Here is a 288,358-nt window from a genome sequence, read left to right on the forward strand (position 1 = left end):
ATAATGCAGCAGATTCCATTACAGTGTCTTATATAGGGCAGCAGATTACGTTACAGCGTCTTATATAGCGCAGCAGATTCTGTTACAGTGTCTTATATAGCGCAGCAGATTCCGTTACAGCGTCTTATATAGTGCAGTAGATTCCGTTACAGTGTCTTATATAGCGCAGCAGATTCCGTTACAGTGTCTTATATAGCGCAGCAGATTCCGTTACAGTGTCTTATATAGCGCAGCAGATTCCGTTACAGTGTCTTATATAGCGCAGCAGATTCCGTTACAGTGTCTTATATAGTGCAGTAGATTCCGTTACAGCGTCTTATATAGTGCAGTAGATTCCGTTACAGCGTCTTATATAGTGCAGTAGATTCCGTTACAGTGTCTTATATAGCGCAGCAGATTCCGTTACAGTGTCTTATATAGTGCAGTAGATTCTGTTACAGTGTCTTATATAGTGCAGCAGATTCCGTTACAGTGTCTTATATATTTCAAATGTAACATGCCAACTCATGTTAGCCACGCCCCCAATGCATTACCGGGAGAGGGGGGGGGGGGCGAAATATGCCCTTGCTCCGGGCACCATGGCACCTAGCTACACCGCTGACTACAACAGGGGCATGACCTCCCTAGGAAAGCGTACTTTAATTACCTTCAGGTCAGGAGTGCGTTAGCCTGTATGATGAGGAGAGGATCCCTGAATATTAGGGAAGCTCCATGTAAGGAATTTATGAAAAAACTGGGAAAAAAAAAAAGAAAAAAAAAAAAATAATATGATAGTGGCGTGGAGTTTATTTTATATAGTGTGGCGAGCGCACACGTAATACATGTGAAGTTATCCGCGTCCCCTCGGGGGGCTCGCTGTGCTCGCCACGCTTCGGGCTCGGTGGCTCGCTGCGCTCGCCACACTAATGTAAACTGTGGACTAAAATTCTTTACATTTTTAAAACAATTAGGTAGGCACATAGAATGAACCTATTACCAGCAGCACCAGTGCAAAGCTCCCTGGCATACTGTGCCTGCCCCACCCCCAAACACATGATGTCATGTGAGGGATCAGTGCCACTTGCAAAAGGAAGCGTAGAGCTGTCTGGAAGCTCTGGAGTGCTCTGCACTGCAGGGTTCCTGCGTGGAGAATACTTTCAGACCTGCTTGCATACTCGTTTTCTATGCAGCTCATAGTTGCCTAGACTCAGGAATCCCCGCTGATGACTCTCATTATCCCAATTTGTGGGAAACCCTGACAGCAGCACATGAACATACACAGGGTCTTTTCTATTCTATACTCGTGTGCACTGACCCATAGGATGCTGCTGCTGTTGGTTGTAATTTTTGTTAATCATTCTTTAGTTGAACACATTTGTTTAATTAGAGTATCTGGTGTCCATACTAATTTGGCTCAGGCTATAATGGTACAGAAATCAGCACATCTAATAAATATAGGAAGTGCCTGCAAGTTGCATTGTTGACAATAAAATACTGTTACAATTAATTCACCTAAAACATATGTATATGCTTAGGGATGAATTCACACAAGGTCATATTGCATTTAGAATTTATTGTATAGACATCACATTAATCATGTATATTGTGCTGTGAGAAGAAAAGCCATATAACAGCAAATACATACTTGCAAACAATGAACCCCATGTTGCAGGTAATAATGTTAGCCTCAATACTTGCAAAACTTACCAATATACTGTATATTATTACTAATGTTATAGGGAAATGTCTTGTCTCCACAAGCATAGACACACCTAAATGGGGAGCTAGACTCACCCTTTAACCAGAATGAGACAGGCCACCTTGGCGGCGTGAAATGCTTTGCGCAGCGCATCCTGCTATAATCTCCCTGATTATAGGCAAGTAAGATGTAGCCCCAAACTGCATGCTCATTATGGTATAGTGATAACAGCAGTGTTCTCATAATACACTATTTGTTCTACAGGAGGACGACCCAATAGGAAAGAAAATTCTGCAGCCGGCACTAAAGGGAAGAATCTTGAAGTTCCTCCTCGTATTGCTGTAACTAAACCACCAGCATCTAAAGGACCACCTATTCCTTCTTAAAGACCACAACTTGAACAAAGAAGGCTGGCAATGTGAAAAACTGTGCAAAAATAATCACCAACCCCCCCCCCCCCCCCCCCCCCCCCGAAAAACAGCTTCAATATGGTCAAACATGCTCTATTTATCACGCAATTTATCATGCAATATCATGCAATATTTAGAATTTTGGTTGTATTAATAATTGTAAAAATATGTAATATTTCTTCTGCTGTTTATGGTATTCATATCATAATTAATCAACTTTTTACTTTCTTTTGGTTATTTTTATGTGACCAAAAATGGTCAGGATCAACAAATATTTTTAACATGTTTCATTTTCCGATGGATCAATGATCATCACCGGTCAGCAGATCGGCATTGCCACCGGGTCAGGGATTCAAGGTCATATCTTAAAATAAATAGATAAATACTTTTCTATATTTATAATATATTTATTACCAGTTATTTATATAGCGCACACATATTCCACAGCACTGATACAGAGAATATTTAGCCATTCACATTCCCTGGCCCAGTGGAGCTTACAATCTATATTCTCTACCACATGCACACACTCATACCAGGGTTAATTATGTTTGGAGCCATTTAACCTACCAATATCTTTTGGATTGTGGCAGGAAACCTAGAAACCCACACAAGCATGGGAGAATATACAAACTCCACACAGTTAGGGCCCAGATGGTAACTGAACACATGACCTAAGTGCTGTGAGGCAGTGATGCGAACCATTACACCAGTGATTTTCAACCTTTTTACCTTGCGGCACACTAAATAAGATTTTAAAATTGCCAAGGCGCACCATGAGATCCACACAGGGCAAAATACATTGGCCCCCACAAGAAAAAAACAAACCTATTGGCCCCCATATAAAAAACAATCACACTGGTCCCCACAGGTAACAAAAATAAAATACATTGGCCCTTTACATGAAAAGAAGAGACCAGTAAATAACACTTGAACTAGTGGTGGCTGTAAACTGGTTTGGGCATCTCTAGATCTGGGGGCACACCTGAGAACAGCTCAAGGCACACTAGTGTGCCACGGCACAGTGGTTGAAAAACACTGCATTACACCATTGTGCTGCCTGTCTTTTAACAAACAAAAGCCAAAGTATCCCGACAACAAAAGTCAGGCAAGTAGAGTATATACTGTAAATTAAACCATCTGTCATTACCTTCTGTACTCACATGAGTTCACAATCTCTCCATAACTGAAAAACTGGCTTTAAAAATCCAATGTGCTGGGTTGTACTTCAATAAACCATTCAGCAAACAATGTGTCACTAAGTATCTGTAAATCTCACTCTTAAGACTGACTGCTTCTACATTTCTGATATATTTGCTTTACTTCTCATGCTTGGCCACTTGGAACTAAAAGGGCTTCACAGGTTGTGTAAACATGCATCATAAAACAGTACAGTAGTGGAACTGAAATAATGCAACAGAAAAAGCGATGGTAGTTAAAGCTTCGGTACTATAATTGTTAAAGTCCCTGATTTTTGTAATGCATCACAGTGTGCCATCGAGCTGGACAATGAAATACATAAAACAAGCACAAACAAGGAATATGATGTAAATGCAGACATGGAATCAAATGGTGGAGGGAGAAATTCATAAGATAAATTACAATATAATTCAGGAAAGGATACAGCTGATATACTGTATGAGTTGTGGATCACAGTCAAAGTCTGGAAGAGTTGTGAGCATGTACAGTACTGACAGTGTATAGGCAGGAAAGTAGGTAAACTGTAATGAAACGTACAGTATGTGAAGTAGGTTGCAGCACAGTAGTCTTGTAAATGGGAGTGATACGTGTTTGCCAGAGATAAGGTGAAATACAGGTTAGAGTCAGGGAGACTATTTTGAACAGCTATTTGTAGCTGTATGAATATATGGTGTTGTTGGTTGCTTTGAAGGTGAGACTGGGTTATTTGAATTGGATCTGGAGGCCATATGGAGGCAGTGTAAATGTTAACAGAGTGGTCTAGTAGTTGTGGCAGGAGATGACTAGAGAAAGCATAAGGTTTTCGTTGCTTCTTCTTCGGTACCATTCCAAGGTGGAGGTGACAGTTCTGGGATATAGACTAGGAGTCGAGTGGAGTGGAAGGTGATACCAAGCCAGTGGTCCTGTAAGAATGCTGAAAATGTGGTTTTATTAACAGTGAATATTTAAGGGGAGGCTGTGACTTTGGGTGATTCTGGGAAGAGAAAGGATGGATAAGGTCTGTTTATTAAATGTTTAACTATTGGTGATGTTGGTCTAGCCATGGGCAGATTGTTCTGAATGGAGGAGTTCAAAGCAGAAGACTGGCATGTCACTACTAGCACAGCGGTGATACAGCAGGCTAGGAATAGTACAGGGAGAAAAGTAGAAGGCCTAGAGCTGAACCTTGTGGGTCACCAACAGAAGATTCGGAACATGTCATAAGTTGTTGCTTGAGATGTGCAGTTCGGGTCTCCAGAAATCTGAATCTACTTGAATTTTGTGGATCCAAATCGAACCAATGGAGGTGGCATTTTTTATTTTGTATTTTAATTGTTGATTTTACCTAGTGCTTAACTGCTAGTAACAAATGCTTCAAACAGTGTATGTTACATGCAAGCTGTGTCATTTTAAACAAAGGACAATGAAATGCAATATCCCATTCCCACATTAACATTTGAACACATTTCATTGTTTATAAAGCGGGTCAGCAGGTGAGCTTGAGGTAATCATGTTATGGTCAAGAAGGAGGAACTGAGCCTCGATGGTAGTATGGGCAGATCTTTGTCAAAGTGCAGCATCAGGGGTGGAAGGTGAACATGCTTTGTGTCAAATAAACCCTTTGCAATCACACAAGCTGTTATGCTAAAAATACAGTTGGAGACACAGAATATGTTCAAAGAATGAAATATTTGCGCATGTCCACTGACCTATATTCATACTTTTAGCATTTAAATATGACACACTAGATTCTCCTTAAAAGGCGATATACTGTATATCAAAGCTGAGAGAGAGAGAGAGAGAGAGAGAGAGAGAGAAAGAGAAATAACATTGTGAAAGTACCAACCAATCAGCTTATGTCTTACATTTTACAGGCTATTGGGCAGATGTATCAAGCCTGGTGAAGTGATAAAGTGGAAGATGATAACGCACTTTCCATTCAGTTCCTAACTGTCATTTTTCACACCCAGCCTGTAACATGTCAGGTTTGAGCTGACTGGCTGGTGCAATTTCACCTTCCACTTTATCACTTCAGCAGGCTTAATACATCTGCCTCTATGTTTAAATGACAGGTGCTGATTGGTTACTATTACATTGCTTACAATTTTCTCTCTCTTCAAGCTTTTGAGAAAGTGTATGTTGACAGCAATTACAGTTTCCCATTTCTGCCATCAGTAAGGGCCCGATTCAGACCTACTTGTTAGGCTGTGTATATTCACTACATAGCGAGCAGTTAAACACACACATCCGCTCGCATACGGCCGCACGGAGGAAAAATCATTCGATGGTTGCGAATGATTTTTACACCTTTTGTTACGAAAAGTAAGTCTTTACTTGTCATATGGCTGCTTTCTGCCGAATTTGGGACATCAACTGTGTTCACAGGGGTACGCCCAGAGTTTCTATGGACCAGCCATAAAACACTGGGCGGTCCCCTGCGACCACCCACTCGTCCATACCTATAGCGAATGCCCCGGTGAATATATAACTTGCCCAAGGTGTTTACTTAGCGGGTGTGCACAATCACATGAACGACTATACTCATGACCTGCAGACCCTCACCATTGCGAACGGGGCCAAATTCGTGTGCAGGTCTAAATCGGGCTCCTATGTGGGAATAAATATTTTCAGGTACCCAATATTACAATGTGCTTATCACAGTTCCTGTATCATAGATCAGTTCAATGCTGAACAACATGAGATGCAGTTCTGTGCATTTTACAACATATTACAATATTTCATTAAAATATATTCCCATTTACTAAAAAACAACAACTGACTGGTTGCCGGGGGTGGGGGGGGGGGGAGTGCTAACGGGTTGCGAGGGGGGGGGGGGAGGAGTGCTAACAGGTTGCCTGATGGGGGGGGAAGGGGTGGCTGACGTGTTGGGGAGTGTTGCCTGGGGACACACACGATGGTGCGGGTTGCCGGGGTAGACCTTACTTTGTTCAGGAGTGAAGACTGGCTGCCGGCTGACTTCAGTGTCAAGGTCCGCTCAGCATCACTGGCAGCCATCCCAGTCACCCTCTCTCCGCGGTGCCTAAGTATCAACTAACATACTAGGTATGTCACTCTGCCCCCAGGAGTTGGTGGCTGCAGTTAGCGTCCGCGGCCCAGCCAGGGGACACAGCAGCGGCCCAGTAAGGGGGGAAAGCAGCCAAAATCCGGTACGGCCCACCGGGAAATGGCCTGGTTTTCCGATGGGCCAATCAGCCCCTGACTTCACTGGAGAACACGGTAATCAATGGGAACAATAGGTAAAAAAGAAATAGAAAAGAACTAATAATAGATAAAGAGACATAAAAACATAAAATTAGTTCTGTGTCATCCACTTAAACAAGATGGTAGCTGTCAATCCAGTATGGATATGGATACAGAGCAAAAATAAAGACGAGAACAGGATTTGAAATGTGGATTTCAGAGAAAATAAATTAAAATAGCGAATAAATGGGGGTATTACATTACATTAGAGTTTGGGAAATCAGGAGTAATAAGTTGTAAATTAGGGTTCCCATAGAAATAATTAATAATTAATAATTTTAAGCCTAATAGGAACCAGGAAGTGGCTGTTTTATTTTATACACTAGTTGCACTATTGCATCCTATTATTCACCAAATATTGCTCTGTGAATGAGGAGGCGGAGCAAGCTGAGAGCTAGCAAGGTCTCCCCCACACCCAGAGTGTCTAATGTAGATTACGTATTTATTAGATCTCCAAAGATCACAAGTAAGTAACTCCTAATTGTGTTAATAAAACTGAACTAAAGGTGCCCATACACTACATTGATTCCACTGCCATTTGGTCACTTACCACCCAATTCCGGCGATGAATCAGGTAAAAAATGTCCAAATCACATGTGTTTGACATCAGGAACGTTGTAATGCATGGTCACGTGAGCATCGAATTGGAGCCTAAAAATCCCACGGAATGCACAATCGATATCTATCGCATCGCCAAGCCTTTTGGTAGGCTTGGCTGGTATTACATATGAAACATTATATATGGAAAATCCGATGCGTGTTCCCGTGCCAAAGCCTACAGATAATATATTTTTCCTCCCCTTGAGGCTGTGGTAGTACGTAGTAGTATTCGAGTCTCCTCCCTGGCAGCTCCACAGGAGTTCTTTACATGCGGCAAATCAATGCAACCAGAATCCAAGGTGAATTTTATGTGAATGAAAAATCCTTCAAAACTGATTTTTATAAAAAATTTGAGGTCAATATATGTGGAGACGACGTTGACCTCATTCTGGATCTAAATCCTCAAGTTGCTGACATTTAAAGGGATAATACGTCATATGGTGACATTTTTTATTTCATCCACATTGGGTGTAAAAAGTTGTCGGAACACCAGGAGCGCTCAAACATCTATATTTCTTTGTCTTTAGTTATTAATGTAAGAGTGGATGTGGGAGATCAGTCAATATATGGATGGTAAAGCTGCATCTGGTTTTATTAAGCGCACCGATACTGAAACTTTGTTCTTCATTATATGGAAAAGGACTACATAGAAAGTATCATATGTATACTGCAATCCCAAGCGGTTCAAGGGGATCGCCCTAGTGTATGGGCACATTAATGTATTAAAAGTATGATTATTTCAGGAGTTACTTTTTCTCTGTTAGAACTGAGTACAGAAATGAATCTACATATAGTAGTTTTAGGAGTCTGAGAATATTTTAACTACAGATTGACACGACACATTGCTTTTTTTTTACAAGTTAATATAATCATTGCACTGTGTCATGGACAAGACCTGGGTGTGACTCTTCATTTATTATTTAACATTAGGTCAGATTATATGACACCAACACTATGCATTATGCTTTCAGTGGAGCTGCCAACTAAAAACAATAGCGACAAGTCTAGCAGACACCAAGGATTCCGATATAACCATCATATTTATTTTTCCTTTAATAATGGTGAAGAAATGTAAAAAGCGCATGGAAATCCTGATGGATGAAGGTATGTGGCAATCACAAATTATTTCTGTTATAGGTGCAGTATAAGCTCATAACTGTATTTATTAGTAACAGTTGATGGTTTTGTTCTACTTTTTACTCAACTATTCATTTGCTTTGACATGGTTCATAAAAAGTCAGATTTGGTTTTGATATAAGAGGATACAAAGCTCTTTTTTTTTTAGTTGTAAAATGTTACAGGCTAATTTGGTATATTTAACCATTTGTTTGTGATGGAGATGATATAGTATGGAATAAAATCCTGCTGAAATTACGAAATGATTGAAGCCCTGGTGAGTGACATTTCACTTTGGATTGGACTGTATTTGTGGCCTTTTTGCAAGGACCCACTGATGTGCGACCCCAGGCGGATGCTGGATATAAAACGAGTGCCAACCCTATCCACAATATATATATATATATATATATATATATATATATATATATATATTTATATATATATATATATATATATATAGATGGAGGTGGTGCGGCACTCACGGCGAAATAACGTCACTCTTACAAGAGATTAGATCAACGTTTCAATTTTTATGGAAAAATTGTCATCAGGATAATACAAACAATCAAACAGTGGTCTTATATAGGTGCACATCAAGGTGAGGTCTGGAGGAAGGGGTGGGGAAACCACACCCTCCCACTGGTTAGGTCTGACGTCATTAGCAAAGGCGTCGACTGAAAGTGACATAGGCATTACCATGGTAATGGGTGAATACAAAAATCAATGAAAATAAAAGAAATGTTAAAAATAGCATATACAAAATGGCATATACAGAATTTTTTAAAAAAAATACACATTACAATGTAGCACGAATAATAGACAATAGACAATAGAATGGCATCAGGGTAATGAATGCAGTTTTTTAAAGAAAGTTTTTTAAGGAAAGTTTTTTGCAAAAGAGTACAATGTGTTCTTTAAGGTTATTAACGAAAGATTGAGTATGTAATCTGTTCATTAAGCCCTTTGGGGGCGATGACACCAAGGCGGTGTATCCATCGCGCCTCACATTGGAGCAACTTCAATGCCCTGTCGCCGCCTCTGATGGATGTCGGCACACAGTCAATCATGCGGTAGCGTAGACTGGACACAGGATGTTTCAATTCGGCAAAGTGCCGTGCCACCGCTTGCTCACTTTTGCCCGTTGTTAGGGCCTGTCTGATAGAGCACCTGTGCATCGCCATACGCTCTTTGAACATACGTGTGGTTTTGCCAATATATTGCAAGCTGCAAGGGCAAATAATTTGATAAACCACGTATGTAGATGCACAGGTGAAGTGATGCCGGATTTTAATTTTTTGGCCAGTATGGGGATGGGCAAATGTATCACCTGTGAGTAAAAATTGGCAAGTAACACACATGCATCTGAAACATCCCTTTTTCACTGGTGCCAACCAGTTACGATCCGGGGTTTCAGGGTGGTATATCACATTGGTTTTAACAAGTTTATCTCTGAGGTTACTGCCTCTAGAAAAACAGGGCATTATACGTTTGTTAATAAATGGTAAGGTTTTATCTTTTTGCACTATTGGCCATTGAGATTTGACAATTTTAGTGATCACACCAGAATTTTCATTATACTTATTCACCCAGGGGATGACTTCATTGGCAGTGTCAGTTTTAATTTTAGGGGTGAGTAGTGTACAACGGTCAATCTGCATAATCCTATTTTTACACTCTAAAAGATGTTTGAGTGCATAGCCTCGTTGTGTCAGTCTCTGGATTAGATCATCGATCTGTTCAGAGCATTTTATTGGGTCACTGTTGATTCTTCTGAACCGGATCATCTGGGAGTACGGGAGCCCGCGTACCAGAGATCTAGGGTGGCAACTTTGTGGCTGGAGGAACATGTTCCTATCTGTGTCCTTAATGTAGACACTAGTAGTAAGTTTATCACCTTTTTTGATCAAGTTAACATCAAGGAAGTGTACTTTAGAGAAATTGATATCATAAGTAAATTTAATGGTACTGTCAGATAGATTATGATTCTCTATGAGTGCAATTAAGGACTCTTTGTCACCAACCCATATAACCAGGAGGTCGTCAATGAAACGTTTAAACAACAAAATATCATTTGAAATAGATACATCAGAAAAAAATAAATCAGTTTCCACCATAAACATAAATATGTTGGCATACACTGGTGCCACCGATGATCCCATTGAGCAGCCCTGTATTTGTAAATAATACTCGTTGTTGTAAATAAAGAAATTGCTGTTCAAGGTTAATTCCAATAAAGAAATAATAAAGTCAATTTTGTCAGCTGAAAAGTCACTGTTTTGGGACAAAAAACGTTTAGTGGCATTTAAACCCTGTGCATGCGGAATCATAGTATATAAATTTACTACATCAATCGTCGCAAGCCAGCTTTGTGCAATATATATATATATATATATATGGATTATAGCCTGCCACTCTCCTTGTTAAAGGTCTCTGTGGTCCGGTGCTCTCTGTCCCTTTGGGGGGTAGGTATATGCTGCAACGAATAGTCACTCTGGACACTTTCAACATTCAGTCAAATAGAAAATAAGACACAGCTCACACTAGCTGCAGTTGTCAATGTTTCGGGTTACTTGATAAAGGGTAGTAACCCGAAACGTTGACAACTGCAGCTAGTGTGAGCTGTGTCTTATTTTCTATTTGACTGAATGTTGAAAGTGTCCAGAGTGCCTATTCGTTGCAGCATATATATATATATATATATATATATATATATATATATGCAATCTTTGTAGTCCGGCAACTCCTGTGCTGACAGGTTCAGCTTTTTAATACTTGCCCGGGTGCGCGCTTAGAGGGTTGGAATCCCCCCACATGCAGAACATAACAAAATAAGAGTCACTCCGGGTCTGGTTTCACGCAACAAACTTTACTGCGTAATGTGTACGCCGTTTCGGGCCAAGCCAACAATGTCTTTAAGACGGGCTTGGCCCGAAACGGCGTAGACATTACGCAGTAAAGTTTGTTGTGTGACCCCAGACCCGGAGTGACGCTTATTTTGTTATGTTCTCTCTCTCTCTCTCTCTCTCTCTCTCTCTCTCTCTCTCTCTCTCTCTATATATATATATATATATATATTTCGCTATATAACTGATGATGTACAGCAAGGGTGGGGAACCTTTTTTGTGCCAAGGGCCATTTGTATGGGGAAAAAAATCCTTTGGGGGCCATATGTAAAAATTTCTCTTACAAATTGTCCTGCTGCAGCCGTTCCACGCTCCGGCAGCTACCACTGAATAGGACTGACAGTCTCCGGCTGCTGTTGATTAAGAGGAATCTCGTGAGAACTACCGACCTCTCGCGAGAATTCCCTTGTACTTTACTCCCGGCAAAGCCTCCAGGTGGGTGGAAGGGCCACTGAGACCGGCTACAGGGGCCGCATATGGCCCCCGGGCATGAGGTTCCCCACCTCTGATGTATAGTAACAGTTTGTAACACAAATGTGCTTAACCTATTCTTGGTGATACTTCATGAAAACAAATGTATACTTTTTTGTGAATCAAGTAGAATGTAGATAACAATTCTTCCAAAATCAACAGTTAATGGATGAATATACAAAAATAGAGAAATTAACCCAAAACAAAAGTTTATCTTTTAGAATGGCTCAACGAAAAATGAATTACTGTACCATTACACTAATTGTGCTTCATACCGTGGGGCCACTTTTCAGCAGAATGGTGTGAAGTTATATTTATGTGTATAATTAATCATTAGTTAGGGTGCTTATATTCAGAAGTCAGCTTTACTGGTCCTGGTTTCTGAAATATGGTGGAAATGTTGGGGTCCCCCCTATTTCAAAAACCAGCATCAGACTCTGGTTCCTAAAATACAGAGGCCAAAAAAAGTAGGGGTCACCTGTATTTTGTAGAACCACAAGTCTGATACTGTGTACCCACGGTACAATCCAGCATGAAATGTTGACTAGATAGTCAAAATCGCAAAATCGGAGTGTGCCTGGAGGAGGCAGAAAGGGGATCTTGATAAAGTTCCAGTGTAGGACCGAAACGTCGACCTGTACCCAATGTTATGCACTGGATGATTTACATGGTATTTACCTTTAAAAAGATTGCTTCAGCAAGTCCGGTGAGTGTCTCCATTTTTCTAACCACACACACACACACACACATATATATATATATATATATATATATATATATATATATATATATATATATATATATATATATATATATACACTTGATCCTTGAAGAAGCCGCCGTGCTCATAAGAACCAGCCGGCCGGCCTCCTTCTCCAATCAAACTGTATCTGCACCCCAAAAAGTAGAGCTTGACTTATTTCCCAACAATCGGGACACAGGTTTGAGGAAACTAACTGTGGGAGTACTTGCTCCTCATATACCTGCATGCCATTGAAATCAGTCATTAGAGAACCTGTAAATGTGATCTTGATTGCTGGAATACATGCCCAATAATCCATTACTAACAGACCGGCTGCATGCATATTATTATTTTTAGATTTTGCATAATTTAGAGAATTAATTAAATCAAGTTGGAACTAACCCACAGCAGGATGAATCCTAACCCACTAACACCCAGTGTGATGTTCATGTTTTGATTTTACTTTCTGAGCTTATCCCCAGTACCTCAGTAGAATTTATTTTTACATTATTAATGTTTGGTATCGGCCGGTACCATATGAGATCCATTTCTGATATTTTATTGTATATTAATATTCTTTGTGTGTTTATTTTTGAGTGTTTATAACTAATATGTGTTTAAAAAAAATTGAACTGGCTGTTTTTCTGCCTAAAAACCCGAGCGCTTTCTATCTTTGTTTGTGTTATTGTCTCTACAGGGATTGGTAGTCCCTAATGGTTAGCAGCTGGGTTTATCAGGCTAATTGACTGATTGATTGATTGGTTGTCATATGCGCTACTTTACACCTCTTGCTTTATATATATATATATATATATATATATGTATATATATATATATATATATATATATATATATATATATATATATCAGAGGTTGGGGTCCGGCACTCCTCCTCAAATGCAGCGAGCCCCACGAGGGGACCCGTTACACATCCTCCCGACCTTTTCATACCCCTACTATCCACGTCGGGTGGAGTTGATTCTATAAAGTGTGGCGAGTGCAGTGTGGCCACCAAGCCTGAAGCAGGGCGAGAGCAGCAAGCCCCGCAAGGGGACAGGGAATACATGTAAAGTAATCTGCATCCGCTCGCCACGCTTCGGGCTCGGTGGCTCACTGCATTCACCACACTTTATAAAATCAACTCATCAATTAATCAAGAACAAAGAAAATAATAAAAGAGTCATTCTTCTGATTCAGCATCAGCGTTTGGAAGAAGAGAAAGTTCATAAATAATACGCTCAAAAGCATTTTCTGCACCCACAGTCTTTCGCCAGATAAATTTCTGTAAGTACAGTAGGAGTCTCTTTGACGCTTGTTGCGCCATTTACAGAATCCCCAAAGGCGCTCAATGTTTTGTGTGTGGACACCAGTCTCTGGATTGACGAAATTAAACCTGTGGTTCACACGAGCATGATGGTACCCTGCCTGCTCCAGCTGCTTGGTGTTATAGGTACACCAACAATCGGAGTAGATAGTCCTCCCCGGTTCAATTAATTTATTGATGGCTGCCATCAGGGTACTGGCATCACATCTTTGTACAGGTGTAACAAAGCACTCACCGGTGTCTCTTGAAATGCCTCCGAATAGCCACTGTTGAGGCAGCATCCGTCCCACATGACTTTTCCTCTGTACAAAGAGGCTCTTGTCGACTTCCATGATTTTCCCAGGACCACCAATACGGCGTTGGGGCTGTGACATTAGGCCCACGGTGCAGGCCTCCCGCATCAGGTTATTGTATAGCACCGTTGTTTTATTTGACCACTTAAGTTGTCGCTCACAGAAACTGATACTTGTGAGCTCCTCCGCCCATGAATAAATGAACTGTATCAGCTTAAGGAAAGGTAAATGGCAACCCGGGAACCAATGTGCCGCACGGAGGCTCACCTTCTTCCAACACATTTTAGTATGGCAGTGCCACTTGCACTCCTTCATATTTAAGTACATTGGGTGTCCATTAACACAAGTTTGTGTCACTGGCAGCAAATGGTGCTGCTGGAAGAAAACCAATGCCTCCTCCTCTGTCTGCGGCAAGGTGAACATTGTGACAGGTTCTGCAGCCATTACGCAGTCACTTCTCCTTCACCTCTGACTGAATCTTACAGGGAGCGGGAACACTACGCTACTTCTGACCGACTACGCTATTTTACTCAGCCCGCGGGAACACTACTCTGATTCTGACAGTGCCGCTACGCTAACTGCGTAACAGGCGCCTTGCTAATATACAAGTACCATATTAACTTGTGAGATCGCATTGCACGGCACAAAACCGTGCCATGCGATGCGATTTCACTACGTCTGTGTACGTATGCAAATTGGGCGCCTTGTAAATAAACAAGTAACTAAGTTTGTAGTCAAAGTTTCGGGTTGTTATGCACTTTGTCTTGATAAAGGGCATAACAGCCCGAAACATTGACTATTCACTGCAAACTTACACTTGTATAGTGTCTTATTGGATGAAAGTCTCTTTGAGTGCCAGCCAGCAATAATATATATATATATATATATATATATATATATATATATATTATATATATATATATATATATATATATATATATATATATATATATGAAAAAAGAATTCAAGAACCCGGCGACTGAGTGGACAAGGATATGCAAGATGGTACGGGTATGAAAAATTTATTTTCACAAACATAAAACATAAAACATTTATAAGAAATATATCTATTAAAAAAGGGGGGGATGTACCACTATAAAATGGAGGGGAACAACACGTTTGGTAGAAAAATTGAATAAGATGACACAATAAAAAACTTTTTTGATTATGTGGGTAAAAAACAGTAATATGTTAAAAACCACATAAAAAGTCATAAAAAAATGTATGAAACGAGGAACCATAAAACAAGTATCATGAGAAATGTGATATAAAGGAGGCTTAACTTAGTGTGATGAGGTAGGATTTCAGAAGCTGCCCGAAGTGGGGCGGAAGGGACGTCGCGCCCCACACCTCCGCAATACTGAGGATAATTAGCCCTAAACTCAGCGTTTTTTGAGTATAATGTGCAAACCTACACACTGACTTAAGACACTATCGATCACCAACTACCCTCTGTGTACTTGTAATAGGTGATTATCACATACACTGTGATTAGAGGCATACCTGTATTATTGGGAAACAGGAAGTGATGGCAGTCTGCTCTAGCATAAATATCAGCTCCATACCAGTTTGTTTCCACCCCCTGAGGAAGTCCTTTTGTGACGAAACATGTTGGGCAGCTTCTGAAATCCTACCTCATCACACTAAGTTAAGCCTCCTTTTATATCACATTTCTCATGATACTTGTTTTATGGTTCCTCGTTTCATACATTTTTTTACGACTTTTTATGTGGTTTTTAACATATTACTGTTTTTTACCCACATAGTCAAAAAAGTTTTTTATTGTGTCATCTTATTAAATTTTTCTACCAAACGTGTTGTTCCCCTCCATTTTATAGTGGTACATCCCCCCCTTTTTTAATAGATATATTTCTTATATATGTTTTACATGTCCTGTTTGTGAAAATAAATTTTTCATACCCGTACCATCTTGCATATCCTTGTCCACTCAGTCGCCGGGTTCTTGAATTCTTTTTTCCCATACCTATACTCTAAAAGGCGGGACACCACCGCTTCCTACCAAGACCTGTGCTGACACCCCATATACCTAAGGGGAGTTAGTGTGTCAATTACCCATTTTTATTATCCGTCTCCCCTGTTCACTAGGACTTGGCGCTGACTACCCTTATCTTTTTTGTATATATATATATATATATATATATATATATATATATATATATATATATATATATATATATATATATATATATATATATATATATATATATGTGTTAAATACATAAGTACATCATACTGGAAACGCTGGGGGGGGGGGGGGGGTAGATCTGTATCACATTCTACCAGATCATCAGTATAGGTGGAAGAATGTGGTTCTAGTCGGCAATTGGGTGTAACAGTGTTATCTACATAACAAAGCAAAACCTTTGTGACCCACACCCTGTATCTTCTCCTTTGAGCTAATTTCTCTCCATCTTATGATATTTTGCATCTTATCTATTTTGAGCTTTGTAAAGAGGCACTTCATGTTAATTTGAGAATATACTGTTTCTTTTAAAATCAAGACTTTATTATACAAAAATTAATATTTTTACTTTCAATGAAAAGACAGTAATCTCACTTTGTTTCTTTACAGTTGGCATTGATGTCGATGGAAAAGCAGACAGCACAGAAATAGATAGTGATAATGGTAAGCAAGATAATTGTGAGGATGATGGTAATCTATGAACTATTTTGACTTTTTTGAGAGTATAAATGACTCAAACTGTAATCTCTTTTAATTGGCTACAAAATACCTTGTAAAAATAATTTAAAGTAGGTAAAGCCATGTTCCTGAAACAAATGTAATATTTAGGGCATACTTGTCAAAAAGGAACTTCAGTTTATTATTAATAGCAACCCAATCATACATATTTTGTACGTCCAAATTCACAAATGATTACTTGAATAGATCAATTGTGGCGGGCATAGTTTCACGCATATGTATATCTATCTATCTATATATATATATATATATATATATATATATATATATATATATATATATATATACATATACACACAACCCAATAATGGTAAGGCGCCTAATTTGTATACATATAATCCAAGTCTTGGTACATGTAACCAGTAGTTTTTTATATATGATATATAAAAGTCCAACCAAATAAAAGTTTTCAACCAATGGATACAGGCAACCATCCTGATATCTACATAACTGTTGACAATGTGACAATCTACCCTACACCGCAAGCTAAGGGTCACCCTTGACTCTGAATTGTCCTTCATTCCCCACACTCAGTCTGTCTCAAAATCATGTTACATGCATCTAAAAAACATATCCAAGACACGACCATATCTTACACACAACACTGCTAAAATGCTAATCAATGCACTCATTATCTCTTGCATTGATTATTGCAATAGTCTCCTCATTGGTCTTACCAAGAACAGACTCTCACCACTGCAATCTATTTTGAACGCTGCAGCGAGGCTAATCTTCCTAGCCAGACGTTCATTGCTCTGTCAGTCCCTCCATTGGTTATCCATATTCTACCGTACTCAATACACAATACTTCTACTCACATATAAAGCTATTAACCAAACCACACCAACACATATCTTCTCACTTATCTCAAAATATCTCCCAACTCACTCTTTCCGCTCTGCACAAGATCTGCGTCTCTCTTCTGTATGGATTACTAGCTCCCATTCACTGTTACGGGACTTTCAAAGGGCTGCACCCATCCTATGGAATGCCCTCCCTGCACAGATAGACTCTCATCAAGCCTCCAAACTTTTAAGCGTTCCCTGAAAACTCACCTCTTCAGGCAAGCCTATCAAATTTAGGTACCACCCACATAACCCTCAGAGGCACTCATGTATTATATAGCTACTACAGCATCTGCATCACTAAACACTTTAACCATTGCGGTCCACTACCCGGTACTTATAACATCTACTGTACAGTGACGCTAGTGTGCACCATCCGCCTAATGGGCGTCCCCATGAAAATGTTGGGCGTTCCATTGGTAATGCGGGTGGGACGAAGTGTTCCAGGGGCGGGCAGCTGAAGTCATAGGACGTCAGCCTCCCGCTCTGTCTTCGTCCCGGCTGCCACAAATAAAAGTAAGTCTCAACTGACTATTATTTGCAGTGGCAGGTGAAATTATTTGCTGGTCAGCAGGGGGCTCTCTTGCACTCAATAACCAGTGATCCCCAGTACAGCTCCATTTACTTACATAAGTATTGATCATTTGGTATTCTAACAGTTTTACACCATTTTAGCCTTTTTTCTGTTTCTGATACAACACAATACAAGTGTATCATCATCGAATACCTGTCACAGAAACTCCCAAGAGGCAGTGCTCCTCCTCCCATTAGCTCATATTGTCTACAAATACCAGCAGACACAGGTTCTAATTTTTACCTTGTCTTAGAACACTTTGGATAGCCTAATACACTATTGGTCTTCTTGTGTTTATTTCTTTTTTGGGTATCACAAAATAAAAATCATTCATTGGTGATAAGATAACATTGTTTGGCAGTGCTTGGTGACCCCTTAAAACTTCTTTGTATATACAGGTCTCTTTTTATATGTAAGATGACATATATTTTTGGTGGTCTAGTGACAGCTTCAAGCGCATTGTGACTTATTCCGGGACCCTTACTGTGTATGCAGTAGACTTCTGTCCTTGTTCTCTAGTTCTTACATGGAGAACAGAGTTAAACAGGCCAATTTCTCTTTGACATCAGAAAGTTCTTATTCACTCAGATTTTACGGATGGACAATTATTATTTTTTAGTTAAGTGTTGTCCTCTAATTTTTTCCTTAAAAACTATAGTGATATACCTTCCACTTAAATTACAAAACCTTGATCTCTTTAAAAACTCACAATGTGCAACCCCTTGAACAAATTAGCAAGTATAAATGCCCTCATGCATGATTTCCCTGGCAGCTCCCCTGGAGGGGTCACACATGATTAGGCACTTCATGTGCTTAGCTTTGCATATGATAAATCGCATGCGATTTGTCATATGCAACTCCTGGGGTGAAGGTGGAGAGAGCAGGGGGCAGTGAACATAGAGGTGGCGGGAGTGAGACGCTGGTGAGGGAGAACGGGGACCAGGGAGTTGCAAGGTGGTCAGAGCATTGGAGCAGTGGGCAGGAGAAGCCAGTGAGCTGGGCAGGGGGAGCAGGGCTCCGCAAGGTGGAGGGAGCAGGGGGGTGGTGGACATAGAGGTGGCGGGCGGGGGATGCTGGTGATAGAATGGAGAGCCAGGCAGGAGGAGCAGGGAGCTGCAAGAATCAGCAATTGGCTGAGAGAGCTCTCAGCCAACCACTAGCTGCCCATTCATTTGTATTGTTTTTTTTTTCTTTCATGCAGCTCTTTGTTCCAACTGCCCAGTTTTCCATTCCCCTTGCCGGCTCACGGGCATCCCCCGCCCGGCGCCTCTGTGTCCACTGACCCTGCCCGCCTCTGGTCTGTCTCACTGTGTCGCCCACCTGGAGGCTGCATATAAGATGTAGCAAATGTTATGTGCAGCCGGTCAGAACTCCCAACTCTGATGCAATGTGCATGGGACCGCGCATTGGGTCGTACGGGATGTCAAAACAATAGATTTGATCCGATTTATCGGCCCGGTTCATTGGAATTGGGTCAAATCGGACCAAATCTCACTAGTGTATGCGGGCCTTTAAACTGCTTTTGCATACAACAAACGTGCCTACAAATCCCAGAGAGAATATGCTGCTTAGCAATGCTGGGGACAGAGACAGGCTGTACATCACTTGGCCCCTTCACAAATATTTCAAGATTTGTGGGTTCATGTGATGGAGGTAGGGCTGAATTATGCAAATTTGACAAGCTGTGTTTGAAAAATGACAGAATCTGACTGGTTTGTACTTTGGGGGTGATTCAGAGTTGATGGAACGGGGCCAAATAGGTTCTGATGGTGGGGGTTTGCACATGTGCATATTTGCACATGTTTGGGGGAGGCAGAAGACTGAAGCAGCGGAATGAACGTTGCTTAGTGACCAGGTCTGAATCAGGATCATTATCTCTAAAATTTTAAACTTCTCAACCTACAAAGGCAGAGCTGCCACTTTCAATGGGAAAATACCCATCATTCCTTTAACTGTTGTGTTCATTCCCAATCACAGTCATTACGATAGTTAACCTGTAAACTGCAGACAGGTGGCAGTCCCAAGATTATGAGATTTACTTTTTTTTCTATACAGAATCTATAACAGAGAATTTGTCAAACAAACAGCAATTGCGATATTTGAAAAACAACTCCCAACATCAAGATGATTCCGAAAGTGAAGAAGATGATGATGATGATGATGATGATGATGATGTTTATGTGCCAAAAAGAAAGCAAACTGTAAAAAAGTCCACAAGAAGAAAAGTGGTAAAAAACCATGACACCGAAACAGAGTCAGAATCTGAGACTGAGCAAACAAACAAGATTAAAAGGAAGGTACAAAAGAGCGTTATCAAAAACAATACAAAAACAACAAAAACAACAAAAACAACAAAAAAAGAGGATACAAGTAATGAAAAAAATGCAATTAATAGTAAAGGGAATAATAAAAAGAAGGACCAGAAGCAAAAAAGAAAAGGCAGTAGGTATGAAATTCATTCTCACTGAATATTTTTATGTGATGATTACACTATATGTTTGGTAAGTTTATTTGTTTGTTATTTAATCATAGTATATTTATGACACGCAAATATCCTTGAAGGCTCTCAAGACATCAGATTAGAAAGAGTCATGTATTTGTGTGTCATTTATTGAATGGAATTCTATTTGAAAAGTTATGTGATCATTTATTCAAATATATGGATTGACGTGCTAGTCTAATAATACATTATTTACTATGAATCGAGCAGACATCGGATAAGAGTGGGTAAATACTGAGATTTTGTTTGTATTGCAGACTAAAGGTGGCCATACATCAGAAAGATCTCAATCAATTGTATGATGGATTGTGAGTAGATTGTGTGTCCAAAAACCACCAAGGACTGCCGGGGATTTCAAGGGAAATTGTACACAATCGTGAGCGCAATCGATCTTAAGATCGATCTTTCTGATGTATGGCCAGCTTTAGGCACTCATTCTGAATCACACGCAGTGTGTCAGACTAATGAAACAATTGTAACAATATACTTAGAACACTGATATAGAAACAGTGTCCTTAACCACAAGTGTTTGATGATAGAGAAACTAATATATACTGCATGTGGAATTAAACACACAGCCTGAGATAAGAATTTAATACTTATTTTGAATAACAGAAAAAGTTTTTTTTAAAATATTTCACATGGCAAAAATGTCTGCCTGCCCCCCGGCACCGCGTCATCAATGATTTATGAAATGCTGGGCGTTCCCATATGCACAGCCCCTTGCCACCCACCTGTGCCCCCCGCCGGCATTCCTAGGTGCGAACGGGAGGGCAAATAACCAATTCACCATGTTATTTGCACCAAGCCTCTGCACATGCGAACACGTGGGGAGCAATCAAATTAGAATGACCATTTAATAATTATACTCATCCTCAAATACACATATAAATTTGGTGGCCTTCAATGTAAACCACAAAAAAAAATTGGCCAAAATCATCCGACACTTCCTTAAACTTTTCTATTGATTTAAAAATAAAACATCCTTTGTGACATCACAAACCTACTATAAACTGCCAAATAAAGCAGATAATGCTGGCAGGGTGCTCTCAGGTGAATGGTAGGAGGTTACTGTTTGTAGGAGACTGAACATGTATTGAGTTGTTATTACAATTGCTGGAAAGTGTTCAGGCCCATTTTTTATTTTGTTCCAGTCATTAGCCAAAGGTGGCTAGCGGACCACTGCACAATCAAGGTTGGCCAGAGTGTGCCAATTGTGGTTTGCAGCATCATAGCTCCACCCACCCAAACCAGTTTAAATCAGAATGATGGCCTGTTTGGCAGCAGAGAATGAAGAGAAAATGCCTGCTGATCAAATCTCCGGTGTCACGGAAGAGAAAAAAAGATGGTGCTTAAGAAAGAAGTGTATACCTCTATACTGTCTAAGTATCACAGCATGACATGTGAAAGGAGGATATAATTGGTTATGCATGCTGGAAAGAGAGCCCGTGCTGAAGGGAGATTGAAGAAGCAGGTGCCATTTAAAGACAGATAGAAGCGAAAGGAGAGATATACCAGGGCAGCACAGCAGCAGCAGAGAATGAAGATTCATGCAGCCAACTGACTTGAATAACCAACTGCAAATACTGTTAAAACCTGCAGAAGTGATCAAGTAAATCAGAGATATTAAAACCCTGGTGCCATCAAAGTCATCATTTGGGACAGTTAAACTAGAGACTTAAAATAAAACAAAGGACAAGTAGATGCTCACATTCCGTTCCTTAATTTAGTCTTGTTCACCAACGTCAGAATTGGCCACTTTATTACATGCATGAAGGATGAGACCGAACTATTCTATTTACTAAAGTAATTGGACATATTGGGTTGAAAAAAAATAATATTTAAACTGAAAAGTTATATTAAAAGCCATGTTTTCAAATCTGTGTACTTGTTACATGTTATTTCTGAGCATTAACCAATCATTTAGAAGCTCCTAAGAGAATATTGAAGTAGACACCATATTTCTGTATTATAGCATTTACTATATTATTTTCAATTGAAGGATAGCTTACACAAATATATTTATGTAAAATTCTGCCAGGCTAAAGCTATATTCTTGCTGAAGTGAACTGGATTCCCAGTTACTGTGTCTATTACTGATTCAGATGGTTAAATTGTTTTGTCTCTCTGAGCTTATATCACATATAATTCAGAAGATTACAGGTGCAACCATTGAAGACCCATTAGCCATGTCAGAGCCTTGTAGATGGCGGACATCAGTGGGAATCAAGACTGAAGCTGAGGACCAGATAGTCTTTCAGTGGTGGAATATAAATGAGCTATAAAAGCTCACAGTGCACCCTATCCATGCAATACAAGTAGATGGCTTTGTGCCACCACTGAGAAGCTATCCCCCTACCCTAGACCAACAGCACTTGGGCTCCAGGCCTGGGGCATTGAATGTGGAATTAATTTTGGGAGATGTAAGTAGGGATTAGCTCTATTATGTCTATATGTCTATATGCTTGACCGGAGGGAACTATGACTAAGGTCACAGAAGGACCCTAGGGCCTGCATGTATTAGAGGAGTTGATTGGATAGGTCCTAAAGTATTTTGTTCGCCTAATTGTTAGATGAGCAATACTCTTGAGCTGTGGAGGGTGATAGGGCCCTATATAGACTATTTACCCCCTCCCCCCCCCCATTGTGGGGGCATTAGGCTGTGGCACTGTGGCCATTAGGTCCTATAGGATATTGCTATTGGCTTAGGGTTAACTGGGTATTGAGCCTTATGGTGATGAGAGAGCCCATCAATCATAGATGGAGTAGCGCTATAGAACTGCATACATAAAAGTTAAATAATAATTTAGCACTTATGCATATGGATGGAATAAAAAATAATACATTTTAATATACAATATCATAAAAACACATAAAAGTGAGCATAATAATACATGTATCCAAAATTAACATATCATACCCTACATGTTCTTAAGTAAACCACCAAGATTATGATAGCACGGACCTTCCATTTAAATGTGATGACCAGAGGGTAATAGGTGAACATCTCCTTTTCACAGAGGGGTAATCTGTTGCCCACAAGTCAGTACCGTGTCTGTAATAGGCACAGTCCATATAGGCAAAAGAAGCAGCAAGTTTTGGTCCAATGAAAGCTGGAAAGTTGTTAAGAATTTAGAGGCTGAATTATTATTACATTCGTCAGATCCCCCTACTCCCAAATTGGAGCGACAATGGGAGATATATTTGGGAGATCCCCGGAGGAAAATTCATTGTCCCTTATTCGTGAGAGATTATCTAAAAATTGGTTAAAGAGAACGCCTATAAATTGTATTATCGCTGGTACTTGGTACCTGTTAGACTAAATAGAATATATAGCTCTGCTTCCCCCCTATGCTGGAGAGGCTGTGGAGAGTCCGGCACTTTTTTACACATATGGTGGACATGCCCTAAAATTGTAGTTTATTGGGAAGTGGCAACTTTATTGGGTAAAGTGTTACTTACTAACGTTATTAGGGATCCATGGTCCTTTCTTTTAGTACATCCCATAGCTTCCCTAGACCCACTTTTGGAAAAATTAGCAGCCCAAGCACCTTAGCGCTGCAAGGTGCCTAGTTGCCTCACACTGGAAAAACCTGGACCTCCCTCCCTCATAAGCAGTTATAAATAAGATATGGTTTGCAGCTTCCATGGAGAAGATAACAGCATTTCTACAGAACAAATCCTTAAAATTTATTCAAATATGGAATCCTTGGTTTGTGTTTAGCCAATCACTTTGTGGCAGAAATACCTCTGACCATCTTGAGAGTTATGTAATCTAAATCTTAATTGAGACCTCTTCCATGGTAATTCCGTAAAATTCCACTCTAAATTTTTTTTCCTCTTTAAATACCCCTGGGCAAACCCTTTCTATTTCTTTTAACCATATATTTTTTTTTTCCTCCCAATATCATTCACCCTTATAACTTAAACTATTAATTAGGAATTAAGGAATTAATATGTTTGTTATGCATTTGACAATTTAAAGAACATGTCTTAAAATACATAGTTTAGTGCAATACTTGTGTCATTTCATTATTTTTTGTTAAAAAAAAAAGATTTTCAGTCGCCATGTACTTTGCTATATTTTGAACAGTCACAGTGTACTTTGCAATATTTTGAAGGACATTGGGGCAGATGTATTAAGCCTTAACAAGAGATAAATGCAAGGGTGATAAGGAGAGATAAACGTGCAGATAAACGTCCAGCCAATCAGCTCCGTACTGACTTTTTTCAAACACAGCCTGTAACATGGCAGTTAGCAGGTGATTGGCTGGATTTTTATCGCTCCTTATCATCTTTGCATTTATCTCTTGTTAACCCCTTCCTGACAGAGCCAGTTTTTGCGTTCCTGACAGAGCCATTTTTTTCAAATCTGACATGTTTCACTTAAGTGGGGATAACTTTTTTTTGCTTTTACTTATCCCAGTGATTTTGAGATTGTTTTCTCGTGACACATTGTACTTCAAGTTAGTGGTAAATTTGGGTCGATACAGTCTGTGTTTTTTTGTGAAAAATACCAAAATGTCGTGAAAAAATGGAAAATTTTGCAATTTGCAAAATGTCACATTTTCTGCTTGTGAGACAAATAAACATACCACTCAAAATAGTTAATAACTAACAAAGACCATATGTCTACTTTATGTTGCAATCATTATTTCAACCTCCTTTTCATTTTTTTGGACACTAGGAGGCTTCAAATATGAATAGCAAATTCTCAAATTTTCAAGAAAATTTCAAACACTGATTTTTTTAGGGACCAGTTCAGTTCTGATGTGACTTTGAGGGACTTGTATGTGAGACACCCCCATAAATGATGCCATTTCAAAAACTGCACCCCTCACAGTATTCAAAACAGCATTTTGGAAGTTTGTTAACCCTTTATGTGTTTCACAGGAATTAAAACAAAGTGTAGGTGAAATTTCAAAATTTCTTTTTTTTTGCAGAGTTTCAATTTTAATACATTTTTCTAACGAACACAGTAGATTTTACTAGAGAAATGTGACTAAAAATTGATTCCCCCAATTCTTTTGTTTTCATAAATATCCTATATGTGGCCCTAGTGTGCACGTTGACCAAACCACAGGCTTCATAATAGAAGGAGCACCTACTTGATTTTGGAGCCTCCTTTTTATGAGATTATTTTGTAGGCACCATGTAGGTTTCTAGGCACCATAAGATGCTAAAAGTTAGGACCCTCCCCCACAAGTCACCCCATTTTGCAAACTACACCCTTCAGAGAATTCATTTAGGGGTATAGTGTACATTTCAAACCCCCAGGGGTTTCACCAATTTTGATACAACTGGGCTGTGAAAATGAAAAAATTTAATTTTTCATTTTCACAGCTCAGTTGTATCAAAATTGGTGAAGCCCCTGGGGGTTTGAAATGTACACTATACCCCCTGATGAATTCCCTGAAGGGTGTAGTTTGCAAAATGGGGTCACTTGTGGGGGGGTTCCACTGTATGGGTGCTTCAGGGGTCATTCAACCAGAATCTGTGCTGCAAAATCCAAAAATCACTCCTTCCCTTCTGAGTCCTGCCATGCACCCAACTGGTATTTTTTGGTCACATGTGAGGCATTGCCATACTCGGGAGAAATTGGGGCACAGATTTTGGGGTGCTTTGTCTCCTTCATTCCTTGTGAAAATGAAAAATTTTGAGCCAGATCTGCATTTTTGTGTAAAAAAATGTAATTTTTTACACAAAAATGCAGTTCTGGCTCAAAATTTTTCATTTTCGCAAGGAATGAAGGAGACAAAGCACCCCAAAATCTGTGCCCCAATTTCTCCCCAGTACGGCAATGCCTCATATGTTACCCAAAAATACCATTTGGGTGCATGGCAGGACTCAGAAGGGAAGGAGTGATTTTTGGTGGTGGAATGAATGGTGGGTGCTATGTCGCATTAGCAAGACCCCCGAAGCACCAATACAGTGGAACCCCCCCACATGTGACCCCATTTTGGTCACCAGCTTTGGGAGGGGGGCTGGCGCTGCGGCTGGTGGGGGGTTGGGAGGGGTGCTGGCGCTGCGGCAGCCGGGTGGGTGGGAGGGAGGGGGGCTGCCGGGTGGGAGGGGGGGGGCTGGCGATCGGTGGTGATCGGTGCTGTACTTAACAGCACCGGTCACCACCGATCACTGTGTTACCGAGCGGCTTAGCCGCCGGTAACACAGAAAACGCTGCAATTGGCTGTTCACATTTGAACAGCCAATCGCAGCGATCGCCGCGAGGGGGGATGTCTGCCGTCTATAGACGCGGTGACAGTTTATAAAACCATGACGTATATATACGTCTTCGGTCGGGAAGTACCTCCCGACCATGACGTATATATACGTCATATGTCGGGAATATCTGTCTGGAAGCATATATATATATATATATATATATATATATATATATACATATACATATATATATATATATATATATACATATATATATATACATATATATACACATATATATACACATATATATATGTGTATATATATATATATATACATATATATGTGTGTATATATATATACATATATACACATACATATATGTGTATATATATATATACACATACACACACATATATATATATATATTTATATATATATATTTCATTCCATTCAATTTTATTCTTTACTGCTGCTGCTGCGGCTTGCGGGGGGGGGTGGGAGGGGGGAAGCGCTGCGTGCGCTGAGGCTGTTGCTGCTGCTGGGGGAGCCGGGTGAGCCTGCTGCCCCGGAGCTGCCGGGTGAGTGCCGGGTGGGTGGGAGGGGGGTGCTGCTCATCGGTGGTGATCGGTGCTGCACCGATCACCACCGTTTTCTGTGTTACCGAGCGGCTTAGCCGCCGGTAACACAGGAAACGCTGTGATTGGCTGTTCAAATCTGAACAGCCAATCACAGCGATCGCCGACCGGGGGGGGCACCCCTGCCCCCCCTGGGCGGCGAGGGGGGATGTCTGCTGTCAGGGACAGCAGACATCTCCTAACTGTCACCGCGTCTATAGACGCAGTGACAGTTAGAAGCCATGACGTACATGTACGTCAAATGTCGGGAAGTACTTCCCGACCATGACGTACATGTACGTCAAATGTCGGGAAGGGGTTAAAGCTTAATACATCTGCCCCAATGTCCCTTTTTATTGTATGTATTTCTTGTATTTCTTGTATATTGTAAAATGTAAATCAAAAGATTGTCTCAATAAAACATATTGATTAAAAAAATAAAGGATTCAGAGGCTGGTGAAGGTCACTGATTTATAGTTGCACAGTCCAAATGGATTGGTAGGGTAGGTTCATCTTTTTTAAAGGTAGCAACTAGAGAATCCATCATCAAACATTCTATTACTAGAAAGGAACTCTTACAACAATAACAAAGGGGATTCAAATCAGAGAACAGTAAAAGTGAATAAGGTCTTAATCAGCATGAATTGCAGATGTTATTAAATGCTCTTTAATTGTAAATGCAACTATAATCTGCAAACACTTCAAGTCAACCATATTATTTAATGAATGCAACAGCATCGCAAACAAAGCCAACACTGACACTATTGCACATAATCCTATAAAATTTACATTACGATTATTTTATCTAAATTACTGTTGTAAAAAGACAACATAAATAAAAGTGTCATTCTGGGACCGATTCAGACCGGTTAGTTCGGGTCTGAATTCAACCCTGTGTTTGATGGTGGGGGGTTTGCGCATGAGTGTGTGTGAATATGAGCATGGAGAAACCCCGGGAGCGAATGGCATCAGCCGAGCCGTTCATTCCAGGAGGGGTGGAATGGGGGTCGAGCATGGGGCGGTTGCAGGGGAACGCCCAGCATTTTATTGACATCTCAATAAAAACGCTGGGCCTGCTTGGGGCAGGTGGCTGACATCACATGACATCACATCAGTGTCCGCCCCCTTTTTGGGGATCCATGGCGGGAATAAAAGTAAGTTTAGACTGACTGGTATTATGGAAGGGGAGAAAAATCAATCAATGGCGTATGACCATGAAATGTTTTCTCTCCCATTCGGCTGTATGCGGGGGATGTGTTAGGGAACATACACAGCCTAGTGCACAGGTCTGAATCAGGCCCTTTGTTCAATGCAAAGAGTTCATGTGAGAGATTTTGGGAAAGTTTTCCTGTTTTTTTTTTAAAGCGGCAATTATTTGCACTGCAAAACGAGGAAGATTTTGCCATGTAAATAATTGCTGCTTTAAAAAAGGGAGATCTCTCCCAAAATCTCTCACTTTTTGATTCTCACACCCTATAACATTTGGCCTGCATTAGACTAAACAGCATTCCCTACATCAGTTTAGAGAGCATCAGCTGGCCATATTTATGCAATTATTACCCTAAGCATTGAACGGTTTTAGAAGCCATCAGTACATAATTAATAATTAACGTTTTAAAATTACAGCATATTAGCGCTACTTCTTTTATGATTGTTGTACTCCATTGTGTAAAGGACTGACTATCCCATTTTGAGTATGTAGACCATTTTAGCACCTGTTTGGAATGTTTGGATTATAGAAACAATCATCAACAGAAATGTATTGTGGTATGTGACCTCATCATTGTATGTCCTCCAGTCAGGTCCCCAATAAAAGTAGTATGCTGATAAAGTACATGTTAGTGTTAGTGTCTGTTAGTGTAATGTTCTGTAACTGTACATGTGGCCATTGTTGCATGGTTTGGGAGAATACATTGTTTTTGAGAAGTGTGGAGACAGGAAGTACCTTATACCCAGTGCATGATTATTGTTGTTGTCTGTCAGGTTAACTAGAAATAGGGCTCTGATGTATATAGGACTAGCAAGGTGTTTGGAGGTTGTACATCCAATTGAAAAGAGGTCGTGTAGTCCAGCTGGGCAAGTGGGCTGTTTTGCTGTCAAAATGATGACCCATCATTCAAGGACCACATACCGAAGCTTCTTTGGTGGCCTTAAAGGAAGAGGAAATAGTGTGAGCCAACTGCACCTGGACCACAGCAGACATGCACGCCATAGCCACCATCACATTTTTACAAAATAAGGTAAAGCCTCCTCCTTATGTTGTCAAAAGTTCAACTTAACCTCTCTCAAAGGCAGCTAAGAAATCAATGAAGCCCAATTCAGGATCTCCGTGAAACCTTGTTTGTATGGCAGGGTTGGATAAAGCAGTTGGTTCTTCAACTTGATGAGAATGGCAATAGGTGCATGCTTATCATCCATTCTTCCTCTCTCTCTCTCCCTAGGCCTTGTCTCATTTGTTGAACGTTCTGCATATGGATTCTGTGAATGGAATAACCAGGTATACAGTAGATATATTTTGCAAAACAAGTTGTATTGATGTTTTTTTTTTAAACAAGTTGGGATTATTTTCCAAATATGTTGGTGCCAAGTCCTCAGAGCTGACAATTAATTACATTGCCCGTTATTTGGTCTTTGTTTTGGCTCCAATCCCTTTCAATATTATTTTGTAGACAAGTTTTCACTAACCAAATGTTTCAATAGGAACAGCATGTATTTCTTCCGGCAAGTGTCTGTCCAAAAGAGCTGAACACTGCCTTGGTGGGAGTGGATGAAACCTACAAGACCGCACAGCAACAGCCCTTGAAGGACATTAATTCAAAGAGACACTGTGTGCTTGGATTGTCCTCCTGACTACAATTATGTGTACCCCAAAAGAAAAAAAGAGAAAAATTTAAACTTGAATTCTCATCATCAGCTCTTAGTGAGACCCTAGCTGTCAGTGTATCTTTTATTGTGGTACTGTAAATAATAATTTAACAAAAAAATCAATAAAAACCAAATTGTACAAGCTGTTTATACCTAATTGTGTCACCACTGCAAGCTAAATGCTGTAAGTATGCACAGAAGTGTGTTATGACTGGTAAAGCAAGGATTTTACTATAACTAATATATATAGTGGGTTATATATATATTGGGTTCCAACAAGGGTTCCGCTGCATCTTGCAGAGTACATGAAGAAATGAGGGAAGCAAACAAATTGCGGCTTACAGTGCAGGGCAAGTACATTATATTGCAGAAAACAGGTTGTTAATGCTTTGAGCACTGGCAGATAGTTTGATTTCTATCTATGTCCAACCTTGTTAAATATTACTGTATGGCGAGTATGGTAAAAGAGAAAATCTGATTATTAACTCATTATTATTTGGTGAAGATGCACCCGAAAGAAGAAGATAATAGTCTATACCCCCTAGGTATAGTATGTTCAATAATGGCACAAACTACAAAATCACAATTTTAATAGATGTTTCTGTGTGCCGCCGTGATCTTCCTTACCAGCTGTCTCCTGTTACCACCTGTCTACATTGAAGCCTGGAGCCAGCCTGCTAAACTGCTCTCTGGGTTCTGTGCAGCGCTGGCATCTGATGCCGGTGCCGCACAGCATGAATATTGCGCACTGAGTAATTCAGCTTTAGGTTTGGCCCACCGCACTCCCTTGTCGCCAGCACAGGTACTGTGGGGGCATATCTGCCACTCTGGAGACATGTGTATCTGGCACTGTGGGGGCATTTATGTATCTGGCACTGTGGGGGTATTTATGTATCTGGCACTGTGGGGGCATTTATGTACATGGCACTGTGGGGCATTTATGCATCTGGCACTGTGGGGGCATTTATGTACCTGGCACTGTGGGGGCATTTATGTATCTGGCTCTGTGGGGTATTTATGTATCTGGCACTGTGGGGGTATTTATGTATCTGGCACTGTGGGGGCATTTATGTACATGGCACTGAGGGGGATTTATGCATCTGGCACTGTTGGGGCATTTATGTACCTGGCACTGTGGGGGCAATGTATCTGGAACTGTGGGGGTATTTATGTATCTGGCACTGTGTGGGTATTTATGTATCTGGCACTGTGGGGGCATTTATGTACCTGGCACTGTGGGGGCATTTATGTATCCGGCACTGTGGGGGTATTTATGTATCTGGCACTGTGGGTGTATTTATGTATCTGGCACTGTGGGGGCATTTATGTACATAGCACTGTGGGGCATTTATGCATCTGGCACTGTTGGGGCATTTATGTACCTGGCACTGTGGGGGCAATGTATCTGGCACTGTGGGGGTATTTATGTATCTGGCACTGTGGGGGCATTTATGTACATGGCACTGTGGGGCATTTATGCATCTGGCACTGTGGGTGCATTTATGTACCTGGCACTGTGGGGGCATATATGTATCGGGCACTGCTAGGGTGCATATCATGTTTATTTGGCACTGTGGGGGGCACATCATGTTTATCTGGCACTGCTGGGGGACACATCATGTCTGCCTGGCATTGCTGGGGGGGGGGGGGGGGATTTCATGTCTAGCTGGCACTGCTGGGGGGGCATATCATGTCCAACTGGCACTGCTGAAGGTCATATGATGTTTAGCTGGCACTGCTGGGGGGCATATCATGTAACTGGCACTGCCAGGAGCATACCATGTGCAGCTGGCACTGCTGGGGCATATCATCTGTAGCTGACACTGCTGGAAGGTATATCATGTGTAGCTGGCACTGCTGGGGGTATATTATGTGTAGCCGGCAATGCTATTTCTTCTAATTTTAAGAGAAAAAAATATATTAAATATGTCGATATTTGTTATATGTATTATATTTGATTAAAAAAGCTGATGGTGTGCCTTGGCAATTTTAAAATCTTGTTTAGTATGCCACGAGTTTAAAAAGAGAATAAATTCCAGGGGTAATGACAGAAAATTCAGCAGGGTGAAGAGAGCACATTGAGCAGGATAGGAGTAATGGGAATACACATGGGGTGACAATGGTAAGTGATCTGAGCAATGTCGATCGATAAGATCGCTCAGCAAGATCGCTCAGCACACATCGATGTGTCAGTGCTGTGTGCTGAGCTATCTGATGTGTCAGTGCTGTGTACTGAGCTATCTGTCAGGGTCGGTGCTCACCCCGCCACTTAGCTCCGCGGGGGGGGGGGGGGGGGAGATGCCACAGCACATCACATCACTTCCCGGGGGGAGAGAGAGTGATGGAGCAGCATATCACTCCATGGGGGGGGGGGGGGATTAGAGATGTGGCAATAGCAGCAGCTTCGGGTGGGCAGTGGGGTTCAGTGGTGTGTGGGCTGCTGCTGCTCACTCCCGCCCTCCAGTGGCCGGCGCCCTAGGCAAATGCCTAAAGCTGCCTAGTGGTGGCACCGGCCCTGGTGATGGCGGAGCCAGGGCAGCCGAGAGGAATGCCGGGCCCCGGTAAAATTTTGAGGGCGTGGCCTAAGTGTGTGTGTGGCGTGGGCACCTCCCACACTTAGGCCACGCCCCCACAATGTTTAGAGGAGGGTGAAAGAAAACTCTAAAAACTGTGAACTCAGCAGCAGCACACACCTACAGCATGTGCGGTGCTGACAGCAGGCTCAGCATGACCTCTCACGCTGTCATTGAGACACTCATGCTGAGCCTGCTGTCAGCACAGCACATGCTGTAGAAGTGTGTGCTACTGTTGCTACCTGGGAGGGACGGAGGGGGAAAGGAGGGGTCGACCAGGGCCCCTGCGGGGCCCCTTCAGCAAGCCTGGGCCCGGGTAATTAGTACCCTCTCCCCCCCTCTCTCGGCTCCCCTGGGCGGAGCCTGGGGTCGTGCATCGCTATGGCCCCTACAACCAGTGATGTTGGGGCATTTCCTAAGTGATCTAGTGAGATTGCTTAAAAAATGCCCTGAAATTGCCCCGTGTGTAGGCCCCTTAAAAGAAAATACAGCAGGGAAAGAGATGGAAGTATCGCCTAAAAAGTGGCTAGACACATAAATACAACTACACGTAGACCAGACTTGTCCAACCTTCGGCCCTCCAGCTGTTGTGAAACTATACATACCAGCATGCCTTGCTATAGTTTTAGCATTACCTAATAGCAAAACTGTGGCAACGCATGATGGGACTTATAGCTGCACATCAGCTGGAGGGCCGAAGGTTGGACAAGCCGGACTTAGACAATACTCAGGCTTAATAGTATATTATTACATATTATTCCATTACACTGATGGAAACAGTATTGGATTGGATTACCTACTATAAGTTAAAGAAAATGGAAAACCACATTAATGTAATGGTGATTTATAAGCATTGCCAGCGTGGTATTATTCGTAACCCTGACTGGGCTGAAGAAAAGGAAGAATGATTGTGTTGTGAGAAAATAGGTCAGCAGACTTTAGGATCTATGTTCTTGGCCTTTGAAAGAGATCAAGTGGATTCAGAAAAGTTACCAATCAACCTGCTCCAGTTTACAAACATGGGCTGTAACATGGCAGTTAGGAGCTGGTTGGCTGGTAGTTTATCACTCTCCAAGGCTTAGTACATAGACCCCATAATTGAAACTGGTATAGTGTATTGTTGTCCATGTGAATACTGAAAGTCTGAATGATAGCATAAGCTCTGCTCCCAAAATTTTAGTTTTGGAGGGGGATCGAAGTACCTGAAATTAAAGGGATCTGCCCATGGGTCAATATTCTGTCTCCCCGTGGTGCAAGCTGTTGGGCTGATGGCTGGATCAACAGTGTCTGCTACCTTTCGATTGCCTCTGTGTTTGTGCATGTGTGAGAGAGAAAGATATGTAGTTTCACTAGCTGCCAACAGATGGCAGTGTTTCGGAGACAAACAGACACTAGACACACACACACACACACACAAATATATATATATATATATATATATATAGATAGATAGATAGATAGATAGATGAGGAAATATGGCATCACTCCAGGAATTTAAATAGTGCAAAAATGTATTGGGGTCAACAGCGTTTCAGGCCAGGGCCCGTCATCAGGACGAAACACCGTTGACCCCAATACATTTTTTAACTATTTGAATTCCTGGAGTGACGCCCTATTTCCTCATCTGTACATTGGTGTACCTGGATGGTACACTTGGGAAGGCACCCAGGCCAGTTATTTAGATTTATCCCTATCGCTTCTAAGAGTGCCGGTCATTGGAAGGTATATTTATATATATATATATATGGATAGCAGTTGTGAGTTGGCGCCCTTTTTTATGCCTTTAAGTACTGGGTCTCTATTAGCCTTTGATGAATAATAACGTGGATAAGAGTAAAGTCCAAAACTTTGAAAATATTTATTAAAAGGTCTTTAAAACCACTTAGTAGTGGTGAATATTCCAGATCATAAAAAGTTTTTCACATTAGCAAACAGATGTTCCCAACGCGTTTCGTCCCTGCAAGGGACTTCATCAGGGGTTTGCTATAAACATAGAAATAAACACTTTGAATAGATGACTGTGCATACATTTTTACAATAATATAACATCAATGGACTCCACTTTTAAACAATCATGATTAAAAATAGACTGGCAAGGTCAACTAAGTAAAACGATTAGTATTTAAAAAGTTTACACGAATAGGGAGGAACAGGTGAAGAACAAATAGGTGAAAGGAAAAAATATATAAATATTGCGATGTTCATCGTGTGTTATAAGTAACACAAAGGTGACGTACCGAACTTATTAGAAACAATTTCCCCGAATCTCGTATGTGGGATAAAACACCAACCAGGAATGGATAGATACCTGATGGAGATAATACACTATTATTAGAATATTATTACACTGTGCATTTGTTTAGTTAGTCCAGATTGTTTAAGGGGACAGTTCTTTTCATTATGGTGATTTTCAATGGGGCCCCTCTACCACTGAACTTACACTCTTATTGGAAAGCTCTCATCCAGTGGTCAATATTGGATCAAGAACTCGTAGTTTCTTGTAAAGGTTATATCGGTGAATTTGCAGCCTGGTAGCTGTGGACATATAAAGATTCAATGACTGTAGATAATTTTAGTGTAATCGCCTTTATAAAGGCCTAGCTACAAACTTATCAAATTTAATTAGAAATATACCTTTAAGGGTTTGGGTGGTTGGAGAGTTCCTCCTATATGATTATCTCCAGTATGGAATTGGTTGAACTAGTAAGACATATTTTCAGTGGAAATTAACTGTCTGTATAAGTAAACAGTCGATTAGAACATAAAAAATGTATGGATGACCCCTATTAACCTATAATCTCTGATATAGATTTTTATTTAGCGGTCCGCCTAAGCGTTTAAAATAAATAGGTTAATTTTTTCAACTACTATCGGTATCATACTATGTGCCAGATGAATACAATTTTTACCAAGATTCAGGGATTTGATATTTGTGTTTAGAATTTAATGGTCCCCTTATCGAGGGATAGCCCCTATTCTCCAGAATACCGGGTAATCGACTCACGAGGTGTCTCCCTTAATTAGACCTGTCAGGTCCCAACAGAGAAAAGTTCCAAGATGACATACATACCAATAAAATCAATTATAACCCGCATACAAATTGCAGTTTTTTGTTCCGCAAATGGTTCTCACTGTCTGGTAGAGAAATAAATCATCTTAGATCATTTTATAATTTAAATACATTGAACATGACTTGTCAACAATTACAGTCTTAAATCTCCAAAAATAGCGAGAGAAAAAAAAAAAAAAAAAAAGTTCTTTTTTTTTTTTAATAATACATATACATCAAGTCTAAGTGTTTACCCCTTAGAAGCATTTTGATAGCTATAGCAAAGTTCAGCCCATTAAATACAAATTTCATCAAATAGCAGTTTAACTTACCCTTTTGGAGGTGTGTACCGGTGAAAGGCTCAGTGGGAATGGTGCTGCCATATCATCCAGCTTAGGTATATATAGGGCAACACCATGACATCACTTCCTGTGATATTCACTAATTATTTAATTAATTGGTGTAAGGGTTATCTGGTTCATGGAGTTAATTTTCACATCTAGGTAACCTCTAATAATCCCTGTCATTATATGGTCCCAATGTTTGATGAATACTAGTAATGTTTGCTGTGTTTGAATGTTTTTTTTTTTTTTTTTTTTTTGTGGTCATTATCAGTGTTACTTATAACATCTATGTTTTAGTGCTTCAAATTGATTGATAGGTCCTTATTATAGACGTGAGGCTATTACGATGTATATAGTCATACTTAATTTTATAATGGACTTGTGATAAATATCTAATACATAGTGTTATTCTTAATTGATGGACTATATTCCCTCCTACTTAAAAGTGCTTAATATGTGTACCATTATATCTTTAATTGATATTGAAACTTAGTGTTAAGATCCATGATTATAATTAGTGCATTTTTTTTTTTTTTTTTTTTTTTTTAGTGCATTATAATTATAATAATTAGTGCATTTTTTTTTTTTAATATATACTAAGTGCTATTCTGTGACTGTATTATAGTAGCTATTTCACTCATCAATTTATTGATTGAGATAAGGACTCTTGTTCTGTGTCTAAATTTATAGTTAATTAAAGTGGAAATTTAAGTATTGGAGTTTACAGAACTAGACTCAATTGGGGAAAGGTTAATGTGTCGAACTTTGCGTTTGCATTAACAAATTATGCTCCTGTACAATCTAAATCATCATATTTGTCAGGCTACCTATACTCTGTTAATAAATTCCAATTCACAATTTTATAATTCATAACAAGAAACCCCCTATGACATCAATCACCTCTCCAGGTAGAGGCCTAAAGAAACGAAACTATGTCAATATTTTCATTCAAGCCTTTAGGGCTTAAGGTATCCAATTGGAATATCCAAAAGGACTCCCTTCTTGATAGGAAGAGATCTCTATCACCTCCCCTGTCGTCTGGTTTAATATGTTCCAAGACCATGAATCTCAAACTTTCGACTCTAGAGTTGTGTTTCAATTGGAAATGTCGGGGGAGGCTGTGATTCTGTAGTTTGTTCTTTATGTTTCTTAGGTGCTCTTGAACTCGGATCTTCACACTTCGTTTGGTTTTACCAACATAGAGCATGTTGCACCCACATCTGATCAAATAGATGACATAGTTAGATTCACAGGTAATCGCATCTTTAACTTTAGCTATGGAGGTGTAATTTTTTTCCTTTTCGATATGCTTACAACAAATGCATCGGTTGCAGGGAGTGATCCCACTCCTTTTTTTAAGGAAACCACTTTCTCTTTGGATTTTCTCCACTGGTTTCAATCTGCTGGGGGCCAGAATGTTCTTAAGGTTTGAGGCTTTCCTGTATGTAACTGTTGGTTTTGGAGGGAGATGGGGGCCCAGTACTGGATCTTTAAGCAAGAGATGCCAGTGCTTTTGGAGGCATTTCTTTATTTTCATATTCTCCTGATTGAAATTGGTAATGAAAGGTCTTCGCTGGTTGATACTACAAGATGTAGGTGTTTTTTCTTCCAATAGGGGTTCTCTTGGTAGTGCAAATACCTTCTTTTGATCTTGTGTAATCTTGTGCTCGTTGTAACCTTTTTCCTTGAATTGCGTCTTGAGGATGTTGGATTGGGTCCAATAGGTGTCATCTGTGCTGCAATTCTTCCTAATTCTAAGGAATTGGGAGTAGGGAACATTCTCCTTCCAAAGAGGTAAATGACAACTCTCTGAAGGTATGTAACTATTGACGTCAGTGTCTTTGAAATAGGTTTTCGTGATGATCACATTTTCATTGCTAATTTCAAAAACTATGTCTAGATAATCAATCTTGTTGGGATCACATTTGAAAGTGAATCTCAAATTGTAGGGATTTGACTGAATCTCCATCATAAACTTTTCTATGCTCAATAAATCACCCTTCCAGATCACAATGAGGTCATCAATATATCTCTTGTAGAAACATATGTTAGGATGTTTGAAATGGTCTCCTTCATACATATGGTTCTCTTCCCAGTCATTCATGAATATATTAGCATACGATGGGGCAAATTTAGTCCCCATCGCTGTACCTCGGTTTTGTATATAAAAGACACCTTCGAACTCAAAATAATTGTGGTGTAGAATAAATTCTATCCCCGATGTTAGAAATTGGCACTCATTTGGTTTGACTGTGTAGTCGTTGGACAGGATTTTGGTAACAGCTTCGAGGCCCTTGTTATGGGGGATAGATGTATATAAGGCCTGTACGTCTATGGTCAACCAGTAGTACTCTGGTGACCATTTAAACGTCTTCAAATCCCTCAAGAGGCTTGTTGAATCTTTAAGGTAGGACCTCTGGATTTTTACATACTTTTGTAATCTCAAATCAAGATAGTGGGATAGGTTCGCCGTCAGGGAGTTGATTCCAGCCACTATGGGTCTCCCTGGTGGATGCTGGTTGTCTTTATGCACCTTTGGGAGGTGATAAAAGATGGGAATCTTGGGTTTTTCGACTGCCATATATTCAAATTCTTTCTCGCAAATTATATTATCCTGTCGTGCTTTTCTCAGCATCTTGCAGAGATCCTCCTTGTATAGTGCTGTGGGATCATTTGGGATGACTGAATACGTGGAGGGATCCTCAAGTTGTTTTATTGCTTCGTTGACATAACTGGTTCTATCTTGTATAACAACCGTTCCACCCTTGTCGGCTGTTTTGATGACAATTTCCTTGTTCTTTTTCAGGTTTTTCAAAGCTTGTTGTTCAGAGGGTTGGAGATTTCTGTTGTATCTGTCATTGATGTTTTTCATGCATCTAAAGTCTTCTTTCACTGTTTCGTAGAAGATATCTATGTGGCTACCTCTGGACTCCACTGGGTAATATTTTGAAGGTAGTGCCACAATAGGTTTGGGATCCTGAGAGGAGGGGCCTTCTTTAGTGGGATTTTTGATGAAATGACGTTGTAGAGTTAAGTTGCGAATAAATTTATTAAGATCTATGAAGAGTTGGAACTGGTCGACGTGCTGGTTGGGGGCAAACTTCATCCCCTTCTCTAAAACTGAGATCTCTGGTTGTGAAAGGGTCTTCTCGGATAAATTGAAGATATTGGTTCCTTTTCCAGAAATGTTGGTCGTTTTTTTCTTTTGGGAGAATCGTCGACCTCCTCTACATCCTCTCCTTTTAATGAGCGTTTCCTCCCTTGTGGGGAATCTATTCTGGTGTATAGTTTCTCCTCTCCTTGAAGTCTGGGGAAACCTACTCTCCTCCTTTCTCCTAAAAAAGGTCGTTCTCTGGGGGAACTAGGAGATCTTGGTGCGTATCTTCTAGCTTGTTGGGGGTAGATTTCCCTTCTCGGGGGTGTTCTGGGTCTATATAAGTTGGTATTTCTCCTATCACCATATGATGGAGTTCTGTTGGATCTCCTTCTTCCGTAGTTGGGGACATAATTGGGTTTTCTATGGTAGGGTTGATATCTTTCCCTGTTCTCCATGAATACTTCATTCTGTTCTTCCTGTGGTCTCCGCCCCCTACGGGTAGTGAAGTAGGATCTCTGGTCAGATCTACGGAAATCATTATTAGGTTTTTCATGGACTTTACCGTTCTCATAGTCCCATTTGTCCCTAGCGAACTTCTTTTGTTTGCGAGTGATGATATCACTTTCAAGGGAGTCTAGTTTATGTTGCAAATCGCCAACATCTCTCTGGAAGTCCTCGTCCTTTTCAAACTTCATTAGGGAAGATTCTAATTTGGTTATTTCTTCATCTAATTTTACAAGTTCCTTCTTTCTTTCACTGATAATCAGACCTATTAATTTGGCAGCACCTTCGTCCAATATGTTATTCCAGTTCGCCATGAATTCTTCAGTGACTGTTCCCATAGTGGGGGTTTTGTTTAGTCTTAGACCTCTTGGTATTCTTCCGACTTCAAGGTATTTTTCCAACGTGATAAGGTCATACCAATTTTTCAATTCTTTCGTGGAGATTTTCTCCATATAATTCAGGAGACTGTAATAGTCATCTTCATTTTCAATTAGTTGTTCCATCACCTGTTCATCTTCCGTAAAGATTGATTTGCATTTCTGCGATCTCGTTTTTCTATCCTTAAATAAGGGCATTTCTCTATTATTCTATAAAGGCTGCGTACAAGAGTTACCAACAGTCAAGAAGTATAGAGAACAGACTCTTGTTTCGCGCCACTTATTTGTTTGATATTATACTCTGGCTGCCGTACTCACAAGAACCCCTGTTGGATGGGGGAAAGAAGAATATGGATAGCAGTTGTGAGTTGGCGCCCTTTTTTATGCCTTTAAGTACTGGGTCTCTACTACCCTCTGAACAACAAGCTTTGAAAAACCTGAAAAAGAACAAGGAAATTGTCATCAAAACAGCCGACAAGGGTGGAGCGGTTGTTATACAAGATAGAACCAGTTATGTCAATGAAGCAATAAAACAACTTGAGGATCCCTCCACGTATTCAGTCATCCCAAATGATCCCACAGCACTATACAAGGAGGATCTCTGCAAGATGCTGAGAAAAGCACGACAGGATAATATAATTTGCGAGAAAGAATTTGAATATATGGCAGTCGAAAAACCCAAGATTCCCATCTTTTATCACCTCCCAAAGGTGCATAAAGACAACCAGCATCCACCAGGGAGACCCATAGTGGCTGGAATCAACTCCCTGACGGCGAACCTATCCCACTATCTTGATTTGAGATTACAAAAGTATGTAAAAATCCAGAGGTCCTACCTTAAAGATTCAACAAGCCTCTTGAGGGATTTGAAGACGTTTAAATGGTCACCAGAGTACTACTGGTTGACCATAGACGTACAGGCCTTATATACATCTATCCCCCATAACAAGGGCCTCGAAGCTGTTACCAAAATCCTGTCCAACGACTACACAGTCAAACCAAATGAGTGCCAATTTCTAACATCGGGGATAGAATTTATTCTACACCACAATTATTTTGAGTTCGAAGGTGTCTTTTATATACAAAACCGAGGTACAGCGATGGGGACTAAATTTGCCCCATCGTATGCTAATATATTCATGAATGACTGGGAAGAGAACCATATGTATGAAGGAGACCATTTCAAACATCCTAACATATGTTTCTACAAGAGATATATTGATGACCTCATTGTGATCTGGAAGGGTGATTTATTGAGCATAGAAAAGTTTATGATGGAGATTCAGTCAAATCCCTACAATTTGAGATTCACTTTCAAATGTGATCCCAACAAGATTGATTATCTAGACATAGTTTTTGAAATTAGCAATGAAAATGTGATCATCACGAAAACCTATTTCAAAGACACTGACGTCAATAGTTACATACCTTCAGAGAGTTGTCATTTACCTCTTTGGAAGGAGAATGTTCCCTACTCCCAATTCCTTAGAATTAGGAAGAATTGCAGCACAGATGACACCTATTGGACCCAATCCAACATCCTCAAGACGCAATTCAAGGAAAAAGGTTACAACGAGCACAAGATTACACAAGATCAAAAGAAGGTATTTGCACTACCAAGAGAACCCCTATTGGAAGAAAAAACACCTACATCTTGTAGTATCAACCAGCGAAGACCTTTCATTACCAATTTCAATCAGGAGAATATGAAAATAAAGAAATGCCTCCAAAAGCACTGGCATCTCTTGCTTAAAGATCCAGTACTGGGCCTTCATCTCCCTCCAAAACCAACAGTTACATACAGGAAAGCCTCAAACCTTAAGAACATTCTGGCCCCCAGCAGATTGAAACCAGTGGAGAAAATCCAAAGAGAAAGTGGTTTCCTTAAAAAAAGGAGTGGGATCACTCCCCGCAACCGATGCATTTGTTGTAAGCATATCGAAAAGGAAAAAAATTACACCTCCATAGCTAAAGTTAAAGATGCGATTACCTGTGAATCTAACTATGTCATCTATTTGATCAGATGTGGGTGCAACATGCTCTATGTTGGTAAAACCAAACGAAGTGTGAAGATCCGAGTTCAAGAGCACCTAAGAAACATAAAGAACAAACTACAGAATCACAGCCTCCCCCGAAATTTCCAATTGAAACACAACTCTAGAGTCGAAAGTTTGAGATTCATGGTCTTGGAACATATTAAACCAGACGACAGGGGAGGTGATAGAGATCTCTTCCTATCAAGAAGGGAGTCCTTTTGGATATTCCAATTGGATACCTTAAGCCCTAAAGGCTTGAATGAAAATATTGACATAGTTTCGTTTCTTTAGGCCTCTACCTGGAGAGGTGATTGATGTCATAGTGGGTTTCTTGTTATGAATTATAAAATTGTGAATTGGAATTTATTAACAGAGTATAGGTAGCCTGACAAATATGATGATTTAGATTGTACAGGAGCATAATTTGTTAATGCAAACGCAAAGTTCGACACATTAACCTTTCCCCAATTGAGTCTAGTTCTGTAAACTCCAATACTTAAATTTCCACTTTAATTAACTATAAATTTAGACACAGGACAAGAGTCCTTATCTCAATCAATAAATTGATGAGTGAAATAGCTACTATAATACAGTCACAGAATAGCACTTAGTATATATAAAAAAAAAAAAAATGCACTAATTATTATAATTATAATGCACTAAAAAAAAAAAAAAAAAAAATGCACTAATTATAATCATGGATCTTAACACTAAGTTTCAATATCAATTAAAGATATAATGGTACACATATTAAGCACTTTTAAGTAGGAGGGAATATAGTCCATCAATAAAGAATAACACTATGTATTAGATATTTATCACAAGTCCATTATAAAATTAAGTATGACTATATACATCATAATAGCCTCACGTCTATAATAAGGACCTATCAATCAATTTGAAGCACTAAAACATAGATGTTATAAGTAACACTGATAATGACCACAAAAAAAAAAAAAAAAAAAAAACATTCAAACACAGCAAACATTACTAGTATTCATCAAACATTGGGACCATATAATGACAGGGATTATTAGAGGTTACCTAGATGTGAAAATTAACTCCATGAACCAGATAACCCTTACACCAATTAATTAAATAATTAGTGAATATCACAGGAAGTGATGTCATGGTGTTGCCCTATATATACCTAAGCTGGATGATATGGCAGCACCATTCCCACTGAGCCTTTCACCGGTACACACCTCCAAAAGGGTAAGTTAAACTGCTATTTGATGAAATTTGTATTTAATGGGCTGAACTTTGCTATAGCTATCAAAATGCTTCTAAGGGGTAAACACTTAGACTTGATGTATATGTATTATTAAAAAAAAAAAAAGAACTTTTTTTTTTTTTTTTTTTCTCTCGCTATTTTTGGAGATTTAAGACTGTAATTGTTGACAAGTCATGTTCAATGTATTTAAATTATAAAATGATCTAAGATGATTTATTTCTCTACCAGACAGTGAGAACCATTTGCGGAACAAAAAACTGCAATTTGTATGCGGGTTATAATTGATTTTATTGGTATGTATGTCATCTTGGAACTTTTCTCTGTTGGGACCTGACAGGTCTAATTAAGGGAGACACCTCGTGAGTCGATTACCCGGTATTCTGGAGAATAGGGGCTATCCCTCGATAAGGGGACCATTAAATTCTAAACACAAATATCAAATCCCTGAATCTTGGTAAAAATTGTATTCATCTGGCACATAGTATGATACCGATAGTAGTTGAAAAAATTAACCTATTTATTTTAAACGCTTAGGCGGACCGCTAAATAAAAATCTATATCAGAGATTATAGGTTAATAGGGGTCATCCATACATTTTTTATGTTCTAATCGACTGTTTACTTATACAGACAGTTAATTTCCACTGAAAATATGTCTTACTAGTTCAACCAATTCCATACTGGAGATAATCATATAGGAGGAACTCTCCAACCACCCAAACCCTTAAAGGTATATTTCTAATTAAATTTGATAAGTTTGTAGCTAGGCCTTTATAAAGGCGATTACACTAAAATTATCTACAGTCATTGAATCTTTATATGTCCACAGCTACCAGGCTGCAAATTCACCGATATAACCTTTACAAGAAACTACGAGTTCTTGATCCAATATTGACCACTGGATGAGAGCTTTCCAATAAGAGTGTAAGTTCAGTGGTAGAGGGGCCCCATTGAAATTCACCATAATGAAAAGAACTGTCCCCTTAAACAATCTGGACTAACTAAACAAATGCACAGTGTAATAATATTCTAATAATAGTGTATTATCTCCATCAGGTATCTATCCATTCCTGGTTGGTGTTTTATCCCACATACGAGATTCGGGGAAATTGTTTCTAATAAGTTCGGTACGTCACCTTTGTGTTACTTATAACACACGATGAACATCGCAATATTTATATATTTTTTCCTTTCACCTATTTGTTCTTCACCTGTTCCTCCCTATTCGTGTAAACTTTTTAAATACTAATCGTTTTACTTAGTTGACCTTGCCAGTCTATTTTTAATCATGATTGTTTAAAAGTGGAGTCCATTGATGTTATATTATTGTAAAAATGTATGCACAGTCATCTATTCAAAGTGTTTATTTCTATGTTTATAGCAAACCCCTGATGAAGTCCCTTGCAGGGACGAAACGCGTTGGGAACATCTGTTTGCTAATGTGAAAAACTTTTTATGATCTGGAATATTCACCACTACTAAGTGGTTTTAAAGACCTTTTAATAAATATTTTCAAAGTTTTGGACTTTACTCTTATCCACGTTATTATTCATCAAAGGCTAATAGAGACCCAGTACTTAAAGGAATAAAAAAGGGCGCCAACTCACAACTGCTATCCATATTCTTCTTTCCCCCATCCAACAGGGGTTCTTGTGAGTACGGCAGCCAGAGTATAATATCAAACAAATAAGTGGCGCGAAACAAGAGTCTGTTCTCTCTATATATATATATATATATATTTTTTTTTTTCTCTTCAGTTCATCATCTTCATCTTCAGATGACAGTCTGTCAGAAGGGGAAAGAGAGAGGCTAATGAAGCAAGTTGAAGAAAAGAAAAAAATAATTTCCATTATCAGAAGTAAACCTTGGCGCATATCGAAGAAGCTTGCATTGCTCAAGTATGTTTCTGATCACAGTGATTTCTTTAATTTATCCACCAGTTATTCTAATTGGGGATTGGGTGGTGGCTGGGGAGGGGGTGGTGGCTGGGGATTGGGTGGTGACTGGGGGATGCAGTCACAATCCCGGTGATCGGAATCCCGGTCGTCAAAATCCTGACGCCGGAATCCCGACCGACGAAATCCCGGCACTTTGTCCCTCTGTGGGTGTCTACAACAACCATAGAGGGAGAATAAATTAATGTGCCAAGTGTAGCGAGGCACCGGGCCCACTTTGTGGCGAGCAGGGGAGGGTGTGGGGGTAGGGGAGGGGGAGATGGGGTGGGCACCAGCAGGTGCTGTTGCAGCATTCTCCTCCCGCTGTTGTGCTCGGCATGCCCGGATGCTAAATGTGACCGGCCACATCCTTGAAAACCCGTCAACACCTGTGAGGGAAGTTCAGATGACTCCCTCTGTTGATTACTGCCATTTACTGCAGTGAGTGATATACTGCAGTGGGGACGCGGATTACATGTAAAGTAATTTGCGTTCCCTCGCGGGGCACGCTGCGCGTGCCACGATGCGCATGCCACGCTGCGCGTGCCACGATGCGCATGCCACGCTTTGGGCTCGGCATGCGCACACTTTATAAAATCAACTCCACGCCGATGTGGATAGTGGGCGTATGAAAAGGTCGGGAGGACAAGTAACGCGTCCCCTTGCGGGGGTTTGAAATGGAGGCCAGGGCCGGCGCTACCCACTCAGCAGCTCCTGCAAAGCAGGGAGGCGCCATGCTGAAAAGGCGCTGTCTCCCTCCCTGCTCTGCTAAAGCTGCCTCAGCCCTCACTGTTACTGCCTCCTGCACGCCGGCGGGCGGCAGTATAAAGATTTGCTCCATGCACCGCGAGTGCACTCAGCCTGCATGCCGCCCACAGCGCCTGTCTGACAGCGGGCGGCAGTATGGAGAAGCTAAGCAGCTTCCTGCACCGCGCACACACTGTCCTCCTCCTGCTACCTGCCCCCTCTTCCTCACAGACACTTGCGCTGAGGCATGTAGCGCGGTCTGTGAATGCCTGGATGACATGTCATGTCCGGATCCACCCCCTACCCATGGCTCCCTGCATCTGTCAGCTGTCAATCAAATGACGAACAGGCAGCAGCGCCGCCTCCCCTTCCTTCCCTCTTCTCAGTGTGCTGTGCCAGTGCCACTGCCAATCCTCAACACTCCGGCCCCTCTATCTCCTCCCCTCTTCTTCCATCTCCTCCTTCTCTCCCCTCCTTTCCCCCTCAGTCACGAGAGGGGTGTAATGGCGTCCTCAGCATCCTGCCTACGCAGATAGAAGAGGAGATGTTGCACAAGAGTTAAACAGCAAAATAACCGTGAGTCTTATATTATACATGTTTATGACAATTTTTTTTAATAATTGTAGTTTTTTTCATATTAATTTAGACACTTTTTAAATAATGGGCTGGGTTATGTGGCTAAAGGTGGCCATACATGCTGCAATAGCAGCGTGCGATGCGATGTGCGCTCCCGCGGGCATCGCATCGCACAGTACAAAAAGTATGTGCTGCACATCCTTTTTGTACTGCTTTTGGATCCCATCGCACACACATTGCATGCATGCCGTGCGATGCGATCTAGCCCATAACGTATGCGATTCTCGCAGCGTGTATGGGCACCTTTAGTGCCTGCAATATTTTGCGGACACAGCACTGAGATGGTGTATGCATACATGTACATGCACCAGAGATCCTCCATAGGATCGCATGTTGCATACGCTCCAACAATCGGGCTGCAGTTTGTTGCAATGGCAATGTGAAAAGGCGCAAAATTTATGGTTTGCAGGAGGGCGCCGGACACCCTAGCACCGGCCCTGATGGAGGCATTTGCCAGTTTGTAACATAGAGTACTGGCAAATGTGTCCTTTATTGTGCATGAGACGCATTTGCACACCGCACCCCCCCCCTTTGTGCAGGAGACGCATGCGCTACCGAACCCTATCGGCAGGTTTGCTGTACCCTGCCGCAATACTAACAGAGACGCATAAGCATCTGAGACGCTCAAGCGTCTCATGTAGGTGGAGGCTGCTGCCGTGAAACTACACAAGTACCCATATCTCACTGGTGGGGCGAGATTTTTGTCACCTGAGTTCAGCGGCAGTGCGAGATGTCCACCGAACGCGTAAGTTAGTTCCCGTTTAAAAAAGCATCCAAGTCCAGCGGACATCTCACACTGCCGCTGAACTCGGGGGACATTAAATCTCGCCCGTGGTGTGAGAAGATGGTGCCGTTTTCTTATGGAAAAGCTCCTTGTATTCTAGTTGAGTTCTGACTTTGTTCAAGATTCAGCTATGTTGGGAAAGCAAAAAGCACATAAATGGGCAAAACCATGTTGCAGGTGGATCAAATGCAACATGTACAGAGAGATTTAGGTGGTGTGGGTTAAAACTGAAATCTAATTGCAGTGGAAAAATAAAGCTGTCTAACATGCAGAAGCAGCCAGTATTTACCCTGAAGAGAAACAGTAACAGATGATTGGAACTGGATTAGTTTCCAAGGTCCAGATCACAGGGTAAGTATAAGGGGGAGTGGTGTACCAGGCATGCAAAATACCCCAAGAAGTATATGCTGTGGATTCACAGACACAAATAGTCATTGCATCCCTAGGATGTATAAAATGATTGCATTGTGGACTGGGGCGAGTATCACATCCCATTTGTAATGCAGAGTGTGATATATCTAAATCTATATCTATATCTATCTATCTATCTATCTATCTATCTATCTATTTATATATATATATATATGTGTGTGTGTGTGTGTGTGTGTGTGTGTGTATAAAAGCCCCGTAGTCTTCCCAGAATCAGTGTTTTACATTGCACATTATTGGGAATTTAGGTACAGAACAAGAACACACTTACTTTCAGGTGTCAGAATATAAAGAATGTTTTTATGAAGATATATAAATCATTTTCCTATGAAAAGTACTGACTTGTACAGAGAATTCCTTTTGATTGTATTCAGAGGCGGATTGGCCCACTGGGAAACCGGGCTGTTTCCCGGTGGGCCGGACCAGATTTCACTCTGGCTGGGCCGCTTACCTTGATTAAAGCGGCCGCAGCCCAGCCTGGTCATAAACGGCAGCATTGCCCAAAACAAATATGGCTGCCGCATATATGCATATATTAAATGCATATATGCGGCGGCCATATTTGTTTTGGGCTATGCTGAGCAGCTGCGGCCGCTGGATGTCGACAGAAGCGCGGTGAGTAGCTTCTGTCGCTGTCGCTGCCGCCCCTCCCCCCCTCCAGCCACCACAGATGGGATCTGCATTGGCCATCCCTACCCGCGGCGCTGACGCCGACGGCTGTGACGGCTTTGATTGTGAAGCTCCACTGAAGGAGGCGGAGACACGGCTGCAGCACCTACGCGGGAGAGTGGACACTGGGCAAGAAGTGTATTTCTTTTCCGCGCCTGCCCGTCACAATGCCTGCAAGGCTGCCACCAGCCGCACCACCAAGCCTGCTGCCCACCCGGCCGCCTGATTAATGTCTGGTGCCCACATGGCCGCCCAGCTGCCAGATGCCTGCTGCCCAGTTAGGAAAGTTGAGTAAGTTTTGTGGAGCCTTTTTTTTATATTTTGAGCTAGTGAAAGGTTGGTGAAGGGGATGGAGAGGTACAGGGGCGAAGGGGGAAGTAGAGATGGGGGGTTGCAGGGAGGTCCAGGGGGGGCAAAGTGGTGCAGGTGTGACAGAGAGGTACAGGAACAACAGAGAGATGCAGGGCCGATTTGGGGACAGAGATGTGCAAGGGTGACTATGGGTGCAGTGGTGCCAGGGGGACATGAGGTGATGGATGTACAAATACAGTACAAATACAGTATATTTGTACTGTATTCTTGTTATTTATTCATTGTTATGCCAAGCTTTGTCTCCCCGTATTGTTCCTTTGTGCGGCGCTGCGAAACACTTGTGGCGCCTTATAAATAAAATTATAATAATAATAATAATGGATGGGTGCAGGGGGGACAGAGGGGTGCAAGGTGGGACAGAGGGGTGCAAGGTGGGACAGAGGGGTGCAAGGAGGACAGAGGGGTGCAAGAGATCAGAGAGGTGCAAGAGTGATGGGGGACAGAGAGGTGGAGAGGTGCAAGAGGGACGGAGAGGTGCAGGACAGCAGGGAGTGAGAAGTGCAGGGTTGACATAAAAGAAATAAAAGATTTCATTGATTTATCATGACTTTAGTTTATTTTTGTTTTTTTAATCTGTAACATGTAGTAGCCGCGATGCCTCCTTGGGCGAAGTTCCTGCGAGTTAGCCTGTATTTTAAAGCAACCTTAATTTAATTTAAACAGCAAATTGACTTGGTTTTACCATTTAAATTGTAGCTGTAGTAAAAATATCACCAGAATGGCACCTCTGTCTGAACCTTGCCGGGATACAGTCGGCATCCCGGCAATCAGGATGCTGGCCTTCAGTTTACCAAAGTCAGTATCCCAACTGCTGTCAGAACACTGGTGCCAGAACTTCGAAACGCATTAGGATGCTAACGATGCATTACAGACATCCGACATCCCGAATGTAAGAGGCGGGTTAGGGTCAATCCGTGGAAGTGGGGGTTAGGTTTAGGCACTAGGGTATTCAGGTTTAGGCTGGGAGGGAGTGGAAAGTTAGAGTTCGGCAGAGAGTTCAGCAGGGGGAGAGGGGGTTAGGGCCTTACAATGGAGGTTGACGATGTGAGGGTTAGATTTGAGTGGCGGGGTATGGGGATAGGTTTAGGCAGTAGCTGGGAGGGTTAGGCAGCTGCAAAGGAGGGGTAGGTGGAGAGGGTCAGGCTGCGTATGGAACTAATGTCTGGAGTTTCCGTATCGGCCTTTTAACCAGTGGCATCCTGTCCGCCGGAATGTGGTATGGATCTCCCTTGCAGGACAGTACTTAATGCTCATAAAAGATGATATTTTGACTCTTTTGGTGGAAAAGTAAAGCATCACAGAGGTTTGGTGGCAAATAATGCGTTTATACCTACGAGTACTTTCCTGAGTTCTGGGAGAATCATTCTGGAGAGAACAGGCACAACACATATAAAAAACAGATGCCTCTTATAATGTTACAAATCAGCCGAGAAGGTGGACGGGGATTTGCTGCAGGATCAGAGCATGGTACTAACCTCATCTAATAGGAGCTACTGTTGGGAATCCCCATGGCTAGCACATATACTTTTACACTGAATCCACATATGAAGTAAGGTATTTCTGATATCAGGCCCAAAGCTGATCAGATTGTACTTCCCCCCCCTCACATGCACTCAGGAAGATTAGGAACTCTGGGGTAGATTTATTAAGCTCAGGGAAGTGATAAAGTGTCTGGTTTTTATCACTGGCCAATCAGCTCCTACCTGTCATTTTTCTAACCAAGCCTGTAACTTAACAGTCAGGAGCTGATTGGCCGGTGATAAAGTACCAGCCACATTATCACTTCACCGAGCTTAATAAATCTGCCCCCCAGTACAGGCCTGACTCTACTGAAAAACCAAGACACGGGTACAGACTCAATGGACAGCTTCTTTCTTCCCTTAGTGATTTATTAAAAATGTTATGCTGCTGCTCATTAAGTGGAATCTTATACGGCATATCTGCAAGTCACGTTGGTAGGTTCTTTCTAGGAGATCATATAACTGTTAGATTACATGGAAAATAAAAATTTGTAAATAGTGATGATAATGTGAGACGCATGGTTAGCAAAGCCATCAGCATTACAGACTGAGGTCTTAGGTTTCACTCCCAAGGCTATATCTGTTTGGAGTTTGTATGTCCTTTCTGTATTTACTTGGGGTTCCTCAATGTACTGCTCATTCCAGTTAACCATAGCCGGCTCTAACCAATTTGATGCCCTATGCTAGATTTTGGCTGCTACCATGTAGCGCTAGCACTAGTTCCATCTCTCCGTCTCCATAAGGGCCGTATACACATAAGGCCACACAGTAATGACCCTCACACATTAAGCCTCACACCTCAATACATTAGTAATGTCCTTATACACAAAGCACAGTAATGCCCATTAGACATTATTCCAAAACATATTTCTATTTAACTGGATTAGTCCTGACTATTGTCTTGTGGTAGTGTCGAGCAGGCAGCAATGTGCAGGGGCAGTCTCCTGGACTCCAAAAACACACATGGGAAGAGAAGCTGCTGCAAATGGGCATGCACAAAAGCCCCCCCCCCTTCCCCCGGCTGTGTGGCACTTTGTGAATTTTGGATCATTCCATGTGTCATAATGTGAATATTGGCTCATACTGTGTGGCATAAGGTGTACAGGTTTTTCGATAGAAAAAAAGGGCCCTCTTGTTATGGTGCATAATGTGTTCAAGGGAGGTGGCCCATACTCAGTGTCCCTCGGCGCAGGGGGGGGGACAGTTGGGAGACCCGCTGTCACCCTCCCCATGTCTCTATCTCCCCAGCCCCACAGGCTGCAGAATAGACCCTGTACGCATGCGCCTATTCTGCAGCCTGAGGGGCTGGGGACAAAGCCAGCAGCTCAGAGAGACACTAGCCATGCCCCCACAGAGGCAAAAATTGGGCGTAGCCTCGTTGAAATAGGCCACACCCCCATATTGATAGGCCACGCCCCCAAAAAAAATCGGAGCGCGCAGTTACATCCCCCCCCTTTTAGGGCTGCTTCAAGACATTTCCCGGGCTGGTTTTAATTCCCAATCCGCCCCTGATTGTATTTATATGTTGTTATGTCTTTTTTATGTCAACATACTGTAAGTTAAAAAACTAAATATGCAAATAAAATGCTGAGTCTAATGGGATCATACACGTTGCGACTTTGTGTCATTTTCTAAGCGATCTGATTTAATTTGATCGCTTAGAAAATGACCCTACATGTGTAGGGACCATAGCGATAGCAACGTGTGGCCTCATGCTGAGGCCCTTATTCTGATCGGTGCGGCCGGATCCGAATATGCGGACAGGACCGTGCGTGCGAAACTCCGCCTTCCATAGGGATCGCCAACTCTGTCCGTACACGGTAAGAAGCTGTCCGAACGGACCGCACGTGTATTTTTCATGGAATACGCCTCCTCCATCTTAGGGAACCTCCCCCATCATTCGATGGTCGCAGACCATCGACTGCAGGACCGAATGGTCCACCAGCTCCCGCAACCTCAGACCACACGGACATTTTTCCGTGCAAAAGCAGGGATCTGGGCGGGCAGCTGACATCCGGCGATGTCATATGTCCGCCCCCTACACGTGCGTCACGGCCGCATTACCATACGTACGCCCAGCGTTTGCATGGGAACGCCCATGAAACGCGGGGCGTACGCATATGGTAATGAGCCCAAATAGCCCTTCACGCCCCTCTCCACCCCCTGTTCGGAGTGTTCACATTTCATGCGGGATTTGGCCGTACGCCCCGCTCGCACATGCGCAGAGACGCCTCTGCACATGCGCAGACACAAAACATCGGCGGTACGAACGCACGCGGATATTACCGCACAAACCAGAATAAGGGCCTATATCTGGGCAATGCATGCATGATAAATCTAGTCAAATCGCCAGTGTTCTCACCAGAGAACCCTGGTCTTCACAGATCACTCAGCTCACATCACTGACATGTAACTGTGCAGTGCTGTGTGCTGAGCGATCTTGCTAAACGATCTCAGCGATCTGCTGTAGCATTGCTCAGATCGCTCTGCAACATCGCCACCTGTGTGGTCCCTTTAACTCATTTTATTTACTCTTTTTTATCAGGGAAGCCCAAGATTTTGTTGAAGAATTTGAAGGTGCACTGGGACGTGGAAAAGGGAGAAAACTCTATGCATATAAAATTATGATGGCTAAGGTATGGTCACATACAATTCTAACAATTTTATTCATCTGCATATTATTCTAGACATTAAGGGGGGTATTCAATCACCGGCGAGCATCTCAAGTCGGGGAGATGCCCGCCGGGCCCTATTCAATGCTGTCTTCCCCAACAGCAAGCATTGAGCAGGGTATCTCGACAGAACGAGCCCGAAAGCACAAGCTGTCGGGCTCGTTCTGCCGAGAACAGCCGGGAAGTGACGAGTTTCCGGCTGCAGCTCGCCTCTTCCTGGCCACAACTCGCGGCCACACCACCTTCTCGTCCTGCTGCAGGCGGGATATTGAATCCCACCTTCATGTTCTCGATCGAGCTGACCGAAAATGGAACTGGGTCACGGCAAGCTCAACCGCCATGACCCTCACATTGAATATCCCCCTTAATCTGTGTATAAATTGCATTTGTTTGCATTATAGAGAGTAAAATTTATTTGTATGGAAGGACAATTACTGTACTTAATTTTCCATTATTGTCTGTGACAATGTGGTTGTGTACTGGCAGCTGGGTCCAGGGGAGCCAACACACCACACACCATACACCCCTGTTAAAACACTCACCTCTCCGTCAGTACGGTGCTGGCTGCGCAGCATACAAGTGGCCTTTGTGGCCATATTTCAGTGATTCATGCATGCACAATAGAGATGTCAGCTGGAATGCAGTGTTCTGGAGAGTTCCATGTTCCTGGAGACCTGCACATGCGCACAGTACACTCTGGCAAAATTCCAAAGTCTACTGCACTGCCGGAGAGGAGTGGACCCAATCAGAGTCTGCACATAGGACCCCTCCTTTCTTAAAGCGCCGGTGTTGTGTACACTAAAGTTATAAACAGTAAAATTTAAAGAAGTTGTTAGTACCTTGAGAATTCCTTCCAGCCAGCACCCACTAACTATGTTTCATTAGGGCATCATGGATCCCTTAGCCATCAAGGTGGTCCCAGTTGTAACAGAAAATGGTATAGTTCTGTCCCTGGGCATTAGGGTCACTAGGATACCCCAGCACATACCAGTGTCATGAATGCTGTGCTATTATTCCTGTGGGTTCTGCAATGCTTCTGCTGCTAATGTGGGACTCCGAAGGGTAAGTATTATAAAAATGGTTGTGTGGTGTTCGGTGTGCCCCCCCCCCATGTGCACCATGCCACCTGCACCTTTTATAAATATTCCAGTGATGTGAATCACTAAACATTTTCTGTAAATCGCTATGTAAAATTATGTACCATTAAATAAACATTAATAAACTGTATGAAAATGATATGATTGCAGTGATAACAGCACCCCAGTATTCATGGATTATGAGCTACTTTGTCCCAGCAAGAAATGCTATTGCTAGATTCTGTTTCTACTCTGAGAAATCAATATAAGATAAGATTGTTTGTGTTGCAAAACATTGACAAGCTACTTTTAACACCTTATACCCCTTTTCCATTAGCAAGCCGGGTTGCACCCGGGATTTTGTACCCGGGTGCTACCCGGCTTGCAAACGCATTCACACTGGTGCCCCAACCCAGCATAAAGCCAGACGAGTGATGTCATCTGGAGGCGGGGCGGTGCTGAGAGATGAGAGCATCTCTCAGTGGTGGCGTCTGCGTAGCAGTGAATGGGTCGCATTGACTTAGGTTACCACTGCCCCTGGACCAGAGGCGTCCCGGGTCCAACTCCATTGTTAGAGTCCCGGGTCAGTCGACCTGGGATTTTATCCACTAGCAAAAAACCTGCATCGGTGCACCTGGGTTATTTTTGCTAGTGGAAAAGGGGTATTAGTAATGGGGCCTACACATGGGGTGATTTGGGGGCATTTTGTAAGGGATCTAATTAGGTTGCTTATAAAATGCCCCCACATCGCTCTGTGTAGAGGTCATAGCAATAGTGATGCACGGCCAGGGCCGGTGCCACCACTAGGCAGCCTTAGGCATTTGCCTAGGGCGCCGGCCGCTGTAGGGCGGCAGTTTGGAGCTTGTCCACGCCGCATCACCCGCCAAGCTCCCCCCTGGAAAGTCACAGCGCCGCCGGACACCCCCCCTCTCCTCCCGTCCCTGGGCAGAGTTGCGGCAGGCAGCGCCGCATCGCACGGCAAGACCCCCCCCCCCCCCGGAACGTCACAGCGCTGGACCCCTCCTCTCCTCTCCCCTCCCTGCACAGCAAGCCTCCGCGAAGGTAACAGCGCCATCCGCCGCATCGCTGGACCTGGCAGCGTGGCCCCCCTGGAGTGGGTAAGTGTTTGAGCACCGGGGCACCCGCCCCCCTCCCTGCCTGGGGCGCTCCGGTGCCTAGCACCGGCCCTGTGCACGGCCCCACATTTCATAATTTTTCCAGCAATGAATATCCAATAATAGTAATATCGCTGGGCAGGGCTAGTGTTCTCCGGTGACAGATTGCTCAGCACACAGCACTGATACATCGCTGTGACTTCTGCTTTATTTGTTTGGGATTTCTGATGAATACATATATACATAAAAGACAACATAATATATGGATTTAATTTACAGAAATGGATGAAGTTTAAAAGAGATTTTGAAAATTTCAAAACTTCTTGTATACCATGGGAAATGAAAATAAAGGAAATTGAAAGTAAGTAGCAGTAGCAGTAGCAGTAGTAGTAGTAGTAGTAGTAAATATTTTTTCTTTTCATTCTTCCTTTTTAATATTTTAAATACTTTTTTGATTTACACAAAACCATAATTGTTTTAATCGAAATTACAATCAGTATTTAGGTACATTTCAACTTTAATCCAGGCCAAAGCAGAATTGTTTGTACAAGATATTTATTTAAAGTCATATACACCAGAAAGAATATTATGTTATCACTCCACTGCTGCTGCGCTCTGCATACTTTTCAATTCCCAATCATATTCAGCAGTAGAGTGATAGTAGATAGTAGTGATTGACAGCATCACCACATGTGACACCCTAGAGGGGATTGCCCTAAAGCTTCATTTTTTTTATAACTGCAAATAGCATTGATAGGAAATTATTTTTAAAATATAAAATTGTATTTATTTTAAATACAAATACTCCTACTGTATGGGATTTTTTATCTTTATATAAACATTTCATTATGCAGCATTTAGACTGTAACTAATAATTATTTTTGTTCAAGGTCACTTTGGATCATCTGTGGCATCATACTTTATTTTCCTTAGGTGGATGTATGGTCTTAACATAATCCTCCTAAGCATGGTTCTTGGATTGATTATTATTCCTGAGGTAAATAATTAGCTTAATAGCAAAATAGACAATACATCTCCATACAAATAGTACAAGTAAATGAGAATAAGAAAGGTTTTAAATGTATAGATTGTAACATAACGTCTGTTTTCTGGACAATATACACATGGGGAGAATTCAATTGCTCAATGTAATTTATTGCAGGATAATTGATCCCTGGGGACAATCCAATTAGTCCTGAAGGCAACCCGCTGCCAGTCCTTATCAGTGATTGTTTACTTCTTTATCTGCCAAGGCCACAAGATAAAATCCCTGATAAGTGCCATTTTTATTTTGCACAAAAACACAGTCCCACAAACCAGAGCCTATGTTTTTTTTGCCTTAAAGTTATTTAGGTACTTGTGTATTATCACGGCGCCCATCGCATTGCATACCATAAGGCTTAATATGGTATGCAATGAGATGAGATGGGACCCGATCTTATACAATTTAAAATTGTATACCATTGTATATGGCATACAATGAGATGAGATGAGATACGATTTTAAATTGTATAAGCACACTAATGGTTGCTTTAAATGTTAATTGGCCCCCATATAAGATTTTTAATTGTATAAGCACTCTAGTGGGTGCTTACAATGTTAAATGCACCCCCACGCCACCCCCACTATCAACGCCAACCCGAAGTGTGGCGAGCGCAGCGAGCCCACAAGGGGCGGCGTCCTCCGACCTTTTCATACCCCCACTATCCATGTCGGCGTGAAGTTGATTTTATATAGCATGGCGAGCGCAGCGAGCCACCGAGCCCGAAGCGTGGCGAGCGCAGCGAGCCCCGCGTGGGGACGCTTAATACATTTAAAGTAAAGCGCGGCCGCTCACAGGGCATGCTACGCTCGCCATGCTTTGGGCTCGGTGGCTCGCTGCGCTCGCCACACTATATAAAATCAACTCCACACCGACATGGATAGTGGGGGTATGAAAAGGTCGGAGGATGCGTACCGCCGACGCTCGCTGCGCTCGCCACGCTTCGGGTTGGCGTTGATAGTGGGGGTGGCGTGGGGTGCATTTAACATTATAAGCACCCATTAGGGTGCTTATACAATTAAAAATCTTATAGGGGGGCCAATTAACATTGAAAGCACCCATTAGTGTGCTTATACAATTTAAAATCGTATCTCATCTCATCTCATTGTATGCCATATACAATGGTATACAATTTTAAATTGTATAAGATGCCATAAGATGGAAATCGTGGGCACCGTGCTGATACACAAGTACCGTTATTTATTTTCAGGCACACAAAAAAAATTGGTTTGCCTAAAAAAACTAAATCAGGCAAGAACTGCGGTAAAAGCCCATTTCTTTTCAACCAGAAATATTGCGGGACTAATTGTACTCCCCCATATAAATTGGTGTAGCTCCCCTATTTGAATATTACACTGAGCTGCAGGCCCTCCTCTGCAACTATCATTGACAAGGAATTCCAGGAACAGAGATTTTTGTACCTTATTGTATTGATTGTATTAACTTAGTTCTAGAAATGTACATATACTACAAATGCATGCATACATTATACTGACATGGTCAAAAAGTTATATCTAGACAGAAACACAGTATATAAGTGTACGGTGTCTCCTCACATGGCGCACTGCACTCTACAAGTAAAACTCATGTCGACTTTTTGACATATCGACATTTTGACCATGTCAGCATAATGCATGTCAGCATTTTGAACGTGTTGGTATTTTGAATTTCGGCCAATGGTGGTCTATATTTCAGTGTCTGTATTTTGACTGTCAGTAATATCATTGCATACTGCTCCTAACTTATGTAAAATAGATTTTTTAAATTAAGTGCTCTTGCAGTTAGCTTCAACATATAAGTTATAAAGATTCCTGCAGTTCAGTGTGTTGTGATACTTTGTCAATGGTAAATTGAAAATCTTTCGAACCTTTCATGATAAACGATATAAGATTTAAAATTTAATAAAAGCTATACCCATTTATATGGTTAAACATTGCTAGGGTTAAACCTAGAGTTTATGGGTGGTATTCAATATGTGCAATATTTCCCACAGAATATTCCGACAGTCAAAATCCTGGATTGATTAGGACTAGGTGATAACAAATGTTAATTAAATATAATTTAAAATCCACAATTTGTAGCTACTGTATTTACACTGGGTGGTGAGGCTAGGATGACACGATTCACTTTCCAACTGACGTAAGTAGCCTGACTCCACAAGACTTATGAATGTGTTATCTGTTAACAACACATTGGCAGCAGGTTATGTTAGTCCTGTAGGACCTGCATGGTTCAGACCTGTATTTCCAGCACATCTCATAGATACTCAAGCTTTGGTGGCCAAGTCAACACTTTGAACTCTTTGTCATGTTCTACAAACCATTGTTTATTTATTTATTTATTTATTTATTTACAGGTTCTTATATAGCGCAGCAGATTCCGTTGCGCTTTACAATAGTAGACAGTGATAAAACAAACTGGGTAACAACATACAGACTTGGAGGTAGGAGGGCCCTGCTGCAAGCTTACAATCATTGTTGCACTGTGGTAGGCCTCATTATACTCATGTAAGAGGTTCCTGCCATCAGGGAATACCGGTGCCATGAAATGGTGTACTTGGTCTTCAACAATGTTTAAATAGCTTGCACATGTCAGTATTACATCCACATGAATTCCAGGACTCGTGGCTACCTAGTATAACATTCCCCAGGCATTACACTGCTGACATCAACTTGCCTTCTTTCCAAAATACATTCTGGTGCCATATCTTCCCCAGGTGAATGGTATACACCTGGCCATCCACATGGTATACATGAAAAAATTACTCATTAGACCTGATCGCACAAACAAAAAACATAAGGACTAGTGAAAAGGTGTCTTTAATCGATTAAGCTTAGTACTGAGAGGACGGTGCCCTAACAGCTGGAAAGTGGCACAGTCGGGGGAGGGGGGGGGGGGGCATCTGTAGTGCTAGATCCCATCAAGTCTTGTATATATAAGCTTGTATGTACAGATAAATATTTGCATTCAAGTTATATACTGTCTGTAACATTGCCTAATTTTATTTTAACTACTCTTCTTTAATTTGTTTGACATGAAGGTTATGATATTTGTTGTAGTGGGTTATCTTGGAGTAGCCAAAGAAGTAGTGCAAACAGTTTATTTATTGTTTACATTTACAGCTTTTAATGGGACTACCATATGGGAGCATTCCAAGAAAGACGATACCAAGAGATGAGCAGGATACATCAATGAATTATGGTGTGCTCAGTGAGTTTGGGGTAAAAAACAAACACTTGTTTCTCTTATACTTTAGCTTGACATAGGATGTACATCCCTAAATAACAATGTACATGAACATTTACCACTTCAGGCTAAGGGGTCCATCCTATTGTCCATGCGAGTCATAGCGGCATTGACCACACTTTAGGATGGATGAGATTTGCACATAGGGCTCTGAACACATTTGTGTGAAGTTGGGCTGATTTTAGCCTGTGTAGTGTGCGAGTGTTAAAACTCTGTCGCAACGGCACATCACACCCTTCACATAATATATGACTGACTCCTAAAAGTTGTATGTACATGTTTTTATTTGGTACTCTTTACCTAGAAGAACGCCCATCGCGGGCATCGCGGGCATCGCATGTACCAAAAAATCGCATGTGATGCGACCGACGCGATTACCGCGATTTCCCATAGGGAACAATGTTAAATGTCCCAATTGACCCGATTTTCCATAGGGAACAATGTTAAAAGGCCCACAGAGGCCAAATAGCCACCCCCCAATTGTTAACGCCACCCCACGATCAACGTCAACCCGAAGCGTGGCGAGCGCAGAGAGCCCGCGAGGGGCAGCGGTACGCATCCTACGACCTTTTCATACCCCCACTATCCACGTCGGCGTGGAGTTGAGAACAGAAAGTGTGGCGAGCGCAGCGAGCCACCGAGCCCGAAGCGTGGCGAGCGCAGCGTGCCCCGCGAGGGGACGCGGACACCTGTGAAGCCCGCGAGGGGACGCGTATACCTGTGAAGGTGTTCGCGTGCCCTCACGGGGCTCGCTGCGCTCGCTTTGCTTCGGGCACTTTCTATTCTCAACTCCACGCCGACGTGGATAGTGGGGGTATGAAAAGGTCGTAGGACGCGTACCGCCGCCCCTCGCGGGCTCGCTGCGCTCGCCACGCTTTGTGTTGACGTTGATCGTGGGGTGGAGTCAACAATTGGGGGGGCCATTTCACACTTCAGGGTGCCTATTTGGCCTCTGTGGGCCATTTAACATTGTTCCCTATGGAAAATCGGGTCAATCGGGACATTTAACATTGTTCCCTATGGGAAATCGCGGTAATCGTGTCGGTCGCATCGCATGCGATTTTTTGGTCGCATGCGATGCGACCGACGAGATTTTTTTTCCTTACGATGCCCAAGATCAAAATCGTGGGCGCCCTTCTAGGTAAAGAGTACCTTTTATTTAAAGACATATCTGTCTCCACAACTGTTCGGGGTAGTTAAAACATTTTATGGCAAAATTTCATAAATATCATGCCATTCAAGCTTACACCAGTTTGCCAAAATGACAGGCCAAGTTTTAATATTATCTGTGCTTGTATCAAGATGGGTAAATAAAATTGCCTTGGGTATTAATTAAGGCATCTTTACTCAAGTTTGGATATGCTGTACTTAATCCTGGAGCGCAATGGTGGAGTTTGGAAAACTCTTGCCTGAACAAACTTAAACAGACTCAAACAATATTTGGTGCCAAATTGGAAATACCTCCTAAGCAGTGTACTAAAAAAAAAAAACTGTTTAATCTTAAGATATTTTTGCAAATGATTAAACTTTTTTTTTTAGTACACTGCTTAGGAGGTATTCCAATTTGTCGACAAATACTGTAGAAACATAACAGGAATATGCAGTATGTGCACAAAACGACATTGCTGCTAATTGAGTCAGACTATAACATTATTTTTACTAAAATAATATGAAAAAGGTGCATTTGCACGCTTTTACACACTTCACATTATTTTAATTTCACTTATGTATTAAGGGCTCTTGGAGCAGTGTTTGGAAAAAACTGCTTAGTATCCACATCCACTTTCCATACATTTAATGAGAAATGCGATCTAGCAATATTTACAAAAAAAAAACCACGCTGCAGCGTGCCCTGTGATAATTGCTTTATACGGAGGTAGTGTAATCACAGGACTCACTGCAAACATCCCCAGGCTCTCCTCTCTCAGGGAGTCAAGTGAAGAGTCAGAATACTGTAGCTGTATTATGCATTTCCTTTGTGCACTTCTGTGTGCAGTGTGAAACTACTTTGCTCAGTAACGCTGGTTGAAGTCAAAGCTCCTCACACAGTTACCTATAAAGGGGTGGCTGCTCCACTCCTGCCCTCTGATGTCCTAATCTTGCACAGCCTGCCCTGGCCCCCTATTCTAATTGCTGCAACTGCCCTACTGCTTGGAATGCCTGACTGAGGATCACCTGACTGCTAAGGTTATGTTGATCTCCCCTGCTGGGAATGGTAGGCTCAATTGCTCTACCGCCAAGTGGGCATGACCACTGCTGCACTCACCCTCTGAACTTTCCGGCACCTTGTTGTCCCACATGTTGGAGCCCCGTAGGCTTAGTTGATGAGTAGTTCTCCACCTATGTCTTCTGTCCCTGCATTGGACCTGTCTGCATGATCACCACTGTCTATGTAGGTACACTCTGGGTACAGGATATGGAAGTAGACTCCACACCCTGATGCCACTCTCTCTCTTTATGCATTTTGTTGTATTGCTCTTGTGGTAGATGATCTGACTGATTATTTTATCTACATAGAAGCAGACCTACCATTGATGTAGCAGGTGCAGTGCACTGGGGCCCACTGGTGCCCCTCACCCTCTTCCTGACACCTACTATTTATCCCTCTCACACTCTGCCTCCCCCTGCCTCTATCTGTCACCCTCTGCCTCGCCCAGTCACCCACTGTTGTGTTGCATATTGTAAACTTTGGTTTGGGTGGAGGAGGGGTGCCCAATTTAAATTTCGTCTTGCTGCTGCAGGCTGTTAGCGGCCTGGATGTGCGGGGGCTGGGACCCTGACTGGACCGCAGACGGAGGTGAGAGGGACAAATGGCGGTCCAGTCGGGGTCCCAGACACCGCATGTCCAGCCTGCAGCAGCAAGATGCTGGCTGTGTCTAAACGGTAATTCCAGAGACAAGCGGCGGCTGCTAAAACAGGCAGATAAGCAGGTCCAGATACAACCCCACCACTCGATACAGCCCTCAATCTATGTCTGTACATACCGGATTAACATCTTAACCTTAACCGCACTGCCTCACTACAAGGACATCATTGCGGGACACCGCAACACATATATGACAGCTGTTAGATCTCATTACCAAAGTGATCAACTTTTTATTTTAAATTGTATTTATCCCTCTTTAAATTAACCAGCCGGTCGCCTCTTTTTATGAATTTACTCGGATTCACAACCCAATTTTTAATCGTGTACTTGAATTGTATACTTTTCTTCCTATTCTTCTTATCTGGTACTGCATAAATTCTTTATTTACCTAAATTAATTGTACATATATATTTTTAATTATTTAATCCACCGATGATTTGAAATCCTGTTCATGTTTTTCCATTTATTCACTTACGCTAGAAATAAATTCCTGTTAAAATATAATTTAATTGTGTATAATAATCACTTGCAACTACACAAAAGAGCCCAAGGTATATTTGTTTACCTAAATGTTACATGTTACTATTTCAGATTATTTTGCTGAATGAATTGATGATAAGATATTTTTCATTAATTCAGCACAGGCACTGGCAATAACAATTTTAGTGCAAAGATGTGGAACAGACCATTTCATAAACCATGGAAGGAGTTGTACTAAATGGTCTGTGTTTAACAGTATGTATAAACTAAACAAACACACTATATAAATGTATATAATGAGAAAGAAAATATAAAAAGAAAGAACACAGCAAATAATTTAACTTTAGTTTAGACTTATTGAGTACAAACAATTGCATTGGCTGCAATACACACCAGGAGGGACATAATGCTTTATTCCTGGAATTCCCTCTTCATTTAGGACATAGCATCCTACCCTCCTGCATTCTGCAGGAGATTCCCTGAAATACCAGCAATCTCCCTCTTTTCCTCATTAGTCTAGCAATCTCCCTCATTTCACCTAGCCCACATTACACTGTTACATTTTTTGGGAAAAAAGGAATGAGAGATAGATACATTTACATTGAATCATCAGCAACATTTCCCCGCACTTTACCAAATATAGTAACTCTTACTAACTGCTACATTTGGATATAAGTAATTTTAAAAGATTCCTATCAGATGTAGCAGTACACAACCAGGATTCTATGTGCCACGTTCACAATCTCTTTTCAAAATATCTCCATATATGGAACTAGACACGCCTTTTGGGTGGAGCATGACATGCCCCCTCAATTAGGCGCTGTGCAAAATTCTACTACCAACTATAATCTCCCTGAAACTAGTTTTCAAATGTAGGCAAGTATGATTTAGGATTACCATCACCTGTGTTGAAATACCTTTCCTATCAATTAACCTGTTCAAAACAGGTGATGGTAATCATAAAAGAAGAGGGAAGTCCGTGAACAGAGAATTTTGTCCCTCCTGGAATGGGTCATGTTGGGATGTATGCACATATGCCTGCATATAAGTGTCCTTGGTTAGTCTTGTTTTATGGTGCAGCAAAAAAAATAATATGTTTTGCAGGGGGCCTTAAAATACTCACCACTTTTCTACGGGTACTACAATAATGAAAGGACAATTGGACCACTTCAGTTCAGACTGCCGTTGAGTTATTTTTTATGTGGTGTTGGTGTCTTTGGATATAGTTTAATAGTTGTGATAAGGACGTAAGTACTGCTTCTTCTACAATCATTTCAATGTGTTTGATTAAGTTTAAATTTGATGCTCTGTCATAAATATGATGTTTTTACTATTATTATTATTATTATTATTATTACTATAATTACTAACTTAGCATCTTAACTGTAGCCACTTTTGATATCATTTTACGTGAGATTAGAATATGCATGAAGAGGGAGGGAGAGAGGGAGAAGGTTTTGTAGCAGCGATGGAATATATTGTCAGTAACAGAACATTCTATATATACTTCCATATATTATTCAAAACATTAAATATTTGCTAAAAAAAAAATCATTATTTTTATGTGGATTTTAATACATTGTTGTTTTACTATTCATGAGCAGAATGGCAAAGAATATAAATGAGAGCACTGCTGATGGAGATGATAACTTTACATTCAGCTGGAAAATGTTTACGAGTTGGGATTATCTTATTGGCAACCCTGAAACAGCAGACAATAAGTTTGCATCAATTACAACCAGCTTTAAGGTAATAGTTTGATTTTATTATGAGTTCAGTTCGTTGAATTTGCTTCAGGTAAGAAGACAGTGCAGCATTATGGGATGTTACAACACAGATTCAAGTTACTGTAGTGATAAAATATGTTTGACAAGTAACATGGAATTTTACCAAACACAAAACACATTGGTGCTTAACACTCAAGGAAATAAACTGGTTTACTTATATTTAGTTTAAGAAAGTACATTTCAATATAAAAAAGTGCAAAAACCATAAAAGTCCCTGGCCTGGCTAATGTAATCTCTTTGTTCCTCATGCAAAGCAGTTGTTGTCCCTCCAATAACTATCGGGGAAAGGAATCTTGGCATGCACACCCTACTTACACATATATCAAGAGGTGCTATCGTACTGGGAGTTGTAGTTCTACAATAAAAATAAATACAGTGCTGATGCCTACTTTACATTAACAATAAGCTCTGCTATCTCATATTGAGCAATAATCAAGGTTTTTGGGTATATTTATCGGCCAAGAAATATTAGCCCACCAACCAGAACCTAGGTGACTTTGTCTCTCAGGTGGGTCCCTAATACTACGCTTGAATCTGCAGCTCATGACCTCAAAAAATATGGCGAAAGCCAGTCACCCCAGGGCAGCACACTTTTGAGAAAATAAAGCATTAGTGAGTTGATAAGAAAGAAGTAAAAGCCAGGGGTTAAAAGGTGTTACATAAGTAAAAAAAAATGCTACAAAGTATAAGTAGAAAATAAATAGTGCAATATGAATGTTATGTTGTGCCACCCCAAGGCAACAAAGCCACGCAAACCCATGTGTTACAAAAATAAAACAATTCTCCACATTTTTATATTTTATTATTTATTTTATAATTTATCTTTCTTTTCTATGTTTATTTATTTCATTCTATTCTTTCATTTTTTAATAAAAGTGCAATCAGAAGCCAACATCCGGGCTTCAAGTGCAGTGTGAACGCATGATCCAGAAAAGATGGTTCAAGCCAGAGCAGCCTTAACAGCTTTAGAGGTCATAGGCCAAGCATTACAGTGGGACCCCTCCATCTTTGAGCAACACAGTGATGCCCTAAAACAAATACATTATCCTGCCCATATTCCTGAACGGTCTTATCTCATGCTTTAATACAGTGAATGACTGTCAGAACTGAGTGGTGGATAACTCGGCCAATCAGCATGCTGACAGCACTTCACTGTCTGGCTTTAGACTAGGGGGGGGGGGGGGGGGGGGGGGGTAGGTTAGAGAATTATGCCAGGCTGCACATCTTCTTTACCTCCAGAGACAGCCCAGCCCACACCTGCTCAAAAGCCCCTAGAATTGTGGGGCTCTGGGCAGATACCCAATGTGCATATATGTTAAGATCGCCCCTGATTCATGCATGTTCAAAGTATACAAAGACTGGCCTACATTGCAAAGCAGTAAGAGTCCTCAGTTAACCACAGGTAATTGGATACCCCTTAATGTAGAGTAGTATAGGTACTTATAATACTAATATCAACAACAAGGCTGGCAATTATTTCTGGATTGGGTACTTGTTTCCTAGAACGGCGCCCATCGCGGGCATCGCATGTACATCGCATGCCATTATAATTACCGATTTTACATAGGGAACAATGTTTAATGGCCCAATTGACCCGATTTCACATAGGGAACAATGTTAAATGGCCCACAGACCCCAAATAGCCACCCTGAAGTGGGAAATGGCCCCCCCAATTGTTAACTCCACCACACGATCAACGTCAACCCGAAGCTTGGCGAGCGCCGGCAGTACGCGTCCTCCGACCTTTTCATACCCCCACTATCCACGTCGGCATGGAGTTGAGAATAGAAAGTGTGGCGAGCGCAGCGAGCCACCGAGCCCGAAGCACAGCGAGCGCGGCGAGGGGATGCGGATACCTGTGAAGCCTGCGAGGGGACGCGTATAGCTGTCAAGGTATCCGCGGCCCCGCGCGGGTCTCGCTGCGCTCGCCACGCTTCGGGCTCGGTGGCTCGCTGCGCAAGCCACACTTTCTATTCTCAACTCCACGCCGACGTGGATAGTGGGGGTATGAAAAGGTCGGAGGACGCGTACTGCCGGCGCTCGCCAAGCTTCGGGTTGACGTTGATCGTGTGGTGGAGTTAACAATTGGGGGGGCCATTTCCCACTTCAGGGTGGCTATTTGGGGTCTGTGGGCCATTTAACATTGTTCCCTATGTGAAATCGGGTCAATTGGGCCATTTAACATTCACGCCGACATGGATAGTGGGGGTATGAAAAGGTCGGAGGACGCGTACCGCCGCCCCTCGCGGGCTCGCTGTGCTCGCTGCGCTCGCCACGCTTTGGGTTGACGTTGATCGCGGGGTGGCGTTAACAATTGGGGGGGCCATTTCACACTTCAGGGTGGGTATTTGGGGTCTGTGGGCCATTTAACATTGTTCCCTATGTAAAAATCGGGTCAATTGGGCCATTTAACATTGTTCCCTATGTAAAATCGCGGTAATCACGTCGGTCGCATCGCATGCGATTTTTTGGCCGCATGCGATGCGACCGACGCGATTTTTTTCCTTGCGATGCCTAAGATCAAAATCGTGGGCGCCGTTCTAGGAAACAAGTACCCTGGATTGTTCTACAAGTTAAAGGGACCTATTTATCACAATCTGATTTTTTAATGAGGATGTCAAAATTATGTATGCCTAAATTAACAACATTAAATGAAGGTGTTTACAGGCATTAAGAAAAAAGCTTCTGCCAAGTTGCCCATTGGGGCGAAGAGCTAAAAGCACGCAGAGGCCCACTTCTAGTATTCAGAGTCCCATCATGAGTATGTAAAGAAGACATGAACCAAATGTACACTGTGCAAATTATCCAGACCCACCAGTAAATATCACAGCATATTACAGTGGCCATGGAGCGGCTTATAAACAAAGACAACTGTTTGTGCGGGTTATATGTAAAACAACTTATACAGATTTTAATGCATGACATAATACATCTAGGGACAAGGAGCCCATCCATGCGATGTGTAAAGCAAAATGATCACTAAGGCAGGTTCATGACGTGGGTACGAGACCGTATATGCATGGTCTGTGGAGAATGCATGGGGGAATCCTACAAATACCTCTCTGGGTAAATTTTGCAGAAGGTATACCATTAGAAATGGCTACTGCAATCGGGCGCTGATTTTATAATAGACACAGGGGAATCATAGCAGACATCTATGACATGTTGCGATCGTACATACATCCATGTTTTCCTTAAAATTTATGGGTAACCCTCAAAAACAACAATTTTGGGGGGATGTCACACAAATACAGTTAAATAAATATGCCCAGAGGAGTAAATGTATTTGCTTTATAGTAATTGTCGGAGATAGTTTTTCTTCAAACAATACACATAAGAGCTCACATGATGTCATTTCTAATTCATTGTTACCACAAGTCTGACAATAAAAAAAATATATTGTTTTGCTTTACCCACAGGAATCTATTGTGGAAGAACAGGAAAACACAAAGGAAGAAAATGTTCATTTGCGGCGGTTTCTGATTGTACTGGCTAATTTAATGATCACCGTTGTTCTTGGAGGAAGTGGTTATCTCATTTATTTTGTTGTAAAGCGATCACAAGAATTCAAAAAGCTGGATAACCCAAGCTGGTATCAGAATAACGAGGTATGATTGATTTGATGACAGGTTTGGACAGTGAACAATGAGAGTATTTGTACTGTATGAACCACTGACCAGATCAAGAACATAAAGATTATTATACTTCTCTGCAGGGTTAGGGGATTGGGGTGGGGGCTGCCTATGGTTGCCCAGGGGGCTGCAGCTCCTATGTAAAATCCACCACTGGTCAAAAGCAAATCAATGGCTTACGTGTTAATTAAAAAGGCATAACAGGCAACAATATCAGCAGAGGCAATCAAGGTTACATTTTAAAGACTGTCACTTAAATCCCATCCAGGAAACCTGCCACTGACATCTGATGTACAAAACCTATTCAGAGAAAAGACAAATCATGGTCAGATCCTCCAATAGATAGCTCAAAGTACGATGTTTTCAATAGTAGAGACTATGGGCCTGATTCTGGTTCATACGGTTCCCCCTGCGCGTTCGCATGGGGGACTGATGTTTTTCTACTGAACATGCGCATAACGGTTTATGCGCATGTGCAGGGTCCCTGGGCGAATGGGCTCAGCGACTTGTATAGTTGCTGAGCATTTTACAAGGAGCGGTGCAGGCCGGGGGCATGTGGCTGGCGGGAAGGGTGTCATCCATGGGAATGCCTATTGTTTCATTGGCGTCCCCTTGAAAATGCTGGCTGGCCACGGCTTTGACCAGTTTGACAATGGCCGCGGCTGCCCGCCGGTTGCTCATGGATGAGGTCATCACGTCACCTACGACATCTTCAGCATATGGTGCCGGCTAGCACAGCACCGAAGCAGGGTAAGCAGTGGTACCACCTCGCCCCTGGGTCAGTAGCGCTATCACCCCCCCCTCCATGGGTCACTAGCTCTGCACCCCATCCAGGCTGGATCTCTCTACCAATCCGCCCCTTGGTGTTCCCATGGGATGCTGGGTGCTGAGGGTGGGCAGCTGACGTCACATGACATCAGCCACCAACCCTGTCTTCGGCCGATGTCTCGTAAACCATGCAAACCTGGCTATTGATAAAAGTCTCTCTCAGGGATAAAATAGTGAAACTATTTTGAATGCATTTTATAAGTTTAAAATTCACAGAGCACATGTCCCATGGTGTGCGTGTACAGAGATTCAGTACTGATTAGGATGCAAGGTCTCAGAAATGTAGTGGAAATGCAATATGTATACCATGGAGTTGACTAGGAAGTGGCTATTCAAGCATACAAAGGTGTACATCTCCAAAGTGTGCTGTAGGTGTGTTGTGGGCGTGTCACTGTACTTTTTGTGAACTCAGATGCTTAATCGCCTACATTGCAGGCCATAATCACACAGAGATTGTGCACCTACAGTAGTGTGGGGCAATTGTGAGTTTCAATATAAAGATATTCCAATATAAAGATGCACCAAGCAGTATTTTAGCATCTGTAGATAATTTAGGGTTACCACCTCATCCCTTTAATTCCGGACACATATTAATTACACAGGTTCTGTGGCTGATTAAAACTAACTGAATGGAGTCTTGTAGTCAGCCAGCCACAGAACCTGTGTAATTAATATGTGTCCGGAATTAAAGGGATGAGGTGATAACCCTCACAGATATGGATACTGCTGTGTCTGACTCCAGCTGGATTATATGGTTCTGTAAGCAAAGAAGAAGCAAGATTGTTCCTAGACATCACATTGATGAAAGTGTCACCCCTTATCTGTACAGTATTTTCCAAAGTTCACAACTTGGTATGTACTAAAGTATGTATGTATTGTACGTGCATAAAAAGGTTTAAATGTATTTTTTATGGAAACTGAAAAAGTCCAAAAACGGAGAAAATGTTTTTGGTGTATGCCGTTAATAATGATAAACCTGAAAAACATCTTGTTGAATAGCACTTGAGAAACGAAGCAGAAGAAAATAATTTTTGCACAGTACTTGGTGTTTTCAGAACTGCCAGGATTGCCTGGTAACATTGTATACAGTACATTTATCATTATTATTTTTTATCTAAATATATCTCTCTTTCTTTTATCTTCTTCTTATAGATAGAAATTGTAATGAACTTGCTGGCAATGTTTTGCCCTCCACTAATTGAAACAATAGCTGCAATGGAAAATTATCACCCAAGATTGGCTCTGAAGTGGCAATTGGGGAGAATATTTGCACTGTTTCTGGGAAATCTATACACTTTTTTGTTGGCTTTAATTGATGATGTCAATGGAAAGGTAAGCATATTTAGCATTTAAACACCACAAAGCTCAGTGGCGTCCCTACTTTTGGTGTCATCTGATACAGGAGGCCATGATGTTTGTGCATGCATGCCAGCAAAAAGAGGACGTGGCCTTGTGGGTAGGTTATCATCAACCTAGGGGTCCAGGAGATGCGGGATGCCCCAGATACTGCATTGGATGACACCCAGGTGCAGCCCACAACCTCATAGTGATAACATTTTTGAAAGGCTGTCAATTTGCTGCCATAAAAATATTTTATCTCTTTGAGAATCTTAGCCATGCACTTCCAGTTTGAAATGCATGAAATTGAAAGGATTGGAACATTGTAAACTCTTACTAATGTACAAAATTGGCCAAGAGAGTACTCCTTCTCAGTGCCTGATTTATAGATGTACATAAACCCGATGGTCACAATGGTGCTCCCATCCTGCTAATTCAGCCCAGTTACTTAAATAATGGTGTTGGTTTAATAATAGACAGCAGTTACAGCCATACTTACTGTCACATGTACACTGGTAATAGAGCAGAGCATGGGTGAAGTAAGGTTTCATACAGCTCACCAGCCTCAGGTTTCTATGTAACTACGTAGAAGACATGTTTCTTCCACTGAAGAGAAATACATAGAAATTGACAGCAGATAAGAACCACTCGGCCCATCTTGTCCGACCTTAATGATGGCCCCTGCTAATGTTCTGTTTAGAACTCATCAGCCCAATACAGACTCTTACCACTACAATCTCTCATGAATTCAGCCATGAGGCCTATCTTCCTATGTAAATCTTTTTTTTTTTATCTAAACATATCTCCCAACTCATCCTCTTCGTTTTTCACAAGATCTACGTCTCTTATCCCCATGCATTGTCTTCTCCCATTCATAATTGCAGGATTTTTCTCTTTTCTCTGTGGAATGCCCTCCCACACACAATAAGCCTCTCCTAGAGTCTCCAAACCTTCAAGCATTCCCTGAAAACACACCTTATCAGATTCCAGAACCTCCCACATTACCTTCATAAACTTTTCCCATCCAATGAAATCCTTACTGTACAGCACAAATATGCTCACGTATATGCTCTCTTATTTTCCTCCTGACCACTAGCTTACTTTTCTGAGTCACCATATCATTCAGCCCACCAAGAACCTTTGCAATAAGGTGGACCATTATTCAATACAGAATACCTATTATTGTGTATCAACTATGTGTTCCCTATTGTAAGATTGCGAGCAGGGACCTCCTACCAATTGACAGTCTGTATCTACCCAGTTTGTTTTAGCCCTATTTCTAATTGTAAAGCACAACTGAATCTGCTGCACTGGATAAGAAATTGTTAATAAATATCTAAAATAAATTAATTAATCTTGGTTTAAAGTATGACGTCTCGATGGAGACTGGAATATAAACAGTAGAGTATTCCTTTTTGAGTATAAAATGAATTCAAACTTTTCTTCACTCATTAGAAACATGCTCCTTAGTGAGACTACAGGTTGAGTATTCCTTATCCGTATATCCCAAAACTGAAATATTCTGGTTTTCAGAATATTTGGTTATTTTTTGCACATGTGCAATGCATACTTGGAACGGGGATGCTGCTGAAGATGACTCCTATGGCCACCATAGAAGGCAGGGGACACTGTGGCTAGGGGACCAGGTGAGTTTGTAAAAAAAAGGCTCATGGCTCCGATCATGTGGATAAGAGATACTCAACCTGTATTGACAAAATACTGAGAAAAAATTTCAGATAACATTCTCAGATGCTACTAGGCCACACTTTTTTGTACTAGGCAAGGTCGAGAAAGAAGCAGTTTCTAGTGGCTCCTTAGACTCCCTTTTGTCATACAAAGCTAAAGCTATTAACAGGGGCACCTTAATAAATGGCCAGACTTTTGATTTCATATGAACACCATTAGAGTTCTCTGGCTGGCTAGAGCTGGTCTGGATAATCTAGCCCTCAAGCCTATATATGTACCTAATCTTAGAAAGCACTTACCCCCCTTGGTTGCAGAAGGATAGGAACCGGCATACGAATGGATGGTGAAGAAAAAAAGTGTAGTTTATTGTACAAACATAATTGCACAAGCAGACAGCTGTACACCTGACAGCTGTTTCAACTGCATATGAGCAGTTTTCATCAGATACAGTTGGGGGTAAGTGCTTTCTATATTCAAAACATTATGTTCCTGGCAGCAGATACATCGTTTAATTGTAGAGTGCCATCCTGTGAACCAAACTGCAATGTACCTAATCTTAGAGATACGGATCTCTTTCGGACAGTACTTGGAGATGAGGATAACATTCAATATAAAGCTCATAAGTCCTTATTAAGATAGAAAGAGCACTGATTAATTATCTGTATATGTATAGTTTATAACAATATGAATGAGTAGTACCTGTAAAATAATTGATTAGTTAAAAACAAGGTTTACACCCTTTTGGGGAAAAGTTGTTTTTTAAAAGCAGATTACTTTGTCCGGTACAATTACTCCTATACAGAACCTTAATGGTCTCTCACCTGTCCTGGAATCAATGTTAAGAAGACACAAATTAAAAATTAGGTCTTGCAGAGGTATTCTTCCTTCTTGACCAAAATAATTTTTGCAGAGATAGACCTCAAAGTGGCAATTCAGTCCATCCACGCCAAGGAAGGCTGCTAAGCTGCTTCTGGAACAATGTTCTTTACCAATGTCCAGCACTAGTCTTCATACATTCACAAACCTCTGCAGAATGGATTAAATTGCATTATCTATTTTGACAACCCCCTTAGAGTCCACACAGAACAAAAGATTTTACAATAGATGTAATTTACTAATATACAGTAGGAGTTTTATTTCAGATGGGTTGTTGCTATGGGCAACCAATCAGATAATATCTATTATCTTCTAGAGGGTGCTAAATTAATAGGAAGTAGATTCTGATCTGAAATAGAACTTCCATCTTATTAAATGTACCCAAGTGAAAGCAAGCTATATGCCTTTTACTCATTCTAGGCTTCTCTATAAACCACCCCATTTTAGAAGTGCAGCCATGCAGTGAATCCATTATGGCACCAAAATAATTTATTTCATTCAACGCTAGTGCTTATTGTAATTTTAATGTTCGAGGAATCACATATATTCTAATTATGACTTTGTTTTCAGTTAGCTGAGGAAGACGTTATAAGAAATCAAACTCAGTTGCTAATAGCCAGCTTTTATAATTCATCTTCAAATAATGACAGTACTGCGATACCATATATTCATCCAGCTGATATGCCGAGAGGTCCTTGCTGGGAAACAAATGTGGGAATTGTAAGTTACGTTTTGTACTTAAAACAAAGAACTGCGTACAGTGAGGTTTGTGGGAATAAAAATTCTGCAAAAGTGTGTATATTGCTTTAATATGGGTTTGGTACTGTATATTCATCTGCATGAAAGGAAAGGAAAACTGACAAAAATGTGGACCTCACACAAGCCATAAAAATCTCACGAGGTGCACTGTGTAACCCTATTTGGGGCAGGGCAGGTGCTAGGGTGCTAAACGCCTCCATGCAAATTTTAGGGTAAGGGTACTGTTCAGTCTCTCACTATGCCGCTTGGCAAATACAAAGCTTACAGCATGACCAGCTTTTACTTTACAATAATCGATCAATAATCGATCCTGATACGACGTCTGAAGAACGGTATTTATTATTTAGTGAAGAGATTATGAATATATGCGATGACAGATTAGATGATGTAATAAGCGAAATTGTCATATTGATGTGAACTTGCAGTATCGTGAAATGGTAAAACTGTAATAAAACATGAAGATGCAAATCAATATGCATATAAAAATACACATAACGTTGACCTTACAAACAGAACATTACATGTAAAAGAGACATGCTACAGTGTACAGCTAGCATACATTACTGCCTAATTAGGTTCATGGTGCCACAGTTTTGAGTAATACTCACCAGTCACCATCGAATGCTGTACCAGGCTGGACCATGTGAAACATGTCTGCCTGAGTCGCTGTGCAGAATGGAAAATGGCAGATTACAGCTTCTTTGGCCCAGAATGCATTGCTAAGCTAGCTACAGAGGGCTAAGAGGGACAAACTACTCTACTGAGATAGATCTGTGCTGACCAGTGAAGGGAGTTGATTATGCAATTCGCAGAAACAAATTAACACAACAGAAACCTATGCTGAAAGGCATGACAGGTACAGTAGTGTATGTAAGACCAGGAGGTTAAGGTACAGTAGTTTATGCATGGTTATTTGAAAAGGACATAGTTCTGGGTGCACGATTAAGGGGGTTACAGTAGTGAATAAAGGGCGAGGGGAAGAGATACAGTATTGGGTAAGGGACCAGACCATGGTGTTATGGGGTAATGGTACAGTTGTGAAGAAAGGGTGGAGGGTTAAGATACAATATTAAGTGAGGGGTTATGAGGCAAGTGTAGAGTATTGGTTTCAGGAATAGGGGAACAGTACTGGCTAAAGTGTTTGGGAATAAGGGCACATTATTGAGAAAAGAGTTAGGGGATAAGGACACAGGGCATAAAGACAAAGTATTGGATGCAGGGTTAACAGGTAAACATATAGTACTGGGTTCAGAGTTATGGCGTAAGGTTACACTACAGAGTGCAGGGTTAGGGATAAGGACACATAATTGAGATATATACTGTAGCGAGGGTTACAGTAGCAAAGTACTGTGACAATAGTACTGTAAGTGGCTATAATTTCTGGGAGATCACAGGACAGGGCACAATATTGGGGTGCTGGGAAGAAAGGGTAGCTCTAGGGTCTTAGCTGAAAATGTAGACGGACCACTACAAGGTGCAGTAGAATACATTTCATGAAGAATACATTTCAGAAAGGATGTTAAGAGTAGAGAGGGAGAAAAGCAGAGAGAGAGAGAGAGAGAATGACAAACAGCAGTCAGAGAACAGGATTAATAGCATACAAAGAAAAGAGACAGCTGGGAGCAAAGAGGAAACTAGAGAAGAGATTGCAGACAAAATAAGTAAAAAAGGGAGATGGCCTATGCCCCCCCCCCCCCCCCCAAAAAAAAAAAAACCAGGGCCCTGAGAATTATAGCCCTGCACTGCTGTCTCCAGGGGTTCTCTCCTCATTTTCCTTCTACCCATTTCCCTTAACCCCTCCTCCCCTCCCTATCTTTTACCCACTTTCCGAAGCCCGGTACCTGGCTGCGATGATCTGGCACAGAGTCTGCTGGCCAGGAGGAGGAGAGCGCTCCAGGTTGAGACCTCCTTGAAGCTCCACTGTGCAGGCAGTCTCACAATATAGCTTGTATCATGCGAGAGCTTCCATTGGTCAATCATCCTGTGACTGGTATCGGGTGGATGAAAGCAAGTGCATCATGTACACAGTCACACACATATACACACAAATACAGATGCACACATACATACAGTCACACTTACATACATGACAGCACGATGATCACCAGACAGACACCAGCTGGCCACATGGTTGGCAATAAATCATGTATTAAGTATCATAATTGCATTCCTATTTTACACATTTATGTAATTTTTGTACTTTTTTATATTTGGGGAGACATTGGGGTGTATAGTGTATGGGTTCTACATGCCTACATGACATTGACCTCCTCCACTTCATGTCCAATGCATAACTGTTCTTCCTTTTACAGGAGTTTGTTAAGCTAACAATCTCAGATACACAAATGACTTTCATAATGATTCTTGTGGGAGACTTTGGACGAGCAGTTATAGTTCGATTTCTCAATTCATGCTGGTGTTGGGATTTGGAATCTGGATTTGTAAGTTGCTTTTTAAAAAAAGTCTAAATTAATTTGATTCACTGTATTTTCTGTAATGCTAAAATATATATATTTTGCTTTTCTACATAGCTAAAACAATATAATTTTTTTATGTAAAATTGTATTTGTGGGACCCTATTAATAAAAGATAACAATAAAAATAATAATAATAACAACAACAACAATAATAAATTACATTATTATTCATATTATTTATACTAAAAAGGGTATGCAATGCATAAGAACGCATTACCCTTAAGACCCCCATACACTATGCGATTTGGGCACCATTCCATCCATTTCGGCGCAGGGAAACGGACAGGAGAAGACGCTGCCGGGCAGCGGCGGGAGCAGAGCACCTAAAAAAAGAAAAAAGCCCATACAAACGAATAGGAAGCCATTGATTGGCTGAGAGAGGTCTCAGTCAATCAATGTGCCTAATCGCATGTGATCCCTCCCGGGGAGCTGCCGACAGGTCCAACTTGTCTGTACTGGCTGTTCAATATTCGGGTGACAGATCTACAGTGTCTAGATAGACAGTTAAAAGGTCGACTACAAAAGGTCGACATGCAATAGGTCGACAGGGTTAAAATGTCTACCTATGGAAATAGACTGCCCATGTGAGCCAGGGATATGTGCACAATTGAATATCGTACCTACAATATTTTTTTATCAATAAAATATTTTTAATATAACATATATGGAAGGGTCACAAATAAAGTGAACTGAAGCGAATAAAATGTATTTGCTGGATATATCAAAGCTATAGCAGACAACTAATACCAGGCTGCCAGAGAAAACTACAGGTGAGTCCCATACCCTATATTCACATAGGAATTGATTTCCTCTGAGGAAAAGGCTCCTGCTTTGTTGGGGACGCCCAGTGCACCAGGACTTTACAATCTTTTTACTTTTTACCTCAAAACTGCCAAGGTGAACATATAGGACGGTATTCAATGCCGCCGGCGAGGGGTTGTCTGCGGTGAGGGGGGCTTGTTTTCGGCTATCCTCGCTTTTTAACCCCCGCTCCGGCCGCTCCCCTTATTCAACGTTTCGGGGAATGGTGAGGTTCGCCGGTAATGCCGGGAGCCTGCTGCATTAAGCTGATTCCTTATACTGCCTCTAATTGCCGGTGAAATACGCCTGGCAAATACACTTCATTTTCCAGGCGTATATGGCAGAAGCAGGGGCTGGCAGGCAACTTTCAGCCTGGGGGGCAAACACAAGCAAGTGGCCCCAGAGTGATAGAGACTGTACTAGGGAAAAGGAGACAGAAGAAGAAATGGCAGAGGAAAGGGAGCTAGTGAGAGACAGCAGATGTGATGCTGCCTGATTTACGAATCCCTAGAAATTGTTCCCTGCAGCTACCATTTGCCACAGTTATGGGCCACACATTGCGTAGCTAGCCTGCAGAAGGTTCCTGCAGAACCCTCTCTGGCAATGGCCAATGCGTGTTTGCAGTCAATGGGACTGTGCATGTACAGTAGCCACAGTAGCACCTGGAGCACATCACAGGGATGAACATCCGGCAAATAGAAACTGCATATTGCAATGTGATACTGGTTGCTCATACCATCTCCAGATCGCACTGCATATGCGATTTTTCGATAAATGGGCCCCATAGCCAGAGAGAACAAAGGGGACAGGAAGATAGTGAGAGAGGTCGCAGTAGAGAGGGAGGCTACAGGGGAGATAGCGAGGGAGGCCGCGGGAGAGAGCGTGAGGTAGGCCGCGGGAGAGAGCGCGAGGTAGGCCGCGGGAGAGAGCACGAGGTAGGCCGCGGGAGAGCGCGAGGTAGGCCGCGGGAGAGAGCGCGAGGGAGGCCGCAGGGGAGACAGCGAGGGAGGCCGCAGGGGAGACAGCGAGGGAGGCCGCAGGGGAGAGAGCGAGGGAGGCCGCAGGGGAGACAGCGAGGGAGGCCGCAGGGCAGACACAGCGAGGGAGGCCGCAGGGCAGACACAGCGAGGGAGGCCGCAGGGCAGACACAGCGAGGGAGGCCGCAGGGGAGAGAGAGCGTGTTAGGCCGCGGGAGAGACAGCGAGGGAGGCCGCAGGAGAGACAGCGAGGGAGGCCGCAGGAGAGACAGCGAGGGAGGCCGCAGGAGAGACAGCGAGGGAGGCCTCAGGAGAGACAGCAAGGGAGGCCGCAGGAGAGACAGTGAGGAAGGCCGCAGGGGAGACAGCGAGGGAGGCCGCAGGGCAGACAGCAAGGGAGGCCGCAGGGCAGACAGCGAGGGAGGCCGCAGGGGAGAGGGTGAGAGTGAGAGAGATTGCAGGGGGAAAAGTGAGAGAGACCACAGAGAAAGAGTCAAGGGTGAGGGGAGAGGGAAAGAAACTGAGAGAGTGAGAGAGACCACAAGCTCGAGATAGAGACTGTAGGGGAAAGGGAGAGAGAGGTAGAAAGACTGCAGTAGAAATTGGAAAAGACTGCAGTGCAGGGGGTACCTCTGTGTTGTTCTCTGCAGCTGTTCTCAGGTGCAGCTATCTCCAGCCTGTGTGGTGCCAGGGGGAAGCAGGGACCAGAGAGAGTGAGTAGAAGACGAGCTTTGGGGGCGAAGCTACCTCGGAATAAGGAAGTAGGCTGATCTGGTAGTGGGGGGGCTGAGGGGGGAACCTGTGAATGGGAGGGGCTTCTTCCTATGGCAGGTTCCTGAATAATAATCAGGATGTGCAGGAGAGTCCCTTTATAGTGCCCCCTTGTCATGCTGCTTGCTGGACACAGCAGCGTGTGTGTGCAGCAGCCAGGCACTGACAGTCGGGAGGAAGCAGAGAAACCTTCCCGGCTGTCAGATCTGCAAACACAGCGGCCCTATTTCTGCAAAATTGTTCTGGCCTGGGGGGCAGAAGGCACCCTGCCCCCCTGCCCAGCCCGCCACTGGGCAGAAGCCTGCACAGATCAGTATGATCCATAAAACAGGCCCAAAAAGTTACAAAATTCTGCAAGTGATATTATAGTTTATTTATTATAGTTGTTGCTTTTCCCTTGTTTTACAGCCATGTTATGCTGAGTTTGCGATAAGTGAAAATGTTCTAGGTCTTATCTTCAATCAAGGCATGATATGGTAAGTTAAAGGGTATCCGTTCAATTGGTCGACAGTGTCTAGGACAGTCAATAGGTGGACCACTATTGGTTGACAGGCAATGGGTTGACACATGAAAAAGGTTGACGTGATCTAGGTCAACATTGACAAAATGTCGATACTAGCAAAATTTCAACATGTCAACATAAAAAAGGTTGACACAAATATATCATGATTTTTTTTAAAACAGTCTTTTAAAACCGTTCTACTTGACGATCCCAGTGAGCATATATGGAAAATATAATAGTGTGACGAGTGAAGCAAGCACTGTGGTACTCTAATATGGTGTCCATGTCAACATATGTCAACATAGACACAAAAAATGGTATTTGTAATGGGATAGTAGTTGTTTAGTTATACAATCCAAGTTTCACATATACCACTTTCACATTGCAAACCCTTTCACACTGGACTTTCGACATGGGTTATTCTTGGTTTGGCCCCTTTCAGACTGAACCCGGTTCACCCATGTAACTAAAAATTGTGAATGTGTAAAACTCCGCTACGCAAGGTATTACATTTGACATTGTACAGTGCGCTATAGTGTACATGATTACAAAGGTGGATAAATTCCCTTGAACAGCTGACTCACCTCCCCATCACTCCAATTAACGATGGCAATTAACCCTCACACTGCCAAACTTCTAAAATGCTGCTCCTTTGAGGGTAAAATTGACTAAAATGGGAGTTCTATTTAAGATGGGATGTTGCCCATAGCAACCAATCAGATTCTATCTATTATCTTCCAGAAGGTGCTAAATCAAATAAAAGTAGAATCTGAATGGTTGTTATGGGCAATATCCCATTTTAAATAGATCTCCAATCTGCAGTATGCTGCCTGTGTGTCCAGGGCTCTGGCTGGGATCAAGGGAGACAATGCAACAGCCCAGTGGTGTAACTATGAATTGGGCGCCCCCCCCCCCCGCCCCCCGCACCCCAACCGCCCGCCGCAACCCCACTCCCCCATCCCCGGCCCGCAGCCTTACCTGTCTTGCTAGTCCCGGCTCCCTTGCTGGCTTCATTCTTCTGCAATGGAGACGGACCAACACAAAATGTCCGCCCCCATACAGCAGACAGTTTCAGAGAACTGTCTGCTATATGGGGCGGACATTTTATTGTAGTCTGTCTCACTAGCAGAAGAATGACCACCACTGAAGACAGGTAAGGCTGCGGGCGGCGGATTGATGGGCGATGGGCAGGCGGAGGATGGGCGGACAGGAGGGGGCTAACTATAGCACCACAGCCCCCCGGCACCCCCACATGCACAGCGCCCCCCCACGACCACGGGGGCTGCTGTGCTATAGTTACGCCTCTGCAACAGCCAATCAGCACCTTTTGCTGACTGCCGGGTTAATTAACATGGGTCAGACCCTTTCACAGTGCACATCGACCAGAGTCCGACCCATAATTAACCCTGCTTTAATTCCGGGTTGCTCCCTTTGGTTTTCTCACATTGCATCTCGACCCACATCAATCCAGCAAAAACCCAATGTGAAAGAGGAAATACTGTACCTGGAAGGGTTGATTTGGAATGGTTAGGGACTTTGCATGACTATTGAGAGAGCAGAAATTTATTTCAAATATTTTGTGTTAACAACATATTATTTTACGTTTCAGGATGGGTACATTTTATGCACCAGGACTGATGGTTATAAATGTATTACGTCTTCTCACGTCAATGTACTTCCAGTGCTGGGCTGTAATGAGCAGCAATATTCCTGAAGAGCGAGTTTTCAAAGCTTCAAAATCAAACAATTTCTATATGGGCCTTTTACTACTTGTTCTATTCATGAGTCTGCTGCCAGTGGCCTACACAATAATGACAATATCCCCCTCCTTTGACTGTGGGCCTTTCAGGTAATGGGACTAATGCTATTTATTGTATTAACAGTAATTTATATAGTGCATACATACTGTATTATGTAGCTCTTCGTAGAGAATATTGAGTCATTCACATCAGTCCTTGCCCCAGTGGAGCTTACAATCCATGCTCCCTATCACATGCATATCATACCTCCAAACTGACCCGTTTTTTGTGCGGGACAGTACTATTTTTTGGGGACCATCCCACCTTGCGTCTGGGGATGGCAGTGTCCTGCGGTGGGGGAGGGGGGGAAGTTGGGAGCCCCCTCTGCCTGACGCATGCGCATATCATCTATTCAGAGAGGCAGAGGGGCTGAGGGCATGGCCAGCATCTTAGAGAACAAAAATAACGTGGGGCGCTTGGGTGAGACAAGAATGAATAACAAATTTATTAAAAAACACATATACACAACATTACATACATATATGCACTCTAAAATACTACAGTGTCAATTGGACACTAATTATAACCACTGTGTATGAGCACTGGTGAATTGCACCTTTCCCTTTTAGGGTGTGAAGGGAGTATCGTTGAAATTAGTTTCAATCCATTGATCCTTTAGACACAATGTCCTTTCTAAAGGATCAATGGATTGAAACTAATTTCAACTTTACTCCCTTCCCACCCTAAAAGGGAAAGGTGCAATTCACCAGTGCTCATATACAGTGGTTATAATTAGTGTCCAATTGACACTGTAGTTTTTTAGAGTGCATATATGTATGTAATGTTGTGTACTGTATATGTGTTTTTTAATAAATTTGTTATTCATTCTTGTCTCACCCAAGCGCCCCACGTTATTTTTGTTCTCTGTTGTTGTTTAGAGGCTGGCATTCCTCTAACGCGGTGGCTGCAGGGTGACAAGATACACCCCGCTGGTCCCTAGCGCCAAAGACTACCTTTTTGTTTTCATGGCCAGCATCTTACACAGCGCTGACCATAGCTGCAGCATTAGCTGCATAGCTCCCGTAGCTGCAGCATTCCTGCAAGGCCATGCCTCCTTTTTCCTGACCCTCCCCTTCCAAATGTTGGGAGATATGTTATATGACACTAAATTTACTCATGCCACAACTTACTGTACCAATATATACAGCATAGTGGGCCTGATTCAGATGTGTTGCAACAGAGACTGACATAGATTATCAGTGCGACGCAGATGCAGTATCGCGTGCCAAGATACCTTTATGATGCTGCTAAAATGCAGGTGTTTTGTGACATATTTCCTTATGTGACTATGATCTTGTATACATAAAACATTGCACTTCGCACTTCCAGCCATGGAGGTAATCATCTAGTCCAGTGGTTAGGGAGCAGAGGTAAATTAATCCAAATGGGGTAAAAATGAAATTCCTTAATGGACAGTTGGCTGCCGAGACACAGTTATTCATTTATTAACAGATTCTTATGTAGCGCGCACATATTCCGCAGCACTTTACAGAGAATATTTGAACATTCACATCTGTCCCTGCCCCAGTGGAGCTTACAATCTATACTCCCTACCACATGTACACGCACACACACAGACATTCTAGGGTTAATTTGTTGGGAACCAATTAGCCTATCTGTATATTGTTTGGATTGTGGGAGAAAACCGGAGTACCCGGAGAAAACCCACCCAAGTACGGGGAGAATGTACAAACTCTGCACAGTTAGAGCCATGGTGGGAACGGAACCCATGACCTCAGCGCTGTGAGGCAGTAATGCTAACCATTACACCGTCCATACTGCCCCTATATGCATGCCCGGCTGTGTCTTGGCAGCATGACCATCCATTACCCCCAGGAATTTTATTTAATAGCATATAGAATCTATATATAGATTATCATTCTATATGCATGCCCGGCTGTGTGTGTTACAGTACTGTAGTGTACAAGGACCTGATGCAGTGCATCAGCCCCTTATGTATAACATGCTTTCCTGCGTGATGCCCCGAGCCCCACCTCCAAGTCTGTCACAGGACGTCAGCCGCCCGCTTAGTTCTTGGACCCGGATACCGCAAGTCTAAGTCATCCCATACTGACTTAGATTTGTGAGCAGGGTAGAAATCATTAGATGGTCGCAAAACATCAGCTGTCCTTTGTGATTTTCTGCATGTACACGGTGTTAATATATGGCAATATGCATGCGGGGAGTGGCAGGATGTGTGATGCCTGATACTGTACTTCACACCCAGTATGTGGCCTAGTAAGACCTGTGAAGAAAAATTGTGTTGCCTACCGCCAGGGCTATTTTTCAGCAGGCTCCAGCAGGAACTGAGGCCCTTATTCTAGTTCACTCTTTCTGACAAAAGATTTCTTAGATGGACAAAACCATGTGCACTGCAGGTGAGGCAGGTGTTTCTTGTGCGGAGATAATTAGATTTGGGTGGGGTTTTACACCTGCCTCACCTGCCGTGCACATGGTTTTGTCCATCTAAGAAATATTTTGTCAGAAAGAGTGAACTAGAATAAGGGCCTCAGTTCCTGCTGGAGCCTACTGAAAAATAGCCCTGCCTACCGCTAATGCTAAAAAGTAACTCAAAGGTATTCAATTTATCAAATGTATATTATTACATGCAGTGGTCGAAGTGGAAATTTTGAAGTGGGGGTATGGAAATTTTGAAGTGGGGGTATGGAAAAGTAAAGAGTGAATATAGTGCGCACCTTTGGACACCCCCTGTCCATCAACGTCCCCTGCCAGACTGCCCCGTTGTACAGGGGTATTACAAAAGCACAATATGTGCTGCTGAGTGATCAGAGAGCATCCTGAGGGGGAAAAAAAACTTTTTTTTTTAATCTTCAGATTAAAGTGGGGGTATGCCATACCCCCGTATACCGCCCCACTTCGACCACTGATTACATGTCTAAGATCTTGTTTTGGAATAACTTTTTCTTTTCATTTTAAGTGGGAAAAAAAGGATGTATGATATTCTTCAGGAAACAATGGAAAAGGATTTACCAGCTTTTGTTACCTTGGTGATTGGTTACGTGTCCAATCCGGGCATTATAATAGTAGCTGTGCTTCTTATGATGTAAGTTGTATACATTTCTTACAGTAATGCCAAAAAATTATGTAGAAATCAGTGTACTACACAATTATACCTTGCACATGTGATATGGGTAAAAAAATATTTATAATGAAGACGGAAACCAGTCGACGGCCATGTTATGGTCCACCACGCTTAGTCGAACTTGTCTAGTTAGATGCCTCTAAAGATAGTCGAGTGCATCAAGATCGATATTAACGGAAGTTAGACTTCGCATGGTCGCCATGAGTTTTTCATGTTTTTTTTTTCACAGGTCAACTTGGTTCATACTTTACTATCCGAGCGGACATGGAGTGATATTATAAATCTGTCTGAAGCATGGCGAGCGCCACAAGCCATGCAAGGGGACGCTGGCACTGCGGGCGGAGGGCGGCATCTTATGGACTTGCAAGGCTGCAAATTCAATCATTATAAGGCCCATAGTGTCCATGGCCCCATGTGCCCATGACATTTGTCAGCCCAAAAATTAGAAAAACTCATGTTGACCATGTGACCGTCTCTAACACTGGCGTCTAGCTTACGTTACTGTCAATCTAGACATGGTCGACTAATTTTAGATGTCAAACTAACGGGTTTGACTAAGGGTGGTTGACCATAACATGGTCGATCTAGACATCGTTGATCCACTATACCAGGGGTGGGCAACAGTTGGCCTGCGGGCCACATGCGGGCCATAAACAGCTCCTGACTGGCCCGCCGCTGCTGTATGTGTGCCCAGGCTGCGTGCCAAACCTTGGCAACAGGCACGGTCCACGTGCTGTCGATCAAAACTGATACACCGGGAGCGGCCTCTGCCTGGTCATGCTGCCTGCCGCCGTCAGCCCCAGGGGTCATTGCTGGATGTGGCTAGTGTCCGTCCTCCTGTCAGGCCACTCCTGGTTTTAGAATATCTGTGCGGCGAAGGGATTCCAGCCACTGCCGTGTGGACGGAGAGGAGCTGTTATTATGCAGCGCTGAGCGGGTGTGGGTACCCGTTGCCCCTGGGACTAGGGATGCCAATTGAAAAATGCTCAATCCCGGGATTCCCGGGATCCCGGGATTGGCATCCCTACTGTGCTGTGCTGCATATTTGTGGATACCCACCCCCACACCGGCCGACCCGCACATTTACTTACATTAGCGGGCGGCCGGCCGGGAGTGGGTTCGGAGGTGCACGGTGCCTCCAGGCTCGTGCACCTCCTTCTTAGCAGGCAGGGCAGGCCGTAACGAAGAGGCAGGGCAGGCCGGAAAGGAGGCGGGTGGGCGCGCGTGCTGAGGAGACGAGAGGGGGCGGGCACAGGAGAAGGCTGCGCAGCGTGACCTCTACTGTCACGCTACGCTGGCCGCACGCAGAGGTCAGGATTCGGGAGCCGGGCAGTGTCTGAGCGAGTGCTCAGACGCTGCCAGGCATTAGACTGTGCATGCGCAGTCTAATCCCGAAATCCCGGGATTGGATATTCCAATCCCGGGATTGAAATCCTGCACTTTTTGAGGCCAAATCCCGGGATCCCGCCGATCCCGATCCCGGGATTGGCCACCCTACCTGGGACATCATGAGCTGGGTCACGGAGCTCTGGGAGAGTCCCAGCACCCCCTTCCCCATTTACACAGCACCCGATGTACAAATCTATCTGTGAACTACTGTATACTGGGCTTGTGGTCCTGTCTCTCCCTCTCATCCCTCCCTGTATAATCCACTCCCTCTAAGGGGGAGATAGTGTGTGGAATAAATAAAGGGGAGCTGGTGCATGGAAATGTGAGGGGCAGGTGTGTGACATTACTAATGGGGGCAGGTGTGTGGTGTTATTAATGGGCACAGGTGTGTGGTGTTACTAAAGGGGGCAGGTGTGTGGCATTACTAATGGGGGCAGGTGTGTGGAATAACTAAGGGGAGCTGATGGTGGAATTACTAATGTAAGAGGCAAGTATAAGGGGCCTCGATATGGTGTGCTACAATACATTTAAAGACACACTCCCTTTTGAGTAACCACACCCCCTATTTCTGGAGTGCGGCCCTCGAATATCTGCTTGAAGTATTACGTGGTCCCCCAGCTGAAATAATTGCCCATTATTTTGGAAGGCAAAGTCTAGCCTGATACAGAATTACCTTCTATGCTATTTGATGAATCTATGTTCTAGGTTTTTACATCTACTGTATAGTTTTGTTTGTGTTGTTGGTGGGGGAGGATGGCACAAATGTTATTATTAAATGCAACATACATAACAGACTTATATAATATCATTGTGCTAAAGGAGAATGGAAATCATGCATTGCGTCATCATGTCACGCCGCACACAGGGGTAGATTTATTAATAGTCGATTAGGGGAATATGCGCTATCCCCATGCATTGTAGCAGGGGATAGCGCTTCCCCTGATCTATGACACCTGCGGGGCAGGGGGCATAGCGCAGCTACGATATTTTACGATATTTCGTAGTGCGCGCCTGCAGGGGCGGATTGGCTCCCGAATTCGGCGCGGGGTGGGTGTGGCGGCATTGGTAGTGATGCGCGCCCGGGGGGGGGGGGGGGGTAGTGGCGATGATGATGAGTGCCAGGGGATTAGGGGGACGGCTCACCAGGAGCAGCTTCATCCCGACGTCTGGACTTTTGGTGGGGGCTGTCTCTGCCGCTCTGGTCCCGGCTAGGCGGTGATAGAGGCGTCCGTCACTGAGGCGTCTGGCGGGGATCTTGGATCAGGCAGCGTGGGGGGGGGCTGTGAGCCTGGGAGGTGCTGTGCTGCGGCCATGTTTGATTTGGGCAAAGTGCTGCGGCTGCTTTCCGCGGCCCAGCCAGCCCAGGAGCAAGCGCTGCCGGCCCCTTTTTTAAGAGTTTTGGGCTGGCCCACTGGGAAATGGCCCAGTTTCCCAGTGGGCCAATCCGCCCCTGCGCGCCTGCCTCTTGCCTAATTTATGACCGGTCAGCATCGCTGACTGTTCCGCCGCCTGCAGCTATCGACTTCGACAGCTGCAGGTGGCGATGCCCTATGCCCACAGCAGGGACAGCGCTATCCATGCTGCTGGCTCTGAACTGTGCTGGGGATCTCGCGAGAGTAGCGAGATCCCGCGCATGCACAGTCAGCCGGCGGGGGGGGGGGGAGTAGCTTGCGCATCAGTATTAACTGATGCGCTCTCTCCAGGAGGGACATCACCGGAGGGGGGAGTTAGCGCTCCCCCACTTCGGCCGGCAAGATGTTCATACATCTTGTCGGTGTCCCCTCCTGCTTCGCCTCACTAATGAGACGAAGCAGGAACTGTTATAGCAGCGCGTTTAGCGCCGCTATAATAAATCTATCCCACAGCACGACCCATGCTTATAAGGAGACAGAGCATTGGACTCCGTCTCCCATCTGTCTTTCTCCATCCATTGGCGGACTGCGGATATGATGCGGTGAGGAAGAGATCAGCTGGACGGAGCTGAAACAGGTTCCGGAACACTGTTTGTGATTATGTCATTTTATTATCTGAACTTCAGGAACGTTGTTCCTGTCCGATCCGGCTGAAAAATAGCCCTGACTGCAGCTGTGTACTAGCTAGGTTATTTGGAAAATATGGACCTTTGATAGATCTTGAGGACCGGTTTGGCCACCCCTGCTGTTAATGCTTGTGAATATTAGAAGTCACCACAGTTTTCTGTTTTTGTTTGATCCCTTCAGCCTGGCTATATACTACCTCAATGCTATATCGAAGGCATACAAGAATGCTAATATTGAGTTCAAGAAGAAAATGCAGATGGTATGTTATCAATAGTATTAACAACATTTATGATATTATTTCTGATTACAGTATATTTAAAATGTATTAAATGCTATTGTATAGCCGAGTTTTATAATAACAAATTATCTACTTAATTTGGCCTATTTATCATAACATATCCATACCTCCCAAGTTTTGCATAATGAAAAATAGTACCTGTTGGAAAGGGATGGGGGCAAAGCTACAAGTCAAGTGGGTGGCATCTCGACCAGGCGGGGCATGAACTAGCACCACCCCCTCCCAATTTTTATACATTAGGGGGATGCCCAGCGCTCCCCTAGAAGTTGGGCTGCCCCCTCTCCCCCAAACTAAATGGAGCTGGGCGCATGCGCACGGCACCTTTTCAACAATCACCTGCCTGCACTCCAGCAATGATTTCCGGCTCCCCCTCTCCTCACAGTTGCAGACCCCCCTTCCATAACCCCCAGCAGTACTGTGCCGAACACACTTCAGGAGTGCAGGCAGACTACATTGTGCACAGCTACCCATTATATAAGCTTGAGATTTATTATTTTCCCTACTCTTATAGAAATTAAACGAAACATTTTGAACTGGTTTGATACAAATAATAAAATTTCCGAATAAATTATATAATTTCATTACCCATATAACAATAGGTAAGTTATGATTCATACATTAGGCACAGGTTTTAGCATTTTGTTCTGCCTTTGTTTTATTTTTATTTTGAAATAAGAGATTATTATATTTCTATTTGTTGCTTTAACTAATAAAGAAAAGAGATGAAGAAAAAAGCAAAAGGAATAATACTGTCTCAACTAATGAAACTCTGAACGATCTAGAAGAACTATTGCCTCCAAGTGTGAGATATGGGATCAATAAATCGAATGAAGAGAAAGGTACGATTTACAGTAGCTCACTAATATAACATGATCATTTGGCAGATGTACAGTGCTAAGCTATGGAGAATAATAAAGAAGTGAGAGACAGGGGCTGGCTGGCAACTGTAAGCCTAGGGGGCAAACATAAGCATGTAGCCATGTCTAACAGACATATTTAAATCCCTACCAACACTAATATTCGCAAAACTGAGACTACTCAACACAGCATTGATTGCAATACAAAAACATTGCTCACCAGTACAGATGCTCATCAAGTTTGAAATTCCATCAAGCTGATCAGTTTGACAGACCCAACTTGATAGTATCCAGATCAATTTGTGATACAAAGCAAGATGCTTCCCCTTTATCACCAGTGCCAACATTTATCCAACATATAATTATACTCAAGCCAAAGGTGTAGTTAAAATTTTGGGTACTTATGTAATATCAGGGCTCCCATTTTTCTTATGAGACCGCGTCCCCTCGCCACGCTTCAGGCACGGTGGCTCGCTGCGCTCGCCACACTATATAAAATCAACTCCATGCGTAGTTGGATAGTAGGGGTATGAAAAAATGGGGTGCATTTAACATGGGAGCCCAGATAATACATAAGTACCAAATTTTGTTATCCTAATATCAACATTTTAAAAGGCTCTAATACTTATACCAAGTGTAACAGGACCCCTGTAACAGAGAAGCATTGTTCCTGGCTCTTTAAAGGTGGCTTGGGTTGATTCCGGATACTTCATGGCCTCTTTGCTTAGAAACATAACACCCCAAGAAAGACCCCACAGATAATAGACTACACCAATTAGGAGCAACAAAGGTTTAATATTCAGGAACTGACTGCTGTAAGTCAATCATGGTTAATGTTAGACACAAACAATACACGTTGGCATTAACCTCAGACATAGGGTAGTCGCATGAAGTGCAATCCTCAGTTATGCAATCAAACGGTACTTCAATTGAAAGATCAGAACACAGCATAAACCAATTATAATAGTAACACTCTATAACATCATCATAGTCAAGTGACAAAGACTGGGTGTCACGTTCATAAAAGCACCAGCTGCAGAGTATCGTAAGCTGGGAGCTTTAACGTTTGAGGTTGTGTCCACAACAAAATAGAAGAAACGATGAAGATAAAATATAATGGATTTAATAAAGATATTGCAAACAGTGTTAATGATGGTATAAACGGTATATGGCAGATATGCAAATATAAAGTCAATTGTCCAGTAGATTATTGTAAAAGATGATGAAGCTTGGTACTTGAGGAATATTGCAATATAATTTGAGGAGTGGAGCTGAATATAAAACCAGAGTTGAGTACTTAAGGGTTGCAGAAGGAATTGATGATTGGATGATTTGAAGAATGAATGAAGATTGAATTGCAGATTGGAAGATTGGATGATTGATTGAAGATTTGAAGATTGGAGGATTGGTTGAAGATTGGAAGATTGGATGATTGGTTGAAGATTGGATGATTGGTTGGAGATTGGAAGATTGGATGATTAGTTGAAGATTCAAAGATTGGATGATTGGTTGGGGATTGGAAGATTGGATGGTTGGTTGAAGATTGAAAGATTGGATGATTGGTTGGAGATTGGCGGATTAGATGATTGGTTGAAGATTGGAGGATTGGATGATTGGTTGGAGATTGGAGGATTGGATGATTGGTTGAAGATTGGAGGATTGGATGATTGGTTGGAGAATAATAATAAATGAAGAATAATGAATGAGGAAGAGTTGTCCTTTGCTGTATGAGGTTGTGGCTGCTGCCAGAGGTAACCGTGGAAGTAACCGTCGGGAGAGTAGCAAGGTGAGACCCCTTAGAGGACCTGACCTTGCGATCCACATTGGCAGTAAGCAGAGTCCGGTGGTACGTGAAGCAGTGAACGGCCAGCATGATCTCTTCAGGGAGATCTCAGGATCGTAGCGAGAACTACAGAGCCAGGTGGGAGCGGATAGCTCAGGATCGTAGCGAGTAACTACAGATCCAGGTAGGAGCAATGATGCTGCGGGGTGGACATCATTGTACTGACTGCCGGACTAGCCTGAGCAGTCAGTACTTACCAGGTGAGCTGCGCCGGGATTGGTCAGGCAATCAGGCAGAGAGGTGGAGCTGTGCAAGAGAGGCTGGGGAAACCAAGAAGATGGCGCCCGCCAGCGAGGGCGACAGATTCTAGCCGGCCCTGATGGTACGCAGCTGCGCAAGCACCGGCCTTCACTCAAACGCTGACCAGGCACAAACACACATGGCGGCATGCTACTCACATCCTGCATGGAACTGGAGCATAATACACCGGTGTCACCATGCGGTGACAGCGCAGCCATATGTACCCCAGTGGAGCCAGAGACATGAGCAGAGGTGAGCGCCATAGTTCTAGTGCACCTAGAGGGTCCAGGGCTGAGCACAGCACAGGGGTCTTGGGCAAACGCCATGGTGGATGTGACACTGGGCATCTATGTATATAATTATTGAACCGGTATGGTGTCTATACTACCCTCTAAGTGGTGATATAGGTAGTGTATTAAGCTCACTCTGAAGTCAAACTGTCCCAGTGGGTAATGTCCTCCAATGAGAATGAAGAATTAAATTGGAGCTGTGCACAGTTATTCGGAAACCAGTGGGGAGGTGTAATATGCAAGCTGTATCCAGATATACACAGGGTGGACAATAGAGGGCACTGTGAAGTCTGAACAGACAATCTGTACTCGAGATCACCAATAGAGGGCACTGTGTAACCTGAGCAAGGTATCAAATTCACCAACAGAGGTCCCTGTGCATTTATGAACATTGTAGCAGTCTCACCAATGCTGGGCATGATGAGTAATATAACAGAAGCTGTCCGGCCTTGTACAAGGGGATTTTGGTAGAGGACTCTCAGTCTCCATGAGGCATCCCACTATAAGCCCCTTCCAAATAGCTCTGTGGCTCTCCCTTGCTGCGGGCAGAATGGTTGAGGTAGTAGGTATGTCCTGAAAGCAGCGTCTGACAAAGTGATTGGGGCAGGGGGTCTGTCCTACAAGCAGCAGGTGGCAGAGTGATTGGGGAAGGAGATCTGTCCTGTGGTTAGGGACACCCTAATATCTGTTGTCCGCTACAGTTGCTGGCTTTGACCGGTCGCTTCTCCCCGCTCTCCTCTGAAAAGTGCTCCCACGTATGTCTCAGTTTCCTTGGTTGGTCGGCACCTCCAGCCTATCTCTTGTTGGTTGCATGACTCTCCTCCACTGCACCCGGCAGTGCACTCCGCTGCCTCTCAGAGTCTCTGTTCTCTGAGTGCCTTCCTCATGCCGCACTTCTTCCTGCACCCTCTCGCAGATGAGGCATCTGCCTGCCTGACTCCACCTCCCCCACTTCGCGCTCAACACCTTCCAATCCCAGCACTCCTCAGCTTCTCACTCAGCTGGGACATTGCCAGAGTGGACTGGGTCCTTGTGCCCTCCAGATCCTCTCCCGTCACCTAGCAACAGGTGAGGGGTATATTAACCCCTTCAGTCTCTGCCTAACAGGGCTCTCCTCGCTCACACCGCCTGGACGTGGTAAGACGCCGAGCGAACGGACCGCGAGTGGATGTTTCATGTGAACACCTCCTCCATCTGTGGGAACCTTCCCCATCCTTCGATGGTCGCCGACCATCGAATAATGGACCGATTGGTCAGGCAGCACCGAGTGTTCCAGACCACTTGGACATGTTTCCGTATAAAAGCAGGGGATTGCGCGGGCAGCTAACATCCAGCTATGTCAGCTGTCCGCCCCCCCACACGTGTGTCACGGCCGCATTACCATACGTACGCCCAGTGTTTTCATGGGAATGCCCATGAAAAGCTGGGCATACGCATATGGTAATGAGCACAAACAGCCCTTCACGCCCCTCTCCACCCCCTGCTCATACGGTTCTGACCTATCATTTTCTGCATGGAATTCACTCCGCGTTCGGACGTGCGACGTGTTCGCACATGCGCAGATACACCTCTGCACATGCGCAAATACCCAACATCGGCCGTCCGACCGAACACGGAGCCATTCCACTCAATCAGAATGGACCCCAAACCGGTTTCTTGCCTAGGACCATTCTGGTCTAAATCCACCTCTGGTATCCTGAAAAACCAAGCTTCACACTGGCAATCGTAGGAAAAGGCCACATCAAACTTTGCATTGTGATAAGGATACAGAGAATAAGTAGGATTTATCCACTCAAATGTACCCTGGGTTATACTTTCTCACATAAATTCCTTTCTTTTCTCTTTGAGAAAAAAATAAGTTTGTGGATTTTATTAAGTAAAGCTTATGATTTTTACTCTTTAATTTTTGTTCCAGTGGTACTAAGCTGCCTATTGTACTAATTTGAACAATATGGTAGAATGGCACCTGCTTGTGTAAGTTTAATTTCTCAAGATAGAAGGAAATGAGGAGCTAGTGGGGAGCTAGTGGGACATGAGGAGCTAGTGGGACGTGGAATGGTGTGTCACATCAATAGGACCAGTTTCAAGTAGGTACATAGGTATCATAACTTGTAGAACAGAAAAGTGGTCCTGAACACTGGTGGTAAGGCAGGAGATTTGCCTGTAGAGCTGATAATATGAGAAAATATAGTCGGAACATAGAGATGATAGATGGACGGGATGCCAGCGGTCAGAAAACTAACATTGGCATCCCAATAGAGGGAGTCCGAACAGGGGTCCGGTAAGTATACTTCCCACCCCCCAACCCTCCCTTACAGCAGACTAACCCTAGCCCTCCCCATTAGTTGGTTTTCCAGCATCGGCATAATCATTGATGTCGGTATTCCGGTGCCATTCTTCTGGCCACGAGGAGGATGTCAGTGTCAGTATTCTGACTGCTGGCATCCTGACAGCAATGATGTTATCTACATCCCGCCATAACATTCATTCCAAGAGATGAACTCTAAATTTAACGGAGGTGTTATTGCTGATCATTAGTTTACATTTTAACATATTCTCAATGGAGACTCAGATGAGGCAGCAAGTAAAAGGCACTGTTTAAGTTTTATTCTATGAAACACATTTTTGGATTTATGTTGGCTTTTAATTACCACTGCCTAGATCATGTGGCACCAGGTGTGAGTTATTTATATAGCCGCAAAATGTTCCTGTTGTCAACATTCTCATGTATGGCAAATGTTTTCCTTAACTGGCTAAGAATGCAAAAAGCAATTAATGGTCTTTGAAATAGAGGAATGTATGTAAATACATCACACAACACTTAATTTTTAGGTATTTGCATTATTTATAAAAAAAATCCCATCTAATCTCAATGTTTGAACTGTATTCTCTTAGCAGATCAAAAATTGCTTACGACTAATCCAAGCAATGAACCGACTACTAAACCTGGTATGCCAACTGTACCTGTAAAAAATGGCCCACGTTTGACTGTTACGAAACCAATCAGTCCTACCCAGCTGATAATAACTTCCTCTACTCAGAAACTTAATATGAAGACTATTGGGCCGGTACCGGGACCAGGTAGAGGACGGAGCCCTAATTGAAACTTGTTTCTTACTCTTTTCATTTCAATGTTTTTCCATTTTGTTGTTTTCTTTTCTGCTAATTAATAAATGCAATTGATAAAATGAAATGCAGACATAGAGTATAAAAGTGAGTAAGGCTCAATGGCACCAATTAAGTAACTGTTAATTAATAACTGTTCAATACAATCTAACAAATAAAACAACATTTGTATACATGTTTCTTTTTTGAACATAATAGTTTTCAGCTGAATTTAAAAGGACAACCAGCTTTATAAGTAATTACCACTTTAAATTTAGCAGCAAACTCTGAGAAAATTTGGTGGTTCCTTAAACTCTGAACCTATTGCTTTAGCCACAATATCTGTGCTAATGGTTGGGGAATATGATATATGAAAGATAACCTTAAGGTTCAACTCTGATGATGCGGTGAAAGCTGCCGTTCACACCGTGTGTTGACAGCAACCACCAGCTTTCTTCTCCGACGGGTTTGCCCGACTCGTCATGCGTTGGCGCACATGGGTGGAAAGGGATGGGGACTATGTTGAATATTGACTAGTGCATTACATATAGGATAAACTGAGTTATTATGTACAAAAAGTGTTGATATGCATTCAGAAATAAAAAAAAACCTTATAGCCACGGAGGCATTAGTTTTCAATCCAGCCTCATACATCTGCCCCACCTGCAGTGCCCATTTTGAGAACAATTTGTCCTGCAAATTTTGAATTAGGCCCTGAATTGTTTTAGCAACTAGTTGCATTAGAGGTAGAGCTTCATTGAATCCCATGTGGCTGGAGTTCAAATGATTCAAATACTTTATACATCCAAACAGGAAATATGCAATTTTCAGGCAGATATTTTCCATTTGTAGTGTAGTGAGAAACACTTGACTTGTTTACATGCATATTGTGATTTGTAACAGCAAAGCAATATTAAAATAACAGCCGCTCATCATTTGAGAAGCTAAAGCAAGTATATTTACTAAGGAGGAAATTTACTAAGATCGAATAGGTATGAATGCACACATTCATATCCATTCGATGTAAAATACGGCTGGCAAATTAGCATAAAAAACTATATATATATATATATGTCTAGTGTCCATTTGTGTGTCACCAAAACACTGCCATCTGTTGGCAGCTAGTGAAACTACATCTCTTTCTCTCTCACACATGCACAAACACAGAGGCAATCACAAGTTAGCAGACTAGCTTTCAAAGCTTTAGCTTTGAGCTGGCTTACCAGTATATTTATATAAAGCAAGCTCAGCCGAATTCTGGTGTCTGAATGAATACACCATCGATAGAACTCGGCTGTATATGGCCATGAGTTCTATGGTGGTGTACTCATTTACTAACTTCAGCAGAAAATACAACTAGAACATCTCAGGAACAGGTAAGTAAGGGTTAATTAACCTAATTGTAAACTTTACATTGCTTAATTTGTCATATTGGAGGTATTATGAGGGGATTTGGTTAACGTCCCGTCTGTCAGGATGCTGACATTCAGTACCGCCCTCACAAGACCAGTGCTGGAACTCCAAATACATCAGGATCCAGATGCTGGTATGTGGGGCTAGCTAGTGTGTAGTCAGCAAAGGGGGGGGGGGGGGGGGTGTTAGGATTTAGGCACTAGTGGGGGTACTAAGGGTTAGGCTGTGGAGAGGGGAAGGTAAGGGGTAAGCCGTGAGTAGGGGGGTTAGGTTTAGGCACCTTCAAAGGCGTTAGGCTGCAGAGTGGGAGATTAGGTTTAGGCAGCGCGTGTGGGGGTTAGGCACTAGCAGGGAGGATTAGGGTCAGACTGCGGGGTGACAGAGGATAAGCCTGCTAGTAAGGTGATGCAGCGGACGGGTTTTAGGGTGACTTTTGAGCCTTAAATGTAATTTCCTTCATTGGAATGCCGGGTCGACATTATCACCACTGTCACCTAAATGCCAGGATGTCATATGTAGCCCATATAATGGTTCCAGAGAAAGTTCTGACAACTGGGCAGATGTATTAAGCCTTAACAAGAGATAAATGCGAGGGTGATAAAGAGAGATAAACATCCAGCCAATCACCTGCTAACTTCCATGTTACAGGCTGTGTTTGAAAAAAGTCAGTAAGAAGCTGACTGGCTGGACATTTATCTCTCTTTATCACCGTTGCATTTATCTCTTGTTAAGGCTTAATACATCTGCCCCAATATCTCCTAAAATAGCAATTCTAGGGGAAAAAAACACAGACTTGCTTTTGGTGTGCCTAATAGGCATATTTCATTGCAAGCAGCAGCTGCCTCCACAGTGGATGATGGAAGGGAGATGACCGGGATCCGCTGAAATGACCAAATTGGCCTGAACACACAGGTAAGTTTCCGTACATGTTTTTCTCTGTCCCCCCACATGATTTTGCCCGCAAAAATCCTGTGACCAATTATTTTAAATTGTATACCGCGGATATTGGTCACACGTATACTCATTGGTCACAAGGTCATTTTTTTAACCATCAATATCTCGCACCTAACTAGAGAGGTGTCATATTGTGATCAACTATCAACTTTTCTGTTTTTGATAATCAACTCAAAGTCCAATGAATAGTGCACCATGAATATTGTCACATCCTATATTGAGCGTTTTAAGTCCAGAAAATCTGAGCAAACTATAGTATTTTTTTTCATTCTTCCCTTCAACTCTTGATAATTGCTATGAAATTACATTTAATTAAATCTTTGCTATGTGTAAACATTTTTAGGGAAAGTATAATACATCTGATTTTATAAAATAACAACAAACACATTTTTATTGCATTCATATCAGCATTGCAGTTTAATTATCAGTTAGATGCAGAGCTTTATTACAAATGCTTAAGAAACACTGAAAAGAAGAAACAAACTCTCACTAATATCCATTCTGGCAAATAAATCAAAACTTGACACCTACAATTAATATCATTGTACAGCGTTGGTTCAGGCACACCCTCATGCTGTGCACACCCTAATGAACACCTTCCTGCTGCTTTTACCAAATACTTTTGTGTTTTAGAACTGGATTCCATTTATAAAAATGCCCAACAATCTATTATATGTGTTTTGCATTAATAATTGTACTAGACCATTGTCATATCACCTGTGTCATCCATATATGTTTTACTTAATTTGCATGTACTGTTACACAGAGTAATTAGAAGATTAAAACTACAATAGGCAGGAGATTATGGTGTGGCTGAGAGACATTTTATATTGTAGCCTGATTGAAAGTGTTGGACCCACCCAGTGGGTGGTGTTGGACACACCCAATAGGTGGTGCTAGGTACACCCCTTCGACAGTGCACCACCTAAAAAAATGAGCTGCACACGCTTATCCACACAGTAAAACATACTTAGGTTTTAGTGTAAATGTATAAATGAAAAGCTAAACAAGCGATATTCATTAGCCAGTGGTCATCTAAACACATTATCCAAAACTTATGGTCTAATTCATGTTTGTATGCAAATGCAATAACAATTGTCTAAGCTATGGAAGGAACTGCTAATGTTAGCAGGTACCACCCAAGAATGAGGAGACTGGAGCCACTGCAAAGTCATTCACAGCCTATACACAATAAAGGAACATTGACTGCTAGGGTTACGCAGACTGGGCGCGACAATAGAGAAACTGGGGCCATGTTTCCATGTTTCTTGCCATGTGTCTTAGGTGTTAGGCTGCGTGAGAAGACAGTTAGGGCTAAGCACTAAGGGGGTGGGTTAGGGTTAATCTCTAAGGGGGGTGACTACAAGTGGAAGGATTAGTGGGGAGTTAGAATACTTATCAAATGGGTGTCGGCATTGGCTTAACATCCTGCTTTGTCACCTTTCCACAAATGCAGTGCAATCGTTGCCCATTCACTGACTGATGATAATCGCTCTATTGCATGAACATTGACATAGCGCACAAACATGAATTAGGTAATTTATTCAGAGGTCAGTTGCTTTTTCAATTTTATTAATTCAGCATGTAATATAGCGAAGATTTTAACAACATTGTTAGATTGCAGTTGGCCAATCAAATTATCTGAGCTTTCCTTTGTAGTCCTCTATTCTAAAAGAATCCAGCAATGCACAAAAAAATGATATTTTGTAATTCTAGAAAAAGCATAGATATCAGAGATATAGTAAATATCTGTCATCAATTTGCAGATAATAATGGTCTGAAGCATGAAAAGCGTTTTCTATTTTTGAAATGTACTGTACTTCATTGTTAGAGTCATCGACAGTCTTTTTGAAAACCATATTATTTACTCTTTTTTAAGAAATCTGAAAATTGTGGGTGGGAGAAAGGTTTAAATACATAGTTATATTTTATACAAGCCAATGATTTAGTTTGCCGTCACCCTTGCACTTTGGGGAATGGGCTCAAGTACTTAAGAGTTCTTCTGTGCGATTTTGATAACAACAGTCTTCACCTCGGTGTAATCATGCAGGCCATATTCCCCCCTAATAAGGAGAAAGTACATTTAGCAAAAAATTGGACTTTGTACAATACAGACAAGAGATATAACATATATATATATACAAGAAAGGGGTCCGGCACTCGGGCTGATGAAATTCAGCGACTTAGGTGCGCTTCTATCTCCCAAGGAGAAATATAGTAAAGACAAGCAGAAGTCACTCTAAGGATTAGTTCAGAACTGCACAGCGGCAGTCAATGTAAAAAACGGGAAGACACTGGTATAGTGCAAAGCCAACATTTCGGGCGGGTAGCCCTTTATCAAGACATAATAAGTGTACAAACATTACTCACATTTATAGTAGAAAAACTGTCAAATCACTCTGTGCACACCACCACCGTGCTGGCCCCCGGCGGGGAACTGATGACATCCACCTCTATTAGCACACCCTTTAGCCCCCCTTTTTTCCCCCCCACTTCTAAACTTTCACATCCTCACTGCCGTCTCCTTTATGATTGACTGTATCCATAGATACAGGTTCTACACACTGGGTTCTTCCTCTAGTCCTCTTTCTGCACTATCTCACCTCTACCTATCCAGCTCTATCTTAAGCTTACTTAGCCCGTCCTCACCCTCCTCCACACAGACACACGTTGTACACTTTCACACCATATCGCCCAGCTTCTTTCACATAGTTGCCCACCCACCCTTGCCATATTGCTGGACAAGGCTGGCGCACACCGACTATACTCCGTTCAGCACCATGGCTACACGCACTGCGTGTTCTCATCCAGATACCCCGTTCAGCACCAGGGCTACACGCACTGCGTGCTCCCATTCAGGCACCATGGATGCAGCGATCAGCTAGCATTGATCCATCCCTTACACGGCAGTCTACAGCCGCACATTCAGCCTCGGGACGGACACCGTTCCCACTAGGCACGCACTATGCAGCATCCAGAGCTCTACTGCGGGCCAGCACACAGGTCACTCCATACAGCGATCTTGCGCTTCTGCCTGATCACTGACACGGCTGACAGCAGCCGCTCTTTCAGCCCTATTGTATACACTGTCCCGATACGGGGACCTGCCCGCAGCATATACACACTGCAGCTCCCCGCTCAGAGCCGCCCTGTGGTCTCCCTTTATTTTTAACCCCCCTCACCCGAGGTGTACACGTTATGGTGGTTTATTGTTCTCATGTCTTTATTTACATTGTCACCATGGTTACTTAGCACACGTTATGGTGGCTTATTTTCTTCATGCTTTTATTTACATTGTCACCATGGTTACTAGGTACACGGTGATGGACACACGCCCCCGGTGATTCAGAACCTGTCGGTGCAGCAGCGCCGATGATGTCATCAGTTCCCCGCCGGGGGCCAGCACGGTGGTGGTGTGCACAGAGTGATTTGACAGTTTTTCTACTATAAATGTGAGTAATGTTTGTACACTTATTATGTCTTGATAAAGGGCTACCCGCCCGAAACGTTGGCTTTGCACTATACCAGTGTCTTCCCGTTTTTTACATTGACTGCCGCTGTGCAGTTCTGAACTAATCCTTAGAGTGACTTCTGCTTGTCTTTACTATATATATATATATATATATATATATATATATATATATATATATATATATATATATATATATCCGGAAGGGCCGTCACACTGGACTGAGGTGAGCTGGTGTCCGTAGCTTGCCCCGGTGCCAACTTGCAGAGGGCAGCAATGTTGCACTGCCCACAGAATATAGAGAGGAAATGACTGGGCACTCGAGGACTCACAAATGCAGGTGAAAAAAGACCAAATTTAATCCATCGAAGGTCTTACAGGCGTCGTCAACGTTTCGGGGGCCGGACCCCCGTCGTCAGGACAAAGTGCAGACAGTGTGAAGTACCAAATATGATGGGTGGCGAAGGGGGGCGGAGCTGGGCCGCGATTGTTAGAGAATCTCCCCCATAGTGAGTGTGCTGAGCGATCTGAGCTATGCTAGATCGCTCAGCACACAGCGCTGCTCAGCATATACTGCGATGTGTAGTGCTGTGTGCTGAGCGAGCGGTCAGCACCAGTGTTTTCCGCTAAGAAAACCCTGCTCATTCTTCAATCTACCAGCAATAGCACTGCACACCACTATCGCTGGCCCCTACACACACAGCGATGTAGGGTCATTTTCTAAGCAATCTAGTAAGGGGCGCCCCTGTCATTAAGCGCACCCCGGCTCCTTCTTCCATGGGGAGAAGCGGTATCAGTGCACATAACATGGGCTGATACCGCTTCTCCCCATAATGTAAAATGGTACATCTACCCCTCATTCTCTACTTAGGAACAATTACAGTGAGGAAGATGTCAATTAATGTGTTGTATTTAACTTTTTTAGGACACTGTAGAGAACCAGTCAATCGTATATTTGCTGCAGCATGAAATTAATTACAAACATAATTTGAAAGTGTCTATGCATAAAGCAAGTAAAGTTGGCACAGCTTTCGTTTAAAAATAATTCTTAGTCTACAGCATGTGCCTCCCCTAGTCCTGCCTCTCTCCGCATTGCAATTGTGGTAATGAGATAATGTAGTGATATCATTGTCATGTGTCTGTGCTGACATGGGAATGCAGCCAAGTGAGGAGACATTACATGAAACTTAACAGCTTGCAAGTGGGGGAATAACAAACAGGTAGGAAAGATCTGCATAGGGGTAGCCAAATGTGTGCATGTGTGTGTTTGTGTGTGTGTGGGTGTGTGTGTGTGGGGGGGGGGGGGTACATGAGAGGTGAAAAGCAACATGAGAGGGGAGAGCCAGATGAGGGGAGATAGCTGCATGGAGAAGACACATATGGGAGATAAACTGCATGAAGGACCCACATGAGGGGAGATCAGCTGTATGAGGTGGAAGAGAGCTGTATTAACTTAGAAGTGGGACACTTGAGGTGGATGAACTGTGTGAATGGGTAGAATTATGTGCGAGGGATAAATTATGTCATCTTGAGAGCTGGAAGGGAATAAACTGTGTCTGGGGGAGGGACTGTGTGAGGTATAAGATGTGCACATAATCCAGGTCTAGCCAGATTGCAGGTTTTTTTTTGGTGGGCTGTATGATTCAGCTACACAGCAATGTTGGCCTAGGGATGATGGGATGTGTAGAAAAGGAAAATATGAAGTTATTTCAGGGTTGCCTACCCTCCCGGAATAGCCGGGATGGTACCGAAATTCGGGTCCCCCTACCAGCCCCCAGAAAGGTGGGCAACCCTCCTGGATTCTGAGGGACCTCCGCTCCACCCCCTGACAGCGGCGTTTAAATAACCCTAATTGACGATCTCTGAGGAGGGGCGGGGCTAATATGTCATAATCGCATCATTTTAGCCCCATCCCCTCCACGGAGATCAGCAAAACAGGTTATTTTCCATCCTGGGGGCGGGGCTTAATGACATCACACTCAAGCCCCCAAAGTCCTGCTGAACGTCTCCTCTCCGGGCTTCTCCCGGAGAGGAGATTACAAAAGTCAGCAACCCTGAGTTATGTGTAATTGGGTAGAATAGCTTATATAGATAATGTGGGTGGTTCTGGCATATGGCTGCGGAAGAGGTGAATTCCCAGTAAGCACTAAAAGGTTTGGAGACTAGAGGAGAGTCTTCTACACTCCAGTGCACAGAGTAGCTGAATCTCAAAAAAGTACTTTAACCGTGACTGGGAGCAGGTAATACGTGTGTAGGAGAGATGCCAATCTTGTGCAGAATGAAAGGGTGAACTAGAAGATTGTGAGATAAGAGAAGAGATGTAAGATGGTGTAGTTTGGTTAATAGAATTATATGGAAGTATTTTATAGTGAAATACAGGCAGCCACTGTAAGGATCTGACAGAGTGGAGCAGCAGAAGATGAATGTTTTGTGAGGTGGGCTAACAGCATGGCATATGTTAGGTGGGCAAGAAGGCTCCTCAAGTCCAGTAGTTGCTTTCCTCTGTCTTTTTTTAACCCTTTGATTGCCCTGCTGGACAAGTGGACTGACCTGCAAGGGAGCATGGCAAGTTGAGTATACAGTATGTATATTTGTGTGTATGTATGCATGTTCTGTATGATAAGAAACTTGTACTTCAGGGTGTTTGTGTTGGTTTTTTTTTTTAAATACTGGTCATGCTGTGCAGTTACAACCCCTTTAATGCCCCAATGCTGGGATATGCTTCCACAGCACAACTTAATGTTATTATTATTATTTTTTTTACAATTACTATCAGCCTGGCACCCTCCGCCCCCTGTATTGGGAGGTCCCCACTCCCCCATGGACCCCGTCCAAGGCTGAACAGCCAGAGTGATAATGCTTTGTCCGGAGGACCTTGTATGAAAAGTGTCCCCCGGCCGTGGCATTACACCACTGGCTGTCGGAGCCCGGTGCTGGTTCCAAAATTTGGGGTGACCATTAGTCTTTTTGTCCACCATATTTTTGGAATCAGGACTGGTCCAAGAGCATGGAGCTGGTTATACTGGGGGTATGGACCTCACAGTTTTCTTTTTTTTTTTTTTTTTACTTTTACTGAAAATGCGCACACTGCCATTACTAAAAAAAATTGCAGGTTTCCGTTACTAAAAATATGGCCAGATATCGCAAGTGATTTCGCACCCTATTACATCTCTGCCCAAACGTATATCTTGGATCAGACCAAACTTGTGAGCATTATTCCACAGTGACCTACTGTACTGACTATGGGGCTGATGCAGGTTTGATAGCACAGCAAAAAAGCGAAAAAATGGACAAAACCATGTTGCACTGCAGGTGGAGCTCTCCTTGCATGGGGAAAATGATTTGCTTTTTTTATCTGAATCTGGCCCAATGCACACATTACACATTTGGCCTAGAGCATGTTATTCATGTCACTCTGAAAATATTTCAAAACTGAAGATTTTTGGCTTGAGATACTGGCTGTGCTTTCAGATATTGTGCAGCTTGTATTTCTTGGATTTCAAATATTCATTGCACTTCCTTTTAAGATTTTAAGGATCAAAATTATTTAGAAGCCATGGCATAGCTGAAATTACTTTTTCAGATTACTTTATTACATAAGGATGTGTGTGACGTTAAAAGTTAATTCCCCATGGAAATGATATTAGTAAATGGTGTTCCTAAATCATTGGGCAATTATGTTGGATATGAATAAGTTGGCATCTGCAGTATACAGCTGATTAGACATTACTGGAAATCACTTAGCACATATAAACATACATGTTCTCATGTACAGTGTATAATATGTGTGCTGGTTGGTTGTGTATCAGGCGAAATGCAGCACCCAGGACTCAGCATAAGACATATCACTTCTTAGTCCCCAAACTCCCATTGGCTAGTTTCAGAGCAGTCTGGGGGCGGGCTTAGAAGGAATATGATACCTTATGCTGAACCCCCCTATACTATATGGATGGTGCACTGCCATTGTTTGGGATCAAGGGAAACTAGAATAACACCTCCTGTCACAATAGCAACACCAGTTATCCAGTATGCTCCCCCAATTGTCAAAGGTGACAGATAAGAAAGTAATTAGTTCAGCCTGTCTGTGATAATAGGCCATACAGTACAGATCTATGTACTTCAATCCATCCCTAGTCTATGTTCAAATTTAAGAGTTTGAGAAATTTGGTTGCCTATATACAGTATGTTTAAATATAAGCAATGCATGCGTGTGAGAATTATAATGATCGCACCCATAGGTATCCTACAGTAATCACGTCAACTATCATCTTATAGAGCAAAGCTTATGAATACGGTTCTGAGCATCATTAAGCCCCGCCCCATTAAATAATTCCCCTCATAATTCTTATATGTATTTCATAATGTTTTCAACTGTCTTTCCACATGACTTACATTTCACGCCCATTTCCGGACATCTTAAATCCTCCAAATGGAACCTGGGGTGACAGGGCACCATAGCAATTCACCCTTTAAATTAAAAACAAAGATGATCAATGCAATGTATTTTATTTTTAATACATAATTTTAAAACTTATTACATTAATGAAAATGGTATTAAAACATACAGAAAAACATTTAATAAAATTATGGTTAGTACTATGATGATTGTTCACCATATTATGACCGGTAATTTGTTGATTATCACAGGAATTTGATCTGTGTGAAAGGGTCAACCCGATTAGGTAGCATCACCGCCCCAACTTGTTCTAAATGTGGTACTCTAGATGGCTACTTCTGGCACTTACTTTGGCCTTGCCCCAGTATAACATCTTTTTGGTCAGGAGTCTTCAACATTATGATACATACAGGTATCCCGAGCGAAATCCTTACACCTGCATTATGTTTACTGGCCTCCCTTGATGATGACACTTTAGATACACGGACTAAGCACTATGTAATAAACTTATGTACCCTAGCTAAGGTGTCCATTGCCAGAACCTGGCTTGCTAAAAACTCCCCCTACATACAAGCCTGGCTTAACTTGGTCAATGAAAGTATCTCTCATGAGAAATTGACATACCTTGCTAGGAAAGCTGGCCACAGATTTAATGCTATTTGGTCTAGATGGATTGGCTCGCAGTACGCAACTCCCATTACATAGATCCTCTCTATCAATGAATGGGCACGTTCGCCACTGACCACTGTCTACACGTACTTATATAATAGATTCTATGTTGAGATTCCATTTTTACTTTGTATGCCTTCTCACTGTCCGACATTGTATTTACCTCTCGTGCCATGATACCACATGTAATATATCAACTTGATTAAACTTATCCCGCGATATTAAGGCATTTTCTAAGCGATTTTGCTTAGTTTGGCAAAGTCGCTTAGCAAATGCCCTCACATCGGTGTATGTGTAGGGGCTATAACGGCCGCAGTGCGCGTCCCCGCGCGTCTTTATCGCTGGCCGAGATTGATGGACAGTGTCCATCAATCTCGGCATCGGCAGGGTTCTCCCACCGGAGAACACTGGCGCTGTCTGCTCGCTTAGCACACAGAGCTGACAGCTCGCTCTGTGTGTGGGCTGTCAGCTCTGTGTGCTATGAGATAGCGGCACACCACAGCCCGACCTAGCATAGCTAGTGTGTAGGGCCCATTAGCCTACTGATTGTTAACAGACACACTTAAGCATCTGTTTGTACTATTTGCTTTTGTTGCTTTATGTAAAATCAACAAACTTTCAATAAATATTATTGCATAAAAAAAAAAAAAGAAAGGGTCAACCTGGGTTGAAATTCCCAGGTCTTTGACCTTGGTAAATACCTGGGTTAAAGACCCAGGAATTTAGACCCAGGTTGACCCTTTCACGCAACAATAGGACCCATGTTTAACAGCACATTTCTGGGTAGAAATGTGTGACCCGGTAATATGCTTTTCTGTGTGAAAGGTGTATAATTTATTGCACTGTACCCAATTTAGTAGTAATAACTACTCCTAAAGATGTAACAACCTTGATTAGACAAATTAAGTGTACATCTGGAATATATTCCTTGACTATTGTATAGGCCAAGCATCATTTTGTTGTTTTTTGGCTATACTGATACTTTTCTCAGATGGAGATGTTCACTAGCAGCATTATCATTGGTACAAATTTGATATTAAGAATGTTTTTTTGAAATATTTAATATATAACATTTTTAGGCCAAATAGGTTAGGCTACATAATGTTGTCATTGGTCCTAGTTCAGGGATGGACACTATGGGGGCTATTCTGGTTGATTCCCTCAGACGCCGCCTAGTGATTCTAGTTGAAGCGCAAAGCAGTGTTAGTTTGCTGCTTTGCAAGCCATTTAACGCCACCCGTACAAACTAGAGATGTGCAGGCTCTGATTTACTCTGATTTATTTTGATTTCAAAGCAGGATCTTATTGGCTATCAACTGTCAACAACTGTCATGTGATTTTGGATAGCCAATAAGATCCTGCATTGAAATCAGAGTAAATCAGAGCCTGCACATCTCTAGTACAAACGTCCATTAACATTCATTTGCAGGCTTAAAATCAGTCGATGGTTGCTGACCATCGAATGATTTCTGTAGTGTTCGCATATCTAGCTCAGCCTCTGCTGACTTAGACTTGCGGCATCCTGGTCTGAGAACAGGGTGGGCAGCTGACATCCTTTGACGTCAGATGCCTGCCCCCAGAAGGCAGGTAGCCACCCCTGTTCGTAAGTGGATGCCCAGCATTTTCCTGGGCTCACCCACTGTTTTGTGGGTACACCCGGGAAACGCACCTTGCCCACCTCCTGCACGCCCCCCACGTCGAGCAGGTCTCTGACGGCACCCACAGTGAAGACCTGCACATGCGCATAAGTGATTATGCACATGTGGAGGTCGCTGACATCAGTCCCCATTGCAATTTCGCAATAGGGGAGCCAACCAGAATGAGGGCCCTAGTCAGTAAACATGGGTCAGAATACTCAGACACTGGACTCACTGCTCAAAAAAAACGGGGCTGATACAACCCAGTTTTCAGGAATGCTGGCCTTTACTGCCCATTCCCTCCCCCAATCAGCTGCAGCATGTGAATTATACAGTGGGTTAGGGGGCACTGTAACCATAGTCACTGAAATGCATGCATGTGTGCAGAAATAAGATCTGCAGTGCAGATCTTATACATGCACAGGTCTCCAACCATCACAGATCTACACAATGGCCCTTATTCTGGTTGGTGCGGCCGGAGCCGCACACGGTGCTCCGGCCGCACAAACCAATCCCCGCCCACGAGACGGATCGCCACGGCCGTCCGTACACGGACGGCTGGCGATCCGCATAAAAATGGTGGGGCGTACGCCTCCACCATGGTGGGAGCTGCCCCCTGCATTCGATGGTCGTCGACCATCGAAGGCAGGCCCGCACGCCACAGCAGCTCCCGCAAGCTGAGACCACACGGACAATCGTCCGTGTGATAGCTTGTATGGGGGCTGAGAGCTGACATCCGGCGACGTCAGCTTTCCGCCCCCATCACTGGCGTCATACCCTTATTAGCATGCATACGCCCCGCGTTTGCATGGGAACGCCCATGAAACGCGGGGCGTATGCATAGGGAAATGAGGGTATGAAGCCCCTCACGCCCCTATACGCCCCCTTTGCGGCGTATATTTTTTGTGTGCGGCGATTTCACCTGCACATGCGCAGAGTGACCTCTGCGCATGTGCAGTGTGAAAACATCGGCGGTACGGCCGCACGCGGGCCGTACCGCACAGATTAGAATAAGGGCCAATGTATGTACATTTCTGAATCAGGACCACAGTCAATCGGCATTGGTACAGTATATGCGTTCTATGTACCATATACATGGGTATAGTGTGTGCGATGCACACGGGTCCCATAGTGGCACACACAACAAACACTGCACCCATTTTTTTCAATACTTACCACTCCACTCCATTACCAGAGTGGCATGACTTTGGAGCTGCAGCTCTGATTTACCAGCATTGTGCAAATTCCCAGTAGGGAAAAATCACCAGGAAAATGGCAGTTGTGCCATATTTAAGGAGACTTATGCACCACTAGTGTTTAGAGTCAGTGTTATTGCAGACAATGGCTGCACACAGGGCCCCTGCTCTCTTAGGGGCTGATTCAGCTTGACTTGGTAAGCTGCGAAGTACCGAGTGCCTAAGAAGCCCCCCCTCCCTTAACACCAGTTTAATTTCACAAAACAGATATGGCAACAAAAAAACATTTCTGCTGTAGGAGAAGTCATTTGATGGTCACCAACCATCAAACTGACTTTTATTTGCGCGTCCCTAGCCAAAACCGGGGCGGGCGGCTAACGTACTGTGACATTGGCTGCCCGCCCACCCGCGCACCCATGGGAAAGCCCAGTGTTTTCATGGGGACGACCATAGAATGCTGGGCGATCCCATCCAAGTGCCCCATTACCGCAACTGTCGGCCCCCGGCTCATCATGATATTTTTGTGAATGGCTCAGCGACTATGCAAGTTGCCGAAGTCATTCACAAAGTGGAGCTGCACATGTGCATAAGAGCCATGTACATGTGCAGTCCCCAAAACATGTGGGCAGAACTTGCAGTATTGCGAGAGAATCAGAATTATCCCCTTAATACGCCCCTGGTATGAAGGGTTGATGGTCTTATCCTCAGATGATACTGATTGCATCACTGTTTTATATGTGCAGCCACATATTCTGTTAATGTATTATTTAAAGTACTGACTGCAAATGTGCTGCCAAAGACATATTGCCAAGTTCTATGACCTCCATTAGTCTTTATTTTATCTGAAATTTTGCCACACTGCACTTACTGTAGATGAAAAGTTACAGCTATCAAGAGGAGATCCAGTGTCCACTAGAGCCTCATTCTCTTCCCTTAACAGCAATTTAATTTCACAAAACAGATATGGTTATTAATCATTTTCTCTATGGAACGTCTATTGTGTGTCGGACTGGGGCATGAAGGGCCCATTGTGGGGAATGCATGGATAAGGGGCCCATGCTTAGTACAGTACATAAATACATCAGTCCCATGCAGTATAATGTATAAAAGTGCACAGACTAGATAAACCTGATCCCTAGAAAAGAGATAGGGCCCTCAGGCAATGATAAGTAATAAGGTAATTACAGCTCAATCTGCATACAAAATGTTCTGTACAGTGTTTCCCAGCCATAGAGTTATGTGGCTTTCCTATATATTGTGTGTAATTGTGACTGTAACAGCATACTAAATTATGCGGAGAGAAATGAGTAGTGTCTAAAAGTGCATGTATGTGAAGGGTAGAGAATACACAAGGATCGATTGAGGTCAGCATTTATCCTCAGAGCTCCTTTATCTCTTGGCAGCTCCAATCAACTCATATGACTCTGGGAAAGTGTGTGACCTTTACAACTTTATCAAGCAAACAAGCCAGGTTCATTTAAGTTCCCAATTCTCAACACTAGCCAAACAAACTAATGGCCCCCACACACAGCACAATTTTCAGGCACTTTCTGAGCGATTTTACTAAATCGCTCAGAAAATGCCTGAAAATGCATGTAAATCGCTGTGTATATAGCCCACACAGCGATTTACATGCGCGCCCCCGCCGTTCTGAATCTGCACAAGATTCAGAATGGCCCGGTCAGTCAATTCATAACAGTCGCTCAGAAGCTCCTGCTCATCTCCCGCATGTGTGGCGCGGGGATGAGCAGGGCCATCTGAGCGACTGTCATGCCGGTGACTGTGACTGTCAAGCCCCGCTGCCACCGACCTGGAAGCCCCGCCGCCGCCGCCTGGAAGCCCCGCCGCCGCCGCCGCCTGGAAGCCCCGCCGCCGCCGCCGCCTGGAAGCCCCGCTGCCGCCGCCTGGAAGCCCCGCCGCCTGGAAGCCTCGCCGCCGGAGCCCAGCAGAGACGCTTCCTGGACCTGCCGGGTGCCGCGCCCGCCCTCTGCAGTCAGATGGAAGCTGCAGTGAGAGGACGCGACGCTGGAAGACAACGGAGTTGGTAAGTATATTCTTTTTTTTTTTTTTACACTGTGCCACCAACGGTTGAGGGGAGAGGGGGATGCCACACTATACCACCAACGATTAAACTTTTTATATGGGGGACTAAAACTATTAAACTGTGTATGCATATATATATATACTGTGTGTATATATATATATATATATATATATATATATGTATATGTATATGTATGTATATGTATATGTATATATATATATATATGTATATATATATATATATATATATATATATACACACTATGTATGTGTATGTATATATATATATATATATATATATATACTGTGTGTGTGTATATATATATATATATATATATATATATATATATATATATATATATATATATACTGTGTGTGTGTATATATATATATATATATATATATATATATATATATATATATATATATATATATATATATAGCGCAGTCTGGGCAGGCACATCCAGAGTAGCCAGCTGCACAATGTCCAGTCGTGACAGATTTGAGATCTCCCGTGCTGAATCTCCCAATTTGAATCTCTGACACAAATCTCTCTGTATGTGGCTCATTGTCTGAAATGAGCCAATTAGTGAAATCTCTTGTGCTGAATCTCCCGTTATGTATCTCTGGCACACATCTCTGCGTATGTAGGGCCCTTAATGCTGCTTTCCCACTGCAGACCAGTTTAAAGTACTGGTAATCTTAAATGGTATTTAAAACGGTATTAGCATTCCCACTGCAGCAGATTACCGTTTTAAATACCATTTAAGTACCATTCCCATTGCAGTGAAAAGTGTATAATGTAGAGGGCCTAACCCCCCCTTCCCCCAGTGTAAAGAGTGCCTAATCCCCCCCCCCCAGTGTAAATAGTGCCTAACCCCCCGTACCTGCCCTGTGCCCCCACCTCCCCTTGTACTTACCTGTGGGCAGTGGGGAGGCAGCGGGGGTCATTGCATGGTCCATGCAGGATACAGGCAGTCCCAGTGCCTGATGAGACCTAGTAGTTCTCACTTTGCGCATATGTAATGAGTGCACGTGCATATTAATGAGCCGCTCATTACATATGCACATATGTAATTAGCGGCTCATTAGTATGCACGTGCACACATTACACATGCACAAAGTGAGAACTACTAGGTCTCATCAGGCACTGGGACTGCTTGGAGGCTAAATAACGTTTAAGAGGCATTCCCACTGCCTCTTAAACGTTATTTAGCCGTGTAGGACTCTGCTTTGAAAACGGGTTAAAATACCGTTTAACTTTAAACGGTATTTCAACTCTGGCGCTTTCCCACTGCAGCCTTAAACGGTATTTTGCCCTTAAAAAATCGGCAATATACCGTTTTAAGGCTGCAGTGGGAAAGGGGCATAAAGGTAACAATTTAGATAACACTTTCAATGTAACTACTATGTATACATTTTCTCCCTGCAACTTTTCCAGGTTATATAATTTTTCTGCCATGATAAATGATGAATATTATTGGAATATAAAAGTGCATTATGTGAACAAAAAATATTATTGTTATTTCCTACATACAAAACACAATATACAGCAAATGTGAAAAATGTGTTCTCCACTATTATGGATCTGCGAGTTAGATGAACAAACGGCAGGTACGCACGTTGCGTTGTTATCATGCCCACACACGGAACGTTTTTAAACAATTGGTCATTCCAATTGGTTGAATATGCCCATATCGTTTAAAATATCTCACGGTGGGCGGGATGTACTAAACAGAAGATGTGGGGGGAAAAAATGTAATTCGAGTTTTTACTGCATTTTCAGATGCACTAAAGCCCCACTGCTGGGAGCTGGCGTAACCTCATAGAAGCCTATGGGCTTCTTTTTATGTCTCCCGCACGTCGCACCCCCCCACACGCACTACCCACACCACGCGCACCCCCCCACCACATCCACCTCACCTGATGTCCGGGCAGCCTCTTGCTGTGCTGCCTGAACCAGTAACCTCCGCCTCTCTAGCACTAGAATATCCGTCTTTTGGGTGCAAGGAGGAGGAGCCCGGCAGTCCCTGCATCCATCTGAGCAAGAGGCTACCAGGCACAGCAGGAGGGGGGGAGCCACGGGGACCCGCTCACCCCCCCTTTTCCGCCAGCTGCTTTGCAAAGGGAAGTTCTTATCATAATGGCTGCCCTTTGCGATACTAATTGTATAAGTCTGATCAATGTGAATTGTGGTGGGATGTACCGCGATTGCTTGGTACATCCCGCCTCATGTGAGGGCAGTTTTAGTAAATATCTCTCTGTAACATACATCAAACTGGCATTAGGTGCCAGTCAGTGCTAACCTTGTTCTAGTCTACCTGAGTGTCAGACACACGCAACATGAACAGCATTTTGTCTTTGTCCTTTTAGCACATTTTTTGCATCAACCTTGTATTTTATTTCTTTTCTCATGTTTATTTTTAATTAAAAGTTAACAGAAATACAATAATGACATGGGAATCATGTAGCATTCAGTGTACAATTCCTTTACTGAGCACACTAAATCCACATGTAGAATGCATATGCATACTTCATTAAATATATATACAGTTTTGTGTAAATGTTTTAGGCAGATGTGGAAAAAAATGTTCAAACTAAGAATGCTTTAAAAAATGTGTTAGTATTAATAGTTTATTTCTATCAATTAACAAAATGCAATGCTATCTGTGAAGTCAATTAATTATAAACTATAATTGGACTAAGCTGCTGGTGCTTGTACAGACCGGCTCTGCGTGCCGCACACTTCTAGTGTAGGACTAGCTGACTTCACAGACAGTCGGAGCTGTTAAGGTTGATACACAATGGACGTTTTTGCCCAGGGTATATGCACTGCGATGATGGGGAAAATTGCTGGGCTGAAAATTGCTCAGTGCATACACAGCTTATAAGTTTATAGTATACTATATATCGCGAAATAGCAGCTATATTAACTGACTGTGATTACAGATAAACCACCAGCCAATCAGCTCTTAACCGACATGTCACAGGCTTTGTTTGAAAAATGACAGGTAGGAACTGTTTGGTTAGCGTTTTTTTCACTCTCCATTTTATCACTTTTTCAAGGCTTAGTACATCTCACCCATTAAAGGGTACATTGTGTTATAATGGAGCACTGTAGATAACATATGAGTTGGTGGTACATGAATCCATCACACCAGAACCAACTGCAACATTTGTTACCCCTTATACCAAGTGAAATACACTATTTAATTTTTTTTTTTTAAATTTACAAATAGACACCAATTAATGTTGGATACTTATATTATATCCACTTTTTCTTCTCTTTTTCACTATCCTTTATTTTATATTTCACATTTTTAAAAATCAAATAATTACATATCTTAATGCATACCAATAAAGTGATAAACTTTTAAGACAAATGGTCCAGTGTCCCAGTGCACCCTGGTAAACTACTTTCTTCTTTTGTTAGACTACATCTCCTATGGACTGGCGTGAATGGTGTATATTAAATTTGTTTTGGTTGCACTTTGCTATAGAGATTTGTCATGTTTCTACTATGCCTGTTGTGCAGACAAACATAGTACCAAGTATCATGCCCAGAGACCCATTCATGCTATGTTTTGAAACCATATTTTACCTCCATTGCTGCACAAGGTTTTATCTTATATCATATTATGATAAATATACTTGCTTACCAGACAGTTCCTGCTTGAAAAGCGGAGGAAACAGATATTGCTTTCTCAAGGTCTTTGGTGAAAACTCCTGCAGCCAATCCATATGTGGTGTTGTTTGCTCTCTTAATTACTTCGTCAATAGTTTTGAATTTCATGATTTGTTGTACAGGTCCAAATATCTATTGACATGAATACAATTACCATGTTTACTTATGTCAAACTCTTAAGAGTAACAAAAACCATGTTAGATATGAGTATCAAGTAGCAATAGTTATCCAGGGTAGAGAAAAATCATTTGACTTAATAGATAACGTATATTTATATGGTATTATTTATTTATTTATTTATTAGCAGTTTCTTATATAGCGCACACAGATTCCGCAGCGCTTTACAGAGAATATTTGACCATTCACATCAGTCCCTGCCCCAGTGGAGCTTACAATCTATATTCCCTACCACATGTACACGCACACACAGACATTCTTGGGTTAATTTTGTTGGGAGCCAAATTAGCCTAGCAGTATATTTTTGGATTGTGGGAGGAAACCGGAGTACCCGGAGGAAACCCACGCAAGTACGGGGAGAATATACAAACTCCGCAGAGTTAGGGCCATGGTGGGTATTGAACCCATGACCTCAGTGCTGTGAGGCAGTAATGCTAACCATTACACCATCCGTACTGCCCATGGTATAGTTAATTTATTTATTAATTCATTTACAGTTTCTTATATAGCGCATCCTGTTGTTCTTTACAAGTGGAACTAACAGTGATAGGACAAACTGGGTACTTAAAGACAGACATAGAGGTTGGCAGGCCCTATCTATAGTTAATGTAGAACTTACATTTCCAGAATTCTTTAAAAAAAAATCTCCTGGGTTGCAACCATATCAATCTTTAAATAGGAATAATAGGGGGAAGAAATCATAAATCTGTGAAGCAGACCTTAGGATAGGATAGCTTAATAAGCAAGTTTTTTTTTTACTTAAAAGTTTAATACTGTCAAGTATAGTACATAGGGTAAGAAAGGTAGCTATAAAGTTACTATTGGTATATGGCATCACGGACAGTGTAATGGTTAGCATTACTGCCTCATAGCGCTAAGGTCATGAGTTTGATTCCCACCATGGCCCTAACTGTGCGTGGATTTCCTCCGGGTTCTCCCGTTTCCTCTCATACTGGTCGGCTAATTGTCTCCCAACAAAAATTGAACCCTAGAAAGAATGTGTGTGCGTGTATATGTAGTAGGGAATATAGGGCCTTATTCTGGTTCACTCTTAGAGGCAAACTCCTTCTCAAATGGACAAAACCATGTGCACTGCAGGTGGGGCAGATATAACATGTGCAGATAGAATTAGATTTGGGTGGGGTTTTTCTGCAAAGTGAGACCTATATTGCAGTGTAAAAATAAAGCATTCAGTATATTTCCTGCACAGAAACAAAATGACTCACCCAAATCTAATTCTATCTGAACGTGTTATATCTACCCCACCAGCAGTGCACATAGCTTTGTCAATTAAAAAAGGAATTTGCCTTTAAGAGTGAACCAGAATAAGTCCCATATATTGTAAGCTCCACTGGGGCATGGACTGATGTGAATGTTCAACTATTTTCTGTAAAGTCATGCAAAATGTGTGCTGTTAATATAAACTTAATAAATATGACAGGTATTGGGCACTTTCTCTAAAAAAAAATTAGCAATGACTTTGCAGATGCCTAGAATATAAACAATTTGTATTTGCTGATGACACTAATTCTATATTATGACATTACCAGCCCACTATGAGATAATTGAACATTGTATGACCAGAACATACTGTATCAGCAGTGATTTATTTAATTTGGTGCATATCACCATGGTGTTTTAGTTTAAATGTGGCTATTGTAACTTCCACATTATGCCGGTCTCTGTTATTTCACTGTTATCTTTTGCTCTCAGTAGCCGTAGTATAAAACTGCTTTTTATCTTATGCCTTTGTTACCCTATCTAGCGTAAATTCAAAGTCAGTTTTCAATTACTTTTTCCAGTCATTTAAAAGAAGATACTCTAGTACATTTCCACTTTTGAATTCACCAGAACAAAAGGAAATATCCCTTCTATGGAAAGGCAAAGCAAACTGGATCTTAAAGAAGGTATTACTAGAACTTTCCTTAACTTCAAATATATTCTGATGCACTGTTATGCAGGTAAATTTACAGCAAGTTCAATTATCATTTTTGCTTAGGAGTGGCAATTTGTTATCTTTTTGTATTCTTTATATTTTAAACATATTCAAGTTCATCTCATTTACTTTTACTTTTACTGATATATTATCCTTAATTCCAACTTTTCAACTCGGTCAATCTCAAATGTACCTTGAACTTTGCCCTTTTCTAGCCTTTACTCTTGCACCATCTAAAGTCTTATCTTTAACACTTCTTGTGATTATTATATTCTCTATATATGGTTATCTTAAGGTTCAAAATGTATTACTGTATTATACACAGACAAAAAACATAATTAGTACCTTTAGCCTAATTTCCTGGACAAAATCCCCTGTGTTGGTTATGCAGTTTTATGAAAACAGTGCTATGGCATCACCAATCTTATAAAAATTAGAGATGTGCACTGACTCCATGTTTTGTTTTTTGGTCTAACTCATCATCGTATTTTGGTTTTGGCAAAATTCACCCAAAGTGTTTTGTTTAAAATTTCAAATGTAGTTTGAAATGAAATTTGAGTTACAAAAATATTGATCATCATTGATAATAATCAATAAAAAAAAATCTAAAATCATGCCATTTTTTAAATCCTAAATCTGATATCACAATTTAAAATCCAAATTCTGAACCATGGGAAGATTTGAGCTGGGACTTGGTTGGTATCAGATCTCCTCCAGAGATCTGAACCACATTTTGGTTTTGTTCAGAGCCATAATTCATGTTTTCTGAAGAACAGAATATATCTTATTAAAATTAGCTACTTCTGAAGAAACATTTTCATTTGATATATCCAACTTCCGGGTTCTCAGACTGTCACTGTGACTTAGTCAGTCAACACTTCTAGTTAGGTTCACCAAATGTTCAGAAAAAACTCACTGGTTACTATTTATTAATACTGTAGCTTTGCATCTTGAAAGTGTATTTCATTGGTTTGTGAGCAGTGGTTGCCAAACTTGTATTACTTACCGCATCAGAGCAGCAGTTTAGAAAAGGGACAAGCGAGTTGGTTTTAGAATAGTTGATGAACACAATACATAGTTAAAATCAGTAAGGACTCCAGAGGTGGAGCTGCAGTACAGTCCAAAATTCAGATAGAGGAGCTACACTAACTGCTAGTGAGTCAGTATATAATGACAGTCATGGCTGTTGCTGTGCTTCCCCTATTTGAATTGCTCTGCAGCACACCCTCTGGAGCCTCCCCATTAAATACAATTTTGCATGTTTAACGAGTTGCTTTCAATCTCCTCATATTCTGCTAGTTGTTAGCCTAACCACGATACTGCTAGTTTATATGTATCATATAGAACTAGTATGGATGTTATCTCCTATTAAGCTCTGGGGACCAAATGTTACACCCTAACATTACTACAAGGACCCAGCTACTTTGGCTCATGGTTGTAAATGTTGGGTTCAAGTCACCATTGCAGTAGTTATTGTAATAAAAAAGCAAAAAAATATTCCTTTAGATTAGCGACAATATGGCACAGATTTGTTTTACAATACCCCTGCTGCAAACATGAAAGATTCTAAGTAGTTTAACATAAGTCTATACAGTGGCGTAACTATATATATTGCGCCCCCCCGCCAATTTTTTTCGGCGCCCCCCCCTTCGGCGCGCGCCCCCCCCGATATCCATTCCCATACCCATACCCATACCCATACCTGTCGCGCTGCTGCCCGGCCGCATCTGCGTCACTGCCCGTCACTCGCTCCCGGCGCCGGCTCCTGCTGATAATGATAAGTGACTCTTAGAAAATGGCTGCCAAAACTGTCTGCAATACGGGGGCAGCCATTTTCTAAGTGTCACTTTTCATTATCAGCAGGAGCCGGCGCCGGGAGCGAGTGACGGGCAGTGACCACAGATGCGGCCGGGCAGCAGCGCAGCGGGTAACTATAGCACCGCAGCCCCCCAGGCGCCCATAGTTACTCTGCGCCTCCCCGCCATGGCGGGGGCTGCGGTAGCTTAGTTACGCCAGTGAGTCTATATCATATTATGCTTAATAAATACTGTTTGGCCCTACACATACCTCTTCTTTGGCAATGCGCATTTCATCCTTGACCTCTGAGAAGACTGTTGGCTCGATAAAGAAGCCTTTCTTGCCCCATGGGCCACCCCCACATTCCAGCTTTGCTCCTTCTTTCTTTCCACTTTCAATTAATTCAAGAATTCGGTCATATTGTTCCTTGTCAATCTGTAATATAGAAATTAATTTTTTATGTTAAACCGAAAACTCACAGAACACCGATACATTATAGCATACACAAATACAGCCGTAAAGTGTGACCACAAATTTTAAAGTGCTATGGGTAACATTTTCTAAGGCTTCTAAAAATGTAAATAGGTGATGTTGTCCAGTGGCAAATGCAGGATTTTTAGAGGGGGGGGGGGTTTCCAAATGTAATCCAAATTTCCCAATGAAGTAAGTACAGGATTCTGGGGGAGCGATAATTGGTCTTTTTATACACTGGATACTGTATGGAATATTTAACAGTACAGATCGTCTATAGTTTAGGCTCTTTCAAACATTTAAAAAAGATAAATGGTCAGGAAAAGGTTAAACATATAATAAATACGGATCATCTGGATCTATTGATTCTTTAGCCATCTGAGTGGTCCCCAGGTTATTAAGGACGTCCAATTAAAACAAGCTACAGATGTCAGTAAATCTGCATTGGAAAATGTAGACAAGATATGGTGTACCGGGCACTGTGATGGACGACATAAAATGAGATCTGCTGCACATGCTCAGCTTAGTGCAGATCTCAACCATCACACATGTGCATTAACATTGAATTAGGAACTTTGTTTTAACAGTGAGATCAGCCTGTGTGTCCCCATGTTGTCCTGTTCATGTAGTCCCCATACAGTGAATCTGGGATGCATGGAAATAAATCTTTTTTTTTTTTGAAAGTGGAAATAAAGGTAAGCCATATAAATACAGTTTCTATCTACAGGAAAAAAAATTGTTTATCAGTGAACACATGCAAGTGTATGGAAAATAGAAACTTATAGTTCTTTCATACATAAATATGTTTAGATCATGTTTATTCTTGCTTTATGACAAGTTATCACAAAGCAAGAATAAACATGAACAACTATATTTAAAATGTGCACGGCAAGAATTCCAAATACAGGATATGTACTGAAACTATGTGGTATAATAGCTCTTTGCAAGCCTTTCTCCAAGTACAGTGCTTGAATTAACCATGCATATAATTTCTCTTTTATTCAATCTCAGGTTCCTGTTGTAATTTAACTTTTATTTGCTTAGAGTGTAATTTGAGTCAGTTTTCATAACGCAGAATGTAGACCAAATATAATGAAAATGGCTACAACATTTGTATGCTAGACTGAACAGCTATGTGTTTTGTGAGTACATGTAATGGAATGGCAGTCAAAGTAAGTCAATAAGGAGATTTTCTTAAGAAAATATATTTATAGCAGAATAAAACTGATTTATGCTTTTTACAGTCTGCATTTATTCAGTCTTCTGTGCATGGAGAATGTAACATTTCAGACACTTGGGATGTAATTTAATAATCTAGTATTATAATCTCATTGGATGTTGAAGGTGGTATAATTAAAAAAAATAACTGTGATAAAAAATCAAAGAGAATATTGTCTTGAAGATTCCGTATTGCATTGCAGCTTTCATATATGTTATGTGTTCGGTGGTATGCCCGGAAATCTTCCAGGCAGAGCTGCGCGCCTGCACTGCATTAGTGGGCTCTCCTGGAAAATTTCTGGGCAGGTGTGCGTAAGTGGTGTCTCCAGTGGTGCCCCCCCTCGACGCTCCCAACTCCATCCGGAGCTCAGATCTTCACCCCCCACGCCGCTGGTTCCTGCCACCACTCCCCGCCGCCAATCCCTGCCACAACTCGGGAAGTTCGGGGCTACTCGGGAGGGCTCGGATGTTTGTGTGTTCGAGAGTCCAAACACATGAATGCGCGAGTGCCCAAGAGCCAAAGCGCACAAACACCCGAGCTCTCCAGAGCTCCCCGAGTGGCCCCAAACTTCATTGAGCAGGTACAAACAGCCAGAGCCTTCTGTAGCAGCCCCAGGGGAGAAGGGACTGCTGCAAAAGCCGGCGGCTGCCCCTTCTGTGGTGGGTATTTTTGGGGCAGGAAAACCTACCACTCAAGGGGTTGAACACTAGAGGATTAATGTGTAGGGGCCAAAGATGCCCATTTCTTTGCATCCAAATGGACAAATTATTTTACATTAATTGGAAACAATGTTCACAATACTTTTGTTGACTAATTCAGTGGCAGAACTTGTGATAGGTTGGCCCAGGTGCAAAAATATAATTTGGGCCCCCTCCTCTATCCCAATCCAAGTTCACAATATGTAACACTGCAGTGGGTGACAGGGAGAGTCAGAGGGTGAAAGGAAGAGGCAGGGGAGGCAGCGTTTCACAGGGAGAAACAGTGGGTAGCAGGATAAGGGTGACAGCAGTGGGCCCCTTACTCCGCAGGGTCAGGGCCTACACTACCTGCTCAGCACAGCCTGCAAAGCAGGTAAGCGCTGGCCCCTGAAGGCGCTTCCTCCCCTCCTCTGAGACTGTAGCTGCCCCTTCCTCCCCTCCTCTGAGACTGTAGCTGCCGGCTGCCACAGCCTGCACCTGTCAAAGTATATGACAGGCAGCGACGCCAGCAGCAGGGCAGATACAGGTGCTGAACAAATGCTGGGGCATTTAATTAAATTTCGGCATCAGCTGTGTGACACTCTTGCCTACCGCCCAACTTGAAACGCACTCTCCCGCCACTCACGCTGCTGTGTGATGCTGCCCAGCTCCAGTCCTGCCCACGTCCAGGAAACACTGCAGAAGGCAGGACACAGTCAGTGTAGCCACGCTGGGAGACCTGTGTGACTGTAACAAAGGTGCGTGCCACTATAATAGACACTGGCTGACTTTAACACAGCATGCCCGGCACAGCACAGCTTCACATGACCGCCTGTGAGTTATTATGAGTGTAACCGTTCTGGACTGTGTATGTATATATGTGTGTGTGTGTGTGTGTGTATATATATATATATATATATATATATATATATATATATATATGTATGTACATATATACACACACAGACACACACATTAGGGGAGGTGGAAGGTTGCATTTTAAAAAGATGAAAGTGGGAATTGTGTGGACACTATGGGCATTATATGTAAGCAACACTATGGTTGACTGGGCATTGTGCATAACTGTCACTACTCCGGCCATAAAAGCATAAGCAATGCTGCTCTGGGCATTATGTGTAGGTGGCAATACTGTGTGCATCAGGTGTGACCTGCATTACTTTGGGCATTATGTGTAGGCGGCACTACTGTGGGCATTATGTGTAGGCAGCACTACTATGATCATTAGGTGTAACCGGCATTACTCTAGAAGTTATGTATAAATGGCATTACTGTGGACGTATTTCTCTGAGCATTATGTGTAAAAGGCACTACTACTAATAGAATTTTATATAAGGGGCACTACTGTGTGGCATAATGTGTGTAAAGGGTACAAATGCCTGATGTAACATAAATAATAAAAATAATTACTGTGTTTCTTAAAGGGAATAAGGGAAACTAATGTGTGGTATAGTGTGAATCAGTGGCACTACATGCAAATAAGGTTTCTACTGTGTGTGGTAATTTTAGAACACATTCCTTGTGAGAACACAGCTCCTTTTTTTAGTGGTGCTTTCCTCTAGCGTGAGCTCTATTATAAGGTATATTTTAGAGTTTGCAGGGAGGCGCCGAGCACCCTCGCACCAGCCCTGCTCAGGGTCCTTGATGCACTCTACATACTGCACCAATGGTAGTTCTGTCTCTGGACTAATTAAAATTGTAGACTTTAAAATCCCAGTGTATTTGCACATGACCACCATATTATTGTACACCAGAATGTAATGTATAAATGCTGGTGACTAATGAATCCCAGCAATATCTTGTTGAGCTTTTTAATGTACTTCTGTATACACACAAACCTCAATGTATTTTTATTGTTACTTTTATTTTGCACCCATACTCTCCCACTGTTTGAACAATCATCATTTTGCAGTATTTACCCTGTCAGTGATAAAGTATTGCCTGCAGTTCTCTACAACAGCTGCAACATGTCACAGAGAATGATGTTATACATCATATTTATTACTTGTGGTATTATTGCACTGTACTTATGTATACTTATGTATATTTAGTATAAGTTAATAAATAAAACCGTAAAATGAACACATTCTGCAGAAACCAAATATAAAATATGCTTTATACCGCTGGGAAAAAAGGGGATTTCTTTCAATGTTCACAATACAAAGAGGATTTTAGGCTTTAGATCTTTTTCTGTGGAAAGTGATAGTCTGATTAGACACCTACTGGAAAGAGGGCCAAAAAGTGCATTGATATTGCGCAAGCTGTACTGCTTGTTAAAATCTTATCAACAATGGTCTCAAAGTTCTGCTGTATAATCTCCTGCTCCTGCGATTTGGGGTTCTTGTTTTGTAATAAGATGTACACATCAGAATTCATTTTGGTAGCAATTCAAGCGGTATGTGTAATCATGTGGCCATGCCAGGGACTGAACACAACACCTTGGAGGCTTGCCAATAAGCAGTTACTTTCTTGCCCAAGTATAGAAAGCCTGGGAACCTGGCAAAAACACATACCACTGCTACAGCAGCGTTTACTTGAATGTATAATTATAATACCCTTAGGGCTGATTAGGCATAGCACCATTTGATTAAAACAAATGCAAAAGTCTAGCATTACAAAGTAGAAGTACGTGTAAGATATTTATTTAACAAGACATGTTTGCAAAATATAAATGCACAAGGCCTCCATGCTCTATGACAAGTAAAATGTATTGCAAAATATCTATCTATCTATCTATCTATCTCATACTGTACCTCCCAACAGTCACGATTTCAGCGGGATAGTCCCAATTATCAGGGCCTGTCCCGCTGTCCCTCCCGCGGCCGGCAGTGTCCCGCGGTGAGGGGGGGCTGTTGGGAGTCCCCCCTGTCGGCTGCTAAGCAGCGGGGAATAAACGCTGTGCGCATGCGCACAGCGTCTATTCCCACAGCCAGGGGGCTGGGGGCATGGCTAGAGGCTCACAGAGCCTCTGGGTCTTGCCCCCATAGCGTCAAAATGGGGGCGTGGCCTCGTGGGAGAGCCGTGTGTATAGGCCACGCCCCCAAAGTTAGGCCACACCTCCAAATTTCAAGAGCACAAGGGTAGAGAGAGAGGGAGGTACTGTGGGCTCAGATGAAATTTGAGGAAAAATGACTTTACAGAAAGGGTAGTGGATAACTGTCTTAGCCGCCCCTGAGAGGTGTTTGAGGCTAAGATAGAGGAGCAATTTAAACACACATGGGATTGTGTGTTTTTAAATTGCTTTGCTGTGTATTGTAAGGTGCATACACACGGTAAGAGTTTGGCTAACAATTTTGGCTATATAGTTAAAATTATATAAAAAGTTAGTCAAAATCTCAGTGTTTCCACAGCTTGCAATAAGGTCGGTATCTCAAGGAATAATAGACTATGCAGTCAAGGCAATTTTGTTTAAGTCGTTTGTAATGTAGTTGTCCATAGGCCAAATAGCACATTGTCAAATTCGCAAGTGCATGTAGCCAAAACTTAATGTAAGATATGAAAGTTTCATTGTTGCCCCTTCCACTCATGGCAAAAATCTGTGATTCACAGGTGTTTTGAGAGTGTAGTGGACAAATTAGTGTGATTTTAATGGAATAAAATCCTATTGGTCCCACCCCACTGACACGCAAAGCGTGGCTTTATAGGTACTCTGAAACCCCATCTGCAAGTGAAATTGGTGCTATCTGTGTTAAAGAAATCTGTTATGTGTGTGTGAATGCATATGTGTAAATGTGTGCAAATATCACATACTATGAAAAAAAGAAAATTACTATGTAGATATGCCAGTTTAAATGTGAACAACTCATATGGCAGGATCATCAAGTATAGTAAGATAAACAGTCATTTCCTATTTATATCTCGGCTTACTTACAGTATTATACAATATCTCTGGTTACCACTCTAAAGAGGAACATCACAAAGATAAATCACCATCTGAATATTACACACTTGTGTGTGTAAATGTTGGTGGCTGGTATTTTGGGTAATTTTTTATTAGAGCTTATTTAACATTTTAAGTAGACAAATATCAAGAATATTAGTCCTCTTCCACACAGTCCTACTCTCCCCCAGTCCTAGTCCTACTCTCCTCCAGTCCTACTCTCCTACCGCCCTACTCTCCTACCACCCTACTCTTCTCCAGTTCCCGAACCCACCCCATCTCCTCTTTATTACGGCATGTGGTAAGTAGACACTGACACAGGACCTGAGGTAACATGGTGCTTGATTCTTACCTGTTCACTAGGCTGCGTGTAATCACAACCTAGCCTAGAGAACAGGTAACGCCATCCGCCCAAACACCCGCTTCCCCATGGCAACCGAATCCCCTAGCATGTGAGGGGATGTGTATGCAAACACATCGTTTCGCATGTGGCCGAATGAATTTTTCTCCCCTCGGCAATAAAAGTCAGCCTAGACTGACTTATATTCCAGTCACTATCCGCTGAAGTCGGGGCGGGCGCTGACGCCATGTGATGTCAGCCGCCCACTCTGAACAGGCATCGCTTCACCTTGCCTGCGTTCTCAGAGGAAGACCCAGCATTTTTATGAAGAAGCTCATAAAATGCTGGGTGTTCCCCTGCTGCCACCCCCTGCCCATTCTGTCCCTCCTTTCCCAGAGTGAAAGGCTTGGAGAGTGTGAAATTCGCCAAAGTTGTTCGCTCCCGGGGTTTGCACATGTCCAGACCCCAAACAACAGGGATGGGCTGAATTCAGCCCATAACAAATGGGTCTGAATCGGTCCCATGGTACCATTTTGGAGGGGAAGATGTGCACAATTCTCTGGGAAAATGGCACCCATTTTATCTCTCAGTCTCTCTGTCCTTCTCAGCCCCTCTCGCAGTAGTTGGAGGTGGAAACGACGTATCTTAGATAGCACAGGTCTTGCATTATTACTGTAAGATAATACTGTTCTCATTTTAAATAAATGTAATCTAATTTTTTTATATATTTCCTATTTATATTCGCATACAATTATAAATCTTTAGAAAGTGATATTCCAGATTCTATTGTGTAGATGACATGATTGTATTGGTGAACAAAGTCTTTAGCATTTACCAATAATGCTCTGTTCTTTCTGTGCTCCAACTACAGTACTTTGTATAAACGCACATGCTACTAATTTATAGCTTAACATGTAGCGGAACTGAATAGACGGACTTGGACTTTGACATCTATTTTCATGGGAAATGAATTAAAAGATAAACAAATGGAAGAACAATTGTACAAACTGTGATTTCAAAAAGTTTTCTTTAAGAAAAATGCTTAATTAAATGAAACCCTGAGATGGTGAAAGTAGGATTAGGGCGGTACATGTGTAATTGTGAATCTTTTAATATATGCTCATCCATGTTGTACATAGGGAAATCATTGATCCCAAGTGTTGGCAACCATTGTTAAGTGAAAATAGCCACCACCTGAGATGCACTATCCTTTGATAAATAATAATAAAAAAAGCCAATTTAAGGAAAACTAGGGTTATCAACCCTCTGTAAACAGATCCATAAGGGTACATTTACTAAGATGGGAGTTCTATTGAAGATGGGATGTATCTACAGCAACCAATCAGAATCTACTTCTTATATAGCACCTTCTAGAAGATAATAGAATTTGAATGGTTGTCTATAGCAACATCCCATCTTCAATAGAACTCCCATCTTAGATAATAATGTTATCTTAGTGTATGAAGAAAAGGTAGGAATCTGATTATATATAGTCAAATAATCAGTTTAGTTGATATATCAAACACCAACCTGAGGACCTTGCACTGTTGCAGGTGAAAGAGGATCTCCCAAAATCCGCTTCTTGGCTTTCTCGACACATCTGCGCACAAATTCAGCGTAAATTGGTTCTTCCACAAACAGCCTAGAACCAGCAATGCAGCATTGGCCTTGATGATAGAATAGACCATGGTGGGTCTGCTCTAATGCATTGTCCACTGATGGGAGAAATAAAACCTGGATTAGTTAAGGGAATAGGTGGGAGTTTACTATTGGCAGTTTTATTACCATGGAGGATTATTTGCTGCTATAAGGTACACTATCTGCACTAAACCTATTGCAACTAGACATTCACTTTCAATTACATGCACTCAGGGCCTAGTTCATGTTTCCACACAATGTGAATATTCTTGCAACTGAGTGATTATTGTCAGACTGCACATGTGTTACACTCCCAGTGTGTGTGTAAAGGTACCTTTGCGATGCCACTGGCAGTAAGATTTTTAACAATGTCTGATTATCAAGTAGGGACCATTTGGTGAAAGAAACAGGGAAGGTTGAAAAAATGCAGGTGTGGGTGCCACATACATTTTTGGGGGCATGTACCTGCATTCAGCTGCAATCATGTATAAAGAGAAACGCCATGGCCAGTCTATTTGACCATAGTCTATGGTCCTTGTTACTGCATGGATGCTGCATATGTGTACACAGTTACTGAGAACTTTGTGATTACTTTTTTAATAATTTCTATGCAATGATTAGCATGTCCATAGCCTGAAAAATCGCAGCTGCGTATGCATGTGCGTACAAACTTGAAGTAGCCCCCGGTCTCAAATAAAAGATAGTTTTATATTGGTTATTATGATCTTAATAAATCGAGTAACTCATCTTCTCTTTTCAATAGGACTATTACTTATCATGCCAAATTCCCAATGGGGATGCTAAAAAATTATAGTGGTGTCTTCTCTGGGCCTTTCTTGTTCCCCTTATCTCAGATCTTTCCATTTTCCACTAGATTGTACAGTAAGTTCTCTCAGAGCAGGAACCGTCCTACACTGTGTTTTAAGACTACATTTATTTTGACAAACTTATATGTTCCTGTTTTATACAGATCCTGCTTTTCCCAATTTCCTTACAAGTCAGTATTCTAACAATATAAAAAAAATCCCTCGTATACACATACACCATTTTCTAAGCAATCTGACTAGATTGCGTAGAATGTAAGCACAGATCTCACCTTGTGTATGCCACGAGAGATTAATTATCTCCTGCTAACTATGTCATTGCATGCAGTCAAAATCTAGTCAAATTGCGTAGCAAGTGACTGCAAATCTCTCTTTGTGTACAGAATTCACTTCCTTATATCTCAGCTGTATTGTGTACTAAGAATTGTGTTATGTCTAGTTCTGTGTACCCTGTGCTGTTCTAATGTGTTCTATATGTACTGAGCTGACTGGTGCAATCACCATGTGGCGCCGCTGAATGGCTGCCTGGGTGCTGCACAGCTCAGTAATTATATGTTCCCCATGTCCGTGTCCCTCATTAGAGTACATCTAATATATATATATATATATATATATATATATCTGTACTGTTACTGGCTACCTATCTGGCTGTGCAATCACCATGTGACGCCTCTGAATGGCTGCCTGGGTGCTTCACAGCTCGGTAATTATATGTTCCCCATGTCCGTGTCCCTTTTATAGAGTACATCTAATATATATATGTATATATATATATATATATATATTCATATATATATATATATATATATATATATATATATATATATATATAATCACATGTGTGTCCGGCACTCCAATGTGCAATAAAGCATATAGCCACAGGTGCCTTCCTCAAACAAATCTAGAGTATGTGTACCCCCGTATCCAGGAGGAACAACAGACGGCACTCAATGGACTTTGTAGTGAAAAATCGGGTGTCTTTTTATTCAATCAACGTTTCAAAGCCCATGGCTTTTTCTTCAGGATGACACTTATGGGTTCTCTGCTATAAGTTACATTTTTTGCATTAACCATAGTAAATGTGCACTAAGGGGAATTTAATTAAATTACTGCAGCTAATTGATCCCCATGCAGAATTATTAATTTCATCCATGGTAACTGCCACTATCTGGGATTTTGTTTTACCTGCCCGCAGGCAGGAGATCCAAAATTCCTTTTAAGTGCCATGTTATTGCATCTGCAATCACAGAAACACATGATTCTGGGAACTTATCCCCGATACTGTGTGTTTTCACACAGCAGCAGGTAAATGTTACTGCATAAAAAAAAAAAAAAGGTTACTATTGAATTGGCCGAAATAAACATTGGGCAAAACTTTTGCTGAAAATATTTCCCGCGATCAATTGAATTTTTAACGTAAACCTATCTCTATCAATATTAGGCTTAATTCTGTTTTGCTAATGTGTTTGGACTCTAATAAATGCATAATGTACAATACTTATAGATACGGGTTTGAAAGTATTGGCGGCAATATTGTTGTGATCCTTTAAATTAATTTCAGAAAAAAAAGAGGAAGACAAATTAAAGCTACGTACAATCTGCATCTGCAAAAACGATGATTGGACTTTTTCCTCCAAGTTCCAGAGTAACTCTCTTCAGGTTACTCTTTCCAGCTGCTTCTTTTATTAGCTGTCCTACCTAGAACATAAAACAAGTGCTGTAAAAAATATAAACATACTCTAATTTTCATAAATTGACTAAAGAATAATGAGTCTTGCGATTGGCTGAGAGCACTCACAGCCAATCAGCGGCCGGCCTATCTTTGGAATTTCAAATTCTGCCTCTGCTGTCCGCAGTGTCTCTCCACTCAGAACTTCCCGGACACTGCGGACTGCTTGCTTCGACGCTGCACCCACAGCCCCCAGGAGCTTCTCGGTCCGATCTATCAATATCGGGCAAAATCAGCCCAAATCAGATAAGTGTATGGGCACCTTAATTGTCAACATTGAATTATAGAAGTGGTTCCCAAACTGTGTGCCGTGGCAACCTGGGATGTCTTGGGGGACTCGCAGGGGTGCCCTGGATTGGTGGTCCATGACCAATTAAAATCATTTTTAACCAATGTAATACGCAAATTTTGGACAAACAGAAGTGAATCCTGTCTGTTACCACATATAACTGACCCGAAGGATGAGATATAAACATAATTTATTTAACTTAATATATTTTTTCAGTTTTGTTTTTCCAAAAAGAAACTTTTGGCCATGGGGTGCCATTAGTTTTCAAATTATCATAAGCAGGTGTGCCATGATTTCAAAAGTTTGGGAAAACCTGATCTATAGTATGATCTGTGCAAGCTTCTTTAGTGTAAAATAAAAAACCAGAAAAACAGAAAAATAATGATACAGATAACAACAAATGATGCGCAGGGGAAGGCGAGGTGGTACCCTGTACCTGTCCCGGGCAGCATGAAGTGCCAGCGCCCGGGTGCTGTGGGTGCGGTGGCAGCGGGAACTGAAGGGTGCTGTGGGACCGTGTGGCATTCGCAGTGTCCGGGAACTGAAGCACAGACACTGCCGAAGGACTGCAGCGGCTGAGTTTGAAAATTCAAAAGATAGGGCGCTGATTGGCAGCCTATCTTTTGAATTTTCAAACTCAGCAGCCGCTGTCCGTCCACAGTGTCCGCTCTCAGCGCTTCAGTTTCCGGACACTGCAGCGCTGATGCTTCCCACTGCCCGGGTACGGACAGCGTGCCCAGAGGGTAACAATAGGGCCCATAGACCCCAGGCACCCCATTGCGGGGTCTGCAGCACTATAGTTACGTCACTGAGGTCCACCCCTGTAATTTTGACCTGCACCAAGCTCATGAGCCAGCACTGATTCAGCAAAATACAGGGCAAAAAATATGTAGGATTCTCCCATATTTCCATCAACCAAGACAGGGCTCGATAGGAGCACCATGGCTCTCTCAGCCAATGGTATCCTATAAAAATAATTTCCCTGGGGTAGATCCATGTGTCTTACTCTGAAAGGAATGAGATGCCCACTGTCAGCATTGTAAATGCCGAAAAATACCACTTGGTGCATTTTGCTGCACCAAAAAAACTTGCAGCTACTTTTTTGCATTTTCATTCACTCCATCCAAGCATGACCTCCTATATAAGCACTTGAACAGAAGTGTAACTATAGAGGGTGCACTTGCTATGGGGCCCGGTGGGTTGGGGGCCCGCGGGCCCAGCAAGCTACCCCCTGCACCACTTCTAGGGTTAACACCGTTGCGGGCCCAGGGAGACCTGTCAACTGCGGCTCCAGGGACACTACCTGGCCATGGCTCCGGGACACTTCATGGCCACGGCTCTGGGGACACTTCCGGGTGCGGGGTCACTTCATGGCCACAGCTCTGTGGACACTTTGGGTGCGGGGACACTTCATGGCCGCAGCTCTGGGGATACTTCATGGCCGCGGCTCTGGGGACACTTCCAGGTGCGGGGACACTACCTGGCCGCGGTTCTGGACTGGAGTTACATCATGTACGCGGCTCCAGTAGCCACCCTCTACGAGCAGCAGCCCAATGCCTACCAACACATTCTGCAGGCAGCAAGGCCCCAACTAGGAGAAGCAGTGAGCTGTCAGCAGTGGCAAAAGACAGGGCCCCTGACCAGGAGCAGGGAGCATGAGAAGACAAGCCAACCAAGGGTAAGCTGCCCTTTGTTGTTTATTGTAGTTCTGGGAGTAGTGGCTCCCTGGAGTCACTCCCTGTACAAAGTGAAGTCAGTGTTCCCTGGCACATGGGTTTATATAAGTATACAGTATATAAAAGGACATATGTAAGTATGAGGAAGGCAGTGTATGGACATATGTATGTATGTATGTATGTATGTATGTATGTTTGTATGTATGTATGTATGTACGTACGTACGTACGTACGTACGTACGAGGGAGGCAGTTTATGAACATATTTATGTATATCAATGTATATGTATATGTATATATGTGTGTGTATATGTATGTAGCTTCATATTGCTGGAAGATGAACAGTCTAAAGCAGGTCTGGAAACCTAATAATAATAATATTAATTTTATTCAATAATTTTATCAAATATAATTATATGTTTATGTCTATAATATAATTAACTATTTGGTGGCTTTTATTTATGTATGTAATCAGCATTGATTGACATTGCCGTATTAACTTTGTATTTTGTCTATGCACTACCCCCTAATTTTATTCTATATGTCTATTTGTCTATTTTTCTATCTTTCTATCTTTCTATTTTTATTTTATTTATTTTTATTTTTATTTATTTTTATTTTTATGTTTATTTTTATTTTCATTTTCATTTTTATTTTAAATTTTATTTTTATTTTATTTTATATTTTTTTATTTTATTTTTATTTTTATTTTTATTTATTTGTATTATTATTTTTTATTATTATTTTTATTTCTATTTTTATTTTTTTATTTTTTTTTATTTATTTTTTTTTATTATTATTTTTCCATATTTTATTATTATTATTTTTCTATTTATTTATTTATTTATTTTTGTTTTCTCCTTTTTTCTTCTTTTCTTTTTATCTACTCTTCCATTTACTTATACTTCAGTTAGACGCACTTTTAGGTGTTTGGGATTAGGAGAAAAGCGATAATTAAATATACCATGTAGTATCCAATTGAATAGAGGAGGAAGTGATGTCATCATTCACCTCCTATAAATAGAGATCCAGCCAGGTAGAAATTTCATTCTGCTGGTCTCTTCAGAAGGAAAAGGAAGCTCTCTGGAGGTGAGATTTAAAGACACAAGTCACTATGTGATTAGACCTCTTTTTTGGATATATTAGTGTAATCTATTTAAATGACTATTCTATTATCAGTATAGTAATATATATATATTTTCCATTTTAGGGCATATTCTATTTCTATTCTTCTGGAAGATATTTTATCACAATCCGGTATGAATTAAACACATAATCTATTATCATCACAATGTAAACACCTATAAGGGTGTGTATTTGTATGTGTGTATGTATGTATGTAGGTACAGACACTTATATATATATATATATATATATATATATATATATATATATATATATATATATATATATATATATAAAAAAAAATTATTCGTTTATTTATAGGTCACTATTTTCTGATCAACCTGGGAGGCCTTCAGAATTTCCTTTTTTCAATGGACACTTAGGTATGTTGCACAGCCTTATACAGCCACTGTATAAGTATAGGTTCAATATGAACTCCTAAACCAACCAATAATATTCACTTTCAAATGTCACATGAGCCAATTGATTCCTTTAATGATTACATTTTAAATATATAATATGTTTGATTCTATATAGGCATTTCTAACTAAAAATTATCCGCAATATATATGGGAAATCCTTAAATTAAACAGGTATGTAGCTACAAATTAGATACCAGGCCTATTAAGACCCATGCAATACTAATTTAAATTTTTTGATACCTAGGATCAAGGAGATTATCTCTTAAAACCATCGTTATCATATACTTTAATAGGAGTTACGCAGTTAAGCTGTAGAATTCACCTATAGAAGGTACTTCTTACAGTCCGTTTCTATTTTATACTTCTATTTTTATACCCACTCTTCTGTTCTCTTCCAGTCCACCACCTTGTTCTCTATTCCTTGTTTTCATTTCATTTATTTTCATCTTCCTTTTTTATAATAACTAAATGTGTATTTTATTTCAATAATTATTTTTTATTGAAACAAAGTTTTTTCATGTACATTTGTAGATTGATACAACATATTCCCCTGATGAAGTCTCTGTGAGACGAAACGTGTTGGGATGTTATCTACTTGTTGTTTTATACTCTTATCCACTGAAGAATAATAAATGAATATTGGAAGAATTCCCTTCTTGCTTCTTTGGATCTGAAAATTGGATATTATATCAGGACTATCTTACATTTGTGTGAAAGGCGCCACTCCACTATTGTGTAGTATCTTGGTTGTTTTATTCCCTTCCCTCAGGGAATTTAGTGGAAAGGCTGCCACAAGTCAAGTCATTACTAACATTTCTACTTTGTGTCATATATCTGAGCATAGCGCGTGTTGGAATATTGGGATTATATATATATATATATATATATATATATATATATATATATATATATATATATATATATATATATATATATATATATATATATATATATATATATATAACAAAAGTAGTGGTATTTGTAGCGCAAAACAAAAAACTAAAACCTCCTTCAATGAGTCTCACTGAATCCTTAAAGTCCAGAAACAACACTCTGTACTTCCTTATGCACTCTCCCTCTGTTTCAGGGTGGCAGCACTCCTCCAATGGGTCTCTGTTCTTTAGACCCTTATTAAGTAATCTGAAAAACAAGAGTGAGATGTGCGCCTCCTAGTGCAATACGTCAATGTTCGTACTCTTCCCTCCACCACATAGAGGGAGACTAACAGCACCCCAAAAATTCAAGGAGTACCGTTTATGGTGGTAATCCACCACTGTTTTTTTCGCACAATTCAGCAATGAGTATCCACCATTAGCCAGGACAAATCTCTACTCAGATACTGGGATTCTTTTTTTCTCAAAAAAACATGTATGGGAGATAGGAGCAGAAAAACAGAAAATGGAGACAATAGTGTAATAAAGTTTTACACCATTTTATTCTCAACACAGCACAATAAAATCTCCGTACAATAAAAAAATTCTTTTAAGCTTATCTGATCAGATAAGCTTAAAAGAATTTTTTTATTGTACGGAGATTTTATTGTGCTGTGTTGAGAATAAAATGGTGTAAAACTTTATTACACTATTGTCTCCATTTTCTGTTTTTCTGCTCCTATCTCCCATACATGTTTTTTTGAGAAAAAAAGAATCCCAGTATCTGAGTAGAGATTTGTCCTGGCTAATGGTGGATACTCATTGCTGAATTGTGCGAAAAAAACAGTGGTGGATTACCACCATAAACGGTACTCCTTGAATTTTTGGGGTGCTGTTAGTCTCCCTCTATGTGGTGGAGGGAAGAGTACGAACATTGACGTATTGCACTAGGAGGCGCACATCTCACTCTTGTTTTTCATATATATATATATATATAAAAGAAAAATTGCTATGGGGCCCACAAAAGTTCTAGTTACGCCTCTGCATTTGAGCACATGCCTGATTTCAGCGACATGTCTGCAATAAGGAATGTATGTGCAGTGCAATACAATTGTAATGTACTATATGCACATATGCTTATGCATCTGAAAAACATCACTCCACTGAGTCCTACTCAGAGTCATACCCGGTGTGTAAATATTTAAGGCTATACTTTTCTCCCTCAGCACAGACTGACAAACACTGCATACTGATTGCTTATAACATACAGGTGTTCCCATCCCAGAGTAAACCCTTTCAGCTGGCCTCCACTGATCCACAAATAAACATTAAATGGAGTTCTCTGCCAAGGAACTGTCTGATTCTGCCAGGCACAGTCATGCACCATAGGCATACAGAAGTTTGCAATGCTGCACAAAAGGCTTTAATTATTTGCTCCAATATCAACAGAAATTCACACCACATGGAAGATACTGATACTGTATGCCACATATGCTATAAGAGAGTCCAAGAAATCCCCCTCACCCACATACTGTTGCCCTCTAAAGCACTTTTAAGCTGGGTACACAATAGAACCAATAGCTGATTACATAACATGTCTGATTGGTTAAACACTACTGGTCAGCCATGTTGTGTGTGTCCAGCATCATCCCCTATCAGCTACCTGCGGGCATATTGTGAAGACTATAACAAAGTGTGTACAGCTTCTACCGGATCAGGTGGTTGAACATTAAAAAATTAAAGAGTGCATAAGATTCTTCCGCTTATCCCAACAGTGGCAGTAATAAGCCACTTATGGGCTAACGCACCTGCATCGGCCCTGCATTAGTACATATACAATCATTGGCCCCCGTCTTGAATGCCAGAGGAGTGGAGTACTCCCTCTGAACTGACCACAAATATTTCCTTGCTACTGTATCTACAGTTTGCTTTACTCACACATTAGGTTGCAATACATACATACATCTTACATCTCAAGTAGATTACAGTTAACTCATACAGTATCTACCAAATTCCTATGTTAATACTTATTGTACACCTCTAAATGGATGGTGATCCTCCATAGTCTACTCAAGAGGTTCTCAAACTCGGTCCTCAGGATCCCACGCAGTTCCCATTTTTCAGGTCACCCGGCAGGTGCACAGGTGCATTCATTACTCATTGACACATTTTAAACGATAAACAGGTGGAGCTAATTATTTCACTTGTGATTCTGTAAGGAGACCTGCAAAACATGCACTGTTTGGTGTCACGAGGACCGAGTTTGAGAACCTGTGGTCTATCTTCTTCTTTATCTTTTTCTCTATTATCATCAAATGCCCACATACAATGAACATTTAACGGAATTCGAATGTGAACAATACAGAATAAAAGACTACAAAAGAAAGCAACATCAGAGTACAAGATTATGCATGAATTCAGCTATTCCCACTAGGTATTAAAAGTATGAATTGCCACTGGGAAAAAACTCTTTCTATATCGTTTTGTTCTACACAGAATTGAACGGTAGCTCTTTTTTAAAGATAGTAAAGAGAACAGTTCTCCACTAGGGTGAAAAGGATCCCTTAGAATACTTTCTGTGTTTGAGAGAAGCCGATTTTCATATACGTGTTGTATACTTGGTAAGGCAACCCCAATTGTTTTGGTTGCAAGTAATACCACCCTCTGAAGGGATTTACAATCAACGGCGGAGCAGGAGCCAAACCATGCTAAAACACCATAGGTTAGAACACTCTCGATTAAAAAGATTCAACTGTCTCCACTTGTTGACCATTTAAAACCAGTGGGCAGTATGAATCTTTATGGGATTTCCTAAAATCTACAATCATTTATTTGGTCTTGTTCACTTTTAGAACCAGACAGTTGTCCCTACTCCAGTACTCCAGTCTGGATAATTCCAGCCTGTAATCTGATTCATTATCATTGACAATAAAACCCACTATAGCAATATAATCTGCAAATGTAACGATTTTTACAGATTTAGAGCTTGAGGAGCAATTATAAGTAAACAGCGAATACAACAGAGGGCTCAAGACACACCCCTGTGGGACCCCTGTGCTAACTATCAATTCACTGGATACTTGATCTTTTATTCTAACAACCTGTAGACTATTTGCTAAACAATCCAAAATCCATCTACACATAAACCCACTTAAGCCGACGTGAAAAAGTTTGCTCACTACCGGTGATGGAACTACCGTAATAAAAGCCGAGCTATAATCTACAAATAAAACTCGAGCAAAGGATCCCGTTGATTCAAGGTGGGCGAGAGATTGGTGTAATAATGTGAGCCCCGCATCATCCATAGATCTATTTGTCTTATAGGCAAACTGAAAAGGGTCAAAGCCAGGTGGGATACATTTCTTAATGTGTACTAAAACCAGCCTTTCAAATGCTTTCATAATGAGAGACGTTAGAGCAATCAGGCGATAGTCATTCAGGCTATCAGCCTTACCTTTTTTAGGGACTGTAGTAATAATTGTGGATTTAAAACACTTAGGCACACAACATGCTCTAAGAGACAAAATAAAAATAAAAGTAAAAATTCCAGCAAGGTGTGCTGCGCACTTTTGTAAAACTTTCCCCTGAATCCCGTTGGGGCCAGGGGCCTTCCCTACCTCGGTCCTGGAAAAAGAGAGCCCCCCATCCTCTAGATTTCCTACCGGAAAGAGGACATAAGTGATCTGTCAAAACGGGCATAAAAAGTGTTTAAAGTCTCTCCTAAGGAGGGGTCGCTATCGTGGGACGCAGAGTTTTTATTTATTTTATAATCAGTAATGTTTTGGATTCCTTTCCAAAGACATTTAACGTCATTATCCTGGGAAAATGTGTTCTCTAATTTTACAGAAAAGGCCTTTTTTTTCCCAAACAATTCCCTTTTATAGTCTTCCGGGCAGCACTAAAAAGCGTTGTCCCTCTCTACTAGAAGGGAGCGAACTTCTCCATTTATCCAGGGTTTGTCATTAGGAAATGAACATATCTGCTTCTTAACAGTCACACTGTCAATACTACAGTTCAAGAACCCTAGAACCATGGTTGTCAGAGTGTCAATGTTCACGAAACTATTAATGTCTATTGACTCTTCAATAAATATGTCCCAGGCAGTAAACTCTAACTTGTCCTGCAAATTACCCATAGCACCCTCTGGCCAGACAGTAATGACGGATCTTGTTGGCTTAATACCTCTAGCAAGGGAAACAGAATTCAGAAGTCAGAATTAAAAATAGGGACACATGGTCCGAGTGACCAATGTTTGCCCCTCTAAAAGAGCGGTATGCGTCCTTGATGTTACAGTATACGTGGTCGAGAACGATCTCTCCACGTGTCGGGCTTTTAACATATTGATAAAACCGGGGTAACACAGACTTCAACCGGCCCTGGTTAAAATCCCCTACAACTAAGAAGATCCCGTTTACAAATTTTGATTCTAAATCAGTAATAGCTGAGTGCAAAATACCTAGGGCAGACTCCACATGGGCCTGCGGGGGGGATATACACAGCAACTACAAATACTACTGAGAATTCCCTCGGCAAGTAAAAAGGACGACTTTAACAACTACAAACTACACATTGGCTGAGCAAAATTAGTTAACTAAACTAGCATCAGTGCACCATTTATCATTAACATATACACATAGGGCGAGATGTACTAAAGGGAAAATGCGGTAAAACCCCTGTTTTACCGCATTTTCCTATGTACTAAAACCCGTTCGCAGCCGTTTCGCAGGGCAGGGTATCGCCACCTTTGGGTGGCGATACCCTATAGAAGCCTATGGGCTTCTTTTCGCCACCCGCCGCGTCGCCGCAACCCGCCGCCTCGCCGACCCCCCCCTTTCCCCCCTCCCTTGGGCTTACCTTCTTGCAGGTCCTCCTGGACCCCGGAAGGTAAGCCCTTCCTCCCCCTAGCAACGCAGCCGGACGTCCTTCCGGCTGCAGGGGGGAGGAGGAAGCGCCGGGGACAGCTTGCTTAGCTGTCCCCGGCGTGAAAGCTGCAGAAGCCGGCTGGGAGGTGATGGAGACCCCCCGCAGACCACAGTCACCGCATCGCGATGCCAGCCGCATATGTTAGTACATATGCGGCGGCATCGCGGCGGGGGGGGCGCGAAGGGCGGCGATGTATTTTAATACATCCCGCCCTTAGTCCTCCTCCTTTTGATTTGCCAGAGTTGTCCGTTCTGTCAGCTCTAAACAAGGACCTGTCTGTAAGTTGAACCGCAGAGTCCAGAACAGAGTCATTTAGCCAGGTCTCAGAGAATAAAATAAGAGAGCGGGATTTGAGTAAATACTGCCCAGTCTATTCTAATGATTATCAGTATATGTTGATTATCAGTATATGTTTGAATCTGAGCTGTACATTAGATAAAATGCAACCGACATGTTCCCCATTAAGCTGATAAGCATATATCTGCCCCCTTTCCCATGGGGTATACAGTTAAGCCACTGGCATGTAAAACTCTAAAACCAATGTCAAAATGACATATTAATAGGCTTCTGTGGCAAGAATAGGGGTTTCTCATGCACTATTTTGCTGGTTTCTCACATGTATGCTATGCAACATATGAACATGACATGTTTTACAAGGATTGGCTTCTCCACATATTTCCGCCTATTATGGCCCTAAATATAAAAAAGTATTTTTATATCCTACCCTACATTTGGTGCAATATAAGGGTAAAGGTGCATTTATGCAGAATATTACATGTCTAATAAAACTTGCTACCAGGACTCAGTAATATGGTTTACAAAAATAAGGTGATGACTACTAAAAACAATTGTAAGAAATAGAGTATATAGTATAGTATACAGTGCAACCCATAAGAACATTAGCAGAACTATAGTACCTGAGTAGACCCTGTGAAAGCGACTTTATCCACGTCCAAGTGATGTGATATAGCTGCTCCTGCTGTAGGCCCAAAGCCAGGCACAATATTCACTACTCCTGGAGGGAAACCTGCCTAAAAAGGAAGAATTAAATATAATACATAGTCACTTTCCATTAAAACATTTACTCAACATGCAATAAAATAAAATTACAGCTGCAAAATTGTAGCTTAACATTAAGGTTGTTCAAACGGATGAAACCAATTTGAAATCGCTATATCTCTGCAACCACGAGCCGCCCATGAATGAAGCTCTTACCATTTGAAATGGTGGGTTAGAGAATTTCAAATGACTTTAGCTAGATGCCTATCCCAGCAATCTAACAGCCCCTAGCCCAGGGCTGGTGTGAAGCTTGTCAGTACCCTAGGCAAAACTTTAACCTACTGCCCCTCCTACAACCCATCACTACCATCAATATCCACTGGCAGTGCGATCTTAGAAGCTACATAGCTGCCACCAGCATTAAATGCAAAAAAGTGTCTTGTTCCTAGACATCCTTCATTTTGTGATACCCCCCCCTTCCTGGCAACCTAAGCTTAAAGCTTCCTAATGGTAGAGCAGGTAATGCACAAGATGGCGATCTAAAATACAAGACGTTTTGCGTTCTGCGAAAATACTTCCGATGGTAAACTATATTTGCTCACTATTTGCTTGTTCCATACAAAAGTGGGCAATCTTTAACTGGGTAAAAATTTCCACCATTTAGCTAGATTTTATCCTAGCTGGAATAGAAGACCTGAGTCTATTGCATATGTATACAAATGAAAGTGGTCATCACCACTAACTGATAATGGTGGCTGATGTTTTACAAAAAAAGATAGTTTTAAAATACTAAAACCAGCAATAGTGCTATCATCTGAGCTCAGGAATCAAGGGCACCAGGAACCCTACAAAAGAAGCAATAAGTATCACGCTATGCAAGGCTGAACTAGTCACATTATACTGTAACAGGGCAGTACGGATGGTGTAATGGTTAGCATTACTGCCTCACAGCACTGAGGTCATGGGTTCCATTCCCACCATGGCCTTAACTGTGCAGAGTTTGTATATTCTTCCTGTGCTTGTGTGGGTTTCCTCTGGGTACTCAGGTTTCCTCCCACAATCCAAAAATACACTGGTAGGTTATTTGGCTCCTAAAAAAATTAATCCTGGAATGAATGTGTGTGCGCGTGTACATGTGGTAGGGAATATCGATTGTAAGCTCCACTGGGGCAGGGACTGATGTGTATGTTCAAATATTCTCTGTAAAGCGCTGCGGAATATGTATGCGCTATATAAGAAACCGTTAATAAATAATAAATAACAGGGAATCTAGCAGTACGGAGATCACCCATAATACAGTATGCTGCTGGCCTTGTTATATTTTTGGCTTGCATGCGTTTATAAATAATTGTCAATTAATTCCGTAGTGAAATAGGGACTCAGTAACGAAACGTGCCTGTCCTGAATAGCACCGAGGCCCTTCCTGGTTGCCCTGGCTATCAGTGTTGCATCAATGTGTTAAGATTAAGCACATTTGCTCAACTATAAATAAAATCTAGCCCTAGCAGCCATTAAATGATTTTAATTTAAATCTAACTTGAAATGCAGACTTTCTTTAACTGACATCATAGCAATGAAAAGAAAAAGAAAATGATAAAGTGACATTCACTAGAACCTATTACTTTCCCTTTCACTGACCAGACCATGACCAGGTCAACAATTGGGTGAATGGGACCCACATAAAAAAGTCCATCATCATCATGCTACACTGGTAGCCCAAAGGAAAAAAAAAACTTGCGACACAAACTTGTGTATACAGTATCAGCAGTATATCACTGTGATCAAAGTGTGTTGCTCAGGGGCCCCACACAGACCCTAATCCCTGGCAATGCTGTTCTAAACTCAATTTAAGGTCCTTGCCTGTTGGTACAGATGTCCTTCGGTTATTGACAAGAATGTTCCCAGGAGTACCTGCTACTTCAGGAGATGCACTTCAGCTCTTGTTTCCCCGCTCCATATAATGGGCCTTATTCTAGTTCAATTTTAGAGGCAAATTCCTTCTTAGCTGGACAAAACCATGTGCACTGCAGGTGGGGCAGATGTAACATTTGCAGAGAGAGTTAGATTTAGGTGGGGTTTTAATTCAAAGTGAGATCTATATTGCAGTGTAAAAATAAAGCAGTCAGTATTTTCCCTGCACAGAAACAAAATAACTCACCCGCATCTTATTCTCTCTGCACATGTTACATCTGCCCCCCCCCCCTGTAGTGCACATGGTTTTGTCCAGTAAGAAGGAATTTGCCTCTACGAGTGAAGTAGAATAAGGCCCAATGTCCTGCTCTGTGCCCCTTTTGGGACTCACAGATATATCTATCTCAAGTGGTGATGTGGGTGAGGAAGTTAGCACAGAACCTGCTTTTTGTCTCATAAATAGGATTACAAGTCCTATGTATTGAATCTTCTCAAGAGTGTAGTTACAGCTGTCATACTGGTACATTGGAATCTTTATGGCCCCCTACCAGGACAACAGAATAGTTCTCTAGGTTGGAGTACTATATGACAATGTATAACCTTATGTTGTCCAGAGCTGCTAAACTTAGAGTTCAGCCTCATTTAGGGGACCCTGGTTTCTGTTCAAATACACTCAGTATTACTCCTACCTTCTCCATGTTGGTCAATACTCAACCTGCCATTTACATTACTTGCTAAAATTCTTTCTCTTCTCTTACATTTTGATGCAACTTAAAAGCCTCTGCATGTGATAACTATATACTGTAGTATTATATTATATGTGTGCAGGGCCACAAAAAGAGCCTTAATAAGTGACTTTAGTACAATATTTACTGTTGCACAAACAATACTCACCTCTTTAATCAGTGATCCCATGTACAGGGCGCTCAGTGGTGTTTGCTCTGCTGGCTTAACTACAACGGTATTACCACAGGCGAGGGCAGGTGCGATTTTCCATGAAAACATTACAAGTGGAAAATTCCACTGTGGAAACAAAGATTTTATTTATTAAATAATAATAATTATAACAATTATCATCATCATCATATTTTTTTTTACTATATCAGCTATCACAAGCAATAGCAGCATTATTATTATTATAATATAGATGTAATGAAAACTATAGCTGCTCTCAAAGTCTTTAGACAAAGACAAAGGGAACTAGCTATCAGCATGAAACACCGGCTCAGAAATCATATTTTGTGCTAATGTATTGACTTGCCTCAGCGTTACATCTTGCTGTACATTGCGATATAGAGTAGTAGTGCTCGGCAGCCAACAGTGAAGTCAACAAAAGTACAATTGGAACTTCAAAGCCCAACCTGTTCTTATTTTTGAACCGCGTCATTTATTTTTGTATTTTTCAACAACAAAAAAATAGTGCTACTCTTTCCTCATCCATGTCTTTATTGTACATTAGAGTAAGTGCCTTTATTACCTGCTCTGTATGGTCATTCTCTGGAAATAAACACATCATAATAATGCAGTAGAAGATGCCATCAAATAAATAAACAGCCTCCTCAGAGGATATGTAAAATAAATTATTTTGTGGTGCTAGGAATCTCCATGAACCCCGTGAAATGGGGCGAGCTACCATCAAATGAATTACTTATATCCAGAAAAATACAGGTGACTCTTATTTCCTGAATATTAAGGGTTAAATAGTAAAACCTTGTTTAGAGGAGCCAAGCTCAGCAGGAATCTGATTCATATAAATATTTTTAATAGAAAACTACTTGGTATTGGTAACCTGGGATGCATGCATACTACATATATGAAGATGTGTTATATAATTCATTGACACAGTACTCTTCATCAAAATCCCCAATATATAATATATATATTTAGGGACAGTTATAAAAAGTACTGCCTCATTTGGTAATGGGGTCCGCTGCATGGATGGTGTCTCTACTCACAGGGATAATTTGGCCACATACTCCAACAGGTTCATGTCTTGTGTAAGTAAAGTAATCTCCATCTATAAAGCAAAATATTAATATATGATACAATTAAAATGCATTTAAATTTAGAAAGACTATTACTGTATATTTGCTTAAACAACAGATTTTTTTTTAAATTTAGTTGTTTATTATCAAAGAGGAATAAAGATCTCTCTCACTCTCTCTCTCTCACACACACACACACACACACACACACACACACACACACACACAGGCAGAACTCTGGGAGGCAATGGAGTAATCTGCCGCTGGGCTTCTGCTCACAAGGGGGCACCTCTCCCTATTAATTGAAAGCCATCGATATTGCTTCTGTGGCTGAGTTTTGAAATATATGATTCTCTCTCTCCATTTTATATAAGGTTGTGTGTGTGTGTGTGTGTGTGTGTGTGTGTGGGGGGGGGGGGGGACCATTACACATCTTGCCTCCGAGGAACTTATATGAACACCAAGGATTGTTTAATATTTTACAGTGATCACTTGATTACAGCCTCTTCTTGGAGAAATATATAGATAAAAGCAGTTGGAACAATAGCATACCCATTGGGATTGTGCGTCCTTGGTTTTTGTCTGCATATCCAGCACAATAACGCAATGATTTTACAGCTCCTGGTATGTCTGCAAAGTAGGATGCAACAAATGCCTTCCCGGCATCCATAGATTCCAAAGTCTGCAAAACAGATTAAAGCTTTAGTTATTTTTTTCTATAGAATTTGTATTAGTGATCAACAAAACATTGTTATACCATGTTTGAATGCAAACTAAATTATTTACAGAATTTACAGAGAAAAAAAAAATCATATTTAAGTGGCGGCGGCATGGTAAATGTCCTGGAACGGCCATGGGCTGTATTGCGCCATAATTTTAATGAATATAGATTCAAGATTATGATAGATGGTATATACAATTACAAATACATACAATCGTAACACAAAACAGGACATCATACATGAGACAAACAAGTGACACGAATGAGACACACAAATGCACATGGGGCCCACAGAAAGAAACACCAGTCCAGTCTCCAGAAAATTGTCAGTAAAGTACATGCCAACCTGTGCCACATTAGCAGAACCCCAGTTTTGTGAATTCATCTAAGAGTAGTAAAGTTTTGAGGATATCAGTTTATTTAGCTTCACTTTACTGAGTCATATAATCGTCCATTTTTCTGGAGACCAAAAGGCACTCACACCTTTGTAAACAACTCACTCCTTTCCTATGGCTTGCAGCAATGGAGAAAAACTTTCTTTGGATAAAAACAAAAGTGGGCATAAGCAATTAAATTGCTTTTATTTTCTACTAATGTAACACTTTTAAACACCTTATTACTATTTGTTATCTATGTGACACTTTTAGCACTTAGTTGATACTCTTTATTAAGATGTACACTGTTAATTATTACTAGTGTGATGCCTTGTGTGATAGATTGTGCTGGTCTGGGAGGTCCTGTGCTCTGAACTTTAGAAAGATTAGGGACCCACCTGATGAGGTAACCTGGTTGTGATAGGTGTGCTCCTATTTTTGGCCAAAACCTGGTCGTGATAGGTGTGTACATGTTTCTGGCCAAACATTATGCTGAGAACCTCAATTTTACTCCATGCAGAGTTTACTAAAATTGTTCAATTGTTCTAATTACTACTGTTATCAGTGCTTACTATGTGTGCACATGCATTTTTTTTCTTTATTGTGTGTGGCACTACAAGTCTCCGCATGGTAGCACCTCTTGATATGTTTAGAATTATGTTGTGCAATCCAGCCCTTCCACCCCACACACATACATGATTGTAGAAACAAGAATACGTATCATTACATAGTTTTAAAAAAAATAGGGAAGGGGCCATATTTAGCACATTTAGCTGCCAACACTAAGCATTATACCAAAGATACCCACATACATGTCATCTTGCACTTATTTCAGTGTTTGGTAAACATAAATTTAAATAATACAATAAGATTTGGTTAACTGCAAAGCCCCATACACACGGAGCAACTGGTTCACCGTGCTGAGCGAAACATGCTTAAGCACACATCACTGGCACACATGCACCTGTGATGGGTGCTGAGCGATTTGTGCGGACCAGTGTTCTCTGGTGAGAACTCTGTGATTTGACTAGATTTGAATGCATGACTGCATCGCTGTCGCTATGGGCTGTACATACGGGGAGATATGTGCTTAATTTTTAAACGATCTAGTCAGAGTGCTTATAAATAGGGCTGAAAACGTTACGCCCCTTAACATTTTTATGTAAATGAAATCAAAGTGTTTTGTTTGTGTTGTATACTTCATTGCGTTGTACTTGCTTAGGCAAAGTAAACAGAAACAGAAATATCTGCATTTTTAGTCTTTTAGAGTCAATCCAGATAATTTGAGTTTGAAAATTCACAGTGGAAATTACGATGCTTTTGTAATGTAAAGGATACAATCTACAACTGGAAATTCTGGCTTATCAAACAAATTGTAAAATGTGTAAACAATTTGAGAATACACAGTAAATATTCTATATCAATCATTGTGGATCTTTCTGACTACATCAGTATTATGCCCCTTTCCCACTGCAGCCTTAAAACGGTATATTGCCGATTTTTGAGGGCAAAATACCGTTTAAGGTTGCAGTGGGAAAGCGCCAGAGTTGAAATACCGTTTAAAGTTAAACGGTATTTCAACCCGTTTTCAAAGCAGTGTTTTAAACGGTAATCTACCGTTTAAGAGGCAATGGGAATGCATCTTAAACGGTATTCTTAATGTAAACAGGCTACAATTCAAGCGATTGGTTGTTGCCTGTGTTGTGACACTCCCCACAACCCTGAAAAGCCCATTAAAGTCACAGGCACTCATTTGTGCTGTAAAAACGTTTTGAAGAGCTAAAACGTTTTACCTGCAATGGAAATTGTACTTAAATGGCATTTAAAACTGTAATCTGCTGCAGTGGGAATGCTAAATACCGTTTAAGATTACCTGTAACTTAAAACGGGTCTGCAGTGGGAAAGCAGCATCAATCTAGGAATATATTTATCAATGCTGAGAATTTTCTGCATAGTGAATTAATGCTTATATTTGTTTACATATATTCACACAGATGATATTAGGATCCTGGCAGCTTTCTAATGTTCAGGATTCTGACATCTTTTAGGTATGTATGCTAACCCTCCTCTACCCCCTCTAACCACTGGTACATCTACTGTATAAAGGGTGCAAGGCATGCAGTGCAGGTCCTGGGGGCCCACACTCCGCACTCAATGCACATATTTAATTATACTTATCGGCCCAGCTCTGGTTAATTATATCACAGGAAAAATGACCACCATGGTCCTTTTCTGGTGATTTACGCATGCGCAATAGGGATGTATCTGGGAACATGAAACGGGTGCCATGTTTCCGGAGACCAGCACAATGCCAGAGTCTACCACATCCGCAGAGAGGAGAGAGGCCAGTCAGAGCTGCACAAGGGTCACTCCTCTTTTAAAGTGCCTCTGCCCCAAACCCTCCTTATTTGGAACCTTCCAATGCCCCGTCAGCAGCCTAACGATAACCATCCCCCTTTAGTGCCTATCTTTAACTGTAACCCTCTCAGACTAAACCTAACTGTGCACCCTTAGCGAATAACCCTAACCGTAACTTCTTCTCAGTCCCTAACTCCTCTCCCAGGCAAACTAACCTTAACCTTTCCTCTAGTGCCTACCTAATCCTATCCACCACCATCACAGCCTAACCATAACCCACTCTGGCACACTTACAATCGTGATGCTGAGTGTTAAGATATTGGCTTTGTGAGCGTTGTCAGGATCCCAGTGCTGGTCTTCTGACCAGTGTCAGGATCCTGGCATCGGATTTCTGCCTGCTAGTATGCTAACCAGATCCCTAGTCACATGCATGTATTATATAGAAATGAATTGTTTTTCTTTCTAGAACACACAATATTACAATTTCATCAAAGTAAATGACTTACGCTGATAATTAAGACGTCACGCTCTACGAGGTCAGCCAACTTATTCAAAAGTTTCCCTCTTTCTGAAGCATCCATCCTTCGCCATGGTGATCCCAACTGAAATGCCTCTCTTGCTGCTTTTACAGCTTTATCTACATCCGCCTAAGTGTAAAAACATCATTTAGGTAATACAGGTTTAGGAACACAACTCACCTTTCACTAATTGGAGACATGCTGCAATTTCTGATGTGCTATTATTGGAGATCTATGTGGATTTCCCGATGTTTTGTTTGGGTTTTTGTTCATAATCATTTTTAGTCATAACCACCTTCAAATGTTTTAGTTCAGATCTGGGGCCTGATTCAGACCCTTTTCGCAGCCTAGCGAACAGGTAAATGCCACCTGGCGGAATGATCCCCTACCCGCCGCACAAAACCACTAACTATTATGCAGGGATGTGTATGCTACCATATCCCCTCGCATGAGGCCGCACCAGTGGAAAATCATTTCATGGACGCCCATTATTGAATGATTTTTCCTCCATTCCTAATCAAAAGTCAGCCTGGACTGACTTTTCATTTCAAAGCGGTCCTCCGGGGCGTTGACGTCATGTTTACATTCAATCCAAAGCCGGAGTGGTTTTTAAATGTTAATTCCAAACTGCCAGCTTCTTCATCTTTATATTTATCAGGTTTGATTTAGATGTGGTTGGAGTATCATTGGGGCAGATGTCAACAAGAGATAAAGTGGAGGGTGATAAAGAGAGATAAAGGACCAGCCAATCAGCAATCAGCTCCTATTAGTCATGTTACATGCTGTGTTTGAGAAATGACAGATAGGAGCTGATGGGCTGGTCCTTTATCTCTCTTTATCACCCTCCACATTACCTCTTGTTAAGGCTTAATACATCTGTGCATGGTAGTGCAGCAGGAGATGTCTATTACAAGCAGCAGTAGTCAGGGCCGGCACCACCACTAGGCAGCTTCAGGCATTTACCTAGGGCGCCGGCCACTGGAGGGAGGTACCGAGCTGCAGGAAAGCAGCTGCCACGGGAGGAGCAGGAGGAACGCACCGGCCATTCATCCCAGCCTTCATGTAAAGTGCAGGTGAGGCAGCAATCTCCCCCCTCCTGTAGTTGGTCAGTGTAATCGGCAGGAGGTAGCGCCCGCACCCCCATCTCCCCAAAGCTAGTCAGTGTCATCGACGGGGGTAGCGCCCGCATCTCCCCCCCACCCTTCCCTTCCCCCTCGAGCTGGTCAATGTAATCGGCGGGAGGTAGCGCCCGCATCCCAGCCCCCCCCCCCCCGCTAGTCAGTGTCATCGGCACCAGCCGTATCTCGTCTGCAGAAAAAAAAACTTGTTTCAGCGATTTCTGGAAGGCAGGAGGGGGGACCGGGACCCGCGGCACTATGACAGAACTGCGGGCATCAATCAGAGCAGCCCCCCGCTGTTGCAGAGGTACGGCACTTGAAGTAGTGGCTTCCTGGGGAGGGGGTTATAATGTATCTGTGTATAACAGAGCCCATGTATGGCTGTATATATATATATATATATATATATATATATATATATATATATATATATATATATATATATATATATATATATATATATACAAAGATACAGGGACATACATATATGAAAAAAATAATTTCATCTGAAAGTGGAGTGCCCCCTTCTTTGCCAAGTGTGTGTGTGTGTGTGTGTGTGTGTGTGTGTGTGTGTATATATATATATATATATATACACACACAATCCCCTTTGTCAAGATGTGGGAGAAGAAAACAAGTGAGGGGTGCTTTCCTTAAATAGGGATGAAACAATCAGTCTCACAATGCCGCCGGGTCCTGAGCGCAGAAAGTGGTCATAGCCGGAAACTGCATAATCATTACTCCGTCTAAGTGGAGCGCAACTGAGGCTTGCAGCAGGGCCCTCCTTCCTCCATGTATGTCTGCTTTACCCAGTTTGTTTGTTGTAAAGCGCAATGGAATCTGCTGCGCTATATAAGAATTGGTAAATAAATAAATGGGGGGGGGGGGGGGGAGTTAGCAGAGGTTTTGCCTAGGGTGCCATGAACCCTTGCACCGGCCCTGGCAGTAGTTATCCAACCTTCATCCTAGGTGAATCTTCCCAGCGTGGCATTCCCCCTAAATGGCAGTTTCTCTGCCCTCTCCTCACCTCAAAACTGCATCAGACTGTCAATCACTAACATATGATTGCAAACTGCGTGCTACATTGCAGGATCTGTTTACACATGATTGGAACGGGTCCTCCTGATTATGCGCAATGTACCTATAATTGGTACTTTACTATGCACAGCGCACCTCCAACCATTGTCTTTCAACTTAAACATGAATTATAACCATTATTCTTGCAATCTCATAAATACAGTTCAAAGTGCTACTGTACATTTATGTATTGTTTCTCCATCTGTAAAAAAGCACACAGGGTGAAATGTAATAGGATGAGGGATTCAGAAAGTGAGAGATTTGGAAAGAAATCTTCAGGTTTATTAAAGCGGCAATCATTTACACTGCAAAATCAATTTGGGTTTGCAGTGTAAATGATTGCCGCTTAAAAAAACCCTGGAGATTTCTTACCAAATCTCTCACTTTCTGAATCTCTTCTCCTATTAAATTTCACCCAGAGAGAACTTTACAACAGCATCAAGATCCAATACATGAAGATCTATACTAGAGTCTAAAGACAGCAGCCTATAGCACATCATCTTCTTTTATTCCCAATATGACATGTTGAATTCAATACTCACCTGTACTGTATATAAGATTAATAAATCCTATGGGCTTTAAGAAATTGAGCAGACTGGAAAACTGGCCAAATAATATGTCCCTTACCTTATCTCCTTCTTCAACGTCAGTTATTTTTTCTCCTGTGGCTGGGTTAATGACAGGGAATTTTTTACCGCTAACCGAATTATGCCATTCATTGTTTATGAAGATCTGGTGGTGAAAAGCCACAAATTATACACTGCAATACAGCGTTAGCATATTGTAATCATACTGTCTCTACAGATACTGTAATAGCAAAACCCATAAGCAGCTTTCATTCCAATCTTATGGGTCACTCATAATGCATCAGTCTGGATTGAGGTAGGTATAATAAATTGATCCATGTAGTATTGTATAAATGCATACAGTATATATTTATTTTTATTTATTTATTATTTATTAACAGAGCATACATATTCCTTAGCACTTTACAGAGTATACTTGAACATTCACATCAGTCCCTGCCCCAGTGGAGCTTACAATCTATGTTCCCTACCACATGCACACACAGACATTCTTGGGTTAATTTTGTTGGAAGCCAATTAACCTACCAGTATAATTTTGGATTGTGGGAGGAAACCGGAGTACCCGGAGAAAACCCACGGGGAGAATATACAAACTCCGCACAGTTAGAGCCATGCTGGGAATTGAACCCATGACCTCAGCGCTGTGAGGCAGTATGCTATACTGTATAAATGACTTTACTTATAATAAAAATGTTTATATTGTCTGCTAAATAATTGACGTGCTATAGATAGTGTTGTATGTTGCCAATATGAAATTCCATAAAATATATCTACAGTAGTCACATGCATTCATAGAACTACAGTCACATTTGCATACAACATCATTACCTTTTGTTAGGATATCTTAACAATCGTCTTATGCTAAATCATGAAAAAAAAATGGTCCTTTACTGATTTTAGGAGCTAATACAAGCCACAGCCAGCCACGCGTATTGTAGCTGTCCAGGTGGTTGAAATTCCTCTCTTGGGTTTGATTCAGGCTTGATCATTCATCTGGAAATTTGCTTGTTAGCAAATTTGCTGGTTAGCCAACGCCCAGACAGAAAGAGAAACCAGGAAGAAAGAAGGGTGGACTGCGCTCATTGATGACAGAGTGAGGATATTTAAAAATATATATATTTTTAATACAGGTCGAGTATCCCGTATCCAAATATCCGTTATCCAAATTATTCCGAAATACGGACATTCCAGAAAGTGAAAAATTTTTTTTTTTTTGCTAAAAACTCACTGGGGACATTTGTAACAGCATCACTGGGGACATGATATGTAACTGGCACTATATATGTGCAAGACAATGATTGCTTGGCATTCAAATTCAGTGCTGAGATAGTACACACATTTTGTTTCACGTTTTGAAACCTTGTTTTTTGAACAATTAAAATATATTTGTGTGTATTTTATGTGGTAATAAATTATATTTGTGTGTATATTATGTGTTTATACAGCATAAATGCAAGATACTTCAAAATACATCATTGAAATATTAAAATATTCCGAAATACGGAATAATCCGTTATCCAAAATTCTCCTGGTCCCGAGCATTTTGGATAAGGGATACTCAACCTGTAATACAATAGCATGCTGTAATGTAAATACATAAAATACAATACAATTACACAGTAAAAAAGAAGGGGGGGAGGGGGAGGGAAATAAAATGCTGCATCCACTGAGATATTGATATCACCTTAGTATGTCCACAGTTCAAGTGGGAACCTAATGACGGTTAGATCCTGTAGTGCTTGGCCACAGCGGTGCTCAGTAAAACTTTATCCAGATGTAATATGGGGGTAGCGAGCCTCCCAATTCGGAATGGAAAGTTAGGTCGAGACGTCCGCAGGGTGACACTGGGTGGGTGTTAGATAGGCGGCTTGCCTTCAGAAGGTGAGTGCCTCACTCCAGGTCAGGTGTGCCGGTGGTATTCGCAGTTATGGATCTCCAGTTGGTTGTGGGTAGTGGATGGTGATTATAGGGAGCAGCGTATTCAATGGGCAGTTTGAAGCCTGCTCCATATCATCACCATCCACTACCCACAACCAACTGGAGATCCATAACTGCGAATACCACCAGCACACCTGACCTGGAGTGAGGCACTCACCTTCTGAAGGCAAGCCGCCTATCTAACACCTTCCCAGTGTCACCCTGCGGACGTCTCGACCTAACTTTCCATTCCGAATTGGGAGGCTCGCTACCCCCATATTACATCTGGATAAAGTTTTACTGAGCACCGCTGTGGCCAAGCACTACAGGATCTAACCGTCATTGGGTTCCCACTTGAACTGTGGACATACTAAGGTGATATCAATATCTCAGTGGATGCAGCATTTTATTTCCCTCCCCCTCCCCCCCTTCTTTTTTACTGTGTAATTGTATTGTATTTTATGTATTTACATTACATCATGCTATTGTATTATTAAAAAATATATTTTTTTAAATATCCTCACTCTGTCGTCAATGAGCGCAGTCCACCCTTCTTTCTTCCATTTTCTATAGGGACTGACAATCCCTTTATTGACAGCTGCTGGTTGAGGCCACTCATACAGGCGCCCCTTCAGTTACTTTGGTAATTGACCCCCCTGTTTTTTTCTTTGCTTTTCAGAAAGAGAAACCACCCTGTGTAAATATGTGAGTGAATTGGTCAAAATATCACAATCCAGAATCCTGTCACACATCTATATGCAATTCACGCACCATCTAATGTGCAGATGTAATTAAGCCTCGGCCTTCCACAACTCTGAGAAAGATACAGGCTAATCAATCATGTGCATTATCAAGGGTTTTAGCCAGGTAGTGGAGGGGAACATTCTATAATGGAAGAGAAGTGATAGAACACCGGGACATGTGATGAAACCGGTGGAAGCTAGATTCAGGGGATATTTGAGGAATAAATCTTCACAGACAGGCCCTTATTCAGATCTGATTGCAGTACAAATTTGTTTGGAAAATGGGCAAAACCATGTGCACTGCAGGTGGGGCAGATGTAACATGTGCACAGAGAGTTAAATTTGGGTGGGGTGTGTTGAAACTGAAAACTAAATTGCAGTGTAAAAATAATGCAGCCAGTATTTACCCTGCACAGAAACAAAATAATTCACACAAATTTATCTCTCTCTGCACATGTTACATCTGCCCCACCTGCAGTGCACATGGTTTTGCCCATTTTCCAAACAAATTTGTACTGTGATCAGATCTGAATAAAGGCCACAGAGTAGTGGACTGTTGGAAATGCTTCATATCAGAGGTGGGATAGACATAACAATATCCTTACAAGTAAATATCAACAAGAGCAAAATAATGGGTTTGGGAGAAAGATTAAGATATCCAATGATCTATATCTACAAGCAAGTCTCCTTATAGCGCTGGTTTCTCCTAAAGCATTTCTTTAGCTATATTCATACATATGTTTCAGAGGTTGATGGACTCTGAGAAAATAAAGGCGGATACATTAGTGCACTTTATTGCATGTAAAATCAGCGGCCTCCCATCTAATTGGCTGAGAGAATCCTCTCAGCTAATCAGCGTACAGCCAGTCTTTTCAGAATATTTTTTCAGATTCTCTAGCCGCTTCCCATCTGCCACTTGGCAAATGCTGCTATTAGCTCAGCTCCGATGCTACTGCCCGCCCACCTCCACACGGACCCCACTGCCCATCTACCACTGCCTGGACCCCACTGCCTGGACCCTGCTGCCCACCCACCATCGCACGGACCCCGCTGCTTCTGTCAGTTTGTATGCTTCTATGGTTTTATTCCTACAGCAGGAACAGTCAGGAGCTATGCACTGATGGCCATGCAGGGGTGCTGCATGAAACACTTTTGTCAGAGCTTCCGCATACAGTATCTATCTCTGCAGTTACATACCTCCCACCTGTCCTGCATTCAGAAGGACAGTCCTGTTTTTCTAAGACTGTCCCACCCATAGGCAGCAGTTGCAGGGAACACATACAGCTGCTCACAGCTGCTCTGCAGTGTGTTAGCAAATAGGTGAATCTGCATCTACTTACAATGCATGGAGAGCCGGGGGGTGTGCATAGCATATCGGAGAGTGCTGGGCATGCCTACACAGTGATGCGAACAGGAATGCTGTGAAGCTCCACTTCATTCCTCAAAGCCCCATCCCTTTTCGGCCAAGGGTCCCAATTCACTGGCCGACATGTTGGAAGGTATGTAGTTAGGGGGTTATCCAGGTGTAATTGCAGCTGGGCCAACGTTTCAGTACATTACACATCTGCAGTGGCAACGGGCTTCATTTTGGAAAAACAGAGTTGTGGTGTCGCCATTTTAGGGTAGGGAAGAGACCAGGGATCTTTGTAATAAGGCAGAGATTTCCAAGGCTCTGCAATGGCTGACTTGAGCGATACACAAGCTGCCCAATGATGTGATGGGAATCTGATGCTGCAATTCTTTATCACAAAATACTTTCTGAGAAGGTTGTTAAACGTAATTTAGACCAGTGGTGTCAAACTTGTGGCCCTCCACCGATTTTATATAATGGATTGGTAAAACTGTGGCAGGGAATGCCAGGACAAGTAGTCAGGGCCACCAAGAGGGGGCGGGAAGGGAGTAGGTACTAATTACCCGGGCTTGCTGGAGGGGCCTGACGGGGGCCCTGGTCTGACCCTCCATCCCTCAAGGGGCCCTGGTCTGACCCTCCATCCCTCAAGCAGCAAAGTGTTATTGCCCCCGCCCCCAGCAGCAGCAGCAGCACATACTTACAGCATGTGCTGCGCTGACAGCAGGCTCAGCATGAGCGTCTCACTGACCGCGTGAGATCTCATGCTGAGTCTGCTGCCAGCACACCACATGCTGTAAGTATGTGCTGCTGCTGCTGTTGCTGGGGGGGGGGGATAGGCAATAGCAACCCCCCCCCCTCGAATTTAGAGTGTTTTTTCACACACACCCCTAAACATTTTTTTGGGGGGGTGTCCTAATCATGGGAGGTGGAGCCACGCCTCCTGCGGTTATTCCACGCTCCCACAATTTTGCCGTGGCCCGGCATACCTGTCGGCCCTGCATGTAGTTCCACAACAGCTGGAGGGCCATGAGTTTGACACCACTGATTTTAGACTGTCCACTAAACACTGTGTAAGTGAAGGCTATGGGAACAATTGCAGAGCAGTCTAGCACTGTATAAAATAAGACAAGCCCTGTCTGGCAGTGTTACATGAAAACCCCCTGCATTTATCCATGCACATGTTATAAAACACGTGAATCACTGATTGTTTCAGTGTTTTTGTATTTGTTGCCAATTATCAAGGGACACCCACCCATACAAAGTCTTGAAATATTTAGATTACATGTTGGTGCATAATGATAATAAGAGTATTGTGCCTGAAATGCCTTAAGGCGCCCATAGACGGTCCGTTCCCGGACCGTCCGTTTAGTACTATGCGATGCGCGCTCCCGCGCATCACATAGTACGGTACAAAAAGTATGTGCTGCACATACTTTTTGTACTAGCTAAACTTCGCATCGGATCGGATCGCAGTGCACACCGCATACACTAGGCATGCAATCCGATGCGAAGCGTGCTAATTGAGACCCGAACGGATCCGTTTAACGGACCGTGTATGGGTCCCTTTACTTATTCACTTCCAATGCATTTGTACTTTGCAGTATACATTGTTAACAATTGCATATAAACTGGATCTTCCAGCAGTTACAATTAATTGATAAAATCTTTTGAAGTACAAGTGCATTTCAAAGTTACAAAGAGCATATTCATGTTATGCAAAGTCAATTAATAGCGACTGTATATATGATTTAGATGGGTGTGGTATGATCAGGTCGAAACCTAAATATAGACTGTTAACATATTGGGCGGTATTCAATGAGGCTGATTCGCCATGTTTTTATGGCGATTTTGTGCTGTAAGGCGAATTTCTGACTAAAACGGTGAATCACCCTATTGAATGACCAGATGGCGAATACATTTCAAGGTTTTTTTTCGCCATGATTCACCGAGTAGTCGCTATCTTTTTATGGTGAAGTGGAAGGTGAACTTTTAAAATAAAGTGTTTTGTTTTTTACAATTGGTGTAAAAAAATCTGGAATTTTATTCTGAGGAGGGGCATGCTATTTTTATTCATGTGCTGTAAGCACATGAATATATATTTAATTTTAAAAAATATATATATATTTTTTTTTACACAGACCAGCCAGCAGAGGGCCGGAGCCGCTCATTAGATATTCATATATTCACTTCACCCGATCATTACATATGCATGATCGGGTGTAGTGAATATACCCGGTCCCCTGCTGGCACCCCCGGGGGGCAGCCTGTGCTGCCTGGCTCCCGGGGAGCCCACCTCCCCCCCCACAAACGTACATATGTAAATATAAATTGGTGTATATAACGTATATACTCGAGTATAAGCCGACCCGAATATAAGCCGAGGCACCTAATTTTACAACAAAATCACTGGGAAAACGTATGGGACCCTCACTCGAGTATACGCCGAGGGGGGGCTTTTTCAGCATTAAAAATGTTCTGAAAAAGTAGGCTTATACTCGAGTATATATGGTACTTTGTCTGTTTATGTAATTTTCTTTGACCAATGATTAGACTCCTATCACTTATATAAGTGACACCCACAACATCAATGGTGCGTTATTGATGGGCCATATGATGGTCATTATTTTTCTCTAAAATATTTTTTTCTAAAATATTTGTCTTGAGAAATAAAATGTCTGTAATAAACATCAAGGAAAAGATTTAAAAAAAATGTTTTACAGACAGGCGAGGTATTAATTATACCAGTAGTTATCCATTTGTAATATATATCCGCAGGAAATATTGACAATAAAAACACACACAGCAATTTGCGTATTGAAAGATTTTATTATTATTCTCTCACAATTGTGTATATGATTTCATATATACTTTAATTTATGCACAAGCAGAAAAAAAATCAAAAAAATATACAAATTCTATCAGAATAATATCAAATAGGGGACTTGAGTGCACCCCACCCGAGTTTCTTTTTTCTTCCCCCCATATCCTTGAGATAACTTGTTATAACTCGGGGGTGCACCGCTGAGCATCACATTCATAGCATAGAACCCAAGTGGGTCAAAGCTATTTGGTGATGTCAACCATAAAATGATAATGTAATTATAATCAGTCATGTCCCCTAAATGCAATCCATTTGTTTAAAAAATTCAACCTGATTAATTAGTGCAGTTCCCCACCCCCATTCTTTGTAAACATATTGGGATGTACAGCATGACGACAGCAACAATGTCTATATTCATGTCTACCTGGATGATATGTTAACACAATAAATTGTCAACAAAAAAGTCCTTGGTGGTCTAGTAGACTCTTAACATCTCCCAGTGGCATAGACAAGTACTGAAAAGGTGTTTCTGCGCTTGCTTTGAGCTGCTCCGTTATTTTTGAGAATATAGAGTTATGTGTAGATGGGAGCGCTTGTATAATTTATGAGGTGCAAATAAATTGTATAGGTATTTATGTGTGATGTAATAAAATGATAATATAATATAAACTATAAAAACTGCTGAAGAATGGTACCTGTAATAAAAACAAATCATTCACAAGGCAGATGTTTATCAGCTCTTTTTTGGATAATTTGAGGGTGGGCGGGTTGCTTATCCGTTCGGAGGTTTCTGGTTTGCTAAACTGTCCCTAACATACCTTTATATCCTCTTCCGGATTTAGCAGGGTATCTTGAGAGGGTTTCTGCAGACTTATAGTTCAATTGCATGCGGCCGTCCGGCGGCGTGCTGTCCCTAACATACCTTTATATCCTCTTCCGGATTTAGCAGGGGATCTTGAGAGTGATTCTGCAGACTTATAGTTCAATTGCATGCGGCCGTCCGGCGTCATGCTGTGGCGTGCTGCTCCTCTGTGATCTGTCCCGTCCGTATGTCTGAACTGGAAGTTCGGCTGCGTACACTTCCGGTCAGCGGCAACCAACGCGTTTTGTGCGTGCACTCCTTGACAAAGAGCGCATACTCGATATGCGTTGGTAGCCGCTGACCGGAAGTGTACGCAGCCGAACGTCCAGTTCAGAATTACGGACGGGACGGATCACAGAGGAGCAGCACGCCACAGCACGCCGCTAGATGGCCGCATGCAATTGAACTATAGGTCTGCAGAAACCCTCTCAAGATCCCCTGCTAAAACCGGAAGAGGATATAAAGGTATGTTAGGGACAGTTTCCTTGAATATGTGCCGTCAGTTGACTGGTCATGCACAAAGTGGCACAAGGCTCCTCTTCTAAATCACAGCAGGAATGGGCAATCTGAGCCACGGCCCCTGTGATTATTGCAACATTTACCTGATCCTTAATTTCTTAATGCCACAATAAACGGATATATAAAATTATAATTACCAGACCTAGAACCTGATCATTTAAAAATATGCTCAAAAAGAGAAAAAAAATGAAAGTTTTTAAAGTATGTTGCATTACTCCAAAAATAAACTTCTGACACTATTCAGGGATAATTCCATATAATTGCATTCCGTAGGACTGAAAATTAAATTAGACAGCATCTAAGGAGACTGACAATTCTTACGTAAACTCCTTTTGGCTAATGATTACTGAAATACCTCTGCTTGATACATGTCTTGCCAAAAGGCACATATTACCCTCAGAGGTGAGACGGTTGGGTTTACTAGGCCTCATTATGCAGAATCCAAGCTGTGCTCATCTGTATATGGTCACACATTGACTACTCCATGTATGGCAAGTTGGTTATTCATTTCAAAGGAAATTACTTGAAAATCCACAGGGAGCATAGCCGTGATTAGTGAGAATGCAGGGCCAGAGAGTTAAGTTAAAGTTCTTTTTACTATTTTCAGTGCATTCTTCATAATGCCCATGACACATACAATGACTTGTACACTAGTACTCTGGATATCAAACACACACTGTGCTCATTTCATTCCACACTCAGCTACTGGACCTCAGGGCTGACCCTCCATAACCATGCTGCTGAAGGGCTGTTGCCTAGTGTTAGACAGAGACATCTCTGTTAGCTGATACCAAATATGAATTGCTGCATTGTCTAGACTCATCTATCATCCATCAGCAGTTAGTGAATTAGATTAAAGGCTTTGCAACAAATATGTTGTAACAGTATGCATTGCAACAACCTGAAATGTATCAAAATTTTATAGATTTGACCATGTTTATTATTTAGGTGAGATGTTCTAAGCCACTGGAAGTTATAAACTGGAAAGAGATAAAGTACCAGCTAATCAGCTCCTACCTGTCATGTTACAGTCTGTGTTTGAAAAATGAAAAATGACAGTTAGCAGCTTATTGGCTGGTACTTTATCTCTCTGCTTCAACACGCTCCAAGGCTTAGTACATCTGACCTGCCCCTCTATATTATGGTAATAAATTACTCCTGAGAAGGTACAATATGCACAAAGTTTTTCTGTACAAAGATACTGTATAAAATGAGTTTTATTTATCAGCTTGATTTTATATGTATAAATACATAGTGCATCATTTGTGATGCATTAACTACATTGTAATGGAAATGATAATCATGTTATAATCTAATTATATTATTAGTGAGAAGTAGTCAAGGGTCAGTAGCAGGGGAGGCTCCATAGGAGGGGGTGCAGCACAGTTAAAAATTCAAATAGGGGAGCCACACCTACTGTCAGTGAGTCAGTTTATAATGGCAGTTGGTGTGGCTCCCCTATTTGAATTTTGAACTGTGCTGCAGCCCCTCCTCTGGTGCCGTCACTGGTCATTAGGCACTTTTGTCATCAGTAAAAATAAGCCTGTCATATGTTTCTAAAACACACCTGCCACCCCAAACTCTGCCAAATTTCTCCATCCGGGAATAACAAGCAGTAGGCGCGGCTGTCCTATCTGAATTTGGAGCCATCACTGGTTGGGACCATCTAGGACACCAAAGGGAATGTTTGCTGAATCATAGGACTTATGCAGATCTGATTACAGCTCTGCTAAACTGCAGAGCCCTGTGATCGGGTGTATGCCGCCCAGCCAGAGTGAAATGCCACCACTTGCAAGCCTGCAAATTGCTTAGCACAGCTTGCACCTTCTAAAAATCAAATGATTTTTCCAGTGTGTACAGTCTGTGCATATCCCAGGACTTACTTGGTGGCTGCGAAAGAAGCAGTTAGATCAGGGCCGGAGCTTACATTATATGCCATCCCCTCAAACACTTGGGAACTCCTGTTTTTTCCTTGACACTCCCAGAAAATTACTGGTTACCACCAACAAATGCCAGCTTCTGTCAATCAACTTGCGTACAGTCAGCGATAAATTTTTTTTAGCAGGACTTAATGCAGGATGGCCTCGTGCATGCGTACTATGGGCCATACACATGCGCAGTCTATCGACTGCAAAATTCTCAGCCATGCGATCAGGTCTGAAAAACCCCCATTGTCGTGTTTCCCACTTAGGGCACTGCTAACCCAATGCTACAGGCTGAACTCTGCAGGTGCAAATTGCTGACTGAAATGTACCAGTGAAAAGTACATACTAGATGACACAAGTACACAATACTGACTGTAAGGCACGGTTATATGTGACTGAATACATTGTTTTATGACACAGGAATGATTACTGTTCTTTTACATCAGTCATACCTAGTGATCAGAGTTCAGAGAAGTAGTGAAAGATGCAGTTATTATATGCCATTGTTTCTCTCTAAAATACCTGCAGAATCCTTTTAGTAGAGGAACCAGAAGATTACTTATTTTCTGGCTAGGTTAATAAATAATCCAGTTGAAGATCTTGTATGTTGATTAGAGAAACATCAACGTCCTCTATGACCCATTTCACCCATGGAATATTTGCCTGCCTCTGAACTTAGCACAGACTTTCCAATTGAGGTAAGGCCCATACACACTAAGGGCCTTATTCTGGTTATTGCGCTCCGTTCAGACTTCTTTTGGAAATGACCGAACGCCACGTACGGCGGACATTCTAAGTTCACACACCCACAGGTCATCCGCATCCCTTCGGACGTACTGGCTAAGAAGAGGGAGTGTCTTCGGACTGCATCCAAATGTGTGTGGTGGGAACACAAAGATTCTGCACGGTCTTACTGCTATTGTCTTATGTCCATTGCTTGCAGTGTAAATGTGGGTCAGATACCAACAATACTGTTGTGTTTGCAGTATATATTCTAGTATTTTGTAATGGGCCATTTAGGCAGCAATGCTTCCAATTGAACCTGTGAAAAGAGTGTAATAATCACTAATGACTAGAGGAGTGGATTGTATTGTGTTAAGCTGAGAGTGCTTAAGGTACGGGCGTACTAATTGGGCAATCCGAATGCCTAGCGCATGAACCAGTGCTCTCAGAAAACTGAAACTTGCTTATGGACTCCGCAGATTTCTGCCGTGTTGGTTGGCTTGCACTCGGTGTCCTGTCCGAATGCACGCCTACCACTGTTCGTGCACTCCCACGTGTACGCCCAGATTTACGCCCAGTTTTTCCCACTTTGAAACCGCGGCCTTGTGTACGCCCACATGACGCCCATGTTACGCCCATATTTCCTGAGGGAGTTCGGTGCACATTTCTAGACGGTATTGGTGAGAACGAGTGCGCAAACACTACGTTGCACATGCGCATTGTGTTGCCTACGCATGCGCAGATAGCTAAAAAGCGCCCTCAGAAAGAATTCGGAACGGACCGCACCAAGCAGAATAAGGCCCTAAGTGACTTTGAGCTAAAAGCAGCTCAGTTTTGTCATTTGAGCTGCTTTCAGCTTCAAAGCCGCCCAGTGTGTATGGGTAGGCGATGAGTGGTGATCGATCGCTGTTGCGTCGGCCGCCATTCGTGTGGGTTTTACCAGTGGACTGAACGGCTTTCCCTAGTCTCCTGCTATGGAAAGATGTTCAAAGCGACAAAAGTTGCTGGGCAGGGGGAAAATCGCTCAGTGTGTATGCACTGAATAATTTTCAGCCCAGCGGTTACAGTGATCATTGCTGTTCATACACACTGGGCAAAATCTATGGACCTTAACACTGTGCTCAGTTACTTATTGCCGTTAAAACTGTACCTTATTTTACATCAATGCATGTATTTATGAATAAAGGCCAACATTTAAATAAAAAAAAAAAAAACCCTGAATGCTAACTTCAGTAATAATGGGCCACGAATACAGTTGTACTTTACAGGCAATACATTAATTAGTTATTTGCAAATCATTATGCTTACTGTATAAGAGTGCTGTGATATTTAATGTAAAAAAGTATTCTTTGTAATTGTAGCATTACAGTCAGGAAATAAATATGGAAGGCAAACTTTAGCACAGTGGAACATTTTATCCAAGTGATCCGGTACCATATCAGCCAACTCGAAGGTTCTGAAGGTTCTGATTTGGACGTAAAGTAAGAAAAGCAAGTAAATTTGTTTCTGGATCAAACAATGGAGCAAAGACATTTTATTTGTTTCTGTGCATGGTAAATACTGGCTGCTTTTGCATGTAGCCCACAAATGTTCGTCAGCTTAGTTTTACACTGTCATTTAGATTTCAGATTGGACACACACCACTCAAATCTAAATTCTCTCTGTTACATTTGCCTAACCTGCAGTGCAACATGGTGTTGTCAGGGTGCAAAGATGCCATATAAACTCGAGTATAAGCCTACTTTTTCAGAACAGTTTTTATGCTGAAAAAGCCCCCCTCGGCTTATACTCGAGTGAGTGAGGGTCCCACTTGAGTCAATAAGTTTTCCCAGATTTTTTGTTGTAAAATTGGGTGCCTCGGCTTATATTCGGGTCGACTTATACTCGAGTATATACGGTACTTGCTTTTGGTTTTCTGCTTTACTTTCAAATCAGACTCAGGACCAAACTGTGTTCATCTTTGAATCAGACACAAAGTCATGACTGTGCAGCACAACTATCATCTATTGCATCATAGGTACAGTACATACATTTTGTCTACCCACTCCATTACCTTCCTCCATTGGTTGGACTTAATGTAATGGTTGGCTGAGTAGAGGAAGTAGACACTGACCTTTCATGTAAATTACTCGTACTTATTCTGTTTCCAAATTTTGTGAATCAGGGATCCAGAATATTCCTAATTCCTGAGTTGGGCCCAGCAACTGCATCTATTGGTAGACGCCTATCCGTGACTTTATACAAATGCTCCTATAAAGGCCTTCCCTGCATGAGATACTCACTGTACATAGATGTAGAGATAATGATTGGTGCACCATGGAAACCTTCACTCACACTGTTCAGGTAGAGATGCTCTGTCCTAATACAGGCTCCATTGTTAGGCCATACTACTTTCACCAACACCCATGCAACACTGGTATAACACGCCTATAAACCAGACCATCACTGTAGATGCCTAGAACAATACAGTACAGGATTAGCATAGGATTAAGTCCGACAGCTCTGGTTTATTTAATCGTTTTAAAGGGCTACTGCAGATGAGAATGGCTCTATCTGTAATTTAGATGCATGTGCCCACGAAATAAATTGCTCCACAGCATCCAACATTGGCTGTGTATGCCACTCAGGATCAGGCCCTTTGTCTCACTTTCAGGCTCTGTAAAGAGGTATAACCCTCATAAAATGGGGAGAGATGGGTTCTCAAGTCAACCCACTGCTTTCCAGTAGAATTACTAGTAGCAGCGTGTCTGGTATTCTGGGCCCAGACACAAAGGGAGTCCTGGCCTGGAGTCTATAACGTACAGGGCCGCCGACAGGGGGTGCCAGGGGTACAGCTGTCCTGGGCCCCGGCCTCTGGAGGGGCCCGGGCAGCTGCCCACAGTGGCACGGCACCCCCCCGCACCATGCCACCCGGCGCCGGCTGACAGGCATGCACAATACACAGTGCAACCTGCAGAGCACCGAGCCTAGGATACAGAGGGGCTCAGCGCTCTGCAGGCTGCACTGTGCAGTGAGTGCTCCGTCTGAGTCCCGACGCCTGTCAAACTCTGCCTCCCTTTGCCTCTCTCTGTCACCCACTGCCATGTTAAATATTGTGAACTTGGGTTGGGGAGGAGGAGAGGATCCCAAATTATATTTTTAGACTTGGGCTCATAACCCACAAGTTCCGCAATTGTGTTGAGTAGTGCGGCCAGTGCAGCAGACACTGGAGGTCTCACCAGGCATGCTGGGTGTTCGAAAAAGGGAAGGGGGGCCCTGCCTATTTTGTCAGTCCCAGGCCCCACAATTTCTGATGGCATGCCAAATTCGCACCCACTGCACGGAATTACCACACTTCAATATACTGTAGTCGCTCAATGTAATTCTATAAGCTGCGGGAGCAAATTAGATGCATGCAGAATCGCGCCAATGCCACAGAAATGATGAGCAGGGTTACATCTGTATAATATTAGAGAAGATATGTATAGTGCTATAAATTAAGTTGTACAATGAAGGTGTCATGGCAAAGGAAAGTATCTTAGCAAGAATGGCCAGGGACTCGGGACAGTGACTAAACCAGCAACTATTGATTTTCTGATTTCTGATTTCACTGTGATTTGTCATCTTCTTTGAAGATTAGGAGTAGGATGGAGGGAAGCAATAGCAGAAATTATATATAGCCTGTAGTATAAGGTTTGAAACTGGCACTGACTGACATTCTTCTGAACATGATGTTCTTGTAGATAAATATAACCATCCGCATAGTGAGTGTGTAATGCGAGATAACTTTGTATTCAGAGCAGTTGTACTGTATGTACAGTATAATCCTTCAGTTGAAGTTATACAATATGTCTTTAACATCCTTCAGTTTCTGTTATTCACAAAACACACAAAAAAAGAAATGACTTAAATTTAGCAACTATAGTGAAATAACAATAATTCAGAATGGGAATCCAATTACCAAATTCAGATCATAATGCAACACTGGAACTATTAGAGAAATCCTTCAGCTGATAATTCTGTAAATTATAGTGTATATTGGGCTAAACAGACAATAAATCTCATGTGTGACTTTTGATGATCATTAATCAACTGGAATCAGTAAAATTGTTTTCATGAGAAAGTCGTTCGGTTTAAAGGAACTTCAAAGAAACATCTGAAAATAACATTTTAGTCGTGGTCAGGTAATGTTTTTGAGAAATGTAATTGCCCCTGCTCTCACTCTTCCTACTTGCCCCTGCTAAAGGATATATATATATATATGGAAAGTGTAGAGAGCGCTGAAGTCCTCCACCACCTAAAAGGTTGTCACCACTGAAATTTATGGTGCAAATGGAATGACCATATACAATTTAATAATAATAAAAACGAAATTTTTTTAATTAAAATTCCATGATCCACAACAGGATTTCATCTTTAGGATATAGCTTCAATTGAATATATTGATTGAAATGTTGGAAATGTTGGAATAACATTTGAAATGTTGGATCACCACCTTTGACTGCTATATTTATTTCTGGAGTGCCACCCTCTTGTATCTGTGTATTGGAGCGAGCTTCACCCTCTTCTCCTGGGAGGGCACCCGGCTTTTTTTTTGTGCTATATGGAGTGCCGGCCATCCCCTGGATTCATTATATATAAGGGCTTATGTGTACATCATTTGTACAAGAAAAATCCTCACACAAGAAAATTTATAAGTATTTTGTTTTAATGCCTTATTTTAAATAAATGTTTTTTATTTGAAAATCTTGTCTATGGATGTATAAAAAACTTTGAAAAAGTTGGGAAAGATAAGTAAATACTGTGGATAGATAGGGCGCTATATAACACTTCTGTGGAGGTATTGTGGTAGAGAAGCCTAATTAGTAGTAGGCTAAGGGCGGTATTCAATGAGGCTGATTCGCCAGGTTTTTATGGCGATTTTGTGCTGTAAGGCGAATTTTTGACTAAAACGGTGAATCACCCTATTCAATGACCAGATGGCGAATACATTTCAAGGTTTTTTTCGCCATGATTCACCGAGTAGCAATCGCTATCTTTTTATGGTGAAGTGGAATGTGAACTTTTAAAATAAAGTGTTTTGTTTTTTACATTTGGTGTCAAAAAAATCAGGAATTTTATTCTGAGGAGGGGAATGCTATTTTTATTCATGTGCTGTAAGCACATGAATATATATTTAATAAAAAAAAATATATATATATTTTCTTACACAGACCAGCCAGCAGGGGGCCGGAGCCGAGCCCCTCATTAGATATTCATATATTCACTTCACCCGATCATTACATATGCATGATCGGGTGTAGTGAATATACCCGGTCCCCTGCTGGCACCCCCGGGGGGCAGCCTGTGCTGCCTGGCACCCGGGGAGCCCACCTCCCACCCACAAACGTTCTGGGGCAGGCAGGGAGACTTCCATCTCCCTGCCTGCCGCCGTCCTCAGGCTCCCTGCGGCATCCGCCGCAGGAGTTAAAATTTGCCGGTCAGGGGCAGCGAGCCCCTGACTCGTTGAATACTGGAGCCGGCGAGGCTCCGGAACGTGGCGAGCAGTGGCGAATGTGCAGCGAATCCTAAACAGGATTCGCTGCACATCGCCAAAATGCTCATTGAATACTGCCCTAAGTGTTGTGAGCGACCATTGATTGATAGGAATAATTAGCGCAAACTCTAGGATTTTGGGGTGTGTATATATATATATATATATATATATATATATATATATATATACTGATGTTTATCTTATGCCAGGGTAGAAAGTGACATGTACCAACCAACAATAGCTTGAGTGCTATAGGCATTTGATGAAGCAAAGCCATAAATTGTATATTTAAAGATGTTTAAGAAATTCTCCAAGCGGAGGATGTACAGCAAGTGAAGGTAAGATTGGGTAACATCTTTATTTACTTGCTTTCTACTCACTTTATTGTGTTGTCCGTTCTGGAAATTAAATTATGGTCAATGAAGGTGTCTGAGAGCCCCAACTTTCCTATTAAAGTAATAATGTTGGTACTGAAGCCCTCTCACTGAAAATTTGACTGAAGAGCTATATTAAACTACCTTATTATTCAATAAATTAACATTACTAAAGTTCCTTGACAATTTGCTCTTCAATTGGGAGCTTTGAGAATTTCCATTCACATTGTTCTAGACTGAAAACTTTATAAAGCATGAACATTTCCCAATTTGTAGCTTAATTCTAATACAAAAATGATTGAATTAGTGAGTTAAAGGTTAATGATAGGAGGAACTTTATTGGAAATAATATTATAATGGCAGAGGTGCATTCATAGAGGCTAGGTACACAGTACCATTGTTTGGTCCTAGATCAGGTGCCCAGAAAGGAGTCCATGGTGCCAGCCACACCTACTCATCCATGACTCCACCTGTGTTGGATTACTCAGGGAAAAACAAAGAGTGTATGTCTGTTATCCACACAGGCACACCATATAGGCTGCACAAACAGATTTGTGGTATAAGCACGGAGCCAATACACGTACAAAATTACAGAAGATTTTTCTTGGCACTATACTATTAAATAAATCCATATGTGTGCATTTCATTATGCAATTACCAAACTGTGGCTAAAAACTGACAGATTGTTGTGAGTTCTCAAATCAGGCTCAGGCAGCAGTATGGATCAATGGAAAATCTTCTGTTGATTGCAACCGGATTCCTTTGATGAAGTCTAAAATTCTCGACTGAATCCTATTCTTCATTAGTTTCAGTAAATATAAAACAACTCAATAGATAAAAGCCCAATTTAGTAAACTAGTGTCTATTATTTATTACATACATATTTTCTTACCATATTTACATTGACAAGAACAGTGATGGTATTTGAGAGAATAAATGCTGAACTAGTTATTTCTGTAGATTTTAATTCATTCCCCTAGCCATTGTAAACGAACACCTTTGTCCTGAACAGTTCACTGGTGCAATAAATTGATAAATCCTTGAAAATGATCTCTCCATTCAGCTCAAAATCTGCTATTTTTATTAATTAAATTTTCCATGCATTTTGAGAAATACAATAAAAATATCTGCAGCAAAAGTTTGTAATTAGAAATATATACCAGTTTTGAATATTAAATATATGAAATTGTATTTTTAATTAAAATAGCAAATGTATTTTTAATTAAAATAGCAAATGGTACTTGTTTTGCTATTGGTACTTGTTTAGTTTCACGGCGGCAGATAAATTGCATGCGATTGCATCGCATGCGATCGGATGTGATGCGATCGGATGAGATTTGATGTGATTTTGTACCTGTTCATAACCCCACTATCCAATATGCACGGAGTTGATTTTATATAGTGTGGCGAGCGGTCACAAACACCGACAATGGGGAGTATATGGACGGGTCTGCTCTTAGACACTGTTAACTGGCGTACAACAGAGCGTACGCCACCGTATACGGACGGGTCTCGTCAGTTTTCACACCGACATCTTCCGTATATCTGAGTGTATGCCACAGTGCGTGGACGGGTCTCTCCTTTTTTAAATGGAAAACTCAGCGTGTGTCACCGATCGTGAGAGTGAGCGTACGTCCATGCACGTGGAATACCCTTCACATATATGGCACTGGAAATCTTGCCTTTCAACTATAATTAAGACATAGTTACATAGTTACATAGTTACATAGTAGATAAGGCTGAATAAAGACTTGCGTCCATCTAGTTCAACCTACGTTTTAATAGCTTATCCCTTGTAAAAGACAGAATATGGTTCTTATTAGTACCCCTGGATATTTTTATCCAATAAATGCTTGTCCAACCTTATTTTGAACGTATTTATTGTATCTGCCAACACCACCTCTCCAGGAAGAGAGTTCCAAAGTTTGACTGCTCTGACCGTAAAGAAATTTTTTCTTTTGAGGGAACGAAATTTTCTTTCCTCTAATCTAAATTCGTGCCCTCGTGTCCTAGTTTCCTTTCTTGCAGTAAAAAGAGTGCTTGAGAGTTCCTTATATTGGCCCCTGATATATTTGTACATGTTGAGCATGTCCCCCCTTAAACGTCTCTTCTCTAGTGTAAATAGTCCTAGCTTGCTTAATCTCTCCTCATAGCTTAAATTCTCCATTCCCCTAATAAGCTTTGTTGCTCTTCTTTGGGTTTTTTCCAATTCCATGATGTCCTTTTTATAGTGTGGGGCCCAGAACTGTACTCCATATTCAAGGTGTGGTCTAACCAATGCCTTGTACAGTGGCATAATTACTTTTGAGTCCCTAGTTTCCATGCCCCTTTTAATACATGCTAGAATTCTGTTGGCCTTTTTTGTTGCAATGTGACATTGAACACTGCACCCCAGCTTATTATCTATATGGACTCCTAGATCCTTTTCAAGTGCTGAAGTACCTAATGCCTCCCCGCTTAGGTTGTAACTTGCACACTGGTTACGTCTCCCGAGATGCATAACCTTGCATTTATCCACATTGAACCTCATCTTCCACTTTTTAGCCCACTCATCTAGTTTGTTAAGACAATTAATTAATTATTCTAACTGTTATTCAATAATTGTTTTCTATTAACTCAATTGTGTACCTTAATAAACACCCTAATAAAACAACATTTTAACCCTCATTATATATATTCATTATGTTCTAATGTTGCATTTTAATCACTATCTATGTGTCCCCACATTGATTTTACTTTTAAATAAAGTTATGTTGGTGTTACAGTGAAAAAGTTGACACATGTCGAGTGTCCTGCTTTTTAAAGTATACCAAAACACTTTCTGAATGGGTGTAGATGGTCATAAAATAACTACCTTAACATATGTAAGCAGGTCTTAGAATGAATCTTACCTAAAATTAAACCAACCTTTACATGTTGAAGTGTAGAAAGATATGCTTCCAATGTGTTTGAGGGCTGTGTGTGGCTTGCAAATCATGGTTTTCACTTAGGCTGCAGCATTGCTTATTACATTCAGGTGTCTGTGTTTGTGTCCTAATCAGCATTAATTAGCAGACCCAGGCGTCCGCTCTCATACGGAATCTCTAGGGGTGGTCTGGAGCTATCTTTGGCGTCCGCCTGTTTTTGGCCCAAAATGCACGGTTCGTTCGCCGATCGAGGCGGTTGTAGCACCGTACATTTTTGGTGCACACCCCCGTGTACGCCCATGTTTACGCCCAGTTTTCCTCATTACTCCGGCCGCTCCCCTAAAAATGCCCCCATGCCGCCCACAATGACCGTACTCTTGCGGACAGGTTTTTTTCGCACGGAGAGACCCGTCCGTGAGCAGTGTGAGGTCGCCGCACCTGCGCATTGCGAAAGCTATGCATGCGCAGATTAAAAAAAAAAACGATTTGCCCGTATACGGTCCCACCATACCAAGCAGAATAAGTAGTAGTAGTATGTTTATTTATAAGGAGCCGCAAAGTGTCCGCAGCGCCGTACATAGCAAACAAAAAACAAATGACAAGGTAACGTACAGGGTGTGTTGAAAAATACAGTATAAATAGGGGTATAGCTGGTAGAAATAAAATCAGCATCAGTTCAGAAGTAGGTGTCAAAATTGTCGAGGAGACTGAAGATGAAGTAGAGGAAGGGAAGAACAGGACAGGAGGACAGGTGAGGTAAAGAGGTAGGGTGAGTACGTGAGGCAGGAGGACCCTACTCATAAGAGTTAACATGCTAAAAATAGGTGGGTGGACGAACGAAAAACAACAGGATAAGTAGGAATGGAGGGGAACGGAGGCAGGATAGGAGGATCAAAAGAGGTTAGGAGGAGGGATAGGCCAGTCGAAAAAAGTGGGTTTTGAGGGAGCGCTTGAAGGAGGTAAGGGAATCAGAATGCCTGATGGGTGGCGGGAGGTTGTTCCAGTGCAGGGGGGCAGCGCAAGAGAAGTCTTGGACACGGGAGTGGGAGGAGGTGATTAGGTGAGAGGTCAGTCGGCGGTCAGCGATGGAGCGAAGAGGACGGGAGGGAGTGTGGATAGAGATCAGTGAAGAGAGGTAAGGAGCGGTGGAGGAGGAGAGAGCCTTGTAGGTGGTGGTGAGGAGTTTAAAGAGAACTCGGAAAGGAATGGGGAGCCAGTGAAGAGATAGACAGAGGGGGGAGGCGGAGGTAGAGCGGCGGGAGAGGAAGATGAGCCTAGCAGCAGCGTTAAGAATGGTTTGGAGAGGTGCGAGGAGGGTGAGAGGTAGCCCAGATAGAAGGATGTTGCAGTAGTCAAGGCGGGAGATGACAAGAGAGTGAATGAGAATTTTGGTCGCGTCAGTGGAGAGGAATGGTCTGATGCGTGAGATGTTGCGTAGGTGAAAGCGGCAAGACTGTGAGAGAGCACGAATGTGGGGGGTGAAAGAGAGGGAGGAGTCAATGATGACACTGAGGCAGCGCGTTTGGTCGGTGGAGGTGATCTCGGTTTCACCAATGCTGATGGAGATAGTGGGAGAAGAGGGGATGTTCGGGGGATGGAAGATTAGAAGTTCAGTTTTAGCCATGTTTAGTTTCAGGAAGCATTGGGTCATCCAGGCTGAGATGGCCGTGAGGCAATTGGAGACCTTGGACAGGAGTGATGGGGATGGGGTCGGGGGAGGAGATATAGATTAGGGTCATAGAGTAGGTATAGCATACCCATAGAGTAGGTATAGCATAGCTGTTTAGCAAGAATAAGTAAGATATAGAGTGATTTATGAGAGCAAGTTATAAGTTATTCACCTGGCGATGTCCAGAGTAACCATGATGTTGTTTGACTGCGTAAATTCATGTCTATTGTAGTCCAATGTATGTTAAAAGTCTGATTCATACCAAAGTGTACTAGGTAAGGCATCGGTGTTATGTAAATGCTAGTATGCTGAAGGGTTAATATTAATTACAATCATTTGCACTGCTGGCCTCGTGGTAGCAGCATGTGATAGGCCGAGAGTGTGTTATTTGTTTTCGTTGAATGGTAAGCAATAAATCTATGCCTGTTCTCTAAATCTCACCTGACTGTTGCCTTTTCAATACCCTGGATTAAAGACCCGAACCTGACCGTGCACTTCACACTTGCATATATATCCATTGGGTGCAATTTGGAATAATGTTCTTTCTTTGAAATAGTGCAGTGCAACATGGTTTTGTCCATTCGATAAAAAATGTGCATTGCAATCAGGTCTGAATAACCCCATTAGTATGGAAGCCTGCTAATGTATCTCTCTAATGGACAAAATCATATGTACTGAAGGTGGGCTGATGTAACATGTGCAGAGAGATTAATACTGCTTTCACATTGCAGAAATGGGTAATGACACGGTATTCTTAAATGGGACTTTAAAACGGGTCTGAGCCTTGAGACCTTTCACATTGCAGGTGAAAACCGTTTTAAAAATCATTTAATACCATTCAAAATTCAACCCGTTTAACCCCCAAGGGACACGTTTCAAGCCATTGAAATAGAGCCATTCACACTGCCTAAAAAACGGCTTTAAAACGTGTAGGACTCTGCTTTTTAACCGTGTTGAAATACCGGTTATCTTTAACCGGTAAATCAACTTTGGCACTTTCACATTGCAGCCTTAAACGTTTTAAAATGGGAAAAAAACGGCAATATACCGTTTTAAAAGTGCAATGTGAAAGGGGTATAAGATTTGGGTGGGGTGTGTACTTCAAACTGAGATCTATATTGCAGTGTAAAAATAAAGTAGTTAGTATTTACCCTGCACAGAAACAATAAAACACCCAAATTTAACTCTCTCTGCACATGTTACATCAGCCCCACCCAAGGGCGTAACTAACATAGGTGCAGGGGGTGCAGCTGCTATGGGGTCCAGAGCCCAGAGCTGAGACCTTGTGCTGTATACATTTGTGTAGGGGGTGCAGCTTAGCTGTTTAGCAAGAATAAGTAAGATATAGAGTGATTTATGAGAGCAAGTTATAAGTTATTCACCTGGCGATGTCCAGAGTAACCATGATGTTGTTTGACTGCGTAAATTCATGTCTATTGTAGTCCAATGTATGTTAAAAGTCTGATTCATACCAAAGTGTACTAGGTAAGGCATCGGTGTTATGTAAATGCTAGTATGCTGAAGGGTTAATATTAATTACAGTCATTTGCACTGCTGGCCTCGTGGTAGCAGCATGTGATAGGCCGAGAGTGTGTTATTTGTTTTCGTTGAATGGTAAGCAATAAATCTATGCCTGTTCTCTAAATCTCACCTGACTGTTGCCTTTTCAATACCCTGGATTAAAGACCCGAACCTGACCGTGCACTTCACACTTGCATATATATCCATTGGGTGCAATTTGGAATAATGTTCTTTCTTTGAAATAGTGCAGTGCAACATGGTTTTGTCCATTCGATAAAAAATGTGCATTGCAATCAGGTCTGAATAACCCCATTAGTATGGAAGCCTGCTAATGTATCTCTCTAATGGACAAAATCATATGTACTGAAGGTGGGCTGATGTAACATGTGCAGAGAGATTAATACTGCTTTCACATTGCAGAAATGGGTAATGACACGGTATTCTTAAATGGGACTTTAAAACGGTTCTGAGCCTTGAGACCTTTCACATTGCAGGTGAAAACCGTTTTAAAAATCATTTAATACCATTCAAAATTCAACCCGTTTAACCCCCAAGGGACACGTTTCAAGCCATTGAAATAGAGCCATTCACACTGCCTAAAAAACGGCTTTAAAACGTGTAGGACTCTGCTTTTTAACCGTGTTGAAATACCGGTTATCTTTAACCGGTAAATCAACTTTGGCACTTTCACATTGCAGCCTTAAACGTTTTAAAATGGGAAAAAAACGGCAATATACCGTTTTAAAAGTGCAATGTGAAAGGGGTATAAGATTTGGGTGGGGTGTGTACTTCAAACTGAGATCTATATTGCAGTGTAAAAATAAAGTAGTTAGTATTTACCCTGCACAGAAACAATAAAACACCCAAATTTAACTCTCTCTGCACATGTTACATCAGCCCCACCCAAGGGCGTAACTAACATAGGTGCAGGGGGTGCAGCTGCTATGGGGTCCAGAGCCCAGAGCTGAGACCTTGTGCTGTATACATTTGTGTAGGGGGTGCAGCTGCTATGGGGCCCAGAGCCCAAAGTACTGTACCTTTTGCTGTATACATTTTTCAGCATTAAGGGATAAATAGGGGCCCTTACAAACTTTTGCTATGGGGCCCACATGTATCTAGTTCTGCCACTGGCCCCACCTGCAGTGCATATGGTTTTGTCCATTAGAAAGTGATTGTGCCTTTCCGAGTGAATTGGAATAACCCCCATAGTGCATATAGTAATAGTGAAAGGTTCGAGGTTCATCATAAAATAAGTGGACATCATGGATATCCACTTGCACATGCCCAAAGCCCACATTAGCATAAGGTAGTAAATCAGGCTTTTGTGGCTACCCGCAACTACCGACACCTTGGGAGCGACTGAAAACCAATGTGACTTTCTCCTTCACCCTTCCTGGCATCACATGACATGTTCAGAGTGATGAGTCTGTGTTTCTAGTTCAGACTGAGGATGTTTGTGTCTGGCACCCATTTTAGTTTACTCATCAGAACTATTTTGGGTACTTATGTATTATCTGGGCTCCCATGTTAAATACACCCCATTTTTTCATACCCCTACTATCCAACTACGCATGGAGTTGATTTTATATAGTGTGGCGAGCGCAGCGAGCCACCGTGCCCGAAGCGTGGCGAGCGCAGCGAGCCCCGCAAGGGGACGCAGTCTCATAAGAAAAACGGGAGCCCAGATATTACATAAGTACCCTATTTTGTAAAATTGATAATGTACAGTATTTTAGAAGAAAAATATTATGTATGTATTTTGGGACATCATTTGGTATCTTGCTCCATCATTTCCTGCAGCACCCATCCTGAACAACTAGAGCTCCATCTGAGGAAGGATTTTTCTACCAATCCATTTCGGGACTACTGCCAATCATTCCTAAAAGTACCACAGGACCCACTTAGTGGATAGCCATGTTTTGGAAAAAATCCTAATCCTGAAATATAGGGTGAGATTTAATAGGATGAGAGATTCAGAAAGGGAGAGATTTGGGAAGAAATCTCCAGTTTTTTATAAAGCGGCAATCATTTACACCGCAAAACCAGTTTGATTTTGAAGTGTAAATGATTGCCACTTTAAAAAAACTGGAGATTTCTCACCAAATCTCTCACTTTCTGAATCCCTCATCCTATTAAATCTCACCCATATTATTATATTGACATCCAGTAGCTCTTAATTTACTAATTGTAATATATATATATATATATATATATATATATATATATATATATATATATATATATATATATATATAGTCAGCTTACTGTATAAATTGCATATCTTTAAGAAACTGTCTATACACATTTATGTTCTTATGGTGTGTACACACGGTAAGACCTAGCTTTTGATTCCATTTGGCCTATTCGATTTCTCTACTACTTTTTGATTTTCACTTTTTGCCATTAGATTTATACTTTTTATTCTTGCCTGGCAAGTCTACTTTTCTATTCGATTTACACCACTCATCAAGATTGAATCTGAATCGAATGAGGTAAAAAACATTGGTACTTATGTATTATCTGGGCTCCCATGTTAAATGCACCCCATTTTTTCATACTTCTACTATCCAACTACGCATGGAGTTGATTTTATATAGTGTGGCGAGCGCAGCGAGCCACCGTGCCCAAAGCCGGGCGAGCGCAGCGAGCCCGCTAGGGGACGCGGTCTCATAAGAAAAACGGGAGCCCAGATATTACATAAGTACCAAAACATTCAATACCCATTAAATTGTTAGTACCAAACTGTCATTTTCATATACAGCCTGTAAAATGTAACACAGAAGCTAATTGGTTCATACTTTATCTCTCATAATTTTATATCTCTCTGGACTTTGATAAGAACCCCAGTCTTCATAACCTACTTCAAGAGCCGGGATGGGGCGTGCACGCATGAGATGCTTGCGTGCCTTGTTCTTTCAGAGCCCTCTGTCGCCCGCAGCAGTTCCCCTGATGCCCCCAGCAGTTGCCCCCAGCTCCCCCCTATCCCTGCCAGTCTCCCTGATGTGTAGACGGGCAGATAAAGTGCTCCCTGCCATCGCATGCGTGTGAGATACTCGCGTGTGAGATACTCGCGGGTCCCCGTCAGGTGGAGCGCCTTCTCCACCAGCGATCACCAGCTAAGAGAATCTGGCGATTCCCAGACCTCCATCTGTACATACAGTAACTTGTGGAGACTGTAAACCTAACATTATTTAATTACTGTAATGCCCCGTACACACGGGCCGAGTTGAGCTTTGTGCTGAGCGACACTGAATTGCTCCTACAGCACACATCGTTCAGCGCACAGCACTGCACTAGCACTGTGTGCTGAGCGATCTGTCACTGCCTGCGTTCTCAATATAGAGAACGTGGGCGAGGTCTGACTAGATTTTTCAATGTAATGTTACATAAGAAACATATTATCAATAACACAGGAAGCCTAACAACCTCTGTACCCGATGTAATTCTGGATTAGGCAGCAATACACTTCTTATCAGTTATGCCTATTACTAGACCGGAGAATTCTATCTGTCAGAGTACACTTCATGTTTATAAAACAGCCCCTCTTCACATTCCTTAATAAAAATAAATAAATAAACAATATAATGTAACGGCTCCAAGAAGCTGTGAAAGATTCATGAACTCATCCGCACTCTACAAAATATGAGGCAAACCAAAACATACTTGACCTACTTTAAACATATTTGCACAGACCTAGTTTGCATGATCACACTTTAACATCATTTTTTAGCATTGTAAAATGCTGTTTCACTAAACAGGTTAGACATTCCCTGGTCGAAATTCCACCAGTACCTCACAAATTCTAAAGTACAAAGTTGAACAGTCAGTTTGCATTTCAACGTTCTCCAGTGTACAACATATGTTTACCAATGAGCTTCGCTGTTTCCAGATACAGTATGTGACTGTGTAACCAATGTTTCACATGATCTACATTTTATACACATAGTTCCATGTTCCTTTTTTTATTTATTGTTTCATGCAGTCAGTTAAAAACTGTTTTCTTTTTCCTCTTATCTACTTAGCCTGTGTACAAGTCAATACTGTATGTTCTAGTATGCAGTTACAGATTGCTTTGCAATCCTTTGAATGTTTTTTTAAATTGTTCTTATTTGCCAATGTATACATTCTAAAACATAACATCTACCACAACAACCGCAATACGGCAGCAATGTAAATGCAGAGAGTGGACAAAATCTAAGTATTTGTCAAGATCTTTTGGGTTCAGGAATAAAAACAACACTTAAAGTACAGTCAGTACATGGGCTTTATAAAATAGTCTTCAGATAACTAGTAAAATGTAAGTACATAACTCTGATCATACACTAACAAGGATTACATTTCAGTTTGTAAGCTCTTCTCATAGTAACAGAAAGCAATATAAAAATACACTCCATTTTTAATTAACAGCAAAGATATTAGAGTCTTACCTTGGTGTATTTAATTTCCAAATTGCTGAGTGGAGTAGGTGCTTTAAAATCAGCAATCTTGCTGTCAGATGCCATTTTAAGCCTATTTACTGAAATACAGGTAAAGTACAGTATTAGTCAGGCTGGGTGACTTTATCCTGACTGAAGACTTGGCTTTCTTTTTGTCTTTTTAGTACAGATTGGACAGAAGACAATTTGCATACAAAGACACTATTGGACAAACACATTAACTGTCAGGCAAGAGAACACTAGGAGGAGCACCTCCCCTAATATGCTTTCACTTCAGTGTGACATATGTTGGGAATATTTATATATTTTTAGTTCTGCTCTATTAGCTATCTATTTATTGATTTACAGTTTCGTATATAGTGCAGCATATTCCATTCAATCTATCTATCTGTTATATAAGGTTTCTTTCATGTTAACATTTTCAAAAAAATACTATGTTAAAGTGCTGTATTTATACGTGCACTCCATATTGAAAACTGTCTTTATCTGCATAGGTGCAAGACTCAATTTACACGCTGGCCAGCTGCAGCATGATTGGGATGATGCAGCATTGTAAAAATTTGAGCAAGTGTGGCCCCCAGCAATGTTCTTCAAAACAGGGGGTTAATCCCGTTTTGCAGTGCAGGAGTGATGGGTCCTTGGCATAGTTGCCTACCCTCCTGCATTCTGCAGGAGACTCCCTCTCTCCCTCATTAGTCTACCAATCTCCCTCATTTCACCTAGCCCACATTACACTGTTACATTTTTTGGGGGAAAAGGAATGAGAGACAGATACATTTACATTGAATCATCAGCAACATTTCCCAGAACTTTAGCAAGTACAGTAGCTTTTACTAACTGCTTTGGGGCTCATCTACATTTGTATATAAGTCATTTTAAAAGATTCCTCCCAGATACAGCAGTACACACACGTGCTTCTAGGTGCCACATTCACAATCTCTTTCCATATGTGGAACTAGACACGCCCTTTGGGTGGAGCATGACATGCCCCCACGATGAGGCACTGTGCAAAATTCTGCTACCAACTATAATCTCCCTGAAACTAGTTTTCAAAAGTAGTTAAGTATGGTCTTTGGTTCACATCGCTGTACACAGACTTTCTGCCGGGCTTCCCGATGTTGATACATCGGGCAGTTTTTCATCCCCCATAGAAACCTATGGGGGATGCGGCCGGCGGCGCTGCAGGGAGGATCGCAGCAGGGATCGGAGGTCCCTGCTGTGGTCCCCCTTTAATACATTTGGGGGATACTAAATATTTGCGGTGAACCCCCAAAAACTGATGTTTTCGGGGATTTAACTGCAAATATTGCTTGATAAATGCAGCCCTTAGTGAGAACATTGTAAATGATAATATACTGTACTGTATCTATGGATGGGTCTTTGTGGATCTCTGTACTGAGCACCACACAACACAGTAGGAAGATATCTCCACCAAAATACCTACAGTAAGATTTCAGCCTAATGTTGGAATCGGACTATAAAACACTTTACAATGATCCACATAAAGTAAACCTCGTTAATATGTTCAAGAAAGACACCAGCATATACAAAAACAGGCTTAATTTGCTGAAATTATTTTAATTGTACTAAATTGCCATATCTTGAAATACATACTGTATGACTAACACAAGGTTTCATTTCAGGGTTACTTATCATCCAGTGAAATCAACAATAGTAAACATTTTTCCTCCGTTGCACAAGTTGTTATTGAGGAAAATCATGTGGGAGCGGATGCAGAGATATGAATATACAAGTTGCAGCTTTCACAAAATCATTGCTGGCAGCCCACACTCTCAATTACAGATGTTTAAGTCAATGCTGTGGGTAGGCTACAGTATGAGTACATACATTACATGACATTTACAAAGGTTTTCCAGAAATCTGAAACTCTAACAAACTAGTATCTAGTTAATACCATAGATATAAATACATTGCTGTAAATTCCTAAATGCAGTAATTTATTTTTGTATTTCATAGTTAAAAATGTGCAATTCGTTGAATTGTTGACTCAAACAAAGGTAAACATAAACCTAATATAACAGATGCTGATTTAACCTCACACAGGGAGAAAGAATTCCTTCATAAACCCAAGAATGGCAGATAAACAAAAGTCCAATAATGTTCCTTTTCCAACTATAGCCACCATTTTGAAGAAAGTCAGGTACTTGTTTCCTAGCACGGTGCCCGTTGCAGGTGATCGCATACCTTAACTTAAGGTATGCGATGGATGCGACCGACGCGATTTCAGGGCTATTTTTAGCCTTTTCCCCGACAATTAAAAAATTGCGTCCATCGCGACCGATGCAATTTTACATAGGGAACAATGTTAAATGGGCCAATGGACCCGATTTTTCATTGTATACCCACCCTTATGGGTATTTTACATGTGAAATGCCCCCCCTCCCCCATTGTTAACGCCACCCCACGATGAACGCCAACCTGTAGCGTGGCGAGCGCAGCGAGCCCGCGAGGGGCGGCGGTACGCGTCCTCCGACCTTTTCACACCCCCACTATCCACGTCGGTGTGGAGTTGATTTTATATATTGTGGTGAGAGCAGCGAGCCACCGAGCCCGAAGCGTGGCGAGAGCAGCGAGCCCCGCGAGGGGACGCGTAATACCTGTGAAGTAATGCGCGTCCCCTCAGGGGGCTCGCTGCGCTCGCCATGCTTCGGGCTCGGTGGCTCGATGCGCTCGCCACTCTATATAGTGTCAACTCCACACCGACGTGGATAGTGGGGGTATGAAAAGGTCGGAGGACTCGTACCACCGCTGTTCGCCACGCTTCGGGTTGGTGTTCATCGTGGGGTGGCGTTAACAATGGGGGGGCATTTGACCCATCAGGGTGGGTATACAATGAAAATTGGGGTCTGGGGGGCATTTAACATTGGGCCCAATGTAAAATCGGGTCTCAGGGACCATTTTACATTGGTAAAAACCGCATCGATCGCGTCGATCGCATCGCATGCGATTTGGTTGCATGCGATGCAATCAACGCAATTTTTTTTGGACCCGATGGATACAATCAAAATCGCAGGCGCCATGCTGGGAAACAAGTACCGAAAGTCATTTGACATAGAGTAGAACCAATGGCGGTACTCTTTACCTAGAACGGCGCCCACGATTGAAATCGCGGGCATCGCGGGTAAAATCGCGGTAATCGCGGGCATCGCGGGTAAATCGCGGGTACATCAAAATCGGGTACCCGCGATTACCGCGATTTTCCCATAGAGAACAATGTTAAAAAGCCTGATTGACCGCGATTTTAGCGTTAAATGCCTCAATGCCCGCGATTTTCCCATAGGAATCAATGTTAAATGGGCTACAGAGCCCAAATAGCCCCAATTAACCCTTAAATGTCCCCCCAATTTTTGTACGCCACCCCACGATCCACGCCAACCCGAAGCGTGGCGAGCGCAGCGAGCCCGCGAGGGGCGGCGGTACGCGTCCTACGACCTTTTCATGCCCTACTATCCACGTCGGCGTGGAGTTGAGAATAGAATAGTGTGGCGAGCGCAGCGAGCCACCGAGCCCGAAGCGTGGCGAGCGCAGCGAGCCCCGCGAGGGGACGCGGATACCTTCACAGTTATACGCGTCCCCTCGCGGGCTTCACAGGTGTCCGCGTGGCCACGGACACCTGTGAAGCCCGCGAGGGGACGCGCTTACCTGTGAAGGTATCCGCGTCCCCTCGCGGGGCTCGCTGCGCTCGCCACGCTTCGGGCTCGGTGGCTCGCTGCGCTCGCCACACTATTCTATTCTCAACTCCACGCCGACGTGGATAGTAGGGCATGAAAAGGTCGTAGGACGCGTACCGCCGCCCCTCGCGGGCTCGCTGCGCTCGCCACGCTTCGGGTTGGCGTGGATCGTGGGGTGGCGTACAAAAATTGGGGGGACATTTAAGGGTTAATGGGCTCTGTGGCCCATTTAACATTGATTTCTATGGCCAAATCGGGTGGATTGAGGCATTTAACACTAAAATCTGGTCCATCGCGGCTTTTAACATTGCTTCCTATGGGAAATCGGGAGCATCGCGTCGCGGGCATCGCGGGTACATTTATGGCCGGCCGCGACGCGACCGACGCGATTTTTCAGGTTTAACATGGTTTTCAATGGGAAAATCGCGGGCATCGCGTCGGTCGCGTCGCGGGCAGGCATAAATGTACCCGCGATGCCCGCGACGGGCGCCGTTCTAGGTAAAGAGTACCCCAATGGCTGACTAGTAACTTTCTGTGCAAGCTAGTAACCCAAGTTTTTCCGTCAGTGCAATGTAATGTAAAAAATATCATTATAAATGCATTTTGGCTCTGCTTTATCTAATGTTGGTGTGGTTTATAAAAGCCAATTAGATAATATTTCCTTTTTTTGTTATTGACGTGATTTTTTGTTACTGTCCATTGATTCATCCTTCTGGTTATCATACTACACTCATTAGACACTCATGTAACTTGTCAAAACAGAGGCTATATTCTAGTGATTGAAATAGAGTACTGTATATGGACCACTCTAGTGGCTGATATATAATACAGGTCCCATATGAGAAACGATATACAGGAAGCATTCTAGTGACCAGTCTACAATACAGGTCATATTCTTGTGACTGATATACAATACAAGTCCTATTCTAGTGACCATTCTTCAATACTGGTATTATTCGAGAGATCAATATACAGGAAGCATTCTAATGACCGATATACAATACAGGTTCTATTTTAGTGTCCGGTCTACAAAATAGGTCCTATTCTAGTGACCGATCTACAATATATTTCATATTCTAGTGAACAGCGTACAATATCGGTATTATTCTAAATTCCTATATACAGGAAGAATTCTAATGACGGATATACAATAAGTACCTTCAGGGCCAGACTTCTGGCAAATGGTAGAGGGGCCGATGGCCAGGGCGGCCAATCTTTTCATGCAAGGTGCAGGCTCTGCCTCCAGATCGGCAAAAAGAGAGAGCTGCTGGACTCGCAGTGGGTCCCATGGTTCTCTCTGTGCACTGCTGAGGTCCAGGAGAAAGGGAGGCATCACACACCGCTATTCTCCTTTCTCCTGCAAGCCGGTCTCAGACAAAGGTTGCACGCGTGCACAAATGCCAGGGCCAATTCGGCGGGCCAGTCCATCGCTGAGTACCTTTAACCACGTGAAATCAACTCTGGTACTATTGTTGTATAAGATGAATATATTACTATATCACTGTATATTGTGATTTGTATGTGGTCATTAGATCGACAGGGTCTAGGTTGACAGTCAATAGGTCGACCACTATTGGACAACAGGCAGAGTGTTACATCTATATTGACATGGTCAGGTTGACATAGGGATTTTGTAAGTTTTTATTTTAAATTTACTTGTTTATACTTTACCATCCCAGTGGGCATAGAGCAAGAATATAACACTGGCCCTTATTCTGATCGGTGCGGTAATATCCGCGTGCGTTCGTGCCGCTGATGTTTTGTGTCTGCGCATGTGCAGAGGCGTCTCTGCGCATGTGCGAGCGGGGCGTACGGCCAAATCCCGCATGAAATGTGAACACACCGAACAGGGGGTGGAGAGGGGCGTGAAGGGCTATTTGGGCTCATTACCATATGCATACGCCCCGCGTTTCATGGGCGTTCCCATGCAAACGCTGGGCGTACGTATGGTAATGCGGCCGTGACGCACGTGTAGGGGGCGGACATATGACATCGCCGGATGTCAGCTGCCCGCCCAGATCCCTGCTTTTGCACGGAAAAATGTCCGTGTGGTCTGAGGTTGCGGGAGCTGGTGGACCACTCGGTCCTGCGACCATCGAATGATGGGGGAGGTTCCCTGAGATGGAGGAGGCGTATTCCGTGAAAAATACACGTGCGGTCCGTTCGCCCAGCTTCTTACCGCGTACGGACGGAGTTGGCGAACCGTATGGAAGGCGGGGTTTCGCACGCACGGTCCTGGCCGCATATTCGGATCCGGCCTCACCGATCAGAATAAGGGCCACTGTGATGAGCGTAGCAAGGCACAGTGCCCAAAGCATGACGGGCTTAGACAGCCATGCGACATAGGTTGTCCATATCAACCTATGTTGACATACACACCAACTCATGTTAGCATTTTTTCATGTCGACCATTTCTATGTCGTAATTTTACTTGTGTAGATGTTTTGACCATTTCGATCTAATATATGTCGACCTATTTCATGTGCCGACTTTCTGCCTGTCGACCAGCAATGGTCGACCTATTTGTCCTCTCTACCTGGAGAGGACAGTATTGTTTCTAGGAAGCAGATTCTGTACTGTCAGGGCTGGCTCTACCATTAGGCAGCTTTAGGCAGCTGCCTAGGGCGCCAGGATTTGGGGGGCGCCACCAAGTGTGAAAATCAAAAAATCAAGGATGTCTATGAGGATCCTTGTTGTACTTAATGCAGGTGGCAGCTGTAGGACTTCTAAGACCTCACCTCTATACTTTCCCTTGAGACACACTTCCCTACACTGCTGCCCCCTCCTACTTGTACTCTGTTGTGAGCAGCAAAGGGGAGGGTACAAAAGGGGGGGGGGGGGCTGGGAGGACCACATGATTGGGGAGAAGGTTGAAGGTTTGCCCAGGGTGCTGAGAAGCCTTACACCGGCCCTGTGTATTGTCTATTTTACAGCACCAGAGTGAATTTGTTAATTTGTGTGTATCTTATGCTCCAGTGTGTGGATACTAAAACTTATGTGTTTTAGTGAAATTAATTATTATTTACACTAATAGCACCAGTGCTCCTTGTTTGCATCATATTTCCTTAGATTCTAAGATTATTATGGACTATTAGAGCCCTAATAAATACATAGTAATGCATCAATTACCCTACCATTAACTACATTTACAGTCTAAAAGGTGTGTACTAAATTGCTGTCCTCCTGTTGATCTCTCCCAAAGTCCTACAGTGGTATCTTCTCACCAACTGGGTTCCACTGGGTCTCAGACTCAGTCTCTTGGGGTGGTTCAGGACAGGCAACAACTCTCCTGATGCCAAACATTGGTAGTTTCTGGCCTCTGGCTCCTGAGTTGCTTCATTGGTTGACTGTTTGTTGGTGTTATGCCAGGTAACCAGCTCCTGCAGCAATGGAAAGTCAGGGATCAGGATCAACAGAAGAGGTGGTCTGGAGGTCACTGCCACTACCACCTTTAATGGCCAGCATTGAACAGTCAGGGATAAGTAGACACATGGGCTCCTGGAGGAACCACATTGGCAGCAACAATGGTGAGCTCACTGCTGGTATCCACCAGTGCTCAGATCACCCGGCCTTCCAATTGTACCAGCACCCGGAACATGGAGGACTTGGGATACCCCCACAGGTGCCATGCTGACCAATGGATGAACCGTTATTCCTGCAATGCAATCCATTGGCTCTCTGTATTTTGGCCAGTCCCACTGTACATGACCAGGCTCGCTGCACTCAAAGCACACCAAGGGAGGCAGAACATTTGGTTTAATCACTGGGACCTGAATTCTGGGCTTAGGTATTGGCACGTATCCTGACTTTATCCTGGCTTTATTCAGCTTTCCCAGGGCCAGATGCTGCTCAAACATCACTGACTACTCCTCAAATGTCTGGGGGTCAGGCTGAAGGGCTCACTGCTGCACCAATTGGTCTCACACCAATGTGACTATCTCCACAAACCTTATTGCCGAGCATTTATTATTCACAGTTTCTTATATAGCGCATACATATTCTGCAGCACTTAACAGAGTATATTTGAACATTCACATCAGTCCCTGCCCCAGTGGAGCTTACAATCTATATTCCCTACCACATGTAAACGCACACACAGACATTCTAGGGTTAATTTTTTTTGGAGCCAATTAGCCTACCAGTATATTTTTGGATTGTGGGAGGAAACTGGAGTGCCCGGAGGAAACCCATACAAGCAAAGGGAGAATATACAAACTCCACACAGTTAGAGCCATGGTGGGAATTGAACCCATGACCTCAGTGCTGTGAGGCAGTAATGCTAACAATTATACCTATTACTGCGGGCCATCCGCACCCCAGTCCGACACTGCTTTTACCTCATACAATTCCAGGAAATAAGAAGGCAGAATGATCCAAATAAGTATACATTTTGCTGTCTGCTGTATACATGATTTCATATTAACATGAGGTGATATGTCTTTAGCATACAGCCAGTCCTTACCTAGATTGCTGATAATGATAAAAATATATGTACAGAATAAGAGAAGAAAAAAAAAAAAAACCACCTTAACCCCTTCCTGACAGAGCTAGTTTTTGCGTTCCTGACAGAGCCATTTTTTTCAAATCTGACATGTCTCACTTAAGTGGGGATAACTTTTTTTTGCTTTTACTTATCCCAGTGATTTTGAGATTGTTTTTTCGTGACACATTGTACTTCAAATTAGTGGTAAATTTGGGTCGATACAGTCTGTGTTTTTTTGTGAAAAATACCAAAATGTCGTGAAAAAATGGAAAATTTAGCGATTTGCAAAATGTTAAATTTACTGCTTGTGAGACAAATAATCATACCACTCAAAATAGTTAATAACTAACATAGACCATATGTCTACTTTATGTTTCCATCATTATTTCAACTTCCTTTTAATTTTTTTGGACACTAGGAGGCTTACAATATGAATAGCAAATTCTCAAATTTTCAAGAAAATTTCAAACACTGATTTTTTTAGGGACCAGTTCAGTTCTGATATGACTTTGAGGGACTTGTATGTGAGACACCCCCATAAATGATGCCATTTCAAAAACTGCACCCCTCACAGTATTCAAAACAGCATTTTTGAAGTTTGTTAACCCTTTAGGTGTTTCACAGGAATTAAAACAAAGTGTAGGTGAAATTTCAAAATTTCATTTTTTTTGCAGATTTGCAATTTTAATACATTTTTCTAAGGAACACAGTACATTTTACTAGAGAAATGTGACTAAAAATTGATTCCCCCAATTCTTTTGTTTTCAAAAATATCCTATATGTGGCCCTAGTGTGCACGTTGACCAAACCACAGGCTTCATAATAGAAGGAGCACCTACTTGATTTTGGAGCCTCCTTTTTATGAGATTATTTTTTAGGCACCATGTAGGTTTCTAGGCACCATAAGATGCTAAAATTTAGGAACCCCCCCACAAGTTACCCCATTTTGCAAACTACACCCCTCAGGGAATTCATCTAGGGGTATAGTGTACATTTCAAACCCCCAGGGGTTTCACCAATTGTGGTACAACTGGGCAGTGAAAATGAAAAATTACATTTTTTACACAAAAATGCAGTTCTGGCTCAAAATTTTTCATTTTCACAAGGAATGAAGGAGACAAAGCACCCCAAAATCTGTGCCCCAATTTCTCCCGAGTACCGCAATGCCTCACATGTGACCAAAAAATACCAGTTGGGTGCATGGCAGGACTCAGAAGGGAAGGAGTGATTTTTGGATTTTGCAGCTCAGATTCTGGTGGAATTTTGGTGGGTGCTATGTCGCATTAGCAAGACCCCCCAAGCACCAATACAGTGGAACCCCCCCACAAGTGACCCCATTTTGCAAACTACACCCCTCAGGGAATTCATCTAGGGGTATAGTGTACATTTCAAACCCCCAGGGGTTTCACCAATTTTGATACAAGTGGGCAGTGAAAATGAAAAATTACATTTTTTTACACAAAAATGCAGTTCTGGCTCAAAATTTTTCATTTTCAGAAGGTATGAAGGAGAAAAAGCACCCCAAAATCTGTGCCCCAATTTCTCCCGAGTACGGCAATGCCTCACATGTGAACAAAAAATACCAGTTGGGTGCATGGCAGGACTCAGAAGGGAAGGAGTGATTTTTGGATTTTGCAGCACAGATTTTGGTGGAATGAATGGTGGGTGCTATGTTGCACCAATACAGTGGAACCCCCCCACAAGTCACCCCATTTTGCAAAGTACACCCCTCAGGGAATTCATCTAGGGGTATAGTGTACATTTCAAACCCAAGGGGGTTTCACCAATTTTGAAACAAGTGGGCAGTGAAAATGAAAAATTACATTTTTTTACACAAAAATGCAGTTCTGGCTCAAAATTTTTCATTTTCAGAAGGTATGAAGGAGAAAAAGCACCCCAAAATCTGTGCCCCAATTTCTCCCGAGTACGGCAATGCCTCACATGTGACCAAAAAATACCAGTTGGGTGCATGGCAGGACTCAGAAGGGAAGGAGTGATTTTTGGATTTTGCAGCTCAGATTCTGGTGGAATTTTGGTGGGTGCTATGTCGCATTAGCAAGACCCCCAAAGCACCAATACAGTGGAACCCCCCCACAAGTGACCCCATTTTGCAAACTACACCCCGCAGGGAATTCATCTAGGGGTATAGTGTACATTTCAAACCCCCAGGGGTTTCACCAATTTTGATACAAGTGGGCAGTGAAAATGAAAAATGACATTTTTTTACACAAAAATGCAGTTCTGGCTCAAAATTTTTCATTTTCAGAAGGTATGAAGGAGAAAAAGCACCCCAAAATCTGTGCCCCAATTTCTCCCGAGTACGGCAATGCCTCACATGTGACCAAAAAATACCAGTTGGGTGCATGGCAGGACTCAGAAGGGAAGGAGTGATTTTTGGATTTTGCAGCTCAGATTCTGGTGGAATTTTGGTGGGTGCTATGTCGCATTAGCAAGACCCCCAAAGCACCAATACAGTGGAACCCCCCCACAAGTGACCCCATTTTGCAAACTACACCCCTCAGGGAATTCATCTAGGGGTATAGTGTACATTTCAAACCCCCAGGGGTTTCACCAATTTTGATACAAGTGGGCAGTGAACATGAAAAATTACATTTTTTTACACAAAAATGCAGTTATGGCTCAAAATTTTTCATTTTCAGAAGGTATGAAGGAGAAAAAGCACCCCAAAATCTGTGCCCCAATTTCTCCCGAGTACGGCAATGCCTCACATGTGACCAAAAAATACCAGTTGGGTGCATGGCAGGACTCAGAAGGGAAGGAGTGATTTTTGGATTTTGCAGCTCAGATTCTGGTGGAATTTTGGTGGGTGCTATGTCGCATTAGCAAGACCCCCCAAGCACCAAGACAGTGGAACCCCCCCCACAAGTGACCCCATTTTGCAAACTACACCCCTCAGGGAATTCATCTAGGGGTATAGTGTACATTTCAAACCCCCAGGGGTTTCACCAATTTTGATACAAGTGGGCAGTGAACATGAAAAATTACATTTTTTTACACAAAAATGCAGTTCTGGCTCAAAATTTTTCATTTTCAGAAGGTATGAAGGAGAAAAAGCACCCCAAAATCTGTGCCCCAATTTCTCCCGAGTACGGCAATGCCTCACATGTGACCAAAAAATACCAGTTGGGTGCATGGCAGGACTCAGAAGGGAAGGAGTGATTTTTGGATTTTGCAGCTCAGATTCTGGTGGAATTTTGGTGGGTGCTATGTCGCATTAGCAAGACCCCCCAAGCACCAAGACAGTGGAACCCCCCCACAAGTGACCCCATTTTGCAAACTACACCCCTCAGGGAATTCATCTAGGGGTATAGTGTACATTTCAAACCCCCAGGGGTTTCACCAATTTTGATACAAGTGGGCAGTGAACATGAAAAATTACATTTTTTTACAAAAAAATGCAGTTCTGGCTCAAAATTTTTCATTTTCAGAAGGTATGAAGGAGAAAAAGCACCCCAAAATCTGTGCCCCAATTTCTCCAGAGTACGGCAATGCCTCACATGTGAACAAAAAATACCAGTTGGGTGCATGGCAGGACTCAGAAGGGAAGGAGTGATTTTTGGATTTTGCAGCACAGATTTTGGTGGAATGAATGGTGGGTGCTATGTTGCACCAATACAGTGGAACCCCCCCACAAGTCACCCCATTTTGCGAAGTACACCCCTCAGGGAATTCATCTAGGGGTATAGTGTACATTTCAAACCCCCAGGGGTTTCACCAATTTTGATACAAGTGGGCAGTGAAAATGAAAAATTACATTTTTTTACACAAAAATGCAGTTCTGGCTCAAAATTTTTCATTTTCAGAAGGAATGAAGGAGACAAAGCACCCCAAAATCTGTGCCCCAATTTCTCCCGAGTACGGCAATGCCTCATGTGTGACCAAAAAGTGGCAGGACTCAGAAGGTAAGGAGTGATATTTGGAGTTTGCAGCACAAATTCTGGTGGAATGATGGTGGGTGCTATGTCGCATTAGCAAGACCCCCAAAGCACCAATACAGTGGAACCCCCCCACAAGTGACCCCATTTTGCAAACTACACCCCTCAGGGAATTCATCTAGGGGTATAGTGTACATTTCAAACCCCCAGGGGTTTCACCAATTTTGATACAAGTGGGCAGTGAAAATGAAAAATTACATTTTTTTACACAAAAATGCAGTTCTGGCTCAAAATTTTTCATTTTTAGAAGGTATGAAGGAGAAAAAGCACCCCAAAATCTGTGCCCCAATTTCTCCCGAGTACGGCAATGCCTCACATGTAAACAAAAAATACCAGTTGGGTGCATGGCAGGACTCAGAAGGGAAGGAGTGATTTTTGGATTTTGCAGCACAGATTTTGGTGGAATGAATGGTGGGTGCTATGTTGCACCAATACAGTGGAACCCCCCCACAAGTCACCCCATTTTGCAAAGTACACCCCTCAGGGAATTCATCTAGGGGTATAGTGTACATTTCAAACCCCCAGGGGTTTCACCAATTTTGATACAAGTGGGCAGTGAAAATGAAAAATTACATTTTTTTACACAAAAATGCAGTTCTGGCTCAAAATTTTTCATTTTCAGAAGGTATGAAGGAGAAAAAGCACCCCAAAATCTGTGCCCCAATTTCTCCCGAGTACGGCAATGCCTCACATGTGACCAAAAAATACCAGTTGGGTGCATGGCAGGACTCAGAAGGGAAGGAGTGATTTTTGGATTTTGCAGCTCAGATTCTGGTGGAATTTTGGTGGGTGCTATGTCGCATTAGCAAGACCCCCAAAGCACCAATACAGTGGAACCCCCCCACAAGTGACCCCATTTTGCAAACTACACCCCGCAGGGAATTCATCTAGGGGTATAGTGTACATTTCAAACCCCCAGGGGTTTCACCAATTTTGATACAAGTGGGCAGTGAAAATGAAAAATGACATTTTTTTACACAAAAATGCAGTTCTGGCTCAAAATTTTTCATTTTCAGAAGGTATGAAGGAGAAAAAGCACCCCAAAATCTGTGCCCCAATTTCTCCCGAGTACGGCAATGCCTCACATGTGACCAAAAAATACCAGTTGGGTGCATGGCAGGACTCAGAAGGGAAGGAGTGATTTTTGGATTTTGCAGCTCAGATTCTGGTGGAATTTTGGTGGGTGCTATGTCGCATTAGCAAGACCCCCAAAGCACCAATACAGTGGAACCCCCCCACAAGTCACCCCATTTTGCGAAGTACACCCCTCAGGGAATTCATCTAGGGGTATAGTGTACATTTCAAACCCCCAGGGGTTTCACCAATTTTGATACAAGTGGGCAGTGAACATGAAAAATTACATTTTTTTACACAAAAATGCAGTTCTGGCTCAAAATTTTTCATTTTCAGAAGGTATGAAGGAGAAAAAGCACCCCAAAATCTGTGCCCCAATTTCTCCCGAGTACGGCAATGCCTCACATGTGACCAAAAAATACCAGTTGGGTGCATGGCAGGACTCAGAAGGGAAGGAGTGATTTTTGGATTTTGCAGCTCAGATTCTGGTGGAATTTTGGTGGGTGCTATGTCGCATTAGCAAGACCCCCCAAGCACCAAGACAGTGGAACCCCCCCACAAGTGACCCCATTTTGCAAACTACACCCCTCAGGGAATTCATCTAGGGGTATAGTGTACATTTCAAACCCCCAGGGGTTTCACCAATTTTGATACAAGTGGGCAGTGAACATGAAAAATTACATTTTTTTACACAAAAATGCAGTTCTGGCTCAAAATTTTTCATTTTCAGAAGGTATGAAGGAGAAAAAGCACCCCAAAATCTGTGCCCCAATTTCTCCCGAGTACGGCAATGCCTCACATGTGACCAAAAAATACCAGTTGGGTGCATGGCAGGACTCAGAAGGGAAGGAGTGATTTTTGGATTTTGCAGCTCAGATTCTGGTGGAATTTTGGTGGGTGCTATGTCGCATTAGCAAGACCCCCCAAGCACCAAGACAGTGGAACCCCCCCACAAGTGACCCCATTTTGCAAACTACACCCCTCAGGGAATTCATCTAGGGGTATAGTGTACATTTCAAACCCCCAGGGGTTTCACCAATTTTGATACAAGTGGGCAGTGAACATGAAAAATTACATTTTTTTACACAAAAATGCAGTTCTGGCTCAAAATTTTTCATTTTCAGAAGGAATGAAGGAGACAAAGCACCCCAAAATCTGTGCCCCAATTTCTCCCGAGTACGGCAATGCCTCATGTGTGACCAAAAAGTGGCAGGACTCAGAAGGGAAGGAGTGATATTTGGAGTTTGCAGCACAAATTCTGGTGGAATGATGGTGGGTGCTATGTCGCATTAGCAAGACCCCCAAAGCACCAATACAGTGGAACCCCCCCACAAGTGACCCCATTTTGCAAACTACACCCCTCAGGGAATTCATCTAGGGGTATAGTGTACATTTCAAACCCCCAGGGGTTTCACCAATTTTGATACAAGTGGGCAGTGAAAATGAAAAATTACATTTTTTTACACAAAAATGCAGTTCTGGCTCAAAATTTTTTATTTTCACAAGGAATGAAGGAGAAAAAGCACCCCAAAATCTGTGCCCCAATTTCTCCCGAGTACGGCAATGCCTCACATGTGACCAAAAAATACCAGTTGGGTGCATGGCAGGACTCAGAAGGGAAGGAGTGATTTTTGGATTTTGCGGCTCAGATTCTGGTGGAATGAATGGTGGGTGCTATGTGGCATTAGCAAGACCCCCGAAGCACGGTGAAATTATGAACCTAATATTCCATAGATGTGTGGTATATTTTAAAACACTCCTTTATACATAGGCCGGGTTTGTCGGGGCAAGTGTCACACTGGAAAATAGTTTGCTTTCTTATTCCCTTTTTATAGCAAACTTTGCACCTTTTTTGTGTCCTGCCCTTTTTTCCAGTGGAGGGGATTTCATCAGGAAAATGCTGCCCTGGTACAATACGGGGGCCAGTACTAGAAGTACTGGGGCCCTCTGCCTGCTGGTTCCCAAATATTAGGCCCTTTATGACTTCCTCTTGAAAGTGCATAAATGTCCCCCTCTGGCCGGTAGAACGGAATAGCACGTAAGCGTTATACAGTGCCATCTGGATGATATACACGGCCACCTTCTTGTACCAGATTTTTGTTTTCCGCAGGGCACTGTACGGCTTCAGTACCTGATCTGAAAGATCCACTCCGCCCATGTACCTATTGTAATCCAGGATACAATTAGGTTTTGAGGTGTGGGTACTGGTACCTCGTACAGGGACGGAGGTGGTACTGTCTCCGTGAATTGTTGTCAGTATAAGGACATCCCTCTTGTCCTTATATTTGACCAACAACATATTTTCGTTGCATATTCCCCTGCTTTCACCCCTTCTCATTACTTGGGCAATGTGCGTTTTTGGGAGGCCTCTTTGGTTCTTGCGCACAGTACCGCAAGCTGCTGTACCTCTTGAACCAAGGGCCTTAAACAGGGGGATGCTAGTGTAAAAGTTATCCACATAGAGGTGATAACCTTTATCCAGGAAGGGGTGCACTAAATCCCAGACAATTTTCCCACTAACACCTACGAGGGAGGGGGGGCATTCTGGCGGTTCAATTCTTGAATCCTTCCCTTCATAAACCCTAAACCTGTGGGTGTACCCTGAGGTGCTTTCACACAGTTTATACATTTTTATGCCATACCTTGCCCTCTTACTGGGAAGGTACTGGCGGAATTTAACCCTTCCTTTAAAATGTATAAGGGACTCGTCGATACAAATAAATTTTTCAGGGATGTACACCTCTTCAAATTTGGCACTGAAATGATCAATGACCGGCCTGACTTTGAATAGCCGGTCAAAGGTGGGATCATCTCTGGGCGGGCACTGTGCATTATCGGTGTAATGTATAAATTTAAGAATTGTCTCAAATCGAGTCCGGGTCATGGCCATACGGTAAAATGGAGTACTGTACAGAACATCTGTACTCCAATATTGCCTAATTTCTGGCTTTTTTACTATGCCCATATGAAACACCAGACCCCAAAACGTCATCATCTCTACTGCATCTACAGGGGTCCACCTAGCAAATGATGATGTGGGGTTTTGAGCAATAAACTGCTGGGCATATAAATTAGTTTGGTCCACCATTAAATTTATAAAATCATCAGAGAAAAATAATTTGAAAAAGTCAATTTCTCTGAGACCTGTGGAATCAAATTGGATTCCTGGCATGGCCAAAAACTCAGGAACCTGGGGCTCAAAATTGTCTGGTGGTGGGGTCCATACGAGATCAATTGTTGGGGGGGGGTCTCAGCTGCTCTACGGGGGCGTCTTTGAGGGGGTCCCTCATCACCAGAGGAGGAAGAGGAGCTTAAGACGAATCCTTCAAATTCCCCGCTTGCATCACTGGCTGTGTCAGAGTCAGAAGCAAGCATGGCATATGCCTCCTCCACTGAATACATTCTCCTGGATGACTGGGAGGACATTTGGGAGGACATTTGGGAGGACATTTGGGATGCCATTTTTATTTTTGTGTTACTGGTAGTGAAATGTTTCAACACGTGTATAGTGTAGGGGGGGGTACAAACTTTATTTCAACCTGGGGGGAATGTAGTGTGTAATGTGTATGTAGTGCAGAAAAAAAAAATACTTTATACCAAAAAAGAAAATTGAAGGGGTTAAAAAAAAAAAAAATTGAAGGGGTTAAAAAAAAAAAATTGAAGGGGTTAAAAAAAAAAAAGGTCCTGCGCCAAAAATTGAGCACAGATGTTGGTCAGTAACGTCTGTCACTGAACAGCGCTCAAAGGCAACAGGAATTTGATCAAAAAAAAAAAAATAGATCAACCCTGTGCCGAAAAAGCTGATCAGTGATGTACGTCACTGATCAGCGCACAGTGGCCACAGGACACCCACAAAATCACAGTGTGTGTAAAAAAAAAATTAAAAAAAGACCACACAGCACCCACAAAAAAAAAAAAGGTGATCAGTGATGCGACACTGATTACCAGTGAGGGGCAGCAGGTGCACAACCTTTGGTGCAACTGACAGGTATATATAAAAAAAAAAAACCTCTGTACCCCCAAAAAAGTTGCTGATCACCTCAGATATAGTGATCAGCACAAAAGGCGGGGGCAGCAGACACAAAATTTAGCACTCTCTATCACTCTCTGTCACTATCTCTCTCTATCTCTCTATCTCTCACTATCTATCACTCTATGACACTGCAGCAGCAGCACTGACAGGTATATCTATATATAAAAAAAAACCTGCGCCCCCAAAAAGTTGCTGATCAGTTAATTTATACTGATCAGCACAAAAGGAGGGGGCAGCAGTCAGTTATATAAAAAATATATAGCACAATCTGTCACTATCTCTCTCTATCTCTCTCTCTCTATCTCTCTCTATCTCTCTATAACTATCACACTGCAGCAGCACAAAATATAGCACTCTGTCACTAGGCCTCTCTATCTATCTCTCTCTCTCTATCTCTCTCTATCTCTCTATCTCTATCTATAACTATATCACACTGCAGCAGCACAAAATATAGCACTCTCTGACACTATCTCTCTCTCTATCTCTCTCTATCTCTCTCTATCTATCTCTATCTATCTCTCTATCTAGCTATTACACTGCAGCAGCACAATTTCACAGCACAGTATCTCTCTCTATCTCTCTCTATCTCTCTCTATCTCTCTCTATCTATCTCTCTATCTAGCTATTACACTGCAGCAGCACAATTTCACAGCACAGTATCTCTCTCTATCTCTCTCTATCTCTCTCTATCTCTCTCTATCTATCTCTCTATCTAGCTATTACACTGCAGCAGCACAATTTCACAGCACAGGAAGGCACAAGTAGCAACAGGATCCAGGAAGCATCCAGCACACTACAAGCACAGATCAAGCAGTGATCAAGCAGTGATGAAGCAGTGATCAGGTAAGTATGGAGCAAGGTTCTGGTCAGTATATGGCGGCAGGTGGGCACGGTGACCGCACTGCACGCTATTCCAGACCGGAATGGCGTCTGCAGTGCAGTCACCGTTAGTTTAAACCCCCCTCCATGGCTGTGATTGGTCCGTCGGACCGACGGACCAATCACGGCCTTTGGGGGCGGGCGGGGTGAGGTGGGGTGACACCAGTGTCACCCTTACACCCCGCGGTGATTGGTGCTGTACTTTACAGCACCAATCACCTCCGATCCCGTGTCACCGGCGAACGTTATTCGCCGGTGACACAGGAAAACGCTGTGAATGGCTGTTCACACTGAACAGCCAATCACAGCGATCGCCGACGGGGGGGCGGCATCGCAGCCCCCCTGGGCATGCACGGACATGTCTGCTGTCAGGGACAGCAGACATGTTGAAACTGTCACCGCGTCTATAGACGCGGTGACAGTTTAAATCCATGACGTACATTTACGCCATGTGTCGGGAAGTGCTTCCCGACCATGACGTAAATGTACGTCAAATGTCGGGAAGGGGTTAAGCCCCAGCTTAGAACTTTATTGCTTCAAACTACAGATAACATTAAAACCCAGGCTGGTTTATAAAGTGTAACAGCTCAACATGTTTTAAGAACACATGTGCTTGCTTGTCTGCTATGTATCATGTTGGCTAAGCTACTGCCTCTGCCATAAGTCTGAATGCATGCCATTTCATTAAGTTGTTGTAAGTGCCTCAGGTCATGAATTCATAAGGCTGGCATTACTTAAAGCACAATGGGGGTTATTCAGATCTGATCGCAAGTGTTTTGTGTTTTGGATCTGTATTATTTTTGGGGAAAAAAAACGAAAAATCTATAAAATCACTGATTTTTTTTTTTTTTTTTTGCTCCTACGACATTATTAACCTCAATAACATTAATTTCCACTCATTTCCAGTCTGTTCTGAATACCTCACACATCACAATGTTGTTTTTAGGCCAAAAGGTTGCACCAAGGTAGCTGAATGACTATGCTAAGCTATGCAAGTAGGCGGCACAAAAATGTGGCCCATCTAGGTGTGGTACTGCAGTGGCAGAGAGGATGGCAGTTAATAACACTAGGCCCCAAAGAGAGCATAATGCCAAAAAAAAAGGTACAAGATGGAATTATCCTTTGGCCATCCCACCCACCTTTATGTTGTGTAAATAGGACATGCACACTTTAACAAACCAATCAGTTCAGTGACAGGGTCTGCCACACGAATGTGGCTGAAATGATTGGTTTGTTAAGAGGAAAAACAAGGGGGACTGCACAGCGCTCGGAGGATGGAGACCCCTAGCAGCCTGCACTCCTTGGGGAAAGTCTCGGTTCCCCTGTAGATACAAAGGCAAAAGTAGAAGGGTGGAGTGCTGGCGCTCAGGGTTTTTTTTTGTGATTGGTTTGGTGGATCGTCAAATACTGGGAGCTATAGCTGTGGGCTGGGTGTTCTGCTGGTGGAAACAGGGGGCAATAACTGTGGGCTGGGTGTTGGTGTTGAAACTGGGAGCAATAACTGTTGGCTGGGTGTTGAGAATGAGAGTGATGGGAGGGCGATCCTTGACTAGGTGAATGGAAACTGTCCCGCGGTGAGGCAATGCCTGTTGTCTCCCCGATGGGTGATGGTGTCAAGGTGCCTAGATCCCTTCACGTCAATCCTGGAGTTGGTGTATGTACCTCTAAAGACAACGTTGTTTGGGCTCCCCTCAAAAAAGAAGGGTACTTGTGTAGTTTCATGGCGCCAGCATGGCGCCGTGCGTCTGAGTCCCCTTGCGGGGCTCCCTTCGCTCGCCCACGCTGCGGGCTCGGTGGCTCGCTTTGCTCGCCACGCTATCTAAAATCAACTCCATGCCAACATGGATAGTGGGGGTATTAACTATTTATGTTGGCATGGAGTTAAGTTAGTTTATTTTAGATAGTTTGCAGAGCGTACTAACCGGAAGTAGCACCTGGCGCCGTGAAACTACACAAGTACCAAAAGAAGCAATTATTACAGAGGCAAGATGTCGTCCTCATCCTCTGATTCCTCACCCCCTTCAGTAAGTACATCCTCATCCTCACAGATTATCAATTCGTCCCTGCTGGAATCCACTATTACAGGTCCCTCTTTGTCTCTGGAGGCAATTGCTGGTCTTAGTCGAAAAATTGATGATTCATTTTGATGATCATCATCTTCTCCACTTTTTGTGGAAGCAACCACCGATGCTGCTCACTTACCAAGTTCCCTGCTGCACTAAAAACTCTTTTGGAGTACACACTGGGGGGGGGCACAACTCAGGTAAAATAGAGCCAGTTTGTACAGGGGCCTTCAAACTGCCTTTTTTTCCTGCCAGTACAGGTACGGACTGTCTGACGTGTACTTGGATGCTGTCACCAAAGTAATTTTCCACCATTTTTTCAATGATGACAGCATTGTATGTAGTGACAGTGGACATGTCAGCAATCGTTGGCAGGTCCTTCAGACTGGACCAGATGTCCAAACTCACTCCTGCCTGCCCTGCATCAGTGGCAGCCGGTTGGATAGGAAATTTGAAATTTTTCCTCACAGCCACAGGTGTGGGAGAAAATGAAGGAAGAGCTGCTGACGTGTCATGGTCCACTTCAGATGACAATCTCCTGACCAGCAGGTCTTTGCACCGCTATAGACTTGTGTCTGCCGGAAACAGAAACACAACATATGCTTTAAACCGAGAATCTAGCACGATGGCCAGAATGTATTCCTCTGACTTTAATAGACTGACCACTCTCGTATCCTTGCAAAGCAAATGAAGGGCTTCAACCACAAGAGCTACATGCTTTGCAGAATTATAACACTTTAGCTCCTCCTTCATTTTCTCCAGCTGCTTCTGCAACATCCTGATCAGGGGAATGAACTGTTTCAAGCTAGCAGTGTAGGAACTGACTTCAGATGTGGCATGTTCAAATGGCTAGCGAACCTTGCACAACATGGAAATCAATCTCCACTGCACTTGGGTCAGGTGCATCCCCACTCCTTTGACTATGTCGTAGGTGGTTGTGTATGCTTGATTAGCCTTTTGCCTTCCCTCCCCTCCATCCTCTGCAGCATATAGAGGGTGGAGTTCCAGCACATCACAACCTCTTGTTTGAGGTAATGGCCAGGCAGGGCAGGTTCAGGAACAAAAGTTTCATGCAATTTTGTGGGCCACTGCAAGTATCTCCTTCATGCTCCTGTCACTTTTGAGGAAATGCTGCACCACCAAATTTATTGTGTGGGCAAAACATGGCCCATATATAATGCCCGCACAATTTTACTGGCTTTGTCCGATATGACAAATCACCAGGAGACTGACTTACAGTGAAATTCTAGCAGGTGTACCCGTAGCAGTTTCTTTAAGGACACTTCAATTTCTCAGGAGAACATACAGCATGAAATAAACTTACATGAGCTTCCATTCACGCGTGCACATCAAGGTTTCTTTGTCTTAGGATGATGACGGACCCAAATTGCAGGTAAAGTATTTATTTGCACAACAATCCAGGTATTCCAACATGAAAAAAGGTAAAAGAAATAGTCTCAAGCAGGTGGGTGGATCACTGGCGGCTGTTATCCTCTGTCCTGGGTATGCTGCAGACAATGCCGGACGGGAGAGGAGAAGCTTGTGTACGCCGCTGTAGGTCTGTCCTCACGCTGCTTGTAGGATTGGCCGCATCCTACAAGCAGCGTGAGGACAGACCTACAGCGGCGTACACAAGCTTCTCCTCTCCCGTCCGGCATTGTCTGCAGCATACCCAGGACAGAGGATAACAGCCGCCAGTGATCCACCCACCTGCTTGAGACTATTTCTTTTACCTTTTTTCATGTTGGAATACCTGGATTGTTGTGCAAATAAATACTTTACCTGCAATTTGGGTCCGTCATCATCCTAAGACAAAGAAACCTTGATGTGCACGCGTGAATGGAAGCTCATGTAAGTTTATTTCATGCTGTATGTTCTCCTGAGAAATTGAAGTGTCCTTAAAGAAACTGCTACGGGTACACCTGCTAGAATTTCACTGTAAGTCAGTTTCCATTAGACACCAGAAAGGATCTGATACAGAAAATAGAAGATCCCAAGTGATAAGAAAATTATTCACTACTGCGCTAGTACTTTGGAAAATTCTCTGTATTGTATATGTCTCAAATTGGGTTAGGGCGTTAACCCTCTCCATAGTACACAGCTGCACCTCATCCAGCGCTGGGTTCTCACAAAACCTTTCTCTATGTGAAATCACCAGGAGAGTCTAAGTGGGGTAAACCACTGCATGATGATTTCCCTCAGTTTCACTAAGGTTGCCGGCATTGTGCTTCTTAGTGAAACCGGTGATACACAGCGTAGCCTGTCTTGGAAGAAGCTGGCATTTTGGAGATGCTGCTGCTGCAGAATGCAATGCATCAACATTGTGCTGTCACAGTAATATAGTCCTTAGTTTGCCCTGTACCGTTTGTCCACATTTCCATGGTCCAGGGCACTGAGCACACTTTTTTTTGGACGTCTCTGTATATCCTGGGAATCACCTGCCTAGTGGAGTAAAATCTAGATGGGATTTGGTACCGGGGACACAATACCTCCAACAATCGTCTAAATCCCACTCAAATGATGTGGATGCCAGACGTAAGTCTAACACCAACATAGCTGTCATAGTATGACCGCTGTCGTACTTCGTCCTCATTGCAAACGACAAAAATGTAGCAATGTTCCAACTTCCTCTCTGGGATGATGAATGACTCCAAGCAGCAACAGCAGCACTAGATGTCACACTGCAGAATCCTCTGGAGGGTTTCCGAACAGAAGAGGAGTTAGTCATGCCAGTGACATGGCCTGCAGGACTACCTGCTGACCTCTGGATTTTTTGGTCAACTGTCTTGCCCGATGCCTCATTTAAGCAAACCACATCCCCATCAGCATCATCAATATCCTCCTCCTGGTATACAACATTGGCACCTTTAATCTCAAAATCAGAAACTTGACTTTGGGTGATCTTCCAGCATATGAGGAGGTCATGCAAATGGTGGAAGGAGCCGACTTTACTGTACAGTGGTGGGAAGGTCAGGCATCGCAACCACCAACACCCTTGGACTCTCCTTGGGAATTTATGATACCATGTCTTTAGAAGGTACAGTTGACAGCTTAACTCTCTTAAATTTTTTAGTAGGGGGGAGGAGGGCTTAGATCGTTGTGTGAAGCTGAACCACTATTCAAGAATATAGGCCAGGGCCTTAGCCATTCCTTGCAACACCATTTCGTAAATGGCATATTGGCAAGTTTAAGTTTCTCCTAAAACAATTTAGATTTTTTTTCTTTGTGTCACTGAACTTTTGGATTTTACATGCCCTCTATGATGACATCGGGCATTGGCCTTGGCAGATGACGTTGATGGCATTTCATATTCTATGTACTAGTGGCAGCAGCTTTAGCACTAAGAGGAATTGGTTCTTGTTCTTTCACTATTTTATCCTCCAAATCTTTGTTCTCCATTATCTTTCTGAAATTATAATAATATGCGGCCCAGTAGAGTGTACCCCTAAACCAGTGGTTCCCAAACTTTTTTCAGTCCAAGGCACCCTTTGGGTCTCCATGATTTTTTCAAGGCACCCTTAAGCCAAAATACTTACCAAACTGTCCCATTTTCAGCATGATATATCAGGGCCAGTGTTCTCCAGTGAGGACATTGGCCCTGACTGATTATTGGCAGGCAATAGTGATGTGCGGGACCGCTCATCTCTATCGCTATGGCCCCTATACACGGAGCGATGTAGGGGGGGCGTTTTCTAAGAAATCTAGTGAGATCACTTAGAAAATGCCTGCATATTGCCACATGTGCAGGCCCCATCATTCAGCAAGTTACTGGGTTGAAAATTTTAAACTGGTAATTTGCTGTCCTGTGTGAAAGGGGTATAGATTTCCCTATGCAGCATCTCACATATAACACATTTTGTAGTCACTTTCTGAGCCAGCTCCTGTGACAGCCGCAAGGACTTCAATCAGCCATCAGGACCCTTGCCCCGCACACTCCATGTCCACACAAATAGTAAATTGACTCTGAAAATATATATTTAAAATCCAGTAGTTCAAAGTCTTTGGAACAATTTCAAGCTCAGGGGCAGATGTATTAAGCCTGGAGAAGAGATAAAGTGGAGATAAAGTGAAAGGAGATAAAGCACCAGCCAATGAACTGTGTTTGAAAATGACATTTGGGAGTTGATTGGCTGGTGCTTTATCTCCTTTCTTTTTATCTCCACTTTATCTTCAGTTTATCTCTTCTCCAGGCATAATACATCTGCCCTTTAATCTCATATGGTCTAAAGCATAGCTGAAGAGAATATAATATTATAAATATGATCTTGCAGTTTTTCTCAACTGCTTCTTACAGTCCACACCTCATCCGTTCATTTCACTATCTTTTAATCTTTCAGCAGGGCCAGACTGGCTATCTGGCAAATGCAAGAAGGAGCATTGGCCTTATGGGCTAGTCCAGCCTAAAAGCCTGACGGAGCAGCTCTTCTCAGCTGCACAGCACACATAGATCCAGTGGCTGGTGGAGCAGTTCCCCCTCCCAGTGCTCTGTTCTTCCGCCTTGCACATGGAGGCTGTCACAAAACAGAGGTTTACAGTGCTTCCCAGCCATGTGTTGTCATATCTGCTTTGTTGTCCTAAGCGCTGTCTGTCATTCGCTGCTCCAGCTGACACTCCCACTGTTGCCATTGTGGCATTCTACCCCAGCGACCAGGCCGCACCATGTCACCATTCCCAGACAGTTCTCTCTATGGACGGTGCATGACACTTCTTAGTTCTGCTTCAGTGCAAGAACCACTCAGGAGACAGATTCCTGATGTCCCCAGCCTGAAGTCATTCAGCTATCCTGCCCTTCTGGTGTACCCAGCTCAAGCCATTCAGCTATCCTGCTTGCTGGTGTTCCCAGCCCAAAGCCACTCAGCTATTCTGACCTGCTGGAATTCCCAGCTCAAGCTATCCGACTATCTTGCTCCACTGGTGTACCCAGCCTGAAGCCACTCAGCTATCCTGGCCTGCTGTAATCCCCAGCTCAAGCTATCTTGCTACCCTGTCCTGCTAGTGCATGCTATCCTCAGCCATTCCTCCTAGCTCTAGTGTGAGTGCTTCTAGCAAGGGGCCGCAACCTGATGTTCAGACACAGCTAAGTCAAAACCTCCTTGCTGGGTTCCCTGATCAGTTAGACTCCACGCCCTCGCCAAGGAGTTTAGCCAAGACCCACATTCTTCTAAGTTCATGCACATTGCTGGCACCCCCAGCATCCAGTCATAAAGACTGTCATGCATTGCTGGCATTTCAAGCATCCAGTCATAAAGACTGTCATGCATTGCTGACATTTCGAGCATCCAGCCATAAAGACTATCCTGCATTGCTGGCATTTCCAGCATCCAGTCATAAAGACTATCCTGCAGTGCTGGTGTCCCCAGCTTCAGTCATCTGGAAATCCTGCTCTGCTGTTAACCAGCTTCACGTTTTCCAGTTGTCCTGCAGTGCTGGCATCCCCAGCTTCAGTCATCTGGAATCCTGCTCTGCTGATATCCAGCTTCATGTCTTCTAGCATTTCTTTATCACTGGTATCCCCAGCTCCACTCATCTGGAATCCTGCTCTGCTGATATCCAGCTCAATGTCTCCCAGCATTCCTTCATCGCTGGTATCCCCAGCTCCACTCATCTGGAATCCTGCTCTGCTGATATCCAGCTTCATGCCTTCCAGCATTCCTTCATCACTGGTATCCCCAGCTCCACTCATCTGGAATCCTTCTCTGGTGTTATCAAGTTTCATGTCTTCCAGTAAACCTGCATTGCTGGCATCCCCATCATCCAGTTATAAGATTGTCCTACCTTGCTGGTATCCCCAGCATTCAGCCATAGACTTCTTCACTGTCATGTCTGATGAGCAAAACTTACATTAAACCTGCAATCCTCTGTCCTTGTGATCCCAGCCAACTAGCAGCTTGACCTCATCAGGGTTCACAACTGAGCTCAGCCATGACAGAGGTATGATGTCCTGCAAGAAGTGTAATAAGTAAGGTTTTGGGTTCAAATATGTCCCCAAAATTTCTAATTTTCTTTCTAACAAAATACATATATAATAGCTAATTATTTATGATATGCTGTTATCATACTCTAAATCTCCGATGGCGTATCCATTTGTATATACAGCCGCTAATACGAATTCGTATAGCCAGTCTGCACGGATCAGTCAGATCCGTGCAGGTTGCAATGTGTAAAAAAAAAAATTGAAAAATAAATATTTTTAAAAAACGGCGTAGGGTCCCCCCCACAGCCGTAACCAGCACCAGGCTGAAAGAGCCAGGGCTGGTAATAAAAAATCAGGAAACCCGGCAAATAGGGGTCCTCGTATTTTAAGAACCCGCCCCAGGCCCAACCAGCCAGCAGGGTAATGCCACAGCCGGGGGGAAACTTTTTTTACAAGTCGCCCCAGCCAAAGCATTCATCCCTTCTGACCAGTCAGCCTGGCCAGGGGCCCTGGGGGAGTGCCCCCCCCCCCCCCCAATAAAGGGGTCATCCCCCCTCCAAGACTTACCTGACCAGGCTGAAGCCTGGTGCTGTCCCCGGTGACCCTGGGCTGCGGTCACCGGGCTGATTCAGTGTAAAAAGATAGAAATAAACCATCGGGTTTTGCTGTGGAACTATGTGTCCCAGCAAGCCTGGAACGCATACTGGGACTTGAAGGACCACAAGTCCCAGCATGCGGCCCATCAAAGGGCTTGCTGTGACTTTTAGTTCCACAGTAAAACCAATAGTTAAATAAATACACACTGACACATCAGAAAAATAAAACTTTAATATATACATGGCCCATACATACTGATACTTACCTATCTTGAGCCCGTAGGTAGCCCTTGGTCTTGGTCCGGTGTCCTGGTCGGCGTCCGGGCCCGTGTTGGCGTCCGGGTCCGTAGTAATCCATAGGGGACATGTGGAAGCAAACTATACTTACAAGTCTCCTCTGGCAAAGATCTGTCCTCTTCTATCCTGAAGTAGTCAGGTCTTCGCAAAACAAAAAAATGCGGGTGTCCCGGTGGTACCCTGTCACGAACACATAGGAGAGACACTGATGGTTTATGTTCAGCGCCCTCCTCCGAATGATTCTATTGCCCACCTAGACAGATCTTCGCCAGAGGAGACTTGTAAGTATAATTTGCTTCCACAGGTTCCCTATGGATTACTTCGGACCCCGTTTTCAATGTGAGGTAGATGCGACTGACCAAACTGCAGTGGACGGAGGCTGGAGGGAGGGAGACAATGAGCAGGTACCAGGCAGTGGTCCACAAGCCACCCAGAGCGTCCCAGTTACCAGAGGGTCTGGGGGCTATTGCTATTCCACTGTGTATAGGTATCCAGTGTAAGTCTGAACCACCCAACAATTCCCATGAGAACATGCATAATTTTGCGGCCTACTGTCCAGGAATCTCACAACACAAAGGTGGTAACTTCAGTTCTGAAGCATCTCCTCTCCAGGCTTTTCCCACAGAGGAGAAATTATAAGTAGGTAAATATGGGGAATCACACACTGATAAAGTGATTCATTTATAAGATTGATTTACATTGGTGTGTTTGGAACAAAGACCAGTTATCATCAACATCTTTCCTTTACCAAGCAGTATGTATGGCCTAAAGAACAAAACTTAATAATGATCACTTGAATTCATAGGCGTGCGCAGCCCATTTTCTTAGGGGGTGCACCATGGGGGGGGCGTGTCCATCACCATCTATTGGGTGTGTCTATCACCGCCTATGGGTATCAATACAAACTAAATAGGTGACTTAGTTATGTATATGCACTTCAGAATACAAAAAACAGGGACAGTGCGCGCCGAAGGGCTTGACAAATTTTTGTAAAATAGGGACCATAGAGACAGTGTGCGCACCTAAAATTGACACCGTAATGCCTATTACACGTCACACAGACATAGTATACCACATGCCATAATGCCCATTACATGTTGTGCCTCACACCATGATGCCCATTAAACATTATGCCACACACCGTGATGCCCATTACACATTATTACACATTATTTGACACAAGTGATGCCCATTACACATTATTTGACACAAGTGATGCCTATTACACATTATGCCACACACCATAAGGCCCATTACATGTTGCGCCTCACACCGTGATACCCATTACAAGTGCGCCTCACACCGTGATACCCATTAGACGTTGTGCCTCACACCGTGATACCCATTACAAGTGCGCTTCACACCATGATACCCATTAGACGTTGTGCCTCACACCGTGATACCCATTACAAGTGCGCTTCACACCATGATACCCATTAGACGTTGTGCCTCACACCGTGATACCCATTACAAGTGCGCTTCACACCATGATACCCATTAGACGTTGTGCCTCACACCGTGATGCCCATTACACATTAAGCCACACACCGTGTTGCCCATTACACATTAATACACATTATTTGACACACGTGATGCCCATTACACATTATGGGGGGGAGGGGCATGACAGGGGTGGGCGGGGGAGAGGGGAGTGTAAGGAAGGAAAGGCTGGGAAGAGCAAGGGGAGGATTATATATATGTAAGTACAGTATGTGTGTGTGTGTGTGTGTACATATATATATATATATATATATAGTGTGTGTATATATATATATATATATATATATATATATATACATATATACACACACACAAACTCATAATGTGCTTGTAAATGTGGAAGTGCTGCCTTACTTTCAGTTATGTGGATGCCTGGTGGGGCAGACAGGCTGTGCACAACGTGACTTCTACAGCACTGCAGGTCCTCCACACCTCCTTCCTTCTCCCTGCAACCTGCGTGCTCAGCCAGTCACTGAGCCACAGGCTGCTGTGTCAGATATGATTGGACAGCTGAGCCATCGCTCAGCTGTCCTGTCCTATACGGCGCCGGCACCCTATATGGTGCTGTCAATCAGCTCAGCTGCAACTAGGTCCCGGGAACCGGAGCAGAGCGCAGCGCGATGACGACAACTTAACTAAACACACAGCCTGTCCCTGGCAGGCGTCGGCACCCACCGCAGACCCCGCTGGCGGGGTCTGCCTGGCTGCATTCGTGTGGGGGGTGCCCAGTCATTAGGAGGTGCCTGTGCACCCCTGGCACCCCCCGTGCGCACGCCTATGCTTGAATTCTTTTGCTTTTACTTAAGAAATATGCCTCCCTTCTTATATTCCTTTATTGGCTTCCACTACAGTATACCAGGATGACAATGTGAGGTAGAATCTACTAAAGTTTATAATTTTTCTATTGCATTCTAGAAAATAATAGACATAATCTGGTTGCTATGGGTAACATCACCTCTTTTCATTTTTGGAAACATTTGTACATTACCCCTGAGAGTGGGGCCTGACACAGTAGCATTGTCATTCACAGGGATACACTCATTATGCTACTGATCACAGCGCTGGCCAACTACTGCCTGAATAGAAAAAAATGAGGTAACATTTATGGACACTCAAAAAACAATATAATAAGACATAAAGATGTAAAAGTATGAAACAAGAAATAAAATATACTGTAACATTTTGACTATAAAAATATAAAGAATCTCATTCCACTTCAAACCAGCAATTACAATTGTATATTGCTATATGTGTTAAATGTACAGTAAGTAACTTCAGAGCTTATTGTTAAAAAATACATCTTACCACTTTGAATATATAACATTGTTGCCAGTTAGAATTTGTGCACGCTGCAAATGGCCACTGCTCCCACAATTCTGTAAATAAAACAAAGTTGAAGGGTTAGATAAATTACATTGTGCTTAATTATTAAAAAAGTATTAACATAAAAGTATGGGATGTACAGTAGGACAGGCACAGTTCAGTGTCAATTCATTAAGCAGCAGTATGGTGGGTCAGCACTGTGGCCTTGATTTAGAGGTGTATTCGCAACTAAGGGGGTCATTCACACCTGATCGCTGGACTGCTAATTTGTAGATCTCTGCGATCAGGTAATTGCCGCCCTGCCAGGGTGAAACCCCACACACGGCAAGCCTGCGAAAAGCGAGTGAAAATATCTTAGCCCTGCAAGAAGCTGCAAATCCATACGCAATCACTTACAATCAAATGATTTTTTCCAGTGTGTGCAGTCTGTGTGTTGCACAGGACAGGCCAGTGTGATAGAAACGGGGCAGGAGCTGACATCATACGTCCTCCCTGAAAAGACTGGGCACACCTGCATTTCCCTGACACTCCCAGAAAACATCCAGTTAATACCCTCAAACGCCAACGTCCTGTCAATCAACCTGCATATGGCCAGTGAATAAAAAAGATGCTGGATTTTATTGCAGGATGTACTTGCACATAGCAGAAAAGTGAAAAATGGTGAAACTTCTGTTAGGGGTTTCAAGACACACAGAGGCAGAAGTACAAGTTCATGGAGAGTGATAAAGTGTAGAAAGATAAAGCAGCAACTAATGAGCTCCTAACTGCCATGTTACAGTCTGTACAGTATTTGAAAAATAACAGCAGCTGATTGGTTGGTAGTTAATCTCTTTCCACTTTATCATTCCACAAGATTTAGAACATCTGACCCCCACTGGGGCATCTTTAATCCTCTGGTGTCATGCAAAGATGCACAGTTGCCCATTGGCTGCACAATTGTACCTCTAAGCAACCCTATTTTGCTCAGAATGTCATTGCCACTAAGCTGTTGGAGCCATTATAAATGTGCACAAAAACACAGTGATGCACAGCGGCTCCTACCTTATTGTACAGTATTGGCCTCGGTACTGCGCATGCGCATACAGCCAGTTCTATGGGCTGCTTTGGCTGCAGCCTATAGAAGCTAAATCACAGTCTCAACACCTGCACAATGTAGATGACAGGCACCAGGATCCACAAATGTGCAGTATTGGCCTAGGTACTGCACATGGGTATACCCCATGTTCTATGGACTGCTTTGGCTGCAGCCCATGGAAGTTGAAGAGGAAGCCCGGGGGGGGGGGGGGGGGGGGGGACGACGACACACCTCCCAATGGGACAAATTCCCAGTTGATATTACCTTCCTTGCCCTTATCAAGGACGAGGACGAATCGGCTTACCGCCAAGAAGTGGACCGATTGGCTCGGTGGTGCAGCAGCAACCATCTAGAGCTCAACCCACTCAAAATCGTTGAGATGGTAGTGGACTTTAGGAAGAAGGCTGTTGGTGTTCCTCTGCTAACAATTGCTGACACTGACGGTGTGGTGTCACTAGTGGACTCCTTCAAGTTCCTAGGAACCACAACCTCCCGGGACCTTAAATGGTGGCCCAACACTGTTAGAAAAGCGCAGCAGAGGCTATTCTTCCTTAGGCAACTGAGGAAGTTCAACATCTGACAGAAGCTTCTGCTCCTCTTCTACTCCGCAATTGTCTGTACTGTGCTCCTCAATACTGGTGTGGTACGGCTCCGCCAGCAAGAGAGACAAATGCAGACTCCAAAAGGTAGTCAGAACTGTGGAGCAGATAATCCGGACAGACCTTCACTCTGTCCAGGACTTGTACCTGTCCAGAGTAAAAAAGCAGGCAACGAAGATAGTCAATGACCAACTACATCCTGGCCATGGCTTGTTTAACCTGCTGCCATCAGGCAGACGCTACAGGGCTATTCCCACCAGGTCCACCAGAAGCCTAAAAAGTTTCTTGCCTCAAGCGGTTCACCTGTTGACACGTGAACTCATGAACACCTCAGTATCTAGTCGCGCCATAACCCTTTGTACATAATCTAACACAGTGTCCCCTCGGAATAACTTACATATACTGTACGTTTCCCCACCTGTTTATATTGTTTATTGTTTATACTGTATGCTGTTTACTTGTTACCCACCTGGCCGCTGCACAGCAAACCGAAAACAAAATCCTAGTATACATAAGTGTACCTGGCCAATAAAGCTGATTCTGATTCTGACTGCCTTAGGTGACTTGCAGGTCAGACTTACAATAGGAAGGGACTGCCAGTCACAGTGAAGCCAGTGTCATGAACTGCATCTAGTTAAACTGACTGATTTTACCTGGGGGGGGCTGCAGTCGTGCAAGTCCATAGCTAAAAACCACCACTGGGGACATGCCCACATACAGATAGAGCCATCCTCATATAGCCCTTTAATAGGATAAAGTGAGCCACAGCTGTCAAACTTAATCCTATACTAATCCCTAACTGTATTGTTCTATGTATTGTATTGCAGCTGAGAACAATAGGCCTTAGTGAGCCATGGCTATCTAGAGAAGGCTAGTGGAAAAGGGCTCCATCTATATAACTCAAGACTGACCTGTATTTGTCTAGCCATACCCTTTACCTCCCATAATTTCACACTGGATGTCAATCACTTTGCATCCAAATTTTCACTGCAAACTACTAAAGGAGTATCTTGTATAAAGGACTTTCCTTTATTGAACAAATGTGCACTACATGTATTTGGGCCATTATTGATGAGTTAGGCTTTCTCAGTCTCACTCTCAGTAAAGGTCCATACTCAGTAATCTCAGCACTGTCAGAGAGTAGGACATTCCTTATTTACCGCCTTTGTGAAGCTGGGTGGTTGCCTATTGCGATCTGACAACTATGCCACACAGGGACAGTGTGCCTAAATTAATGTTACTAAGTATCCCTCAAGTAATGTTTGAGCTGGTTAGTCAATGGCATAGGGTGAACTGGAGGCATTGCGTGGCATGCTAGGTGGATTACAATGTGGCATAAACTACATTGTAATTGTAAGATTCAGAACCATATGGCCCATTACTTCTTGTTATGGGTTAGGGGTTATGCTTATGGAGAGGTTTAGAGAAGGTGAAGAAACAACAAAGTGCAATGTGATTACCTTATGTGATTACTTTATAAAGAAGGATCCCCACAAAGCATGGGCAAGTGGACATTGCCACAGAAAGCACCCAGAAGCACCCCCGCCTCCCCTCAAAGACATCACCAACAGCATGGCCAAAAGCACATACACCCCCTCCCCCGCACTTGCCACCAGTGATGAAGGGGTGCCACTTCTCAGGCTGCAGCAGCTCCAACATGGCTTGTGATTATGGTGGAGGGAGTAGATCTTCTGTTGGGCCATTGGTTTGGGGGAAGGGGGTAAACAAGTGACACAGGTGGGGGAGATGGGGACAAGCATGGCCCGGGAGATAGGACACCGAGTGAGCAGGGAGTGGGCACCTCACATCCTGTCAGAGCCATTTTTTTTGTTCCCTTGTATTGTGGGTGTGGTATAGCGGGCTGAGAGTTGGGATTCTGATGGTCATTATACCGACATCGGCATCCCGACTGCCGGTATTCTGACATAGGGACAAGCACATCAAAGCCCCTTGCGGGCTCACTGCTCTCGCCAAAGGTGCTATTCTCCCTCTATGGGGGTCAAGGCTATTCTCCCCATGAGGGAGAATAGCATCCTGTAAGTCGGGATCCCGACTGTCGGGCATTTAACAGTCGGGATTCAGATGTCGGTATACTGACTGCTAGTATCCCTACTGTCGGGAGGTGATCCGGCAAACTCAGCTGCCTAAAGCTGCCTAATGGTGGTGCCGGCCCTGGCTGTGCAGCATAAAGTGAACAAGGGCACTTCTATGGGGCATAAAATTAACTAAAGCACTACTATAAAACATAAAATAGATGAGGGAACTATTACTGTGTGGCGCATACAATGAACTAGAGTAATATAATCTGTTCATAAAATAAAAAAATTACTGTGTAGAGAGGTGTCTCTCAAGAAAATGCTGATATGGGACCCACAAAGTTTTGGCTATACCCGTACATGTTCAGGATTCATTCTAAGTGTGATAGAGCACATATGTAGCCATATGTTTCTTACTGTCTTTGACATGTCTATATGATGGGTGACATTCTATGGGCTGAGAGAAAAGCGCATATATTTTTCGCACTCCACATCGCTGCTCTTCGCACTTTCAGAAATCGCATTTTTTGGTCATAATTCGCATATTTAATGGGATGGGCATTAGAGGATAAAAAGTGCGATGTAGTGCGATTTGCGTCGAATTGATGCAAAATTATGTCACTAAAAAGTGCGATTTCTTCCGCCAGTCATGTGCGCATTTTAGACCAACTGGAGTGCGATTTACAAGACTGTCTCCACATGACAAATAACCCCCTAACCTATTGGGCCACCTAGGTCCCCTCCATTATGCATCACACCCCCTATATAAAGGGGCATTGGCGCCATTTCACTCTTTGATAGGAAGTAAGGAGCATGGAGAGGAGCAGTGGCAGTGTGAGAAGAGGAAGAGGTGTTGGTGGCAGAGTGAGGAGTGGCAGATTGGCCAGTGGCAGAGGGAGCAGTGGCAGAGTGAGGAGTGGCAGAGGGGCCAGTGGCAGAGGGAGCAGTGGCAGTGTGACCAGAGGAAGAGGGGCCAGTGGCAGAGGGAGCAGTGGCAGCAGCCAGGGAAGAGGAGCCAGTGGGAGAGGCAGCAGAGGACTGGTGAGGTCGACCTCCATTACAGGGAGTGGCAGCCACCATGGCCACTGCAAGGGCAGCCCCAGACCAGGCCCTGGCTGGCCAGGCCCAGCAGGATGAGGTGGAGGATCCGCTGGCATCCCCATCCTGTAGCCAGGACCTTGCCCATACCCCACAGCAGCTGCAGGAGGGCCACATGTCCGAGATGGAGGAAGATGGAGGTGAGGAGGAGGAGGAGGAGGAAGACACTGGCATGAAGGAGGATTTTTACATGCATGGGGAAGATATAGAGGATGAGGAGGAGGGTGAAGCTGGCCGCACCAAAAGTGGGAGAAAGGTCAGATTCAGCTATGAGGAGAATGTGGCGCTTGTCCTGGCCATCATACCCCTGTATGACCGCTTACTGGGGAAAAACCAGCACAAGACCACCTCACATCGTAAACGTGGTATGTGGAAGGACATCACCCAGGCGGTCAACGCTGTCAGTCACCGCAAGAGGCTAAGCAAAAACGTTAAAAAGCGGTTTAACGACATCAAGCGGCAGCTGAAAAAGAAAATGGCCATGGAGATGGAGGAGGCCACCAAGACTGGTGGAGGAAGCCCCACCACAATATCCTACACATCATATGAGGTGAAGCTCCAAAGAATTATCCCCCCTGAGGTCCTGCCTGGGATGCACATTGCGGATACCGATAGGCTGGCAAGCCCACCCCGAGCTGGTAAGTGTCACCACATGCAATATGAAACATACATGCCAATGTATTTAAACTGCAATGTTATTTTGTATTGTTATACTAATTAATGTGGTGCTGTGGAACTACATAGCCCAGCAAGGTCTGTCAATGGCAATAGTTTACACCTACTTTAAAAATGATCAGAATGCTGGGCCTTGTAGTTCAACAACTGCACATCTATTGTTCCACACTGTAACATTTTTTCTAGCAGCTTCATATGTATGTGGCCCAAAAACATTGGTGTACTGGTGGTTTAGCAGTCACGCCTACATACCACAGATTTGCCAACAGTTGTAATGTGTCAAGCAGTGTTTTAATTTTTTTGCCTGACTACAGGTGCAAAACATCAATGTAAAAATATGAATAGTAAATAAAATAGCCCTAAACCAAAGGTAAATTTGTCCATTATTGTAATTTATTTGATGATTTTGCACAAAAGCATCTCCATTGCTCGGTACATAAAGTCTGCCGATCTTTCCTTTCACAGATTGTCCGTCCCAAAGTGATCAAGCATCCAAGAAAAGAAGCTCCGATGGTGCCGCATCTGTGGAAGCAGGTAAATGTTCAAACCACAGGCCACTACACATACAGTACACATACCCATGTCACATCAAATAATAAATAACATTACAGTCATCTCCAGCTGCTACATTGCAACGGACATGAATGTAATGTGGCCTAGCCATGTCAATGAAGATTATTGTCAATGTTTCATGCAGGATAGGGGTCCATTTGTAAGTACATAGTACCCCTAGGTATGGGCGTCTACCATCTCAGACCCTTTCCAAAACAGTTTTGATGACAGAAAGGACAATATTTGCATCTGCACTTACCTCTTCCTCTGTATCCACAGGTACTGTACAACTAGGACAACAATCCACAGAATCCTCTGATATGCCGGTGGATGACATAGAGATAATTCTGGAACCAGTGGACACGTTTGCGGCTGAGGAGGAAATAAACACATCATCACAGAGTGATCTTCTACCAAGTGGGGTGACTCCAAACCCACCCCCACCCAGAAATACTCCCCCTACAGCTGCTTCTGCTGCCCAAGTAGCTACCTCCTTGGTACATTTCAAGGACAAACAACTAGAATTTATGGCCTCCCAAAGTCTGGAAATGGGCAACATTAAGGGGTACATGCGTGACACCTTTCTACAGTTGAGAAAATTGTCTAGGAGTGTACGGGTTGGTGTAGGCACTCAGGTGCGTATGGCAAATAACATAGACACCCGTCTTGCTGAACTTAGTTCTGCTGTAAGGGAGCAGAATATCCATATTGTCAGCCTTGCACAAAGTATTAATTCAATTAGTCAATCGTGTACTGCGCAGACCAATGCGTTGATCGCTATGCAGGCACAAATCCATCAAATGGAGGTGTCAGGTGTCATAGGTGCAACTACATCTACAATTAGTAGTGTATCTAGCACACCAGTAAGTGGCTCACCAACTTCCCCACCCCGTCGGAGTATTAGGACCCGGGGTGGCGTGTGCGCAGGGTGAAGAGGTGGTAGTGCGCGGCCTGATGGAGGGAAAAAATAATTATTTAACATAAAATAAATTGATAATGCATGTACTATGCTTGAATTTTTGTTACATTAATACACATTTCTATTGTTTGCGACTGACAAATGCAGGTTATGTATGACATAATATACTGTAGTAAAAATGTCACAACGCATACCATTTTGTCTGTGTGTTATTCTTCAAACATTTGTTGTGTGATCTGTTCCATAATGTAATGATATATGGGCAAGATATTGGTGGAAGATGCTGTTGTCTCAAATCTGGCCCGTCCGAGGTTGTGGAACTATATATTTCAGCAAGCTGTGGCAGTCATGTTTTGAACTGGCATGCTTACAGTGTGTTAGGGCATGCTGGGCCATGTAGTTCCACAACAACAGGTGAGCCATAGTTGATTGCACAAAAATCACATACATGTTGTTAATATACTTACAAGGTTTTTTACAGGAAGGGATAGGTCTGCAGCACCAACTGTATCCTTGGACTGTGTCTATTGGGCTAAATGTGGGGGCAAAAAGATGTTAGTGATAAATGTAATGTAGGTGAGTTCACTTCCAGCAAAGGTACATGTAGGAATAGAGGGCACATGTGCTTACCAGAAAAGTAGTGCCTGATGATGTCTGTACGCACCAGAATCCCCCTCTGCGTACCCCTCACTACCCGAGGTGTGGTAGGTTGGGCTTCCTGCACGACTGCTGCATGATCCTCCTCCACATAGGCTGGTTGGTATAGGGCTATGTTGTGTAACATGCAGCAAGCCTGGACGATCATCACTACTTTTGCAGGGTGGTAAAGCAGCAAACCAGATGACCTGTCCAAACACCGGAATCTACTTTTCAACACTCCAAACGTACGCTCCACCACATTGCGGGTTGCAATATGGGCTTCATTATACCGGTGCTGTGCAGGGCCATCGGGGGTGCGCAAAGGTGTCATGAGCCAGGAAAGACACCCATATCCTGAGTCACCTAAACCAAAGAAAGGAAGTTATTGCCTTATATGGTAAGGTATGTGCAGTGGGCAAATAGTATTCACTTGGACAAGAGTAGTAGGCTGGTGAAAATTGAAACACACACACATTTCAGCAGGTACAAATACGAATAGAGAGGGTAATATGTAAAAATGTACTTACCAAGTAGCCAGCCCTCTGGCATTTGTTGTTGGGTAAATCGGTTCCAGAGGCAGGAGTGTCTCAGAATATAGGCGTCATGGCAGTTCCCAGGGAAGCCTGCAACCACACTTAGGATTTTGAGATGAGCATCACATACAACCTGCACGTTCAGGGAGTGCCGCCCACGCCTATTGACATAGATGTGGCCCCGCACGTGCGGTGCCCTAATCCCAATGTGTGTGCAGTCTATAGCTCCCAGCACGTGAGGGAATGCTGAGAGTCTATAGAAAGCAACCTTGTGGTCCTGCCACTCTGACTCTGAACTGGGGAATCTGATGTATGTCCGCCACAACTTTTAAAAAGCAAGTAACACTTGAATAAAGTGCTTTGAGAAAGTGGCTTGTGATACCCCCAAGGACCATGAGGTCACGGACTGAGTGGAGCCAGTGGCCAAATAGTAGATGGTAGACATTAATTTCTGCAGCCCAGACACTGCATAGTTGCCCCCCCCCCAAAAGGGTCCAAATCATCTCTCACCTGCTCATATAAGTTCAACAAGTTATTGCGGTTTAGCCTAAACATCCCCACAACCTGTTGATCCAAGAGGGAGTCCAGGTACAGCCTAGCACGATACATACGTGGGGTACGCTCTATTTGGGGTGGTACCTGGTTCTGGTGTGCAGCTTCCTCCCTCCTGCCCAGCTCCTCCAAATGGGCCAAATCCAAAATGAGCAACTCAAATCCACTCTGCACAATCTCCATGTCTCAAACCCTCACAGGTGTCCTTAATGATGTGGGGGTATATGTAGGGGTGTTTGTGAGTGAAATTAAGGACACCTGTGATGACATTAACCATGTGTGCACTTGACCAAATTGAGTTCTGGGCCAAATCGCCCAACAGAACCTGGTTTGAAAAAATGGCGATTATTAGACACCTTAAAAGTGCGATTTGCAAAATCCCATTCCATTAAATAAGCAAATTGTATACTTTTCTATTGGAAAACATCTGGATGCGATAAAAGTGCGAATTTTTACCGCACTTTCAGTACGCATGACTTATCGCAAAAAATATGCGATTTAGGGACCTTTTCGCATCACATTAAATATGCAAATTCACGGAAAAATGCGAATTAGCCGTTTTTTGGAGTAAAAATCGCCAAAAAACACAACTCTCATTCCATAGAATGTCACCCGATATGTCTTAAGGTCCATTCACACTGGGCGACTATGCCCAGCGTATATGGACAGCGATGATGAAAATCATCGTTGTGGGGAAAGCCGCTCAGTGCATACATACTGAGCAGCTTTCCCCCTGCCCGGCACCGACGGAGGGGGGAGGACGGCGTTGCATAGCGGAGCGCTGTGCAAAGCTGTCCTGAAAGCCGCTCATCTGCTGGAATAACCAGCAGATGAACGGCTTTCCCGGCGATGTTGCGGGAGCGCGCAGCGGTGCTCATCGCCGGGCCATACACATTGGGCGGCTTTGAGCTGAAAGCCGCTTAAACCTGCAGTTTTGAGCGACTTTTAGCTCAAAGTCGCCCAGTGTGTATAGGCCTTTAAAGTTTTCATACATATCCTGATTTTATTGTGTGAACCAACTGTAATATTATGGTTAAAGGATAAGGGAATGTGCCCTTTGTTCTATATTCTGACCATCTGTGTAATCCTACACTATGTACCTTTGTCTCATGATAGCTAAAGACCTTGGATCATAATACAATGTAATAACACTAGGACATACTAACTACAAATAAGTGTTCAAGTTGCATCCACACATGTTCTCAAGAACAATGGCTATTTAGTATTTCAGCTGAGATAGGTAAATCTAGAGAGCAATGTATTGTTATTTTAATAACCAATTCAGACCAAAGAGCCATGGTGCCCCCTATTGGTAATAATAAATAAGTGCTAATGTACGTATGATATACATTTACACTATATATATATATATTGGGCAGCACAACCGTACATACACCTTCAAAGGTAACCGGTGCCAGCCAGGTGAGGTCCAAATTGCGGAGCTCCACATATATTCCAATTGCGGCGGCAAACGGACAGTAATCAATGGAGAACAGAGGCAAGGATATTGTGACGTTTCAATGTTTATTACATCTTTTTCAAGCAAACATGTTTGCTTGAAAAAGATGTAATAAACATTGAAACATCGCAATATCCTTGCCTCTGTTCTCCATTGTTTACTGTCCGTGTGCCGCCGCAATTGGAATATATATATATATATATATATATAGGTAGGAACGGTGCCGCACCGTTCCTACCTACATACCTACCCATTGTGAGGGCACCGGCTCAACATTACTGCATCTTATTGGGAGTGCCGATTCCTGGACGTTTATATATATATATATATATATATATATATATTTATAAGGAATACGGGTAAGAGCAGTGATAAAAATAAGAGCAGTTGAATTGTGTTTGGGGGACAGTTATATACTGTATGACCAAGGTTTCTGTACTTTACATTCAAACCCCCGTAAGATATCTTTTTAGTCTGGATGCATACTGGATGTCAATCACTTTGCATCCGAATTCGCACTGCGACCACAAACTACTAAAGAGACACCTGTATATGATTTACAAGTTAAGAATAGCTTGTCTGGGGTTTAGCCCAGTTTTGGGCACATTAAATATTAGTGACATTTTCCTTAAAAACAGTAATTTTGAGGAAGGTAACCACAAATATTTAATATTACCTGCAGTGTTGGATTGGCCACTATGTGGTGACCACCTCCTCCTCTAGAAATCAGGTGTGCCCCTAAATACTGTATCTGTGCACTTGGATAATACATAGAAACATAGAAACATAGAATTTGACGGCAGATAAGAACCATTTGGCCCATCTAGTCTGCCCCTTTTTTACCCTTCAGGTAAACTCAACCCTTTTTAATCCTTATTTCTTTGTAAGGATATTCATATGCCTATCCCAAGCATGTTTAAATTGTTCTACTGTCTTAGCCTCTACCACCTCTGATGGGAGGCTATTCCACTTATCCACTACCCTTTCTGTGAAGTAATTCTTTCTAACATTTCCCCTGAACCTACCTCCCTCCAGTTTCAGTGCATGTCCTCGTGTTTTATTACTTGTTTTCCTTTGAAGAAAATTTCCCACCTGTACTATGTTAAAACCCTTGATATATTTGAAGATTTCTATCATGTCCCCCCTTTCCCTTCTCTGCTCCAAACTATACATGTTAAGATCTTTTAGTCTATCCAGGTAAGTTTTGTGATGTAGGCCATGAACCATTTTAGTTGCCCTTCTTTGTACACTCTCCAATGTATTTATATCCTTCTGAAGATATGGCCTCCAGAACTGGACACAGTATTCCAGATGAGGTCGTACCAATGACCTATAAAGTGGCATTATTACGTCTTTTTTTCTGCTACTGATTCCTCTCCCTATGCAACCAAGCATCTGACTAGCCTTCCTCATTGCTTTGTTACATTGCCTCCCTGCCTTTAAGTCACTTGAAATAGTGACTCCTAGATCTCTTTCCTCCTCAGTAGTTTCCATTATAGTACCCTTGATACTATATTGAGCCTTTGGGTTTTTGAGTCCCAAGTGCATAATTTTGCATTTTTTAGCATTAAACTGTAGTTGCCATTCTCTTGACCAATTCTCAAGTTTACTTAGATCATCAGTCATTTGATTTACCCCTCCTGGTGTGTCTACTCTGTTGCATATCTTTGCATCATCTGCAAAAAGGCATACTTTCCCTTCAATACCATTTGCAATGTCACTGACAAAGATATTAAAGAGCACTGGTCCAAGTACAGATCCCTGGGGTACTCCACTGGTAACATGTCCCTCCATAGAATGCACTCCATTTACGACAACTGTCTGTTTCCTATCCTGCAACCAGGTTCTTATCCATTTAATTGTTTTATAATCCAATCCCACACTTTCAAGTTTATTTAGCAGCCTGCGATGTGGGACAGTGTCAAATGCCTTACTAAAGTCTAGATATGCCACATCTACAGCCCCCCCTTCATCTAGTATTTTGGTCACGGAGTCAAAAAAGTCAATGAGACTTGTTTGGCATGATCTCCCTGCAGTAAAACCATGCTGTTTTGGATCCTGTAAGTTGTTTAATTTAAGATATTCCACTATTCTTTCTTTTAATAGTGTTTCCATTATTTTCCCTACTACTGATGTAAGGCTCACTGGTCTGTAGTTACTTGCTTCTTCTTTGCTTCCGCTTTTGTGCAGTGGAACTACATTTGCTTTTCTCCAGTCCTCTGGAACTGCACCTGTATCTAGTGACTGGTTGAATAAATCTGTTAATGGCGCTACCAACACATCTTTTAGTTCTTTTAGTATCCTTGGATGCACTCCGTCTGGCCCCATTGATTTATCCACTTTCAGTCTTGAAAGTTCTGTTAGGACTTTCTCCCTAGTAAATGTACCTCCATCTACCTTATTTTTATAAATGTCCTTGCAACTTAACTGTGGTCCCTTCCCTTCTCCTTCTATAGTGAATACAGAGCAAAAGTAATTATTTAGCTGATCTGCAATTGCCTTGTCTCCCTCCACCAAATTCTCAGTGTCTGTCCGCAGTCTTATTATTCCTCCATTTGATTTTCTCCTTTCATTTATATACTTAAAAAAAGTTTTGTTTCCTTTATCTACCGACTGAGCCATTTTCTCCTCAGCTTGTGCCTTGGCACGCCTGATCACTTTCTTAGCCTCTTTGCGTCTGGCAAGATACACTTCTTTGTCATTATTATTTTGAGTCTGCTTGTATGTCCTAAAGGCCATCTTTTTTGCTTTTACACTAGTTGATACCTCTTTTGTAAACCACACTGGCTTCCTTTTCCTGGTACTTTTCTTAACCCTTTTGATACAAAGGTCCGTTGCCTTTAGTATTGCACTTTTTAATTTTCTCCACCTCTCCTGCACTCCTTTCAAGTTCGTCCAATCCGCTAATGAGTCGCTTAAACATCTCCCCATTTTTGCAAAGTCAGCCTTCCTAAAATCCAACACCTTAGTTTTTGTGTGACTGGAGTTGGACCCTGACTTGATACTAAACCATACTGCTTGATGATCACTGGATCCCAGGTTCTCACCCACATATATGTCTGATATCCTGTCACCATTTGTGAGTATTAAATCTAATATTGAGTCTTTGCGAGTAGGCTCCCTCACCAATTGCTTGACAGAGGCTCCCTGTAGGGAATTTAGAAATTTGCCACTTGTAGATGATCTTGCAAAAGACTCCTCCCAATTCACATCAGGTAGATTAAAGTCTCCCATGATTATGACTTCTCCCTTTAAAGCCATTTTAGTGACATCAAGCAATAGGCTCCTGTCCAAATCCTGCCCCTGGCCTGGTGGCCTATAGATGACCCCAGTACGAATAATGTCCTTCTCCCCCATTTCTATGGTCACCCAAAGGGCCTCAGTTTTTTCTTCAATATTTTGTATTAAAGTAGCATTTATGTTTTTCTTTACATACATTGCTACCCCTCCTCCGATTCTTCCCATTCTGTCCTTCCTAAATAAATTGTATCCTGGTATAGCTACGTCCCAGCCATGGTTCTCATTCCACCATGTCTCTGTGATAGCCACAATGTCTAAACAGCCAAATATTCATATGTTACATTATACTGCATAGAGGACTATGATGTATTTTCTACAGTTCATTCCTTGTTAATAATCTGGTACATTATTATTTGTGCTCTGACATAATTTACTGTATATATTTAACAAGGGGCCCCATAGGCAAATGCAGGGGGGGGGGGGGGGGTTTCTGGTTGCACAGAAACCCTACACCTCTTGGCAAGTGCCTTAAAAATTATGACAATAGCACCGGTATATAATATGATCAATAGAGCTGCCACCACATCAGTGTAATGGGCCCCATAAATCAGCAATTAATTGTGACAATCCTGAGATCTGGAGATGATTGCCACAATTAATTTTAGATGTGTGGGCTCCCCCTTTTGGCAATCACAATCAAAAATTTATTATGGATTTCCAGATCCAGTGATTTTTTGGCCAGATAAATGGATTCTACAATCTATCTGACTTTGCCCACACATTACAGATTTATTTCAATGATCGGCAGATTTTTCCATCTAAAGATTGCATCTTCATATCTGGAAATTGCCCAATCGATTGTCATTTCAGCTGTTCATAATGTAAATAGATGAAGAAGATGAATTGGGAATGCCTACACATATAAAAAAGATCTGCAGTTAATACCAGATTATTAAACATGTTTAAAAACCTGATTAAGCAATTGATTGGCGATTTTGATTGGGATTGCCAAAAGGGGGAGCCCACACATCTAAAATTAATTGTGGCAATCATCTCCATATCTGAAAATTGTCACAATTAATTGCTGATGTATGGGGCCCTTATGCTAGGAAGTGGTTTAGCTGCATCCAGCTGTTTTATTTATGTGATAAGAGCTCAGGCGGTCAACTGACATCATGGGAGGCTGTTCAGCGCAATAGAAGTCACAATGTATAAGGACACATTGGTACAATAAAAGACATGTCAGTATTTGCTGTACACTGTCTGTAATAATCCTATAATTGTATGAGTGTATGAAAGGATGAATATTAGTGTCAGTTACAACGTGAAATTTAACAAGAATGATATGTATGCTTTAGCTGTTATATATATATATATATATATATATATATATCTACCATATCATATTACATAGCAGACTACAATACAGCAGTGTGTGTGAGTGTAAATATAGCCATATCTCCCAACATTTACATTTTTAAAAACGGGACGCTCGTGGTAAAGGGGGCAGGGCCTCATAGGGATGGTGCGGTCGCAGGCCACGCCCCCATTTCCCATCACTACGGTGGCATAGCACTGTGTAAGCTGCTGGCCAGCCCCTCTGCCTACCTGAGTAGGTGCTTTGCACATGCCCACAGTGTCTATTGTCCGCTGGCAGCGAGGACTTCCAACTGCCCCCCCCCCCACTGTGGGACACTGTCGGCCCCCGGTGGGATGTGGGACCATCCTGAAAAAAAACAGGATGGTCCACGAAAAGAGGGACAGCTGGGAGGTATGGTATAGCTACCCATGTAGTTTGCCTGTGCCAATACCAGACTGTTTACTAATACAGGTATTTGGAGGCCTATAATACAGCCATATGAATGCAGCAATAATCACCATAACAGCCTTATCAATCTGCCTAACATGCAGAATATGAGAGCAGAGATAACCCATACATATCGTATGTAAAATCAGAGAGCAACTGAGGAATCAGAGAGACAGCTACTGAATGCAGATAGCACAAGATCGGTCATTTTTCTTCAGCGATTTTTTTAATTACATAGTTACATAGTTACATAGTAGATAAGGCTGAATAAAGACTTGCGTCCATCTAGTTCAACCTACGTTTTAAATAGCTTATCCCTTGTAAAAGACAGAATATGGTTCTTATTAGTACCCCTGGATATTTTTATCCAATAAATGCTTGTCCAACCTTATTTTGAACGTATTTATTGTATCTGCCAACACCACCTCTCCAGGAAGAGAGTTCCAAAGTTTGACTGCTCTGACCGTAAAGAAATTTTTTCTTTTGAGGGAACGAAATTTTCTTTCCTCTAATCTAAATTCGTGCCCTCGTGTCCTAGTTTCCTTTCTTGCAGTAAAAAGAGAGCTTGAGAGTTCCTTATATTGGCCCCTGATATATTTGAACATGTTGAGCATGTCCCCCCTTAAACGTCTCTTCTCTAGTGTAAATAGTCCTAGCTTGCTTAATCTCTCCTCATAGCTTAAATTCTCCATTCCCCTAATAAGCTTTGTTGCTCTTCTTTGGGTTTTTTCCAATTCCATGATGTCCTTTTTATAGTGTGGGGCCCAGAACTGTACTCCATATTCAAGGTGTGGTCTAACCAATGCCTTGTACAGTGGCATAATTACTTTTGAGTCCCTAGTTTCCATGCCGCTTTTAATACATGCTAGAATTCTGTTGGCCTTTTTTGTTGCAATGTGACATTGAACACTGCACCCCAGCTTATTATCTATATGGACTCCTAGATCCTTTTCAAGTGCTGAAGTACCTAATGCCTCCCCGCTTAGGTTGCACACTGGTTACGTCTCCCAAGGTGCATAACCTTGCATTTATCCACATTGAACCTCATCTTCCACTTTTTAGCCCACTCATCTAGTTTGTTAAGATCATTTTGAAGTATGTTCACATCCTCTGTTGATTCAATAACTCTACTCAGTTTTGTGTCATCAGCAAAGATGGATACATCGCTGAGAATCCCCATCCCGATATCGTTAATATAAATGTTAAACAAGATGGGCCCCAGTACCGAACCCTGTGGCACTCCACTTAGTACTGGTATCATAGTTGATACTGCACTGTTCACAACCACTCTTTGCTCTCTATTACACAGCCAGTTCCCTACCCATCTACAGATATTTGCACCTAGTCCCAGGTCCACCATTTTATTTATCAACCTCTTGTGTGGTACTGTATCAAAAGCTTTTGCAAAATCAAGGAAGACCACATCTACTGCGTTTCCATTATCAAGGTTTTTGCTGACATCCTCATAGAAGCCCAGTAAATTTGTCTGGCAGGAACGATTTTTCACAAACCCATGTTGGTTAATACTAAGTAAACTATGAAGGTCTAAGTATTCCAGGATACCATCCCTTAAAATTCCTTCAAATATTTTACCCACTATTGATGTTAAACTCAAAGGCCTGTAATTTGCAGGGTCATCCGTTTTACCTTTTTTAAATATTGGCACTACCTCTGCTATTCTCCAGTCTTTTGGTACCATACCTGTTGATAGTGAATTTTCAAAAATGCAATATAGAGGGGTCGCTAGTTCCTCCCTTAACTCCATTAGTACCCTAGGATGTATACCATCTGGCCCTGGTGATTTGTTAGTTTTTATTTTGCTGAGCCTCAAAATTATATCCTCGGTCGAGAGATCCATATTGAGGTCCGGTTTGTTTGTCCCAGTTGAGGTATCTGTGCTTTTTTTGAGTAATTGTATTTACTGAAAACTGATTTTTCAGTATACCAACAACCTCTTATTATATATTATAATGTAATGATAGCATAGTGCATTTGCACCCTCTCTCTCTGTGTAACCAATTTTATTCTCAGCAGATGGCACCTTTCATTACTGAGGGTGTGCAATTTAAAGCCAATTCCCCCTACCATATATCTGTGTAGCAATACACACCTGAGGTTTGAGAATGCCTCACTCTAGATTAGCACCCCTCCCCCACCACCCTCTATGTTTTTAAGCAGGGAACCAGCATGGACTGCACTGAGACAGAGGCAAAATACCAAGTAAGTCCTATTTATTTGTGCATAGTGTCAGAAAATTTGGGGTTGGCATCTGGGTGTGGGGGCCCCGGGCTGCTCTGGCTGGACTGTCTCAGGGCATCACAACTTAAATACACAGTCACTTTTTATATCCTGTATGTCTATTATTTATGTATGCACTTTTTATTTCACATACTCTCTACCTTCAAACATATAGTAGGGACCTCCATACTTATAATTTCACCACTTTACTACCCCTATTCTTTATTGTGATGCCCTGGGGGGGTCCTTAGCTGGATCGTGTTTCGGGGTTCCCTGCGTCCCAGGTGGTGACCCCAGAGTGTTAGGGACCTGCTCGACAAGAGGTGACCTGGACGATTGGTGGGCAGGCCAATATCACTGGCCAATGATATACCAACAACCTCTTATTATATATTATAATGTAATGATAGCATAGTGCATTTGCACCCTCTCTCTCTGTGTAATATATAAATATGCTAAACCAATCAAAGAAAGTAAAACACTGTGTAGGAAATATAAAAGTCTGCGGAATGCGGGAATTGGCGCAATTCCGCTGAGTCTGCCCAATGTTTTGTAATGTGATCATTAACAACCAAAATCCTTTGCCATTTAAATAATTACTGCTTTACATTAATGAGACTGGATTGAATAGGACTGATATCGGCATCTTGCAGGTTATTACATTTTACTTACAAGTTTTTTTTTTTATTTAAAGAATTTACTGTTACATGCTGATGTGTCTATTGAAACTATATAAATGTAACCCTCTGAGTACCACATCTCTGTGAGAGATGTTCAAATGACAGCGTTGCTCACATTTGTTATATAAATTCAAATAAAAAATGTGCAAAAAAAAAAAATCATATTTCCTTTTGTAAGCTAAACATGACAGGTCATTACGCTGAATACAAATGTTTGCTTGGCAATTTTCACACCTATTTTGACAAGTTCACTTGGCACTAAAGGGGTTAAAGACAAAATAAATTTCATGGGTCTTAATCAATCAATCAATCATTTACTTTTCAGTGTAGATCTCAATCATCTATTTATCAATTAGCAAAACCCCACTAATACCGGGGACTGCTGGGACGGATTCCCGTTCTCACTGCAATGCAAATTCCCGGGTGAAGTTCTACCTGGTAATTTGCCTTTTATCACAGGTTTTTATGCAGTGAGAACGGGTCAACCCGTGTCTGCATATCCGGATCTCAAACACAGGTAAAAAAAAGGGTTTTACCAGTGTATGAGATCCGGGTATGGGACCCGTTCACACTGCAAAAAAACCTGTGTTAAAAGGCAAATTTCCTGTTCAACATGCTAGACCTGAGAATTTGCCTGCATTGAGAACGGGGTATAAATGGTTGGTTTCTCCTCACTGGAGGCCTAACCTTGCTAGTGGGGAGTTGCAATGGCCATTGAGCCATACTTCTCCAAAGATAATGTAACCAAAAAAATAAAACAAATTGTGGTTTTGGGGACTGCACTGTCCAGTATTACTTAGCAAGGGGTATCTGTAATATCTCATGTGTTCTGCTATAATAGAACAGATAGAGAAATCATATAGCAACTGCTGTTTCCACATGATTTTTGTGAATGGCAGTTGTGATAAATAGATTTCTTTTATTCACTGAAACTAAAAAAAACTGGCTTATTTTAAGTTTATTTATTTGGATATCTAAATCAGTATATATACAGTCATTTACAGCACCATGCAAAATATACCCCTACCATTTCCTACCACAATAAGCAGTGCTTCTCATTTACTAATAAAAAATGCATTGTGGCTGATACAGAGCGAGTACTACAGCATTATTGCATATGTAAAATGACATATTTGTATGCATCTGACTTGGCTCCTTACAACTGGAAAGACAGAATATGTAGAGAAAACATGTTCTTATGTATCACGTGTAGGCAACTCATGCATACTGTACCAGCAGAAACATACATCTGTTCACTTGGTACAGGGCTGGTCCGTATACTGTACATGCTCATGGCGATGATTTGTGATACAGTAAGCCAGGTGTATATATTGCTGATCTAGAGGATTACGCATCTTAACATACATGTTTGACTTTGCATACGTGTAGAAATACATAATATCTGCAAGCATGTAATTTATACCTATTGTGTGTTCATCCCTGCATCATTATATTTATGCTCATATTATGTATCAACAAATTATTGTGTAATACTGTAGAAATGGGTAATTTTGTATTCCCCTTATAGGTTTATCACTTTTTTGGTGGGTAACAGGGTTAGGAGTAAGACCTCAAAGCACCCTAACAGAACAGGTTTTCAGGATACCCATTGCTAGGCAGATATATTTCAATCAAATTGACTGAGAGAGCTCTGCAATCAGGTCTATGCTGCTCAGAGTGAAATCAAGACTGTGAATGGTTTAGCACAGCTTGCATTAGCTGGATTCGTGATCAGCTGCAAATCCATTTGCACCCATTTATAAAGCTCACCATCGAATGATTTTTCCAGTGTATGCAGTCTGTGCGTAGCCAAGGACTTACTAGGCGGTTGCAATAGACACACTCAGATAGGGACCAGAGCTTATGTCACACACCTTCCCCTCACACATCTGGGATCGCCTGTGTTTTCTCTGATACTCCCAGAAAACGTCCGGTTACCTTACCACCCCCAAATACTTTATGTAAATCAATTTGCGTATGGCCAGCGAAAAAAAATGTGCAAAATTTAATCACAGGACAGACTCGGGCATGCGCTATGATACGTACACATGCGCAGTATATTCATAATCGCCCGGCCTGCAAATTAATAGCCATTCGATCAGGCCAAGGGGACGGGCGGATAGTGACAGGGAGGCGGCGGGGACCTCTGTCAGAAGGGGATGCGCGAGCGCCTCGTGCACGCGCATCCCCTTCCGGGGGGCTGGTGGTTGTCGAAACAAGAGGAGCTCTATAAGTACCTGGTCCCCTGGTGGTACCCCGATGGTCCCTCGATGTCCATGGTGTCCCCTGGCGTCCACAGCAGCCTTCAGGATTCTCTTCAGCCCAATTTCCGATCCCAGGGGTGCATTGCGCGGGCATACCTCCCAACATGACCCTCTCCAGGAGGGACAGAATGCTCTAGGCCTGGACTTCCCTCTTAATTTATGATTTGCCATCACCTGTAGTGAAACCGGTGCGCCGGTGACATCACTGGTGAGCCCGTGCATTCACGCATTGCACCCCTGGGATAGGAGATGCCACTGAAGATGAAGGTAAGTATGGAAAAAGGGCATGGGAGAAAAAAAACTGAAATATTCTTAAAAACCACAGTTTTTGGATTATTTCAGTTTTTGGAATACACAGATAAGCGAGACCCGACCTGTAATACATTTTTATGACACCTTTTGTGCGCTGTTATTTACTAACATATCATATAAATGTAAGTATTTTTTAAAGGTTTTACTAAATTATTAGTTTGTAAGACAAATTAAATATTTAGTAAGTAAGTTTTATTTATATAGCGCGCTTTCTCCAACAGGACTCAAGCTGCTTTTAATTAAGGACATTGCCAAAGTAAAGCAACAGTATGTAGCAACAATACCGTATGGTTTGCATTTGTCGGGTTACGAAATATATGCGTGTTTGTCACAGACTTGTAACATATAAAAAATACAGATGCATGTGTAAAAAAAAATATTTAATGCATTGAAAGAAATTAGAAATTAAAAGAATAAATATTAATTGGAAAGCAGCCGTGTAGCTATAATACACATGCTAAATGAAAAGCGTGCATTTATTCATTAGACTCATGCAATACACTGTAACATTTAGTGGGTTGGCAATTTGCAATATTTTTAGATTGTTTTAATTATTACTATGTCCATTGTACTAGCACACTGTACACGGAACAGAACAGCACATTCAATTTTGTGAGGAGTCTAGGGAATAAAAATCATCTTTTTCCTTTTGCTTCCAAATGCACAACAGTTTGAAAATATTTTTCAAATTAATCCATTTTAAGAAAAGTTAATGTTTATTATCTAAATTTGGAACTAAAATGTACATGCGCATCATAGTCTATGGTCTAATTATTGTGAAACATAATGAGATCAAGAATGTAAACTCATTTTGGTCCTACGAAAGAAACAGTAATATGGAATAAATGTTTTTAATACATAACAGGGCTGTCTAAAAGAAATTGTGAAAAATTAACGGAGAAGATCTACTAATTATTTCCAACATTTAAACATTTAACTTTAAATTCATTTTTATATTACTTTTTCAATATCGCACAAAATAGATTATGTAATTTAAAAAAAATATTTTGTATAAAAGCAGTCTTACACAATTTAAAATAGTCATATATTTCCAAAAATTGTTAAGTGACAAAAAACAATCAAGGTTGGTGCACATTGTACAAAAATAAACAAACCATTACATGTGCTTCACTACATGATTTTGAGACAGTAAATCATGTGGGTGCCATAATGACATATATAATAATAATAGTGCAAATATTCTATATAAATATACACATTCCGATAAATGCGTAGTAGAACTTACTTTGGACATATGGCAATCAGGTGACTTTGTTCATCTGGAAAGATCTCGCTGTTACATGTTTTTCATACTCTGTCAGGGGTGGATTCTCATGATCCACTTGAAAAAGGAGCAATTTATTCAGCAAAGCAGGAGTAGCCAGCATTAGTGGTGGCACGTACCATTCATCCTGTTAACCATGAAATATGTATTGTCATCTTGACATGTTGAGTATTTCTCTTCTTCCATCACCTTCATGTCAATCCAATGCCTTTCTTTTGCAAATTAAGTTGAAAAAATAGTTACCTAGGCAATAGAGGAAGTCACTAGTAATCATTCTGTTACTAAGAAAATGAATTGAAACTTTTAAGACAAGATGCTTTTGATGAAGGAAACCCCACTCACTATTTGTTTTAGACAATTAGTAAACTAGATCTTACTGGAATTCATCTAATAAGGGGGGAAAGACACAGACAATGGTCCTTCAGGGTGCTTGAAAACTAATATTCTAAATGTTGTTACTCAAATTGATAGCACAGCACGTATTTAAATACAAAAAAAACAGAAACAAATCAATGTTGAAGAAGAAGCACTTATTATGAAAACCTTCTTTAACTTCTTTTTATTTACTGACGGATGGGAGCTGTGAGGAGATGCAGTGCAGCAGTTGCACATAGTTAGTCATTTAGGTCCTCTCTACCTGCTGAGCTCTGATTGGCCTAGCTAGTTTAAAAAGACAGTCAGGCTAGCTATCTGTTCTGGTTATAGATTATGATGCTGTGTAAACTGCTGGTCCATGTAGCAGGCTCCTGCAATTTCTAACTTGCCTGTGTATACTCTGGCTAATTGCCTGTATCTCGCTCATTTTAGCTACACCAATTGCCCTGCCTGTAATCTTACCTTGTCCCTGCCCCGGTACTCGAGTGGCCTCCTGTTGTATTCAATCTTCTGTGTCAGCAAGTTGACTATCAGCTCTATGTCTACCTCAGTACACCTCAGAATATGCTGCAGCCTCATTGTACCAATCCAACCCCTATGTCTGGCTCCTGTGCTCACTCAGCGAGCCACAGAGCCTGAAGCGTGGCGAGCGCAGCGAGATCCGCATAAAATGAGCCCAAAGCGTAGCAAGCACAGCACGCTCCACGGGTGTGTGTTCATATTACTTGTGGTGTATTCCGCATACACTCGTCACACTTTGGGCTTGTTTTACCTGTCCACACGTGGGTCTCGCCATGCTTTGGGCTTGGTGGCTTGCTGCGCTTGCCACACTTTATAAAATCAAGTCTGCGGCAATGTGGATAGTGGGGGTATGATTAGGTCAGGAGGACGTGTACAGCGTGCGTTTGCCGTGCTTTGGGCTGACGTGGATAGTGAGGGTTTGAAATGGAGGCATTTACCAAATGTGTCCTTTATTGTGCATGAGACGCACTTGCGCCCAGACCCCCCCTTTGTGCACGAGATGCACACACGACCGAACCCTTAACCCTGACCAAGTCCCTGAAGCGGACATGGGCAGGGTTGCCGTACCTAGCCGCAAGAACTACTGAGACGCACAAGCGTATGAGACGCTCGTGCATCTCAAGCAGATTATTTTATTTATTATTTTATTACCAGTTTTTTATATAGCGCACACATGTTCCACAGCGCTTTACAAATGAATATTTGAACATTCACATCAGTCCCTGCTCCAGTGGAGCTTACAATTTATATTCCCTACTACATGTACATGCACACACGGACATTCTAGGGTTAATTTGTTGGGAGCCAATTAGCCTACCAGTATATTTTTGGATTGTGGGAGGAAACCAGAGTACCCGGGGTAAACTAACGCAAGTTCGGGGAGAATATACAAACTCCGCACAGTTAGAGCCATGTTGGAAATTGAACCCATGACCTCAGCGCTTTGAGGCAGTAATGCTAACCAGCACAGGGGATCTGTCGGTTACGGCGCTGTGTGAGAGGCACTCACTAGGCTTGCCAGGGACTCTGAGGACAGAGCTGCAGCTCACAGAGACAGTATAATGACTACGCTGCCTGATGGGGACACTACGCTGACTACACAGGGCTGCCTGACAGGGACACTACGCTGACTATGCAGGGCTGCCGCGGGGACACTACCTGACTATGCTAGGCTGCCATTGGGCTACACTGACAGCGTAGCATAAGGTGCCGCCGTGAAACTACACAAGTACCAATATATTTGCATACAGCCGAGAGAAACAAGTCTATAGCTTTTAAAAAAGTCCACAGCCAGTATTTTAATACCTGATTGAGAGAGGTGTGCCTGAAGCTTAGGTGTGCCCTCATTAGAGCTTTACAATGATAGGTGAATACACCTTTAAAACCAGGAAAGCCATTCTGATTCCCATATCTTATGATAAAACTGTCAGATATATAGGATGGAGAAACGCGTTAACTCTTGGAATTTGAACCTGCCCTTGCCTCCAAGTACAGTCCCCCTGGCTATCTAACCTCAAGTTGGACTGTGTTTGGTTCCCTCCTCCTGGACCTATACAATTCCCTGACTGCAAAAAGGGAGACCTGCAGTGATCCAACTACACTGTCTGTTGGCTAGGAGATTGGAGGAAAGCAGACTGGCTTCTGGGGGAGAGCAGGTCTCTCCCAGCGTCGGCACTCAATACAACAGTGCCATGTTGGTTTAAAGTGATTGACGGCTGCTACTTTGGCTGTGCCGCCTCCTCTTCCCCCCCCCCCCCCCCCCCCACTGAGATATACATCCATTTCAGTGAGCCAGCCTCTGTGTCCATCAGACAGAGTGGCACAGGACCTTTTCTCCAGCAGCATCCCCTTTTCGGCTGAGTGTACCACAGCTTATTGTGTTTGTCTACCAACCAACAATATATTTTCAAATTTCACCTATTCATTTATATAAATCAGCAGCTCCCCACAACTGTACTGGACATACCATTAACCATAGGATTGGATAAGAGCATTAAGGATATGTTCACACCATAATTCATTGTTGTCATCTGAACTCTAGTTTAATTGTGGACTTTGTTCATCAGATATACAGGGAGATCCATACTTGTATGAGTCAAGGGTAGGGTATGTCTAATTGATTTTAAATTAATATATAATGTATGTAAATTGCTGTTGCTTTATACTAAAATATCAATGTAAAGTATATGAAGTATATTAAATATAAATTTTTAAACAATTTCATTTTATATAAAAAATTGAGATCAACACAGTGCGCTCTCTCAATGTTTTTTATTACTGTGTGGGCATAATATGTAAGGGGCACTGCTAATGTGGGCTTAATGTGTAAGGGATACCGCTACTATGCCACAGCCACCAAATGGTCGACATGGTGTTTTTCACAGTTTTTTGAGCCGACATGCTCCTTTTAAAACCTTGTAACAGGATTGTAAAAGGATAAGGATTGCTCATTCCTTTCGTAATGACCTGAACATTTTTTCTAGCAACTATAAAAATGTTACAGACTTAATACTAAAATAAGAGTAAAACTAACTGGCTGATTAATACATTACAGTTTAGTCTTGTCTAACCTTCCAACACACCGAAAGGGGATCTGACAGGTAATTGAGAAGTAAAATATTGTCTGCTTGGATTATTATTGCTTTTTTTTAGTCTAATGAGGCCAGCTTATCCAGCCACTGTAGAAAGGAAATGAAGCGATGGCATTAACCAGGGTAAAGGAGGTGCCGGGTGACAAACTAAAGTGTGACCTGATTGAGTTCTAACCATTACAGACATCAACCAAAGAGAATCAAAAATGGATAGAAGGGGGAGAAATGCTGACAAACTGTAGCTGAAATTCAGAGCAAGCAAGGGAAAATGATATCCATAAAGGTATCAGTCATCTCATGATGACTTGCAGAAACCTTCAGCTAAATGATTAATGATAAGTTAAAGATTAGCCAAACGGATTGTGCCACTATGGTTAATTTCCAGGCTATTCACAAATAAGATCAATGTTCCTGTTATCATTGTACTGTAGAGATCTGTGTAGATGCCAAAAAGTAGAAAATGATTGCATTATTTTCTGGTTTGGCACATATGTACACAAAATAAGTTGAACAAATTGTGAGCCATAAACAGCCATCCAAAAACATGTGACTTATATTAATTTACCATCACAAAGTTAAATATTTGGAAGGCTGTTTGACTACAATAAGTAATGCCAAAATCTGAAGCATCTAGAGCACTGAGGGAAATGTGCCAACATAGTTTAACACAACCATGTGTTTCAGCAAGGACTTCTCTTGGTTAACCCAACCTGCTTGTATTTGTATTGCAGTTACAGAGATAAATAACTTAGGCCCTTATTCTGATCTGTGCGGCCGGAGCCGCATACGTTGCTCCGGCTGCACAAACCAATCCCCGCCTACAAGACGGATCGCCACGGCCGTCCATACGCGGACGGCTGGCGATCCGCATGAAAATGGTGGGGCGTACGCCTCCACCATGGTGGGAGCTGCCCCCTGCATTCGATGGTCGACGACCATCGAAGGCAGGGCCGCACGCTCCACCCGCTCACGCAAGCTTAGACCACACGTGTGAAAGCTTGTATGGGGGTGGAGAGCTGACATCCGGCGATGTCAGCTTTCCGCCCCCATCACTGGCGTCATAGCCTCATTACCATGCATACGCCCGCGTTTGCATGGGAACGCCCATGAAACGCGGGGCGTATGCATAGGGAAATGAGGCTATTAAGCCCCTCACGCCCCTATACGCCCCCTTTGCGGCGTATAAAATTTTTGTGCGGCGATTTCGCCTGCACATGCGCAGAGTGACCTCTGCGCATGTGCAGAGTGAAAACATCGGCGGTACGGCCGCACGCGGGCCGTACCGCCGAGATCAGAATAAGGGCCTTACTGTGGTATATATAATTTCTGGGACCTACAGATAATGTCTTTTACACTAATTTGGACCCGTGAGTAATATATGCAGCAATATACACCCCCTTTTGCCCACTCTACACTGATGAGGTGACAGAAGGGGATGCGGTCATGATGGTCGACAGTCATTATGTCGACACCATTAAGTCGACATAGGAAAGGTCGACATGGTTCTAGGTCGAAAGGTAATTTGTTCGACAGGTCGTTAGTTAAACAGTGTCTAGGCCGACAGTCAAAAGGTCGACATGGGGTTTTTCACTGTTTTCTGAGCCGACATCTGCCGACAGGCGGTATTTCATGCCCTACCATGCACTAGTTCATGGTGGGAGAATAAAACCGTGCCTGGTGCATTGCGAGCGCAGCGAGCGATGCGAGAGGATGCGGTGCACTTTAAACTGTGTCCATGTCGACTGTGTTGACATCTAGGTAAGAAAACTGTGAAAAACCCCATGTCGACCTTTTGACTGTCGAATTAGACATTGTCGAACTAATGACCTTTCGAACTAACGATCTGTCAAACTAATGACCTTTCGACCTAGAACCATGTCAACCTAGACCAATTTCTATCTTTTCCGATGTCGACCTAATGGTGTCAACCTAATGACTGTCGACCATCATGCTGTAAACCAGATTATCCCAACCCGACAGAAGTAGGGCTGACTTAACAGCACTAAAGGCCCAGACAGTATAGAAAATTGGGGGAAGAACCCATACCCCCCCCAACAGACAAGAGAGCACAAACACAATATTACAAAGCACCGTCCCCTCATGGCATATGACTGTCAATATAAAAAGATTACATTAGAATTGTGTCATTTTAGCTCTAGAAAGGCCTGCAAATAGTGGAATTTGCCATGAAGATTACACAATTTAATAATATTTAGTTCATGAATTGATCAGTGCATTTAAGCCTGCAGCCCATTTCCAAGGGACCCTATTTCACTGCAAATCCTAGGGAATATGAAAGTTTGTGGACAGATGGACAGTGTATTAAATAGCATGGAGATTATGTTGAAAAAATAATGTACAGTATTTGTCTTTTCTGAAAACTGATTAAAATAAATTCTGCAGACAGAAGGTGGCTCATTTTTGGTTAGATGATTGATCCTATACAACTATGGCAATGGGTTTCATTGAAACACCTGAATTCAAAGATTAACATGTGTGGTCAAATACTTTTGTCCATATAGTGTGTTTCACACAGGAAAATTCTGCCTTCTTCCTAGCCAATTTAAAAAAATCATAACATACCCCTCCCGATGTCCTGTCTGCCAGGAATGTAACTCCTTCAGACAATAGAGTCAGCATTCAAACAGGAATTTAGTAGAGTAGTATGTTGCGCATACAGCAGCTCGGATAGTATGTATTCCTACAGGTCAGTCAATAAAACCATCACCATACACCACACAAAACAAAAGTGGAACACAACTTAACAGGCGCTTGGAGTCTTGAAAACACCACGATTCCTCCCGTGTGTGGGATCAAAAAAAGAAAGAAAATAGCATATGATGGCATATAGAGAGAGAGAGAGAGAGAGAGAGAGAGAGAACAGACCCTTGTTTTGCGCCACAGGAATGTAAATTATGGTGTGGAGGCTACCTTGCTTACAAGATCCCCTGTTGGATGGGGGATCGAGAAAATATGGAGTGCGGTTGTAAGATGGCTTCCCTTGTGTTTTATCTCTACAATTAGACCAATGAAGCCTTAAAATGTTTTTTCAAAGCATATCAAATAAAGTCCATAAATTTCAGAAGTTTATTAAAAAGTGTCTTATTTCAAACAGTTATAGTGGTTACTCCAGATTGTAATGAGGTTCATTGAAAAATGTCACAAATTTAGACAATAGCAAAACGAGATTATCAACGCGTTTCGACCCTTACTGGGACTTCATCAGAGGTTTGCTAAAGGTTAACAACATATAAAAACATATATTAAAAATTATTTACTTTACAAGAATTGTAAATTTTATGACAAAATTGAGACATATTCGCAACAGACTTCATATTTACATGCAGATACAGTGACTGGCTTGGCTTATATTTCATGATTTATTAACATGATGAAAAAAGACTTAGGGAGTGGAGGTGGGAACAGATGAACAGAAACATATATATATATATATATATATATATAATAGCTGCTGGGGGGGGGGGCGGCACTCGGAAATAACGACAGGAGACGGGCAGCTTGAGTGACCGACGTTTCAAAAGCCCTTGGGCTTTTTTTATCAAGGTGCTGTAACCTTACAGCACCTTGATAAAAAAAGCCCAAGGGCTTTTGAAACGTCGGTCACTCAAGCTGCCCATCTCCTGTCGTTATTTTCGAGTGACGCCCCCCCCCCCCCCCCCCCCCCTCCACAGCAGCTATTGCATACAGAGCGTCCCTGCACGCTCATACCTAGGAGGGCACCGGAGTTCAAGATACAGCCACCTTCAGCGGCGACAACGCGGAGTGCCACCAAAGTCTCCCCTTATATATATATATATATATATATATATATATATATATATATATATATATTACACACCATTTGTTTTTCTTTTTTTTAAGAGAGGCACCAAATGCCAACTTGCCTCTGGGCAACTGGGATGAATAGTGTTCCTATACTTTAAGATGGCCCTGGACAGCAGAAAAACTAAGCAAGGTTTCCCTTGCTGGTGCTCATGAAACTTGCTGGCTGTGACAGTTAGTGGATACAGTAAATAGAAGGGCAGTATGTAGCAAGCCAAGCCCCATGTATGTGATGTGATGTGTTGCAATAGAGGGTCATCTCCGGTGGCTTATTGGCCTGGAATGACCCTGGGGAAGACCTTAATTTCATAAATGAGGTTTCAAATGATTTTGTCATCTTTTGCATATCATAAGCATTGGAGTTGTAGAAACAAGTCAGCATAGATAACACAAATCATGTGCACAAATAGACAATAAGCATTTATGTGCTGATACTAACTACAGTAATTTCAATTAAGCCTCAATGTACTGTGTAAAAATGTCTAAATATGTCTAAATATGAAATAGGGTTTACAATGACTGAAATTTAAATGGTTACACACTTTTTTTAACCATTCATTTATTTGACCTATTTGATGTTTAGGGGGAAATTTACTAATATGAAAAACCTAGTTTTTCGTATTAGTATTTTCCCTACGACTGCATACGTTTCAGTCGTATGCAAAGTCGTGTTCCGGAGGGTCATTTACAAAGCAGTCATATACGACTGCTTTGTAACCCACCGATGTCGTAGTAATTCGTATTAGTGGCCGTATATACGGCTGCTAATACGAATTATTTGTAGGCAGTCTGCACGGATCAGTCAGATCCGTGCAGGCTGCAATGTGTAAAAAATAAATAAATAAATTAATTTAAAAAAAAACGGCGTGGGGTCCCCCCCACAGCCGAAACCAGCACCAGGCTGACAGAGCCTGGAGCCGGTAATTAAAAATCAGGGAACCCGACAAATAGGGGTTCCCTGATTTTTAACAACCAGCCCCAGGCTCCTGCTCTGGGGCTGGTTCCCAAAATACGTGGGACAAAATGAGTAGGGGTCCCCCGTATTTTAAGAACCAGCCCCAGGCAAAACCAGCCAGCAGGGTAATGCCACAGCCGGGGGGAGACTTTTTATACAAGTCCCCCCGGCCAAAGCATTCATCCCTGTGACCAGTCAGCCTGGCCAGGGGCCCTGGGGGATTGGGAACCCCCCCAATAAAGGGGTCCCCCCCCTCCAGGACTTACCTGACCAAGCTGAAGCCTGGTGCTGTCCTCGATGCCCCTGGGCGGTGGGCATCGAGCTGATTATGGTGTAAAAAAATAGAACAAACTATTGTTTTTTACTGTGGCACTACAAGTGCCAGCAAGCCTCCCCAGCAAGCTGGGACTTGGAGAACCACAAGTCCCAGCCTGCTGGGCATTAAAGGGCCCGCTGGGTCTTGTAGTGCCACAGTAAAAAAAATAGTTAAATAAAACACACTGACACCCATTTTAAATAAAAGTTTAATACACACATTACATACATACTGATACTTACCTTTCTTGATCCCGTAGGTAGCCCTGGTCCTGATGTCCTGTGTCGTCCTCCAGGTCCATGTCGGCTGTCTGCGTCGTCCTCCAGTTCCATGTCGACGGTCCGTGTCGTCCTCCAGGTCCATGGCGGTGTCCGGGTCCGAAGAAATCCATGTTGGAGCTGTGGAAGGAAATCCTACTCACCTGGTCCTGCGCTGAAGAAGTCTATCAGCCGCCTAGCAGGCCAATCAGGAGCCGACTTTCTCGGCTCCTGATTGGCCTGCTAGGCGGCCAATAGAATTCGGTCTGAGGAGAGGCGCCGAATATGAAACATCTCAGCATCTCTCCTCAGCGTGATGCGGAGACAGCGGGGACCGGCGACAGCTTCAACATTACCTGGATTACGTCGGATCAAGAGAAGACTTCTTCAGCGCAGGACCAGGTGAGTAGGATTTCCTTCCACAGCTCCAACATGGATTTCTTCGGACCCGGACACCGCCATGGACCTGGAGGACGACACGGACCGTCGACATGGACCTGGAGGACGACGCAGACAGCCGACATGGACCTGGAGGACGACACAGGACATCAGGACCAGGGCTACCTACGGGATCAAGAAAGGTAAGTATCAGTATGTATGTAATGTGTGTATTAAACTTTTATTTAAAATGGGTGTCAGTGTGTTTTATTTAACTATTTTTTTACTGTGGCACTACAAGACCCAGCGGGCCCTTTAATGCCCAGCAGGCTGGGACTTGTGGTTCTCCAAGTCCCAGCTTGCTTGGGAGGCTTGCTGGCACTTGTAGTGCCACAGTAAAAAACAATAGTTTGTTCTATTTTTTTTACACCATAATCAGCTCGATGCCCACCGCCCAGGGGCATCGAGGACAGCACCAGGCTTCAGCCTGGTCAGGTAAGTCCTGGAGGGGGGGACCCCTTTATTGGGGGGGTCCCCACTCCCCCAGGGCCCCTGGCCAGGCTGACTGGTCACAGGGATGAATGCTTTGGCCGGGGGGGACTTGTATAAAAAGTCTCCCCCCGGCTGTGGCATTACCCTGCTGGCTGGTTTTGCCTGGGGCTGGTTCTTAAAATACGGGGGACCCCTACTCATTTTGTCCCCCGTATTTTGGGAACCAGCCCCAGAGCAGGAGCCTGGGGCTGGTTGTTAAAAATCGGGGAACCCCTATTTGTCGGGTTCCCTGATTTTTAATTACCGGCTCCAGGCTCCGTCAGCCTGGTGCTGGTTACGGCTGTGGGGGGGACCCCACGCTGTTTTTTTTTTATATTTAATTTTTTTTCTATTTTTTTACACTGAAGCCTGCACGGATCTGACTGATCCGTGCAGGCTTAAAGCAAATACGACAGGAAAATAGTGTTCTATTTTCCTGTCGTATTTGCGTGGGTGTTTTACACCACTAAGCAGCCGTATTATCCATACGGCTGCTTAGTAAATCAGAAACCACCATTCTTTTGAATGGTGATTTCTGTTGTATCCTATCGATGGTGTAGGACATTCGTATTTGTAACTACAAATACGAATGTCCCATCTTTAGGACTACGAATTGTTGTATTTTTGGGATTGTAAATCCCGAAAATACAAATTCGTAAAAAAAAGGTGTATTTCTGCCTACGAATACACCTTTTTTCTACGAATCCATTTTGGTAAATGTCCCCCTTATTTTCAATTACGCAACTTGCAGTTTATAGAGTGCAAAGGGCAGATTTTGTTATTTCATAAATTTACTTGCAACACTTTTTTTTAAATATAAGTTGACACTGAGAAAATGAAACACCAACTGTCAGAATATCAGATACATTAGTGTCCTGTTGTTTTAGTAGCTGTTAGAAGTGAGCAAGTTTGAGCTTTGAGAGGACGTGTGAGGAAATCAAGTAAAGAGTGAAGCCATTTATCGGGACCTTTAACCTTTGAAGACAACCATCAGATATTGGTTCAATGAATTCAAGTGGGGTTGTACATCCATCCTCGATGAAGAGTGTCCAGGTCACCCAAATGAGGTAAATTTGGATAAAATGGTCAACAAAATCCATGATATCGTACTAGCAGACTGGAAAATGAAGATCCAAGAGATTGTTGAGGCATCTCATTTGAACGTGCACAATATCCTACATGAACATCTGGGCATGATAATGCTCTCAAGAAGATGGGCGCCACATTTGCTCGCTGTGGACAACAAGTAAAATAGAATGACAACTTCAAAGCAGTGTTTGGACCTGTTTAAGCGCAATCTGAAGGAGTTTCTGCACCGTTATGTGACTGTTGAAACCTGGATCCATCACTACACACCAGAAATGAAAGAACAGTTAAAACAGTCTACTTCACCCAGGGAATGTGCCTCAAAGAAGGCGAAGACGGTTCCATCGGCCAGAAATGTCATGGCCCCCATTTTCTGTAATTCGAAAGGCATAACCTTCACTGACTATTTTGAAAATAGAAGAACGATCACAGGGCAGTATTATGCTGAATTATTGGGCATATTTGACAACTCATTGAAGAGAAAATGGCCCCACTTAGCGAAGAAAAAAGTGGTGTTCCACCAAGACAATGCGCCGGCACACTTGTCTCACATCGCCACAGGGAAATTGGTGGAATTGCGCTTTGAATTGCTGCCACATCCACCATATTCCACCATTCTCCAGATTTGGCTTCCTGCAACTTCTTTCTGTTTCCAAACATGAAAAATGGCTCAGCGGAAAGAGATTTGTATCAAATGAGGAGTATCATTGGGGACTATGTGCAAAAATAAATAAAAATGTTTAGCCTAACAAGGAATACGTATGCTTTTTTTTTTTTGAAAATATATTTATTCAGGTTTGCATTTGTCACACATGAATGACTTTTACATCAGATTGAACTGTCATGCATAGATAATGTATATAGTTGTATGTGTTGATAGTATTTACATTTAAGGCAAGTATCATTACAAACAGTCATTTTGCATCTTGTAGGGTCTGGTTTTCCCAGTCTTGCATCAGGTAGTTGGACTCGTGCAACCATCAATTTTATATTATATAAACTTGTGATGTATAAATATAACATAAGAATTCTCAGAACGGCGATAAATGGGAGGGGGGGGGAAGGATAGGAGGGGGGGGGGTACATTGCGATGACAATTTTAGTTAAATGTTGTGCCTCTTAGTTATTCGGAGGTCAAAGAAAAGAGTATTCTGCTAGGTTATACATTGAAATTATCTATGTGTGTTTCAAAAAGGTTGCATATTTTATTTTTCAAATTGGGGTCACGACTGCATATGAATGGGCCCCAAATTTTATAGAAGCGGGAGATCGGAGCATCAAAGTGTCTTAGTGTGTCATATCTATCATAGTACATATATTTCAACATCAAAGCTTCAACTTCGTTTATGTTGGGTATATGGTGGGAGATCCACGAGTTTAATATCACCTTTTTCGCAATAGTGACGGTAAGTGTTAAAATCGGGATCAGGTGTTCTGATCCAGGTGGGAGTGGCCAAGCTTCGAAGTTAGCAAACAGTAATGGGAGAGGGTCTAAACATACCTTTAGTTTGAAGTTGCAGTTGATGTAGTAAACAAGCTTGAACCAGAATTTTCTTATATGCCTGCAGGTCCAGAAGTTGTGTATGAAGGAGGCCGTATGGAACCGACATTTTGGACACATACCTGTTTCCTCCTCTACAAAGAAACTTCTACGGTGTTGTGATATGTATGCCCTATGGAGTACCTTGATGTGTACTTCCTGTAATATGGAGGACTTGAGGGTGCGCAGAGTATTGTGATGGTATTTGTGGTGCGAGTTGTTGTCAGTCAATAAAGGAAAGTCATTCATCCATCTAGATGTGATTTGTTTCCAGTTCTTTTCTGCTGGGAGGGTAGCAAGTAGCTTATAGATATGTTTGGTTTTGAAAGATGCTGAGTGTAAGGAGGCTATGTGTTTCATTAATACTAGTGTGGCTGGTGTGTATGGGATGAGTGGGGGTAGTGAGTTTGCAAAGTGTCGTATCTGGAAGAGTGGGAATAAGCTGTTGTTGGGCAAGTTAAATCTGGATTGGAGTTCTGCAGTCGAGTATAATTTTCCTCCTGGGTCGAAGACCTGGGAGACAATCTTTAGTCCTTTGTTGCGAAGTCTAAGGAGAATGGAACTATCAATTCCAGGAGTAAACATTGGGTTTCCCCATATTGGTAACCATGGGGAGACTTCGGGGTCGCGACCCAGGTCTTTTGAGGCAGACCACCATGCCGTGTGTGTGTCAGCGAATAGTCTGTTGTGTAGAATGTGAGGCGGGATGTGTTTTCGGGGTGTATGCAAGAGGGCTCCTGGGGAGTATGGGGTAAACATTGCGCAGTCTATCTCATATTCTGAATAGTTACTGAGCTCAGCTAGCCAGCCCAAAGTGAAGCGGCACAGCAAGGCTTTAGAGTATTGTTTCAAATCTGGGATGCCCAGTCCCCCTAGGGGCTTGGGTAGCTGAAGTTTAGTCAGTGCAATTTTGGATTTTTTTGAGTTCCAGAGGAATTTTACGATGTGAGAGTTTAGGAGTTGAATGTCTTTGTTGGAAATACGTAGCGGAAGCATTTGTATCATATACAGCAGTCTGGGTAACAGCATAGATTTTATGACCTCGGCTCTACCTAGTAAAGATAGCGGGAGATCTTTCCATGTTTCCATAGATTTAAATATAGAGGAGAGTAGGGGGTCATAATTAGATGAGTATACTTTGGACATTTTTGTTGGGATCTGGATGCCTAGATATTTGATCTGTACATGTTGGAATTTGATCTTTTGGAGGTCCGGTCTGTCTGGGAAGAGAGGTGGGGGGCCTTTTAGGGTCATTAATTCTGATTTGTTCATATTAATTTTGTATCCTGAAAAGGAGCTGAATTGGTCAATTATTTTGAAGGCTTCTGGGAGGGAGTGTTCAGGTGCGGTAAGGAAGAGCAGCATATCATCTGCAAATAAAGAGACCCTAAGGTCTACTTTTCCTATCTGAATGCCTTGGAAAGTAGGGGATTGGCGTAGAGCTATGGCCAGGGGTTAGAGGGCTAGGGCAAATAATAAGGGCGAGAGGGGGCATCCCTGTCTGGTTCCTCGAAGTATGGGGAAAGGTTCTGATAGAGTACCGTTACATTGAATTCTGGATGCTGAACCAGCGTAGAGCGTGTTTAAAAGATTGATAAATGTTTCTGGGAAGGAAAATTTTCGCAATACTGAGTATAGGTGGTCCCAGTGGACCATGTCGAACGCCTTCTCTGCGTCTAGGGAGAGTATCGCCAGCGGGGCGCCCGACATGGCCAACTGGGATTGATGTAGTACTGAGAGGACTCTGCGGATGTTAGTGACTGGGTTTCTCCCCATGACAAAGCCCGTCTGATCTCCATGTATAAGTGTTGGGAGTAAGATCTTCAGTCTCTCTGCCACTATCTTCGTTAATATCTTATAGTCTATGTCCAATAGGGATATTGGATGGTATGAGCCTGGGTCTGCTAAGTCGCGTCCAGGTTTTGGGATCACTTTGATTGTGGCTGCATTGAAGAACGGAGGGGCCATGTCACTGTGGAGTATGGAGTTATAAGTCGCTGCAAGTGTAGGGGCTATATGGGGGGACAAAAGCTTATAATAATCTGATGTTAGGCCATCTGGGCCAGGCGCTTTCCCCGGTTTCAACCCTGCTATGGCGGTTTGGACCTCCACTAGGGTAAAGTCCTTGGTAAGGGAATTGGCTGAATCCGGGGGAAGGTGGGGAGTGGTGATGTTTTCCCAGAAGGCATTAGCTTGGGTGTTGTCTGATGTGGGTGCTGAATATAGGGACTTATAATAACCGTTTAAGGTTTCGGCTATTAGGGCATTAGATTTTGTTATTGTGCCATCGGGGCGCTTTAAGGGGTGGATGGTGGTTGGGGCATGGTGGCCCTTGAGGAGATTAGACATCAATTTGCTGGTTTTGTTACCGAATTTATAGAATTTTGCGTTGGCTGCAAAGGTGTAGCAAGCCTCCGATTTAGTAAAGAGGCCTTCAAAGGTAGTTTTGGCAGTCCAGTATTCTGTTCTATTCTGTGGGGTAGGGGATTGCTTATAATTTGTAAAGGCAGTAGTCAGGTTAGCTTGGGCCTGGGAGAATTCGTTAGCTGTGGATTTTCTCTGGTAGGAGGTGTGTGAGATTATCCTCCCTCTTATTGTGGCCTTAGAGGCCTGCCAAAAGAGTGGTGGGTTGGTTAGGGCCGTGTCACTATTATTTAAGGCATATTCTTCCCATGCTTTTGTGACGGTGGTGCGCAGAGACTCTGAAGTGGCTAGGGAGGACGGGCATCTCCATGAGATGAAGGAGCTTCTCTCCTGGGCGATTGTGAGGGAGATTTTTTATTACTGCATGATCTGAGATCATTATCGGTTCGATTGTTGCTGAAGTGATCTTGGGGAGTAAAGTGGTGGATGTTAATATGTAGTCTATTCTGGACATTTTTCCAGTGGCTGCTGATATACATGTAAAGTCTCGTCCTGTGGGGTTAAAAAGGCGCCAGATATCAAGTAGGTGTAGTTTTTGAGCCATCGCTGGGATGCCTAATTTAGGTAGGGGTCTGGAATGATGTGATTGTTTATCTAGGATGGGATGGGATATTAAATTTAAGTCTCCACAGAGGATTATGGGTTGGTGTAGGTAGGGTGTAAGTAGTTTAATTATCTCAAGAATGAAAGGTTTTGAGTAGGTATTTGGGGCGTATACGTTGAGTATGAGGTATTGGGTTTGTGCTATTGTGATGCGGCATAGTGTATATCTGCCTGCAGTGTCTGTATGTAATGTTTCAGCAGCCATTGGCGTCTGCCTCTTACCTAGGTTCACGACCCCTCGGGCCTTTGAGTTATAGGAGGCTGAGGATAGGACTTGCCATTGCAGGATCTGTAATTTTGCTGTTTCTGATGGGGTGAGATGGGTTTCCTGCAGGCATACGATATCCAACTGAAGCTTGTTCAAATACATCAAGATGCGCTTTCTTTTTTGGGGGGAGTTAATGCCCCCCACATTCCAACTACCGATAGCTATGGAAGACATCATAAAATAGAATTGGCATTAGAATGTGGTACAGTTCTTGGAGCAGAGAGTGGTTGGGGAGAGAAGAAACATTGTTAATGTGATTAGTCATCGCAAGAGTGGGGTAGGGAAAAAACATGGGGAAGGATAACATAAACAACAAATACGACTTCCAAGTGGATAAGTGCAAAATATGCACGCTTCTCTGAGCGTGTGTAACTTTAAACTGGAGGGCGGCTCCTAGGCCAGGAGAAGCCCAAACATTAATAGGTAAAGCATTTTATACCAGGGCGCTCGCCACAAGCGCTAGGGTGGGAGGTAGAGTCCCGTGTCTACTTTTCTCAGTAAGAGGAGCGGGTGGGGGGGGGGAGTTCAACTTTGTGGCAGAGGTGAGTCTGGCTGGCTTGTAAATGGAGCGTCCGGATGGGCGGCTTGGCCCGTGGAGTAGAGAGCTGGGGGTGGTAATATTGCTCCAGAGTCACGGTGAAGAAGGTAAGATTCCAAAACGTGCGTCTGAGTTCAGATGTTTCGAGATCACAGGTTTTGCTTCAGGGGGGGGGGGGTAAGGTTCAGCTGTAGTTGAGCAAATCAGATTCCAGTGGTTGGGGGGGGGGGAGGGGGGGGTTAAATCTGCTGCAGGGGTAAGTCGGGTTGGGACTTGATTGGAGCGTTCAGTTGGGCGTCTTGGCCCGTGGGTGTAGGGGTCTGATGGAGGTGATATGGCTCCAAAGTCTCGGTGACATAGGTTAAGTTCCAAATCTAGCCTCTGAGTCCAGATGTTTCGGGGTCACCATTTTTGCTTCAGGGAGGGGGGGGGGGGTTGGGTTCAGCTGTAGATAGGTAGATCAGATTCCGATGGTTAGGGGGGGTGGGTTTAGGGTGTGTGTATCAGAGTTGAGAGGTAAAGGTGGTATCAGTCTTCTGCCCAATCTGTGTTTTGGTGGGTAGCGGCATCTACTTCTTTAACGTATGCTTCAGCATCATGATGAGAGGTGAAATTTTTGTGGGACGTTCCCTGGAAGATGCGGAGTTTGGCCGGGTACAACATGGCAAACTTGATGTTTTTCTGTATTAGCTGAGAGCATAATGGGGCAAAGTCTCTCCGGGATTTGGACAACTCAGCCGAGAAGTCCTGGAATATCAGGATCTTGTTCCCCTGCCAGGTGATGTCACGCATTTTACGTGAGGCTGTCCAGATTAATTCCTTGTGCAGGAAATTTAGGGTTTTAAAGATCACAGCTCGGGGTCTGGCCCCCTCTTGTGGCCTGAGTGAGCCTAGGCGATGAGCCCTTTCTATTATGAGATCGTTGCATCTATCTGCTATTCAGCTATTCTTAAGTTCAGGTAATGTCAGTTTGATGAAATCAAAAAGCTCCTGTCCTTTCATGGTTTCAGGGAGCCCTATGATTCTTAAGTTACATCATCTTGTGTGGTTCTCAAGGTCTTGCACCTTATTATGCAGGTAGTTGATATCCTTATGGGCAGTGTGTAGTGCTTGTTTCATATCTGCTACGTCAGCAAAGGTTGCTCCTACGGTTTGCTCAGTGATAAGGACCCTTTGCTGCAGGTTAACAATTTGGCGGTTTATATCCGCTGTTTGTTCTTTGAGCAGGGGGCCTATTGCAGCCCTTATGGCGGCGACCATGTCACCATATGTGACTGGCGCGCTGGAGGGGGGCAGCGGTTGATCTGGGGGAGAGTACTCACTATTTGTGACCCAGTCCGGAGTGTGATGAGCCGCAGACACAGATGGGGCATCGTGTTGGGGAATTTGCTGCGGTGATTGTGGAGCCGCGCTGCGGGAAGAGGCGTCAGGCGCCATCTTGGATGCAGGGGTCCGGGGCTCTCTCTCCCTTCTTTGTTTGCCGGTGGTGCTTGGCATGGCGCTGTAGTAGCGTTTCATGCAGCGCTGAGTTCCTGGTGGAGGTAGGGGGGTGGCGAGCGGTCTGTTGGGAGGCTATTATGCTGTGAATCGGTGTTTTGGGCAGCCTGGCAGCGGAGCTCTCCTCTCCTGCTACCGCTTCATACCAGGGCGGAACCGGAAGTCCAAATACGTATGCTTTATATAAATAGCTATTAATAATAATATTTTAGTGCAGCTGAAAAATGTCCTTGGTCTGGATATTTGGACAGCAAAATGAAGCTGGGAACTACAGTTTTAAGAACCTGTTATACTCTTTCACACCATACAAAATTCCAGCGCTGGTGTGAAAAGCTCCCAGGTCAAAATCCCAGAACCGATGTCTCGGGACCTTCCAAGGGTACTGGCTGGTATGAAAGGTGCAGGACCATGTCCCTCCTTCCTGCTGATTGGCTATGCAGGGCAACTTCCTGTTGTTATGGATGTTCAGAGATGCGCAGAGGCATCACACAGCATGCAGAAAGACACTGTGCAAGTTCTGTGGCAGAACAGACCCTAGCATTGCATTTCAACCCCTGCAAGCTTGAAAAAGTAAAATTATCAGACCCCAGCAGTGTATTTTAACCCCAGCAGTGCATTTTAACACCTGAAAGACTGAAAAAGACCTGAAAAAGACCTAAAAAGGTAAATTTCTAATGACATTCTCGTAAAAATGCAGGGTCATCCCGGGTTCAGTATGGAAGGTGCCGACCCAGGATGTCCCTGCTTTAAAAGGGTTGTTCTCTGCATTTCTGCTGTGAAAGGGGAATTAGACAAGGTGGGATATGCTATGCTTTGCATCTGTGATGCAGTACATCCCGTCACCACTTATCAGTTAATTACGCCAGCATGTACATAGAAATGGGATTAGAATAATAAAGGACAGCTCTCCCTATAAGAGCTAGTATTTTGGGATCACAGGACTTCTATGTATATGACCCAGGAGACCTCCTACGCATACTCAGTGATGGGGAAGTTCCCTTAGGAATCTTGGGAGTTCAGTTCCTGTGTTTCATTTAATGAAAGCAATGAGCAGTGCAATGGGGACATATGTCCTGGCACTGGAACAGTGTGTCCACTCACACTTCCGATATTACAGTAGCTGTGAGTGGTGGGTCCAGTGCTTGGACCACCTATTGAAATGGGCAGTGAGCTGAAGTGGTGTTACAAACTTGGCACCAGACCAGCAACCAATAAGAAATGGCTACAATGTGTGTTTGAAAATGACTTCTCATTGGCAGCCACGGCAAGTCAATCAGGGCTCGCTGTGTCATAGTGTGGCCTGCTCCCAGTGTGTGTGTGACGTCAGATGCTGCCTTATGGAACTTGGAAGAGTCAAAAGTGCGGTGGTGGGGAAAGAAGATGCCCATGCCCACAGAAGAGGCTTTGAGAAGATCAAGAAAGAAGATGCCCGGCACCAGTTGGAGGCAGAAGAGAAGAGGAGGCATTACTGGTCAGGACAGGCCAGCGGCCAAAGAGTATGACTGTTTTCTAGGTGTCTTATATCAGCCTAGCATGAACTGGTGCATGCACACTAATTTGCATATTTGCATACTTTGCATATACATTTCTCCTCTACAATATAGTGTTCGCCAGGACAGATCATTTTTGCTTCAGCTGTCCTGGCTGCAGGTTTCAAATTAATACACAGTAGCATTAAATATATTGCAAAAATCAGCAATTTTATGTAAGGTAATTAGAATTGTGTTACTAAATAGACCCTACAAATTCTAATATGCATAGAAATTGTCCAGGAAAACAGAGTTCTGGATCATTCCATTTGTGGTGGTCCTTTCAGTCACAGATTTCTAGAGCATGACACGGGTTAGTGGTGAGGCAGAATGCTATCTTTATCATCCTGCTTCTCTCATACTAGTGTTTGTTAGTGGAGGATAGGATTTTCTTCTTAGGCTGTTTTATGCTGTAAAAGGCTTTAACCCAAAGAGCTTCTATGGGAATAGCATTTTCTTTAAGTTGATTCTCCTGAAATTGAATAGACTAATTTGCATATTGTTGCTATGGAATAGCTTAACAATCTTTTTTAAATCCGCTTATTGTTTCAACAAATGATTGTAAAATATGCATGCCCATTACTAGTGTCATTCACATGCACAGTGCACACACTATCCGCTTCCTTCAGTGTGCAGTATCGTTTAGCTTTGATTCATGATTTCCCAGTAGTACAATAGTTGATTGACACTTTTCTTTATACTAATATCCACTCATATACTTTTTTTTTTTTTTAATACAAATTACATTTTATGCAGCAGAAGAGATGGATATAAGAAATACTACTTAAAATCCTTGTTGGGCACATGGATATTGATTAAAAAATGCATAAAAAGCTGTGGGACTACTATATGGGGAAGATGATGAACTGGCCAGCAGACAAAGGGAAGGACAACACATAGTACTGTTGCCAGTGGTGGAACTTGTGGGTGGTGAGTCCAGACTCAAAAATATATTTTTGGGCCCACTTCCTACAACCCAACCCAAGTTCTCATTATGCGACACAGCACTGGATGACAGGGAGAGGCAGAGGGTGACAGGGAGAGGCAGGGGCAGGCAGAGTGTGACACCTGCTGCACCAATGGTAGTTCTGCCTCAATCTATAGCTAATCAGCATGACTGCGAGTAGATAGCCACTGCCCAGACAGAAAAAAACCCCGCCCTGTGTAAATCTGAGAGTGAATTGCGAAATATCGCTATCCGCTATCCTCTCACACAAACCATCTAATGATTTTCCCAGTTTGTGCAAATGTGAGAAAGTGATGTCACAGACACTCCCTTAAAACACCTGGGCGTATTTCTCACAAACTGCAACTTTCTGTCCGTCAAATTGCGAAGAGATTGTAATTAGATATTAAAAGGTTATAGAAGATTAAAAGATATACATTTCAGCATGGGAAACTTATGGATGCAGCCCCAGTAGTAGCATACTAATCACATATGCTCTAATATATGCAATTAGTATAGCAAGGGCTCTTGCAATAAGAGATGGCCTGTGCGAAGCAGCCGGTGGGGGGTGAGTGGATCCTTGCAGCTCTCCCCCGTCCTCCTGCCCAGTTGCTGCTGCAGGTCTCTCCTCCTTCTCTCTGCACCCAGAAGGGGAAGTCTGGTGCTAGGAAGGAGGAGGTCACTGGTCCAGGCAGCACAGCAAGAGGCTGCCCAAACACAGGTTAGAGGGAACGGCGCACAGCAGTGCTAGATGGCGGGGGATGCGGTAAGAAGCCTGCTGTACTGTCAGTTGCTGTAAGTTTCTAGGTGAAAGTGCGAGAAGACAGTATTGCTGTGTACACACGGTTAGATATAACATCCTATTTTGACTATATAGTCAAAATCAAATGGAAATTGAATCTAAATCGAATGCCACCCCTAGCCCAAACATTTCTAATTGAGAAAATACACGGTACAATGATGCTGTGTGATGTGATGCGCGCTCCTGCGGGCATCCCATCACACAGCACATAAAGTGTGTGCAGCCCGTGCTTTTTGAACTAGGTCCCAATTGATCGCATGCACAGGGAATATTGTACCGTGTATGTGCACATTAAGTGTCAGTTATGTGATGGAGGGACAGCATTCACTTCGGTTTGTCCACAATTTGCCTATTACATTGGTCATAAAATAATTTTAATGGGTCATGGACCACAAATCCAGGGCACCCCTGCTAGTCCTCCAAGGCTCCCCAAGGTTTGGGAACCACTGGCATATTGTATAAAATGCCACATCTTACTGTGTTTACACACAGGGCCGGACTGGTACCAGTAAGTGGCCTGGCATTTTGAGCACACAGGCCCACCTGTAGAAGGCGGGACCCTTGCGCGGCAAAGCCGCGCTGCAAAAAGGGGGCTAGTTCTCATGGAGAGGAGGCATGGCATCACAAAAAGGAGACATTACACTGCCCATTACACATTATGAAACACACCGTTATGCCCATTACACATTATGCTACACACTGTAATGCCCATTCCAAATAATGCCGCTCACCGTAATGGCCATTACACATTATGCCGCACACCGTAATGCCTACTACAAAACGCTTTTGGAGCTGTGAACCATCTTTACATTGGTCTTGAGAGGCTTGAAACGTCGACAACTTGTTCTAAAAAAACCTTGGTGATGTATTAAATATTTTTATATTGCATCTTCAAAGGTGAGTGCTCTCTATTTTGAACTTTCTCTCTCTATGGGCCTTATTTTAGTTCACTCTTTCTGACAAAATCCTTCTTAGATGGGCAAAACCATGTGCACTGCAGGTGGGGCAGATGTAACTTGTGCAGATATAATTAGATTTGGGTGGGGTTTTACTTCAAAGTGAGATCTATATTGCAGTGTAAAAATAAAGCAGCCACTATTTTCCCTTCACAGAAACAAAATAACTCACCCAAATCTAATTCTCTCTGCACATTTTACATCTGCCCCCCTGCAGTGCACATGGTTTTGTCCATCTAAGAAGGATTTTGTCAGAAAGAGTGAACCAAAATAAGGCCCTATATATTCAGTGCTATTACTCTCAGCAACTTTGGGCATTTATATATACAGTATAAGCAGTGTTACTACTATCGGCAACTGGTGTGGGCGTTATGTATAAGCAGCGCTACTACTGTTGGGAACTTGTGTGGGCATTATGTATAGGTAGTGCTACTACTGTTGTCAACTAGTGTGGGCGTTATGTATAGGTAGCTCTACTACTGTCGGTAACTTTGACAGTTATATATAAGCAGCGCTACTATTGATGGCAACTGGTGTGTGCATTATGTACTGTATAAGCAGTGCTACTATTGTCAGCAACTAGTGTGTGCATTCTGTATAGGCAGCACTACTATTGCAACTGGTGTTTGCGTTATGTATAGGCAGCACTACAACTGCAACTGGTGTGGGCGTTATGTATTGGCAGCTCTAACACTGTCTGTAACTTTGGGCATTGTGTGTGTATATATATATATATATATATGTATGTGTATATATATGTATGTGTATATATATATATATATATATATATATATATATATATATATGTATGTATATATATATATATATATATATATGTATATATATATACAGCGCTGATACTGACTGCAACTGAAGTGGGCATAATGTATAAGCAGCACTACTACTACGCTCCGCAACTGTACAGTAGGTGTTAATAGTAATTAATACATTAGCACATGTTTACAAGTCAGTCAGTGCCATAACACCATGGGTGAGATTCTCTACGGTGAAGATGCAGTAAAAACCCCGTTATCAGGGTTTTTACCGCATTTCGGGATGCTCTAAGCATCCGCCGCTGGGTTACCGTGGCGGGGGCATCGCCAGAAAAATCTGGCAATGCCCCATAGAAGCCAATGGGCTTCTAATGCAAACCCACCACCGCCCCGCATGGACCCCCGCTGCTCCGCACGGACCCCCGCTGCCCCGCACGGACCCCCGCTGCCCCGCATCGCCCCCTCACCTGTGTCCGGGAAGCACTGAGCTATGCTGCCCGGACCTGTGACCTCCTCCCTGCATTGATCCTCTTCCGGGTGCAGGGAGGAGAGCCCGGCGCAGCAGCAGCAGCGCCGTGTGTGGGAGGGAGGGGGGAGCCGCTGGGACCTGCTGGGACCCGGCAACTTTCACCGCAAAGGACTGCTCTTAACGCAAGAGCTGTCCTTTGCTATAATTATCTCATATGTTAGAACACGGGTGTCAAACACAAGGCCCGCGGGCCAAATCCGGCCCGCTAGACCTCGTCATGTGGCCCGCGCGAGGAGATAGCACGCAGGGGCAGTGTGTCCCAGCTCCTGCCTAGGACACCTCCTCTCATCCACCCCCCACCCCGCGCGCACTCGCTCGCTCACCGGAGCTGTGGGGTTGGTTGCTGGGACTGGGACGTCAAGCAGCTGGCGATCCATGATGGACTGCTGGTAGTAGCGGTAACCGTGTGTGCGAGGCGGCTGACTGAAATAGTTTAGAAGTGTATAGCTCGGGCTGGTCGCTGTACGTGGGGATCTCTGTCACTGAGGGTGACATTTACACACCAGGCCATGCTCTACTCTAGTCACTGCGTGTCTATCTTGCTAGCCCACATTAAAATGTATTTCCCAAAATGGTGTCACCTCCTCTAGCATCCCTAAGGCAGCTCTGTACCTTCTGTCCCTGTCTACCACTGAACCCTGCACCTCAATATAATTAGTACTGGATGTGGAATAAAATTTCTGCAGCATAGCTCTGTGTTTGATGGCCCACCATTTTTGTTATATGCATGTCCTGTTTCATACTGCTTTAAAGTACACCTTGTACAAGTTTTCTGTCATTTGTACTTTTTGGGGGACCGGCCCTTTGAGGGTGACCAAACTGCTGATACGGCCCCCGATGAATTTGAGTTTGACACCCCTGTGTTAGAACATATGGGATAATTATAAGTGCGAAGGGGGGCGGAGATTCTTAGAGAATCTCCCCCATATCACTGTCCCCTGGTAACCGGGTCTGGGCCATGATGTCACCATGGCCCTTATTCTGATTGACGCGGACTTTACCGCGTACTTACGGATCGCGTCTTTATGGCGTCTGCGCATGCGTGGAGAACGCTACGCGCATGTGCCACGCCTTGACTCGGTACCAGTTCGGCCAAATCCCGTCCAAAACTGTTCACCGCTATCAGTCGGGAAATAGGGGCGTATTATGGGCGTCATGCGGAATGACACATGGGCGTAGTTTCAAAGTGGGCAAAACGGGGCGGAAACATGGGCGGACACGGGGGAGTACACTTATGTTGGGGGGCGTACATTCGGAAAGCACTCCGAATGCACGCGATCAAAAAGGGCAGAAATGTGCGGTGTCCACAAGTGTACTATTGCTTTGCGGACACCACTCGTTCATGCGGTAGGCGAACGTACGCCTAATGACTACAACCATTAACACCTGAACCCAATAGAATCTACTCCTTTACTCATTACTCACTAATAGGACGCTTGTCAGTGCTTTAATTGAAACCATTGCTGCTTCAAGGAACCCGTACTAAACACCCACATATGCTGTACTTGTCAGACACTTTCAAACTGCTAACAATGGACATGACAGAATATTAATACTAGCAATACACATGTGTATTTGACATGTACTCATGAAACCACACATTTTGGGTAAAGTAAACACATTTATTTATATTCATGTCACAGTCAATGCCAGTGTGATGCATTGCAGAATTGAAATAATAGTGGGTTGTTTGGCGTAAATACTCCGCTTACGTGCGGTAGCACCGCTTGGCTCCCGTTCGGATGCGGTATTCCCGAGCATACTCTGTAATACTCTGTAATACCGTGCCGAATCGGAGTGTTTCTCCCGCACACGCATGCTTTGTATGTCGTCCGTAAACACGCCCTGTTCTTAAAGAGTGAGTCCGTCCGAATGCGGAGGACACGTGGGCGTTTCGACGGACGATGGCCGCATGCGGCAAAACGCCGTGGCGTGCGGTCCGCTCCGTAAGAATGCGGGAATTTCCGCACAGATCAGAATAAGGGCCCATGTTCCCTCAGTCAGCTCCACTCCACCCAGGGAATGGTAATAAGGTGTTATGCTACTGATTGCCTTGTAATCATGTGCTAAACTGTTAATGATAATAATAATAATAATAATAATAATAATAATAATAATGTGTTAATTACTATCAACACCTATTTGCTTGTGAGTGCTTCTAAACTTTTGAAGTAAACCTTGCTTTTGTCTAAATTCTCTCTGGTTCTCTTTGGTTTTTTAGAACTGGGCAGGTGGAAGAACCCGTGCTTAAGGAGAGCTGCACTTGCTACTTACGAACGCCTCTGGATTTATATTAATACAAAACACATCTGTTGAGCAAAGAAAGGACTGCTGTTTTTTTTTTTAAATCTATCTATCTATACATATATATATAGATAGATAGATAGATAGATAGATAGATAGATAGATAGATAGATAGATATAGATATTTATATACGTTGAAGATTGTTTGGCACTCTTGAGAAAAAAGTAAATTGCCGGGGTGCCTTCAATATATGGTATTGCTCATATTCCACAGGGAGTGGTAATATCCAGAAGAAACACAGCGGCACTCACAGGATTTTTAAAATTCTTTATTGTGATCCAATAACAGCAAGGTTACAAATATATAGTCATCCTCGACGTTTCAAGATGATGGTGCCTTTTCTTCAGGATAGACTATAAGTGCATAGTGCCTGTGCAAAAGTGACACAGCCACTATGCACATAAGCTGTGTACACACGGGGGCGATAGGGGCTGAAATCACTGGAAATATGGTCGCAGGCGACCATATTGCCAGTGATGGGAGTGTGCCCCAGCGGTTCCCAGAGGTTCCCTTTCATCAGCGACCATCTCTGGTCGCTGATGAAAAGGATAAACTGAGCAATATATTGCTCAGCCATATATTGCTAGCAATATATGGCTGAGCAATATATCTCCCCCGTGTGTATTGGGCATTATAGTCTATTGTATATTTCTTGGCCTGATATATCGGAATTGGATAAAAAAGGCCCAATCGCACTTGTTTATGGCCACATTAATATAATACTTTTATTATTTATTAAGAGGAACAAAGACAGTATTCAGTCAGAACAGCATTGAAGGTAGTTTCTGACAAAACAGATCAGACTTTAAAACAAGTCAGGTCTATTTTGTCGGAAATGGCTTGCGGAGTGTCGAATTCAAGGCTGTTTTTCAACAATCTGTGGACGTTTTTGCCGATTTGTGACTTTCGGACTCCCAACAGTCGGTTCATTGAATACATCTTGTTAGAATTAACAAAAAATGACCCAACATTCGGAATCCGAGATTGCATACTGCCCCAAGTCTTTAATCTGAGGTTTGATCATGTCTGTTTTCCATTAATATATATATATATATATATATATATATATATATATATATATATATATATATACATATATTTTTATCAATTTCTTTTTTTCTTTGCTAGATAGTTTTCATTTTTGCAAGTATAAAGCTTGCTAGGGATTGGCCTTGTGGTATGTCATCATTTCAACATTTTTATAAGCCTAGTTAGTGCATATTTCTCTATCTGTATTATACATTATCCAAGTGCTGGAGACTTCTTGTGATCCACAAAATTCATGGAATGTTAAAGTAACTTATTTGCCAATTGGCAGAGAACAAAGAACTACAGATGCACATGTGATTAATTTGTTCTGAAGACAATCTCATAGTTCATTGCTTATAACATTATAGCTCCACCTCTTTTTTATGGCATGAATACATGAAAATAAACAGAACAGTTTTTCTTAGCCAGTAAACAACCAGGAAAGTTACAGGGGCGGCTAGTGACTACTAAAAAATAGACAAATAAAACTTATACTCAAATAAATGCTTAAAAATCCATTGGCTATATTTTCCTGTAACACAAAATTCATTCTTGTTAGAAAGAACATATAGAAGCATATTTATATTTTTACCAAATACAGCATATACAGTATAGTAGCATACAGTACCTTAAATTGCAAAACACCAGTTAATAAATAATTAATGCACACTCTGGTCATCGGTCATGGAAATATTTCAAATAAAATCCGCTTTGATGACACTAGCAATAATAAGGGATATGTACGTTGCTGCTAACCACTTGTGGCGCCTTATAAATACAATGTAATAATAATAATAATACTAAACTCTATGTTTGCCCTATTTGGATTTGGTGTTTTTGAACATATGATCAAAAATTCCATTGGCTAAACTCAGATGACCTTACACTACACTGAAACACAGGAATTTTTGCAAACACTTGTGAATTGAGAAAACTCTGGTCAAAATTAACTCTACTAATAGATCCCCCCCCCCCCCCACCAGCAGCATGTTTAGAGAAGCCTGCACAGATCAGTTTCTCTGTTAAAAATAAAATGTGTATAAATTGCTCCTTCAAAAAATCCAAAGGGGAAAATGTGTGACATTCCTACATATATTATGAAACTGGCATTAACCAGTCCTTGTCCCTCCTTTCCAGCCATCCAACGCCTGGGTTGAAGTTCAAGACTACCTCGTGGTGGTTGATAGTCCATTGGTTTCGTTTTCGTTGTTGAAAAATATTGTCTATGACAGGCGGAACTTCAGATCCCAGCAAGCCCCATGTCACAACATTCAGTTATTGTTTGGTGCTTACCTGGTTTGTGACTTCTCCTGTCAGTTCAGCTCTGCTCCATGCTACAAGAAAGTTCTGTGTGATCTGAGCTCTGCTAATTAATTGCAGCACCTGGGTGAATCTCTGCTGTAAGGATGTTCTGTGTAACCTTACCATGCTCAGCCCTCATTGATTGAGGCACCTGTGAGTATCCAGCTAATTGTGCTTCCTATAAAAGGCAGCCTCTGGCAGACAGACTTTGTCAGAGTATGGGCTCACAACCTGCTCCAGCGTCCCTTGTACTTTTACTGTGTTCCTGATCACCAGATACTGACTTTGGCTTGTTTCCTGACTATCCTTCGGCTTAATCACTGTGTACCGTGAACCATGGGTTACCTGTGTATGACCTCAGCCTGCCTTCTGACCACTCTCCTGCCTGATCCTTGTGTACTGTACCCAGTGATTACCAGTGGATGACCTTGGCTTGCCTTCTGACTATTCTCCTGTCTGATCCTTGTGTAATGTGCTCTACGTGACTACCAGCGTACGACCTGCGTAATCCTGAATCCACCCTACCTGTTTCCAAGGGGTTACCCGTGCCACATGGGGAACCTGCTCAGGGGACCGCGACCGGCATGTCCATAGCAGCAAAGCCCAAATCCCAACTGGAGGGGTCACTGGTGAACACCTATGGCGTGGTAAGACTCCGCACCCCTGTATCAGGTCTAGCCAATCCCCCGGCCTGGTGACCAGCGTAATGTACATGAGATCGTGACACCCCACTTCCCCACTGGTATATGCTGGGGCATTAAGGGCATTCATGTAATCTTGTCGAAGCAGCATCCATGTAACCTGTAAAAAAAATACCTATTTCTAGTGTAGATCATGACCTCTTCAGTCCAAGAAGGTGTTCAAGAGGTTAAAAAAAAGAGCTAGACCTGAATCTGGAAGTGTATTAATTAAAACATACACTTCCTGTACACAAATGACCAGGAACCTCTTGAGTTTTGTCATTAGAAGAGCTGCCCGCAAATCAAATTCAGCTCTCTCTCGTGATTGGCTATGAGTGGCTGCTACTCAAGGTTTCCCCATAGACTTCAGTAGTGGCATAGGGCTATTGAAGTCTATGGTGAGAATCGCTACATTATGGGCCTTATTCTGGTTAGGTCGGTAATACGTACGTACGGTCCGTTTCACCGTACGTTTCCTGTACGCTCGCGGTGAGTGAAAGTCCGCCCACAGAACAGCCGCACATGGATGGTCATAAACACCGTCAATGGGGAGTGGCGTACACTTGAGCGTACGCCACCGTGTACGTACGGATCTCCCTCTTAGCCACCGATACCTGGCGTACATCAGAGCGTACGCCACCGTGTACGGACGGATGTTGTCCGTTTTCACAGCGACACCTTCCGTATATCTGAGCGTACGTCACGGTGCAAGTAGAAATTGAGTCCAAAAACATCCTTGTTGCTCTTAGATGTGGTTTATGTGTCTTTTTCCATATAAAAAACTGGTATGTTTGTGTCACAGTGAAAAAATTGACACATGTCGACTTCTGTGAATTCAGTGTCCTGCTTTTTAAAGTATACCAAAACACTTTCTGAATGGGTGTAGATGGTTATAAAATAACTACCTTGACATATATAAGCAGGTCTTAGAATGAATCTTGCCTAAAATTAAACCAACCTTTACATGTAGAGAAGTGTAGAAAGATATGCTTCCAATGTGTTTGAGGGCTGTGTGTGGCTTGCAGGTAGTGAAATCATGGTTTTCACTTAATAGGCTGCAGCATTGCTTATTACATTCATGTGTAGTAATCAGCGTTAATTAACACACCCAGGCGTCCGCTCTCATACGGTATCTCTAGGAGTGGTCTGGAGCTATCTTTGGCGTCCGCCTGTTTTTGGGCCAAAATGCACGGTGCGTTCGCCGATCGAGGCGGTTGCAGCACCATACATTTTGTGTGCACACCCCCGTGTACGCCCATGTTTACGCCCAGTTTTCCTCATTATTGCAGCCGCTCCCATAAAAACGCCCACATTCCGCCCACAATGACCGTGCTCTTGCGGACAGGTTTTTTCGCACGGAGAGGCCTGTCCAAGAGCGGTGTGCGGTCGCCGCACATGCGCATTGCAAAAGCTACGCATTCGCAGATGGAAAAAACCCCGATCCGCCCCTATACGGTCCCACCGTACCAAGCAGAATAAACCCCTATATCCAATGATAGGAACCACAAGGTTAACTTTTATCAACCTTGGAGTTTCTTCAGTAGTGGCTGCCAAACACAGACACATACATCATCAGAAAACACAATTAACTAAAACACGGAAACATAATAAATTACTGTGAATAAAAAATGGGGGAAGAAGACTGCGCTGAGTTGGCAGTGTGAATCAGGTTGCTGCAGGGGCCCTAGGGTGTACTACAGAATAACACCCTTGAAGGTGCAGTTCACAAAAAAGAGATAGGGGTATACGTGCGCATGCCTGTACCGCTAGATAAACTGTAGTAATATATATGATCAAGAACAATAAAAGCGATAAATATAAAAATTCCTGACACAATAGTATAAATATAGATTGTAAGCTTGCAGCAGGGCTCTCCTACCTCCAAGTCTGTCTGTTGTTACCCAGTTTGTTTTATCACTGTCTACTATTGTAAAGCTCAACGGAATCTGCTGCGCTATATAAGAAACTGTAAATAAATAAATAAAATAAAGTGTTTATTTAATAATAAATGTATTCAAAGAAGGTATAAGGGGAGGATCTAACTCATGCTAATACCGGTATACATAGACAAGACATACAGACATATAACATGTAAAAATCTGTTCAAAGCAACTCTAATGGAAGCAATAGTCAAACGATGCAATATAGTTCCATGAGTGGGTAATAACTCCAACCTTGGAAGGCGAAAAGGGGAAGATAATTATGGAAAGTTCCAAAAGTAATGTAATAATAGAAGCTGGGGAACCGCTCATGAACAGGAAGGTACCGTATATGGAGGACACCTTCCGAACATCGCTCTCGTCTCCTGGCAGACTTTCCCTCCTGCGTGCTGCTGTGCAGTATATCAAGCCATGAGGTTGGTTCCTTGTTCCTTATCTACGCATTTCACCTACAAGTAGGCTTCGTCAGGATAATGGCCAACGAAACCAGACCCGGAAGTCCAGCACCTGCGCCGCATCGCAAGGGACAGCTCTTATCGCAAGAGCTGTCCCTTGCATTAATGATCGCATATGTTAGAGCATATGCAGTCATTAAGAATGTGGTGGCCGGCGATGGGGGGCGAAACAGGCCTGCGGATGTTAGAACATCCCACCCTGAATCTACAATGGCGAATCCTAGTAACATTGCATTGCGACTAAGATGCATTTTCGGCCAAAAATATGTTTGATTCTAGTGGAGTTGCATGGGACCTGTCAGCTCACTATTGTCAGGCTTTTCACAATGTGTTTCCTATTGAGGGCACATCTGTATGTGTTGCTATGGTACATAAATCAGCAGACTTAAAGATGGATTGTTTATATCACCGTTTAATAAATCTACACCTAATAAATGAAAGATACTTTATTTTTATTATTATTGTTATAAAAATTATTATTATGTTGAATTGACTAGAACTATAAATGGAATATTGTAGTATTACTATATCAAATCAACACTTATTATAAAATATTCAGGCAGTATGAATTTAGTTTTACATCATTTATACACAATGACATTGCACTTGGCACATTAAATGGAAACTATTGTTAAATGATGAAAATATGTATTTTCCAAGCCTTTCCTTGCATAGTTCAAATAGTGATCTATTGTTAATAGCAGCTATTTAATAAAGTGTACAGTTCAGAAACACAAACTGACAGAGAATGGTTACATTTCTTTAACATAGATAACGTTTCTCTTTATACATGACCTAATATTTACAGGGTGTCTTTGAGGGACATGAGATCTCTCCCTGCATATTCCCTGCAGTGCCCCCACTCAGGGCGGGGTGTACTATACAGAAATGTGGTATAAACCCTGGTATCAGGGTTTTTACTGCATTTTCAGATGCACTAAAGCCCCGCCGCTGGGACTTTACCGCAGGGGACAATGCCAGCTCTAGCTGGTGTAACCACCTAGAACCTACTTTTTGCATGCCCCGCCGCCCTGCACCGACCCCCACCACCAAGCATTACCGGTAACCCCCCCCTTCCCCTGCACTGTTGTCCGGGCAGCCTCCTGCTGTGCTGCCCGGACCATTGACCTCCGACTCCCTAGCACCAGAATATCCTGCTTCCGGGTGCAGAGAGGTCTGAGCAGAAGGCTGCTGGGCTGCTTCCCAAAGGGCAGCTATTATCACAAGAGCTGCCCTATGCGATACTAATCACATATGTTAGTACAGCTGAAATTAGTATCAATGCTAATTGTGGTGGGATGTACCACAAATGCATACCTCCCAACTGTCCCTCCTGCGGCCGGCAGTGTTTGGGGGCAGTTGGGAGTCCCCCCTTGTCGTCCGTGAATAGACGCTGTGCACATGCACACAACATCTATTCTTGCAGCCAGAGGGGCTGGGGGCATAGCCAGCAGCTCACAGTGCATGCCTCCATAGCATTGAAAATGGGGCATGTCCTCACGGCAGCACCACGGGTACAGGCCATGCTCATATGAGGAAGAAGCAACCCTAGAGCTGCAGGCAGACAATGCAGACTGTCCCACAGGGGTATACAGAAATGCACAGTGGCCCCATAGAGTCCATTCTCCACCATAAACTGTGCACTGGGCCCTGTCCTCAGAAATCAATTTTTGGCAGTGTCACAACAATTCGAATAAGCCACATCTGCAGTGTTGTCAGTGTTGCAGAGCGGAAACTGCAGGGACAGAAGAGGTACTAACAAGCTACAGGAAATATGCTAATGCTGCATTTGTAGTGACCTGGAAGAGAGTTTATAGAAGGGGGAGGGAGGTGAAAAGAACCAGGGAGAAGGGGGAGTGCATAAAAAAGTGTAGGAGTGAGGGAAGAATAAGGAGTCACTAAAGAAAACCGTGAACCAAGGAAAAGGAGAAATTATTCATTTGTTATAGCTAATGAAAAGGTTAAAAAAATGTTTTAAGGGATGGTACTGTCACAGTGATTTAAATCAGTATTTAAGTATCACATACTAGCTGGCATTAAGTAACTGGCAGCCAGTTACACAGTATATGTCTGTGTGTGTGTGTGTGTGTGTGTGTGTTTGTGTGTGTGTGTGTGTGTGTGTGTGTGTGTGGGTATGGTGGGGTGTACCATAGTGGATGGGGGAGGGGCATGACACTAGCATGACACTGTGAATGCATCACAATGACTGGCATTGAAAAGCGGGGATTATACAATTCAGCGTGAACTGATCACTTCTCTCGTAAACTAGGTGGCAACTGGTGGCCCACTTTTCTGGGAGTGCATGAGAACAGGAGTACTTTTATTTTTTGTCTTCATAAAAAAAAATTTCTTCTTTAATTTGTTTTTCTTCTCTAACTTCATATTCTTCTTTCTCCCCGATCCACCTACATTTGTCTTACCTACCCTTTTTCCTTACCCTCAGTGCTTTGTACCCATACCGCCAAACACTATTTTCTTTAACAGAGCAGCTCCACACAAATCCCAGGCACAACGAGCAAATTTTATGTGTTTATGATATGTAACAGCACTACTGGGGGCATGATATGTAACTGGCACTACTGGGGGCATGATATGTAACTGGCAAGTACAGTATGTGCAAGAAAATTATTGCTTAGCATTCAGATTCAGTACCTGAGATAGTACACAAACTTTGTTTCATGTTTTAAAACCTTGCTTTATGCACAAATGAAATATATTTGTGTGTATTTCATGTGTTTGATGTGTTTGTACAACATAAATGCAAGATACCTCAGTGAAATATAACAATATTCCAAAATACGGAATAATCCGTTATCCAAAATGCTCCTGGTCCCAAGCATTTTGGATAAGGGATACTCAACCTGTACTACCTTGCCCTTTTCCTTTGCCACTACGAGTATGCAGGCTATAATGGGGGGTGGGAATTAGCAGACTATAGATTATATTTGCAGATTATATTTGCTCACTGCTTCTAATATTTGTTGATGCAGCCTCATATTTCTGTCTTTGTGCAAGCAATCCCCTGTGGACATAAAGTGCATGTGTTTGGGCCTGAATATTGAACCCTGACCGGCTCTAGTTTTTTATTCATAAATGCCAATTGGGAATTTAGGAAGCTGTCCAGTAACATTGCCAAATCCTCAACTAATGGAGTATGCAGCGGTGTTGGTGTTCATTGCGGTAGTTTGTGCTGCTCTTGCTGTTGTCAACAATTACCACTTCTGTTGCTCTATCATCTGAAGGCACAAGTGGATCGATCCGTATTAAGATGACCTCTTGATCATTATGTGCTTCAGAGTCCTCAACAACAAATGGTCTGGATGTTTGTGGATGTGATGGGCCAAAAAAAATATATATACGTACAGTAAGTAATTAAAGTAATTGCTCTACAATAACATAACAAAAATATCACCAAATGTCACAAAAAAATATTTTATGAGACTTAGGGCCTTATTCTGGTCGATGCGTAATTTTCTGAATTCTTTCGGATGGCGTTTTTTAGCCGTCTGCGCATGCGTAGGCAACGCGATGCACATGTGCCACGCACGGTCTCCGTACTCGTTCTCACTAATACCGTACAGAAATGTGCACCGCATTCACTCGGGAAATATGGGCGTAATATGGGCGTCATTCGGAACTACACAAGGGCGTAGTTTCAAAGTGGGCTAAACTAGGCGTAAATATGGGCGTACACGAGGGAGTGCACTAACTCTGGTAGGCGTGCATTCGGACAGAACACCGACTGCAAACGAACCAACAGCCAGGAAATATGCAGTCTTCATAAGCAAGTATTACTTTGCGGACACCACTCGGTCATGCGCTAGGCATTCGGATCGCCCAATTAGTACGGCCGCACTTGAACCACTGTCAGCTGAACACAATACAATCCACTCCTCTACTCATTACTCATTAATTACACTCTTTTCATTGCTTCAATTGGAACCATTGCAGCCTAAATGGACCATTACAAAACACACAAATATATGCTGAAAGCACGGCAGCTTCCCGTCCGTTCTGACGGCTATAAGACCGTGCAGAATTTGTGTGTGACCACCGCACACGCACGGTTTGGATGTTGTCTGAAAACACACCCTCTTCTTAGAGAGCGAGTCCGTCCGAATGCGGAGGACCTGTGGGCGTTTGTTCTTACAATGTCCGCACAGCGTGGCGTGCGGTCCGCTCCGAAAGAATTCGGAAATTTACGCACCAACCAGAATAACCTCCTTAATATTAATTGAAACATATGAATGTGGAGAAAAACTAAACTGATTTCTTATTTTAGGACTTATTGAGCAGAATACACAATGTTAACATAAAGTAAACCAACAAACATCGTAGAAAAATTAAATGAAAAAAGTGTTTGTGGATATTTGACATTTACACAATCTACATGTTACAATTATATATTCAGAGTAGGTCAAATCACAAAACTGTACATTTGTTTAGTATACTTTTGGCTTTTACTCATGGATTGCTTAACCCTTTGTGTGCCAAGAGAATTTGTCAAAAATAGGTGTGAAATTGCCAAGCAAACCTTTTTAATGAAGCCTTTTAGTGCCAGTGTTGCTGTGAGAGATCCTCAAAATGTCCGTTAAAAAATGACAATGTTGCTCAAAGCAAATGTTCTTTTTTTGGGTGCAGTAATCAACTAAACTTCAATTATTTGACTTGGCTGTATTTATTTACACTAAATGAACAGTCATTGTGAGCTATGCTGGCATTTTAGCAGACATTTTGAGGATCGTTCACAACAACATTGGTACTCAAAGGGTTAATATACCTTGAATTTTAACCACACATGTGTATGATAAGTATCCATCCATTTGCTGGAGAACAACAGCTTCCAGAATGTCATTACAATACAATGTTCATTCAGACATTATTAAAAGTGTGTTGTTCCTTGGTGTTTTCACAGTGTAATATTCTCCTGTGCAGTTTGCAGCCAGTAATGACAAGTAGGAGGGCCTCCCGAAGTCTTAATCCAGCTCTGCACTCATGTATACAGTATAAACCCAATGGTTTATGTGAGCATTATATAATGGTGCAGCAATATATATTTATATCAAAAATGTTCCTTCTTACCAATAACTAACAGTTTGTGGCAGAAAGTTGTTGTAAAAAATAAAACTAGCCATAAAACATACCTCCCAACAGTCCCAATTTTAGAGGGATAGTCCCGATTGTCAGGGCCTGTCCCGCTGTCCCACCCGCGGGCAGCAGTGTCCTGCGGTGTGGGGGGGCTGTTGGGAGTCCCCCCTTGTCAGCTGCTAAGCAGCGGGGAATAAACGCTGTGTGCATGCGCACAGCGTCTATTCCCGCAGCCAGGGGGCTGGGGGCATGGCTAGAGGCTCACAGAGCCTCTGGGTCATGCCCCCATAGCGGCAAAATGGGGGCGTGGCCTCGCGGGAGAGCCGGGAGTATAGGCCGAGCCCCCGAATTAGGCCACGCCCCCCGAAAATTTCTGCGCACCTTCGGCGCGCAGCAACAGCATCCCTGCTGCTGGGCTGCAAAAGTTGGGAGGTATGATAAAAGTTATAAAAAAATAAAGTAAAAGTCTGAGTATCTTGGAGTATTATGGTTGAGCTCTGCCTCCCCTGCCTACACTGACTGCATGTCACTGGTTTAAAGGGCACTACTAATGTGCAGCATATTAGGCCTGTATTCTTGTTTACTCGCAAAAAGCAAATTCCTTTTCAAATGGACAAAACCATGTGCATTGCACAGGGGGCAGATGTAATGTGCAGAGAGAGGTAGATTTGGGTGAGTTATTTTGTTTTTGTGCAGGGAAAATACTGGCTGCTTTATTTTTACACTGCAATGTAGATCTCACTTTGAAGTAAAACCCCAACCAAATCTAATTCTCTCTGCACAAGTTACATCTGCCCCCTGCAGTGCACATGGCTTTGTCCAGGAATTTGCCTTTGCGTGGTTAACCAGAATTAGGGTCATTATGTAAGGTGCACAACTGTGTTGCAACATTTCTATAACTAAGGGGGAAATTTACTAAAGGAAATTTGTAAAAAAAAATAGGTTATTTGTATCCAGAAATACACTTATTTTTGACATTTACTATCCCGAAAATACGGTAATTCGTATTCGTCTTGAGGTGCTATCAATACGAATACAAATTGACGTATTTTCGGGATAGTAAATGTCAAAAATAAGTGTATTTCTGGATACAAATACACCTATATTTTACAAATTTCCTTTAGTAAATTTCTCCCATAGTATATGTCTATTTCTATAAGGGGAACTACTGTGTTACATAATGTGAAAACGTGCCGTAGTGTGCGGCATGATGTGTATAAGGGACACTTCTTTGTGGGGTACCGTAAATAAGAAATGCTACTGTGTGGTGTAGTGTAATTAAGGGGTCTAATGTGTAGTGTAATGTGAAAAAGAAACAGTAGTATGATGTTTAATGTGAGTAAAGAGCACTATTGTATGGCATAATTTTAATTGGTAGGACTACTATGTAGCCTCACCCCTTGTCAAGGAAACCATGCCCCTATTTGGCGCACACACCTACAATGCACTTTGTCCCATTGGTAGTGCCAGTCCTTTACTTTGTGGGTGGCACTTGGACCCCTACATGTACCACAGTTTAAAGGGAAAAAAGCTACGAATTACATCAACAAAAAATACAAAGAATGACTTAACTAGGAACTTGGAAAATTAGGATTAAGAATAAGAGTTATATGAAATACAATAGGTACTGGGTAGTAAAGTAAATAATTGTGAAGTTTGGCAGCTTATGTGGAGTTCCAAAGTTCTGAAGTTTTATTTGCACAAATACAAATAGTAGTGCCAATACAAAGGGCATATGCGTTTGGCGCCAACACAAGGTTTTAGTATGAAGGCTTGAATTCCTATGGTCAGCATTGGTTGAATTAAAGGTTACATACACAATATTTTACAATGGATAAAGGTGAGAAATTGATACTCTCAACATTTGATAGATTAGGGTTCCTTCCTGTGTCAAAGTGTCTGGAACTTGATATGGCCTGTGCTCCCACTATAAAGTTTTTCATGTTTGATTCCCTTTGTCTCAAAGATTGAGCAGTGCAGTGTTGGTGAGGGAGAAAAAGGTTTTGTTACGAAACGTGTTAGGGCGGGGCCTGTGACGTCTGCTCTGTCTGTGCCCGGCTCCCCTACACACTTCTGTTCCTACGTTGTCCTTCGGCACGCTGTTCTCACCGAATGTGTTCCCAGTGGGTGATCGTGGCCGGCGTTAGTGCTCTGAAAGGCTGGTAGGAGTTTGAGATTGTATACAAAAACTTGTGGTACCCAGCCCACAGCATCTGTTCATTTGGTTTGTGCATTTGTTTGCTTCACATGGATTTGGTTTTATCAGTATCCTATTAAAATTGTCATTTACTATGCACTATGCACTCCTGTCCTCTTTTTTGACAGATCACTCGTTTCTTCCAGAGTCCAGGGAGCTTTGGAGGAGGCTGCAGTTCCTGATTGGACTTATTGTTTTCTTGCTAGACCCTCCGTCATCAAGATTTTGTTACTAGCTGGAGTAATAACACCTGTCAGCACCGTAGGTCCACCATCCACCCTTGCTAACATATATATATATATATATATATGGTCCATAAGACAGGCACACTCCTTTCATCAAAACTCCAACCGTGGTGCTTCCAGCCACAAAGTAAATCATATAGAGTCCAACAGCGACCACCCACGGATTTTGCATCCAAGAATAAATCACTCAAACACAGTGAGTCTGCACAAGCTTTCGGGCTTTATTGTGCCCTTCGTCAGGTAACAAGAACAATATACAAATACAAAAGCTCACCTTAAATACCGGACACAGACAGTGAAATTGGCGCCACGCAGGCATGACTCCCGGCGTGCGTTCCACCACCAGCTTCCGGGTACAGCTATCCCAGAATGCTTAGTGTATGGAGCGTCAGCACTTGGTCGTCATGGAAACACGGCGCTTCATAGTTACATACGGATACAAACAAACATTACATACATTGAAACAGTGTTGCTAGTAATACAGATAGTACAATCAAGGCAAAAGCGGCATTCATAAAGTAATGTAACAAACAAATGTTCAGCAAATACGAGATGATAAGGCAGAGGATCAATTTATAAAAAAACATTCAAATTAAGATGATCATTAAGGCCTTTCGGCTTCACGGTATCAAGAATGTGGATCCACTTAGATTCGAGTTGTATGCCTGTCACCTCGTCGCTTACTCTCAGGGACATGATCAATAATAGTGTGTTTAAAATTGGAGAGACTGTGTTTCATTTCTGCAAAGTGCCTGGCAAGAGGCTGGTCAGAAGGCTTGCCAGACACTGCAGCTCTAATAGATGTACGGTGCATTGCCATCCGCTCCTTAAAGGGAAAGATGGTTTTGCCGATGTAGCATAGCCCACATGGGCATTAGACCACAAACGCAGTACTACATGTTAATGCGTGCCTAATGTTGTATTTCCTACCCGTTTGAGGGTGGAAAAAATACTTAGTGACATTCGCCTGGTTTAGACTCACTCTTCTTGGAAGACTGTATCAGGGATTCCTCTCTAGTGATGCCCCCTACTTTTGTGCGGGCCACATTAAGTATTTGATCTGGATATCCCCATTGCTTAAATGTATCTGTCATTACATTAAGAGTGGTGTCTAACATAACAGGATCGCTAATGATGTGTTTAGCACGCAGGAATTGTGAGTAAGGTAGGCCAAGAATTGTGGCCGGTGGATGGTGGCTTTCGGCTCTCAGGACACTATTCCTATCTGTGACTTTGGTGTATAACATAGTTGTAATATGTCCATTATTCACCATAATTTTCACGTCAAGATAAGCAATTTCTTCCAAACTCATTTCAAATGTGAACTTGATAGGACAGTCTTGACTATTAATAGATTCTATCAATGTGACAAAGTCCTCAGAGCGTCCCCGCCAGAAAAAGAGGACATCGTCAATGTACCTACGATAAAATAGTACTTTATCTCTCACTGCACGATTAAAGAAAAATTCTCGCTCGATGTCAACCATATACGTATTTGCGTAAGCGGGTGCCATGGGAGATCCCATTGCACACCCTCTTACTTGCAAATAGTATTTCTTCTTAAAATAAAAATAATTGCGAGTCAATACCAAACACAGCAATGAGAGAAAAAAGTTCAAGTCAGGACCATCATACAATGAATTACCTTGTAGCAACTTTCTGACAGCAGCCAAACCTCCTCAAGTTCACATTTGAAATGAGTTTGGAAGAAATTGCTTATCTTGACGTGAAAATTATGGTGAACGATGAACATTTTACAACTATGTTATACACCAAAGTCACAGATAGGAATAGTGTCCTGAGAGCCGAAAGCCACCATCCACCGGCCACAATTCGTGGCCTACCTTACTCACAATTCCTGCGTGCTAAATGCATCACTAGCGATCCTGTTATGTTAGACAACACTCTTAATGTAATGACAGATAAATTTAAACAACGGGGATATCCAGATCAAATACTTAATGTGTCCCGCACAAAAGTACGGGGCATCACTATAGAGGAATCCCTGATACAGTTTTCCAAGAAGAGTGAGTCTAAACCAGGCGAATGCATTCACTTGGTGCAGAATTTTTCCAAAGCCCAGAGAGATGTCTCCTATTGGAGCAGAAAATGATGGCCCATTGTACAGAATGAGAAGGATTTGAAGGGCATGAAACACACTAAAGTAATGCCTTGCTATAAAAAAGGCAAGAGCATACGTGACTGGTTGGTTCATACAGATGTGAGTGAACATGGTGCTGCTGATGTAAGATTTAGAAAGCGTAAACCAGGATGTTTCAAGTGTGTCAGCTGTACTACATGACGACACATAGTAGCCACTAAGAATTTTTTCCACCCTCATACGGGTAGGAAATACAACATTAGGCACGCATTAACATGTAGTACTGCGTTTGTGGTCTACATGGTTAAATGCCCATGTGGGCTATGCTACATCGGCAAAACCATCCGTCCCTTTAACGAGTGGATGGCAATGCACCGTACATCTATTAGAGCTGCAGTGTCTGGCAAGCCTTCTGACCAGCCTCTTGCCAGGCACTTTGCAGAAATGAAACACAGTCTCTCCAATTTTAAACACACTATTATTGATCATGTCCCTGAGAGTAAGCAACGAGGTGACAGGCATAAGGCGTTACTGCAACTTGAATCTAAGTGGATCCACATTCTTGATACTGTGAAGCCGAAAGGCCTTAATGATCATCTTAATTTGAATGTGTTTTTATAAATTGATCCTCTGCCTTATCATCTCGTATTTGCTGTATTGTACAAGGCCATTTGTTTTTTTTGTTTTTGAAAATATATTTATTCAGGTTTGCATTTGTCACACATGAATGACTTTTACATCAATTGAACTATCATGCATAGATAATGTACATAGTTGTATGCGTTGATAGTATTCACATTTAAGGCAAGTATTATTACAAACAGTCATTTTGCATCCTGTAGGGTCTGGTTTTCCCAATCTTGCATTAGGTAGGTGGACTCGTGCAACCTTCAATTTTATATTATATAAACTTGTGATGTATAAATATAACATACGAATTCTCATAACGGCGATAAATGGGGGGGGGGAAGGGTAGGAGGGGGGGGGGGGACATAGCGATGACAATTTTTAGTTAAATGTTGTGCCTCTTAGTTATTCGGAGGTCAAAGAAAAGAGTATTCTGCAAGGTTGTACATTGAAATTATCTATGTGTGTTTCAAAAAGGTTGCATATTTTATTTTTCAAATCGGGGTCACGACTGCATATGAATGGGCCCCAAATTTTATAGAAGCGGGAGATCGGAGCATCAAAGTGTCTTAGGAGGTTATTCTGATCAGAGCGGCCAAACGTGCGTATGTTCCATATTAGCGTACGCTCTCCGTACGCGGCCGTTGGGGTTAAGTCCACCCACAACTCAGGCGCATACGTACGGCCAGAAACAACGTCAAAGGGGAGTGGCGTACAATTGAGCGTACGCCAACGTACACGGACGGCCCAGCCCTTACACTCCGACAACTGGCGTACAACAGAGCGTACGCCACCGTTTACGGACGTCTCTCGTCCGTCTTCCCACCGACTTCTTGCGGCTATCTGAGCGTACGCCAGCTTGCACGGACGGGTCGCTATTGTTTTCAATGGAAAACTCAGCTTATGTCACCGCTCGTGAGAGTGAGCGTACGTCCGTGTACGCTGGCATACCCTTCACATGTATGGACCTGCAAATCTTGCCTTTCAACTAAAATTCAGACAATTAATTAATTATTCTAATTGTTATTCAATTATTGTTTTCTATTAACTCAATTGTCTACCTTAATAAAGACCCTAATAAAACAACATTTTAACCCTCATTACATGTATATTTGTTATGTTCTAATGTGGCATTTTAATCACTATCTATGTGTCCCCACATTGCTTTTACTTTTAAATAAATTTATGTTGGTGTTTGTGTGTATGTACTAAATTATGTCCATAATTAGTTTGATCTGATTTTTTTAACATGTATACCTACCCTGATGTTATGTGTGATGTTTTAATCGAACATTCATGCATTTTCACTATGTGTTATTTAACTAAAAAACAAACACATTCACACAGCAATCGTTACCCCTCACCTCAAATTACAAATATAACTTACATTACACATCTGTATGTACCTACCCTTACAAACCCTATAACATATTTATGATTAAAAACACAGCCAACTTCTAACTCAACAAAAACGTTTATTTCGTACAAACATAATAAGGGGGGGGGGGGAATAAAAATAAATTAAATGAGGGCCTCCAAACGTAAAAAAAGAATATTTAAATAAAATAGGGTTAGGAATATCTCCCGCAAAATGTTGTCCACCTCCTCCTGGTGCTGTTCAGTGTCTGTAGTGAAGGGGAAAAACACATTATAATTAATATATCATATACATAAATGTTTATTGCTTTGTAACATAATATGAATTTGTGAGTTAAGTGTGAAGGCCACATACATTTTTCCACTACATTGAAGATGGGTATGCTGTAAACATGGTCCAAAATACTATTCTGTTGACACACACATACTGTACATATTACATAAAAATAAAAAAATTACTCCTTATTGGATGAATGTATGCTGTATCCCAATTGGTAGTTTGGTTTTGGGGGACTCACCTCTAACCTCACAATTAGGCTGTGCTATTTAAGGGTTATGACATTGTTGCGGCTTAAGCACTCCTTACTATTTTAAATTTAGGACATTGCTGTACAAATTATAGGCCTAAAGCTATGTTTGTAAAGCATGCATCCGCATGGCCTCACACACTATGAACAAAACAATCTATAAATTAATGTTGCACATCATGCTGGGAAGTGGAGTTACCCAACACCTGGACCCACATAACTACAACACCACTAATGTCGGATATCTCATTGGATGTACTGTTATGTCAATTATTCAAGGGGTGAGCCATGGCCACACTCCAAAAAACCACCAAGGGGACCCTTGTTCCTGGAGAAGGACAGGCCACACCTCATGGTCGCCCTGCAGTGATATGTTGCAACTAATGTTGATGTTGGATACACATATGTGGTTGTTGTGATTGTTTATGTGTAGAAATGTGTAGGTAAACATTAGACACATTATTTACTTACGGCTAGTTGAGCCATCCTGCTCGCCGCTGGTTAGGTGTGCGGTGGTTGGGGGGGTCAGGAGCAAGGGGGATGGGATAGGACTTGGGATACTGGTAGTGGGTTGGAGTGGGGATTGGAGAGGTTTGGGGGTGGGTGGTGGAGAGGTGTAGGGGGGTTGGAAAAGGGGTGGGGAGGGGGTGGGGGTAGGGGTGTGGGTGGGGGTAGGGGTGTGGGTGGGAGTTGGGGAGGGGGTGGGGGTTGGGGAGGGGGAGGGGGTGGGGGAGGGGGTGGGGGTGGGGGAGGGGGTGGGGGTTGGGGAGGGGGTGGGGGTAGGGGTGTGGGTGGGGGTTGGGGAGGGGGTGGGGGTTGGGGAGGGGGTGGGGGTAGGGGTGTGGGTGGGGGTTGGGGAGGGGGTGGGGGTTGGGGAGGGGGTTGGGGAGGGGGTGGGGGTTGGGGAGTGGCTGATGGAAGGGGATGGCGAAATTTGGTGGGCCCCAGCTGGACCCATTGTCTCCTCCTCTTCCTCCTCCTCTTCCTCCTCCTCTTCTGGCTGCTCCTGGGCTGCCTGCTCCCGGGCTGCCTGCTCCCGGGCTTCTATGCGTGCTCTTGCCCGTGCTGAAATGTTCATGTTGATGGCATAGAAATCGAAGATTGGGTTTCATAAAAAAGGGGGAAAGAAAAATTCACATTAGTCATGCTCATAACCTTCCAAATTATCATTGCTGTTATATTTCAGACATTTATCATGCAAACTAATTGATATGCTACACCCAAAAACTGAGCAACTACTTAAACCCCCCCCTATACACCCCCTATACACCCCCTATACACCCCATATACACCCCATATACACCCCCTATACACCCCCTATACACCCATATACACCCCCTATACACCCCCTATACACCCATATACACCCCATATACACCCCCTATACACCCCCTATACACCCCATATACACCCCATATACACCCCCTATACACCCCATATACACCCATATACACCCCATATACACCCCATATACACCCCATATACACCCCCTATACACCCCATATACACCCATATACACCCCATATACACCCCCTATACACCCCATATACACCCATATACACCCCATATACACCCCCTATACACCCCATATACACCCCATATACACCCCATATACACCCATATACACCCCATATACACCCCATATACACCCATATACACCCCATATACACCCCCTATACACCCCCTATACACCCCATATACACCCCATATACACCCCATATACACCCCATATACACCCCCTATACACCCCATATACACCCACATACTCAGGAATATATTTATAAAAAGTACAGAAAACATTGCAAAAAAACGCAGACATACTAGTAAATAAAAACTTACATCGGGCAATATGGCGGCGAAGTGTAGAAAGCAACACTGGCTGCCGCCGGCGCAGGTCAGACCAGCGCCGCTCAACTTGGGCCAGGCTTCTGCGGACGCCGGTCCGGGCGTAGATTAGCCGGCGGGCAGCATTATACGCCCGCCGCTTGTCCATGTTGGACACATATGGGCCCCTGGGCCCCAGGCGCCGGTCCATGACCTCAACCAAGGCCAACAGCTCCTGGGTAGAAAACGCCCTAGCCCTGGTTGAAGTCATAGTGGCAATGGCGCAGTTATTAATTGCAGGTACATATATCACTTTTGGTGCTTGCTGATTGGTGTAAAAAATTGTTTGTTTAGTATTAACTTTATTAATCCTTCTTACATGAACAAACTGGATGCGAATAGAAACTTACGCGGACCGTTCCGATATACACACACCATAACCAACAGCATGCATTCAATGTATAGAGAGGAACTGTATATACAGTGTGCGTAAAAGAATACACGCAACCGTCTACTAATAAATACGCTGCTAAAAGGGGCACAATACACCGATTTCCATGGAGAGACGTACTGTATATACAGTGTGCGGAAAAGAATACACGCAACCGTCTACTAATAAATACGCTGCTAAAAGGGGCACAATGCAACATGTTGCTGTATGACAATTTCATACTCATTACATATGTAAGGAAAGCATTATAACGTGATGTTTTGAAATGTGACTCACAAAGCATACACGAACTCCAACAGATACCAGCTGACAACACTCATCATTGGAATGACAGGTGCACACATTTCACGATGTAGCACACAATGCTCCACAACCTGTGTATGTGCATATACAGGTGATTGATCAGGTGCGTTGAGACCTGCGTAATTTAAGCGGCAATTATCGGCGGGAAATATCGGCGTAAATTAGCAACTACATTGCGGGGAAAAATATACGCCCCCTTGTTCATGGCGGGAGATAACCATATAAATATTCAGTCAGATGCAGGCCAGAATTGCTGCAAACATGTCTAGCTCAGACGATTCCGCAGCTGAGGACGCTCTACAGAGAGCTACAGCAGAATCCCTGCTTGAAGCTTTACAGAAGAGGGAACAGGAGCGGAGAAGGAGGGCTCAAGAGAGAAGTAGCCTGCAAGACCAAGCGGGCCCCTCACTAACAGGCCCTGTTCAACCTCCACCAGCTCCACAAGGGCCAAGCAACCAGCCAGAACAAGAGGTTGCATCTCTCCAAACAGGTGTGACCCAGCAGGTGCATGGTGAGAGAACTGGGGCCACCAGAAAACGAGCTGCAACATCTAGGGTGAGGACTGAGCAGGATACCACCAACAAAAAGAGAAACCCTGCATTTGTAGAGGCAGAATTAAGAATTTTAGTGCCCAGAGCACGCGAATGGATCGAATTGCCAACCAGGAAGCCGGGTGCCAGTGCAAGGAGAAACCTTTGGGACAAGATCACAGAGGAAGTGAACCAGGTGTCACCAGTGGTCAGAGATTGGCTAGCGGTGAAGAAAAGGCAAGTGTGTTTGTCCCCCTGATAATGTCATATGTGTGTACATATGTTACATGTATGTTTGGAGAATAATAGAAAGGTGTGTTTGTAGATAGTGCTACACTTCAATGTCACATGTGAACACAACCATGTCTAATAACCCACATTGATATATGAAACATGCACCATTGGTGTGATGTGAGGTTATGGGCACAGTTCTGCTCATGTGAAGTATGTGAAGTATGTGATGGGACAAGAGAAAGTGTGTTTTTGAAAGAGTTGTTGTAACATGTTCCATATGATGCTACTGAAACAAGAATGACCAAACTGTGCACATGTAGCTGGTGAGAAACTACACATCCCAGTATGCCATCCCATAGTTAAATTACTCCATAATAACCACACTGTCAAGCTATGGTGGAGTGTGTAGTTTCACAACAGGTGGAGGTGCATAATTTGGCCATGGACGATGTCATTTCTGAATAGTGATCTATGTATGTGCATTTAGTGGCCTAATGAATGAGATGAGACACTGAAATGCCTCCTAATGGAGACATTAATGTGTGTGTGGGACACATATGGCTAAAAAACATAAGATCACCCACACTAGGAAATGTCACGTAGCACAGTGGTGCACATATCTCATGGTGATATTTGTATTTTTAAACTTGTAGGTGGACAGACTTCAAAACGACACTGAAGAGGAAGATGACTGACCGGTACAACCACAGCATGTCCACCGGGAGAGGTCCTATGCCAGATAATTTGGAGTATACCCCCCTGGAGCAGGACGCCTTGGACGTCATTGATGTGGCCGAGGTCAGGGGGATATCCAATATGGATAGTGAGCTCCCGGCGGAGGTCTTTGCTGCTGCTTTTGATGGTAAGTCACAGTAATGCATTGTATTTTGAAAGATATTTTTTTGTGCGTATGTGATGGTGACATTGTTTTCAATTATTATCCTAGAAGAAGCAGAAACCCAGGATGAACCGGCAGCATCTTCCTCTGCAGAGCCACAGGTGGAGCAAGTGGTCCAGCCTCCACCAAGACGACACCCCCAGCCACAGGAGACATGGGATGAGAGCGTGATGGTGATGCTGGAGAGGATCGAGCAGCAAGGGGTGGATGCTGCGATCCGTCAGCAGCAGGTTGGGGAATTTCTGGCGGAGTGGAAGGCCACAAACAGGCAGCAGTGTGAGGCCTTCAACCGCATGAATGACACTCTGGCGGCTGGCATGCAAAGCATTGGCCAACACCTCAGCCGCCAGAATGAAATTCTTGCGGAGCTGCTGACCACCGCCAGGTCCCTAAGGGACAATCCCCCATCTGCTGGCCCACCCCAAGCTGCTCCCCAACCTTCCACCTCTGCTGACCCTCCTGTGTCCACTAGGGGAAGACGCCGCAAGCCATCTGAGCCAAAGGCCCCTGTCCCCAAGGCCCCATCTAAAAGGGGGAAAAAAGGGCCCAAATAATGAGACCTGGTTCACTTCCTCTGTGGTTGGACCCCAAATGTTTAAATTGCACTGGACATCCACTTCCTGAGTTGGCCATCAATCCATTTTCGTGCCATGGGCATTAAAGTTCTTATTTTGACCTCTACAAATGCTGGATACATTTTTGGTGGTGTGTATCTTGCTTAGTATTCACCCTGGTTGTTGCAGTACGTATTCTGGTGTCCCCATTTCTTTCACCATTGCATTTGCAGGGTAACACATGTTTGGAGATATGCAACCTCTTGTTCTGGCTGTTTTTTTATTTTTTTGTCTATTTTATTTGTTTATTTGATTTATGACATTAAAGTGTCAAATAAGCTGTGATGCTGAACAGCAAATAAATTTATTTTACCAATTAAAACAAAATTGTTGTATGTGTAATTTCTTGTGTGAAACAAATACTACATTTATGTGTACTTACTGACCAGGGTATTTTTGAACATTTGTTGAAGTGTGGTAGAAGTTTCCCATGTGTAACCCTCTCCATGGCCATTCCCATGTTCCTATCCAACTTTTCCCTGCTAATTAGTTTGTTTTAGCACATGTGCAGAGCAACTTAATAGGTGAGAAAGCAGTTTGTGTGCAGGTGAGGTAGCTCCTACAGTAGTAGGTAAAAGCAGGTCCAGAACAATGCTTTCCTCATGGAGTGGGTGAGGCAGACAAACAAGGGTCAAAAGGTACATTTGTGTAGGAATGCATATGTGTCCTCCCTAAAAAAAGATGTGTGAATCGGCCAAACATGAGAAAATTGCTTGTGAACAAACATGTATAACTTTTTAAATATATATGATTTTACAGTGTCATAAGCAGATGTAGGAATCCTTTGTTATAGAGATGTGAGTGCAATAATGTGATTGGTGGCATCTTACATCCAGAGTGTAGTAAAATCCAATTCATAGCAGATCAGATAGTGGTACAGTTCTGTATTTTGGGTACTATACAAAGATTGTGTGCAAAATAGTGGGCATGGGCTTAAAACATTGCTGAAACATCCTTTGTAGGTGTTAGATGTGGTTTATGTTATTGTATCATAAATACAAAACCTATGTTTGTATTAGAGTGAACACATTGACACATGTCGACTTGTGTAGATTGAGTGTGCTACTGTGTAAAGTCTATGAAAGCACGTAGTGAATGTGTCTAACTGTTTAACAAATACCTACCTTAGCATATATAAGCAGGTCTTAAAAATATTCTTACCTTAAATTAAACAAACCTTTAAATGTAGAGAAGTATAGAAAGATAAGCTTCCAATGTGTTTGAGTGCTGTGTGTGGCTTGCAGGTAGTGAAATCATGGTTTGGACTTAATAGACTGCAGCATTGCTTATTACATTCAGGTGTATGTGTTTGAGTAGTAATCAGCGTAAATTAGCAAACCCAGGCGCATGCAGGCATGCAGTATCTGTAGGGGTGGTCTGAGCTGGCGGTTGGCGGCCGCCTGTTTTGTGTCCGAAATGAACGGTGCTTTAGGCGATCGTGCGGTAGTAGCACCGCTCATTTTTGGTGCACACCCCCGTGTACGCCCATATTTACGCCCATTTTCCCTCATTATTTCGGCCGCTCCCCTCAACACGCCCCTATGCCGCCCCCAATGCCCGTACACTCGCGTACAGGTTTTTTCGCACGGAGAGACCCGTCCGTAAGCGTTGTGGAGTGTTCGCGCCGGCGCATTAGCGAATGTACGCATGCGCAGATCATGGAAAACCCCGGAACGTACGCGTACGGCCCGGCCGCACCAACCAGAATAAGGCCCTTAGTGTGTCGTATCTATCATAGTACATATATTTCAACATCAAAGCTTCAACTTCATTTATGTTGGGTATATGGTGGGATTTCCACTAGTTTAATATCACCTTTTTCGCAATATTGACGGTAAGTGTTAAAATCGGGATCAGGTGGTCTGATCCAGGTGGGAGTGACCAGGCTTCGAAGTTGGCAAACAGTAATGGGAGAGGGTCTAAACATACCTTTAGTTTAAAGTTGCAGTTGATGTAGTAAACAAGCTTGAACCAGAATTTTCTTATATGCCTGCAGGTCCAGAAGTTATGTATGAAGCAGGCCGTATGGAACCGACATTTTGGACACATACCTGTTTCCTCCTCTACAAAGAAACTTCTACGGTGTTGTGATATGTACGCTCTATGGAGTACCTTGATGTGTACTTCCTGTAATATGGAGGACTTGAGGGTGCGCAGAGTATTGTGATGGTATTTGTGGAGCGAGTTGTTGTCAGTCAATAAAGGAAAGTCATTCATCCATCTAGATGTGATTTGTTTCCAGTTCTTTTCTGCTTGGAGGGTAGCAAGTAGCTTATAGATATGTTTGGTTTTGAAAGATGCTGAGTGTAAGGAGGTTATGTGTTTCTTTAATACTAGTGTGGCTGGTGTGTATGGGATGAGTGGGGGTAGTGAGTTTGCAAAGTGTCGTATCTGGAAGAGTGGGAATAAGCTGTTGTTGGGCAAGTTAAATCTGGATTGGAGTTCTGCAGTCGAGTATAATTTTCCTCCTGGGTCAAAGACCTGGGAGACAATTTTTAGTCCTTTGTTGCGAAGTCTAAGGAGGATGGAACTATCAATTCCAGGAGTAAACATTGGGTTTCCCCATATTGGTAACCATGGGGAGACTTCGGGGTCGCGACCCAGGTCCTTTGAGGCAGACCACCATGCCGTGTGTGTGTCAGCGAATAGTCTGTTGTGTAGGATGTGAGGCGGGATGTGTTTTCGGGGTGTATGCAAGAGGGCTCCTGGGGAGTATGGGGTAAACATTGCGCAGTCTATCTCATATTCTGAATAGTTACTGAGCCCAGCTAACCAGCCTAAAGCGAAGCGGCACAGCAAGGCTTTAGAGTATTGTTTCAGATCTGGGATGCCCAGTCCCCCTAGAGGTTTGGGTAGCTGAAGTTTAGTCAGTGCAATTTTGGATTTTTTTGAGTTCCAGAGGAATTTTACGATGTGAGAGTTTAGGAGTTGAATGTCTTTGTTGGATATACGTAGTGGTAGCATTTGTATCATATACAGCAGTCTGGGTAACAGCATAGATTTTATGACCTCGGCTCTACCTAGTAAAGATAGCGGGAGATCTTTCCATGTTTCCATAGATTTAAATATAGAGGAGAGTAGAGGGTCATAATTAGATGAGTATACTTTGGGCATTCTTGTTGGGATCTGGATGCCTAGATATTTGATCTGTACATGTTGGAGTTTGATCTTTTGGAGGTCTGGTCTGCCTGGGAAGAGAGGTGGGGGGCCTTTTAGGGTCATTAATTCTGATTTGTTCATATTAATTTTGTATCCTGAAAAGGAGCTGAATTGGTCAATTATTTTGAAGGCTTCTGGGAGGGAGTATTCAGGTGCGGTAAGGAAGAGCAGCATATCATCTGCAAATAGAGAGACCCTAAGGTCTACTTTTCCTATCTGAATGCCTTGGAAAGTAGGGGATTGGCGTAGAGCTATGGCCAGGGGTTCGAGGGCTAGGGCGAATAATAAGGGCGAGAGGGGGCATCCCTGTCTAGTTCCTCGAAGTATAGGGAAAGGTTCTGATAGAGTACCGTTACATTGGATTCTGGATGCTGAACCAGCGTAGAGCGTTTTTAAGAGATTGATGTTTCTGGGAAGGAAAATTTTCGCAATACTGAGTATAGGTGGTCCCAGTGGACCATGTCGAACACCTTTTCTGCGTCTAGGGAGAGTATCGCCAGCGGGGCGCCCGACATGGTCAACTGGGATTGATGTAATACTGAGAGGACTCTGCGGATGTTAGTGACTGGGTTTCTCCCCATGACAAAGCCCGTCTGATCTCCATGTATAAGTGTTGGGAGTAATATCTTCAGTCTCTCTGCCACTATCTTCGTTAATATCTTATAGTCTATGTCCAATAGGGAAATTGGACGGTATGAGCCTGGGTCTGCTAAGTCGCGTCCAGGTTTGGGAATCACTTTGATTGTGGCTGCATTGAAGAACGGAGGGGCAATGTCACTGTGGAGTATGGAGTTATAAGTCGCTGCAAGTGTAGGGGCTATATGAGGGGACAACAGCTTATAATAATCTGATGTTAGGCCATCTGGGCCAGGCGCTTTCCCCGGTTTCAGCCCAGCTATGGCGGTTTGGACCTCCTCTAGGGTAAAGTCCTTGGTAAGGGAATTGGCTGAATCCGGGGGAAGGTGGGGAGTGGTGATGTTTTCCCAGAAGGCATTAGCTTGGGTGTTGTCTGATGTGGGTGCTGAATATAGGGATTTGTAATAACCGTTTAAGGTTTCGGCTATTTGGGCATTAGATTTTGTTATTGTACCATAGGGGCGCTTTAAGGGGTGGATGGTGGTTGGGGCATGGTGGCCCTTGAGGAGATTAGACATCAGTTTGCTGGTTTTGTTACCAAATTTATAGAATTTTGCATTGGCTGCAAAGGTGTAGCAAGCCTCCGATTTAGTAAAGAGGCCTTCAAAGGTAGTTTTGGCAGTCCAGTATTCTGTTCTATTCTGTGGGGTAGGGGATTGCTTATAATTTGTAAAGACAGTAGTCAGGTTAGCTTGGGCCTGGGAGAATTCGTTAGCTGTGGATTTTCTCTGGTAGGAGGTGTGAGAGATTATCCTCCCTCTTATTGTGGCCTTAGAGGCCTGCCAAAAGAGTGGTGGGTTGGTTAGGGCCGTGTCACTATTATTTAAGGCATATTCTTCTCATGCTTTTGTGACGGTGGTGCGCAGAGACTCTGAAGTGGCTAGGGAGGACGGGCATCTCCATGAGATGAAGGAGCTTCTCTCCTGGGCGATTGTGAGGGAGATTTTTATTACTGCATGATCTGAGATCATTATTGGTTCGATTGTTGCTGAAGTGATCTTGGGGAGTAAAGTGGTGGAAGTTAATATGTAATCTATTCTGGACATCTTTCCGGTGGCTGCTGATAGACATGTAAAGTCTCGTTCTGTGGGGTTGAAAAGGCGCCAGATATCAAGTAGGTGTAGTTTTTGAGCCATCGCTGGGATGCCTAATTTAGATAGGGGTCTGGAATGGTGTGATTGTTTATCTAGGATGGGATGGGATATTAAATTTAAGTCCCCACAGAGGATTATGGGTTGGTGTAGGTAGGGTGTAAGTAGTTTAATTATCTCCAGAATGAAAGGTTTTGAATAGGTATTTGGGGCGTATACGTTGAGTATGAGGTATTGGGTTTGTGCTATTGTGATGCGGCATAGTGTATATCTGCCTGCAGTGTCTGTATGTAGTGTTTCAGCGGTCATTGGCGTCTGCCTCTTACCTAGGATCACGACCCCTCGGGCCTTTGAGTTATAGGAGGCTGAGGATAGGACTTGCCACTGCAGGATCTGTAATTTTGCTGTTTCTGATGGGGTGAGATGGGTTTCCTGCAGGCATACGATATCCAACTGAAGCTTGTTCAAATACATCAAGATGTGCTTTCTTTTTTGGGGGGAGTTAATGCCCCCCACATTCCAACTACCGATAGCTATGGAAGACATCATAAAGTAGAATTGGCATTAGAATGTGGTACAGTTTTTGGAGCAGAGAGTGGCTGGGGAGAGAAGAAACAATGTTAATGTGATTAGTCATTGCAAGAGTGGGGTAGGGGGAGGGAAAAAACATGGGGAAGGATAACATAAACAAACAAATACGACTTCCAAGTGGATAAGTGCAAAATATGCACGCTTCTCCGAGCGTGTGTAACTTTAAACTGGAGGGCGGCTCCTAGGCCAGGAGAAGCCCAAACATTATTAGGTAAAACATTTTATACCAGGGCGCTCGCCACAAGCGCTAGGGTGGGAGGTAGGGTGTCAGGCAGGGGGGGGGGGGGGTGAGAGTCCCGTGTCAACTTTTCACAGTGAGAGGAGCGGGGGGGGGGGGTCAACTTTGTGGCAGAGGTGAGTCTGGGTGGCTTGTAAATGGAGCGTCCGGATGGGCGGCTTGGCCCGTGGAGTAGAGAGCTGGGGGTGGTAATTTTGCTCCAGAGTCACGGTGATAAAGGTGAGATTCCAAGACGTGCGTCTGAGTTCAGATGTTTCGAGATCACCGGTTTTGCTTCAAGGGGGGGGGGGGTAAGGTTCAGCTGTAGTTGAGCAGATCAGATTCCAGTGGTTGGGGGGGGGGGGTTTAAATCTGCGGCAGGGGTAAGTCGGGTTGGGGCTTGACTGGAGCGTTCAGTTGGGCGTCTTGGCCCGAGGGTGTAGGGGCCTGGTGGAGGTGTTATGGCTCCAAAGTCTCGGTGACATAGGTAAGTTCCAAATTTAGTCTCTGAGTCCAGATGTTTCGGGGTCACCATTTTTGCTTCAGGGAGGGGGGGAGGGGAGGGAGGGGGGCTTGGGTTCAGCTGTAAATAGGTAGATCAGATTCCGGTGGTTAGGGGGGGGGGGGTTTAGGGGGTGTGTATCAGAGTTGAGAGGTAAAGGTGGTTTCAGTCTTCTGCCCAATCTGTGTTTTGGTGGGTAGCAGCATCTACTTCTTTAACGTATGCTTCAGCATCATGATGAGAGGTGAAATCTTTGTGGGACGTTCCCTGGAAGATGCGGAGTTTGGCCGGGTACAACATGGCAAACTTGATGTTTTTCTGTATTAGCTGAGAGCATAATGGGGCAAAGTCTCTCTGAGATTTGGACAACTCAGCCGAGAAGTCCTGGAATATCAGGATCTTGTTCCCCTGCCAGGTGATGTCACGCATTTTACGTGAGGCTGTCCAGATTAATTCCTTGTGCAGGAAATTTAGGGTTTTAAAGATCACAGCTCGGGGTCTGGCCCCCTCTTGTGGCCTGAGTGAGCCTAGGCGATGAGCCCTTTCTATTATGAGATCGTTGCATCTATCTGCTATTTGCAAAAGTTCAGGTAGTGTCAGTTTGATGAAATCAAAAAGCTCCTGTCCTTTCATGGTTTCAGGGAGCCCTATGATTCTTAAGTTACATCTTCTTGAGCGGTTCTCAAGGTCTTGCACCTTATTATGCAGGTAGTTGATATCCTTATGGGCAGTGTGTAGTGCTTGTTTCATATCTGCAACGTCAGCAAAGGTTGCTCCTACGGTTTGCTCAGTGATAAGGACCCTTTGCTGCAGGTTAGCAATTTGGCGGTTTATATCCGCTGTTTGTTCTTTGAGCAGGGGGCCTATTGCAGCTCTTATGGCGGCGACCATGTCACCATATGTGACTGGTGCGCTGGAGGGGGGCAGCGGTTGATCTGGGGGAGAGTACTCACTATTTGTGACCCAGTCCGGAGTGTGGTGAGCCGCAGACGCAGCTGGGGCATCGTGTTGGGGAATTTTCTTGGATGCAGGGGTCGGAGTTCTCTCTCTCTTCTCTGTTTGCCGGTGGTGCTTGGCATGGCGCTGTAGTAGCATTTCATGCAGCGCTGGGTTCCTGGTGAAGGTAGGGGGGTGGCGAGCGGTCTGATGGGAGGCTATTATGCCGTGAATCGGTGTTTTGGGCAGCCTGGCAGCGGAGCTCTCCTCTCCTGCTACCGCTTCATACCAGGGCGGAACCGGAAGTCGTCCATTTGTTTGTTACATTAATTTATGAATGCCACTTTTGCCTTGATTGTTCTATCTGTATTACTAGCAACACTGTTTCCATGTATGTAATGTTTGTTTGTATCCGTGTGTAACTATGAAGTGCCGTGTTTCCATGACGACCGTGTGCTGACGCTCCATACGCTAAGCATTCAATAGCTGTACCCGGAAGCTGGTGGTAGAACGCACGCCGGGAGTCATGCCTGTGTGGCGCCAATTTCACTGTCTGTGTCTGGTATTTAAGGTGAGCTTTTGTATTTGTATATTGTTCTTGTTACCTAACGAAGGGCACAATAAAGCCTGAAAGCTTGTGCAGACTCACTGTGTTCGAGTGATTTATTCTTGGATGCAAAATCCATGGGTGCTCGCCGTTGGACTATATATATATATATATATATGAAAAAAGGGGGGTTGTCCAGAGTGCGCTTCCAGTAGTACCACCTAGCCAATAAGGGTATAGAGTCCCAACTTTATGTGATCCTGCCGTCACTTATATCCAAACGGAGTGTTCATAAGCTTCAAAATAACACCGAAGACTTCGAATTTTAAAAGATGGTTCTTTATTAGAAGCCCAACGCGTTTCGTCTACACGACTTCATCAGGGGCAATGACTAAAAAGTGGTACAGAGAAAGGAATGTTGGCAAACATTCTATACAATATGGAATCTAGATTTATAAATTTCAAATTTCACATGATTTGTACATACCATGGCCTGGTGTGGCCAGAAATCCAGACAGAGGTGAACAAATGGAAGTATCCTTTTACATATACAGTTAAAATCTGCAATAACGTAATTGAATATCAAATTAATAAAAATAATTTAAAAATAATTTAAAAAAATTATTTAAAAAACAACATCGAGGAGCAAGCAATCGAAGAAAAAGAGAACACATACCGGTATTGGTAGGTATGGGAGATAAGCGCCAAAAGGGATAAATCTCCAAAAATAGCTCCTTGAGAGGAGATAAAGAACCGACAGATGGTAAATATTAGTGGGTTAGTCCAAACATAAGGGGAGACAACCCAGTTTATACATGAGTTCTCGCAGTAGGAGGTACATACCTAGGGGGTGGAATCCAAAATATACGACTGGAGGGAATGTCTTCCTCTCTCACAGCCAGCCAGGTAAAAGCAAATATAGTGTGATCCTAGAATAGTAATTCATGGATAAATAATCAGCCTTAAAGGCATATTCCAGGTTCTTTACAAGAGAATAAAATGGGGGCGTTTAGTATGTAAATTTATAAACGTAAAACGTCATCCAAAATATGAAATAATGGAGGGGGTGGCATGTAAATTCATGGACGTAAAACCGTCATCCGAAAAAGGGGCAATATAAAAGAAGTCCATAATAATAGAGTATTACCGCATAAATGTCTGGCAGGACAATATAAATAAATCAAAATCCATACAATAAAGATCTGCCATATAAATAAACATAATAATTTTTAGTACATATTCCATGGGAATAGTAAATGAGAAGACACAGGTTCCCATAATAGGGCTTCAGATTTTTTAGCTGGACTAAAAAGAGTCCATAATAAATTCATGTTATAATACGGGCATCAATGATAAATTACATTTAACAGTATTAAAATTCAGAGAGTGAGTATAGGCAAAATATACATGGAAAACATATTCAAAAATGGACATGTACACTCAAAATGTTGACACTCACCACAGCAAGAGAATATAGGTGCTTACTCCACTGCAGACCAGGATGAACTGAGTGGACATATGTAGCCTTTTTATAGGAGAAGGGTTAGAACCCTATTTCCGGTTTGGGAATTATCCCTATGGGACTTTATAGCAATAGTGTGGGCACTGTACACCTACCAAATGGACAGAGACCTAGAGTGGTGTAATAGGTAATGGTAAAATTAAACTAAAGCTGAAACGAGAATAGAAACAGTTTAATTGAGATGAACGCGCTATTGGAACGCATAACCAGCCTGTATGCGTTCCACCGGTCAAAGCCGGATGCGGAAGTAGGGTGTACTGTATAGTGGCCGAATAGACGAGTGGAACGCAGACCCTTACCGTCTGCGTTCCAATCCGGAGGCGGAGCTGGATGGCCGGACGAAAGATCTCAGCAGCACCGCTGGATCAGTGGAGGGGCGTAGGTGAAAGACGTACCATACCCCGTTCGCCGATACCCGGAAGTTTCGGCATCGTCACATCCGGTCACGGTGGAACGCAGACTGCCGTGGTCTGCGTTCCAGCAACAGGGAGAAATGATCTTAAAAGATGTCTAATGCGCAGGCGCGGTAGTTCACGCTAGCGTTCCCTATATATCATAAGTGGAGCTAAATATTAGATATAGCTAACTACTCCATTAAGGATGGTGACTATTATTAATAGATAACTAACATATGGTAGGGGTTCAATATGCTTTAAACCTAACATTACAATATAATGGTGTGGTGAAAATAAGCTATGTGAGAAGAATTAAATAATACATTAAAATAAATGGAATAATTAATTAATTAATTTATTAATTACTTGGTCTATAAAAAATGAATTGGTGATTTTATTAATATAGGTGGGCGGTTATTATTTAATTAATAGATAATAATTTTATACATAAGGTGGGTGATTATTATAGGGTAATTACTTTTAATGGGTGGAGGTGAAACTTATTATAAGCCATCCCTACATGAAAAAACCATAGGGGAATGGGAGCCTATAGGAGTGAGATAAGTAAACAGGGGGGGGGTATGTGAAATAGAGAGGGGGGGAGGGGGATAAAACCCCATAATGCCAATAATTGCATAGTGAACACTTTGAGTGTACATTTACAAGTATTGGACCAAAAATAAGTGATCAAGAATACACATATACATTTTTTACAGCCCTGTTTGATGTAACATGATATAGAATATTATAATACATCAAGACATAATTAGGGTCAACAATATACGTATATCTATTGATAGATAAAGCAACAACCTCTTGTGTTCAATATATCAAGGGTGAGGTATAACAGATGATGGTTCCATGATCGTAGATTACATTTGAAGAACAAAGCGAGACAAGACAAAGACCATTTAAGGCATAATGAGAGAATATGCATATCATTCATATCCATATATATGGGGGCCAAGGTTTACATATAAACACGTATGAAACATATATGGAATGAGACCCGGTAATAGGTATGACCTACACATGGAGTTTCCAAAGAATGAAAATAATCAGTAAGTTTACTACAAGAATGAAACAATGTCGATGTTCTCGTTTAACCCTTCAGGGATCAGGGTGTTCAGGGTGTAAATCCAGTAGCTCTCCCTCTTTGCCAACTGGAGTTCTCTATCACCTCCTCTGGGGTTGGCCTTCACATGCTCCAAAACTGTGAATGAAAAGTTGTTCTTCTCCACTTTGCTGTCATGTTTGGTGGAGAAGTGTCTGGACAAACTGTGTAAGAGGAACTTGTTTTTAATATTCCGTAGGTGTTCCTGTATTCGGATCTTTAAAACTCTTTTTGTTTTGCCTACATAGGCCAGCCCGCAGCCGCATGTGATCCTATAGACTACGAAATTAGTGAGGCAAGTACAGCTTGACCCTAGTTTGTAGGTATGATTGGACGGCAGTTTAAAACTGAAGGAGTTTCGTTCCATATACTTGCAACAAATACACTTATTGCATGGGATACAGCGATTGGATAGGCCTAGGAATGTATTTCTGGAGAAGTTACTACTCGGGGTCTTTAGTTTACTGGGTGCCAGAATGTTCTTCAAATTGCTGGCCTTTCTGAAGACCATTGTAGGTTTAGCTGGTAAGATGGGTCCTAAGACTGGATCCTTCAGTAATATATACCAGTGTTTTTCTAAGATCTTGCGTACTTGGTGGTTTTCCCTATTAAACTGGGTAATAAAAGGTCTAGCTTTTTTGAAGGCCGGATCATCTTCTATTTTATTATTTGTTGCAAGTATATGGAACGAAACTCCTTCAGTTTTAAACTGCCGTCCAATCATACCTACAAACTAGGGTCAAGCTGTACTTGCCTCACTAATTTCGTAGTCTATAGGATCACATGCGGCTGCGGGCTGGCCTATGTAGGCAAAACAAAAAGAGTTTTAAAGATCCGAATACAGGAACACCTACGGAATATTAAAAACAAGTTCCTCTTACACAGTTTGTCCAGACACTTCTCCACCAAACATGACAGCAAAGTGGAGAAGAACAACTTTTCATTCACAGTTTTGGAGCATGTGAAGGCCAACCCCAGAGGAGGTGATAGAGAACTCCAGTTGGCAAAGAGGGAGAGCTACT

General features: G+C 42.7%; 2 protein-coding genes and 4 long non-coding RNA genes across 6 annotated transcripts; 2 read left to right on the forward strand and 4 right to left on the reverse strand.

Annotated features, from left to right (window-relative positions):
* Window positions 1-34,656: 34,656 nt before the first annotated feature.
* Window positions 34,657-36,053, reverse strand: LOC146028963 (uncharacterized). The gene is made up of 3 exons (XR_014455289.1): window positions 35,279-36,053; window positions 35,076-35,146; window positions 34,657-34,821 (listed from the first exon to the last, which is right to left on the reverse strand). It is a non-coding gene; the product is annotated as an uncharacterized LOC146028963 (long non-coding RNA).
* A 7,574-nt stretch (window positions 36,054-43,627) lies between these two features.
* On the forward strand, window positions 43,628-45,024 carry LOC146028974 (uncharacterized). The gene is made up of 3 exons (XR_014455291.1): window positions 43,628-44,402; window positions 44,535-44,605; window positions 44,860-45,024. It is a non-coding gene; the product is annotated as an uncharacterized LOC146028974 (long non-coding RNA).
* A 203-nt stretch (window positions 45,025-45,227) lies between these two features.
* On the forward strand, window positions 45,228-94,462 carry LOC146075574 (transmembrane channel-like protein 2-A; the record flags this gene model as incomplete). The annotated part of the gene is made up of 17 exons (XM_083184934.1): window positions 45,228-45,376; window positions 53,115-53,205; window positions 55,712-55,793; window positions 56,323-56,429; window positions 59,597-59,695; window positions 64,171-64,313; window positions 64,671-64,815; window positions 68,273-68,461; window positions 70,466-70,645; window positions 73,784-73,933; window positions 76,285-76,413; window positions 79,407-79,474; window positions 81,110-81,349; window positions 84,238-84,363; window positions 88,011-88,089; window positions 88,844-88,967; window positions 94,254-94,462. Coding segments are annotated over 17 exons (2,310 nt in total), but the record flags the coding sequence as incomplete, so codon positions are not given.
* A 3,919-nt stretch (window positions 94,463-98,381) lies between these two features.
* Window positions 98,382-177,017, reverse strand: ALDH1A1 (aldehyde dehydrogenase 1 family member A1). The gene is made up of 13 exons (XM_083186097.1): window positions 176,859-177,017; window positions 149,626-149,730; window positions 146,792-146,932; window positions 143,385-143,514; window positions 142,803-142,864; window positions 141,742-141,870; window positions 138,855-138,968; window positions 128,498-128,600; window positions 125,971-126,155; window positions 118,106-118,270; window positions 113,900-114,057; window positions 104,692-104,766; window positions 98,382-98,893 (listed from the first exon to the last, which is right to left on the reverse strand). Exons 1-13 carry the CDS (start codon window positions 176,931-176,933, stop codon window positions 98,821-98,823), a joined length of 1,515 nt encoding a protein of 504 aa, XP_083042223.1. The 5' UTR covers window positions 176,934-177,017; the 3' UTR covers window positions 98,382-98,820.
* Window positions 177,018-183,789: 6,772 nt separating this feature from the next.
* On the reverse strand, window positions 183,790-229,083 carry LOC146028996 (uncharacterized). The gene is made up of 3 exons (XR_014455295.1): window positions 228,602-229,083; window positions 206,660-206,730; window positions 183,790-183,939 (listed from the first exon to the last, which is right to left on the reverse strand). It is a non-coding gene; the product is annotated as an uncharacterized LOC146028996 (long non-coding RNA).
* LOC146028985 (uncharacterized) lies at window positions 212,534-213,354 on the reverse strand. The gene is made up of 2 exons (XR_014455293.1): window positions 212,972-213,354; window positions 212,534-212,682 (listed from the first exon to the last, which is right to left on the reverse strand). It is a non-coding gene; the product is annotated as an uncharacterized LOC146028985 (long non-coding RNA).
* Window positions 229,084-288,358: the final 59,275 nt, after the last annotated feature.

This window comes from Crinia signifera, chromosome 1 (assembly GCF_055691185.1).
Source record: "Crinia signifera chromosome 1, ASM5569118v1, whole genome shotgun sequence".
Lineage (NCBI taxonomy): Eukaryota > Metazoa > Chordata > Amphibia > Anura > Myobatrachidae > Crinia > Crinia signifera.

Bases quoted from the DNA above. Each gene is read 5' to 3' on its own strand.
- ALDH1A1 (XM_083186097.1), bottom strand. From the start codon at position 176,933: ATGGCATCTGACAGCAAGATTGCTGATTTTAAAGCACCTACTCCACTC. The intron at 128,601-138,854 runs GTACTATAGTTC...TTTATGTTCTAG, and splicing joins CTTTCACAGGGTCTACTCAG to GTAGGACAGCTAATAAAAGA. The intron at 98,894-104,691 runs GTAAGTCATGTG...TCTCCTTATTAG, and splicing joins TCCGGAAATGGGCGTGAAAT to GGGGGAATATGGCCTGCATG.